This window comes from Coccinella septempunctata, chromosome 1 (assembly GCF_907165205.1).
Source record: "Coccinella septempunctata chromosome 1, icCocSept1.1, whole genome shotgun sequence".
Taxonomy (NCBI): domain Eukaryota; kingdom Metazoa; phylum Arthropoda; class Insecta; order Coleoptera; family Coccinellidae; genus Coccinella; species Coccinella septempunctata.
The window spans coordinates 41,818,423-42,106,780 of NC_058189.1; the positions used below are offsets into that span (position 1 = coordinate 41,818,423).

At 35.2% G+C, this 288,358-nt stretch overlaps 15 protein-coding genes across 17 annotated transcripts in view; 10 read left to right on the top strand and 5 right to left on the bottom strand.

Moving 5' to 3' along the window:
- Positions 1 to 26,863: 26,863 nt before the first annotated feature.
- Positions 26,864 to 33,199, top strand: LOC123316148 (DNA ligase 1). Of its 2 annotated transcripts, XM_044902149.1 has the most exons (15): positions 26,864 to 26,993; positions 27,047 to 27,082; positions 27,235 to 27,315; positions 27,367 to 27,401; positions 27,477 to 27,869; positions 27,923 to 27,986; positions 28,076 to 28,248; positions 29,843 to 30,066; positions 30,122 to 30,390; positions 31,327 to 31,528; positions 31,612 to 31,815; positions 31,876 to 32,092; positions 32,147 to 32,382; positions 32,690 to 32,887; positions 32,980 to 33,199. In XM_044902149.1, exons 1-15 carry the CDS (start codon positions 26,974 to 26,976, stop codon positions 33,151 to 33,153), a joined length of 2,526 nt encoding a protein of 841 aa, XP_044758084.1. In that variant the 5' UTR covers positions 26,864 to 26,973; the 3' UTR covers positions 33,154 to 33,199. The 2 variants fall into 2 exon arrangements, with proteins under 2 accessions (XP_044758084.1, XP_044758079.1); XM_044902144.1 differs by having other exon boundaries at positions 26,868 to 26,993; positions 27,047 to 27,315.
- Positions 33,200 to 46,769: 13,570 nt separating this feature from the next.
- Positions 46,770 to 113,149, top strand: LOC123316127 (dual oxidase). 2 transcript variants are annotated; one of them, XM_044902120.1, is made up of 21 exons: positions 46,770 to 47,139; positions 70,615 to 70,695; positions 73,041 to 73,390; positions 74,018 to 74,222; positions 76,416 to 76,582; positions 76,726 to 76,962; positions 78,294 to 78,739; positions 79,265 to 79,466; positions 80,031 to 80,510; positions 88,557 to 88,841; positions 88,913 to 89,116; positions 96,945 to 97,090; positions 97,145 to 97,308; positions 98,607 to 98,981; positions 99,068 to 99,285; positions 100,072 to 100,297; positions 103,941 to 104,173; positions 104,257 to 104,412; positions 104,480 to 104,608; positions 111,828 to 111,945; positions 112,941 to 113,149. In XM_044902120.1, the coding sequence occupies exons 1-21, from the start codon at positions 47,064 to 47,066 to the stop codon at positions 112,949 to 112,951; spliced, it is 4,509 nt and encodes a 1,502-aa protein (XP_044758055.1). In that variant the 5' UTR covers positions 46,770 to 47,063; the 3' UTR covers positions 112,952 to 113,149. The 2 variants fall into 2 exon arrangements, with proteins under 2 accessions (XP_044758055.1, XP_044758051.1); XM_044902116.1 differs by lacking the exon at positions 112,941 to 113,149 and having other exon boundaries at positions 46,771 to 47,139; positions 111,828 to 112,154.
- A 5,028-nt stretch (positions 113,150 to 118,177) lies between these two features.
- LOC123316258 lies at positions 118,178 to 128,743 on the top strand. The gene is made up of 3 exons (XM_044902233.1): positions 118,178 to 118,303; positions 120,200 to 120,229; positions 127,132 to 128,743. Exons 1-3 carry the CDS (start codon positions 118,249 to 118,251, stop codon positions 128,658 to 128,660), a joined length of 1,614 nt encoding a protein of 537 aa, XP_044758168.1. The 5' UTR covers positions 118,178 to 118,248; the 3' UTR covers positions 128,661 to 128,743.
- Positions 128,744 to 135,968: 7,225 nt separating this feature from the next.
- Positions 135,969 to 156,503, bottom strand: LOC123316139. The gene is made up of 9 exons (XM_044902132.1): positions 156,188 to 156,503; positions 155,854 to 156,129; positions 151,388 to 151,539; positions 148,443 to 148,746; positions 146,872 to 146,989; positions 142,513 to 143,133; positions 140,401 to 140,940; positions 139,891 to 140,339; positions 135,969 to 136,338 (listed from the first exon to the last, which is right to left on the bottom strand). Exons 1-9 carry the CDS (start codon positions 156,341 to 156,343, stop codon positions 136,168 to 136,170), a joined length of 2,787 nt encoding a protein of 928 aa, XP_044758067.1. The 5' UTR covers positions 156,344 to 156,503; the 3' UTR covers positions 135,969 to 136,167.
- A 934-nt stretch (positions 156,504 to 157,437) lies between these two features.
- LOC123316342 (cold shock domain-containing protein CG9705) lies at positions 157,438 to 158,113 on the top strand. Its single transcript, XM_044902374.1, has 3 exons — positions 157,438 to 157,593; positions 157,649 to 157,768; positions 157,861 to 158,113. The coding sequence occupies exons 1-3, from the start codon at positions 157,502 to 157,504 to the stop codon at positions 158,003 to 158,005; spliced, it is 357 nt and encodes a 118-aa protein (XP_044758309.1). The 5' UTR covers positions 157,438 to 157,501; the 3' UTR covers positions 158,006 to 158,113.
- A 109-nt stretch (positions 158,114 to 158,222) lies between these two features.
- On the bottom strand, positions 158,223 to 158,555 carry LOC123316345. Its single transcript, XM_044902389.1, has one exon. The coding sequence runs from the start codon at positions 158,553 to 158,555 to the stop codon at positions 158,385 to 158,387; it is 171 nt and encodes a 56-aa protein (XP_044758324.1). The 3' UTR covers positions 158,223 to 158,384.
- Positions 158,556 to 158,560: 5 nt separating this feature from the next.
- LOC123316333 lies at positions 158,561 to 159,050 on the bottom strand. The gene is made up of 2 exons (XM_044902365.1): positions 158,838 to 159,050; positions 158,561 to 158,733 (listed from the first exon to the last, which is right to left on the bottom strand). Exons 1-2 carry the CDS (start codon positions 159,028 to 159,030, stop codon positions 158,561 to 158,563), a joined length of 366 nt encoding a protein of 121 aa, XP_044758300.1. The 5' UTR covers positions 159,031 to 159,050.
- Positions 159,051 to 171,041: 11,991 nt separating this feature from the next.
- On the top strand, positions 171,042 to 189,886 carry LOC123316355. Its single transcript, XM_044902397.1, has 10 exons — positions 171,042 to 171,250; positions 176,510 to 176,709; positions 177,288 to 177,392; positions 178,142 to 178,312; positions 182,053 to 182,301; positions 182,369 to 182,511; positions 185,105 to 185,251; positions 186,210 to 186,445; positions 189,175 to 189,336; positions 189,714 to 189,886. The coding sequence occupies exons 1-10, from the start codon at positions 171,136 to 171,138 to the stop codon at positions 189,842 to 189,844; spliced, it is 1,659 nt and encodes a 552-aa protein (XP_044758332.1). The 5' UTR covers positions 171,042 to 171,135; the 3' UTR covers positions 189,845 to 189,886.
- Positions 189,887 to 200,624: 10,738 nt separating this feature from the next.
- LOC123316209 (guanine nucleotide-binding protein-like 1) lies at positions 200,625 to 203,440 on the top strand. Its single transcript, XM_044902164.1, has 8 exons — positions 200,625 to 200,837; positions 200,894 to 201,210; positions 201,389 to 201,529; positions 201,591 to 201,801; positions 201,890 to 202,141; positions 202,263 to 202,514; positions 202,595 to 202,819; positions 203,032 to 203,440. Exons 1-8 carry the CDS (start codon positions 200,759 to 200,761, stop codon positions 203,265 to 203,267), a joined length of 1,713 nt encoding a protein of 570 aa, XP_044758099.1. The 5' UTR covers positions 200,625 to 200,758; the 3' UTR covers positions 203,268 to 203,440.
- Positions 203,441 to 217,964: 14,524 nt separating this feature from the next.
- On the top strand, positions 217,965 to 221,700 carry LOC123316292 (peroxisomal biogenesis factor 3). Its single transcript, XM_044902296.1, has 4 exons — positions 217,965 to 218,365; positions 218,584 to 218,790; positions 221,076 to 221,261; positions 221,332 to 221,700. The coding sequence occupies exons 1-4, from the start codon at positions 218,033 to 218,035 to the stop codon at positions 221,629 to 221,631; spliced, it is 1,026 nt and encodes a 341-aa protein (XP_044758231.1). The 5' UTR covers positions 217,965 to 218,032; the 3' UTR covers positions 221,632 to 221,700.
- Positions 221,701 to 225,644: 3,944 nt separating this feature from the next.
- On the bottom strand, positions 225,645 to 234,835 carry LOC123316298 (eukaryotic translation initiation factor 2 subunit 2). Its single transcript, XM_044902309.1, has 4 exons — positions 234,669 to 234,835; positions 232,245 to 232,656; positions 226,315 to 226,654; positions 225,645 to 226,235 (listed from the first exon to the last, which is right to left on the bottom strand). The coding sequence occupies exons 1-4, from the start codon at positions 234,684 to 234,686 to the stop codon at positions 226,052 to 226,054; spliced, it is 954 nt and encodes a 317-aa protein (XP_044758244.1). The 5' UTR covers positions 234,687 to 234,835; the 3' UTR covers positions 225,645 to 226,051.
- Positions 234,836 to 234,986: 151 nt separating this feature from the next.
- Positions 234,987 to 237,045, top strand: LOC123316277 (m7GpppX diphosphatase). The gene is made up of 3 exons (XM_044902269.1): positions 234,987 to 235,452; positions 235,508 to 235,872; positions 236,720 to 237,045. The coding sequence occupies exons 1-3, from the start codon at positions 235,014 to 235,016 to the stop codon at positions 237,005 to 237,007; spliced, it is 1,092 nt and encodes a 363-aa protein (XP_044758204.1). The 5' UTR covers positions 234,987 to 235,013; the 3' UTR covers positions 237,008 to 237,045.
- LOC123316286 lies at positions 237,007 to 238,109 on the top strand. Its single transcript, XM_044902281.1, has one exon. The coding sequence runs from the start codon at positions 237,007 to 237,009 to the stop codon at positions 238,093 to 238,095; it is 1,089 nt and encodes a 362-aa protein (XP_044758216.1). The 3' UTR covers positions 238,096 to 238,109.
- A 4,540-nt stretch (positions 238,110 to 242,649) lies between these two features.
- LOC123316225 (uncharacterized aarF domain-containing protein kinase 5) lies at positions 242,650 to 249,460 on the bottom strand. Its single transcript, XM_044902168.1, has 8 exons — positions 249,142 to 249,460; positions 248,723 to 249,083; positions 248,120 to 248,410; positions 247,905 to 248,070; positions 244,466 to 244,633; positions 244,240 to 244,417; positions 244,018 to 244,179; positions 242,650 to 242,835 (listed from the first exon to the last, which is right to left on the bottom strand). The coding sequence occupies exons 1-8, from the start codon at positions 249,369 to 249,371 to the stop codon at positions 242,733 to 242,735; spliced, it is 1,659 nt and encodes a 552-aa protein (XP_044758103.1). The 5' UTR covers positions 249,372 to 249,460; the 3' UTR covers positions 242,650 to 242,732.
- Positions 249,461 to 256,859: 7,399 nt separating this feature from the next.
- Positions 256,860 to 288,358, top strand: part of LOC123316308 (tumor protein p53-inducible nuclear protein 1) — a 64,668-nt gene continuing 33,169 nt past the window's right edge. Inside the window, exons 1-2 of the mRNA XM_044902334.1 lie at positions 256,860 to 257,013; positions 273,103 to 273,168. The gene's annotated coding sequence lies outside the window, so the exon portion shown is untranslated. The remainder of the gene's footprint in view (positions 257,014 to 273,102; positions 273,169 to 288,358) is intronic.

Sequence of the window (288,358 nt, forward strand, 5' to 3'; positions counted from 1 at the left end):
TCCCCCGAAACCGATGCTTTTACTTCAAGAATAGAGATATCGGCATAGATGGAAAAACAAATTGTTCAGAAATAATGGGACTTGAAAATCTCCTTCAGTTTTTCTGAAGGATGTCATCGTATCCAGTCAATCTGTTCATAAAACCGATATCAGAACTTGATGAACATGAAAACACCTGTTGCCTGTTAAAAAATTATCGAAATTGGTCAAAAAACACTTCAAAGTTCTTCAAGATTGAATTCAGGCGATTTTTCTTTCCGTCCGCTCAATTTTGTGGTCCAGTATTTTCATTGTTATGGGTATTTCTTCCTACTAATTCTGATTGTATATTTCAAGTTCATCATTGTCTGATTTGAAAACATTTTTGTTGCTATACTTAGATCCTTTTTGAAAAAAATCAGAGTTCTCAACACGAAAGGTATGTATCTCAAGAATGAGGTGATAACAAAACTTATAACTCTGAGAACTGACTACACTACATCATAGCAGCCCACAGGTCGAATATTCAATGCGAAAGACCATAGGATAGAAAACAGCATGAAGGAGTTATGTGAATAAGGTTTTTGCATAATCACGTTCGGTTTCATAATTAATTTTGAAGTCCCTTTTGATTTACAGCCTCCTTTGATTCCACTAAAAATGAAACTAAAGGAAGCACTAAATAAAATAAGTAGTAGGTACCTACCGACTTATTCGATTATAAGACTGGCCTTTAGCGTTTATTAAGATTATATTCAATTGAATTTGATTGGTACACTAAATTAAATTTTCAGACGAAAAATTTTCAGAACAGAAGGAATTAGATAGATGAAATAAATTCTTCAATGAAAAAAATATCAAACTCACAATAAAGGTGAAAACAATTAAAGAACAAAAGGTCGGGGTGAAATATTTTCCGAACAAAATAGATAGATAGATTCCTTAACTTTCAAACACGGTATTTTAGATAGCATTTTTTAAGAGCGATACAGATTTCATATTGAAGAGGATAACATTTTTGATTTGAAACCAAAATTAGTATGAGAAACATCATAAATAATTCACCCATCAATCTTCAGAAATAAAAAAAAATCATTCAGAAGATAACCAGCTAATAATACGGGAAAACCACAGCAATAGATCTAAAAAACATTGAAATATGATACTATGTATAGCATTCCATCCTTCAAGGAATATAAAGTAGATAGAACAGTGGTAAGATTTCACAATACTTTCAAAAAATAACAGAATAATGTAAATTTCACATATCGATTGAAATTTATTCTGGGAGGATTCTGCATTTCTTAATAAACATTTTAGGGTTTTCACTCCCAATCTCTGTAACAAAATCAATTAAAAATGAAATAAACGTTTCTATGCTGTCTCTGTTTCTATGCATTGACAATTAATGTCAAACCAAAATACAATTCAGAAGATTTTCGAAAATTGATTTTTCATCTGATGAAGGAGTCTGATATACAGGGTCTTTCACGAGGAACCTCACCCATATTTATACGGGAAACTACTGAACGTATTTTATTTTTTAATGTAGATTCAATATCTGCCATAAAAAAATGGGGTTCTAATTTGAAAAAATTGATTTTTCACGATTTTGTCATCCCTAACTTTGAAAGCGATTTTTTCACCCCCTGTATCATGAATCGCGATTTCGATTTTTAAAGTGGATACATCAATCTTACATCTTGAAAAATCCCACAAATGAAAATTTTCCATCCAAAAACCTCGAAGTTATTCTTGTTTCAGCGGAGCTCTATTTTCGATTTTTTTTTTCGAATTTTTCCGCTCAGAGAGAATTTTCCAACCAAAACTGAAAAATGTTACATCAAAATAACTTGAAATTTTCTAAGGAATCTATTTCTGCAATAAAAAAATGGTGTTCTAATTTGAAAAACGGAAGTTGACGTCATTTCCGGAAAAACCCGAGGTGCTCATGCCTTGAAAATATTTTAGATTTCATCAGCATCGTGAAATACTCATAAGTGCTGAATTTCATGAAAATACGTTCAGTAGTTTTCCGTATAAATATGGGTGAGGTTCCTCGTGAAAGACCCTGTAGACTCCGGATCGTTACAACATAAAATTATAATTTCAATGTTCTTTATTTTCAGTTCATTGTCAGGCAACAATTTTTTCTAGTTGATTTGCTCCTGACAAATTAGTGCAAGAATTTACGCAGGAGCAAATCGTTTATTTCATTTTTAATTGATTTTGTTTCAGAGATTCGGAGTGAAAACCCTAAAAAGTTTATTAAGAAATTTCACATAATTCGAAAGGATTCCACAAGAAGTTTCGATAATGAAAAACAACAGCGTTAGAACAATCAGCATAATCACAGAAAGATAAATAATAGACCAACTTCAATGAACTCAAATGTGTCTCAATCATATTTCTTCTTGAAACTACACAAAATGAAACATCCAATTATTTCCATTATAGCAGTATTGACCGATAGACGAAAGCACTATTCAAACTTTCCAAGTTTCTCATGGATATCATTTAAAGTGCGCTTTTCGACATTTTTATTTGAACTTATAAATCAACAAAAATAAAACTATTCCATCCGAGTCAGAATGGATGTAATTCGACATAGTGAATTTTTTTCTGTGCATATGATTAATTCAAAAAAAGGTTAAATTTCATATCCTTTCCGAATTAGAATTATTGAAATGCAAAATGTTACGTTCCGAAGGTTAAATTGTACTAAATAGTGAATTGCATGATTTTCACTAACTTGTGTCATTTAACTACGACACGTATTTCTCTAGCACATTATCATCTTATAGAGGATGAAAGTATAGATTGGGCCCCATTTCAGCTTAAATGAAAAAAATTCTAGGATATTCGTTCACTTTTCCTTCTTAATTCTGGGTTTTTTTGAAAGCTATTTAAGTGAAAACTCTTATGCTCTAATCAATAAGAAAAATTTGGATAATCAATACTGAAATTCGTAATTTAAACAAAACAGAAATACATTTTTTGATTTACAGTCTTTAGAAGTAGATACCTACTCTCAATCATTCCCCATTAGTTGAAATATTTCCAATTTCCACTAGCTATCTGTTCAATTTTCAATGCTTTCTGATTTTCTGAAAAAACATACATATTTATAATGCATTGAACAAGGTAAATCTGAATGTAGGTGGCTAAAAATTGAGAGCGTATAAAGCTGAGATGAAAGAAAAACTCATCATTAATTTGATCATTCTCAGTGTGTCTGAAATATAAGTCCCAAATGACGACGAATTTTGATGAACGCTATTCATATTGTGATTCTGGTAAACAAGAAACTCGTATCAATCACAGATTGTCCTTGAAACACTATTTCGTCGGTCATGTAGTCATTGTCATTAACCAATATTGCATAAATCATAAGGAAACGTCCCATACGTTGGCGCTTTCATCGGTATGTACTCAATTCCCGAGTTTCTGACTTTCTCTCAGTATGAGACAGAAATTTCTATCTATTTTTTCGTTCTAGAAAATTGATCGATTCTCATGACAAAATGACATTGAAGTATGGTGCAATACTGCTCGATGCACTCTTTCTATTGTTCAGAAAAACATATTATAGTATTGTATGTTGTGAATTCTGAGATTCGTTTCTTGGAGCAACTATTCGAAGCGGATAAAATCCAAGGTTTTTAGCAGTATTGTTTTTATCATATCAAATAACAGTTGTTGACCTTCCGTGAAAAAATGAGAGTTTTGAGATGTTCACTCAACGCGAACTATCTGAATTTTTCAGACTATCGTATTATGCTTCAGTTTATTCAAATAGAAGAAGTACTGAAGTGAAGTCTGGAACGTTAGCGTAGTATTCAAATTCATCACCAGAGCCGTAACCTCTCCAGATACAGAACTCGCCCAACACTGCTTGGCTTACCCCAAAAACATGTATTTTCCTATAGTTATTTCCTAATGTTCAAAACTGGTAAATACTTGGCTCTTCATAACTTCGTGAAGGTCCTAAAATTTGAGCGTTAACTCATAGTTTCTAAGATAAAATTTTTTTCTTGAAAACTTCTTTTTAATTTTCCAACCAATACGAAACTTTGCATAATCTATAAGTTAATAATTTACAATCACTCTCTGAGATTCAATTCAACTGCATGGTAAATCCAGAATTATTGAAAATCATCTGATCTGCTAGCAGCTGGTATAACCATGAATGCTAAAGTATGAAATAACATAATTTTAATATCGCTTCGTCTTGGAATTGAAAGTTGCCACTCTCAATGCAAATTCAATAATAAACCATTATTATCAAGGAAATAAAAAATATTTAATGCATATAACTGGAGTGAAAGTTGTGCTTCATCGAACAATTTTGTTTGCCTTGGTAGCAACCGATAATGAAAAACCAACTGACTCACATATTCCCATACATCCTAATTAATTCTTATTTTAATAGCTACTAAATTGCTTCAAATATCTTTTATGTCTTTCGCCTCTTTTCGAATTATTTTAATTGATTTCAACATGAATTTACGCAAAAAATCGTTTGGTATTCTTGAAACTTACTTTGACTTCTTTATTGATGTTGTTAGTCAATGGACACGAAATTTACAATCAGCTATTTGCAGAATATTTAATATCTATTTATATTTCAACTCAGGGACCTGACAGAAGGGATTGCTGAGTAACACGTTCAGAAAATCCATAGCTCGCCAGTTGACGATTTTTTTGAAAGCACGTTATATTGACTGTCGAGATAAAATGACCAAAGAAAACCAAAATCTAATCTCTTCTCAATCTGAGAAATCAGGACAACAATACCTATGTCATATGCGATTGGTGTACTTATAAGACAGGGAATCACCGGAACTTTGTTTTTCGAATGATTGGTGTTATATTTTATTATAAAAATTGACTCTAGAAGAAAGAGCCAAGCAATTTTTTATTTTCAATACCGACTCATAAGTCAGGATCTCAAAATCCCGAGATATAAGTCGGGATTATAACGATTATAACCTATAACTTTCGAGATACAATAATATACCTAACTATTATAATGCAGACTTGAATATAAAGATAGGTACTTTTAAGAAATTGAAGTAGATATCTCATGAAATCTTATAATCGATCATGTAATTTCAATTACATTACAGTGCAAATGATTTAATTATTTTCTACGAAGGACTTAGTTTAAGTATGTACTGTTCTATTGTGAGAATCTAGATATACAGATACAGATAAATTGTATAATTTCATCAAAAAATTAGTGACTTTTTTGGAACTAAGCAGTATAGGCTTTTCCTCATTTAATCGACGTAAAACTATTGATGATGGTAAATTCATTATATGATATATTTGAATATTTGGCTATTTTCGTCAGTTTGCAACATACACTACAAAGTTTCGGCAAGCATTCGACAACCATATTCAGGAATTCTTCTGTTGTTTATTGAAAAATTATTCACTGAGTAATTATTCGAAAAAGTATTAATTTATTGTCCAAAGAAGTAGACGAACCATGTTTTTGATTCACTTTAGTCTATACTCTATAGTCAATTTTTGAGAACAAACAAGTGTGTCGACACGGTTGTAAATTTGTTGTAGATTTAAAATGTTGTATTTCGTAGAAAGAAAGGTGGAAATTATAAAATGATTTTCTAGAAATAACGACTTTGCGCGAACAACAGCGCCTTTATTTAACGAACGACATTCTGGAAAAAATATATCAGCTGCATACGTTGTGCAACTGGTTACTAAATTTGACGATACTGGTTCAGTCGAAAACAAAAATAGGGTGCATGAAAGAGACGAAGCGAAGGACGCGGCTGCCTTAGATCATGTAGCAATGGATTCGACCTTTAGTACCAGGAAATTGTCCGATGTTTATGGTGTTGCACGCACAACCATTTGATAATCCTTAAACAACACAAAATCCATCTTTACAAGTTTTATGATGCCTTGTTTATATATTCAGGTATGGAAACTCTCTTATTGAAACTGGTAATACATATATTTCAAAATGATTGAAAAATACAACATGAAATTATTAATTTACAACTGGTTTTCTTTATCACTGTCAATAGGTGACTCGGATTTTCACTCGTTCCCAACAACAAGATACGATTGGTTCAGGAACTGAATGAGGATGATCCCGACCCGATCGCTGACTCCAGTTCTGTGAAGTGCTCATTGAAATTATGAACGGTTATCAAAACCACATGTTTTTTATCTATTTTTCGGACGACTGTTCATTTTTTACCTTAATGGCATTGTAAACCCGCCCAACTATCTTGGTCAGATGAAAATCCAAGTTTATTTCGTGAGGTGCATACTCAGCTTCGCCAAAAATTAAATGTTTGGGTGGATATTTATGGCAATCACATAATCGGTCCTCTTTATACCCATTAATCTCACTGGCCAAATTCACTCAGATCTATTGGAGAAAACTATTTATCCAGCCCTCCTGCAAATATTGGAGAATGCAGAAGACCATCAAACGGTTCTCTTCCAACAAGATGGCGCACCGCCTCATTTCGTTTGAGCGATGCATCACTTCTTAGATAAAAATTTTCCTCACGCCTGAATTGGAAGGAGGGGATTTATGTAGTGTCCACCCAAATTACCTTATCTGGCTCCACTGGCCTTTTTTTATTGGATCACTTGAAATCCAAGATTTACACCACCCAGCCTAAGTCACTAGATGAATTGAGAACTGGGATCAGTGCCCATTTTCAGCATTAAATATACTAATCACAAAAGAAAGTACTCTTTCACTATTTTACCTGTCCTTTCGTTATCGATGGAAATTTGAGCATAAAATTTATATTGACTTGTTTTTTGTATTTTGTTACATTCTCTGAATAAATATTATTATTTATCAGATAGTACTCGATAAGATCTTCACCAATCGTATCGCAAAACCCATCATCCCTATTCGAAATCAAGGGGTGGTGCTCAACCTCTTTAAGGTGTTGCAACTACGGGGATGCAAAGAGCAGAAAATTTGGTTCCCTCGAATCAGAAATGGACGCTTCCAAGCGATTCTGCACATTTTCCTTTTAAAACCAGAAAATCGAGGTATTAAGTTTTTGTTGGAACACACTGTATGTATCTATTATACATTATAAAAAATAATCATAACAAAAAACTACAACAAATTACAACGGAAAACCTGATTAAAAGTCACAACAATAGAATGGAATCGCATCAAATATTATACTTTATATCCTATTCCAATCTTAGTACAAGCTTCTTCTTCTCCTCATAGACCATGGAACTTACTCAGGAAAAACCCAGTTTTATAACGCGTCTATTATACGATTTATAGGTTCGTCTACCCTGTCTACAGTATTGAATAGAGATTTTAAATTCACAAATTCATACTATTTGAATCTGTGAATCTAGCAGGCCATGACTGATGTCCATCGCCTCCGATCTATCCATTTGGAGACAAGATGGAAATATGGAATATATGGAAATATGATGGAAATAGGCTAATAAACCTAACAATTTTCTTTCCTAATATTCGAAAATAATATTTTACATTTGACTTGGTTTTACTGTAAACAGTTCTCAGCAAGATGTCCTTTATTGCAATCCTATCCATAGTTTTAGCCTACGAGCCTCTACAATCTACATACATGAATATGCTTTTCATAATTTTCGAAGACTGATTTTTCCTTCAAACTTAGATACCGATTATATGGCTCGACTCGGGGGCATTGAAAAAAAAAATTTCTTCTTCCTTCTTCCACAAACGTTAATTTGAAAAATCAGTTTCATGGAAAGAGAATCAAATTTCGTTTAATATGGAAAACAATGGAAACAAATCTATTCGGTCTATTTTGAATTTTAATCATTATGGATTTTTCAAAATGAAATTATTTCAAACATTATTAGCACAATTCACTTTTCATTATTTGTCAGAACGTTCATCAACAAAAAATTCCTGACTACTTTTGGCTCCATTTTCGATCGATATAATCGAAAATGATACATTGCCAACTTGTCGCGTGTTTTGTTGTGTTCATATAACCCCCTAAAAAATGATGCCTGATATGATTTGATATGATATGATATGATATTGATATGATATGTTTTGAGTTCGGAGTTGATAGCCAAAATCCCAACTTATAAGTATGCCGCGGGATCTCAAGATCCCGACTTATAACTCGCGGGATCTAGAAATCCCGACTTATAAGTCAGAATGGAAAATAAAATAATTCCTTGGCCCTTCTGCGCCTTTGTAGCTTTGCTTGAATGTAAAATTTTCTAATTTTCGCTGTTTTTCAACTTGGAATCAGAAAAACAAATCGTAAAATTGAGCTCTTCTGAAACATGGAAAACTTCAAGGTTTTCTAATGGAGAAGTGTTGTTTTTGTGCTTCCGCCAGAAATAAGAATAACCAAAATTGCAAACCATGATAAAAGAGGTCCAAAATCGTAATTGAAGCTGGCGGTATTGAGAAGGTGACACTCAATTTTTTTTATTGAACCGCCATTCTTTCATAGTCATAATGGAATCTACGTCGAAAAATGGCAAAATGGCGTAGGTGTGGAAATAGAACATATCATTGCCCTAAAATTCATAGTTTTTGAGATATTCAGAAGAAACCATTTTCACCATCACATTTCCAATTTCATCTCCTCATCAGAAATACATTTACTGACGGTGTACTGTAAATCAATTAAGTCAACTCATTATACATCCATAAATATCAACTGCGTTTAATCAATACTGATGTTCTGTGTCCGCCTGTTATTAATAGGTACCAATTTTTCGGAATTTTGTATACTTTTATTTGATTTTGAAGGGTTTACAAAAAACAATCAAATCGTTCACATATATTACGTTTCGGGCTGTGCCTATTTTCAAATTTATAAAATAACATGACAAAAACAAAAACAAATAATAGAGGATCAGTTTTCTCTTTCGTGTGAGTTCTCATTAGCCATTGTTTCAATCCTGGCGAATAATTTTCATCAATTGGATGTATATACCCTTTTTTGTTTACTTTGTATACTTTTATTTGATTTTGAAGGGTTTAGAAAAAACAATCAAATCGTTCACATATATTACGTTTCGGGCTGTGCCCTTTTTCAAATTTATAAAATTACATGACAAAAACAAAAACAAATAATAGAGGATCTGTTTTCTCTTTCGTGTGAGTTCTCATTAGCCATTGTTTCAATCCTGGCGAATAATTTTCATCAATTGGATGTATTTACCCTTTTTTGTTTACTTTTTGTACTTTTATTTGATTTTGAAGGGTTTACAAAAAACAATCAAAGCGTTCACATATATTACGTTTCGGGATGTGCTCTTTTTCAAATTTATAAAATTACATGACAAAAACAAAAACAAATAATAGAGGATCTGTTTTCTCTTTCGTGTGAGTTCTCATTAGCCATTGTTTCAATCCTGGCGAATAATTTTCATCAATTGGATGTATTTACCCTTTTTTGTTTACTTTGTATACTTTTATTTGATTTTGAAGGGTTTACAAAAAAAAATCAAATCGTTCACATATATTACGTTTCGGGCTGTGCCCTTTTTCAAATTTATAAAATTACATGACAAAAACAAAAACAAATAATAGAGGATCTGTTTTCTCTTTCGTGTGAGTTCTCATTAGCCATTGTTTCAATCCTGGCGAATAATTTCCATCAATTGGATGTATTTACCCTTTTTTGTTTACTTTGTATACTTTTATTTGATTTTGAAGGGTTTACAAAAAACAATCAAATCGTTCACATATATTACGTTTCGGGCTGTGCCCTTTTTCAAATTTATAAAATTACATGACAAAAACAAAAACAAATAATAGAGGATCTGTTTTCTCTTTCGTGTGAGTTCTCATTAGCCATTGTTTCAATCCTGGAGAATAATTTTCATCAATTGGATGTATTTACCCTTTTTTGTTTACTTTGTATACTTTTATTTGATTTTGACGGGTTTACAAAAAACAATAAAATCGTTCACATATATTACGTTTCGGGCAGGGCCCTTTTTCAAATTTATAAAATTACATGACAAAAACAGAAACAAATAATAGAGGATCTGTTTTCTCTTTCGTGTGAGTTCTCATTAGCCATTGTTTCAATCCTGGCGAATAATTTTCATCAATTGGATATATTTACCCTTTTTTGTTTACTTTGTATACTTTTATTTGATTTTGAAGGGTTTACAAAAAACAATCAAATCGTTCACATATATTACGTTTCGGGCTGTGCCCTTTTTCAAATTTATAAAATTACATGACAAAAACAAAAACAAATAATAGAGGATCTGTTTCCTCTTTCGTGTGAGTTCTCATTAGCCATTGTTTCAATCCTGGCGAATAATTTTCATCAATTGGATGTATTTACCCTTTTTTGTTTACTTTGTATACTTTTATTTGATTTTGAAGGGTTTACAAAAAACAATCAAATCGTTCACAAATATTACGTTTCGGGCTGTGCCCTTTTTCAAATTTATAAAATTACATGACAAAAACAAAAACAAATAATAGAGGATCTGTTTTCTCTTTCGTGTGAGTTCTCATTAGCCATTGTTTCAATCCTGGCGAATAATTTTCATCAATTGGATGTATTTACCCTTTTTTGTTTACTTTGTATACTTTTATTTGATTTTGAAGGGTTTACAAAAAACAATCAAATCGTTCACATATATTACGTTTCGGGCTGTGCCCTTTTTCAAATTTATAAAATTACATGACAAAAACAAAAACAAATAATAGAGGATCTGTTTTCTCTTTCGTGTGAGTTCTCATTAGCCATTGTTTCAATCCTGGCGAATAATTTTCATCAATTGGATGTATTTACCCTTTTTTGTTTACTTTGTATACTTTTATTTGATTTTGAAGGGTTTACAAAAAACAATCAAATCGTTCACATATATTACGTTTCGGGCTGTGCCCTTTTTCAAATTTATAAAATTACATGACAAAAACAAAAACAAATAATAGAGGATCTGTTTTCTCTTTCGTGTGAGTTCTCATTAGCCATTGTTTCAATCCTGGCGAATAATTTTCATCAATTGGATGTATTTACCCTTTTTTGTTTACTTTGTATACTTTTATTTGATTTTGAAGGGTTTACAAAAAACAATCAAATCGTTCACATATATTACGTTTCGGGCTGTGCCCTTTTTCAAATTTATAAAATTACATGACAAAAACAAAAACAAATAATAGAGGATCTGTTTCCTCTTTCGTGTGAGTTCTCATTAGCCATTGTTTCAATCCTGGCGAATAATTTTCATCAATTGGATGTATTTACCCTTTTTTGTTTACTTTGTATACTTTTATTTGATTTTGAAGGGTTTACAAAAAACAATCAAATCGTTCACATATATTACGTTTCGGGCTGTGCCCTCTTTCAAATTTATAAAATTACATGACAAAAACAAAAACAAATAATAGAGGATCTGTTTTCTCTTTCGTGTGAGTTCTCATTAGCCATTGTTTCAATCCTGGCGAATAATTTTCATCAATTGGATGTATTTACCCTTTTTTGTTTACTTTGTATACTTTTATTTGATTTTGAAGGGTTTACAAAAAACAATCAAATCGTTCACATATATTACGTTTCGGGCTGTGCCCTTTTTCAAATTTATAAAATTACATGACAAAAACAAAAACAAATAATAGAGGATCTGTTTTCTCTTTCGTGTGAGTTCTCATTAGCCATTGTTTCAATCCTGGCGAATAATTTTTTATCAATTGGATGTATTTACCCTTTTTTGTTTACTTTGTATACTTTTATTTGATTTTGAAGGGTTTACAAAAAACAATCAAATCGTTCACATATATTACGTTTCGGGCTGTGCCCTCTTTCAAATTTATAAAATTACATGACAAAAACAAAAACAAATAATAGAGGATCTGTTTTCTCTTTCGTGTGAGTTCTCATTAGCCATTGTTTCAATCCTGGCGAATAATTTTCATCAATTGGATGTATTTACCCTTTTTTGTTTACTTTGTATACTTTTATTTGATTTTGAAGGGTTTACAAAAAACAATCAAATCGTTCACATATATTACGTTTCGGGCTATGCCCTTTGTCAAATTTATAAAATTACATGACAAAAACAAAAACAAATAATAGAGGATCTGTTTTCTCTTTCGTGTGAGTTCTCATTAGCCATTGTTTCAATCCTGGCGAATAATTTTCATCAATTGGATGTATATACCCTTTTTTGTTTACTTTGTATACTTTTATTTGATTTTGAAGGGTTTACAAAAAACAATCAAATCGTTCACATATATTACGTTTCGGGCTGTGCCCTTTTTCAAATTTATAAAATTACATGACAAAAACAAAAACAAATAATAGAGGATCTGTTTCCTCTTTCGTGTGAGTTCTCATTAGCCATTGTTTCAATCCTGGCGAATAATTTTCATCAATTGGATGTATTTCCCCTTTTTTGTTTACTTTGTATACTTTTATTTGATTTTGAAGGGTTTACAAAAAACAATCAAATCGTGTATATAACATAGACAAGCGTGCACGTGTTTCATTCTGCGCTCTCGAGTTGTTGAATTATTTCGCTGTTTTTCGTTTGTTTCCTAGTTTTCGCTGGTTTTGGACACTGTTTCGGTGAATTGCGATAAGGGTGGTTTTCCATTGAGCCTAAAATACTTTATTTGTGGAGAGTTTGTGGAAAATTCGTAGAATCTTTCTGCGCCTGTACTTTATCATATCCATTCATTCGAATTAACAGCTGTCTATACATAGGCGTCGACGATATAATTTCTATAATGTCTTCACAGGAGACCGAAAAAGAGTGAGCATATTGTGAGAGAAGGGTAGTTAATCCCGTCAGCTGTGTTGAGTGTGGAGCTCAATTCCACCCCTCTTGTTCAAGTAGGGCTCGAGTGGTTGGACCGGACGGCATAATAACATGCTGCAAATCAGGTCACTCTTCTGGAGACACCGACCAATTGTTTAATCGGCTATCACTACTCCTACGGGAACAGTTCGAGGGCTTTAAGAAGGAAATGGAGAATAAATATTTGTCACAAATTGTTGAACTCAAAAGAGAGATGACTTGCATGTCCACCAAGCTAATATCACAGGAGGCTGAATTAAGTTCACTGAAGAGTGAACTATCTGCTCTCAAGTCTAATGGCCAATCCAGGCCGACTGACTTGAATTTCTCATCCGAGGAGTTCGTTTCTGAACTGGAAGACCGTAAGCTCCGATCTAGGAATCTCATGTTCTACAATGTTGCTGACAGTGGCACGCCACTTGACAGTAAAAAACCTATCCAAGATATGATCTCCAGCGTGTTTCCTGAAGTGAAGGTACTCGGTGCCATTCGTGTCGGAAAGAAGAGTACTGATGGACATGTACCTTTGAAGGTGATTTTTGACAGTGCTGAATCAGCGCTGAAGATCCTCAAAAATAGGAATAAATTTCTGCCACACTGAGAAAACAATTTATTAACTATAATGCATATTTATTAATACGTAATATGCCTTATTCGAATATGGCGTAATGAATCTTTATTTCTCAGAAATAAATGCTTTATTGTAGATCCTTGAATAAATATTTCTTAATAATTAATATATTGAAATATATTTATTAATAATGAATTGATTTTTTTTCATTTATATATAATAAGATTCGTTATTAGTAATAATGAACTTTCTTAATAGTTATTATCAGGTTTGTTGAGAGATGAACCTATTGAATTCAGTCCATCAATAAAAGGTTAATCAAAACTCTCCAATAAAAATACATTTATTTTTAATTTATTATTACAGATGATAAATTCGAAAGAAAAATAACAGAAAAATACAAAATAAGTCATAGACATATTATCAGCACCTTAAAAAATAACCAACCTTCTCCTGTGTCTGATTGAATCCTCAAAAAATCAACCTTTTTCGAATGGGGTAATCCTTCCTCCTCTAGAAGTTCTCCACATGATTCAAAACACTCACTGAACCCACTTCACTTCACTCCACTCACTCTTTTCAACACCATAGACAAGAAATTATTTCTAGAAACCGCTCTAAATAAGCTTGTTCAAACTCTCAAGCCACAAGAAAAAAAATCAGGAATCTATAAAATTCAGAATAATTGAAAATTGGAAATCTCCCTGTATTGCATCAAATTTCAATAGTAGACTGAATACTAGAACTGACGCTTTGCTTGACCAATAGGGACGCTTGCCATTTATTGGTCGACAAGATTCGACAAGTCGAGAATGACTTCATAGCTGGCAAATAATTTTTTTTTTGATGTTAACAAAAAGAAATTGATTATTTATAAACTATATATTTCTGGGAAATGAAGGTTTAGACTAAGATAAGAAAACGATATTCATTTCTATCAAATAAACAATATTTGGACCAAATAAATTAGGCTTTAATAAATTTCTCATTAACTATAAATTACTGAATTTTCTGAATTTCTTTGAGGGAAATCAGGTTTATTTATTATTGGCTTATTAAATTTATAGTAAATAAATTCGGATCAAATAAATATTTATTAAATGTAAACCGTATCATTTTTCTCAGTGCAGTTCGGGTGCAGTGTGATCTCACTCCAAGGCAGAGAGAATATTTATTGAAAATTCGGAAGGATCTGGCAAGCAGAAGATCTCAGGGAGAAGATAACTTAACTATCCGGTATGTCCGTGGTACACCTAGGATTGTTCAACTCTCGAGGAATAACCGTTCGGCCTCCGGAGGTGGTGGAAACCAACCAAATTTCTAAATGTGTACTACCAGAATGTGAGGGGCTTACGCACAAAGATTGTTGATTTTGTTCGGAATGTGACTATCTCAGACTACGATATTATTTTGCTCACCGAGACATGGTTGGACGACTCGATTGATGATGCTGAACTTCAACTGGTGGACTTTGAGCTTTTTAGGACAGATCGCACGTCTTCAACTAGTGAGAGAACCAGAGGTGGTGGGTGTATGATTGCTGTGAAAAGGTCTTTTTGTGTAAATAGAGTGCCACGTGTTCACGTTTCGGTTGAGGATCTGTTGGTTGTCGTGAGGGTTGGTCAGCTGAAGTATCTGTTTGTTACGGCCTATATACCGCCTCAAGCTGTCGTGAGCCTTTATGAGAGACACTGTGAGAATGTTGAACAAGCAGTTGAAAAATTTGAACCTGACGAGATATTCATTACCGGAGATTATAATCTTCCTCATGCCGTATGGACTAACGACCACTTGGGTGTTAGCGTTGATGTTATTCCATCTCAGCAGGTTCAAGTTTTGGTTGATTCTTTTTGTTTTTTGAATCTTTATCAAAATAACTTCATTCTCAATTCGAACAATAGAACATTAGATCTTGTTTTCTCCAGTTTTCAGTTCCTTCAGATAGGTTTAGCGAATGAGGTTCAGTCTAGGCTGGATGATCACCATCCAGCACTCACTTTTAGCGTGAAGTCTCATCAGTCATGTAGAAGTAGTCCAGAGATAATATCTCATAATTTTAAGTCAGCTAATTATGAAAACATAATTGATTATTTGTCATCCATAGACTGGGTTGAAAGGTTCGATGGTTGTAATGATGTTGACTCTCTAGTTGATGCATTTCATGGGGTGGTATATGGCGCTGTTGATAGATTTGTACCTAAGATTAAGATCAGAAACTCCACATTTCCAAGTTGGTTTTCGGCCGAACTGAAAAATTCAATATTTGAAAAAAAGTTGGCTCATAAAAAGTATAAATCTTCGAACTCTTGGGACGATTACCAGCTCTTCTGTAATCTAAGATCTCATTGTAAATCCCTGGCTGAAGAATGTTACAGTTCATATGTAGAGGATTGCGAAGAGTCTATGCTTGGAAATGTGAAGAAATTTTTCAACTTTATTAATTCCAAAAAATCGGATCAAAGCTTTCCCTCAGCGATGTATTTCAAAGATTCAGAGATCCAAACTGAAAAGGATATAGCTAATGCTTTCGCTGAGTTTTTCCTTTCTGTTTATAAAACTAACGTTAATATCTCCTGTAACGCCACTGAACCTTTATCTTGCTTAACCGATGATATGATAAATGTTCCGATGATTCATGTCCAACAGGTGTTGGACGGTATTGATTCCCTCGATGTAAATAAGGGACCTGGCCCAGACAATATTCCTGTTATCTTTCTTAAAAAGTGCAAAGACTTCATCGCATTACCACTAAAAATAATTTTCAACAAATCACTGAGCGATGGAGTGTTTCCTACTTCATGGAAGTCTGGTTTTGTAAAACCTATTCATAAATCTGGTCCCAGGGAAAATATTACTAATTATCGACCAATAACTATTTTGAGTGTCATCCCTAAATTGTTCGAATCTATTGTTTTTAGCCAGATTAAATCCCAAGTTTATGGTAGAATAATTCCACAACAACATGGTTTTTATGAGGGTAGAAGTGTTGACACAAATTTACTAAATTTTGTTCAATATGTTGTTGAGGCTTTGGATTGTCGTCAGCAGATAGAGGTTGTCTATACTGATTTTTCTAAGGCGTTCGACACTGTTTCCCATCCCATTCTGGCAAAGAAGCTCAGAAACTTTGGTTTTCACGGTCGGCTTCATCGGTGGTTGGTCTCCTATCTCACTAACAGGGTTCAGTTCGTGAAAATAAATGGAACACTCTCCTTTCCGGTAGTTGCCACATCAGGAGTGCCTCAGGGTAGTCATCTTGGACCGATGTTATTCCTTATATTTATTAATGATATTGGTTCTGTAATCCGATTCGTTAAATTTCTTTTATTCGCCGATGACCTGAAACTTTTCTTGTCGGTTAGGTCCATTTCAGACATTATTTGTTTGCAGTCCGATTTGGAGGCATTGCAAAGATGGTGTGCTGAGAACTGCTTGTCTTTGAATATAAGTAAGTGTAAGTCGATGTCAATCTCGAGAGTCCAGAGTCCATTGTTTTCAACTTTTTTTATTGAGGGTTGCCCCTTGGAGCGCATAGATGTTGTGAGGGATCTTGGCGTTTCCTATGATAGTGAATTATCGTTCAAGCCGCACTATCAGGCAATTTCTTCCAGAGCACTCAAAACTCTAGGTTTTATTATAAGAAACACGAGAGATTTTAGGAGCGTTGAGACCCTTCGTTACCTGTATATAACACTTGTGAGACCAACTCTTGAATTTTCTTCTATTGTATGGTCCCCATATACTTTGGCTGGTGGACTCTTCCTCGAGAGGGTCCAGAACAAATTCCTCAGGCATGTTTCGTTCAGGCTTGGCATTGCTTCTCGACTGTACTCGGCGAGTCATATGCGTGACCGGCTAGGGCTGCCTTCTTTAAGATCGAGAAGGTTCTCGGCTGACGTGCTTTTTGTGGCAAAGATCTATAGAGGACTTCTCTACTCTCCGGAGTTGCTGTCTCGGTTCAACCTCAATATTCCACCAAGGCCGATTAGGCGTGCTGATTTGTTTAGGCCTGGTTTATCGAGAACAAATTATAGTTTTCATTCTCCACTGCCGAGGATGATGAGGAACACTAATACAGTGAATGTCCTCGGGGTCGACATATTCAGTGGCGCGTTGTCAAGGTTGAGGAGGGATGTATCTGCTTTGATGAGTTTGTAGTCTATTTTTTGTCTCATTTTTATGGTGATTTGTAATTTGTGCTCCTTACAGTTATGATTATTGAATTTTTTTTTTTTTTTTGTATCTGTTTATATTTTTTTTTCTTTGTAAAATGGTAGTACCGTAAATAAATGAATAAATAAATATATTACGTTTCGGGAAGTGCCCTTTTTCAAATTTATAAAATTACATGACAAAAACAAAAACAAATAATAGAGGATCTGTTTTCTCTTTCGTATGAGTTCTCATTAGCCATTGTTTCAATCCTGGCGAATAATTTTCATCAATTGGATGTATTTACCCTTTTTTGTTTACTTTGTATACTTTTATTTGATTTTGAAGGTTTTACAAAAAACAATCAAATCGTTCACATATATTACGTTTCGGGCTGTGCCCTTTTTCAAATTTATAAAATTACATGACAAAAACAAAAACAAATAATAGAGGATCTGTTTTCTCTTTCGTGTGAGTTCTCATTAGCCATTGTTTCAATCCTGGCGAATAATTTTCATCAATTGGATGTATTTACCCTTTTTTGTTTACTTTGTATACTTTTATTTGATTTTGAAGGGTTTACAAAAAACAATCAAATCGTTCACATATATTACGTTTCGGGCTGTGCCCTTTTTCAAATTTATAAAATTACATGACAAAAACAAAAACAAATAATAGAGGATCTGTTTTCTCTTTCGTGTGAGTTCTCATTAGCCATTGTTTCAATCCTGGCGAATAATTTTCATCAATTGGATGTATTTACCCTTTTTTGTTTACTTTGTATACTTTTATTTGATTTTGAAGGGTTTACAAAAAACAATCAAATCGTTCACATATATTACGTTTCGGGATGTGCTCTTTTTCAAATTTATAAAATTACATGACAAAAACAAAAACAAATAATAGAGGATCTGTTTTCTCTTTCGTGTGAGTTCTCATTAGCCATTGTTTCAATCCTGGCGAATAATTTTCATCAATTGGATGTATATACCCTTTTTTGTTTACTTTGTATACTTTTATTTGATTTTGAAGGGTTTACAAAAAACAATCAAATCGTTCACATATATTACGTTTCGGACTGTGGCCTTTTTCAAATTTATAAAATTACATGACAAAAACAAAAACAAATAATAGAGGATATGTTTTCTCTTTCGTGTGAGTTCTCATTAGCCATTGTTTCAATCCTGGCGAATAATTTTCATCAATTGGATGTATTTACCCTTTTTTGTTTACTTTGTATACTTTTATTTGATTTTGAAGGGTTTACAAAAAACAATCAAATCGTTCACATATATTACGTTTCGGGCTGTGCCCTTTTTCAAATTTATAAAATTACATGACAAAAACAAAAACAAATAATAGAGGATCTGTTTCCTCTTTCGTGTGAGTTCTCATTAGCCATTGTTTCAATCCTGGCGAATAATTTTCATCAATTGGATGTATTTCCCCTTTTTTGTTTACTTTGTATACTTTTATTTGATTTTGAAGGGTTTACAGAAAACAATCAAATCGTTCACATATATTACTTTTCGGGCTGTGCCCTTTTTCAATTATTTGTTTTTGTTTTTGTCATGTAATTTTATAAATTTGAAAAAGGGCACTGCCCGAAACGTAATATATGTGAACGATTTTATTGTTTTTCGTAAACCCTTCAAAATCAAATAAAAGTATACAAAGTAAACAAAAAAGGGTAAATACATCCAATTGATGAAAATTATTCGCCAGGATTGAAACAATGGCTAATGAGAACTCACACGAAAGAGAAAACAGATCCTCTATTATTTGTTTTTGTTTTTGTCATGTAATTTTATAAATTTGAAAAAGGGCACAGCCCGAAACGTAATATATGTGAACGATTTGATTGTTTTTTGTAAACCCTTCAAAATCAAATAAAAGTATACAAAGTAAACAAAAAAGGGTAAATACATCCAATTGATGAAAATTTTTCGGAATGATATATTATCCAAATAATGTAACTGGCGATCTATCCAATTATCTATCGTTACTTGTGGTGAGATTTGAGAAGCGTAGACAAAACTCGAATTGCAATATTGCATTCATACAGTTACTTCACAATTAAGAGAAATTTCGATCAACATGGGAAAATAGTTAAGCCGTGCAGGAGAGACAAAAATCATTATTGGAAACAAAGAAAACCAAATAAAGTCTTGGGATATTCCGAAGCTTATCCGCGGTCAACGATCAGATCAGCTTCTTCTGATAAAAATAATGAGACTTATGGAAACACTTAACTTCCACTCTTCGCATTCGAAATATGATCAGTGAAATTGTTTCATCTGAATATCTCTACTCCGAAAATATGCCTTTTAGGGCAATGGTGTTATTCCCACACCCACATTCGTTTTCAACATAGATGCTTTCAAGCCTATACAAACGAGTTTTCAGATTTTCGAGAATGTCAACTTTGACCACGATTTTGTTGTTTCAACTTTTGCGACAAAACTATATTATTTCATTCCTCACGTGAGCCCAAAAGTGAAAATTCTTCAATAGAAAAACTTGAAGACATTCATGTTTCAGCAGAGTTCCACTATCATCAGATTTGTTTTCTTACCCGTTTGAAAAACGAAAGTTGGTATGTCACTTTCGTTAAAAAATTACAATTATATAGTCATCTCTCATCTAGACAAGGCTCAACTTCGAAATCGCAAACTTAAACTTCAAATATTCCTTTCCAAGAATATTTTAACGAACAGAATTCGTGTGACACCTTGCATGCCTACTTTTAGGAATAAGATATTTCTCCTTTCTTCATTACTACTGGTTAGTGGTTTAATGTTCTTTGAGAATATAAATCGACCTCCGAGTTGTCTCACAAAGTAAGTTTCATTAAAGGAGAACTTATCCCAAAGCAACACCTAATTTGCAAAATTAACAGATAAAAAAATACTTTTTCTACAAGCGTGCGCGTTCAACCTTTTTCCCGCACACATTCCAAGTTGCAAAGAGTCACTTTCCCAAAAGGTGCGGGAAAAACGCCTGCTATTTCTTTCCCGCACGCATTTGCGTGCGGGAATGGATTAGCAGGGGTTTTTCCCGCACGCAAATATTATAGAGTATATTAAATTCTATTATGTTTCTATGCACAGAACGTCAACGATGAGAAACCCAAGTAACGGCATTCAGAATTACGTCTGTCATTATATATGAATTAATCAAATGAGATATGATCTGTTTCGCCAAATGGATACATTTATATATTTCAAGCGCTTGTAGAAAAAATATTGTTCCTAACTCTTGCGGAAAGTGTCTTGCCCGCACTCAACTGCTTACCCGAACTCTGCTTCGCATCGTTCGGGCAACGGCAGTTTCGTGCGGGCAAGTATCACTTTCCGCACTTGGTAGGAAAATAACTATAATGAATTTCCCTCCATCAACTCCATTAGAAAATTCCTATTTTCCTACGTTGCGAATCCCGAGAGAATTTTCATAGATAATAATCAATTCGTCCTCAAGAATAAGGGAGGTCTGAAAATTACCTCATTGTACATGCCATAATTAGTAACAAACTAAATATAAACCGTTCTGAGCTCTTTAAAAATCAGTCAGACATCTCGAATATAATCTCTTTGATTCTGAACATTCTCAAATCAGCTGAAACGATCGAAACGAAACCTATTGTGTACAACGAAAACGATGAATTGAGCAATGCAAATCGTTTGTAGTTATCATCATAATAGGTTTAATTGCAGGAATACTGACTTGAAGCGAAGGTTCACAATTGACCATGAATGCGTGGGATTTGAATGACCATGATTGATTAGCTACTATTATAACCAAAGTTCCTACATATCTAATGGTTCAAACAAAATAAATCCTTTTCAAACACACACCGACATTACATTATATAAAACGCTTTACTTTGAATATTTCTTTTTATTTTTGATTATTCCCTTTCAAATAATCCTCAAAATTACTACACTCTATACTACATACATATACAACACGTTATATGATAGGAGCTCAAAATGAATTAATACATTAAACTATGTTATATATGTCATCTTATGCAGAAGATGTATGGTTTTAAGGACTAAATTAATTAATATTTTTTTATCGAAATTCTATAGTAGGTCCAGAGGAGATCAGTTCTTTTTTCCTTCAGTTGAGATACTGGTCTGAGATTTACGAGATGCTGCGGTCTGTATATCATTGTAAATGGGGAGAGTCTTCGACTCGTACAAATATTTTAACAGTAGATTCTGGAGGTCAAAGAAACACTATTTTACCTTCCCATTGTTTCCCAATCGGTTTAAGAGATACAGGCTGTGGAAAAACCACAAAAATTTTCATTTATCACAAACGGTTTTATCGAATGAAATGAATTTCGGAATATGCTTTTTCATTTATTTGATGAGTCTTTTTCCAACACAAGATATCACCCACGTCTTCCAGTTTTCTCATTAATTATGACCATCACGTACCATAAAACTACAAAAAATTAAAAAACACAACTCTTGAAACTATGTAAGTTGGACGCTTTCTGATGAATATTTGAACGTTTTGTAAAATAAGAGTATTCTTCATATTTTCTCGTATAATGCGCCGTTTTCGAGTAATTTGATGTTCAAAAATTAAAAAGTATCTGTGAAATTTGAAAAATTGGGTACTTTGGCTGAATATGATGACTCTGTTTGAAACACAGATGTGTAGTGTCACAGATTCAGCTAGTTATTCTGGGGGTAACATAACATAACAGCTCGTTATGAAAACTTAAAATGGCTATATCTTTTATCAGGACCGAATCGGTAGAATGGCGTAGGAAATAAGTGTTTCTTTTGAACTCAAGAATCTACTGATGAAATATTTGTACGAGTCAAAGACTCACTATGTATATTGCAATGAATTCTGAGGCAGGTTAGAATTATTTGATGTTTTCTTGTCAGGAAATCTTAGTTTTGGTGTTTTGGAACCTTAAGTTTTGAGCTTGATGTTACGTGAGTTGTTATGGACAATCTTAGTGTAGCACACACTAGCCTCCCTGGCTACCTTGTCTGCTCTTCCATTCTTCTATTGCCAATATGAGGTAATTCCGATATTCCAGAACAGTACTACCAGACGATGACTATTGACTCGGTCGTTCGAGTTCTATTGTTATTCGAAAACGGACAGTGGTTCGTCCCTGCTCATAAGAGCATAAGAAAAAAGAGTATAAACTATAAACTCTTTTATCTCTGAGCCTTATGAAGTCGACCGTCCGGCTGGCGTCAAAATATTAAAATAATAATATGTCTGCGGTTGAGTCCTCTAGTCCTCTAGTGCCGAAAGTGATATTTTCGAAACTTCCAACAAAACCACTCTCTCAAGCACAATGCCGCGTTGTTTTAAGAAAGTGGTTTTGTTTAAAACCCAGACCTTCTTCCTCTAAAAGAACCTTATACATCAATAAAAGGTCTCGAGCACACTGTCCAATTAAAAAAGCGATATTTTAGAAGAAATAATAAGTCCCCAACTTTTGCGTAAAAGCGCTCGACTGCTTGCCCCAAGGGCGCAGCCATGCATATGGGCAGCTGAAATAATTACTGAGTAAATTGAATGTAACTTCTGAATGAATAAATGTACTTAGCTTTCTTATGATTATTGTAATCACTTCGATATTATCATTTATTATTTTTATGCTTTATTATCCTGATCCACCACGCACTTGGGTGCTACCTCTCGGTAACACCCAACTTCTGATAAGAAGTTCTTGGGTAAGTAGTACCTACATACCAAAGATTATAGAGATATTAACTCTATAATCTTTGGTACATACGATTCGAGATCAAGACGATCGGCATTGGTTGCTTTACGGATGCTACCCCAAATACGGAAATGTGCCACTTGCCACATCTTTCAGAAATAGCCGAATTACGAACTGATGCAGTTGAAAAATAGGAATTACCACGCGAGAGGTAATATTAGGAATATTGAATTATTTTCAATTATTCCCTAATTTCAGCGTTATTACGGTATATATCACTTGGAGAATTTTTGCAATATATAAAGAATTGAATCGCCGATGTCGCCCCGCCGCTATTTTTATCGAAATATGTTGAAAAACCGTCGAATAATGATTGTGAAAACAAGTTTTTTAGACACTGAAGTTCAACTTTTTTTTCGTAAAAAACCAACTAAATTGGAAAGACGAGTCGGGGTGACATCAAGACGTCCTTTAACTTCAATTTAAAGGAAAAATCAAGGCTTTACGTACGAAATTGAAAGCTTAAATTAAGAAGTAATTGAATGCCGTTTTTGAATGGAGATTCTTGAGGTTTTACTTCCCCTTAACAATAACAAACCAGTTTGTGGCATTACGTCAACACTATGGACGGTAGGGCCTCAATAGTCAACACTTTAAACTACCACCAAGCTACGGAGCTAACATATATGTTATTGAGTACTTTCACAATATTTATTATGAATGAATGAATTTTTCTCTTTATAATATACAAATCATATACAGGGTGTTTTCAGAGGTGAGATTTTTTTTGACAGAAGGTAGAAGTCATCAAAATAAGTAGATACTTAATTTCTTTAAGAGTATATTCTTGCGGTCAAAAGAAACACTTTTTTCCGTTACTATTTTTCCCGAATCGGTTTGGTTTGAAAGATACAGGCTGTTAAAAAAATGCTATTTTTAGTTCTTAAAAGCGATTTTATCGAATGAAATTAATTTCGGGATATGGTTGTTCATTCATTTGATGAATCGTTTTCGAACACAAGAAATCACCCACGTCTTCCAGTTTTCTCATTATTACCATTACGTAGGTACCATGAAAATACCAAAAATTCAAACTGTCCAACTCTTGAAACTAAGTTGGACACTATTTAATGAATGGTCGCATTCAGCGGACGAAACAGTTGCGCAACTGTTACCAAACGCTAGCGTAAACGTTCGGTGACATATGCGCTACATTCTCAACACGTTCTGGAGCGGACGCCACTTTTGGGAGCGGATTTGATTTGTGCTAGGTAGCGGTAGCGGAAAGGAGCGAAAGTTGGACTTGAACTGAGTAGGTAGTTGTTATTTAGTGTGGAAGATGCACGAGCTTGAGTTTGTTGAGGAAAATGAAATGAAAATTGATGGAAGGTAATAAAGAAGGATGTTAAATAAGTTATAGGAAATATACTAGAGCAACAAAGTAATTCGTCAGAATTCTAGGTTATGTTTTTCACAAAAAAAAACTGACTTAACCAGTACAAGGTTAACGAAACTTAAAAAATCCGTTTGTTTACGTCTTTCCTACAGACTTTTCAACTAATCAGCTGATAGTGACAGCTCGTTGGACTGCCTTATCCTATCTCGGCTTGCCAGCGAACGTTCAACATGTTCCCGACCGCTACCGCTACCGATGGGTAGCAGAAGCGTTTTGCGCTCCGTCCGCTGAATGCGACCATTATTTGAACGTTCCGTAAAATAAAAGTATTCTTCATAATTATTATTATCTCGTATGATGTGGCGTTTCCGAGTAATTTGATGTTCAGACATAAAAAATATATCTGTGATATTCGGAAAATTGGGTACTGGCTGAATGCAACTTTGTTGAAGTGTCATAGATTTAGATAGTTCTTCTGGTAATTAAAGGTAATTTTATTTTTTCAAGGGTGGCACAGCTCATTATGAAAACTTAAAATGGATATAGCTTTTCATCAGGGCCGAATCGGGCATATTGGTACAGAAAAAAAATGTTTCATTTGACTTCAAGAATCTACACTGTTAAAATATTTGTGCTAGTCAAAGACTCGCCCTGCATAAAATTTTCAAGATGGGTGAGAAACATGAGGCATTAGAAGTTCGACAAAATTTTATTAAATTCCAAGTAAGGATTGGAAGTGTACTTAGAAAATTGGGACAGTTCATTGAAAAATGCTTATGTTGACAAAGTGATATTATTGTTATCCCTAATTCATTTTTTTTCTCACGACGATTGTTGGGGGGTTCGAACAAGAAGAAGATTGTGATAACCATGCTTGCACTGTGAAAAACTTTGCATGTGAATTTAGGCGAGAATTTTATAGTAATTAGATTTTGAATTAATATTCTATTTTTTTACACTTGGTTCTAAGTAGTTTTCTAAATAATGAGAAAAATTCCGCAAGCCTAAGTTCCATTCCTTCGTAAAAATCGAACGGGCCAATTCCTGAACGAAACCATATGGACCATATGGCTTGCGTTCACAAACTTACTCTGAGCAAGCTCTGAGTAAGCTCTGATTACTCGAAGCGTTGTGTCATAGTCACAGTGGCGTATATAGCTAATATTTTCTGGGGGGCCGAGACGCTTACCTCATCCAATGGTTAGGTTAGATAAAAATGTTTAATTGGTATTGAGATTCAAAGTACTTACCTATAATTTTTCGCCTAGTCTCCCTGTTAATGATATTCATTTCGGAGGGGTCCCGGGCGTCCTGGCCCCCCCAATATACGCCACTGGTCATCATTCGATCATCTCGAGATATAAGTGATGAGATCGTATTAGGATCTATCTTCCGCAATCATTTGTGAATTTTTCTTCAAACTATTTATTTTTTATTTTGAAAGTTTTGTATAGGTAATTTTCGATGAAACGCTTTATTCGACCAGTTTTACTATCTGTTAAAAGAAGGCCTCACCTTTCAAATACACCCTGTGTATAATGTTGTACATTTTGTGACTCCTGTTTACTTATAAACGCCCACCTCCCGTACCTCATCTGCCCAGAGACAACCCGTGTCTCTGCCTCTGCCAATTATTTGATATTTTCGTTAATTTCAATGAATTCAAATGTTTTATTGTTTTCATAAGAGCACTCCAGAGAAATAATAGCTAACCAATTTCAAAGGAAATAAATGATAACGCAATTTGATGATGACATTCTTTTTTCACTAGAAATCAGAGGAAAATAATTCATTCCCTGAGCTATAATCGATAATTTCAATGGTAAAATGAACTCACTACAATAATTACAAGATATCTAAACCCTCCATATAATCTGGTTTTATAAAAACGGAATTTTTTATTAAATAGCCAATTTCATGGGTAAAACTGATGCGCACCTCTAGAGCTCATTATTTGGAAGTTCATCAATAACTTGAAAAGAGGAAAACTTTATTGATTTATAAAAAATGGAATTCGTTTTAAAAATCTTTACCGAAGTCTTGTCGTGACTTTCCACTAAACGATTTTTCATAAAAATTTCATGCAACAAAAATCCGCGAGAAAATCTGAGATGGTCACTAAAATGATATTTTATCGATTTTGTTAACAATAATACAATAATTAAAAATAATCAAATTTAGCAAAAGGGATTGACGGCCCCCGAAATCTCGAGTCCGATACTGCTTTCGGTTTTTCGCGGGAATATATTTGACTTGTCACATTCGAACTTAAACTTAACCTAAGTTTTCTTCAACGTCAAACTGTATTTACAACTGTATTTTTGTATATTTTTGAAGTTAAATGGTTGCATTTTACCGTTTGAAATGAAACAAAGATCAATAACGTGAGTTGGGATATTATTAGATTGAAAATTGTAATAATAGAAAACATTTTCAGGTCATTTTTTTCTTCGTCTGGAAGAAAATCCGATGGGTATGTAATTCAACATTGGTTAAATATAGTTGTTAAGTTTGCTCATGCACAAGACGAATTATGTCTTTAATTTTTCGTTCCTTGAGAACTGTTACCTCATCGAATCGCAAAACACATATTAAAGTGTTGAATTGTTTTTTCTCTAAACTCAGAAGCAGTCCAATAGGGGGATCCTCGGAAAACGAGAACACAAGTAAAAGGTCAAGAGAATCTAATGAATCTACACCTACGAAGTAAGTAATATAATATATGTTGCTTTGTCAACTTATGAAATCTATTTTCAGATCTGCAGAAAAAGAAAATGGAAATAATCAGAATGGTAAGTTCATTAATCTGTAATATACTGAATGCTCAATTATGAGTCATAATTTATGATTTATTCATATATTTCCAGCTAAAAAGATTAAATTGGAAGCGTCTAAAATTAAGTCATTGCATGATGAACCTCAAAACAATAAAGTTCTGTCAGATGAAGATTCTCCAATAAAAAGGAATATAAAGAAAAAGAAAGCATTTGATAGTGATTCTGAGAATGAATCAACTACCGAGATAACCAAACCACTTGAACCAAATAGGACAAGTATAACTCCTGTGAAGGAAGAAAAACTTGGATCTATAAAGAATTCACCAGATTCTAAACTCAAGGATGAAGACTGTAAAGAAAAAGCTACAAAACCCAATTCACCAGACAATAAGAAGAAAAATGGAATTGAAAAATCTTCATCTCCAAAACCTAGTAGTTCGAAAAAAACTTCTGTTGAAAAAAACAATTCAAATCTTCCTGATAGTAAGTCTACATAGATCTATCAATGAATTTCTGAAGTGAATTTTTCTTTTCAGCATACAATCCTGCGAAAACCAAATATCATCCTATAAAAGACGCAATTTGGAAAAGAGAACAGAAGTATGTTTTTCAGATATCTTGGTCAAATAATTCTTATCCAAGCCTATGTGAGAACCTCAGAAAAACTAATTTATTGATTTCAATTTCAGAATTCCCTACCTTGCATTGGCAAAAACTTTAATGGAAATAGAAGAAATCTCTAGTAGATTGAAGATAATTGAAATTTTGAGTAACTACTTCCGGTCCTGTATGGTACTCACCCCAGAAGATCTTCTACCCTCTGTATATTTGTGCCTTAATAAATTGGGACCAGCCTATGAAGGTAATTAACTCTTCAAGGCCTTCTAGTTCCTAAAAGACTCACAAATAGTAGTAGGGAGATTTATGAAATTGCTGTATCTCAATTCTCACAAAGACAGTATGAGAAAGTTAGCTGGTTAATCTACCATGTAGCTAAATTTTGTCCTACACACTTCATCTGCAAGTGCAACTTGTCGAATTGGAGAATCTCATAGAATATCTCCCAGTTTCATCAAGTTTGATTGGGTAATCAACGCTTGATTGAATGTCAATTTATTTTCAATCGATAATTCAGTTGGGAGGATTCAGATTTCACAATATCATTCTCCTATCGAATTGTGATCTTTATACATTCATTCAGTGATTCTCAATTTCTACTTTTTCAATATATTCAGAAACGAAAAGGTTTCAGGGATTTTGTTTTGGAAATCATGGGACTGTCAAATCGTTGATCAGATGATCAAAGTTTTGTGAAACCCCCAATTAGAATGGCGGATTAAGGAAAGCCCTTTCAAATATGGCCGTAGAATCGTCTTAAGACCATGATTTACATGTAAAGTTTTGAAATCATAATCGGCTATCCTCAAATATTGCCCATTTTGTAGTATCTAGGAATAGCTCTAAGGAGAAAAAAAATTGTTTAAGTTAAGAGCATTTCACATCACCGGGCACAAGTATTGGTTGGATTGTGATTTCGAGACTGTTTTTATAGATCTTTGTTAATTTATCCTTCACTGGTGATATGAAAGCGCGATTTGATAGAGAACTGACTATTTTTGACCAATATTGACTGATACAATTCAAAGTATTGTGATCATAAATGTCATAGATGGTTTATTTGCCCCTGAAGTGACGTAGAATCTATATTCGTAACAGGCAATATTAGTGAGGTTAGAATTCCTCACTTGGCGGGAGATCCATATTTGAATATTTGTAAGTATGAGGACTCATATGGAAGTTCAACTTTGGGATGGAATATTGCTATCTAGAAGTGAATGTTAGTATAATAGAGACATGCAAAATTGGGAGCCTTCATCATTAAAACGTGTTTTCAAGCCCATTTTTCATCACAATATACTAAAATCAAAATTGATAAATTTCATTATGTCGTGAATCATTTCTGATATACGCTAATCATGAAGGAAAATGACAACCCCAAATCTCTTGATTTTGGGTTAATATTAGGTTTGTTCGTAGAGTGGTTCACAACGGTTGTGAACTGTACAGAGCAAGCGCAATTCGACTTTAGGGTAGCGAAAATCCATTTGCGCTTGCTCTGTACAGTTCACAACCGTTGTGAACCACTCTACGAACAAGCCTATAGTATGTCATACCTGGTTGTTAATCTTTCTAGATTTTGTTTTTTTTTTAAACCTATCTAATTTTGGTTCAATTCATGTTTCTACTGTCCTGCAAATAGTTTTTTGTTTTTCTATTTTTCCGTGGAATCATTTACAATTTTTGGTTCAGTGACTCATGCCAGGGGATCCATTATAGCAGCTAGCAGCACAATACCATGTCCTTCTGTTTCTATTTATCTTTTCAAACGATAAAAGGGCTATGGTGCAAAAATAATTTGCACTTGAAACCTATGAAGAATCGTTTTTTTTCATTAGGTTTAGAATTGGGCGTTGCTGAAACAAGTTTAATGAAAGCAATTGCTCAATCAACTGGACGCACTCTTAACCAGATTAAATCAGATGTGAAAGAAACTGGCGATTTAGGTACTGTAGCAGAACATTCAAGGACTAATCAAAAAACACTTTTCCAACCACCACCTCTTTCTGTTAGGGGCGTTTTCAAAAGTTTAAAACAAATTGCCAAAATGACAGGTCATGCAGTAAGTTAACAGGGAAAGAAAAAAAGACAGAATTAATTTCTGGGAATCATTTTAGTCACAGTCAACGAAAATTGAAGAAATCAAAAAGATGTTTGTGGCTTGCAAAGAAATGGAGGCAAGGTATCTGATCAGGTCACTTGCGGGAAAACTGAGAATAGGTTTGGCTGAGTTGTCAGTTCTGCAAGCTCTAGCTTTGGCATGCGCTACAACGCCACCTAACCAAGATTTTCCACCAAAACGACTTGATGTTTCGAAAGAAATGGGTGCCGATGATTTCAAAGCATTTTATGATAAGTTAGCGTTCACTTTGAGAAACACTTACTGGTAAGTAATATTTCTTCGCAATTTTTTGGTATCCAGTATTAAATATTAGCTCTTATTAAAAAACATTATATACAAGGTATTTTCGTAGGTGAGTCTTTCTTGGACTTCGGCGGTAAGGTTCATCACAAAGCAACGCGATTTTGTGAAATTTCAAGTACGGTTCTGATTACTAATGCGGTAAACGCCAGCTACACGAAAATAGACTATATTATATTTTCTAAAACTTTTTAGGATTTTCACTCCCAATCTCTGGAACTTTGAAATTATAATTATGTAACTTTTCGAAGTCTATATCAGACCTCTCATCAGACGAAGGTAAATTTCTGAAAATCTAGACAACTCAAAAGATTTTCAGAAATCGACCTGTCATATACGAAAATCTAAGGGTGTCAGAAGAATCTGGATCCTAGCGAAAATATGCTAGACCTCCATTCCTACAGGGAATTTTGTTGCCTCAGGAAGTATATGGTACGAAAGAGGCTTACCGTTGATAGATTTTCGTATGCTTGAAAATACTATAGATATTCATATTCATTTTAATATCAATTCATTCAAAGCCCTCTTCAAATGGAACATTATTTTGGATTGAATTAAAAACGTTTAAATTGGTTATAGTAGGTTATCCTCAAAAGTTAGACATATGCCGCCGCGGACTATTTCAAAGAAAGCAAAGATTTACTACAGTGCTAGAAGCTCATTTTTAAAATGTGCCTTTGCAAAGCGATCAACTGAGCTTGTTAAAAGGTCAACCGGGCTGAAGCCGCCCTAGAAAAACAAAGCCTAGTAAGCAGTTGTAGATGAATACTCGATCATTTCCCTCCATTTTTGTACATTTATATATACAATAATTCAAAGATTCACCTGTATATTGGTTACATTTATCGCTGTTCTACGGTGTCTGTTGAATAATTTTTTTGAATACGGAAAACTTTTTAGTGAATGTCCAAATTATGATCTTATGATACCCGTTCTACTTAAAGAGGGTATTGAAAAATTACCAGAACATTGCAAACTCACTCCAGGAATACCTCTAAAGCCTATGTTGGCACATCCCACTAAAGGTGTCCAGGAAGTGCTCAACAGATTTGAAGGCCTCAAATTCACTTGCGAATGGAAATATGACGGAGAAAGGGCTCAAGTATGTAACAAATCATTTTTATACTGCTGTTCGAATAATTGCTGGAAAAAACTGAGAACAAGCTCATTTTTGTTATATTTCAGATACACATGGATGGTAAAACGGTTCACATTTATAGTAGGAATCAAGAAAACAACACATCAAAATATCCTGATATTATTTCTCGCTTAGATTTATGTAAAAGTGAAAACGTCAAATCGTGTATTTTGGATTGCGAAGCTGTCGCTTGGGATTCTGAGAATAAAGCGATCTTGCCGTTCCAAGTTCTGAGCACTAGAAAAAAAAAGGTGAAGATGAAATATTTCCCATTGCCTGTGTATCAACCCTAAATGTAATTCAACTTTTAGGGTGTGAAAGAAGAAGAAATAAAAGTACAAGTTTGCGTATTTATGTTTGATCTCCTTTATTTCAACGGGGAATCGCTAATTAAAAAACCTTTCATAGAAAGAAGGACCATATTGAAAGAGAACTTCAAAGAATGCGAAGGACATTGGTATTTTGCTACATATTTAGATACAAGCAAAATGGAAGAGGTACAAGAATTCTTGGAAGAAAGTGTCAAAGGTATGTATTCTGTTCGTCAGTTCTTATACCAGTGTTTATTTCTCTGTATTATAGGTAACTGTGAGGGTCTTATGGTGAAGACCTTGGAGCAAGATGCAACATACGAAATTGCCAAGAGGTCACATAACTGGTTGAAATTGAAAAAGGATTACCTAGAAGGTGTTGGTGACACTCTTGATGTTGTTGTAATTGGTGGTTATTTAGGAAAAGGAAAAAGGACAGGGACATATGGGGGCTTCCTCTTGGCATGCTATGATCAGGACAATGAAGAATATCAGAGTATATGCAAGGTTGGTTCGCTTAAATAATTGAAATTTCGAAATGTTGGTTGAGTCATTCAAAGATCAACAGAAAAAACACGTTCATCGAAGGAGACAGGTGCCGTCGATGACTACCTTGGTTTCGGAATTTTTAAAGTTGCGGTATTCTCGGACAACATAAGTCATATCTATTATATGTCATTTATAAAAAATTCCCATATTCCATTAAAACTAAACCTGAAGATGCTATTGTGATAGTGAAACAAAAATTTTTTTCTATTGAAAATCATCTTATCTTAGTTTTCTACTAAAGAGTTTTGATTGACTTTTCTTTCAGATTGGAACAGGATTCACAGACGAGAATCTTCAAAAGCATACGGAATTCTTCAAGGATCATGTTGTACAGAATCCGAAACCATATTACCGTTTTGAAGAATCTCTAACGCCTGATCATTGGTTCGAGCCCGTCCAGGTGTGGGAGATAAAATGTGCTGATCTTTCACTTTCCCCTATCCATAGAGCTGGAATTGGAATAGTGAGTTTTTTTTTCGGATTGAACAAGCACCAGTTGATTTTTCTTACTTATTTACAGTCATAGTTAAGTGTTATTTATGCATTTTCTTTCAGGTGGATCCCCAGAAAGGAATCTCATTGAGATTTCCACGTTTTATTAGGATAAGAGATGATAAGACTGTTGAAGAAGCGACTTCCGCCCAGCAAGTAGCTGACATGTACTCCGGTCAAGATCAGATTAAAAATCAGCAATCTTCAGTGAAAGTGTCTGAAGAAGATTTCTATTGATTCTTCTCCATTTGTATAAATACACTACAATAAAGAATTTTTTCCACTCACTAATTTCATTTTCCTACAAGACAAGAATGACTACCTAATGCAATTTGAACTTCGAAGCGGAGAGACGCTGCGACCAGAGTTCACTGTAGTCGAACAAAAAATCTGCGCCACAGAAAACAGTCTTTATTTATTCACTTTATGATATGTGCGACCAATCGAATTGCCGAACGAACATCAACTTTCGTCTCCTACCACTCTCCAGAAAACGCTCAAGGTCATTGAAACGCAACTGACCAAAATGACAGGAGTGATTCTTCTTACGCCCGTTTGCACCAGTACATGACTGTGGCTTAACAGAATCTCAAGTAAGGGACGCTTAAGTTTGTCTATCTGGTGGATAATTCAGTTTTTTATTTCGGTGCAACTTCATCCTAGTCCAATAAAGTCATTTTATTGGCTAGCCGGTTGCCGATGATCGTTGTCATTCCAACAACTGAACTTTACTGTCCTGTCAGTCAGTTTGACGTACTTTCTTTGTAAGGTCTCATGTGAATTCGTTTTATTAATGTTGAAGAGGAACGTGAAGACAATGTCCTTTTTAGTACGAATACGGTGAATTATTGCCAAGAAGGTGGTGGTAATCTACAAAGGGCACCCAACTTTTCAACAGAAGGAAAAAGTTTGTTGCTAACTACCCAGCAAACACTGAAATCCAGTCACTGTACAAAAACTGTACTTCGTTGCTTCAATTGACTGCAGTGACGGTAATGCAATAACTGCACCAAAAAGGACCGTATATGTCCCGGTGGACTGTGCAGTTACTGTACAGTACAAACTGCATTCGACATACAGCCACAGCTGCACTTCAAAAACAGCGATGGTATTGCAATCACTGTACAGCAAGCTGCACTTCAAATGCAGCAGTGACGTGCTAAAACTGTACAGCAAGCTGTACTTCAAAAGCAGTATTCACTTTGCAAAAATTGCAGAGATAGCTCCACTTCAAATGCGGCAGTTACGTGCTAAAACTGTACAGCAAGTTGTACTTTAAATGCAGTAGTCACTACAGCAAGCTACACTTCAAATGCAGCAGTTAAGTGCAAAAACTGTACAGCTAGCTATTTATATGCAGGAATTCAATAACAAAGAAGACAGGACCACATCGACATCAGGGAGCCATGGGAGTGGAGGACCACTACTTTAAGCCCGAAAACTGTGAAAGGGCTCCAACAGAGCATTCCTTTTGATATCTGGTATAATTGAATGTCCCTATGGAGAGGAGTGTGGAAGTCATAATACAAGAGACAGTAAAAAGTTGCACAAAACATTTTCTGACGATGGTGCGTATAAAGCTTCATGTGTTCAATGTGGATTGTTCTTAGAGATCTGAGACCCAATAACGACAGTCATGTTTATTTATAGTTATATTCAGGCACAAAACACCTAGAAAAACACGTTCGCAGATTCTGTTTTTTCAAATTCAGCTGTAATTGTAGGTATCAACGGTATAAGCACGTTTTCACAATTTAAATCATAAAATCATTGAAGAGCGTAGCTGCCTCATTGGCGCACCCAGGGGGGAGCCACGGGGGCACGTGCCCCTCCCCTTCCAAGCATCGAGAAGCTAACTGATTTTACCATATAGTTAAACCTTAAAAAATGCTTCTGCAACTACTTTCATCAAGCATGCAGTTATGTGTGCCCCCCAGAACCTATGTGTGCCCCCCCATAATATCATTCTGGGTGCGGCAATGTGCTGCCTCCTTCTTAAGAGCTTTGCATTTTAGCACCATAAGCCAGAAGTATCAGAATTCTATCAACCTCACAACTTTTTTCTGCAGGTTGATTAATTATTTTACTCTCTAAACAGGCGGTGAAATAACTCATCAAAATAAATCATTTCACCAAAAAATCGTACACACCTATATATGAAACATGACAAGATGGCGGAGATATCACCCATTGAATTTGAAGGGAATTTCGAATACATGTATGAGATATCATCTGGACTCGTAAGAGGACCTATATCCTAAATAGGTAAGGATCTGTTCGAGTCTAAATCCAGCCCTGCCTTTATCCACCGTTGAAGTTTTTTCTATTCACAACAAAAAACCCTTGATATTAATTAATTAATTAATTGTCGTACTTACCATGTGCATGTGAAATAAAAGGAAATATGTAGAAGAAAGGACTTGAGGAACAATTAACCAATCTATAAAATTCACAACATTGTTAAAAAATACAATGAGGTAAACAGTAGGTTATATAATTATTTTTACAGGCTAATTCAACTTCCATTACATATAATATTGAGCAGTAAAATATATTGAAAAAAAAAATATACACACTGAAAACTTTTTTAATTGTTCATTCCATCAGTTGTACGACAATATAATTATTCATCTAACGAAGGTTCTCGAGTAATATCCGTACTCACTAAACTTCCTTGTCGTTTTGTTCAATCTTAACACCCGAGGTTAATTTTGCAAAATGCATGTCAAATAAATTTTTAATAATTTATTCATATATAGGGTGATTCACCGCGATGGTCTATTAGACGTTTATGGAAAATTATTCACAATTTTGTGCTGAAAATTTGTTCTTGACAATGAACTTTCCCCTTTAAATATTTTCAGACCTCTGCAATTTCCGGTATTGACAGGAAACAGTCTACCACTTTCTTATTTCGAATGACACACCCAGTATATCTTTGCACCTTTATATAACTGATTTGATTGCAATTTCAGCAATATACCACTCAATGTACATAATATAGTACATAAATAATCCTTATAATAATAATTTATTTCTAAGGTGGAAATCATGGGGATTCAAATCATACAATAAGTTAATGATTTTCAGACGCATAACACCCGCCTAACAATTGGAAGTAATGGTGATCCCGAATTTCAAGCTGGCTTCTAGTTTCTACAGGAACGAAAAAGAACATGGAGGTGCCGCGATATATGTGAGACGCGACATTCAATTCAACGTACTTCGTAGTGTGAACAATCTCTCAGTGAAGGGTGTTTTTGAATGTGCTGCAATAACTACTAAAATAGGGAACAAGAATTTCGTTGTCGTTTCGGTATACCGACCATCAGGTAAACCTCTAGATGTTTTCTTCGAGAGGCTAGAGAGAATGTGTGAGAACATTTTTGACTGTGAAAAAACAGTTTTCATTTCGGGTGATTTCAATGTTGACCTTAAGTTTAATGATAGTGTTGACTTGATTGTCCTTATGAATACCTATGGGCTCAAACAAACTATTTTTGAGTGTACACGCATGAAAAGTTGTATTGACAACATTTTTACGAACCATGAAATATTAAGTACAGAAGTGTTTGATGATCATATTTCCGATCATGCGGGACAAAAGGCAATTTTTGAGGTTGAGAGAATAGAATCACCCACCAGATACCAGCGTTTCTTCAAAAACGAGGACATTTTAAATTTTAAGTTCAATCTCCGACAGCAAGATTGGAAGAATATTCTCGACATATCGCTACCGGATGTGAATTCTCAGTGGGACAGCTTCATCGGTGATTTCCTTAGATTTTTCAATCAAAGTTTTCCTCTCAAAAGAGTTCATAAGAAACCGAGAAGAGCTGTTTCATGTTCTGATGAGACTTCGCGTCTGAAGCGGGAATTAGATGTGTTGCTACCTCTGTCACAGTCAAATGATTATTATAGATCACTGTATAAGCAAACCAAGTCGATCATTACTTTTAGATCGGAAAAGGTGCTCAGGCCCGGATCTACGATTTTTTCTGACCGGGGCAAAAATTCATGATGGCGCCCCGCCCCCCCCTTCTAAGGTTCGTAGGAAAAATCTAATTGCATATTCGTCATCACTTTCAACCCGAGTTATTTTTTTCACTAGTTAGTACTTTGGGGAAAAAATCACTCTTATTTTTTTCCCATTGTTCCATCAAAAGATATTTTTTCTCGTTATTCCTTTAAAAGTTATTCTTTTCCCAAAATACTCCCAAAAATTGCATATTCGTAATCTACGACCTCGAATTAGTAAAAAAAATTACTCGGGTTGCCATCGTTCGAAAAATAAAAAGTTTGTATTTACAAGAATGTCGTTTGCAACCCGCCCTCGTCTATCGTTTTTACCCGCGCTTCATGAACGAAATTATTCCGAACAAACATTCATTTTTTTAGCTACATATGTCGACCCGGATCATTTTACATATTAATTCAAGGTCGAAGATCACGAACATGCAATTAGATTTTTGGAGGATCAGTATTTTGAGAGATAAATCACTTTTAGTGCAAAATTTCGGAAATATTGGTCAACTTTGAGGAGCTGTAGCAGCTAGAAAAAAAGGCACTAGTTATATGCTGTTTTTTTGGTAATGAATTGGTTCTTTGCAAATATAAAAAACCACACTTCATTCATCTATCATGAACAGTTCAGATTTTATGAATTTTTCCGCGAAGGTCCAAAATTTCCGATTTTCCATCGACCAAAACTCGAAAAATGATTTTTTTTTAAATATCTGTTTGCATATTCGTGTTCTACGCCCTTGAATTAGTGTACAGAATGAATTCGGTTTTGATCGAAGACCAAAAATATTCTTCAAAAAATCGCCCACTCTGTATATATTTCATTTTGTGAAAACATTTTAAAACACTCAATTTCGTGAAACTTTTGTATAAGACATTTTTTTGTACCTCTCTTAGTAACAAAGTTAAAGGGGGGCTCATATTATGGTGAAAAACTCGGTATATCTATGGAAAATTTGAAAAAATTTCAATCTTACCGATTTCCACCAAAATTGGTGTTTTTACTAAGGCATAGATTACGAATATGCAAACAGAATTATGCTGAAAGGATTAGTTTTTAAGTTATGGTCTATAGAAAATCGGAAATTTTGGCCTTTAGTTCCAGATGAGAAGGTGATGAGTCGGCAGGCAAAGAAATTACTGCTTACGACGCAGTGTGAACATATCAGATCTTTCAACCTATTTCACCCAAGTGTGGCGGTCATTCGTAGATGACTGAATAATATGCAGTTAATTGATCCCTCATTGATTTTAAAGATTTTAGGCATAGTGATGGTTTATCATGTTTCCATTCTACACTTTCCATTTTAGAACTAGGAAATTAATTTTTTCCGAGAAAATCAAAAGTAAAAAAATTTTAACCTCTGGTTGATTTTGGCGCCCCCTTGAGCTGGCGCCCGGGGCAAGCGCCCCGCTTGCCCCCCCCTAGATCCGGGCCTGGGTGCTACGCCGAACGCATTGAAAAATCTGACAATAAGTCCAGGTGTTTGTGGTCCATTTGTAATGAGATATCTGGAAGAAAAAGACAGGGTGGTGATTGTCGAATCGAGGGCGTTGATTCTGAGATAGCCGACTCATATAACGATCATTTAGCATACACAATTCCTAAACTACTAGAAAAGCTTCCGCTTTCTCAGTTTCAATGCTCCCTTGATGAGAACAATCAGTCTATTCACTTTACACCACTTACATCTACTGAGCTCATAAATTACGGATCGAAACTTAAGAATAAAAAAACTAGTGGTCAAGACGGCATCCCCACATCGTTAATAAAAGCATGCTTGGAAGATATTCAGGATATCTTATGTTACATTATAAATAACTCATTAAAATACGGTGTTTTTCCCGAGCAGCTGAAATTGGCAAAGATTATACCCCTTTTCAAAAAAGGGGATCCTCATAAACTTGAAAATTATCTTCCTATTAGTTTATTACAGAGTTTTTCAAAATTATTCGAAATGATTGTCTTTTCTAAATTACTAGCGTTTTTTAATAGCTGCAACATCATAAATACGAATCAACATGGCTCAATAAAAAATAAATCTACAACCACAGCTATATTTGATTTCACTCAAAAAATTGTCGAGCAGCTCGAGAGGGGAAATCTGACTTTGGGGATGTTTTTGGACCTTTCCAAGGCATTTGATTGCATCAATATAGAAATACTTTTGAAGAAACTGTATGCTTATGGAGTGAGAGGTCCGGCATACTCTTGGTTGTCCACTTATTTAAATGGAAGGAAACAATATGTTTCAATAAACAGATCAGGCAGAAATTTCAGTTCTCGTGTTGTTGAATTGATGGTAGGCATTCCACAGGGCAGTATTCTGGGCCCCTTGCTCTTTTTGATCTACATAAACGATCTAAGCCTTGTTTTGTACCAGCTGTTGAAATATGTTGATGACACAGATATCCTAGTGTGGAGTGATAGTCTTAGCAATATTGAGGAAATAGCATCCCAACAACTAAATTCAGTGACAAAATGGTTTTCAAATAACCGATTGGTTCTAAACACTGATAAGACAACCTCTATTTTATTTCGGACAAAGAGGTCAAGGGTAGATTCACCTGAAAACCTGACTATAGATGGCATGTAAATCAAATTAGAAAAGAACCATAAATTTTTAGGTATCTACATAGATGAATTTCTTGATTGGGGAACTCATATTGACTATTTATGCCATAAACTGAGCACCACATCTTTCGCAATCAAAAATGTTTCAAAAGTTATAGACATCAAGCAATCTATTGTTCTCTACCATGCATGTTTGGAATCTGTTGTTAGATACGGCATTGTATTTTGGGGGACAAATGCAAAGGTTCAAAAAATTTTTATTATTCAAAAAAGAGTCTTACGCTATATAAATAAGATGAAGTTCAGAGATAGTTGTAGGGGAGTGTTCAGACAGAATAAAATATTTACCATCTATGCATTGTACATATATGAATGCCTCCTATTTCTATTCAAATACAATGAAACTTTTTCATCTCAGGCCAGTCACAATTATGCCACAAGAGGACTAAATATAAATTATCCTCCTCATTCATTGTCAATAACAGAAAGGAGTACGTATTACAGATGCATCAAATTTTATAACTGTCTTCCAAATCAAATAAAGTCATTACGATTTGATAGCGTTTTCAAGAAAAAAGTTAAGGAATATCTGATAAATTTGGAACCTTATTGTCTTAATGATTTCTTGGCTTCAAGGGGGGTACCCTAGGTTAAGAAAGTATTGTTTTCATGACGCCATTTCTTTATAATTTGTAAATTATTCTGGAATAAAGAGATTTATTTATTTATTTAAAAATCTGGAAATGATACGATCTGAATCCGACTAGCTATCCACCATTGCCGAGGGTGCCCTCATTAAAGAAGAGTAGAGGCTGACCATGGTTTCGATATTGTTTGATCTCATCAGAGCAACACAACTCCATCCCTGATGATAACAGTTACGGAATTTCCTGAGTATTATTATGTTGGCATGTTGAGTATCAACATACTCGAGCGCCATCCAACAGCGAACAAGCCTTGATTTTGGGGTAGTTCCGATATTCCCGAATAGTAGTACTGTCGTAATCCCAGAGACGATGCCTATTGGTCCAGACGTTCGAGTTCTATTATTATTCAATTGGGGCCATTAAAACCAGCAATATCGGAACTGACCCTTTGATGGAATTCCCCGCCTCCTCCCTACCCCTGAGCGAAGATTATGTTGATACTGAGTAGAACTTTCCAGCATAGTCACTATAGCAAAGAGTAACCAAACAAGAGGATGCACTCTGTCATTTTGGCCGGTTGGGTTTCAATGACCTTGAGGGAATACTCATAATTCGATATTCGAACTATTTTGAAAGAAGTCGCATTATTTTCATAAACGGAAATTGATTCGTTTCCGACAGGATACGAAAACGAAAGCCGATATCTGCCGATATTCGTTCGGTTCGCAACTCGCAATTTGATTGGACGCCCAGATTCTGATTTGACTGCGGATGATTCTGTTCGCAGTATTCTGGCGCGTATCGTGTCCCCACTCCAAGGTTAAAATTCCATGAGTCGGATTTCGCCTTGTAAATTGACAGAGTGAAACTCTGTGGTTACTCTTTGACTATAGTCAGGAAATTCCGTAGCTGTTCTCCTCAGGGAAAGAGTTGTGTTGCTCCGACGCGATCGAACAAGACCGAAACCATAGTCAGCATCTACTCTTCCCTGATTGGACGGTCTTTCTTTGGACACCCTCAGTAATGGTGGATAGCTAATCGTATTTATATATTTAGACTTTATCAGGGCAAGTTCACATAGTTGAACAAAAAAAAAAACAGAGACAACTCTAATTCATCAAATAGAGAACTAAAATTAAAATTCTTTCTCAGAGGATAACGTCATCAAAAATTCTCTGAGTTTCTATGAAAACGGTTTTCCTGGTCAAATACTCTAAACTCAACCATTTAAAAAAGTGCTCGGAGGATCAAAATAGGTACCTACATGGAGGCATTTTCTAACAATTTCGTAATTTTGTAATAAAATAGAACTGAGAAAAAATATTTCAATTAAAATCTGTTAGTTGGGGGCTGCGCATTGTGTCAATTAAAATGTTTTTCTGTTCGATTAAATGTTCCATTGAACCTACAATTTCGAATGGTTCGTTCAATACATAAATTTTTTTTCGATCAGTTAATTATTTCAATAAGCTTCATGCAATATTGCCAACTCATCTTTTTCTTTGTGGTGATGAGGAACTGAAAAATATACTTGGTATATTTCTTCTTTCCTCCAATACGTATTATTTTCCCAGTTATGAAACAAAGAGTTACAATAATCAAATAGAACATTTCTTCCAAATAATCGGTGTTATTACACCATCCCCCCCTGCTTGCAAACAACGAATTCAACGGTCCATTTTAGACAACCCTGCACCCTACGCCAAGAAGTAATCCAGACTCCTGCCAGATAAGTATATGCGACATGCGATACGCGGAAATATGTGAAAAACTAGTGACTAGTGGTACCTACTTACCTATAATGAGTGAAAAAGTCATAGACCTTTTAATTTCTTCTTCTCATTAAATGATTTGAAGGTGAGTTGACTACATCAATTTTAATAGGTGCATTGTTTTGGTTTTGGCAACAATATTTTCCGATGTTGCATCGAATATCACGAAAATAGGTATTTCATTATTGAGCTGATTTGTTTTTAGTTTTGTAGGTTTAAGATTCCTGATTTCTTTTGTTTATGTTTATATGGTTGGATTTTATTCTGAATATATACCTACCTATAGTTTTTATAACGGAAATCGAAGTGATTTTTTCTTAAAGATAAATGTATTCATGACACTGCTTTCGATTTACTGAATGAGCAGACTGAAGGAACTGATTGCAAATACGGGGATCTTCGATCAAAGTATGTGTAAGAAAAAATAATCAAGGAATGATTGAATGAAGATGCTTCGAGATCAGATGTTTTAATGGATTTGAGTATAATGATCTTCAGCATTCTGGAATATTTTCTTACTTCCTGAATATTTCTTTTTTATAGGCAATGATATATCTCAATTCTATCTTATTGTGCAATAGTTGCGTACAAATTATAATTGAAAGGTGAGAGTTATTAGTTGGATTTAATTTGATGAATTTGTAAATTCATTAGAAAAAGATGTTTCGTTTTACCTACTGATTTGAACGAAAACAGTATTATTGAAAACTTCATTTTTATTGACCAAACTGCAAAAGCCATATAAACGTTTCACATTTTGATTTATATATAAATATATATTTATATATACATAATTATATTGTTGGAAACAACCTCATTATCCTTATTATAGATTATTTTATGCATGAAAGTTTGAGTTTTGAACATTCCTTATGTACTTTATTTTCAAAAAATAAAATTTTCGATAAATCAATTTTTTTGTCTACCTCCCCTATCACAAACATAACAAATTGCATTGAAATAATACAGGGTTCTATTATGATATTGAATGCGTTCTTCGAAATATATAAGAGGTTTTGTTGTGATAGTCAAATGAATTATTTGATGAAAGAGGAAAGATGGTTTTAATAATCAAACTATTTTAATAAGGTAAAATGAACCGAATTAGTTGTAATAAAGTAATATATATATATATAATTTAATTGAATTGAATTGATACAACTAAAATTAATTATTATCTCAATAGTTTGGAAGCAATATGATTTAGTGGTTCTATTAACTTGGGTACTTCAGGCTATATTTATTAAATTTTTTAATTGCCACAATGCTTTTTTTCTCACAGTGAGGAGTGCCTATAGACTGCCTATATAGTGAAACAAATTGTCTTAGTTAGCATATCGGTTTTTATTTTTTTATCTTTATTATTCATGTAAAATTGAATCGAATAATACTTTTTCCACCGGTTATTCATTCCAATCCAATTATAAAATCCATTGAATATTTCTTGTTCATCTTCAGAATTCCTTCATATTCTACTTCCTGAGATACCCGATATATATAGTTTTTTTTCAACCAATGTAGATTAATCAATTTTTCCTTCGAATTATGGTAATATTTTGAAATTCTATCAAGGTGGACAAGGTCTTTTCTGAGTGTGGATCTTATAAGGAAGAAAATATTGCTGAAAAGAATAAATTGCACACTATATAATCATAACCAGTCTTGCCTTCATTCTAATTTGAGTATGTAATAACTAGTTCGATATATTCAATAAAAATGGCAAAATGCCGCGGGTGTATTTTTTCATAGGTTATATTTATAACCCATAGTAGCCCATTAAGTGACAATTTTGTTCATTTTTACATCATTTAGGTGCGGTCCTATCCCAATAACGGATATGAAAATGGACTCACATCCTTGTTTTTTGGGAAAAATAGGATAGGTAATACACGGTCTATACAGGGTGAATACAGGTGAATGCGACAAAAGAAAGCCATGAACTCAGGTCATCAAGGTGGAATCATATCATGAAGTTTTAGTTACCTCTTGGCCTTCGTTCAGGATATACAGGGTGATATCATTTTTTGACTAAAATTTCAAAGTTCAATAATAAATTCTTAAATTAAAATATACAGAATGATTAAAATTTTGCAGTGTCCCCTTTTCGACTGCCTTCGTTTAATATTTATCAATGATAAAAATCAAGACCGAAGTAGGAAAATTTTTTTACTTTTACTATAAACCTTAATAACAAGAGATCATCCTGTATATTGACACTAAGATTTTGTTGTTGTTGAGACCTTAGGAAAGTAACTCAACTATAAAATCCGAAAATTTTGATTGGCGCTATTATACAGGTTCCTTAGAATACTATATCCTTGATTTATTCAGCAAAAATTTTGTTGGAAAATAACTATTTTCATCAGGTGCAGATCAACTTGACGATGCTTTTGATATGGCGAAACTTCTGTGGTGGTTGAAATTTTCATGTTATTGAAAATAATTATGGATTTCCTTTAAGTATCAGCCACATCAATAAATGAATATTTGTGATTGAACCTTGAAAGTTTTATGGTATTCCAATGAAGATGAAAAACTAGGTATAAAAGAATCAAGTGTGTGAGTATTCAAACTATGTACCTAATTCAATAAAGGTTCACATAGATCGCTCGGTCTGAAACTTATACTTAGTAACCTTTAAAGCGATCACGCGTTTAAGTAAAGCTAATTATATTTTTTCTCACAGTCCACCAAATACTGGTATTCCACCCAGATTAGTAGATATTCACGATGTCAAATAGCACAGGAAGCCTATACCCTATTGCTCACATTTTGCCTTTCAGAAAACAAATATTTCTCTGAATGTCAACAATACATTTTTAGATATCATACATTTCATTGTATGGTCAGATGTCCCACTTTTGTTAACAAAGTTGGTGTTCATTTAGATTTTTCCAGTTGTAGCCTTTGCCACTTCAAGAGAAAAAAACAAGTGAACTTTTGAATTGACTTGTGTTCATACTCTTTGTTGTTTGCCATGTGCTGGGAATGTTGTAAATAAATGTTTTTTTAGTTTATTTCATTGTTACAGCTCGATTTTTGTATTTTTGCTATATTTGGTTGTTAAACTTTTTTCTTATTGCTTCCTTATAGGTATTTTCATTTGTATAAATGGGGATGATCCGTAAAAATGTTCTATTGCTTATGTAAAAGCAACTAAATAAATAAATAAAAGTGGCCAGGAACACAATCTCAGTAATAAATACCTATCTACCCTTTAAAGTAGTGATGTCAAATTTGTTTACATAATGGAATTTTAATACCGAAGGCCCCGAAGGGCATCATTTCCAATTACATACAATTCTTTTTTCTTTCTTATTCTCGACGTTATATATCTGAAACGAAAAAAGGATAAAACGAGATAGAATAAGTAAATAATACTGTAACGTTTTCGCGGTTAATTGAATCGTTTTTCGTTTTATTTCCTAGCGTATAATTCGTTTATACAACTAATTCACTAATTTATGTACAAGGAGTAAGTAAGTCCACTCTAATTTATTTTCACACTCAGTCCTAATACATTAATTTTCCCTCCTAGGGCCTATGTATATAAAGTCAATAGCAACCTATAATATAGGTAGGGGACGATGGGGTAATTGCGGACGAGGGGTAAAAGCGGTCACAGGGATATCTATTAGATCCTTCTCCATGCGCTCACTTATCATGACCAAGTTTTCTAGTTTCTATCATCTTAAGTGCGAAGAAAACAGTTACTACCGGTGATCGTTCTTAGCTTTAAAGATAAGTCATTTCGAAAAATTGTGTAACTTGTGATCTAATATTGAAGATTTTTTATTTTGTTCTGGTGTCGAATAGTAAATCATTTCTATCGATTGTTTTGTTTCTATAGAATTGATTTTCAGATAACATTCAACAAAATATTTTACCAGTCTTAAATTTTTGTTTTATTATTTTTGAAATGCCATTTGGGGTAATTGCGAACAAGGTAATCACCCCCAGATATGGTGAATAAAAAACAATAACAATTATTGATTGTTTACAGATGTTTCGAAAATATATATGAAAGGCGTACAAAAATAATTTTGCAACAGAAAAAATGTACTAATTCTGCCTTTTCTGCTAACTACTATGTCTTAGACTAAGAATCTTCGTAAAATGCGGTAATTGGGTAAATGAGTACTTTTCAGGTGGAACATCATCCGAAAAAGGTTTTATATATGTTTTCTGCAATTAATATTTACATCAATTGAGTAAATAAAAGAGTACCCGAGACTGTTTGCAACTAACCAAACACACGTCCGTTTTTACCCCAAATGATTCGGGGTGAATACGGACAGAAAGGGTTCTGTATTTCTTGAAAAAAACAATTTTGTTCATAAATCCCGTGAAATTATGAATGATAATTCTATAGTTGATTAACCAAAGATTAATAAATTAATAAAATCAGATTGTTAAGTCATTATCTACAAGTGTTATACTTCATTTTCCTTCAGCGTCCGCAATTACCCCATCGTCCCCTACCCTCGAATATATATTTTATATTGAAATCCTGTGAAGCAATGCCGCAATGGAAGTATTTCAAGTTGTGACGAATTGGTCATTATTACTTCCAAAGTTTCCCAAGCATCACTATGAAAAACTATATTAGGATGTTTTTATCTTTAATTGAAATGAAGAATGAATTGAGATGAAAAATAAACTTTTTTTTTTGTTAACATGTGAACTACTTAGCAGGACTCTTCCTCACACTTTGTTGTTATATGAAAATGATTCATCCAGATTCGTTCTATCGGTTGAATCATACATTGATAGCAACTGTGTTCTAGGTTGATAGGGCTTTCGAAAGAGTAACAACCAAATAATCTGCAAAACGTTTATACACGTTGAAATTTCAATACATATGTAGAGATAATTCGGTGGGGATTCCAATGCTGCTACTTTCTCTTCGGTGTCTACTAACAGCCACAAGAATAATCACTCAGTGTTGCTTGTGGAAGATGAAGTGATGTGATCGTTAATGAATTCCAATAAACGATTAAGCCATGCGTTGAACGAAAAAAAGGGGTCATAAAAGAATCCGGATACTCTGGAACATTTTCGTGTAGGCGGATTAATTTCGTTTGTATTACAATTTGATGAGTGAACAACCGATCGGGATTTACGTGCAACATGTCATCTCTTTCCAATTGTTGTTTCTTCTCTTTACTTTGGATATGTGTCATTGTTGCGAAAAGCGGACTCGCCGGTAAGTATCACAACTTTCCACTCTCGAAATGTCGGTTGTTGCATTGTTTCAGTTTGTTGATTGCACAAATAATGTAATTGTCCGTTTGTATCGGGTGAAGATTTACCTTTTTTTATTTTGGCGACCTTCACAACGTACGGAATTGAATTGTTGCCCTACATTCTTGAAGATCGTGGGATGCTACATGCTACAGCGGTGTGTGAGATCACACACACAGGTTAACATTCTCTTAACGCTCTCGCACGTCCATCAATGCTTATGAAATTTTGCAGGCCGACTCATTAATGTGGACTTCAATAATTCACGAGGCTTCAGAATGATTATTTGTATTCATTCAATCTTCACAATTGAGGGTATTATTAACATCATAAACTTCTTTGCAACACCATGAAGTGACTGAGTATTGTAATAATGAAAAGATATACAAACTGTTGATAATATACAGGGGAGTTTCGGAAAAAAAAAACAATCTTCCTTGGCGAAAATGGCTTACCGTTAAATTTCCCGAATATTCGATATGGTGCAGGTTTTTGGAGATACATTTTAATGCACATGTCAGAACAAATTTTTTCATCCATTTTCGAGAAGAAAAAATAAAAGTGGAGACAAATCATTACATATGTAGGTATAGATCAAAATTCATTTCAGCTGATAATTTTCGAAAAGTATATTAGACTGGTCAATTCCATACATTTTGTAAAATGTATGTATATAATTTCCCCTTAATAGGCCGTTCATGCAAGGGATGCTTTCTGCATAAAACAATTTACGTAGATTAACAGTCCCCAATTGACCTGCAGTAAAATGTTCACTGCACATGGTGTAGTCAGTAGTGTTTGCTGAAGTCATTGTCTTCACTCCCTGAGAATTTTATCCACTTCGGAGCACTGAAAATTAGAATCAATGAATGACAGATTCATATCTTACGAGTTTTAATACTTACACTACCATTTTCCATAGTTGAGTGAAAAACTCAATCTGGGAAAATACATTTGATTATTTGATCCACAGTTCTTCACCATTCAATAATTTTCGAACTATAGTTTGGTGTTTTCACCAAGAAATAAAACAAAAAAATTCAATAATCAGCAACTAGAACGAGCTAGATAAACAAAAAGCGGTATACAAGAATCAAAACATTCATTTGATCAAAATTCCGAATGATAGTTTTGGAAAATCAAATATGTATTTTGTTAGAAAACTTTATTCTATTAAAATCCACGATTGGTCTGAATTATTCGAAATTTGTGTCGGAAACTCTGAAATTCTTTCAAATCTAGTCAGAAGAGATATTTGTTTTTGGGAATATCTAGCGCCAACTTTTACATCAGAAAATTTTTCTTCTCTGGACTACTTGCTTCATGAATGTTAAAACTCAAAACAGATTCAGAGAGAATTTCTGGAATTTCATGACAAATGCCTCTAAGATATTCACAGTTTTTGAACGGAAATATGGAAATCAACATTAAGTGCACATTTTTACTTCAATAAATTCATTCGTTTTTATGGCTTTCTTTGTTTTGAATCGAATAAATTCTAGAAAAGCACTTTATTTTGGATTGATTCGGATTTATGGAGCATGTAGGGCAGAAACTTCTATTATGCCTCTCAAAATATGTCAATTAAGATTGATGTTGTTTTTTACATTCTAGACGATCTCACTTGCTGCTTTGTAATAAACAATTCACGGTTCATTTTTTCATATAATGTACCTACCTATCTATACCCATGAAACACGAAATCTGTGTTACCAACAATAGTGTAACATGAATCCATGAATGCTTTCATTTCATCGTAACTGGTAATTCATAGTTATAGTGATTCGAATTTAATTTCTTGTTATAACTTTTCAGTTCAGCAGTTTGCAATTATTGTGAGAGTCGAACTTTATTTGTCTGCTACCTTTCTTTAGATTTTCAAAGTAAAACAATTCACACAGAGGGTGTTTTCAAAGGTGAGGTTTTTTTTTACATAGGTAGAAGTCATAAAATTAAGTCATTTCACCAAAAATTGTCTATATGATATATTCAAGATGGCTGAGCTACAACCCCTAGAAGTTCGACAAAATTTCATCAAATTTCTAGTAGGGAGTGAGTAAGGTGACTCCGGCATCGTAAAAACGAAACAAAAGATAAACATATGGCTGGACAATGAATGATTCAGTACTTCCGGGTTTATCTTATTAGTTGCATCAGGTCACTTGAAGGAATTGTTGTACCGTGCAATTTGATGTGAAAAAAATAAAGAATATTGAGACAGTTTATTGAAAGTGCTTATGTTGCAAAGTGCTATTATTTTTTATCCCATTTTTATGACGATTGTTGGAGGGTTCGAACAAGAAGAAGATTGTGATGCCCATTGTGAAAAAATTGTGAATAATTCAGACGAATTTTATTGATAAGATTTTGAACTAATATTCTATTTTTTTACACTTGTGTCCTGAGTCTTTTTCTGTCAATTGGTACCGAAATGAGCCATTTCATAAAATCGTGTAAGCTAATGAATAATGTGAAAATTTCGGCAATCTATTTTCATTCCACGTAAAAATCGAATAGGTCAAAATCCGAAACGAAATAACAGTTGAGTCAGACATCACGCGATAAATTTTTTTTCAACATTGTCTTTTTGTATAGTTGCTTTTCAGTGAAACGCTTCATTTTGACCAGTTCCACCTTGTTGTGTTAAAAGAAGCATCACCTTTAAATACACCCTGTATATCATATATAGAGGGTGAGACTTTAACTCGTACACATAATTCAAAAGTAGATGCTTGACGACCAAAAAACACTTATTTACCATTTCTTCCGAATCAGATCGGTTTAAAAGATACAGGCTGTTGAAATGCCTAAATATATGTTTTATGAAATTTTAGTTCTATCTCACAAATTGTTTTATCGAATGAAATGAATTTTGGAATATAGTTTTTCATTTATTTGATGAATCTTTTTCGAACATAAGATACCACCCATATTTTCTAGTTTTTTCATTATGACCATTACGTACCATAAAATTCCAAACATTCGAAGAACCCAACTCTTGAAACTAAGTTGGACGATATTTAATGAATATTTGAACGTTTTGTAAAATAAAAGTATTCTTCATATTTCCTCGTTTAATGCGCTGTTTTCGAGTAATTTGCGATGTCCCAAAAATTAAAAAGTATTTGTGAAATTTGAAAAATTAGGTAGGTAGATTTGGCTGAATACAACTTTGTCTAAAAGATCCGAAGATGTGTGTTGACACAGATTTAGGATTCAGCTAGTAATTCTGAAGTAAATTTTGTTTCTCTAGGGGTGGCAGAGCCCATTATGAAAATTTATAATGGCTATATCTTTCTATAACTGCCGAATCGTAAGAAATAATATAGTAAAAAAGTGTTTCTTTTGACATCAAGAATCTACTGTTAAAATATTTGTACGAGTCAAAGACTCTCCCTTCATCATTGTATTTCTTTATTTTGCTCTTTCATTTTGCAATTTCTTGTTATGATTATATAGTGAAGGTAAAACCAATATGGTGATAAATTTTTCATGAGGGAAAATGTGGGATTGTTTGTTCATTCACTCAACCTTGTTAAAAAAAAATGCGTTCTCATTATGATATGATGTGATACACCATGAATTTACTCAACCCACATATTCTTGGATATAATTACAAACATATATTTTGGCATTGATACTGTAATTGAAATATTCTCATCCTGATTTTAGTGGAGTACCGTCAAACGGGGTGAAGTGGTTCAAAAATCGAGATTTATTAGGAATAAGATTCAAAGTATAAGGGCGAGCGGGCTGGCGTTTATAATATAGATTCCATGATCCTTTTGCTACCGATTGGCCTATTTACCAAAATTTTTGGCTGCACAGTTTTCGAAATTTTTTTGGTTGAAGTGCGATCCACTTCATCTCGTACTTTGGGGTGAAGTGGATCACATTTTAAAAATCAATGGATATTCACTTTAACTATATGAGGGTGGAATTGGATAAGATGAAATGAAACAAAAAATCTATTTTGAGTCCTAAGACCAACAGGTGCTGTGAAAAATCTGAACTAGAACCATTGAAAAAATAAAAAAATGTTTATTCTTTCTGTGTAAAACTAAACATGTTCTGTTTCAAAACAAAATACAGTAAATAACGAAAATAAATTTCTAACGAACATAAAAACAGTCTCTTGAATGAAGGCACTGGCGCAGCTAGGGAAGTGGGCAACTCCCCCACAAAGATACAAACAATTAAAATTGTTTCTAGTACAAACATTGAACGATCATTCGGGTAAAGCCCTCTCCCCCTAACAAAATCTTGGCTGTGCCACTGAATGAATGTACAATATGACTGTACTCTATACTCTAGTCAGTCTTCATATAGGTAGAGATTCAATTCTCTCTTCTTTGTCTTTCAGAGTATAGATGTGCCGACCACGTGTAACTTGCCTAAGGTGAATTTTACGAATTATTTAGTGCCTTTTCACAAGAGCTATATCCTCTGCATGCAGATATACTAAAAGGGTATTTTCTAGGACATGGGCCTTTACGCAACATGGTCAAACATGACTAAATCATTGGTGATCGACTTTACCCCTCACTTTTGAGTGATGTAACAAATATTTTTTTTCCTGAAGAACTGTGGTGCTACATTCGATTTCAAAATGGGGAATAACATTCCAATTAGTTTATACGTAACTTGTAAAAGTTTAGGTGAGAATTACTATCGTAGTTATTGCCAATTATAAAATTGAAGTTGAGCAATTGAAAAACTGTTTATTCGAAAGAGTACGAAACTTTTTTTTGTGAGAAAACTGATCATCCAGAATTGTATTCAACGCACGAGTTAGCAATCTTACGAGGTAACAGTAGACACAGATTTTTTTCGCGGCAATTTAGGGTCTTGTCTATGAGTTACACTATAAAATATGCGGGAAAACACGGTTGATCCACTTCACCCCGCTATATCCACTTCACCCCTTTTGACGGTACCTTTTGAAAAGAAAGGTGCAAATTTGGCTCCAATGCTGCTCTAATGCTTCTAATGCTGCTGAGACTTCTAATACACAAATAAATGAATAGTAAAGTAGCTCTTTCGAGGTACAGATTTCCGGGAAATGTTCAAATGATAAGTATATTCATTCTATTTTGATATACAGGGAGTAACTGTACATACTCTTCTCAGAGGTAGAGTAGGACGGATTGACTATAAAAAAATAATTTCTTGCTTTCACCAGAAGGTACAGTGTGATTTTCAAAATTCATGAAAAACTAGACCCTCATCAAAGCCAAACATTCGGAAGTGTTCAGGGTAAAAATATCACTTTATACAATTTAATTTGATTTTCAGCTTCTTTGATTGACAAAGGGTTGACTTTGGAACAAACATTCTCAATTCGTGGTTATAGATATTAGACGAAACGAGTTTTTTCAAAAGTAATTATGTTCTTGAATTTACAAAAAAATTCTTCACAAAATTCTCGATTACCAAGAATGAAATCAAACCCATAATGTTTTTTGGTTTTTTTCGTTTCCAGTAATGATTTTGTCTCCCCTATGCGGCTGAACTATTCTCCCATGTTCATCAAAATTTCTCTTTATTCTAAGGAATTTATCTGTCGTCGTCCTAGGTTACTCAGGAGATATAAATTTTATTTTCGGAGTGGAGTTTTAAAAGAATTATTTTTATTATTTTATCAAATTATTGTTTTAATATGTCATCTGATTATCTCGATTCCCTTACCTTCAAATACACATTGCGAAAACCAGAGAAAATTTCACTATCTATTATATCATTAAGATATGGATTATTTATTGCACAGTCGATTGGATATACATCCTAAATAGAATGTGTCCCTTCTTATAACCATTAGGACTTGTTCAATTCTTTCATGACCCATGATTTGTCGGTTGTTTCTGTAACAACAACAAACTCAAGACTTCAGTGCTATAGAAAAAAAAACAAAAAATACAAAAATATAATAAACTTGTTAAAGATTTTTACAATTACACCTTATAGATGCAATGAATTATAATGAACATCCCATAAAAATTAGTGGTTTCTGATGGAAGATATACCATTTCGCTTTTTGAACTGACCACTAAACGGTGTAGACACCAAACGGTATTGTAGAGCTCACACCTCCTAACATTACCTATATGATATCACAGCATACACATGACTATAGAAGGTACCCTCCATACACATGACGATATTGGCACCAGTTAGCTCAAGATAGAATAAATTCAAGGCAAGGCCTATGTCCACAGGTGGACGCCTTTAATTTTCCTTCTTCCTCACGGAAGCCACAAACGACGATTTTTGAATGGAAAACCTTCAAGTTCTTCATGTTTCGGATTTTCTTTCGTAATTTCACGCTGAAAGAAAATTTGACATTCAAGCAACGCAAAATTTTATGAGGAATCAATTTTTATGATAAAATTTAGAGCTAGAGCTACTTGAAAAACTATAGTTGGTGTCTGCCTTTGAACCCGGAAGTCACGAATCTCAAAAAATTTACATGTGTCATGTCTCTATAAACTCTACAGCCAAAGCATAACTTCGAATTTCGAAAAATTTTAAAAATATTTTAAAGAACGAATATCGTGTGACGCCCTGTATAATAGGACCTACCTCGTGAAGCGAACATCTGAAACATTTATTTCAATTGGCTAAGTTCGTCATACTAGAAAAAAACTTTAAATTCTTGCTGAGGCAATTTAATGCCATATGTAACCAATAAATGAAATAGTTACTCAATTCTGGTCAGATTAATTTATTCACAGTAATTGGAACTACTAATTGAATAATCATTTATGTAACTCATTTATATTTATATATGGGCACCTAATTGTTAATGATGTACCAAATGATGACTTTTAGTATGTTTTAAATTCACTCAATTCATCACAGTTTCATCATCTGTGATTTCAAAGAATTCTTTGTAGATTCATTCATGATATTAATATGTCATTACAGTATGTGTTCATTTTATGCTTCATCCTACTATGCCAAAACTGCCAAAGTTGAGTATTTCCGTTCATTTGGTGTTTGGTTTTCAATTGCTATATCTCCATGTGGAGATCGGGATGTTGATTTAAATTAGTTGAAGCTTGAGTGTTAGGAAAGAATAAGCAAAAAGGAATCTTTGTAAAAGAGACAAGATAAAATTTCAGAGTACATCTTTGAGAGAAAATTGGAAAAGAAAATTGTAGTAGTAGTTGATAGAAGGAATTTTTTTTGAAACAATGTTGCCTAACAAATTATATCGGAATGATTAAAGGTAGAAGGAAGAATTCGTTCGACTTTAAGACAGCTTATAGGATTTTCACAAAATCAGTTTTTAAACAACGACACATGTTTCGCTATTGGGAATTCCAAACAAGCGATACGCCCCTTCGTGTCAATTTTTGTAAATAAAAAAAAGTTAATGCACTTTTGTTTGTTTACATCGAGGAACGGAGAATATTTTGGTGTTTCAATAAATACATAAAATAGTTATTTATGTACCAAGGACGAAAAACTGTCTATTTCAGTCGAGCCTGCAAATTGATAACCGAGGCGCAGCCGAGGATAGCAGGCAGGCGAGACAATATAGACAGTTTTTCCCGAGGTCCATATTACATTTTTTCGTCGACCTCACATACCTTTATGAAAGTAATAAGTTACCCGTTTTATGGCCTCATCTAGATGTCCATAATTCAGACCACGTACCTAATTCACTGGTATAATCTAGCCGATTTCGTAGAGAATTAATTTGACAACATCAAATGACAGTTATTGTCACAGGCACTTTGTTTTCATCAAATTGTGTTTTCACAAAATTGATTCATTCGCCCCGGAAATGAGCATTACTAGCTCTAGTCCGATTTGTTCCTTCCCTAAAATTTGCAGTTCTGGAAACTTTTATTACTTCTGTAGATTCTTGGGAGTACCTAGTGTCAAATGCTTGCTTATATATTTCGTTTCGATACCAAATATTTCCGTTTACCTTCACCCACCGGAAGATATGCTATTATGATAGCGAAACACGTGTCGTGGTTTAAAAACTCATTTTGTGTTCAATTATGGGTTTTCACCAAGTATCGGCCAGTTTCAGAATTCGTTTGACGTTTCAAAGCCTTCATAAAATTCCTTCATCAAATATTTACTTGTAAATCTTCATTAAAAAAAAACTGCAATTGTCAGCCTTCCTATTCAAAAACTTTCTCATCATGCCGATGATGTTATCTGATATTGGCTCCAAAATATAACATTAGGGAAAGGTGAACGAGTTTGATCCCTTTGAGTAAGATGATCCCTTTCGATTACAGACTCATAAAAAATGCCATCTGGTTGAATTCTATGCCATTACGTAGCCTCTACCAGGCTTCTATCTCAGTCAATTTTTCAGTACATTGTCGATATTCATAGTGAAAAATATAAATTGTGACCGCTTAATCTAAAGATTAGGTTAACTTATGCTACTTTCGTTGTGAATGGTTGATAACAATGATTTTCATATTTGTTGCTTCCTTATACGCTTATTTTGGATTTTTCTTGACTTGTATTATAGATTATAATAGCTAATGCTGATTGAAAAAGTTGAACTCGGGGCAAGATGATCCCCCAACTTGCGTACAAGATTGATTCCTGGGGATCATCTTACACCTTAATATTTTTTACATACCGTTCTGGGGTCTTATACTCGTCAAAAGGGTATACCCATAAATTTTTACAGATTTTTCAGTTAGGAATTATGCCGTGTAAATATAAATATAAACAAAGAAAAACCATTCAAGGCGGATGGTCCAAAGAATCAATGGTTAGTGCTATTGATGCTATTAAAAATGGAATGGCAATTAAAAGAGCGAGTAGGGAGTTTTCAGAGTCGCTGTCATTGAAACGAAGGACTAAAGAAATTAAGAAAATAGCTCGTGGTGCAGTGAAATATCTGGGAGTGAGAAAAACTGTTTTCATTAATGAACAAGAAACCGAGGTCGTGCGCCAAATGAAGGACATGGAGCTTAGAATGTATGGATCAATAAGAAGAGAAATTTCGTACTTTATTCTGTTATTTCAGAAAATGTTGAATATTTTGATGAATCTCAAATAAGCTTTTTTGGGTGGTGCATTGAAACCACCACTTAGAATACATGTTCGTTTCAAATTTTTGTGATATTATACCTTATAAGTTGATTTTTAGTTGTTTATTCAGTTGATAATTTATAATGTTTTATGTCCAATAAAATTATTTTAAAATCCCACAGATATTTGTTTGACATACTTCATTCTTGAAAATTTGGGAGCTAATTGGTAAAACGGGGTCAAGATTATCCCTAGGACCATCTTAACCATACCACAGGGACAGGGATCATCTGAAACACTTTAAACAGCAGGGTCTATAAGAGTATAAGATGATCCTTTTGTAACGTTTTGGAAAATCGAAAATATTTCAAAAAACCTTTTGTGACCGACTATTTCGGGTAGGACAATAGAAAGATGGATGCTTCTAAGAGGAGTACACGTTTTCTTTTTTGTGCTACCCGAAGAAACTAAGGAATTACGTAAATTCTTGCTTAGGGGTATCGTCTTGGGCACCTTTCCCCCAATTTATTAATACTGTTTCGAGATTTAAAAAAATAATTGTGTATAACATTTTACGCAGTTTCTACAAACAGTTATATTTTATTTTCATTTTTGTGTTTCTGATTCTAACAAATCAAATTCCTAAAAGGTTCAAATAAAAATGTATACCTACTCCTCCCAAAATACCCTCCAATCAATACGGTTATCAAAACAATGTATTTTTAGGAAACGAAAATCCCCTGCACTGACACATACATTACCCAATAGTCAATACTTTTTTTCTAAAACCATTAAGAGGGAATTACACTACATTTAAATCTAAATGGCATTTTTCTCTCTCTACAGAACTACTATTGGTAGTTTTCAAGGATATTTCATGAAAAATGTAGTTAATTGGGCAAAGCCAACCATATTACATTTGGAAAGAAAAAAAAAATATTTTCCACAATTTTCCGGAAAAATAAATTAGGCTCTGCACCGATACTTCTTCCATTTCACGAATTTTACACTAAAAATAATCAACTAAAAATGAACAGTAAAACCAGCAGAACGAATCATCGAAATATAAATTCTCTGTTCACTTTTTGTTTTTTGTGTGCAGTAGGTACCTATACCATCTATTGATTTTTTCTTCAATCAGTGAAAATTTGCACCTTCTGGCAACATTTTTAGTTACATTATTTTCCGTCCCTGTACTGTTTGTAAAGGTGATCGGAAAAAGACATAAGTTACGTTCAATCGCATCTGAAAAGTCACGTGGTATAATTCCTTAATAAATGAATAAACGAAACGAAAACTTTTTCATATCTGATTCACATTGAGTAGCACAAATGAAAATAACATTTTTCATATATGTACCATAATCATTACCAACTTTTCATAAAATATCCAAAATATAAATGCGAAGTTTATTATTTTATAGATATTAATATTTTCATTCTTTTCTCATTAAAAAAATAAATAAATATCTTTATTGGTCCCTCCTGGCATTACAACAATGTATGAGACAAGTCAATAGTGTGATCACAAACAATAAAAAATTTAACGAAAATCACATTTTCAAATACACAAAGATATATCATGATTCAGGTACTGTTCAATACTATAATATGCCTTAGACAATAGACATGTGCTATTTTTTTTCTTGAATTTTTTGTCATTCATATCGACTTTGTAATCGGTCAGTAGATGATTGAATAATTTTAAACCCAAATACGTATCCCGGATGTTGCAAATTTACTTGTATGGACTTCTTTTCAATGAAATTAATATTTGCCATTACATATAACAACAATCTCATAATAAAGGTGAGAATACTATGTCTCCTGAATATACAGGTTTGAAGGTGTCCCTATGAGCCAATCCGAATAAAAGTCGTATTATTTCCTTTTGAGCAATGAAAATTCGGCGACTGTCAACCGCATTACTAAAAATTATAACATTGTATGATAGATGACAGTAAGCAAAACCATAATAAATAATTAAAAAAATATAGTAGGTATTCATGTAAATAATGCAAACATACTTTGGAGGACGCCGTAATAACTATAAGAAAATCTACTTCAATTTAAGTTCGAAAATCGTCGATTTCCTCATACTTCAAAAGTGTCCATAGACACTTGACTATAGTCAACTAATCTAAAATAATCTCAATGCTCTGTTTGCTGAACACATAAACTATTTGGCTATTAGCCTTAAACTCTGTTACTAATTATGCTGGCTACAAAGAATAAGAATGCAGCTTGTGTTGATGATGTTCAAATGAAGATATTATCGCTTTGTTCTCTTCTACGAGAATTAATGATTCCTTAATTTGAATTCACAATTTGTACAGACGAAGTAATAAAGTACTTAGAAGGCAACAGCAATAGCACCCATCAAATGTTGGCTATTCTTCAAAAGTGGTGACTGACCCTGAAAGTGTTAATTGTACACATTGTATACGGTAACAATTAACATACATTTTCCTTATAAATATATAAGACGTGTATAGAAAATATTTGTGAAAATACATTGACCCTCTGAAGATGATCGGACTAGAAAAATCGAATAAATTATGGAATATTCACTAAAGAGTAGATTCTGCACGTCCTTCTAGATAGGTACCACTCGATATACAGTTTGTCAATTTGAAAAGGAACCACCCTCAAAATATCGGCCCTCGTGCAAAATCAGAAAAAATGCAAAAAGAGGTAAACTTAAATTCGTAGGGGTAAGGCGGGTTGAGTGACATCTTATTTTAAAGGTAGGTAATTCGATTGCCTTTTCCAAAACGCCACTTGCAACTCTTGCTATCGTAACTATATTCTACTCTTTTTCTCTGATTTTGAAAAGGTCAAGTGTTTGGTATATCTGCGGAAAGGCAATCTAATTACCTTAAAAACAAGGTGTCACTCAATCCTTTCCTCATTTGAGTTGAGACTTTAGAGTTTAGAGGTTGCTCTCATCACGCTCACAGGTCATAGGGTTGATACAAATTTATTGGAAGCAACCATATAAAATGTCCCCCTATGAACCAAAGTTTACGTTTTTTTAATTTTTTCTGATTTTGCATGGTGCCGAGATATATAGGGTGGTACCTTTTCAAATTGACACACTCTGTATAGGAAATACAGCGTCTTTATAAATTATGGTAACATCTGAGTGGGCGCAGTGGCGGATCTACGATTTTCAGGGCCCTACGCTTGAAAACTTTCGGGGCCCCCTCTATATAGAGTAGTATCGGGTAATATGGCCTATGCGGCCAATATGGCCTGTACCGATTTTTCCAAAACTCAAAACTAATCAACTGTAGTGGGGTACGTAACCTCCATATCGTCTAGGCTCTTCATTTAAGACCATCTCAGTTATCCCTGTGTCGCACCGAGTGCGCATGTGTGAAGTCTGTGCGGAAATCGAAAATTATCGAAAGAGATCTTATTTTTTATTTTAGGTAGGTTCAACTTATTCTCTCTCGTTATGCATTTTTTTTTTAAATTTTGCGGTTGCATAGTAATATAGGTAATCTATAAGACTATATTGTAGTGGCATTTTCTGAAAGAATTGTCCTCAAATTCTTAGGTTATATTCTTTATGATTAGAAAAGAACCCTGCGAATATTATGGCCCACTATGTAGGTGGCTTATGTAGTTATCACGTTATCTCGTCTTTCTAAATGGTTATTTTTTTTCTCGCAAGACAAGGGCTCCAAGAAAACCCGTTGCATAAATGAAACTACAAACTTGGTGCAAGTAGTTCATGAAAAAGAGAAAAGAAGGAAATGGGTTAATAGAAAGGCTGAAAGCTACCAAACTCTACAATGTACCCCGAACAACTTTGAGACGTTTGGCATCTAAAGAAGATCTATCAGCCGAGAAAGCGACTTTTGTGAAATTGGGAAGAAAACCCACATTAAAATGGCCTGGACCCAAGCCTGGGCCATATTGACCTACCTTTTTTAAATTCTAACCAATATTTGATTTTGACAAGAAGAGTTGTTTGAGTTATATTTCGATGTTAATTAGCTTCAATTCATATTTTGGCAATGTATGCTTCCATAGTATGTTTCTGTATATTATTGGTGAATGTAAATTCACATTCACAATTTACATTCACCAACTTCAATTCATAATTGCTGTTTACTTTTAAGTTCAATGAAGAGATACATCGAATAAAGATTGTTCGATCTTATAAATTTCATATTTTATTTCCAAAAAGGCTTATGGTGTGCCAAATTATCCGAAATTACTCTACTTTTTCAATTTTTTTCAAATTTTTCAATGAGAATTCGATTTTTTCAAAACCAACATAAATTTTATTGATGAAACATAAAGTAAATCAATTGAAATATAACAAATGAATTAAAATTAACAAAAAAGGAAACGCAACTCAACAAGAGTTCTTTCTACAAGAGAAGAATTAACATGAAAATAGAACATTATCGAATGATAAGAATTAAATATAATATGAAATTCCGAAAAACTACTCAAGTAAACATTTTTTCTTTATTTTCATTTTTTTGATGAGTAAGGGATTGCTGGTTGAGGACAACTTCAGATTACTAATTTTCAGCCAATGTTTTTAATTTAATGCATAAACTTCATCAGGGCCTGGCAAAATGCAAATTCATCACACAGCTCAGAATGAGATCAAAAAAATTGTTTTTTAACGACCTCACTCTTAGCTGTGTGATTAATGTGATGGTTTTGTATAAACGAAACGTTGGCTAAAAATTAGTATTCTGATTTTTGAGTTGTCCTCAGCTGACAATTCCATCAATTTTTTATTTTCATGCCTGCAAATTCTTTTATTGCAACATCATAATCCGCACTATTCGTTAAATTACTTTCAAACGATACTATTCCTAAGAACTGCAGTTCTTATCGAAAAATGAAACGCTGAAAACACTTGGTTTCTACTTGTTCATTCAGAATGTTTTTGAAATGAATAGTAGAAAGCTTCTATGATTTTCCCCACTCAACATTTTTTTTTAGAAATACAGACATATCAGCCTGGAATTGAAACAATATGGAAGAATCGTAGTACAAAAATATGAAACTTAAACAATAAAGTTTACCTTTTGTAGTTCAGAAAGAATATGTTATCACTCAAACTAGAAGTCCAGAGATAAAAGGAAATCGTTTATTTACACCAACACTATAGTTTTCCATAATAATATCTAATATGAAATGTAGAGCGAAGGATAAATACTCGGTCATCACCATCAACAATATTCGAATCTTTCTTAGGTTCTCAGATTATTGAATGAATATGACCAACATTTAGAACTAAGAAATGCCAAATAATTATCTTGCACTTTGCACCTTCTCTCGACACATCGGCATCGAAGGGATGCCGATTCTAAAGAAATGTGCATACGATCGGGGGCCCCTGTAGACCTTGGGGCCCTACGCGTACCGCGGTAGATCCGCCATTGAGTGGGCGTCCGTTTTCTATAATATTAAATTCAAAACTCTTCATTAAGGTGCAGCGCAACATGATTCGAAGCCAGCTATGATGTTACAATCATTTCTTGAAACCATGTATCTAATACATTGATTCACTTCAATTCATAGCTGTTTCTTTTTGAAGGTACTGGGTATAGTCTGCAGTTAGATTTAATCGGACAAACAATAACCATACGTAATAAATGTCAGATAAACTCCTAATTAGTATAATTAAACACGTATGTTGGGTTCGAAGAACTTAAATTTATCTGCTTAGATATACAGTATACATCATAATTATCACGTCATTTTGACGGAGTATGCTGGTTGCATAATTCTTCTCAGAACTGATTATGGTGAAGCCAACACTCAAAACTTAAAAGTATTGTGTTTCCGCCATTCAGGATTCAATTTCCTACATAATTCATCCCTTACTAAGACACTAGCTTTGATCGGAAGGAAATCGTTATGGGATAACAATAATCAATTCCCTTATCTAATTTTCCTCATCCTTTCAAAGAAACTCTTCCTCAATTTGGCCCAAAAATTACCGGAGATATTTTTATATGTGGTTTCTAATGGAATACTTCAATGGAAACGTTTTATCATTTTGTGCATCGAAAATGAAGGTGTAATATACAAATTATTTTGTCATCCAAATACGAACCCTTTAAAATATATGTGATAGTTTGACAGTCATATTTTCCTTTGGAAGAATATGAGCTCGATCTCACATTGGAACAAAGTTACTTCAACTTGAACTGCTTATGTCCGAAAAAATTTATTTCAAGTTTTTCCTGAAATCTCCAAAATCATTATTCTTTTTCTTCTCTCTCCTTTATTATCTCTACGGCTGCTTGGGCCATTCAGACAAATTTTCAACTTGACCCACTAAGCCTGCTACTAAACATCTTGCTACTTCCTATACTCAATAGGATTATTTTATATACATATTTTTTTATATCTTCAAGAGACCTTTTTTATTGCCTGAATAATAATAAGTAGCACTTATAAGGGATGAAGAAGTGGAGCAAAATAGAATAGAATTATAAAAGGAAACAAGTTAACTTGTTCAAACAACATTAGGTTCATTATTAACACCGTTGTTGGTTACAATTAGGTACTACAAAAGATGATCTCACTGTTGAACTTTGGTTCTCCCTACAATATAAAAAGCAATGATCTAGTTCTCAAAACCAGATGCTGAATCTCAAGGAGCCAAGGCGTGAAAGGTCATTTCAAAAATTGATTTTATGTAATATTTATCATCTTTCGAACGAAGGTTAATTTAGTTGGCCACATTAAATAAGATTTGAACAGCGACATGTAGAAAATTTGCGAACCTCAATATTACTCATGACTGGTAACTAGTTTAAAATATACCAAGTGACCTAGATTCTCTTGAGAGAAGTTGGTTGAAATGATTAATTCTTCGTCGCTAGGATACTTCAGAGTCTAGAATCTAGATAACAACATATTGGTTGAAAATTAGCTGCGGATTATTAAGGTATACTATGAATGGAAATGGTATAAGGAGTTTCAAGAAATTCAAACGTTATATTTGATTCAAATCAACTGCGAGTGTTTTCATTTGGACAAAGAATAGGTGTTCGAAACAGGATATTTTTTCAACAGGAAGTAGAACTAAAGATAAAACTTTTATCTAAAAATCTTTAAATAACCTTCAAGATGGCGAAGATAAAATAATCGTTCAAGTAGTTTTTTGTCGTCGACCTACACTGAGAAAAATCTTGAGGTTACAATGTGAAATTACCCACATATTAGCTGGACAGGTTACAGTTACACGGTTGGATTATTTTTTTCACAACTAATATCTGGATGTTTCTACAAGGGTGTTGCGAAATTTCATGAAAAATGTAAAACTATCATGTATATTTACAGTGAATATGAAATTTACAGAAAATATGTGTTAATTCTCTGTGATATCACAAGGGTTGTAATATTCACCTGAAAAATTACAACTGCAATGCAATATTACAATAAATTTGCGAATTTCAACATGAAACGGTAATTTCACAACATTATTGTGATCAAAATTTTTTTTTAATCACAATAATTTTGTGAATTATCACATGAAAATGTGATTTCACAACGTTATTTCACAAAGTTATTGTGATTTGAGAATTTTTATTGTGAATTTGCGAAGAAAAAAATGCTGTGTTGTAGAATTACAATGCAGAACCCTTTTAATTTTAAAATTCCTTCACAAATGTGCTTATACAATGTGTTATTACGGCGGTTGTGAAATTACCACGAAAAAATATAATTGTACAACATGATATCGCGGCACAATTTCCTTCAAGGATAGAACACTTTTTATTTACATGTCTACAGCAAGAGAAAAATCTTACGCGAAATTGTTGAAATTTATTATGGTCAAAATATTTCTCTCGAATATGGAAACAGAATAAAAAAAAAAGATCAATCGGTTTCCATTAGAGCGTTCCAAAGATGCCGCTTGAAATTTAATAAACAACTGATGATCTTACGAAGGCCAAAATTGTGCTGTTCTTTTTCCAATCCACGAAGAGTCTCATCTGAAGCTGACTTTTCAGAAGCTCATCTAATGGCAGCTCCAGGAGCTTTCCGGTGTAGATCGGTAAAGGAAAGAATTTTTTTGTTGTTATAACTATTCTGTGCATGTCTAGGAGTGTGTGTACAGGATTTTTTTTTAATGCTTCCTCCCCTCCTCATTTTGGACTGCTGCCTTATATTGATCTGTGTCCACACACCCCAATGCCTGTACCTCTTTCTAATTTTGATCCATCAGTACAACATAGAGTCCATACAGATGACTTCTTGTCTAATTTATTCATCGTATTGAGACAGTCCACAATGACGTTTTTTGTAGAAATTTTTTTCTCGACTTGTTCTTTATATGAATACATTTCTGAAGATATAAATAAAATATATCTTATTCTATTCTTTGTATAATTCATATAGGAGAATATAGGTTAGGTTAGGTTAGGTTAGGTTCCTGCATTCCTCCTCAACCATAATCGAAAAACAAATTCTGTCACTTGGTCAGAAAATATTTTGAGTACTGCTGACAAAACTCGTAAGTCTGGGTATTCTTGTAAAATATCTATTTTAAAAATGTGTTAAACACATTCATAGCTTGAGCGTAATATTACAATATGATTGCAAATATCAAGTCATTTTCCACCTATGCGGTACGTGACGTCGCTCGGCTGGATCCGAATTCACAGCTTCAATGGAATTTCATAATGCAATTGTAAAATCACAACTTTTATCTGCTTCCAGATTCATTCTGTGGCCAATCAAAACCTTTCCTGCAACTGGCACCTGCTCGTTGCCCAATCCCATATCCTATCGTAGATACTCACTAACTTACCCCATAACCCAATTCATTCTGGAATGATCCACTGTGTCTTCAAGAACTCTGAAGTGCGAAGAGTTATACATGGTTCAGTTTTTTGTTTAATATGATTTAGTTCTTTCAAGTTCCAAGTATTTCTGCCTTCCAAGTTCCTTCAAGGTTTCAATAAGTGTGTGACAAAAGTAATACATACTGGAATACTGGTAAGTAGATAGTTATAATTTTTTGAAAGCGATGTTTATTTTTTCGATTTGTGGTTTTCCTTTGGCAGATACTAATGAAAAAAATTGAACACCGCATGCATACAACTTATTATTCATTTATTCTGTATCGAAATATTGCCTATTGGATTCCTACTTATTTAATTTTTTTTTTCAGGAATAAACCACCGATACGAATTCTTTATGGAAAAACGATATGTGTTTACAACCTATGTATTCAGGGAGGCCCTCAATTTAATCTATGGAGATGTTCCGAAGGATGCATTTCAACATTCATCCGGATTCTGGAAGTAAGTCAAGCACGACAAAAGCAAGTTTTATAGAAAACAAATTCATAAATTTATCTATTCCAGAAGATTGTGTCTTTTTTGTTGGAAAAAGACTAGGTATACTTTGTTTTTGAATTTTAAGTTTATACTCTTATGATATGAACCGCTAAATAAGCGCACACTCATATCAATATTTTCAGAGGCTGATATTTCACAGTTGAATGCTTCACAATTATGTTGATTTTTTTTTATATTTTGAAAAAAATGTTTAATCATATTGGATGATATTTGTGGTTGTTGTTTTTGTTTGATGTAATGTTTCATATTGCTTTTTATATTGAAGATTATATTAATTTCATGTTGTGGTTGTTTTTTAACTGATATAATGTTTCATATCTGTTGTTTTCCATATTGATGACTATATTTTATGGTGTAGTTGTTATTTTTAATTAATTGAATGTTTTTTTTCCATATTGATGTATATTTTAGGCAGTGATTGTGCCAAATTTAGTTCTGTACAACTACTTTGATGAATAACAAAATAAAGACAATTATCCAGTAATTTTCATGGTTATTTCACGAAGTAATTTTAAAAGGGTGTGGGGTATTTCTACAATGAAATCTGGAATTTTAACAAATACTTGAAATTTACAATTAAATTCTGTGAATCTGCTCTGTTTATTCACAACATTATAGTATTTTACGGTCTAATTGATGCTAAATTTCACGACGTATTTTCGCGAGAACAAGAGGTGATTCCACAATGAATCCTGTAATTGTCCAAAATTTTTTAATTTTACAATTTATTTCTGTAAAAATCCTTTGCGAATTCACAGAAAAAATGTAATTTTACAGTTGATACCATAAAATTCCATTGTGATTTCACAATGAGTATTCACAGGTTTAGTTTCTAGAAAAATCATTAGAAAAAATTTCATGTGAAATCACAACCAACTTGTGATTTATATTTTCTGTGATTTTACAAGGTTTTCGTTTCAAAATATTCCTTGTGAAATTCCAGTGATTATCGTTGGTCACAAATAACCCAAGATTTTCACTGTAATTTCACTATTTCGTTCTCTCAGTGTACACGTCATAGAACACTTTTCGTCTGCACTGTTTCTCGCTTAGTTAAAGATGAGAGGAGTGGCAATTTAATCAATTTCGAGAGCTAGGATTTGATGAAATGTGTGTCGAAGCAATCTTATAGGTTTTACTTCCAACTTTGGTTATAAAAAATTTCTGTGTGAAATGGAAATTGATACGTTCAATGGAAAATGTGAAAATGTCTTCATCCTGAGGAAAAAATTTCAGTAATTTGTAATGGGGAATTCTCCTCAATTTGGGTTATCACTGCATATGCAAGTTTAAACTGAATAATTATGAGTTTCATTCATGATTTTTTCAAATTCACCGCGGAAACTATTCAAAATCATCCTTCAAATATAGGGTTTTAAAATTTGAATCGCTTTGTGCGGGGTTTACGATTTGGCAAAGCGCATAGAAGACAATGAAAAGAACAATGTCCGATCAGCTTATTTATAAAATAACAGCTGTTGATCTACAGGCGCGTACTACTGGCGAGCTTCAACTGCAACCGGCCATAAAAATCCTATAAAATTTTACGACCTTCCTCGTTCGGCGCAGACCTCATAGACAGCCATCTTTGTCTATCTCATCAAGATAATGTATTTGTTGTCCTTTATTATCAAGGCATATTCCAGTCGATGTTGCCGAATTGTGCAATCCACATGAAACACTTTAAATCTTAAATACCCATTTTTATTTTTCATTTTTAAGTGCTTAAAATAATTTTTTTTGGGAAACGGTTGAAATGGTTATTTCAAAATGTAATGTTTCAAAGATATTTCATAAAAAATACATCATTTTCATCAGAAGGAGTATTCCCTATTCAGAGATTCTTTTTCAATTTTTGGCAGGGTTAAATTTTTTGGCTACGGTCAGTGCGCAGAGAGTCCCAAATTCGATGGTCAACGATTACTTTTCTAGAAATATAAGTGTTTAAGAAAATTTTTCAAAGACTCCTAAACTCTGTTTTTGGAATATTTAGATAGCAAAATGCAGAAATCATGGATATTTCAATTCCTTCAAATGTCAGAAGTTCTGAAGCTTTACTGCTTCGATTACCTATATTCGCTATATCTTGGTTTATGTTTGGAATACTTGAAAAAATGAAAATTTTTTTTTCAGTTCTATGACCCATATGTTATTTTTTTCAGCAGGATAGTCCGTTCTTCTAACGATTGTAAATTCTCTGGATTGAAGCCATTTCATTAAATATTCTGATCCACTTCAACGGTAGATCTATATACATTTATTACTTTTCATCTTATCACCACTAGGCGAATCCAGGTCTAAGTTGGATCTCCTACTCCTTGTTCAATGCCAACACACAAAAGAATTTCCCACATGAAGTACTTACACAATTGTGAGCAGTGTGAGCACAATCACTATAAACACTGTGTAGCGAATTTACAATACAGGATGAGTCTCGTAGAAATATTTTAACAGTAGATTCTAAAGATTAAAAAAACACTTTTTTCCTTTACCACCTTTTCCGAATCGGCTCGGTTTAAGAGATAGAGGCTATTGAAAACCATAAAAAAATGTTGTTTTTACTTCTATCTCACAAACGGTTTCATCGAATGAAATGAATTTCGGATTATAGTTTTTCATTCATTTGATTAATATTTTTCGAAAACAAGATTTAACGCACGTTTTCCAGTTGTCTCATGACCATTACGTACCATAAAAATACCAAAAATCCAAAGAACCCAATTATTGAAACTAAATTGGACGCTATCTAATGAATATTTGAACGTATCTGTATAATTTGAAAAATTGGGTTCGTTGGCTGAATACGACTCTGTTTGAAAGATCCACAGATGTGTAATGTCGAAGATTTAGCTAGCTATTCTGAAAGTTATTTTGTTCTTCCAGAGGTGGCACAGCTTATTGTGAAAACTTAAAATGTGTACCAAGTAAGTTCCAAAATGTGATTGGAAATAATGCTCATAATATTTTGTTATCTTCTTAGATTATTTGTGTGTCCAAATGAATCTCGCGGTCAAGGTAGAAAAAATGACTTTACATAAGTAGTATTGTGCTATCGTACAGGAAAAAACTAATTCTAAATCCGTACAACTTCCATGAAATAGCGTTTCGAAGACCGCAAGAACCAATCAAATCAAACCAGGATTAGTTGACGCGTTTAGGATGCGTTCGGGTAATCAATTAGAATGAATCCGCTCATCAAGAATATTGTACCATTCACTCCTGGAATTCTTGCTTAGCGTATTGGTCATCATAAATAAAGAACGAGTCAGATACGGATCGAATAATCCAACCTCTCATTATCTGTTTGAAATAATATATTTTCACGTGTAGAATCACCTGGAGTTGAATGAAATGCAACCGGAATCAGATGAAGGTCGGCCTACTTTTCAAATGTCTCCTCGTGCTCTTGAGTGAGATCAGGATGAAAAAGGTAGCTTATAATATCGCTACTTAACTTACGCTCATCGAGACAGGATCCTGGGAATTTTTGCATGTGGGTTGTTATAAGAATTGCCTAGCAAATGATAAACATATAATTTTGTCCTCGGAAACATTCCATTTTTTAAATAAACATCCAACCATTTGGAAAGTAAATGACTTCGGGTTAAATTTCCTCAATTTTTTATGTGTTGCACTTTTGACCTCACCATAAGTGTGCAGGGGTACACAAAAATCATACTTGACTAGTTTTCGAGAGATAAAATTAAGCTTTTGTGGTGATGCCCATGAGAGTCTCGTTCTCGAGAAGACGAGACGAGACGAGACCGCCTCGTCTCGTTTTCTACAGGAGACTCGATATCTCATCGACGAGACGAGACTTTTCTCGGTCTCGTATGAGAGTCTCGCAGTGGTTTCGTAGTCTCGTGAATATTTTGGACAATAAAGGAGTTTTGCTGCCGAATTTGAAAACTTTGGAATAATTTCTTCGTATTAATATCACTTTTTCCTATTTTTTTTCCATTGGTGTTCATGTAAAACACGAGGTGTTCTTTGATAAATTTCATAAATATTCCATTCATTTGTGCGTTCACTCTGAAAAATGAAATCGTGTAAGTTGAAGCAGCTGTGGCCTAAACAAATAATAATAATACGATTTAACAGTATTTTGCAGCCTTCAATTAATGGAATAATACAATTCTCTAGGTGTTGACGATTTCCTAGGGATCGTTATTCTCATTATTTATGAGGAAACATTGTTAGTAAGCATTCAATTATAATATACATGGTGATTCATAACTATTGAGACATACTCTAAGAATAGAAATATAGCGATAGGACCAAATATGCCTTGAAAAGCTTTTATTGCGGGGAAATCAAACAGTCAAACAGTGTGTTAAAGTTGAACGATAACAGATTATAATATTTCAGATTACTTTCCCAAAATTATACCTCTATGCCGATTTTGATGGCATATTCTGAAATTATTCGTGATATTATAACATTAACATAAGAATGAGTCGATTGAAACAGAAAATTTTAAAATCTTTGTGGGGAAGGACTCTATTCAATTAACAAATTTGAAAGAATTATCACTGTTATACTTCCAAAGGCAAATACTTATCGGTAGATTAATAACTAGATGTATGTAGAGTATGTGTCATAAATATTATATAATTAGATTTAAATATTCCGCTTTCACAAATCGTTATGAACCACAAGACTACGAGACTATCGCACGAAACTCGAGACGAGACTTCAGTAAAGTCTCGTCTCGTTGGTCTCGGGGGCATCACTAAGCTTTTGGTTGTAAAATATTATAAAAGAAATTAATTCAGATACATAACACATGATATTAAATCAACCACTATCACTCCAAAGTATTAACAGAAAATTTATTTCGTCGAGAAAGAGAAGATGCTGTCCATGGTTTCGGTCTCATTTGATCTCGTCAGAGCAACACAACTCGATCCTCGACGAAAACGGATTGAGTTGATGGCCACTTATTCGATGTCAGCAGCCGTTATGGTGCAGAAATACACCCTAGCGACATCTGACAGGATACGAGAGCCAGTTCAATTCTCAACTCTCAAAGCGATGATACGAATATCTAATCAATTTCAATTTTTGCAGAAAAACTATATGATAGAGCTGAAAAACAACGATACGATGGATGGTTCAACAATATCGCCCATCCAAATTGGGGAGCAAAAGGTGAGTGCCTATTCTGGTAAAAGAATTCAGCTCTATAAAACCTTCAACTGAATGATTTTGAAATGGTAGTAAATTTTTTTTCTAGGTAAAAATTTTTGTAGAAAATTTTCAGTGAACACAAACGGCTCTGATTGGGAAAGAAACCGCACTGTGATCAAATCAATAAAAGAATTATGATCAAATGAGCTCACTGGCTCGAGATGACGAGTTTTGAAACCTGGAAATGGTGACATAAAATAATGAAATCTGAACTCGTACATAATATTGCTGGAATTACAAGTTTAGCATCACGTTCTGAAATGAGTTACAATTTTTAATGGATAGTTAACTATTAATCTCAAACAGTAAACTCGCAAAAGGGTTTATTAGTCACACAGGGTCATAATAAATTATTGAAACATCACAGTGGGCGTCGAAATATTCGAATATAAGTTCGCAGATTTCAATATTTCTTATGTTTTTCGCCTCAAAAGCTTAACTCAATTGTAATCAAAATTGAGAATACAACAATTGGAATGACGGTCAATTTCGAAATTACGATCTTTGTTAGTATAAAGTGGCAAAGGGTAATTTAAAGCCAATTACGATGTTAAAATCACCTAATAAGATCCTGCATTAACTTTCTCATTGTAACGAATGAAATGATACTTTCTTCAACTGACGTAAAAATCAGTTATAAAACCGTAAAACTACTCGTTCCTTTTTTCGAAAGATCATTTTACATCGATTTAACAAGTAAATAATCCTCATGGAAAGGAGAGCCTACTATGATAAATGGGTATTTACTTGAATGTCGTCGTGAAGACTAACATAATGGATTGTGTGGAGAAAAAAAGGTTGTCTAGGGTGGGGTGGGACTCTACAAAAATATTTAAAAAAAACTGTTGCGTCGTTCGTCTTAATTTTCGCATGCAGAAAGAGGCACAGACATGTGAGGACAATAGCTATTTTGAATTTTGAGTTCACCTTCGCATCTCAGAATATATTTGAGTTTTTAAGCTTAAATTTCATTTGACAATACGTTCAAATTTCAATGTGGTTTATCCATATGAGGGTCCTTTCAATTTTGATGTTGCTTATTTTATATTTTCTTTGTTTTATAACATGTAAGGGGGAAAAATAAGCTGAACTGTTTTCATATAATGTGCAGGACAGAACGCAACAAACCCAAAACAAATTTGCAAAATAACGCCAAGCCAAGATTTCGGGAGCATTCAGCTCTACTCCAACTGCAGCCTTGTATATGCTATTAGACCTCCCTACCCTTCACTTTATTTGCGAGAAGGGTTAAAACTAGCATCAAAGATTATAGAGTAGAAAGATAGGAATCACCCTCATATCTTTACTACTGAAAACCGACTACATTTTGGTCAGTTAAAACACACTTGACAATGAGATTGCGATCAAAACGAACTTTCAATACAGAATAACTGTTTGATAACACTTTTCTGTCTTATAATCGAGGCGCACGAAATTGTATTTAATTTTGATATCGACTTATCGACCTTGTTTAGACCAAAAAACAAACATCCTGAGCGACAAAACCATTGTATGGTTTTGTTTTGTGATCAGGATGTTAGTTTTCATCTGAACATTGTTTGGAATTAATTATTATCAATTAAAATTAAAACGCTGTTGGATGTGCTAAATTTTTATTTGCAAGTTATAAAGAATTTTACAGAAATTGGACAACAAATGACTAATACACAAAAGTATATATAGAGATCTGCTAAATGTCGAAAGTGTTATTTCTGTGCAATAGGTTGTTTTGAATTCCATTTTCCTTAGTTGAGTAAAAAACTTAATTTCGAAAAAACCATTTTATTATTTTATCCTGATCCACAGTTCTTCACCATTCAATAATTTTCGAACGATATTTCGGGGTTTTTACCAAGAAATTAGACGATAAAATTTAATGAGCAGCAACTATAACTACATAGCTAGATAAACAAAAATCGCTACGAGAATCAAAACATTCAAATTTCTTTGATCAAAATGGCTTTCTGAAATCTTACAGAATTAATATTTTAACTAGTCCTGGCGTCTTAAAAACACACTTGAAACACAGATGACGTTCACATCGCTTTAGTCGCTTCGTTTCCCATCTTTTTATACTCTATAATCTTTGACTAGCATATCATAGGCGACACAGGCTATATTAGTATATCCTAACCCTGAACGATTCTGACAAAGTGGATGCTTATGAGGGATTTCTTTTCTCAAGAATTAGGAACCGGTCATTATCGAGATTTATCAGAGTAAACCTAGATCCTACATACCTATATATGTCTACACATAACAAAAATCTCAGGCAATTTCTGCTCATCTATCTCATTACATTGCAGATAGTCGTCTTATCAGAAGGGCCCCATCAGCATATTCTGACGGAGTATACATGCTGGCCGGTCAAAATAGACCAAGTGCAAGAAAGCTGAGCAGACTATTCATGAGAGGCTTAGATGGTTTGAGCTCAATGAGGAATCGAACCGCTCTACTGGCATATTTCGGCCAGTTGGTCACAAACGAAGTTGTAATGTCTAGTGAAAGTGGCTGCCCTATAGAGATGCATCATATCGAGATTGAAAAATGTGATGATGTGTACGACAAGGAGTGCAGAGGTGACAAATATATTCCATTTCATAGAGCCAGCTATGACAAGAAAACAGGACAGAGTCCGAATGCACCTAGAGAACAAGTGAGTTGAGAAGATTAAAGATCGCTATCATTAAGTCCTTCTTTCGAAGAAATCGAAATTAATGGACATACTTTAACTTTGAATTGTTTTGTAAGTACAACAGAAGTAATTTGTTGAAATTTCAAACTATAAGCAAACTACGAAATACCTGCGAACCATAAAATCCACTCGCTTAATCATAACTGAAAAGAAAGTTAAAAAAAATGTTTCATACAATATCCTATTCAGGAAATAAATGACATTAATTTCAAATAATTTTCTCAAAGAATGTGATCTGAGATTTTGTTGTAATTTTTTATGGATATGATTAAATTATTCTGTCATTCGAGGTCTCCAAGAAATTTGCTCAAAAGGAAAATAACAAGGAAATCTTGTAGCAATTTTGTGTGGAGAGAGACCTAGGAGAAAAAGGTTTCATTCCACTGCACACAAATATTAGAAGAAATCCAGCAATTTTGATTTTTTTTGTACATTTAGAGTTTCAATTTTAATTGCTTCTTATGTATATATAATATTCACTACTGAAATGTTATTAACACAGGCTGAAGAACTTCGGTCAATGGCCTTTTGGAGGAATAAAGTATAAGGTGTATTATTTTTATTTATTTTGTCATTATGCACTTCTAGTTGAACCGCGTCACTAGTTGGATAGATGGAAGTTTCGTTTACAGCACTAGTGAACCATGGGTGAACACAATGAGATCGTTCAAGAATGGTACTTTCAGAACCGACAAGAGTGGAACTATGCCTATGAGAAATTCAATGAGGGTTCCCTTGTTCAATAATCCTATGCCGCATATGATGAAAACCCAAAATATGGAAAGGTTATATTGTGAGTACTTAGAAATTCTACCAAAGTGAAAAGGAGCTCTTGACATGGGCGCCCGCAGAAATTTTTCTCAGGGGGGGCAAAATATCATCTACGATTAGTTTTACTGAAAAAAAAATTTCTCTAACGGTGTCTATCAGAACCTCAGGGGGGCCGTGGCCCCCCCCTGGCCCCCACCTGCGGGCGCCCATGGCTCTTGATATAAAAAAATATATTAATATTGACTCAGGTTTTTGAATCCTCGTTAAGAATCCATACAGGATATAAATGTATAGTTGCAAACAAATATACAAGGGGTGATTCCGTGTTAAAAACAGTGTGGGTCTTTCATACAGGGTTGATGGTCTGATGAAGATTCAGGCTGCTTTATTGATTTTCCTCATTTATTCAAAATCAAAACTTATGAACCGAACTACAGTTTTTTCATTCGCTTCTAATTATTTTTTCACTTAGAGTACCTGTAATAATTTAGTGGCGCATTTTTGCTGAAAATGAAAATAAAATAGAGCAGTCCGTACGTGTACGTATATTGATTATAATTTAGTGAATAATAAATACTCTTCAGGTTTATGATTACAACAATATGGGATATCAAACTTGAAGTGTATTATCTACTAAGGCCCGGTACTTTCACGTGCGAATAAATAAATTTATTCGCATTTATTAAGTCTTATTCGTAAGATTAGTAAAAATGCAGTCTTTTCACTTTCAGATAGTGTTATTCATCGAATAAATCTGTCATTGAAACTTAATTAGAAGAGTTTATTTGTCATAGATCGAATGTCGGTACGTCATTATTCGTTGAATAAAATTTATTCGAAGGTGAAAGTACCGGGCCTAAGTCAAACAATACGTATGCACTGCTTAATTTTATTTTTATATTAAAGAAAAGGTACATCAGAAGAGTTGAGTAATCATGCTCTTGTCCACCGCGTCGTTCGGTCAACTGCAGTCTCTTGCGGAAAAGTATCACATTCCACACTTGTTACGAAAATAACTTATACGCATATGTTCCTCAATAAGGTCCAGATTTTAGAAGAATAAAAAACAGTTCATCGTTCAAGCTATTCTTTAAAATTGTGTGCAACCAAATTTTCGAAACATCTAGATTCGACAAGCTTTTTCACTAAAGTGAAAAAGTTTTATTCAGAAACAACAAATATCAAGTCTCATGGACAAAGAACGTAGGAATCAAGTGTTACAAAAATGTGTATGGTGGTTCATAAATAAATGATTCGTGGACAAAATAAGTAGCATCAATAAATCACCCTGTACCTAATAAAGAATGATGGATCCATAAAATATGGGTTATTTAGAAGCACCTCGGTTTCCTCCACCTTCCCTTATTGTATGCGGATTTCCCAATTAATAACCCTGTATACATTTTTTTGAGCAGCACATACTTAAATACAGTCCCCTAAAGACAACACCTGTAATGCAATTTTCAATTTTTTTTAGGAATTAGAAAACTGACAGACTAGGTAAATTTAATGATGGGGAAAAATGATATAATATAATTTGTCCAGTCGATATTCACACATTATAGCTAAATTTAATTTCAAAATAATTCCACGTATATACGACCCACACTACGGATCGTGCATGATAAATAATTTTTTTTTAAAAAATAGTTACCTTCTTTCAACAAGAAATTACAGAAGAAGTTATGTGTTCAAATTGTATCAAACTATCAAAAATTTATAATATGAAAGAAAAAAGTTTCTTGTGAATAATTTTAGGGTTCCTAGGAGAACGCTTCCGTATAGAATTTCTGTTTAGTATATGGGCTCCATCTAAGAAAGGGCTTCTCAAAAAATTATATGAAAGACCCACACTATTTTGGATAGTCAAGCTCCCCTTGGATTATTTCGGAACTATTCGTTCATACTCTGTATATAAAAATATTTTTTATCCTCTATTTCTCACACACAGGCATGTCGTTTTTTTTTATAACCTACTAGTGTGTGGGTAAGTTTTTGAAATATTTTCTCCATTCATTAACATATTGTTACCTTTGGTTTTTCCTACATGCTAGGATTGATGCTTTTTTCACCTCTGTGTTTGCAGTTTTTTCCATCTCTTCTCCTTTTTCAAATCTTTCAAAATGTTGTCTCACTCTTAAATATCTTAAAGATAATTATGTTATTATAATATGTTTTCTCGTGTCTACATAATATGATTTTTTCATTCTTTCAGTATTGGGTGATCCTAGAACCAATCAAAATCCAGCTCTTTTAGCCCTAAGTATTTTGTTCTTCCGCTGGCATAATGTAGTGGCGGGTCGTATCCAAAAACGTCATCCCACTTGGACTGACGAAGAAATATTTCAAGAAACTCGTAGATATGTCATAGCTACCTTACAGGTGTGTTAATTTTATTGATTGTTTCATTTCGTTTTATCGTCATTCTAGTTCATCATATTTTTATTGCCTTCACTTCATGGTAAATCAAATTAACTTTCATTTTACTCGTGAAGGTTGAAGAAAATGTATATTTTTATTTATAGAACATTATAGTATATGAATACTTGCCAGCTTTTATTGGTGAAAAATTACCGGAATATGGAGGATACAAACAGGACATTCATCCAGGAATTGCACACGTCTTTCAAAGCGCCGCTTTTCGATTCGGACACTCCTTGATACCACCAGGGCTATACAGGAGAGATAGTGAATGCAACTATAGAAAAACGTCAATGGGTCACCTAGCACTCAGATTGTGTTCTACCTGGTGGGATTCGAATGTAAGCGAACTCTGCATATTATGTTATTTGTTCAATAACCCCATTATATTTATATCGAGTATCCTCTAGGGAACTCGGAACTCCATATTCTGTCACCAGAAAGAAATTTCGAACAGCGCCTGAAAATTTTACGGTTGAGGTTTAGAGAAGGTTGGAGCACTGCAAATTCAACATAAGTTTATTTTATTTGTTGAGTACCATTCGGAAAAAAAATCGAATAAAAGCTCGGAAGTATTTTATTGCTTGTTCAAATTCATAAACAGAGTGCATGGTCGTCCCAGTTCCTGAAATCCAGTTCCTGACTCAATTCATTTGCCAATATTTCGGGAAACACATACTGGGATCAAGTTGAAAACTAGCCCCGGGTTTCATAAAGCTTGATCGGGGAATCAACGCTTGATTGATGAGTAGATGTCAATTTGTTTTCAATCGATAATTCCGTCATGATATCATTCTCGCATTAAATTATGACCTTTATACATCCATTCAATGATTCTCAATTGCTACTTTTTCAATTTATTCAGAAATGACAAGTTTTCAGTGATTTCGTTTCAGAAATCGAGTGAGTGTCAAATCGTTGATCGGAAAATCAAAGTTTTGTGAAACCCGCTGTTGAGTAGTTAACCATAAAATAAAGTCAGAATGGTTTGTGCCAAATTTTATTATTTTCCGGGATGCTAATTTTTTGTACATATTATCCTACATTTTCTTTATCCATACCTACCAACTACTCATGGAATTTCGGTATTTTTTCGGAAATGGAGAAGAAAGTTTCAGATATATGTTCCTATAACTCCGTAAAATGAATCGAAGGTCTCCACTGATACTAATTGGGAGGAAAATAATGGGGTAATGATTATTTCGATACAAAAATTCACTATTTAGTTATCTCTAGTAGTTTACGAGAAAAATTATGAACCTTCAGACATATTGACTTTGAAAGTATCACTAAATTAAAGAGGGGATATATATGGATGATTCATCATTAACAGATAAACAGAAAGTCCTATTTTCTACAAACAATAAAAACACAAATATAATGAAAGTATCTTGTTTAGGATAAAGCACGAAGGGAATATCGAACTTTTTCTAATAAAAAGAATTAATTTAAATTTCAATACGAAAAATACTTTATAGGTAAATACGGCAAGAATAATAAAGATCAAACCAGTAAGTGTGAAACATCTTGAGGGTTGCTCCTAAACATATTTTACTTTTCTTGGATTTCATACTGCTCAAACACATTCCCATTTGTAGGTAGAAAACTAACAGAAAATATCAACGAAATTTTCGATCCATAGCAGATGAAAAATAATTTCTCCTCTTTCCAGGAGATCCTTTCAAACAATTCTTTCGATGAGCTGATAATGGGCATGTCCTCTCAATTGGCAGAAAAGGAAGATTCGCTTCTTTGTTCAGACGTTAGAGATAAGCTATTCGGCCCGATGGAGTTTTCCCGGAGAGATCTGGGGGCATTGAACATAATGCGTGGCAGAGACAACGGTTTGCCTGATTACAACACACTAAGGACGCATTATCGCTTGAAGAAAATTGAAAATTGGTCGGATATAAATCCGAAATTGTTCAAAGAAAAACCTGAAATACTTCAAACTTTAGTGTCCGTTTACAATAATAACATTGATAACGTAGATGTTTATGTTGGTGGGATGTTGGAAAGTATAGGTGGCCCTGGAGAGTTATTCAAGGAAGTGATAAAAGAACAATTCATAAGGCTCAGAGACTCTGATAGATTCTGGTTCGAGAATGAAGAAAATGGGTGAGTTAGGGAATATTTTTTTATAATAATGAAATTGTGGTTCTCCCTTGTAACTTTAACATAGCGATGAAATAAGTAACTACAAACTGTACAGAGTTCACTTGACAATACTCAGAATCTACTACTAGTATTTAATTAGAGTCCGCCAATTCCAAACGTTTTCCATCGAAGAAGGAGTTGTGGTGCTCTGGCGAGGTCAATAAGACCGAAACCATGGTCAGCATATACTCTTATTAGATGGAACTTTCTTCCTTTCGTTGTCCTGATGATGACAAATTGGCTAGTTTGATTCAGATCGTAACACTTATTCATGTTGTTGTGATATGCATCTAAATTAATTATTAGATGTTAGTTTAGTTATTCTTAGACAGTTTGAGTTTAGTTATTCTTAGATAGATTACTTACTTGGTCACCTGGTATTCATTCACTGTTCACATCTAACTGGTTCGCCATTCTTTTAGAAATGTTGGATATCCTTCTAGGTTATTTTCGTTGCAAGACTTATCATGATTCATATTCTTACAGTCTCTTTACGAAGGAAGAAATCGAAAGAATTCGACAGATAAAACTGTGGGATATCATTGTCAACGCAACAGACATCAGAGCGCATGACATTCAACAAGATGTTTTTTTCTGGAAAAATGGCGATCCTTGTCCTCAACCTATGCAACTAAATGCTTCTATGATGGAACCCTGTGTAATGCACCAAGGATATGATTATTTCGAGGTAATACATGATATTTTAGTGTCTCTTACGTTTTGAATAGATTAACGAATTCTAATCCAATATAATTGATATTTATAATTGAAATGGCAAAACCAAACTATGGGCAAAGAGAAAAATTATCCTTTGATTGTTCCCCAACTTTATCTTGCAAAATAAGGTGAAATCTGAATTAGAATATTCTTATTTTTTTGGTGATACAGTTTCGCATAATTTTGCATAAGTGCTTCACAATCACAATTACGTACTTACGCCAAAGAGGAACTCTTTGCTTACGCAGCTTTTTTTTTCAATGGTTCCTGCATTTTTCGAGATTTTGAGGAAACTTTCCAATTCCGAAACCTTCGGACGAATTTAGCTCATTAACGGAAGTTACATAATGTCCCTGACTATGAAAATAATTCAGAATAACAATACCGAAAAACAGCCAATAGCTGTTATATTTTATCAGGAAAAGTTATCTTTCAAACTGGATCCTTCAACATTCTTTCATGAAAAGATCAAATATCCAAATACATAAAAAAAATGCCGTAACTATCAAACCAAACTCTTGGTATTTTTTTGCAGAATAATGAAATAGCCTACATATATTCCTGCATCTTCCTTCTTTTCGTGCCAATATTCTGCGCTGGTGCCGGCTATGGTGTGGTAAAACTCCAAAATCGAAGAAGACGTCGTTTGAGGATGCAACAAGAGGAAGTTGTGATAAAAAGTGGTAAATTACCCCTAGATACTATGGTAGTCGAAGAGTGGCTACACGCAAATCACAAAAGACTTGTCAAAATCAGATTTGGACCAGATGTCGCAATCAATATCATAGGGAGAAAGGGAGAAAAACTGAGAACTGCTGATTTTAAATCCGTCGACTCCGTACACGTGGAAGAGTCTGCTGGGAGCTCCTCGAAGAGGAAACCTGTTATATTGATCAAAGTGCCGAGAGACCACGATATGGTTCTGGAACTGGATTCCATAGGTTCGAGAAAAAAGTTCATGAACAAACTGGAGATATTTTTATCGTCCAATAAGAAGAACCTCATTTGTTCCCAGGTTTGTAAACAATTGTGTTATACTCTTTTAGACGAGAACTTATAGATCTTTATCAACGAATATTGATGAGAGCGGTTTCCCTGTTCAAATAGGTACATACTTATCACTTGATTTGCGTAAAAAAATGTATAAAAAGTTGGTATATGTGGCTCATTCTGACACAGTCGTTGCTTTTGTTAAAAATAGAGCGATTTTTTTATCACACGAGTCACACGACCATAACAGTCTCTACTAAAAGAAATTTGGAGTAAGCATAGAGGGGTCGGTCGAAAATGGTGTAAATTGGGGGAAAAGTTTATTCAACAGAGATTCCGAATTAGACAATGACGAAAAAGGGTTCCGGAGTAATGTCAACTCCTATTAGGTAGCTCCGTTGGATTGATAGCAGTATAACTCTTCTACGAGAACGATGTAATCTCTTCAAACATATGTCTCTTCCTATTTCCGCCTATTTCCGCATGGCAATGTTCGAAAAAAGCGTAAGGAAATGTGTAATCATAACAACGTTATGAAAATCTTATACAGGCTATATTCTATTACGTCTTCGGTCATTTCTCTATATATACAGAATATTTTATAAAAACTAATCTTCCATATGTAGGAATATGCAGGATATAATGAAAATCGATGATAATTATAGGGTACACATGGTTCCTGGATGATCTTCTGTTTTTTCAATGAAGAGGTAATTACAGCTTTAGATGGTTCTCACTATTTGGGTTTGACTTCCTCATGCGAAAAACGTAGAAAATATATCCAATGACATCCTATATAGGCTGGTCCAGATCGTTACCAGTTTTTTTTTGGGGCGTCTGGTGTCTTCAAGGTTGTTTTATGGTTACTTGCTCGAAAATTTAGTCAAATGCAGTATCTGGAGAAAATGCATCTCGCACACTATTATCACTACGGAAAACAGAGTAAAGTCTGTTCAATATTTAACACAGTTTTATAGTTTTGCACACACAATTCACCTATACTCAACAAATCTTCACTCTTTATCCAAATCTAATCAAAAACAATATGGCCAACGCCCAACGACTAACATTAAACGTTCCAACAAAGAACAGATCTTTCGGGCATAATCGGCAATAACGTACTCTAGCGAACGTACCTACCTACACTTGACGCCGCATTTCAAAAACTGTGCAGTGACTGTATATCAAATACTGTGCAGTGACTGTATATCAAATATTGTACAGTAACTGTATATCAAAACTGCATTTTTGAAATAATAATTCTGCATTTAAAAATGCAGTATTAGATATACATGTACTGCACGGTTTCTGTACTCAGAATTCTTCATTTCAAAAATGCAGTTTTGATAAACAGCTTAGGTATTGCAATACAGAAGCTGTACCAAGGGCGGTCCCAGACTGATTTTCTGGGGGGGGGGTTAGTAAATGAAAGAACAATTGAAATTTCGAATTAAGACTTCAGATAACACCCTGTAGGTATCTCTAGGTAGCATTTGCAGCCCCATACTTTATTTTTTTTATTTAAATTGTACAAGGAATCTCTCCTTTTCATTTCATTCTAATATTGTTTTTTCTTAGTTTTTCCATATAAAAAATTTAAAAATCGAATTCGTTATGGGCTCTGGGGGGGGTAATTGCACCCTTTACCCCTCCCCCAGTAGGACCGCCCTTGAGCTGTACAGTAACTGTATATAGAAAACTGCGTTTTTAAAATGCAGAATTATCAATACAAAAACTGTACAGTAATTGTATATCAAAATCTGCATTTTTTAAATGCGGTATTATCAATAAAGAAAGTGTAAAGTATATCAAATACTGCATTTTCAAAATGCAGAATTATCAATATAGAAACTATGCAGTAAGTGTATATCAAAAACTGCATTTTTAAAATGCAGAAATATCAATAGGAGATACTATACAGTAACTGTATATATCAAGTACTGCATTTTTTAGTGCAGAATTAGTGCCGCCATCGGTGGATAAACAGGAAAATGGATTGGAATGGGAAGTCGTTTCCCGTAAGCGTTCATCTCAGCGACGTAATCGCCCATTGGTTGTTGGAAACTTTTCAGGGAGCTCATCCGTTGAGGGAGTTGAGAAATTTAAGGCATTCCATGTATCGAATCTGAAGCCTGAGACTACTGTGGAAGATTTACAAAATTTTCTAAATAAAAACTTCTCTATTGTGAAGTGTGAGAAACTCTCGTCAAGATATCCGGAAAGTTATTCGTCTTTCAAGGTACTTCTTCCTAATTCTGATTACGAAAGAGCCCTTGACGGTTCAAACTGGCCTAATAAGGCCAGTGTTCATCGTTTTTTTCGCCCGAGAGCGGTGAACAATCAAGCAACTTAAAAGTTGTGAAAGATGCTTCCATTAAAATTTTACAATTGAATGCTCAATGCATCAAAAATAAAATAGTGACCGTGGAATCAATCTTGGCAGAGCGTGATCCTGAGATTGTAAGCATTGTAGAGCACTGGTGTGAGCAGGAAAATGTGAAAACCATGAACATTCCTGGTTATATACAAGCTGCCTGTTATTGTCGCCCAAATAGAGAACATGGTGGATCAATAAAATCTACGTTAAGTCTGGGCTGCAAACGAAGAATTTGTGTGTATTCAGATTTTCGGAAGAAATGGGGTGCGAAATATGTGGAACAATAGTGACTGTTAATAACATGCGGATGGGTATTCTGAGCGTCTACCGACCATGTTCTGGTAATATTGAAATTTTTCTTGATAGACTATCACTTGCATTGAATCATTGTTGTGCTTCAACCGATAACATATTTGTGTGTGGTGATTTGAACATTGATTTTCTGAAGGACAAATGTATAAATTACAAATTACTTATTGATTTAATGGAATGTTATGATCTACACATCTCATCTAACATTCCTACAAGAGTATTTACTGATATAACGGGTCATACGTCTGTGTCTAAAGTCGATTATATTCTAAATAATGCAGATCCATCAATTTGTCATGCTGAGGTTTTTGAAGCGTTTCTGAGTGATCACCGAGCTATTTCGCTCGAACTGTCCATTGGCCCTGACTTGAGAAAAAACCTGTTACTAGGTTAGTGAGGAGTTTGAGTCAGAGGAACCTGTGCAAATTTGTTGATCAAATTCAAAATTGCAGTTTTGAAGATATTTACCTTCACTCTAATGTTGAGCAACTTTGAAGTATGTTGCCCGCTAATCAGATATACCGATCATGTTCAAAATGTTAAAAAATGGGTCACCCCTGAAATTACGCATGCTAAACAAGAACTGAAGAAGATTCACTGGTTATATACAAATGTCAAAAGCCCATCTACCCTTGATTTATACAAAAAAGCCAAAGCTTCTTATAATATCTTATTGAAAAGTGCCAAATATAACTTTCATAGTGCCCTTGTCGAAAGATCAGACAATAAAAATAAAACAGTGTGGACTTTGGTTAATGCTTTGACAGGCCGTAAGAGCGCGGAACAGAAGTCCATTTCATTGAAAATTGATGGTATTATGTATGAGGAGCCGAGAGTTTTAGCGGAAATATTCGCCAGCCATTTTACTTCTATTGCTGGAGACCACCCTCTACCAGTATTATAAGGGTTCATTATCCTCTTCATGTACTACTTCAGGTATTCAGGCTCAAACTTTTTTCTTTCATCCAGTTTCAGAGCTTGAAGTTCACGATGTCTTGAGATCCCTCAAAAATAAAAAGAGTTCAGGCGTTGATCTAATCTCTGCGCGGGTTCTGAAGGTGATAGGATCAGAGATAGAACAGCATTTCACTCATATTGTCAACTTATCAGTTGTTTCAGGTGCGTTTCCTCGGTTTATGAAAAAGGCAGTTGTTATTCCATTGCATAAAAAGAATAGTACTCATGATATTTTGAATTACCGTCCCATATCCATCTTGAGTATATTCTCTAAGGTAATTGAAAGAATAGTGTTCAATAGAATGATGAAATACCTGGATAGGTATGAGATACTTGATAGTGCTCAGCATGGCTTCAGGCCTGGCCTCTCAACTCAAACTGGGGCTTTGCATTTTAGTGGATTTCATCTATGAATGCCTTATTGATGTTGGCGATTGTGTCGCAGGAATATTTTTCGACCTATCCCAGTCGTTTGATAGTCTCTCCCATAAATTCATTTTGAACAAATGCTATGATTTTGGATTCAGGGGGGTGTTCCTAGACTGGATTCACAGTTATCTAACTGGTAGAACAGCTTCCGTGAGAGTTCAAGAAGTTGTATCCACTGAACATGATATAGCGTTGGGTGTACCACAGGGATCGGTCCTGGGACCACTCCTCTTTCTGTTATTTATCAATGACCTATCTAAGAAGGAAAATTTTAAGACATTCTCGTGGAAACCGGGCTTTGCTGAGGATGATAAGAATAATTTTATTCGCTGACGATGCATCTATAGCTGTTTCTGCGAACACATTGGAGGAGTTACAGCGTTTGTGTGAACTTCTGGTCCAGAGCTTTGTGGAATGGTGCCAATTGAATGCTATTATGCTGAATGTCAGCAAGACTGAATTGGTTCATTTCTCACTGACAAATGTTGGTGTTCTAAAAAATTTGTAATACGTGTTGTAGACACCAGTATTCCTTCGAACAATAGCATCAAGTTCCTCGGTGTTCATATTGATCAACATCTGAAATGGAACACACATGTTGATGCAGTGTGCAAAAAAATTAATAGCTCCTACTATGCAATAGCAAGAATTAAGGATACGCTTCCTGTGAGACACCTTATAAGTACCTATTATAGCTTGGTGTCATTTGTGCTATAATATAATGTTATGGGGAAATTCCTCGGAAGTTAACAGGGCCTTCATAATTCAGAAAAGAATACTACGAATGATGTTCGGTGCTGCTCCGCGGTCCTCTTGTAGACTTCTTTTTGTTGAGAAAGGTATCCTCACCTTGGCCTCCATTTTCATTTTGAAATGTCTCATATTCATAAAGGAGAATGAGAGTTGTATTAACAAACTTTCTAGTTTTCACTCTCATAACACTAGAAACAAGGAAATAATATCCTATCCGAAACACAAAACTTCTAAGTTTGAGACGTCCCCGATGTATCAAAGTATTAAGCTCTTCAATCATCTTCCACTTAGTGTACAAACCTTAACTCTTAGTAAATATAAGAAAGTTGTCAAGACATTGTTATTAAAAAAAGGGTATTACACGATAAATGAGTACATGTATAGTTTAGAAAATTCATTGTAAAATTGATTATTTCATCTATGACGTGTCCTATACATAAAATAGTTATGTCTGGAAGGATACTATCAATACAGAAACTGTGCAGTTTCAGTACAGCAATTTCTGTGTTGCATTCAGGTTGCACTTGTAATGCAGTATATGTACAGTTGCTTTGTAATGTGTTTGTTGGGAGTATACCTGGAAATAAACCAAGTCATTATAGAGCAGAATATATGAGGTTTTCTTACTGGTGTAATGGCATCTTGTACATTCATTCATTCATTCATTGCTGTATCCCGTTACCGGGAATAAATCTACAAAAAGAAGAAGAAAAAAAAAAAAATTCGAACAGACTTGTAACTTCTTAGTGCTAGTTGCGACTGTGTGCCCTCCTGTGACTAAAGAGACCCAACCGTGACCTGCAGATCCTTCCACACTCAGGGCATGGATAGTCTCCAACCAGATCTGGCCGCCGCTGTATCCTTCTCGATTCTCCACTATAACTGTGGACCAAAGACCTCCACTGTGACCTGTCTAACGCTAGTTGTTCCCAGTTATGATTAGCATTAACTGATTTTAGGGATTGATGTAGTGTATCCTTAAACCGCTTATACTGGCCTCCTGGTTTCCGGGCTCCCTCAGTGAGTTCGCCGTATAGAGCTATTTTGGGGAGTCTTGTGTCTTGCATCCTCAGAATGTGGCCGCTCCATCTGAGTCGGGCCCTCGTTACTTGAGTCTCAATTGTTGTACAACTCGCGCGCTGCAAGACTTCTGCATTCGAAACTTTGTGGAACCATCTGATGTGCATTATCTGTCTTAGATGACGTTGCTGCGTCTGTTCAAGCTGTTTAATATGTCGCCTGTAGGGAGTCCAGCTTTCGCTTCCGTTAAGAAGCGTTGGGAGGACCACTGCTCTGTAAACAGCTGTCTTGGTCTTCAGATTGAGGTCGTGATTTTGGAACACTCTGTCCTTCAGCTTCCAGAATGCCCGTGATGCCGAATTGATACGGTTGTGTATTTCCGTGTCAAGGTTAGCCCTAGTATTTATGAAGCTTCCCAAGTATTTGAACTGCTCAACCTGTTCTAGAGTTTCATTGTCCAGGCTGATATCTGTTTGAAGGCTTTCTGGCGGACTTACCAGGATTTTGGTCTTGTCAATATTGAGTCTAAGGCCTAAAGCTTCTTATATATGTTTATAGGTGTCCATCATTATCTGTAGATCCTCTGAGCTGCTAGCGATGAGTGAACAGTCGTCTGCATATTGAAGTTCCGTGATAAACTTGGTACGGGTTTTTGCTCTGAGGCGCTTCAGGTTAAACAGGCCTCCATCAAATCTGAATCTTATCCCAACACCTCTTACGGGCATGCTCATGTCAGCAATTATCGATACAGCTATGGCGAAAATATTGAACAGTAAAGGCGCTAATACGCAGCCTTGTTTTATTCCAGAGTTGGTTGAGAAATGGTCGGTTGTAGAGCCATTATGCTGTATTCTAGCGGTGTTGTTGGTATGAAGGCTTTTACACACTGCTAGGAATTTTTCGGGTACTCCTAGACGTGCCATGATTTTCCAGAGCGCTCTCCGATTCACCGAATCGAATGCCTTACTTAGATCGATGTAGGCTGTATAGATCCTTGATTGTTGTTCACGGGCCTTCTCTTGTAGCTGTCGAAGTGTAAAAATTAGGTCCACCGTACCTCGATTTGGTCGAAAGCCGCACTGGGATTCAGGTAAAAGCCTCTCTAAGAGTGGAACCAGACGATTAGCCATAATCTTCGAGAGAATTTTACCGGCCACATTAAGCAACGATATGCCCCTGTAATTGTTGCAATTCGACGTATCGCCTTTGTTCTTATAGAGGTTGATAACTAAAGCGTCTCTGAAGTCTTGTGGCACATCTCCCTGTTCCCAGATCTTGCGGAATAGTATTAGGAGACTATTGACAATGTCCTCATCCAAGGCTTTGAATATCTCCGCCGGAATGCCGTCTAGACCAGGGGACTTATCATTTTTCATATTTTTAATCGCGCTTATGATTTCCGACATTGAAATTTCGTCATCAAGCGATGTCATCGGACTATACGCGGGAAGCAGTTCTAAAATGGATAAATCCGAGTCGTTATTTTGATTCAAGACCTGTGAGTAATGCTCCTTCCATCTTTCTTGTACATACAAAAATAATGAAACATCCTGAATATACCTAACAAAAAGATCCATGTCGTTATGGAACACCCTGTAACATATTGTCATATCATTGTTATGACCTCTCATAAAAAACTCAAATAATATCAAAGAACACCCTGTGTACATAATCATAAATTCATCATATATGTGGGAACTTCTAGTATTATATAAATTATGAATATGAATGAAAGCAACCTGTATTTCGGAAACTGATCCACGTCGTCATAGAACACCTTGTAAAAGATCGGAACTAAATGAAATAGTTTGAAGTCGGAAGGTTAACTAAATTCCGACTTTGAAGTTGGAATTTTTTTGAATTCCGATTTTAATCCCGGAATTTTTTTAAATTCTGACTTTAATCTCGGAATTTGACCAGATTCCGAATCCATGCAATGTCGGACGAAACACGAAAAATATTTTTAAACTATTATGTGGCTTTTTCTACGTTTGAACTGAAAAATTTTCACATTAAAAAAAAATTACACTTTGAAAGTTGGTTATTCATGATAAAAATTGAACTGATAATTATTCTACATCAGTAAATACCTAAGATACGAATTTTGGGCGTTAGTTTTTACTTACTCTACATTCACAGCTTTATGACTAACGTAATTTTCTACGAAACACCTATTGTTTTGCCAATACTTCCTTTCTTGTCATGAAATATTGATCTTTTCAGGTGGCTAGAGAAATAATTCTGGCTAAGGCAGAAACACGGGAAAGAAGACAGAAAAAATTAGAACATTTCTTCAGAGAGGCCTATGCTCTTACATTCGGCCTCAGACCTGGTGAAAGGAGAAGAAGATCTACCACCAGTATCGACGGCGAAGTAGTAACAGTCATGCGAACATCTCTCACTAAATCTGAATTTGCCAACGCACTAGGGATGAAACCGGAGGCAGTTTTCGTGAAGAAAATGTTCAATATTGTAGATAAGGATGGAGATGGTCGAATATCTTTTCAGGTAAGAACAAATATGATGTCTGGTAGTTTTGGCCAAGATCGGTCAGATTCTGATAACGCCTCCATTTCTAGGAATTCTTAGATACAGTGGTTCTATTTTCTCGAGGAAAAACTGAGGACAAACTCCGTATTATTTTCGATATGTGTGATAACGATGGCAACGGTGTGATAGATAAAGGAGAACTATCCGAAATGTTGAGATCTCTGGTCGAGATAGCGCGTACTACTAGCTTATCAGACGATCATGTAACTGAACTTATAGATGGCATGTTTCAGGTAAGACTATTTTCGAATGACTTCAATACATTGTTTGAAAAGTAAAGAAAGGACCCCGCACACTTACTTAGGAAAAGCGGGTCCAGTGAATTTTCCCCATTTTTACATATTATATTTATATCAACCTTAAGAACAATATATCAGATTTTCACGAAGGTCTTACATCCGGTTTGTTCTATGGGGCGTTCCAAAATTGTAGCTACGGAAAAATGAATCTTTAAATTTTTATGATAATTCTTCTAATTTTCAGAATTTCATCATGATGCCTTGGGTTCTGAATAACAAGATATCACAGATATCCAAACACTGCCCACCACGTTAAGTTTCGTTATACAGGCTGTTCCATGAAGCTGTATAAGTAATTGAATATAACTTTGTTAGTGACTTTGGGACCACCCTGAGTTTTTCAAAATATGATACCATGATGTGTGTCCACCTCTGTAGGAAGTTTCATTAATGTACAAAGAACAGTTGGAAAATTATTCAGGTTTAAATTCGGATTTCATACAATTTTTCTTTAAAACTTATCTGTAGTTGAGATTACTGTCAATTATTTGATTTTTATGAATTCTGTAGGCTACTTAAACGGTTGGTTGCCTTTCCTTCTGTTAAGTAGTTTTCAGTTAGTTGTTTTTTTAATCGTTGCGACCATTATTGGTATAAAGTTATAGAAAGTTAATGTGAAAAGACAGCAACGAATGCGCGAAATAGATATGCATGCTTCCTATGTGATCATGAGTTTTCATTAAATAACCTCAGACGAATAGATAGAGAAGATGATGTCGATGAAAGAAATCTGGCTGTTTTGAAGCGTGAAGTATTAGAATTACCGGTAGTGGAAGTAACCCAGTTAACGAGATTGTGCATTAATTGCATTAATTGTTTGAAAGAGATAACTGAAGAAATCAACGACATAAATGATGATTCTGCAGTACCAGTTAACTTAAATACTTTGCGTCAAACTCCAAGTCATGCGTGCTTCATTTGCAATGAAGACGGTGGTGATCTCTGCAGGTTAACACTGAAGTGCAGAGTGAAAATTTTCATAGCACATGGCATATATTAGTGAGAATGCTAGAATTTGCAGACACCACATGAATGAGGATCTTTTTATACCTCGTCCTCTCCTTGTTGGTTTATACTATACCAAGAAAAACATTAGAATGAACGGAATTCAAATCTCTACATTTCTACAAAAAAATGCACGAATGCCATGGAGAAGCCCTTAAATGGAGGTATCATGACGAGAAGGATTTTCTTCTTCTTCGCGTACCATCTCCTAACGGAGGTTGGCTACCAACATAGCTATGCGCACTTTATTTGCAGCTGCACGGAACAGTTCGTTGGAAGTCATTGAAAACCATTCTCTGAGATTTCTCAACCATGATGTTCTTCTTCTACCCTGACAACGCCTTCCCTGAATTTTTCCTCCCATAATATTCTGCAGCAATTGATATTTGGGACCTCTTATTATGTGTGCAAAATATTCTAGTTTTCTTCTCTTTAGAGTTTTATAAATCTCCTCCTCCTTGTTCATACGACGCAGCACCTCGACATTTGTAACTCTGTCGACCCACGAAATCCGCAACATGCGACGATAGCACCATCTCTCAAAAGCTACCAGTTTGTTTATTTCAGCTGTTTTTAATGTCCATGCCTCGGCACCATACAACAGAGTTGAAAATACATAGCATCGAAGTATTCTCATCCTCAATTTTAAGTTAATGTCCTTGCTGCAAAGAAACTTCTTGAGTTTGATGAAAGATTTTCTGGCTATCTCAATTCTAGTTTTAATTTCTTGCAACTGTTCAGCATTCTCATTTATTATTGTACCTAAATATCTATAGTGTTGAACTCTTTCAATTGGAGTGTTATCAATTGTTAAGTTTACGTCTATATTTTGTTGTTTTGTGATAACCATATACTTCGTTTTCTTCAAATTCATGTTTAGTCCAAATTGTGTGCAAGAGTCATTTATTCTTTGTAGCAGATTTTGCAGATCTTCAATGCTGTCTGTTGTTATCACCGTATCGTCGGCATATCTAAGGTTGTTGAGTTGTTGACCGTTTATTTTTATTCCCTCATCTCCCTCTGCAAGAGCTTCCTCGAAGATTGCTTCACTGTAGATATTGAAAAGGAGAGGAGACAAAATGCACCCCTGCCGAACACCACGCTGTATCTCTACACTTTCAGATAAACTACAATCCACTCTTACACTAGCCGTTTGTCCCCAGTACAGGTTTGCTATCAGCCTTATGTCTCGAGCATCAATATTCTTTCTTTGTAATATCCCTATCAGTTTTTCATGTTGAACTCTATCAAATGCTTTTTCAAAGTCTATAAAACAAACATATATATCCTGATTTACGTCCAGACATCTCTGCATTAGAACATTCAATCCAAATAGTGCCTCCCTTGTACCCATTCCCTTCCTGAAACCTAGCTGGTTATCACTTATTTCCACATCTATTTTTGAATACATTCTATTGTGAACGATACGCAATAAAACTTTAAGTGTGTGGCTCATCAGTGAAATTGTTCGGTACTCCGAACAACATTTGGCATTTGGTTTTTTGGGCAGCGTTATAAATGTAGATTTGAGCCACTCTTTAGGAATTATGCCCGTCGCATATACAGCGTTAAAGAGATCAACCATGATGTCGATGGAGTCATTGTCAATTAACTTAAGGAATTCGATGGGAATTTCATCGGGACCACTTGCTTTTCCACTTTTGGTCTGTTGGATGGCATGAATCACTTCTTCTTTAAGAATTTCTGGTCCTGTGTTCTCGACAAAATCAAGAGTTAATTCCGGTCTATTGTCGTGAAAAATGGTTTTGATGTAATTGGTCCATTCTGCAAGTTGTTCGTTGATATCTGTTAAGAGCTTCCCTTCCTTATTTTTCAGTACGGTGGATACTTTATGCCTTTTCAGACCTGTCATTTCTTTGATTTTCCTATGCATGTTGAAACTATCATACTTCCTTTCATATTCCTCCACCTCCTCACAGCTTCTCTTCAACCACTCTTCTTTTGCATGTTTGATTTTAATTTTAATTTCCAAGTTTAGTCTAGCATATTCACTAATGTTATTCTTATTTTGTCTTCTCTCGTCCATAAGTTTTAAAATTTCTTCGTTCATCCACAATTGTTTTGCTTCGCGTTTTTTTGGTAGATTTAAACTTGCCTTTTCCATGGTATTCCGAATGCAGTTCCATTTAAGATTGACATCTGTGTGATTAAAACTGGTTTGTGTTAAGTTTTTCAAATTTTTGTTAATTTCTTCTTCTGCTTTTTGTTGTACTACTGGGTCTTTCAAAGAAGAGACATTAATGGATTTCTTTGTAGTTTTAGGTTTTATTTTCTTGAATTTTAGCTTAATTTTTGCTATTAGAGGATTATGATCAGAGTTGATATCTGCTCCCGGGTAAGTTTTTACTGATTTAACAGAGTTCTTATATCGTTCTTTTATCAGAATAAAATCGATCTGATTTCGTACTATACCTCTGATTCCATCTGCAGGGGACTTCCATGTGTAGAGTCTTCGATTGGGAAGTTTAAAAAACGTATTCGTAATTATCAAATTCTCGGTTTGACAGAATTCTACTAGCCGATCTCCCCGTTCATTACGCCGCCCAAGTCCAAACTTTCCTACGCAATTCTCAACTTCGCCCTGTCCCACTTTGGCATTGAAGTCACCTAGTATAATTGTGAGCTCATGGTTTTTTGTTGTTTGGAGTGCTTCTCTGAGTTCTTCATAAAACGTTTCAATTTCTTGATCACTCTTTTCTGCAGTAGGCGCATAGACTTGCAAAACATTAACTGGTGTTGGACTTGCTTGGAGCTTCAGCATCATAACTCTGTCAGAAAGAGGTGTGAAACCGATAACTGATTTATCTATCATTCTGTCAACAATTATTGCTACGCCATATCTATGATTTGGGTCATTATTCCCAGAGAAGTACATTGTGGAGGATTTTACTGATGAGGAATTCAAAGTCTGTTGTGCAATTACAAAAGACGAATTTCATGATTTGTTTAGGCAGTGTTTGCCAGTTCCCGAAGATGAAACTAAATCAAAGCACATTTCTAAGAAAGATCTTCTCACTTTTGTGTGCAAAATAAAACAAGGATTGTCAGATGATTTATATAAATTGACATTTCAAGTAATGAACTAAAACCGGAATGATTTGGCAACAATATTTTAATTATATATACACGAGTGAAATTTTTCACAAAGTTCGACATACTTTTATAGTGTAATATTTAAAAAAATATGCATCCTTAGAGTGCACAAAGATACAACAACCTGGAATGATAATACTGTTTTTTTCTATATAAACAGATTTTGAGATAGCGAAATGAGGAGACTAGTGACACCGAATTATTTCCATCCTGTACATTCCTGAATAGAAACACCTTTTGACCGACAATACCTATCAAAATAATTATAATGAATGAAAACCTATATTCCTTGACATCAATATCAACTACAGATAAGTTTTAAAGAAAAATTGTATGAAATCCGAATTTAAACCTGAATAATTTTGCAACTGTTCTTTGTACATTAATGAAACTTCCTACAGAGGTGGACATACATCATGGTATCATATTTTGAAAAACTCAGGGTGGTCCCAAAGTCACTAACAAAGTTACATTCAATTACTTATACAGCTTCATGGAACAGCCTGTATAACGAAACTTAACGTGGTGGGCAGTGTTTGGATATCTGTGATATCTTGTTATTCAGAACCCAAGGCATCATGATGAAATTCTGAAAATTAGAAGAATTATCATCAAAATTTAAAGAATAATTTTTCCGTAGCTGCAATTTTGGAACGCCCTATAGAACAAACCGGATGTAAGACCTTCGTGAAAATCTGATATATTGTTCTTGAGGTTGATATAAATAAAATATGTAAAAATGGGGAAAATTCACTGGACCCGCTTTTCCTAAGTAAGTGTGCGGGGTCCTTTGTAAGCGATATCCAATATACGGCTGTCTAAAATGTTTATTTTTTCTACAAGCGTGCGCGTTCAAATATTTTGCTACACACACTTCAAGTTATAAAGAGTCGCTTCCTTGCACTGAAATATTGAAGAGTAATTTATATTCTCTATGCATCGAACGCCAACGATGAGATGAATATGGAGACGACATGCTTAATTACGATTTTCATCAAAGATTGTAGAGGAGAAAGATAGGAAACGCCCTCATATCTCTGGTACTAAAGAACTAAAGACCGACTAAATTTTGGCCTGTGTTTGCTACATTTGTCAATGAGATGGCGCTGAAAACGTAATGTCAATACGTGACTCTAACGAGACAGTGGCGACAATTGTGGTCTCGTTTTTCATCGTTTTTGCGATAACAATTAATTCACCTGAGATATTATCATTGATAAGATTCCATGTGCCTGCGAGGAGAACTCGTTCTGCAATTATGTTCAATTTACCCTTGATTTCATGCACCACCAGATTCCCCCTTGCATGTATGCTTAGTTTGGCGAATGAAGTGAATATATTTCTGGATATTGACTGGAGTCAATCACAAAGTACATTTCGAAGATCACTGATAAATCATCTCATTGATTTTTCCTTATAACATGAGAGTTTTTTCTCTTTGATATTATTTCAATAGACAATGTGTTCAGTCCCCGGCAGCGGGTAATTATCTGTTTGTATTTGTTTGTTGCGGCGTTTCATTTGAACTATTTTTTCATGGGTTAGGTAGTGTTCTCTATTTTATATTATGAGAAGTATAAAAATGATGTTATCCATGTAATGAGATCTATATGGTCTGTTTGGGTAAAAATAAATAAATCAATAAATAAATAAATAAACATGACGGATTTGGTCACGTGACGTGATATGACATGACCCAATCCACATTACGAATTACAGATCATAGCATTGTCATATGTTATTCTGAGCCGCCATATTCTTGCAAAATTTCCAATTGTCGCCACTCTCTTGTAGGAGTCACTGTAACTGTCAATACAGAGAAACTGTTTGATAACACTTTCTATTCTATTCTTTGCATTGAATTTCAATATCGACTTTGTTGATATCAGAAATCAAACATCCTGAGCGACAAAATAAAAGTATAGTTTTGTATTGTAATAAGGATGTTAGTTTTCATCTGAACATTATTTGGAATCAATCGATATCAATGGAATACACTGTCGGGTGTGCTATATTTTCATTTGAAATTCATAAAAAATTTACAAAAATTTGAAAATAGAGCTTTGAATAGGACACAAAAGTATATGGCGATCTGTTATATGTCAAAGTTGTTATTTCTACGCAATATATTTTTTCGAATTGATAAACTTTGTACAATTTATATGAGAGATTAATATGAACCAATATACAATATACCAACATAGCACACACATTTCAGTTCTTTACATAGTATTCACAGAATTTTCAGAACTACAATTAAAAAAACCTTATAGAGGTATACAAGACAGGTCTTTTTTTATGATTCCTTTATGATATAGTCTCTTTATGACACAATATACAAATTGATTAATGAATGCCCTTCAAGCAAGGGATACTTCCTGCACACAATTTACGTGGATGAACAGGTCTCGATGAACATATACTAGTTTTAATACTATATTTTCCATTTCAAAGTAAAACATCTTATTTCGGAAAATTAGTTTTATTTGATCCACAGTGCATCATGATCCACAGTCCACCATGCAATAGTTTTTTAACGATATTTTGAGGTTGTTAACAAGAAATTATACAAAAAATGTAATAATCGGCAACTAAAAGGACTAGATAAACAAAAATCAGTACCACAACCAGAACCATTGAACTCAATAAATATAATTAAGTAGTTCAATGTGCAAAAAAACCTCTTTGATCAAAATGGCCATCTGAAATCTTACAAAATTTCATATTTTTCTGCAAATCGCCCTTCAATATTTTAGCAGTCTTAGAGTCTTAGTAACACATTCAAAACACAGATGGCGCTCACATCACTTTAATCGCTTCGTTTTCCATATGTTTACTCTATAATCTGTGGACTGTCATTATACATATATGAAATAATAAAATCACATTCGATATGTTTCGTATAATGGATATATTTATATATCTCAAGCGCTTGTAAAAAAATATTGTTCCTAACTATTGCGGAAAGTGTCTTACCTACGCTGCTTGACCTCGCGAAACTGCAGTTTTGTGCGGACAAGTACTACTTTCTGCACTTGTTAGAAAAATAACTAGGTATTTCCTTACAAATACGGAACGTGATATTTTTCGGTTCGCTGTGAATTAAGGAGGAAAATTACATACATTTCACGTATACATTGGAAACTTCATTTTTTGTACGAACTACCATACAGTTTGTTCAAGAGTATATTTCGACGATATGTTTCTGTCGAGGGCCATCTTCAGGTCAATGAAAAAGTAAATTTTTCAAATAAAGAACTTTTAATTACGTTTCAAGCTTTTCAAAGCTGGCTTAAGAATAAAACATAAATTGAACAAATGAAATTAATCTGAAAAATGTTAAGGAAACATTATGTACGAACTCATTGATGATTGATGATATATGAAAACTTTAATTGAAAGCTTGTCAATAAAATGTTGAACCCATTGAAAAACATAGAAATGAAAAAATCAACTAAAAAGATTAACATAATATGTATATTTCAATACAAGACATATATTAAGAATTCGAAGCCACATTCACTCGAACAACTTTCTATTGAATGGTAGTCGGCAATTATTTTTTTTTCCTTCCATAAACGATTATTTTTAATGACTGGCAATACTCTTAACTATCTAACAATAAAATTATCTACTGTTATAGGATGCCGGTTTGCAACACAAGAATTTTTTAACCTATTCAGATTTCAAAGAGATGATGAAGGAATACAAAGGCGATTTTGTTGCTATTGGTTTGGATTGTAAAGGTGCTAAACAGAATTTTTTGGATACTTCAACAAACGTAGCTAGGTATACTGTAGGGAAAGCCCTTTCTTCACAAGACTGATTTGAGTTTTTTGTTAGAATGACAAGTTTCCACATAGAGCCCTCAACAGAATCGGAAAGGGGTGCTCTAAGAGCTAAATGGGACGGATTGATCACTTTCTTGGAGGAAAACAGGCAAAATATTTTCTATTTATTCATTTTTTATGTGGTTACTATTGCCCTTTTCGTGGAGAGATTTATTCGTAAGTATTATATTATACCATACTGTATACAAGTTTTTCTTAGTTAGTGCTGTACACACCAGAGCCGAACATCTCAACTGGAGACCTTTAGGCTAGCCGCACATTGAACGCAGTGTAGCCTAGCACAGCATAGCGGAGTAACTACATAGGAAAACTATTCCTGTGCTCTGCCTGAATGATGGCAGCATATTGATAGTAGCTTAGCCTAGCAAAGCATAGGAGAAGTACCATGGAACTATAGAGGAATGCGCACATATTGCCTATAGATAGTTAGTTGTTTCTTTGTCCTTAGTTAGTTTCTTACAAAAATGTGGATCCAGCCGATACGCTGAACCTACTTTTGAATTCGAAACCAAATTCAGAAAATGGAAATATTTTGTTTTTATATAGTTTGTCCAAATTTTTGCTAATCTCCTCCCAGATTACATCTTTGTGCTTTGTACGCATGTAGTCGTTATTACTCGTATCGTAAATTCCATTTTCATAACATTTGACGGTTACATTTAAAAAAACGTGGTCACTCTGCAGAGGAAACTGTGCGAAGCCCACAACCGACGCAGGGTAGACAGAGTACTCTGTTATTATGTCGCGTAGGCCTCTGCTCTGCTACGTCCAATATGCGGTGTTCTATTTAATTGCATTTGTTACAAAATCCTCTACTAGGATAGGCTCTGCTGTACTGTGCTGAACTGCCCCCAATGTGCGGCTAGCCTTTATGTTAATTTTCAAAAATTTTTAGAAATTTTCTGCTCTTCAGATAAGAGAATTTTTTGAACGAATCCCATTTCTGGTTATGAAAAAAAAATCGGAAAATTCGTTGAGCACTTACATCCTGTATGAAACGGGTAATTTGGAAATTTATCCTAGGTACTGAAATATTTTTATTATTTGACTTGTGTCAATTTTTGTATGACTAGCATCGGTACTTGATGTTTGGTTCTCATCTATCAATAGTTCATCACAGTAGTAGGTTAAAGATACTGCGTGCATACAAAATAAGAAATCAAAGCTCGAGCAAGACCTTTTATTGAAATGTTTTCTCCAATAGTCTAATATTACCCCTTTAAAAGATAACGACGAATTAGGTACTTATCACATTTATAACATTTATTGTTTTCAAGATAGTGGTCGATGGTCGAAAATATACGAACAATTTCTCCCTTTGATGAAACGAGACAGATTCACTGTTTTTCTAAGATGTTGTCTGCTATTTGCCTTACTTCGTTTCCATCTATTTAGAATTTTCCGAACTTTCCACGATATATGTCCATAACATTTAATTCTCATTCTCATTTTAGATTATTCCTTCATGGCGGAGCACACTGATCTCCGTCATATAATGGGTGTAGGCATAGCAGTAACAAGAGGCTCGGCAGCATCACTGTCGTTTTGTTACAGTATTCTACTATTAACGATGTCAAGAAATCTCTTAACAAAACTCAAAGAATTCTCCCTACAACAATATATTCCATTGGATGCTCATATCCAGTTCCACAAGATCGCTGCTTGTACGGCATTATTTTTCTCTCTTCTACATACTGTAGGACACATAATAAATTTCTACCACATATCGACACAGCCTGTAGAAAATTTGAAATGTTTAACCAACGAAGTTCGGTTCGCATCTGATGTGAGACCTGGAATAACATTCTGGCTTTTCCAAACTATAACTGGTGAGTTCAATAGGTACCTACTTAATAAAATTTTTTATTTTTTTATTTTAATGTCCCCTCTTATACACGAGATATTTCTATTACAGGTGTCACTGGAATATTGCTTTATATCATTATGTGCATTATAGTAATCTTTGCACATCCAACTATAAGAAAGAAAGCTTATAACTACTTTTGGTCTACACACAGCCTGTATATAGGACTTTATTTACTGAGTCTTATTCATGGTCTAGCAAGGTTAACAGGCCCGCCGAGGTTTTGGATTTTTCTTCTAGTTCCGGGAATCATCTACATCCTTGATAAGGTGAATCGAAAGTTATTTATTGTATTTTGATATTGCTTTCCATGTATACGAGGTATTTTCAATGGGCTGTAGAAAAATTGACCAATTCACCAAAAATTCTCTAGGTACTTTATAAAACTTTCAAGATGACAAAGTTTAAAGAATGGAGTGGATCATCATTAGTCAGCACATCACATTAGTTGCTGCCAGTGTTTCGTAATGTCTGAAAATTCATTTAAAGATTTAGATACAGCTTAAATATCATATATTTTTTGGAATCAAAATAGTCAAGCCACAGATTAGTAGAACAAAGCGAGTCAGTGGTCGCTTCAAAGTATGGATACTGACCTTGCTAGTGGGTGCTTAGTCATGGACACCCTCGACACCATATCATGTTTAATTATGAGCCATTATAAAACTCCTGCCTTTTTTCGTTACCATTTTTTGTATTATAACGATTCATGTGTTTTCGGACGTCCAATGTTCAATAATCAGACACTAAATTGAAATTTTAGGGAATCGTGAAGGACTTCAGAAGCTGATAACTATCTGGAATATTTCATAGGGACGATTTTTGGTGAAATGGTTCATCTTAAAGAATTCTACCTTCAGTAAAGAAAAAACTTTTAAAACACCCTATATGACAGACAAAAAACTGAGTAATTATTTCACTCAGCCCAATATAAATGAACAACTGCATACTTCGTTTACATACAATTATCACAGAGTACATCCAATCTGTTTTGCTTTTAACGTGATTTCACATCAACATATTATATTGTTTCTATAATGTAATTTTTGTTGAAGGTTGTCAGTTTAAGAACGAGGTATATTCCATTAGACGTGATCGAGACTGAACTGCTACCTTCAGATGTAATAAAAATAATGTTTTATCGTCCACCGAATTTCAAATACTTGTCTGGTCAATGGGTGCGTTTGGCATGCAGTGCCTTCAAAAATAGAGAATATCATTCATTTACCCTAACTTCTGCACCGCATGAAAACTTCCTGTCATGCCACATCAAAGCCCAAGGTAAGACTTAGAATATTGGATAAAACATTATCTGCAACATGTAAGGCCAATCGATCAGAAAGTGCTCCTGTATCTATTTTGCGTAATTTTCATCACGCTTCGTAGATACCTATCTGATATTACGGTCATATATACAGGGTGTGGCGTAATGAATGTATAATATATGGTACTAACTGATTTTTGGATTGTATTCCTGGATAAATGAGCTATCGAGTATAAGTTATGATGTCTGAGGTGCATGCATAATTTTTTTTCAAACAAAGATCTAACTCAAATTTCCTGTTTTGCATATTTTTTTCCAAAGTTTAACCTGACCTGGTGTGAAAAAAAATATGGTCGCCTTAGTGCCCAATTATGAAAAAACATGCCTGTTTCATGGATATTCTGAAATGGTATAACTCACTTTATTTCCAACATTCATATATATATATATTTGGTTCATAGCCTCGACTTTCGACATTGGCCAACATTACAATGCTACATTTACTTATTATAACATTATACAAAAAATCATTTTATTTAGATATAATAATAAGATGGTGTCAATGAATTTGTATTCTTCTTTCTTCTATGGGGTTGATCCAGTAACAAGGAGACTTGAATTTATTAATTTATATCTTCAATCCCATCCCACATATATGCTCATATAATAGATTGTATACAAATTCGTCCTTCAATCCTAACAGAAAGCCAAGACTGTAAGGCTGCAGTTGAGATAGGTGACGGCTCAATTTTGACATTAGATTATCGTGATGATGTCTGTCGTTCTCACAATGAAGCACCATATGTTCCAAAGTTCCTTCGCTACCACAATCGCATAAGGAACTTTCTCGAGCACCGATCTTATGTAGATATTGAAAGCTGAGACCATGTCCACTCCTCAGACGACACATAACTCTTATGAACTTTCTTCCTCTTGTGCTATACTGAAACCATCTTTTATGGAGGGGAGTTGGTTCTATGTTTTTATAATATTTTCCCTTTTGTATATCTCTGAAAGTTTGAGACCATAAGCTTTCACAGGACCTCTTTATCACAGGGAACATATCAGTATGGGTTCCTTTATCATCATAAAGTGGTGGCAACAATGTCGCTTCTTTTGCCATCTTGTCAACCATCTCGTTGCCGAAAATACCGACATGAGCTTTGACCCAGACGAAATATATATTTTTATTAATTTGTCTCAATGAGAATAAGGTTTTAAGTATCTCTGCATGTATATGGCTAAAATTGGAGTCGAGCTTCATCTTTCTGAGTGAGTGGATAGCACTACGGCTATCAGATAGAATGGCAAAATTATTGGATGGTATACTGCTATTTTCAGATAAAATATACTTGAGTGCCATCTCTATTGCTATCATTTCAGCGGTGTATACTGAGAATGATCCGCACAATGATTTCTTCACTGAAGTTCCTGATGTCATATCATATATTGCACATCCCACTTTATTGTCCAGTTTAGAAGCATCAGTATAAATGTGATAAAAGCCCGCAAAATGGTTGTTCATAACCAATTTGAAATCCACTATTTCTGAACCAGGTTTATAGTTGGGTAAGCATGTATCAACTCTTTGCAATAGTACATCAAAGTCAGTTGAGTAAATTATCAATTTAGATGATTTGAAAGTATTGTCCTGCGTGTTAATGAGCTCTTCATAACATTTAATAAGGAAAGGATCTTTTTTTCTTTTCCAGTATCGATTAGTGAGTGTTAATACTAAATACTAAATACTAAATGAATTTCTATTACAATAGGTGAAGGCCTAGTTTTGTGAAAGAAAACGAGAGGAAATATCAATTTTGAAATATCCATTTATTACATTAACTTTCACAAAAAGTGACCACCTGAGCTCTAATACATATTGTTTTACACCTGTTTTTTTCATGTATCATACGAAGATATGTATGGTACCCCGTTGACATTTTTCCTCTGCTTACACTGAGATCTGGAACGTGGAACAGGTTTTTAGGATCTGTCTCTTGTTCCATTTCTTTACACCCGCTTCATTGTTATTTTCAGATTGTAAAAGTTTGTAACACTCTTTTTCAAAAGAATATATATATATACACCTTCAAATGAATAATCGCTTTATTCTGCTAGCATGTCTCATTCCATTAATTTGAAGTGCAGCCATTTTAACACGCTCCCTGAGCTGGTCCACTGAGGCAATAGGATATTTGTTGACCTTCTATTCGAGGCATCCCCAGTAAAAAAAAAGTCTAGTGGGTTAAGATCCGTTGATCGTGGGGGCCACGAAATTGTCCCTAATCGCCTGATGCATATTCTGGGATAAATTTCGTCGGGATAGTGTCGAACGCTACGAGCGTAATGGGCGGGGCAACCACATTCTTCTTCTCTCTTCCAACGAAACATTTTTCAATAAAGTCGGGAGATCGTGTCTTAAAAAATTCAAATAGCTCTCTGGTCAATGTTCCTGGTAATTCGAATGGACCAATGATATTGCCGTTTCGAATCCCAGTCCAAAGGTTTATTTTAAATTGATGCTGAGACCTGTCTTCTCTCACCAAAACAGGGTGGGTGAGCTGCCAACTGTGCAGATTATGCATATTAAAATATCCGTCTTTTTTGCACTCGTCGCTCCACAGAATATTATCGAAGAATTCGGGATCATTGTTTAGTTTTCTCAGCATGTTTTCGCAGAATTCAACTCTTGCAGCATAGTCTCTTGACATCAAACATTGAACGCGCTGAAAATAAAATGGCTGAAGCTTCTCTCATTTCAATATTCTGTGCACTGTTCTATGAAGGGCATTATGGCTAAAAATTTCAAAAATACGGTTTACAAAATAGGCCTTCATCCATTGTAATAGGAATTTAGTATTGAATGTTGAAAATACAGTGAGTTATACCATTTTGGAATCTCCATGAAACAGGCATGTTTTTTCTTAATTTGGCACTAAGGTGAACATATTTTTTTTCACACCAGGTCACGTTGAACTTTGTAAAAAAATAAGCAAAACAGGAAATTTGAGTTAGATCTTTATTTGAAAAAAACTATGCTTGCGCCTCAGAAATCATAACTTATATTCGATAGCTCATTTATCCAGGAATAAAATCCAAAAAACAGATAGAAAAGATTCCTTCATTTGGAGTCTTGCCACCAAAAAAAGTGCCACCCAAAAAGGTGATGGGTGAAATTTTTCCGAATTTTCGAAAATCTCGAATATCTCGAAAATCGAGTGACTTTACAAAAAATAAAACATGTTTTTCTGAACCGTCACAACGTTCTCTACCGGCAGGTACCATATTATCCATTCATTTTACCACACCCTGTATAACTACCTAATTTTATAAATATTTTAGAGTGTATATATCTAGTATACATTTAATTTTGAGAAGTCGTTTTTAAAAAAAACCGATCAACGATTTGACAGTAACTCGATTTCCAAATTGAAAGCAATGAATTTTTTTAAATCCCGAGTAATTTGAAAAAGAAGCAACTGATAATCATCGAATGGAGTATGAAGATCAAAATTTTCATATCATATTCTCAATACTCATGACTGAATTGTATATTCATGGAATAAGTAGCCAAGCCCATGTTCGCCACACACATCTTGAGATTTCTCATATGAAGACTGAATTTGATGTTTTTTCTCCTAAAAAATGAACATATTTAAGGTCCCTGGACTTGGAAACTAAGGAACTATTTCGATCCTGGAAATTTCAACCCAGATGATCATCCTAAGATACTTCTAGAAGGTCCTTTCGGAGGTGGAAATCAAGATTGGTATAAGTTCGAAGTTGCAGTCATGGTTGGGGGTGGTATTGGGGTGACTCCCTACGCATCCATCCTGAATGATTTGGTATTTGGTACATCCACTAACAGATACTCCGGAGTATCCTGTAAAAAAGTGAGTTAATTGGGAACCTTCATCCAAGCCAAATCCAGATATTCAAAAATTAGGTATTCTAATTCAATTCTTATTTTTGTCAGGTTTATTTCTTGTGGATTTGTCCTTCCCACAAACATTTCGAGTGGTTTATAGATGTATTGCGAGATGTTGAAAGGAAAGACGTCACGAACGTTTTGGAAATTCATATTTTCATTACTCAGTTTTTCCACAAATTCGATCTACGAACCACCATGTTGGTAGGTATAGAATATGTAATTATACTGGTATTATTTCATTATGTGTAAAATAATTTTTTATTTTCAGTATATATGTGAAAATCACTTTCAACGCCTCGCCAAGACTTCAATTTTCACTGGACTGAAGGCCGTTAATCATTTTGGAAGACCCGATATGACATCGTTCCTGAAGTTCGTCCAAAAACGTCATAGCTATGTAAGAAAATATTTTGAATAACAATGATGAAGAATTATCACGCCTAAACAGGGAGGCAATGAATAAAATAATGCGGATAAATTCAGATGCATACCACCCGACGATATGAATATCGACAAGTGTTACGATCTGAATTGAGCTAGCCAATTTGTCATCCTCAAGGCCCCCAAATGGAGTACGCTCCACCGAAGAAAAGCAGATGCTGACCATGGTTTCGGCCTCATTTGGCCTCATCAGAGCAACATAGCATTTTTCCACGGTGGAGAACTTTTGGAATTGATGGAACTTTATTCAATGTTGTCATGTTCTAGGGGGTATTATTTACCCACAGCGCCATCCAATATGAAACGGTATCCGATTCAATCCCCCCCAGATAGAAACCAAGACGAAGACAATAGCATATGTCCCATATTTTCCCTAGTTCAGTACGCCGATTCGCCTTTGCGAACGTCGGATTTCGCCTTTGCGGAAATCTGAGACGCGCTCGGTTCGCGGCAGAGTACGATGCCGGCGGTACAATAATGAAGAATTATCACGCCTAAAGCAGAGTGCTCACCGATTATTTCCATGAAAAATGGATTGGCAGAAGAGTGCCAATTGAATGGCTACCACACTTCCCCAGAGTTGACACCTCAGATTTTTAAGAGAATAGAGAAAGTCCATAGGTATCAGTATATGGGGAATTAGGTAGCTAGGGAACAGCTAGAAATGAAAAGTTATTCAAAATAATGCGGATAAATTCAGATGCATACCACCCGCCGATATGAATATCAACAAGTGTTGCGATCTGAATTGAACTGACGATTTGCCATCGTCAAGGCCCCAAATGGAGTACGCTCGATCGAAGAAAAGCAGATGCTGACCATGGTTTCGGTCTCATTTGACCTCATCAGAGCAACATAGCATTTTTCTCCGATGGAGAACGTTTGGAATTGATGGAACTTTATTCAATATTGGCACGTGCTACAGGGTACTATACATTTACCCAGAGCGCCACCCAATATGAAACGGTGTCCGATTCACTCCCCTCCAGATAGAAACCAAGACGAAGACAATAGCATATGTTCCATATTTTCTCTAATTCAATTTATCCTTAATATTGTATTCATTGCCTCCCTGTTTAGTAATAGTCAATATTAATGTAGCCAGAACAACAGAGTAGAGCGTCCTACAATAAGACTACCAGGATATTACAAGAATGTTTCAGAATTTATTTATTTATTTGATCAAACGGATATGCCATTTTACAAATTGAAAAATTACAATGTTACAATACAAAACAATACCTGAAATGAAAAATCTCAGGTACAATAAATCATCAGGGTAAAACAGATTTCCACTGAAAAAAAGTCGCGTACAGATGTATCGAGTTATATTTGATCATTTTCCATGTACGTCTTCATAGAGAATATTGTTGAAGAAAACAGATCAACACTTCTTGAATTAGCTTCTCTTAATGCTCTATTTAAAGGATTATTAAGTATAGTTGGTAGGACAGAATATAATCTTGAATAGCTCTCAACTTCTAAGGGTTACTGTACCACAATTCAACAATATATTCTCAAGGAGGTACTTACAATCTATGAAGTTATTCAAAATTTTGAAAATAAACATCAAATACAAATTTCTTCTACTAATATGCTCTAATTATTTTAATCCGAGACTCAGTTGCACACTTTCATAACTGAAGTCTGAGAGAAGTATGCTGCATTTAAAAGCTACCCAACGTAAAATTTTGTTTCGTACTCGCTCAACATAATGTACATATATGCACATGATAATGAGGTGACCACACTATACCGATGAATATTCTAATATGCTTCTTACGTTCGCCGTGTACAAACACATCGCCTGAGCATCATTGAAATCTTTCATATTTCTTTTTATGAATCCTAATGTTTTGAAAGCCCTATTGACTAAAAATTGAACATGAGCTGCGAAATCAAATTTCCTGTCGAAACCATAGACATATAGACATGGACTGTGCCTTCCCTTTATATCTATGCATGAAATACGGTCAAAAAAAGTGACAGAGAGAAACGCACGTCGGGCATGCAGTTGTCTTTTTCTAGAATTTTTATTGGTCCACACTCACCTCTATGTGAACAAAAAAAGAGACAGGTAAATGCCCGACGATCATTCCTCTCTTTCTTTAAAAAAGACATTTTCATGCTGACATTGCTCAGTCCATGTCTCTATGTCTATGGTCGAAACATATTTCCAAGAATCCCAAGTCTAGCGTAACTAAGGCATTGAACTCTAAAAGAACTGGAAGGGCCTCTAAGATACCGAAATACGACGAAAAGTGTGTCCAACTGAGACGGAAGATGTAGAGCAACCCATCTCTTTCTAATGGTTCGGCAACCAATCGAATAACCGCATCAGACGTCGGACGCAGCAGTCGTCTCACTTGAACGCCCCGGGTTGTTTTTGTGTTCATCGTAATCCAATTGACAGAGCGCAGAGAGAGATAGATTGCTCTACATCTTCCCTTTCAGTCTTCCTCAGTTTGCCTGCATCGTGATGCGATTCCAGTTCTTTTAGAGTTCAACGATATCGAGGTTATTTTTTTCTAATTTGTAGTTAAAAATTATTTTATATTCTGACCTAGTTTTATTGAGGAAGAGAAATGACCCCCCTTCGATCCATTTAATATATATATATATATATATATATATATATATATATATATATATATATATATATATATATATATATATATATATATATATATATGATTGCTTTTTTCGTTATAAAATTTCCACTATTAAAGTTTTGATTGGTTTTCTTTCATGTTCAAACATTGAATTATGAAAATGGAATAGCAAGTTAACTTATTTTCTTTCTTGAATTTTTTTTTCTTATGTTTCAGTTCTCCATTTCTTATTATCAATACCTCGATACCTCTATTATTATTCAGACCACAAAAAAATAGTTCTCTATAAAAATTTATCTATAAAATCCGATTGAGTATTGGAATTACCAAGATCTATCTGCTTAGCAGCAGGCTCATTCGGCTGATGTGATAATTTATCTGAATGGCCTAAGCAGCCGTGCTTAGGCAATTCCTCTATACTTCTATGAGACATCTCCCAATTAACTGATATATAAAGTGTTTTTTTTAACTTTTATGATTAATATTTCACAGTGGAATATTACTAATATTAGGTCTGCTAAACCCAATATTTCCAAAAATTATACTTAGAGATGGAGATTTTCATATTATTCTCCTTTCCGAGACATTCTTGAATAAATCTGAAAATTATTATTTTTCTGGTTATAATTTTCTTCGACAAGACCGTGATGGTATGGGAGGTGGTATTGCTATTCTGATTCGTAATAATATTATATTCAAGGAAATTTCTTTTCCCTCTTTACTTACTCCTGATAGAATTAAAATTCATGCTATAAAAGTTAATAACCTTTTGATCGTCAACTTTTACTGTCCTCCTGACATAAATCTTAATGGGAAATTCTTGGAAGATTTTGTATCCTATTTTTCTCTGCCTTTCATTATAGCGGGTGATTTTAATGCTCAGAATCCTTTTTGAGGTTCTGGTATTGCTAATCAAAATGGTTCCACAATAGAACAGTTTTTATTATCTAATGATATAGTTCTTCTCAATGATGGCTCCATAAATCGAATAACTAGACCAAATGTGAACAAAAGTGCCCCAGATCTTACTTCTCCTGCCAATATTTCCACATAAATTTAATCCTCTTATTCGTTTTAATACGGCAAAACCAGATTGGGGTAAATATTCGGAATTTACTTCGACTATGATATTCCAATATTCCTTTCTCCCTTTATATCTATCAATGAATTAAATCTTACTATCTCTTCTAAAACAGATACTTCTCCTGGCAAGGATGCAATAACGTGTATTCCATGTTGAATAATCTCTTCTTTAATGCAAAATGTAAATTATGTGAACTCATAAATAAATCCTTTTTTTCATTAGAACTTCCAAAATCGCTTAAAACTACAATAATAATCCCTATATGCAAGAAAGACAAATCTCCCGATGAAGCACATAGTTACCGTCCCATAGCTTCAACATCATGTCTTCTCAAAGTTATTGAATCTTTAAATACTACTCGGATAGAAAGATTTTATGAAAAATCCCTATCAAAATCAGAATTGCAAAAGGGTTGTAGGAAAGGTTTGTCTATCTATCACAGATGCATTAGTTTATCTTATTTCTTCCATTTATATTGCCTTTGCTAGGAGAGAATCTATTCTTGTTTTATTCCTCGATTTGAAAGCAGCATATGATACTGTGAATCATCAGATTTTATAAGAAGATTTGCGAAAAGAAGGTGTTCCTTTGAAAATAATCTAGATTTTAAAGTCTCTGCTCCTACATAGAAACATTTATTTATGTTGTTGACCCTTATGATAGTCATCTTGTTGGTCCTCGACAAACAGGTCAAGGTCTTGCTCAGGGTTCTCCTGTTAGTCCTTGTTTATTAAATTTTCATGTAAAAAATTTGACTCAAAACGACTTGAACGAGAAAATATCAAAGTTCTAAAATATGCTGATGATCTTACTGTTATTGTTACAGGTCCTAATTTTGAATCTGCTTATTCAGTTATGGAGCGGTCATTAGAGGAATAATCATCTTTATGGGCAGTGGAACGAAATTTCAGGATATCTCATGAAAAAACTCATGCATTGGTCAAAATTCTCGAAAAATCTCCCTTCTCTTCATATTTCAATATTTCAGGGCCCTGTAGTATTCCTTGGGTTGAAGCTACTAAATACCTTGGTGTGATTATCCACAAAAGACTTAATTGGAACTCCGAAGTTTTACATATGTGTCGCAAAGGTTCCTTTGGTATCAACATAATGAAGGTTCTCTGTAGAACATGGTGGGGTGCTCACCCTTTTACACTTCTCACATTTTATAAAACAGTAATATTATCTTGACTATGGTGGTCTTCTTATTGGGGGATGCCAATCTTCCACTTTTATCAAGTTGGACAGCTAGCCTCAGAACATCAGCAATATTCTCCTAGCAGAATGCAGTCAATTTTCACTTAAATATAGACGTCTTCGTCTTGTCTCAAAATATATCTGTAATCTTCACAAAATTCGAAATAATCCTATATTAGCTAAGTTAGAACAACTCAGAGGTCTTTACAATCATATTTTAGAAATAAAACACTTCCAGCCATGGCAATACTGTGATAATTTAAAAATTTTAGAGTCAGAAAATCTACTTCTTTGTTTAAGATTTCCTCTGGAAGCACATTTTGAACCTATCCAATTTGAATCTTTAAATGTTGACAAAAATTCTGTTCACAATTCCACTCTCTTCCTTCTTCGATTTCATGAAAGATATTCTGAATATATTATTATTTATACAGATGCATCTAAACAAGATCGATCAGTTAGAATAGGAATTTTTTCACCCGATTTAATTTCCTAATCATCTGTCCATCTGCTCTGCTGAACTTCTTGCAATTCAGAAAGCTTTGGAATTTATCTCGGAATTTATTATCCCTATACAAATTATCTAAATGCGCAATTGTTTCTCTCCCTAGAAAATACATAATTACAATATGTAGAATTCGTTCTAATCATTGTTGTAGCCCTTTTCACCCGAACAAAATAAAAGTTTTTAATTCAGCAAAGACAGCAAATTGTAGTTGTGGACAGTTAGGAGACCTTTTTATATATTTTCATCATGTGAAAATAATATGGATAATATTAAAAAAATATATTCTGATCTATTTTCATTGAGGAGGAGAAATGAACCCCTTCCAATTAATATACAGGGATAGAACTATTTAGAGGATGACTAGAGGAATATCGAAAACCGTTAAAAATAAAGGGTGGCTTAAATTACAAAAAAGTAGTACACACTGTAAACAGTTCCCAAATATCTCTGATGGTTCCTGAGGTATCTCGAAAAATCTGAAAATCAAGATTATCATTTTTTCTTCATAACTCATTTGTTTTTGGAGATAACTACACACCGAAATTCGTGTAGTTATCTCCAAAAACAAATGAGTTATGAAGAAAAAATGATAATCTTGATTTTCAGATTTTTAGAGATACCTCAGGAACCATCAGAGATATTTGGGAACTGTTTACACCCACCCACTCATCCTTGAATAACGCAACTTTTTCGTAATTTAAGCTACCCTGTATTTCTAACGGTTTTCGATATCCCTGTAGTCCCCCTCTAAATAGTTCGAACTATGATTGCTTTCTTCGTAATGAAATTTCCACTTATAAAGTTTTCATTGGTTTTCTTTCATGTTCAAACATTAAATTATGAAAATGGAAGAGCAAGTTAACTTATTTTCTTTCTCGAAATTTTTTTCTTCATGTTTTCATTTCTTACCATCGGCTACCTCTTTTAATATTCAGACCAAAAAAAAAAGTTCTCTATAAAAATTTATATATGAAATCCGATTGAGTATTGGAATTACCAAGATCTGCTTACCAGCAGGCTCATTCGGCTGATGTGGAAATTTGTCTGAATGGCCTAAGCAGCCGTGGACATAGTAAAAGGAAAAAGAAGAAGAAGATAGTACGTCAATTTTTGACTTTCAATTTTTCCCCTTGAATTCGATCTGCAATCCAATCTATTAGTGGAGAGTCTATACCTAATCTTTTTAATTTGATGATAAGCAACTAATGAGCAACTCTATCATAGGCTTTTGAAATGTTGGTATAAACGGCGTCTCTTTGAGCTTTGTTCCGCCGAAAATGCGTCACAATTTCCTTTTATTTCAGGTCGTTCTACTAGAGAAGGGTTGGGTTTAGAGCATAAAGCCCGTTTGCAACAGCCGAGAATTCTCTAGAAAATTTACTCGAGATTTCATGCGCCGTGAATTATGTACCGTTACATACGCACTTTCGGTAGAATTCTCTGTTCAGTTGCGTATAAAATAATCTCTGCCGTTTTCTTGCGAGAATTTTGTAGATAATTCTCCAGAGAATTCTCGGCTTTAGACCCATTCATAAAATGAGGTTTTTAGCTTATATATACATCTTGCTAGGAGTAGGAGCTGTTTCAACGTCATCACTAAAACAAACAGAAGTCGGATGACCTTTTTTTGTTTGGAATAATGAAAGGCTATTGACATAAAAAATTCAGACGAAATATTTCTTGCTCTTTTAATTTTATTTCGAAAACGGGAGAAATTTTGACATGTTTAATACAAGTTTTCATAAAAAAATATTATAATTTTTTTTTATTTCAGGTGAGCAAAATTGGGGTGTTCAGCTGTGGTCCTAGACCACTTACAAAAAGCGTCATGTCCTCCTGTGATGAAGTAAACAAGGGGAGGAGACTTCCATATTTCGTTCACCACTTCGAAAATTTCGGTTGAGTTCCATACTGAATATACTGATTAATTTATTTATTGATTTTAGCAATGTATATGTATGCTTCGCAATTCTTTGAAATTATCTTATAAGTATATTGTAAATATGTAAATACATTCCAATATTATGTTTTATAATGAATACGTTATATATGAACCCTGAATTGATGTGGAACAGAAATAAAAGTATTTATGAATTTGCATTTAAGAGTTGTCTACAAGTTATTTTTATATTATTCTTTCAGTCGATTGGAATATTATTCGTTCAGTCCATAGGAATCGTTCTGATCAATTTTTAAATAAATGAAGAGCTCATCGTACAGTATATGATCGAAAACGTGCAAAAAATATTTTGGGAATTTATTGGGTAATTCACTGTGAAGAGTAGTAAAATTCGAATTGTATTGAAATTAAAGCAGGTGTGTTACTAACCACTTGAATGACTTGTCCATTCCTCATTTTATACTCTACTTTCCCTGATCAGTCTTTTACAAAAAAAGTGAGTGAGAAGGAGACATGAAGAAACTTCTTTGAATAGTTTCATTCGAAGGTTTACAATGAAATTTGTGCAGAAACAGAATCTTTACACTCCGATTCTACAACACCCTCGGATTTCTTCCCAATATTCCGAAATACAATGTTTTCTTTATTTCATTACCTACGCTTTTTCTTATATTTACTCCTCTCGCAAAATCATATACAAAGTGTTTAATTTTGTTTTGCAATCTATTATTTTTCAATTCCAAAAATCAATGGTATTTCTAATAGTATGTTAATTTTCAAATTTTTATCAATGTAATCTTTCAAAAGACTGTCGTATAAAATGATCCCGATATAGAAATCAAACGTAAGTACAACGTTTTCGTTTGAACATTCCATCGTGAGCATTGCAACTGAGGCCGCTCGGCACATCCTCACAAAACATTTCCACCGACTTACTTTGATGTAGCCAATAAAAATAAAGTATATCACGAAAATATATCATCGAAAATTTCGGTTGAGTTCCATACTGAATATACTGATTAATTTATTTATTGATTTTAGCAATGTATATGTATGCTTCGCAATTCTTTGAAATTATCTTATAAGTATATTGTAAATATGTAAATACATTCCAATATTATGTTTTATAATGAATACGTTATATATGAACCCTGAATTGATGTGGAACAGAAATAAAAGTATTTATGAATTTGCATTTAAGAGTTGTCTACAAGTTATTTTTATATTATTCTTTCAGTCGATTGGAATATTATTCGTTCAGTCCATAGGAATCGTTCTGATCAATTTTTAAATAAATGAAGAGCTCATCGTACAGTATATGATCGAAAACGTGCAAAAAATATTTTGGGAATTTATTGGGTAATTCACTGTGAAGAGTAGTAAAATTCGAATTGTATTGAAATTAAAGCAGGTGTGTTACTAACCACTTGAATGACTTGTCCATTCCTCATTTTATACTCTACTTTCCCTGATCAGTCTTTTACAAAAAAAGTGAGTGAGAAGGAGACATGAAGAAACTTCTTTGAATAGTTTCATTCGAAGGTTTACAATGAAATTTGTGCAGAAACAGAATCTTTACACTCCGATTCTACAACACCCTCGGATTTCTTCCCAATATTCCGAAATACAATGTTTTCTTTATTTCATTACCTACGCTTTTTCTTATATTTACTCCTCTCGCAAAATCATATACAAAGTGTTTAATTTTGTTTTGCAATCTATTATTTTTCAATTCCAAAAATCAATGGTATTTCTAATAGTATGTTAATTTTCAAATTTTTATCAATGTAATCTTTCAAAAGACTGTCGTATAAAATGATCCCGATATAGAAATCAAACGTAAGTACAACGTTTTCGTTTGAACATTCCATCGTGAGCATTGCAACTGAGGCCGCTCGGCACATCCTCACAAAACATTTCCACCGACTTACTTTGATGTAGCCAATAAAAATAAAGTATATCACGAGTGTTTTCTGTGATGTAGATTTCAGGAGCATCGACAAACACATTGGCTGCGCTGAGCGGCATAATATGCACATGCTAGATCCAATTCATTTTAACACTCTACCTGGCTATACCTGGGATTGAAAGCTAGTTCGCAATATTGATTCAGAAATCATTAAAGATTATTATAAATGGTTAACACCTTATTCAAAAGTAAGGTGAACGAAATTCATTCAGATGCATAACACCTGCTTGTAATAAATCAACAAATTTCACGATCGAAATCGAAATCACAAACCACCATATTAACAGAAATACCATCTAGTCTAGAAGGAGTATATACCTACTGACCATGGTTTCGTTCCATTTTACCACGTCAGAGCATCACAACTCATACCTCGACGAAAATGGAATGATTTGATGACCCCCTTTATTCGATGTCAGTATCGAGTATGATGTTGAGTTGTTCCTTGTTTCCTTTCAGTTATCGTTAGGGTGTATTCTTATGCCATACTCGCTACTGACATCAAATAAAGGGGGCCATATTTCACTCCATTTTCGTCGAGTTATGAGTTGTGCAGATGAGACCGTCAGCATCTACTCTTTCTAGACAAACATACATACGAAATATGAATTTTAAGTACATTCCGACACTGCCATTGACAACAACAAGAATATATCTTCAGATGTGAGGGGACAATAATCCTATCCTCCAGTTTTTAGACAGAAAAATAATGGTTACGAACGTGAATCATTCAAATCGTCAACTGTTGAAACTTGAGGTTGAATCTAGAAGTGCTTTTCCCATCTCTACTAATAGTACGGGAGGTGGTGTCACTTTTTTATCAGTGATTTATCTCCAACTCAAATGTGATTAATTAGAGAGTTGCACTATTACTGCACTCGAAATCGAAAGTCAGTCAGCGCGACCGTGGTGGGCGTGGGCGTGGGAGGCGGTGAAACTCGCCGGAAAAATCTAAAAAAAAAGTGATTGATCTCCACGTGAAACTTCGTAATAATGTAAATTATTCATGATTATGAGTGAAAATGGGCGTCAGTCACTGTTGTTGAAGTGGTCGGAAAAATCTGAAAATTGACAAGTGACCGATCTTCACTTGAAATTTTGAAAAATTATTATTTTAATCAAATTGAACGTAAAAATGGACGTCAGTCACGTTTATAGTGGTGGATTCTGCGTCAGTCAGGCTTCCAAAGTCAAGGGCAGTGACCAGCTTCCTTTGGCGCGCTGCACCTTATGCAGTTCGACTGACGCATATTCCACGGGCATCGTGCTGGCTGACGATCATTCATCGAGTGTACATAAGAATTACTTGTTTATACAGGGTGTTTCATCATAAACTGAACAAACATATATAGTGGGTAAATGAAACCTGGATAATCACTTTTGCCTTATAACATATACCCCGTTTTCGACGCATAAGCGAGAAATAAGGTGTTCAACGTCGTATTTGAGCAATATTCTATTGAGTGTGCTCAGATACGTATAAACCTCAAAGTAACGGTTTCTGGTCACATCGGAGTATTTTTGAGTGCTCAATTCAGAAAAGATGAAGAACTCTGAAAAAAAATTTCAAAATGGCGGAAAACCTTCGATGTTCGTGATTTTTGTTTTGTTTCCAAATTGAATTTCATTTTCTGAATGAACACAATTTTCGAACAATTTCCTTGTAGTTTCCTACAATCAAGAAACATTTCAACAATTTCGAGTTTTCATTTCTCAGAAACGCGTCATATTTAGACTTCGGCCACGTGATTCATGTCGTCCGATTTTCAGTTAGTTTCGTATTCTTCCCTTCCCTTGTGAATTCATCCTTAATTGTCTTGTTCATATCCACCTGATCATCGGAAAATACAAGAAATGCTCTGATTTTCATGGGTATGAAACATGACACACTGATACCATAGCCTTCCCCATGCATCATATAGTTAAATATCCTCACCGAGTTATATAGGTATCAAATTATATAACCATTTGCCCAGTCGCTTGAAATCAATGAGTGGAAAATCTTTCAAGGGACAAGTTAAGTTCCTTTTAACTCACAGGTGTTACCATAGTGTGGAGGAGTTCCTTAAGGACTCCATTTGTTGAATTTGTTATTTTTTTCTCTTGTATTTGTTATAAAATATGACTTGTCCTATACATTACTTAAGTATCCAAAAGGATCAATAAAGGTTATTTATTTATTTATATGATGAAACACCCTGTATACACAAGTAATTTTTTATACAGTGTGTACAATTATGTACACTCGATAAATAATCGTCAGCCGCCACGATGCCGGTGGAATATGCGTCATTCGAACTGCATAAGGTGCAGCGCGCCAAAGGAAGCTGGTCACTGCCCTTGACTTTGGAAGCCTGACTGACGCAGAATCCACCACTATAAACTTGACTGACTTCCATTTTTACGTTCAATTTGATTGAGATAATAATTTTTCAAAATTTCAAGTGAAAATCGGTCACTTCAATTTTCAGATTTTTCCGACCACTTCAACCGCCTGACTGACGATGTTTTCACCATCGGGAAAGCGACTGACGCCCATTTTCACTCATAATCATGAATAATTTACAATAAATTGCAGATTGCAGATTGCAGTTATATAAGTATTGCTGAAATGTACCTGATTTATCACTATAATTTGACCCCCCTTTAAATTTGTTACTAAATAAGGTAAAACAAAATGTTTTTTACAAAAGCTTCACATATTGATGTTTTTTAAAATGATTTCACAAAATGAAATATATACAGAGTGGGCAAATGATCGTTTCATGGTCTTCTGCATTCTCCAATATTTGCACTAGGGCTGGATAAATACATAGCGTTCTCCAATACATCTAAATAAATTTGGCCTCTGAGATAACCGTGCCAAATATGTGATTTCCATAAATAGGTACCTGCATAAGAATCCAATTTTTGGGGAAACTCAGTGTGCACCTCACGAAATAACCTTGTATTTTCATATGACCAATACCTAGTTATGCCGGTTTACAATGCCGTTAAGGTAAAATTAACACTCGTCCGAAAAACAGATATCGAACATATAGTTTTGATTAACGTTAATCATTTTACTGACCACTTCAAAGAACTGGATCCGACGATCGGGATCATTCTCATTCAGTTCCCGAACCCATCGTATCTTATTAGGATGGAATTTATGTTGTTTAAGGATTCTCCTGATCGTTGTGCGTGAACCACCAGATACATCGGAAAATTTCCCAGTACGAAAGGTCGGATCCATTGCTACATGATCTAAGGCAACAATGTCCCTCGCTTCGTCTCTTTCATGTACCCTTTTTTTGTTTCCGACTGAACCAGTAGCGTAAAATTTGGCAACCAGTTGCACAACGTAAGCAGCGAATACATTTTTTCTAGGATATCATTCGTTATTTCTAAAGAATAATTTCATCATTTCCACCCTTTCTTCTACAGAACACACCATCTTAATTCTATTAAAAATTCACACTCGCTTTGAAACACTTTAAACGTTCTAAAAAATTCACGATAAGCTGAAGTAAATCAAAAACATGGTCTGCCTACTTTTTAGGACAAAAAAATTAAATACTTTCGAAACGTGTTGGATACGAATAATATTATCGAGATAAATTCCATATTGGCTCTTTCACTATTTTCATTATTTCATTATCGATGTATATTTTAAAGCGAAGTGTTGGGGTCAGATAGTACTCGATACGCTCTTCAAAATTAGTTATCGCAACAACCCCCATCCCTATTCATCAGAGGGTCGTGGTCCTCCCCCCGTGGGGGGATTGAAGTTGTTCCCCCTCGAATCAGAAATTGATTGGTTCAAGCGATTTACCACATTTTCATTTTGAAGTCGGAAAATCGAGGTGTTAAATTTTCGTTACACCACTCTAATATTTCATTTACTGAATATTCAGTCTTCACGTATATAAAAAGACCATTCTTCAACTTTTTAGGAATTTTATCATTCGAAACAACTTTTTTTCTTCTTCATCAACCCCTATACCGCCCATCCATACAAATCAATGTATTTAATATGTTAGATACGTTCGATACTGCGAATGCAACAACCGTTTCAATTAATCATTTCATAGAAGAATCCCAAGTTTCGAAATATCTCTATTTAAAGGTAATGATTCCTTTTGCAATTCCATAACAACCAATAGAAAATTCAATATTTTCGATGTACATAAAAAGCTGTACTTCATGCGTTTAATTCAACTAGAAATAAAAGTTTTATATCAATAAAATTAGACATCAATATTTTATGGTTCTTGATATTGATACCAAAGGAATAAATTGATACCGTTTTCCATTTCTCATCCCAGTGTGCGATCAGAAATAGGGATGTTCATTCCAATAGTATTTTTCTTATTTTTGTTGGGGTATGATTATGCTGAAGGTGAGAATAGTTGATTTAGATATTTAGGGATTCGGAATCAAAATCGACAATTGCGAAATGTCAATCATCTTTCCTGTGCGAAGAGATCTGGGAGAAATTTTCTGAAGGATGAGGTTTCAACCTTACTAAATTTTTCATTTAACAATATGAATAATAAAAAAACATATTGCTTGATTGTTTACTCATTTAGAAATGTGACGTACCGAACTATTCCAATTATACAAAGAACTAACTGCATCAAAATCTGTTTGGCATCTGCGTAAACTACAGCAAAATACTCGCTTCAATATATTTCTCTCAAAATAATCTATTTCAACAATTTTGAAATTTTTTCCTATTATGAAAATAAAACAAGCTTATAAATTCATTTCATTCAGTAGTCTTACTCTTCCAAAAATGGTTATACCAAGAAAGACTAAACGATTTTTATTTTTTCTGTTTATGCAAAAAAAAGAAGCTTATTTGTTTTATTCAGTAGTCCTTCATTATTCTCAGTTAATGCTGCAGTATGGCACTGCTTCAAGCCTTCATAGCTTTACCTACATAGCTAATACGCTAAGGTAATACGCTACCAAATCACTCCCAATCTCTGAAACAAAATCAATTAAAAATGAAATAAACGATTTTCTCCTGACAAATTAGTGGAAAAATTTACGCGGGAGCAAATCGTTTATTTCATTTTTAATTGATTTTGTTTCAGAGATTGGGAGTGAAAACCCTAAAAAGTTTATTAAGAAATGCAGAATCCTCCCAGAATAAATTTCAATCGATATCTGGTGATACCTGAACTACAACTTTTTAACCCGACGATATAGAGAAAAATGAATGTACCATTCATGTCGTCTTTCATCGAGAAAATAATAATGCAACTGCATTCCTTTATCTTCTTTTGTTTTTGAGTTATAGGCTAAAATTTAAATTTGGGCCATTTCAACTTTGGTCATTATCTCCATTCCTGTTTGTGCTAGGATGTTGAAATGAAGACATTATTCAGACACATTTTTGATTGAAATCAAATAGCGTACTATGATTTTTTCCTACAGGTTTATTTGCTGAGCTATAACATAAAGTTTTGTTTTTTCTTATGAAAACAGTAGTTTAAAATGACGCCATTTTTTTACGGTTTCAGAAATATATCATACATTGGCCCTCAGTCTTTCTAAGTCATTTTAAAATACTGTTTTCATAAGAAAAAATACATCTTTATATTATAGCTCAGGAAATATACCTGTTGGAAAAAAACATAGTACGCCACTGGATTGCTATCAAAAAAGTGTCTGTATAATGTCTCCATTTCAATATCCTAGCTGAAACAGAAACGGAGATAATGACCCAAGTTGAAATTTTAATTTTAACCTATAACTCGAAAACAAAAGAAGATAGAGTAATGTAGTTGATGGCATTATTAGTTTCTCGAAAAAAGACGACCGTAATGTGCCATGCATTTTCCTCTATCTCGTTGGGTTGAAAAAGTTGGAATTCAGGTATCACCAATTTTGCCCACCCTGTACAATATGTGTATGTGTACCCATCTATTTTTCATAAAGAAGCGTCACTAGCGTTTAACAATTCATTTTTAATATTGATTTCATAATTTCCATCGTCTTCTCCGCGGAACCACCATTTTAATTCAACGAAACATTAATAATCCATTTGGCATTGATCTTTGGAATAACGACGAAATTTGGTCCCCATTACAACAACGTCAACAACCGTTTCTTCCAGTGCGCAATGAAAAATTATTGAAAGTAAAAATCTTAGATGAGAGGGCCTGTATATAAGTATCCTCTTTCGATGAGTTCTTGTAGCAGTTGCTCTCAACCGATATCGCTCAAAATTTCCATAAAATGGCTCTGTCCTCAAAAGTCAATGAATTTGAAAATTCTTTTTTTTCAGGTTCGCAGTGTCCAGTACGGATGCGATGCGGTAAGTAGAAATGTATCAAACTCATATATTTCAATAAAAATACATTTATGTGTCAATTAAAATTTAGGTCGATACTTGATGAAAATCCATAATTGACTAAATAACAGATGATATAGTATGATCTTCACAAAATAGCAAAACACGTGTCGTCGTTCAAATACTCATTTTTGTGAAAATCATAATATAATCTGTTTTTACTTTGATAAAATTTTATTGGAATCATGTTGAATTGTTCAATAAGGGGAAATTTAGGACATAGATGTTCATCATCAACCCCTATAAACTTAAATGGAAGGGGGGTTGAGTTGAGTTTTGTAGGTAAACTGATTGCTTTTTCAAAAATGTCTTACAACTGTACAATTGAACTTTTTTGTAAGTGAATAAAAGGGGTAGAATAGTAGGTACGATAGTAAGAGTTGCAAGGAAACATGAGAAGAATGAAAAATTCTTTCCTGTAAGATTTTCATAATATTGTAAATATGTACCTTAATTAATTTAAAGACAAAAATATAACCAATTTTCAAATTCGGCCTTTACCTTTCGGGAAAATTCTACATGAATTTCTCGGCATGCTGCACGTATTCCCGTATGCTTACTATCAATTCTTCTACATCTCGGGGCTGTGTTTTATACACAACCATAGATATACTAACCTAACATGGATGAGCCCTCCCATATTCGAGCTATGGAAGAATGTATTGCCGAGAGAGATAGAGCTAGTAGTGGCAAAAACCCCGCAAATTCCATTTAAAAAGCATTGAATGAGTATGGAAATTCTGTTATTTGTGCGTTTTTCATGACAATTCTAGTAGCAAACATGAAAATATTGGGCGCATACATTGCCTGAATGAGTATTTGTTTTTATAGCCACAAAAATTCATGAATATGGAAAATCAAGGAAATTCGCGGGAAGAAAAATATGAATCCTATTGCGATCGCAGTAATGGTTTATTTAATAAATTTAAATGAATACAGAGTGTTTCAAAACTCAATACAATAAGTTTAGGCTAGGGGTTTATTCCCTTGGGAATTTTTAGGCGAAAAGTTCATGTAACCGTAGGACCACAAACGCGAGCTGTGCGGTTTTAAAAGTTTTCTTTTGGGTTTTACCAGAGAAGTTAAATACTGACGGCACTGATGCTACTTTTAAATTTTTATTGCCATCAACATAAAATAGTCCTCCTCAATGGGAATGAAATTTTTTCTTTATACCTCGAGTTTGTACACTTTATGGCTGCAAAAGATTTAACCATTATGTATTAGTGTTATTTAAACACTTTAATTTCAAAACACTCGGGAAAATCGCACAAAAAGCACAACAACAGTAAACTAAACACTCATAAACAACGCTTTTAGCGAGCTTTTTCCACTACTAGCTTTTTCTCTAGGCGTTTCTCTTTCCTTTACCGCTTCCATTGTAAGTTATAATTTCTATGTACACAACCGATTTTGAATGTCCCCAGCAGAGGAAAAATCCTAAATTTGTCAAGTCTCAGGAGCGTGGTGGCCATTGAATCGTCCCTTTTCTACCAAACCAATCAGTTTATTATCTGAGAGCAGTATGCTTATACAAGAAACCTCATTCACTTCCAACTATACCTTTTCAAGTTCAAATTGGCGCTAATTAGAATCAAAATGAAATTAGTCGAAATCAAATTGGCAATATCAATTTCAAACTGGCATTAATCTTCTTCTTCTTTATCTCCTCTTAAGACTTAGTCTTGTTTCTTCTACTATTCAACCCTGGAATTTATCAGAAGCAAATTTTCAATTATCAAGTGCAAACTGGCATTCGTCAATTTCAAATTGACAATGAACAAAATAAAATTGCACCTGTGAAATTCGAAGTTCGAATCAGTTGATCACAGATCAACGCACCTTTCCAGCTACTTTCTCTGTCTTTTTCCTGGAAAAGTTATGAGTTTTTCCAGTTGCAACCTTAGAACACTTCAAAACTATCACCAATGATGAGGGGTCTGAAATCGTCTCTTTTTATCTCTTTTCATAAGAAATCTTTAAAAAAAAGCTAAATTTTGGTTATGTTCCGTCTGTTTTGTTAATGAAACGACATGGAAGAATCCAGAATTTGCAGAGATTAGAGAATATCGTTTATATCAATATTGGCAAGGTAATGGTTGTTAACCGTTGCAAAATTCATCGCTCATATCCAAAGATTCATTCCTTCTGCATTCGATATGCAAGATATAATTTTTTGAGGAAATTCTTTGTTCTCGAATGGTTTTAATTAATTATTACGTTTTTTACTGGGTTTATCATTGAATAAAAATTGTTCATCAAACATTTTACTCCAATGGAAAATTCAAAATTGCTAATGTGATTTTGTTTATTGTCAATTTGTAATTTACTAATGCCAGATTGAAATTGATTGTTACCAATTTGTTACTGTTTAATGCCAGTTTGAAAATGATGTTGCCAATTTGATTTTGCCTAATCTCATTTTGATTCTGATTAGCGCCAAGTCGAACTTGAATAAGTATAGATGCAGCACCATCTCATTACTTTCAACCAATTGGGCAATGGTTCACTCATGATTACCTAGTTACCTATAAGGAAAAACTTGAAATAGGAGAAACAGCAATTTCGAACTGCTCGATCAGTCTGTGACTTCCAGAAACCACAGAAGGAAACTGAAATTCGATTATCCCATGAATAATTTTGAGATTTCATTATATTTTCATTATGGATTCTCAAAGATTCCAACAAACAATTTATAAGATACAAGTCGTGAAATATCAACATTACTTATCGACGGAACATGAAATTTTAGTTTCATTCTGTAATTCTGTGGTTTCCGGAAGTCACAGACTGTAATCAAGTAACGTGCTTTCAAGAAAAATTGATCGTCAAGTACGCTACAGAATTTTGAAGGTCGATATTCCAGGTGAACTATCAATTTAGCGTTTCGGATTGTTGTATTAAAATTATCAGCAAATTATAAAGATGGAAGTGAAAAACCATTTAGTATTGAACCTCTTCTTCAAAATTGCGGAAAAAATAAGTGGAAATTTTCTATTCTGCAACTGCAACGTTCCAACAACTTCAAATATCTAATTATTGCTGTACATTATTATGAATCTTTCCAAAGTACTGTTCGGCAATATGTTGACGTTTTTCGTAAAACAGATATGTTCAAACAAAAAAGAATGTGGTCGACCAAATAAAAGAACCACAAAGTTATTTAACAATCAAGCGGAGTTCCAGAATTACATCTCGGAGGAAAGAGAGCGAGCAGATTTTCAGGTTACTTTGCTCTAATTGGACCATGGAGGTAGGAACCTCCATGGATTGGACGGTATTGACGTAACAGATTGAAAAGATGCGATTCTGGAACGAGCCATATAACCCACTAATGTATCCTCAGATAAAATGAACAAAATCACAGAAATTATAAGTACATAGATCAATTCGATACAAGATTACGAACATAACTAATGATCATGAGTACAACTGACAAAAATCAACAAAAGAAAGAGAAAAAAAAGCAAGAAACTCAGAATGCCCCAAAAATAGCAATTACGTACAATTCTTTTTTAAAATTTTTCGGATCTGCTCAAGAGACATAAAAAAATAATCAACTTGACCACTAAACATGTTGCTGGTCCGAGATATCCGACATAGAGGCGAGTGCTGAACCGTGTATGTGTTCCTAAAGGGTGCCATAAAAAGCTCACAGGCTCTGAGAGACCTCTGGGGAACATTAAAGCACAAGCCACCAAGAATATATGGGCTCTGAAGTTTATTGTTCAAGATCTTAAATGCAAAGAGTACCTCGGAGACCATACGTATGCTCGACAATGATAGCATTCCGAAATGCTCGCGCGCCAAAACATAGTCTCCATCAGGTAAATTTCGTTTTGAAAGCAAGAAATCTTATGAACCTGTTTTGAATACTCTCAAGGCGATTAATGTTAATTTTTTGCCTAGGATTCCACACGACACTTGCAAAGCTTAGTCTGCTCAGCACAAATGCACTGAAAAGGACCTTAATAATTGTTGTGACAGTTACGAATGCACTACATTTCCTAGATATATACCCTAACATTCTGGAGGACAAATTAACAACAGATTCGACATGGAGATCAAAGATTAGTTTGGGATCGAAGATGACTCCCAAGTCTCGAACAGAACTTGAAGATTCAAGCGATTCTTCATGTATATAATATATGTTCGCATTATTGGATTGTGGCTTCTCGTGAACGTCATTGATCTACATTTGGAGATATTAAGGAATAATCCATTCTCATCACAGAAAGCAACAAGTCGGTTTAAGTCACCTTGCAAACGCTCACAATCCTGATCGTTGAACACAGAAATGAAGAACTTCAAATCATCCGTGAACATAAAAAATCTACAATAATGAAAGCAGGTCGCAATCTTATTTATGTAGATTAAAAAAAGTGAAGGTCCAAGATGCGATCCCTGGGGCACGCCTGAAGTGGTCATAAATAGTCCAGATACAAATCCCAGAACCGAAACGAATTGAGAACGGTTTCTAATATAGGACTCAAACCATCTGAGCAGATTACCTGCCACACCGACCTCAGCCAAACGACTCAATAGTATATTATTACTAATTTTGTCAAAGGCTTTACTGAAGTCGGTGTAAATAGTCTCAACTTGAATCCTCCCGTCCATACAACCATGCACATACTCGGTGAAAACGGTGAAAGAGAAATTGAAATTATCATGCCTTCTTATAGCTAAATTTTGGTGAATTGTCCAAAAGTTATTTTCAACAGTTGTAGAAATTTAAGGCTAAGTACACATGAGGACGTTAGACGCCGCGTTTGTAGTTTTCACTTCGACCGTCGCGTTTGCAGCGCGCTTCGAGTTACTAGACAGGGCATTGGAGCGTACACATGTACGCGCGCTCAACGCGGCGTCTAACTCTCTCATGTGTACAAAGCAAAGATTATAGATTATAGATATTATATAATTTTTGGTACAAAGCCTATGGTCCGTTTGCAACAGCCGAGAATTCTCTAGAAAATTACTCGAGATTTCATGCGCCGTGAATTCTTTACCGTTACATACGCACTTTCGGTAGAATTCTCTGTTCAGTTGCATACAAAATAATCTCTGCCGTTTTCTCACCAAAATTTGGTAGAGAATTCTCGGCTGTTACAAACGGGCTTTAGCTAGGTACTTTAAGGAATGTGCTCATTTTAATGCGCCATTTTAAGCATCCTATTTTTTGAATATCTAGACTAGAATCATCGATAAAAACTCATCCCAAAACGATTTTTGTTTAATTTTAAACCCTTATAAACATTTTTAATAAGTTCAATAGACATTCTAGAAGTATGCAAAGGATGAAAACTGGGAAAATGTATGCCTATGGGGTCAAACAAGATATTTTACCCTTTACCACAAGTATTTACACTCGTAAGTCCAATTTCTTTTCTCAGATCCCAAAAATATTTTATCCAAGTGCCTTGAGTGTTTATAGTACACGGTACGCAAAATTCGATGGGATTGAATGGCAGCGCTGTAACGTTAAAAATTAGGTAAAAAAAGGAAAAATGTATGGCACGTTTCTGACCTCGATTTTTGAATTATGAATAATGGCCACTACCGCATCCCTCTATCTCCTTTTGTTTTCAAGTTATGAGTGAAAACTCATTTTTCGGCTCTTGGAATTGGCCAACTTGACCTAACTACATTTGGGTTTTTCAGTGGAAGATTAGTAGAGGCACGACGAATGTTATATGTTGTAAATCAGAAAAAATCGGGTACTGGTATATGGAAAGAGGAAAGAAGCATATATTTTATATTTAATGAACTAACAGTTGCCTACTATTATATCAATGAAGAGGAATATATAAAAATAAGGAATAAATTACTACATTGTTGATTTGCTGGTTGCTCCAGTTACACCTCTTGTATCCATGCTACTACTACTCTTTATCCTTTAATACGTGCTCGAATATTGGAAAAGTTCACTACTGAAGATCTATGGAGAGCATGTCTGATGATCCTTGCATCTAAAACAGGATCCACTGAAAAGCCTTTTTGTGAATCCTGCACTGAGCAAATATGTTGACTTGCTGACCATATCTCAAACCAAAATTCAGCGGTTAACCAATATGCGAAAGAAAAATGACGTGGAGAAAATGTTTCTATGAAATCACAAATCATTACAGATAGTCCCTACATACAACATATGGAAGAAAAAAGAAGCTTAGAAGAGGAGAAGAAAGGTTCCATCAGCCTTGTTCCTAACTGGTTCTGCTAAAAAATAAGATACAATCTTTTATCGAGAAGAAAAAGAAAACATTCATAGAAGCAGACAGAAGCCTTCTATTTCAAAAACGAAAGAACCATATTATTATTCCGCTCTTCGTTAAAAAAAAAATGAAGAATTACCAGCAGAGGAATGGATCAAGTGTAGTGTTTACCTGGAATGGTGGCTTTTGTATTGACAATAAGCAGCATTTTCCTTATATTGTAACATTTCGATGACATTATGTTGTTATTTATTTTGTTTGTGTAGTTCACTGAGCAATGCGTTTACTTACCCGCACATGCAGTCACTTACTTCGTGAGGGTGCGCACGCCAACCGCAGTACGGAGCAGGTGAAAAATGTTTTTGGAGGAAAAAAACGTTTTTGTTTGTTTACTTTTTGATACTTTTCATTGATCGGAAACAGCTCTATGAATATGTTTTAATTTTCCTAGCTTCAATATTTGAAACAGAGTTTAAAAGGCAAAAGTGCGCGCAGTTGCTCCGAATGACTCCATAGGTGTCTCGATAACTTTGTTATCATTTTTCGGAGTGAAATTCCCCCAAAATTCAATGGCTCGTTTGAAATCTAATAAATCACCCCTTGAAAGGTTCAACAATCATTATCCATGATTTCAATTAATATTATTTGTTTCAGCGCTGCGTCTAACTTACGGAGGATCTGGTGGATCTTTACTGGCAGTCCACAGCACCGAATCAAAAATATCAGTAATTGTCGACTCCGAAAATGATATGTCACTCCTAACAGACGGCCATTCAGGCTTTCAATTTATTTACAAACATCGAGAAAACAAGGGGATACAGATCAAAATGCTCCCAGGGCACTCTTGGAGTGCCCAAAGTAACATGCTGCAGTATATTGAATCTCTAAGGAGCCTGACTCACATCAGAATAACGCAGCAGGTGAAAATTCAAGAATTTATCATCAACTCCCCGCCGGACAATATAATAGACGCCCATATCAATATTATCAAGATTTTGCAACCAGAAATGTTCGATTATGTTAAAATCAGAAAAATTGGAGGTTTCTCGATTCTGATCAATTTAATCAAAGAAATGAGCAAACTGAAGAGAGAAGTACTTCGCGAGATCATCGACTCAAAAATGAAAATGAAAACCTTCGTCATTGCTGGAGGGTTCATGAACGTTGTCTCTACATTCCGTGGTATAAGTGTTCTCATCAAGGAAACATCTGGACAGATGGGGAGGATTATCATAAGAAATCCTAATTTCGACCTGGGACCTCTATTCATATCTGATAGCGGAAGCGAATCTCTTGCCATCATTGTTGAACAAATCAATGAACCAAATTCGCCGGTTTTCCAAATCGTCAAGAATCCCCCTACGGTCTACAAAATTGTCAGAGAATTCGGCGGTGGTATATACAGTGGTACGAGAGGAATTGAGACACTTGTATATCATTTGATATTCTTCTTGAATAAACAGATTACGATGGAAGCCTTCATCGATGTGGTGATACAAGTAACTGCTTCGTTCAAACAAATAAATTACGAAACAATCATCCATAAGATTGATTACATAGAAAGGATTCTGAAGAAAAAAATGGCACCTGCGTTTTCATACGAAATATTGCATAAATTTGAAATATTCAAACAAAACAAACTAGTGATAGAGCAAGTCAATATTCCTTATATCGTAAAGCTATTCTTGAAGGGAGGAGAACCAAAGATCAAGTCCGCCATAAACTTGTTGTTTGCTTTGAGAACTGACTACTTGAACAGTTTAACAACACTTCTCCTCAGATTAACATTCTTCACCCTTACTGAACAGGGTGTATATTTCTCTGTTGGACTATTCCCGAAACTAAAAACATTGATTAATTTCAATTCCAAAGAAAGTATTATTGTACAAATAGTTCGTAATATAAACCCTGCTATTCTACAGGGCGGAATAGACTTGACTACAATTCGCAGAATTCCTATAATTGGACAAATATACACCGGAATCATAGGTAGTATGACAGTACATAAGGAACAAAGAGATGTATGGATGAAAATGTTGGTGAAACAGGAAGCTTTCACCCAAATATTCTCCTGGATTAAATTTGGTGCCGGAATTCAAGGAGGACAAGAACCACGAGGCTGCATCCACGATATGGGCCTCTGGGCTTTGGCTAGTACCAGTGGATGTGTATTTTATGATTAACTTTGACGTTATTGTCAGATTGTCGATTTAGAATTGATCACTGTTTTTATTTTTTGGAAAAATTAAATGTTTTCCTTGACTAATAGATGTTTTTTTCCTAATTCGTCAACACTTAAAACACTTTAACATCGAATGAATAATGAATCAATTGTACAGTAAGTTCTAGGTATGACATTTAGATATACGAAGGTTTTTTTGGGAAATACGAGTTTCGAAAATTTCCAAAAAGACGGGTATGTTAAAAATTCGTCCACACCGAATGGTTGAATGAAGGTCGATGAAATTTCGAGCTTTATCACTAAAGGTGCTGCTCCTGTAGAATATGTATCACACTTTCATATTTGCGACGTTCTCAAATTTTTCAGTAAGTTTGTATTGACTGTACTACTGATTCTATTCACTAACGCCATCTATTTAACAGTTTGGTCTGAGAGCAGCGGTTAAATCTTCCATGTTCTAGGTTCGTGAACCATATTTTGGCTACTGCGGTTGGGAACCACTGCTGTAGAGTGTTATTCTTTCGGTTTCTCTCCAGAAACTCTTTCCCATAGGTGCATTTTCCTATACCACAGAAAGGCTCTGGGCCAGTAAGTGCCGTTTGTGCTCCCCTTCTGGCGAGTGTGTTGGCTTTCTCGTTTCCTTTGATTCCAGAGTGACCTGGAACCCAGAATAAAGAGACCTTGTTGTTCTTATTGCCTATTTCAATGAGTTTCCTTCGGCACTCCCATGTCAGCTTTGGGTTGATGACATAGGGGTCAGTGCTTCGATAGAGGCTCGATAATCAGAATGGATCACTATGTCACATCCTTGATTATTTCATTTCAGGTTTATGTCCACGCATCTTTTGATTGCAAAAGAATTTGTGCATTTGGTGCTTGCCCCGTATATTCCAGCGCCAGCCCCGTATATTCCAGCGCCAGCCCCGTATATTCCAGCGCCAGCCCCGCATATTCCAGCGCCAGCCCCTGTCGTGGTTTTTGAACCATCAAATATAGTATTCAATAGTAGATATTCACTTTGAAATTCTGGGTAGAGTATTCCTTTTTCCATTCCTCCCTTCCACAAAGCATCGTGTTGAAGTTCTTCTCAATAATTAATTTTTTAATCATAACATCATTTATATGTAGGTTCGCTGATGAGATGTACTTGTTTAGAGAGGACCAGGCTCTCTGACTTTTAATTCTCCTATTACCTGTACCATCCCTAGATATTCTGAGAATGGCCTCATGAGCTACCCTATCCATCACTAGATGTAGAGGAGTGAGATCTGTCATGACCTAAAGTGCTCTACTTGGGCACGTTCTCTAGCTCCAATGATGCACGCACTGTCAAGCCTTTGTATCTTGTCGAGTATTTGCCTCGTGCTCGTCTGAAGAAATATTATTTCTAATATGCTAATATTCCACAAAAAGCTGTTGTCTAGGGTTATTCGCGAATATTTGACTTCCGTCTTCCATTCTACGATATCGCCAATAAACGAGATGGATTTCACAGCTGGAAGGTTTCTTTTCCAAGTAAAGGGAATTCATTCATTCATTCATTCATTCATTGCTGTATCCCGTTACGGAAATAAATCTACAAAAAGACGGTGCGAACAGACTTATAATTTCTTAGGGCTAATTGCTACTGTGTGCCCTCCTGTGACTGAAGAGACCCAACCGTGACCTACAGATCCTTCCAGACTCCAGGCATGGATAGTCACCAACCAGATCTGACCGCCGCTGTATCCTTCTCGAGTCTCCATTCTTACTGTGCACCAAAGACCTCCACTGTGACATGTCTAACGCTAGTTGTTCCCAGTTATGATTGGCATTACCTGATTTTAGGGATTGATGTAATATATCCTTAATCCGCATATACTGGCCTCCTGATTTCCGGGCTCCCTCTATGAATTCGCCATACCGAGCTATTATGGGGAGTCTTGTGTCTTGCATCCTCAGAATGTGGTCTCTCCATCTGAGTCGGGCCCTCGTTACTTGAGTCTCAATTGTTGTACAACTCGCGCGTTGCAAGACTTCTGCATTCGAAACTTTGTGGAACCATCTGATGTGCATTACGTTGTTGCGTTTGTTCAAGCTGTTTAATATGTCGCCTGCAGGTCGTCCAGTTTTCGCTTCCGTAAGGAAGCGTTGGTAGGACTGCTTTGTAAACAGCTGTCTTGGTCTTCAGACTGAGGTCGTGATTTTGAAACACTCAGTCCTTCAGCTTCCAGAATGCCCGTAAAGCTGAATTGATACGGTTGTGTATTTCCGTGTCTAGGTTAGCCCTAGTATTTATGAAGCTTTCCAAGTATTCTAACTACTCGACCTGTCCAACATTATCTGTAGATCCTCTGAGCTGCTAGCGATAAGTGCGCAGTCGTCTGCATATTCAAGTTCCGTGATAAACTTTGTACGGGATTTTGCTCTGAGGCGCTTCAGGTTAAATAGGCCTCCATCAAATCTTAATCTTATTCCAACACTTAACACTTCTTACAGGCATACTCATGTCAGCAATTATCGAGACAGCTATGGCGAAAATATCGAACAGTTTTATTCCAGAGTACCTCGATTTGGCCAAAAGCCCGAAAGCCGCACTGGGATTCAGGTAATAGCTTTTCTAAGAGTGGAATCAGACGATTAGCCATAATCTTAGAGAGAATTTTACCGGCCACCGGCCAGCATCGATATGCCGCTGTAATTTTTGCAATTTGACGTATCGCCTTTGTTCTTATAGAGGTTGATAACTAAAGCGTCTCTAAAGTCTTGTGGCACATCTTGATACCAGATCTTGCGGAATAGTGTTAGGAGGCTATTGACAATGTCGTCATCCAGGGCTTTGAATATCTCCGCTGGAACACCGTCTAGACCAGGTGACTTATCATATTTTTTATCGCACTTATGATTTCCGACATTGAGATTTCTTCATCAAGCGATGTCATCGGACTATACGCGGGAGCAGGTCTAAAATGAATAAATCCGATTCGTTATTTTGATTCAAGACCAGTGAGTAATGCTCCTTCCATCTTTCGAGAATTTTTCTATCATCAGTTAGGATAGCTCCATGAGCATGACCATAAAGTTTTAATAACTTCCAAAAAAACGCCTGTAGGCGTAAGGGAATTACTGTGGTCAAGGTTGGGTTAATGTTCAGCCCCACTGCTCAATAATTCTGATGCCCTTCTGTAGTAAGTCACAGAGGGTGTCTTCGAATTTACCTCTTTCTATCACACAATGTCATCGGCATAGCCTACACATTCGAAGCCAAGCTCCTATAGCTTGTACAGTGGCTCATCCACTACCAAGCTCCATAGGAGAGGAGATATTACACCTCCTTGTGGTGTTCCGCCAGCAGTGGATTTGACGGCTATGAACATTGCTTTGGTGAGCCCATCAAACCAATGTCTCAGCTGTCCTTGTATGTTGTGTTGTCGAAGGCCCTAGATATGTCTAGGAAGGAGCATATGGCGATTTCTTTGTTGTTCAGAATCTTCTGAATGACTTCGGTCAGCTGATACAGAGCAGTGTCTCTGTTGAGCGACCAGCCCTGTTTGCATGCTGACATTTATGAAGTAGTGCCTTCTCCAATTTCTCCGTTCTCACTTAGTTTTCTACTACTTTCTCCATCGTTTTAAGCAAAAAGGAGGTTGAGCGAATGGATCTAAGAGGTCAAGGATAAGTCCAGTCCTTTTTCCCTATTCTTGGAATGAAGGGTTCTTTACAGATTGCTGTGTGTTTGACGCATCAACCAAACCTGCCACCGCGACCAAAGCGGTCCTTAGTAACATAAAGACAAACTCAGAGAGCTAAACTTCTCTCTCTAGTTCCATCAAAAGGGAGATGATGTCAAAGGAGGAGTGATTCTTCTTCTAAATTCAGCTTTGGAGAGCCAAAGACTCCAAGTCTGACCCTGTCTGCCGCCGAACAGTCACAGGGTATCTGCTCAATCGTTTTCTTCCTCTAGACAGGTCCTGCTGATTGAATCATTGACGATGCTAATTTTGTGTAAGTGAGCTCCGAGCCTACAATGTTCTGTGAAGACCGCCATTATAGATCTCAGATTGGTTCTAGAAAATCCTAGTCATCGACTAGTGTATTAACTCGGAGGCCCTGTGTGAGTGACGCAGTGCAGGACTGCGTCAGTATTTCCTATGCCTTATTGTTCCGTTCCCTGATCAAGGATTTGGAAATTGCTACAGTGGATTCCGGACCAATAAGCGCTGAGGTTGCGTCTTCTGTAGCGAGAGCATCCGAAAATTCGTTGCCTCTGAAGTCTGAGCGTCCAGTGTCTGAACGAGTTGCAGTCTGTTGTGACTTCCCAATTCGGAGTGGTTAAATCTGCATTCGAGTACATGTGCTGAATTGCATTTGTCAGCTGCGAGAGATTTGGAAGGTTAATTTGCCCTTTTCCATTCATTATTTACTTGCCCCAATGCTTGTAATCCTCAGAAAATGGAGAGAATCTCTTCTGTTCCCTTCTGCAGTACAGGAAACGTCCCATCCAACCCTTGTGATTTCTACGGCTGAAAGGTGCTAATTGTCCATTCCAGTTGTTGCCTTGTATATACCCTCTTAGCAATATCCCAATCATCCTTACAGGATTTCATAGTGTTATTGCTAGTTCAGCACTACTTCATGCGCGCACTAACTGAAAAAAGTGTTTTGAGAAGAAGAATCGATCGTTCCTCATCTCCCTGAGTGTATGACACGTCAGTCTTCTTTAGCGACATATCGTGGGGTTAGTACCCCTTTTTGCCAAGACTTTCTGAAGTCTGGCTGCAGTAGGGGTGGAAGTGATGATTACACAAAAAGCTTGGAAAATAAGCCTTTTTTGGCTTCCTAATTTCTTTATTATCTTGAGTAATGAACGTGAACATCTTCAGCAGAACTACTTATATTACTACATGAAATGAATGGTGTCCATTTCCAGCATTTATCAAACTAATCACAAAAGTACTCTTCCACTATTTTACCTGTCATTTCGTTATCGATGGAAATTTTGAAGCGAAATTTCAGGATCAGATAGTATTTGTTAAGATCTTCAACGTGAGGTATCGAAACACCCCCCATCCCTATTCAAAATCAAGTGGTTGCAGTAAGATCCTGTAATGATCTCCAGTTTTCTGAGAAAAATTGGAGTTCATTTTAGTGCATTCCTCTCATTTCACATTACCGCCTTTGAAAATATTTAATTCTCAAATATTCAGTACATGCATTCCGATAGGCAGAGTAAATGTAAAAAAACCGTTTATCTGTGTTTAACATTGTTTTTCTTGCATGCCGTTGAAGATTTTGACGTTTTTCTGATGTTGATATGCGATAAACCGGAGCTGACGACGTTTTTCACTCTTGTCGCATTCTGGAATTTTCAGATTTTAACGTGTGGCGGGATTTGCCTATAAAAGCAGATTTTTCCCCGCGACGGCCACTTTTGCTCTTTTACTTTTAGTCTCTCTTTTGTGACATTTACATCTTAGTCTCTTTTGTCACTTTTACGCTCTGTTCTCTCTTTTCTCTGCAATTCGACTTTAATTGTGTGCACGACAAGCCGTTCAGCGAATTTAGAATAAATTTTGTATTACGAAGTTAGTGCTCTTAGGAATTAATTTTTAGTTTTCGTTTTTTTTTCCGCGAGTGCCTGAAATAAAGGAGGTAGGTCCCCGTCTTTACCGTTCAGTTCTTCATTAGACCTACACCGGTTACTACTTTGACACTGCTGTACTGTATCGCTTTCTGTTATCTTTTGCCGTACTTTACCCTGTTTCGCGAGTCTGACTTTTCCCTTCGCTATCAGTCATGGTGCGTAAGCCCTTGGTGTAGTGAAGAGAAAATCCCGTCAACACCTGTTCGCGTTCCGCGTCATAAGTGTTGAAATCGAAATCTCTCCTTTTCTATCAGTCATGGTGCGTAAGCCCTTGGGGTAGAGAATAAGAGACATCGCTCGTCGTCAGTGAAATCCCGTAGTTGCGCTAAAAATAGACCTTTTCTTCGCTATCTTCTGGAGAAATACAATGAATTACATCCCGATACCGTATAGCAAGTCATTTCACTTCACGAGGTTATCCTTAGTATCCATTTCGTCAGTTCTGGTTGGCGCATTTTATTGAACAACCTTTGATTTTCACTGTACCCGGTATAAACTTTATAAAGTGCTCGTGACCGGATAGAATTTCCAGAATGTATGTTTGCTGATGGATTCGCTCATATTTCATACCTTTCCGTTGTTTATATAATCAGTTTCCGAAGGTGTGAATAAACTGGTACATAATTTGATTTTGACTACTTCGTTATCGCTACCACACTAGATAACAGCGAACTCTGTCTCCGACTAGCAGCTACTCTGGTAGGTTTGCTATTCTTCCTAGTGAAAAGAATAGCTGGCGCTCGAGATAAATTTCTCCGAGGTAACCACGTTACAATCCAAAGAGCGGAAAAGTTATTTCCCCTCCAATCGGAAATTGACGTTTCAGAGCGATTTTCCACATTTTCATTTCGAAGTCGGAAAATAGAGGTGTTAAGTTTTCGTTGGACCACACTGATTATCTGTGATATTTTGCGAAAGTAATTACTGGTCGTGGTGATTCTAGAAAAGCACATTTTCACCTTGCACTGCAAGTCAAATTCGAGTTTTCCACGGATATTGTCTTTGACAAGTGTCATTCGTTCATTCAAAAAAGAACAAGTTGTACAGGATTCATACCTAACACTAGGCGGTCTGTTATAAAAATTCTAGTACGACGCGCTCCGTACCAGAGTTTACAGGTCGAACGCAGCTAAAGTGATTTAAGCGCCGATATTGCTACGATCACTTCTATGCGGCTACTGGATTCCAACAAAAACTACATTTTGTCACCATCGTTGGTTGAGTTACGCGATACTAATGAGCTCCAATAAGAGCGAAACCGGTCTATCGCCACTCTCCTTCGATGTTGGCACACTGTATATGGTGTATTCTGAGTGTAAATTTCTACCAGTCCGATTGTTCTCATTGTTATTTATACTCATCGCATGATTGTCCCACTCCCGCTAATCGCCACCTTATAAGCGCACCCAATTACCTTCTCGATGGCTCTCCTAAAACCTGCAACTTTCGAGAAGAAAACATGGGTTTAATAGGGTGCATTTAAAATATATCGAATAGACGGAAGCCTCTGAGAAATATTAACCGCAGACACATGTTTCGGGCTTTCGGCCCTCATCAGTACGGTGAAAAAGTGCAAAGATGAACAACACCTGGTGGAAAATCACATAAACTTCAACTCATTACCATCATTATCATTCGTTTTATGAAATTATATACAATTGGGAAAGGTGAAAAGAGTATGAAAGATTGGATTTTCAAAGTTTTATTCTCATTTACTGCGGGGTGTTTTACATCTACATCAAATATTACATCCTCTCTTAAAGAATAAGTAATCCTACTTAATATAAAAATGTGTTTCCTTAAAACCCTTTTTACTACGGAATCTCATAAACTAATTTATATTTTTTATTTCAAATCAAATTCCATCAGAATTACATACAGAGTATTACTGAACAAGTTCAGCTACAACACGTCGTATGTCATCATTATACCTTGCCAGAAGAGTAGCGTTAAGGTCCCTATTCTTGAATCCCATATCATCTAGTACCTTCAAATTCTTCTCCCTGATACTATTTTCCTTTAAGGGCACCCAGTGTCCATTCAACCAGATCCCAGGCTGAAAAATTCAAAAGCATCACGTCATGAAAGTCATAAAAGGGATTAAAGTAAGTGCATGTTGAACAAGTTCTCAAGTCGGCGTTAGGTCGTCCTGAACTGAAGATTCAGTATGTATATCAAATTATACAGGGTATCCCAAAACTAATGAATCAAACGTCACACCACGACAGAGTAGACCAAATATTATCGAATGACAGCAACATTAGTTCAACGAAAATATACCGTTTCCAAAATAATCAGAATTTTATTAAAATACCTAAAGTTGCCGATTTTCGAACTATTTTTCTTAATCACAGGTTCAGTTCGTGAAAAAGGATATCGATTTTAAATTATATTGAACTAACGGCCGGTTACATAATCAAACCTTAAGTCGCTTTAATTTTAAAGCTTCCTTTAACCGTACTAACGGCCGGTTTCATAATCAAACCTAAAGTCGCTTTAATTTTGAAGCTTCCTTTAACCCTACTAACAGTAAAGGAAGCTTTAAGCTTAAATTGACGTTTACTTCAATTATGAAACTGGACGTAAAAATGAAAGTAAAGGAAGCTTTAAGCGACTTTAAATTGGATTATGAAACTGGACGTAAGATTATTGTTTTATCTCCCCCAATTGAAATTATTTTGAGTAATTAATCGATAACATAAGTAAATGTAAATTAAAACAATTGTTTTTTCTACATGATTTTTATTACTCAGAATAAACCCCCTCTATAGGGGGTGATAATATGGGAGAAAAACGCTATCCTTAATCACAAATTGGCCTTGTGATTGAAAAAATAGTTCGAAAATCGGCAACTTTAGGTTAGGTTTTTTTCAGAAACGGTACATTTTCGCTCAACTAATGTTGGTGTCACTCGATAGTATTTGATCTACTCTATCGTGGTGTGACGTTTGATTCACTAGTTTTGGGACACCTGTATAATTACAATTTAACTGTGCTTTTATCAGTAAAAATTGTTTGAAAAAATATCCAACAATATTCTAACATCAAGAATTTGCGCACTGTTTCCTTGTGAAGGCTTATCCACAGTAAGTGGGTCCACTGATCCGTGTCATACGGCTCGGACAATTTCAAAAATTCAGATTTCTTTTCACCCCCATTACAAAGTATAACCTCGACTGCTTGAGATATTCCCTGGAATGATTTTCATCAAGTTATTGAGAAAATCCTGCTCAATTCGTTGCCAAAGTTGTAGAAAAAGATCTTTAAGCTCTTGAAGCCTTTTCGGCTATGGTAGGCATTGAAATGCACAAGCATGTTATATTTTTTATAAAAATATGAAGTTTGGTTAATCTGTTCTCCATAAATGCCAACATGCAAGCTATTTGTTGTTCTTCTTCTTCTACGTGCGGTGCCCCGCCGGACTGATCCGTGGTCTAGTGACCCATTGATCATTCGCTTGTAGTTGCAGAGACCCAAACCCCGAGACACACTGACAAAAATGCCACAAGTCGACAGAGAGGAGTCCCTCTCACCATAGGAATTGTGGGTGTTGTGTTTTCTAGGTGTTATCCTTAACTCTTCAGGGTTGCTGCAGATGAACGGATGTTGATCCGTTTCATCAGTGCTCCTACACCAGCGGCACAGGAAACAGCCTGTCAGTCCCATTCTATTTGAGTGTTTGTTAAACAGGTGGCCAGTTATTGCTCCAGTCACCAGACTTAGCTGTTTGCTCTCAAGAACCAGGAGTTTTTTACCTCAGGCATATAAGATGGTCTCTCAATGAGAAGCCTCGATTGCCCGAGACCACTTATCGTAACAAAAGCTAAGCGGGCTGCCCTGCATTCTTCTTCTAAGTGTGAATTAATCCTTTCCTGATAAAGGGTTTTCAGGGTTCCCTGACTGTCACAAAAAATATAGATGTGTTTACCGGAGTACCCTCCGCGGATATTCTCTAGTGTGCAGGTCAAAACACAAAACAGTTCAGCCAGCACTATGGAACAATCCTTCCCTAGGGGGATGGACAGATTGAAACGAGGTCCCACAATTCCCACTCCAGTCACTGAGGGCATCACAGAGCCATCGGTGAACCAAGTGGGAACTTCAGGCACAAGAAGCCTGTGAAGCCTTGATGTTGCGGGGCACCCTCTTTCTAGTAAAAATAACCATCTCCGTTTTACCAGGATTAACCAAGAGTTCGCTCTCTAAGCACCTTCGTCCAATCATACGTAGAGCATTCTGCATCAGATCGAAAATCACACTGATTACCTTACCTCTAATCAGTAGAAATCATAGGCCACAACAATAAACAATAATAAACAAACATAGGCCATTCGTTACTTGTTGATTGTAATGTGGTACTTGTTGAGTGATACGTGTTATGTGATGCTGCATAAATCGATTCTAATTTGAAAAGTGGAAGGCATCAAATAAATGAAAAACTATTATCCGAAAGTCATTGCATTCGATTAAACCGTCTGTGGGAACTAAAAATAACATTTTTTTTATGTTTTTTCAACAGCCTGTATCTTTTAAATCGAGCCAATTCGGGCAAATGGTAAAGAAAAAAAGTGTCTTTTGACCTCAAAAACCTACTGTTAAAATATTTGTACGAGTCAAAGACTCGCACTTGTAAAACGCGTGTTAAGCTTCATCGCCATATAATTCGTTGCAGTATCTTCAGTTTATGGATTTTATTCTAGTTCGGAACGGATGACAACATGGACATATTTTCCGAAGATTCTATTTCCTCAGAGTAATTTCGAATAAAAATTTATTGAAATGAATATAAAACTATCATTATGAATACATGCATACAGAGTGTAAATGAATGGTTGCGATTAATTTAAGGAGTGATTTCCTTCATATAAATTTTTTCGAGCAGTGTCTTCTTAGATGAAGCATTTGAAAAGCAATTTTTAATTTTTTTCATAGAAACCAGAAAACGGACAGAAAGGAAATTGTAGATCTTATATGGGTAGAAGAAGGCAATAAAAAAAAATTAGTTATATTTCTCTATATGTCAGCATGATCTCCGCCTACCACCTACGTGATAAATACCAGTTCGAAGATAATTCCAATAAGACCACGCAACTTATTTGATCGAAAATCACTTAATCACTTAAGGAACAAAGTTTCTCGCGAAACAAATTTCAGAGGTGGGTGTTTCAAACCATTGCAAATATGAGGGAATACCACCCAATTGTTTTTGATTGCCTTCTCGATCCCATAAAACGTCTGTTCATTTCTAATAACAGTTTTTTGAATTCTAAGAATAAATTAAAAAATTGCACTTCCGGAGCATTCTTTAGGAGCTGCTCGAAAAGAAAATTCATTTTTTTCATGCCTCATGCTACTAGGCCACTGATTTCCCCCATCCCCCAAAAACTATTTTTTCATCCCTGAAGTGGGCTAGTCCGAAAAAAAAATCTGGGCCGGTTCGGGGTAGCTCATCCGTCCCCGAGTCTTTGTCCGGTTGAACTCGACTTAAAACTGCGCGACTCCTCCGAGTCAACGTTACCAATGCATCGGTTCCCGTATGAAAAATGCGTGTCCCCAATAGTACGTCATTCCCGCCTAGCGCCTTAAAATATACGAGTGTCAAACTTACCTCGTCATTTTTGGAGGGAATGATCTTGTTAACCATATTTTTCAGAGCGGAAGATGCCATGTTCATCGCCCCAGATACAACCTCTGCCAAAGGATCAGGTGTAGCATTCACGATTTTTGCAGGCTCGAGAGGTCTCGACGCAGTATCAGGCGAAGGATTGTTTTCGGTCTGCCTTCTAGGACCGGTTGCATTTGTGGCGACTGCCTCGGCTTGTGACGATTGGGTAACCTCGCTTTGTGCCCTTAAAGGTTCCTGCGTATCGCCCTTAGACTTTGGCCTCAACTCAGGCGGTGTCTGCTGATAGTTGGGAATATGGGGAAGTGCATCATTAGGATCAATTCTTGGATACAAATTAGAACTTGATGCCTGATCTGGGGAAGTTTTCATCTGCTGACGACGGTACGGCCGAAACGACGTTCGGAGTTTGTCGTCGTTACAAACCTCAACATCTGGAACAAACGAGAAACAAATGAAATTTTCCAAATACTTATAAGAATTTAAAAGCTTTACCAGAATCGGAGGGAACGACGAAATTGAGTTCATCTATAACTTCATAGCCGGCGTGATGTCTTGGAGCGAAAAAGTGACGAGTAGACTTTACCTGCTCATTTTCAACATTTCCCTTTTTTTGCTCATCGTTAACTTCATAACCTGCACCGTGTTGGGGAAAAACGAAGCGACGAGAAGGTTCCTCCTTCTTATTTTGATCGGGATCGCTCTGTTTGGAACTTGCATCTGCTGCGACCTCATTTCTCTGGTTAGAATCTGTTTCTACTGCGATCTGATTATAATTGGATGGAAGTAAATCCGGTATATCATCGTAAACCTCGTCGCCTTCGTCATCGTCAGCTTCAATTTTTTTGACGATGCGAAAATCGTCACCAACGAATTCTATCCCGAAGAACTTTTCCAACTCTTTGATTTCGTCGCTCCTTGGGGGATTTTCTTTCTTCGGATCCGGTGCATCTTCTGCGGTTTCAAGGAAATCGGGTCTCAGAAATTTTTTCGGTACAGGCGTTTTGACCCCATCAATTACTACGAACGCATACCCTAAAATTTCATTTGTTGTCATTATCATTTGGTTGAATTGATTCTTACTGATGCGAATATTCAGAAAGAGCAAATATATTTTGTATTAACTATTTTTTAGAAAAGGGATGGAACACGTCAGATTTTATTTTCAATTATTTGGTGATTAATAACTATTAACGTGAATATAAATCAAAATTTGAAGTAGGTGAATAGAGAAGTAAAGACTTCAAATAATTAAATAACCAAAATTCTGAACTTTGACTTTTGAGAGCGTTAAATCAATATCTGGGCGTGTTGTTCATTCGTCAACTGTCAATAGCCGAACAGCCAGCAAGTGTAAATCATTTGTCCGTGCAGGGTAGACTAGCCAACATACACTTGCGCGCGAAATTTAAATTTCGTTTTGTTTTCTTGAATTTCTTGTATTTTAGGCAACTTTTCCGAATTTTTCTTCCGTAAGAACCTTCTACTAAGTATAGAGATGATTTCTAATAATTAATATAGAAAATAGATTGAGCCGTTTTTACGCGATGCGATGACGACGCAAAACAAGGCTCCTTCTTGATTTATAATAAAAAGGAGAAGACTAGTTGAGCCCGACCTCTTTTTAGGACGATTTTTTCTCGAGCGAATATATTCATGAACTAACAATCGCCTTCAAATGAGAAAACTAACGTTTTTACTCTCCGATATAAATTATGTGAGGACCAATCTCACGGCGGCCACATTTCGTTGCATGATATCATTGACCTCAAAATATATGAAAAAATTGAAAATTCAAATTCGATAAGTTTTAAATATTTCTTCTTTATAATGAAAAAAAAATTATAAACAGAACCCCATCACAGAACAAATCATCCTCACCAACAAACAGTACATCCATTTCTGGCACAAAGAGTTAGGGTAGCCATTTAAAAAACCCAACTCTACGAGAGTGAATAATACAAAAGAAGCTGCTTGATTTAAAATAGGTCAATTTCTCACAAAATATTAAATACCGAATATATGAAATTTGTGCATTATCTTTTACCCACTAACTTAAGCATTAAAATCATGTGTATGAAGTTGTCCCAGCACTCTCCGACCTTCGAAAAAAATTTGTGCTGAATTTGGTAAGTTTGTGCTGTTTTTTGGTCCATGCGGTTCCCACAATATTTCATGAAATATAAAAATGTCCTGGTACTTTTTAGAAAATTTGAGTTTTAACTTGTATCGAATTGTGCTTTAGGTCTGTCAAGTTGGACACTAGGCTAAGAAAATCTGACAAATAGATTATGATTAGAATGTTGTACCCATTTTGTGCCAATTTGTGTCGTAAAAAGAAAATTTTTATGCCGTGAGAAAAAAATTTTATGCCAGTTTATTGTTTGAGTTTTTTCCGATGTAATCTATCTATGTAAATTCGGCGCATGAAATAATGATAATTTTGTGCCCATTTTGGGCCAATTTGTGCCCAATGAAAAAGATTTCATGGCGGTAAATTTTCCGGAAAAAGAAAAAAATTTCAACCACATCAAACAGCACAATTCAAATAAAAACCCCTGGGACAACTTCACGCACGTCGTAACCAAGCAACTACGAATTGTGTACCTTCAGTCTTCTCTTCCTCTTCTTCGTCTGGAAAATTGACCATAACCATATCGTTCAGAGTGGAATTTGAGCTTGCATCCTCGTCTATTTTGCTGATTGATTCACTGTGAGAATCTCCACCAGCTTCCTCATCGATAATCAAATTTCCGCTTTCCTCATAATCGTTCATCTCAGTTGAATGGCTCATTTCGTGAACGTCCCACGCAGAGGTACCAACTTCGTTTATATAATTTTCGATTATTTGAATTTTAGAAGGACTCTTTCTTAACATTATCTCCTCGATTTCGGCTACGAATGAATTAGGTTTCCCCAAAGGTTCTAATGAGATCTGACTCAAGTCCTTCCAGATTTCGCTATGATGCTTCACCTTGCGTTCTTCCTCTTTTTCGGTCTTAACTGTATCCTTATCTGCCAAAGAGCCGTAAGGAGTTTCGAACTCGGACTCGACTTTAGGTGTAGAATCCGGTATGTCATAGCGTGCTGCGAGACTCCTCAGAAACGAAGTTGAAAATTGTTCGGAAGGATTTATTTTATCCACAATAATTTCACACCCCAGCCATTGTCCAAACTTGCGTCCCTTATGATAGAAATGCCAATACATCTGGTATTTGCCACAAATCTCTGTGATTGAAAAAAAAGTCCAAGTTAGAATTTGACATGGTCTTTTTCAATTACATAGAATGGTTTTTCAGTACTCGAATTTTCGAAGCAACTACTCCGGATTGCACCGTTACTAATTACACAACAGCGGAATGGTTTGAAGATTCGCATTTTTTTTGTGTTATTCATTATTAAATTTTAGCCTGAAGTAGAGAATAGAGGTCTTGATAAATCGCTGTGTGAATGAATTACTCAAACGATGTTTCTAGTGTGTAAAAGTATTCCTGCTGCGTAAAGAATATGTAGGTTTGTTGTACATATGCCCGGTGTAACAAAGCTTGATCAAGGTATCGAGTTTTTAATAAGATAGCTGGCTGCCAACATTCCTATATGATTTTTTCTTCGGTAGACAACATCAATATTGATTTTTGTAACCTCGGAACTATTAAGGGCCATGCCACCATGACAGGCCTGCATTAAGATGTCTAAAAGTATGGTGTAATCACTGATTCGATATTTTTCTACCTTTCCAGGGAATATGGTACCAGTTTCATTTTTCCACTGTAGGTATCGCTATTTAGAAACTGAGAGCTTCCTACGACTTATGAATGTGTTGTATTTATAAGCGTTTATTAACGTATTAGTTTCGAGGAATGATGTAGAATTTCTTCAACGACGTTCTGTTTTCTGTACAAGAACTACAGCTTTTGGAATTGTTGAATTATCACCCTTTGTTGTTGGCAATTTGGCGCGAATCCAAATAGATTAACAGTTAGGACGGATGCAGCTAACAGTTTGGCAACCTCAGCAATGTTCAATCTAAGGAACTGTATTGGAAAAACGTAATGTGAATTGTGAGCGTGTATTAAGAAACAGAAATACATTGCCCAGTCGTAAATATTAGGTTGCCTGACGCGGGTTTTTCAGGCGTTTTACCCCAGTTGCAAGCGACGCCTCGCGAGCAGGAGACAAAACTCTTCGTCTGTCAATATTCATACTAATTAATAATTTCATCGTCGGAAGCGCCGAAAGTTTTCTCTTAAAGAACAAAGTAATCCTCCGTAATGTCGCCGCTCAATATCCACAATAATAATCATCTGAAATTGGTCGCAAAACCTTTGCGAACTGAATAATATATTGAATACTGAATAATATATTGTATATTTCGCCAATCAACTATGTTTTGTTGAAGTCACATTGAATTCCCATCCTAGTGAGTACGAGGAAGAAGAATAATGCTTCTTCGACAGTATTGAGCTATCATCAGACGTGTTTTTACATCGAAAATGAAAATGTTATTCACAAATATTCATTGACAACTGAGAAAATGGTCTAGCTCATTTTTTGATCTTGTTGATCGATCGAGATTACAGATTACAGATTATTGTAATCTGTGATCATATCAACGCAGAACGAAATAAATCGTGCATAATGATTTAACACGTTGACTGTCCCCATTCTAATTTTTTTCTCACCCCCCAAGTCCAACACATTTATCTCAAGATAAGGGTTGCTTTTGAGTGATAAAATATATATTCTATGAAAAAATTAATTCTGCAGCCATTTAAGGATCTGTTCATGTTCAAAATTTTCAAGTCCAATGGAAGGCTTGATGCTGATGTTTCTTGAATCATGTATGATTAATTATGATTGAGGTTATCAATACATATTTCTACAAGACGTTCAGCCCATATGAACCGACCACACTGCAGCGTTCATGAAAAGTAACCATATTTATCTTGAACGTCAAATGAATCAATGAATCACATACGACTCATGGACGCCTGGCGAAAATCTTTATGAATCATATGTGATGCATGGGACAGTCAACGTGTTAAAAAAGTGCATATGACATGTACGTGTGGTAGACCTGAATTTTTCGATTTAAAACACTTTAAAAGATCACAGAAAATGGTCTACCACCATGTTAGCAACGAGTTCTCAATTAGCAGCGCTTCAAAATGTTAAAAGTGTGGTAACTTATTTGTCCATATCTGCAGTCACGACTGAATGTCAGATTCGCCCTCAGAATGATGAGAGCTGCAAACGGTAAAAAAGGTCCTCCATTATCACGTTCATCCTCAAAATAGTTCAATAACGAAAGTAACATATTGCGAGATTGAATTCACAATACTTCAGGCATGTTTTCTTCGGAATTTGACAATACAACAACTTGATAGTCCTGAAAAGAACTGATTGCGAAAACTAGAAGTATAAGAGATGATAATTAAATCGAAAACAACCGAAACTTATTATCATAAATGAAATGCATACGCACAAACGGAATAAGTAGGTACATCGGCAACGTGCACAGTGTTAAAAACACAAACTCTGAGAAAATGCCCACTTTTTTTGCGCATTCCAATTCATCCAATTCCATTCCATTTCATTCCTAAAATGAATGAAGTATTCCAACCTGAATTCCGCAACTTGAAATCTTACGTATTATCAACTCAAATTCGATTTTCCACAAACCCTCAAGATGTCAATAATTATTGAATGGAGTATAGAAATTACGTAAGGAGAATCTGTTACATACATAGATAGATACAGGTCAAGCTAATGTAATTGTGTTAAAAAGTATCCCAACCCATTTATGAAATCATTCATCTTCAGAAAACCATCAACGAAGAACAGTTTGTGATTAAGCGTACAATAATATTGTCCGCTTAGTGCAATGTAATAGTTATTAACAAGTTGACTGTTCCATGAATCACATATGATACATAAAGATTTTCGCCAGGAGTCCATGAGTCGTATGTGATTCATTTAACGTTCAAGATAAATATGGTTACTTTTCATGAACGCTGCAGTGCGGTCGGTTCATATGGGCTGAACGTCTTGTAGAAATATGTATTGATAACCTCAATCATAATTAATCATACGTGATTCAAGAAACGTCAGCATCAAGCCTTCCATTGGACTTGAAGATTTTGAACAAGAACCCTTCCTTAGATGGCTGCAGAATTAATTTTTTCATAGAATATATATTTTATCACACAAAAATAACCCTCCTCTTTGGATAAATGTGTTGGACGTGGTGGGTGAAGAAAAAATTAGAATGGGGACAGTCAACGTGTTAAATCAACTAGGTTATTAATGAAAGCGATTAATGATTGATCACTTCGCTCGCACGTTAATGTTCGAGATCATTAATCGCCCAATTAATAAACGAGTTGATTACAAGATTTTTCCGTCGACCACATTTTGAATTGAATGTGAATTCTTGATTGCGAAAATTTCCTATCGATATCTAGTCAAATTTGACACCTTATAAATTTCTATGATCATATCGGAATGCTGATATTTATGCGGCCGATCGAACAATTCGAGATGTCCATAGAAGGCATATTCGAGTTGTGACATTTTGAGTAAATCACATTGATATCGTTCCCTATAATATCTGTTAAAGAATATGTGGAGCTGGTGGAAGCTGGAGTTGTAGTACATTGATATATTGATTACTGTCTAACCATCACAATTTTTCTGCAACCTTCACAATTCATCTCTTCTCAATTCACCCGATAGGTACTAGGAAAATCAATGCGACATACAAATAAAATAATTATTTGGGAAGCTGCCGAATACTTCTATGTTCGATAACCCATGACAATAATGCATTAAAAGGAAATTAACCAATAAAAGGGTTCATTAACAGCTAATTTCGTGTACGTTAATAAACAGTGCTATTATTAAGAGCTCGGCGGAAAAAACTATTTATTGCATGAATTTGCTAGAGCATATAATTCTTCTACTTACTTGGTACATGTATCAATGCTTCAATCTCCCCAATTTCCATAGGATTGAGTCGAGGACAAGGAATAACTCTCTGAATAGGTTGTAACAAAGATGAACCCCAGGAGAAATGTAATTCAGTCTGTAAAATTCAATGAATCAACAATCATTCCTATCTTTCTCCACATTCCAACACAAATTTGATCGCCACATGCGATATTTCCCTTTGACAATGGCATTTGTGTGGTTCAGAAGTGTGAACTTGCACAGATCTGATAGCAAAATCATTATTCATTTTCCAACTGCCTTGTGGGAAAGTGATACTCAAGAAATTGAAATAAGTTGAGTAAAATGGAGAAAAAAGGTCGTAAAAAAATCATATTCCCAACTCATGATTGAACTGCATGATCATCATTCCCCGCATTACTGCGTCACATGTCATATATGACAAAGGCGATGCATAATTTTCAGATATCGCACATCTGAGTGAAGTTTCAGTTGCGATATCTGAAAATTATGCATCGCCTTTGTCATGTATGTGCCATGTCAATGTTACGCTACTTTGGCGCTCCCACAATGAATGAAATGTCGTTTATGGTTTAAACTCTCTAATAGGGTACTAACGGCTGCTGCCTGGCATTCTAGAGAGGATTCTCTTCAGGCTTCCTGATTCAAGGTTGAGATCCAGCACTATGTTTCATGCTGCTTTGAAAAAAAAGAACTACGCCGCTGATTGCCCACTGAATGGAAGGCTGAATACTTGCAATATGTTTTTTCCCAACGTTTTTTTTATTCGTTCTTGATCGCTCATAGAAAGCATTTGAAGCGTAGGTTTATGTTTGAACCTAAATAAATCTTATATCCCATTATTCAAGAAAATTTAAAAATTATATAAAATGTTCGACTTCCTGCTCTACCTGTTTTGCGTGTTTCTGTGTTGTTGACTGATTAGTGTTGTTTCACCTGTTTCGATGTTCCGGTTGTTTAATTTCATGATTTTGTAATGTTAGGTCCACATGAATTACGAATTATTGTGCTGATGGCAAAACCGAAAATGTTACCATCCTTAAAGTCAATTTGTGATGATTTAGATACTCTTTATTATTAGTTTGACATATAAGTTATAGACTGACCCAGACGTTCTTGGGACCTTTAATGTTTATGTGTTTCAGTGGTACTGAAGATGGTTACCCTATTGTAGCCGAAAACGTTCTACCAGAAAAATAAATATACTTGCTGAGATACAAACTCCTTGACTTCATCTTATGTTTTTAAGTTGTCTTCAGAATTGTATATTATGAAAACTTTTGCCCATCAATCATAACTATATATTTTTTATTTTTTGTCTTATTATGTTTTCGACATGACCATGATATTGATACGATTCATTCAGAACCAAATTTTTTAGGATTTTGTTCCGTATGTGCAGGTAACATCTGATCATAGAGCTGGATGATACGAATGTACGTTTGGCGTTCAAATTTTTATGGGTTCTTCACAATTTGATTTGGCAAATCTGACCGAAAGGATGAATCTTTCGCAGAGGGGTATCATCTGGCTACTAGTTTAGAAATAAATAAAAATAATTCACTCACATCTTCAGTCCACGGGACCAAACCATTATTGATTACTTTCCAACAATGACGATACACCTCTCCTCCCATAAAATGGGGTATGCTAGTTTCTTCACTGCGTACCGGAGCTGCATTCATAGTACTGATATCGACATTTGGAATTGCCTCAGAATTACTCTTGCTACTGCTATGACCAGCATCGCTATCGCTCGATTTTGTGATGAGTGACATCTTTTTTTCCTTCAGCTTTTTAGACTTGTTGACCAACTTTTCCATTTTCGACTCCAGTTTCTTTTCGAGCTTCATAGTTTTCAAAACCTCCTTTCTGGAAATTTTTGCCAATAAGTAAAACTCATGCGAGACAGACTCTTGGTAGAATTTTAATGTTAAGACGGCGCCACATACTTTCGAGTATTAGTCACAAATATCCAAAAGATCGACATATGGATGAATGTGTGAATGGAGTGTTTTAATAATGGCCAATGGCTCAATGTATTGATTTATTTTTTCTGAAACTTTCTAGGGTTTTCACTCTCAATCTCTGGAGAAAAATCAATTAAAAAATTTATATAGACACATAATAAGGATGAAGTATGGAACCAAGAGAATATCTTCAAGAAAAGGACGATATTTGAGAAACTTTGCAGGAATGAACAATTACAATTAGGCATAACGCATGATTCTTTATTTTTTATCACTTGTGTACTTCTGCTTTAGCTGGAAATATCGTCAATGTTTTCAATTCAAATGGGACAATGTATATTTTTGAATAGACCTAGTTATTTCGAATTTGAACATACTAAAATAAATAAGCTTAGTGGAAATTATTGTGAAAAATAAATCGCTTTACATATAATGAATAAGTGCTCGTTCACAATGAATATAAGCCGTAAACAGTGGCGCACCCAGAATGATTATTGGGGGGGGGGAGGGGCACACAAAGCTGAATTATGAGAGTAGTTCCGGAGGTGTTTTTAAACTTATAACTCACGTGTTGTATAAAAAATTTCAATCCATGTTGATTAGGATTCAAATGATAACACTTTCCAGAGAATTTCTGAAATGACATTAAAGGAATCGCTTCGATTGGTTGTTGCTAGGGCATTACTCATTCCACAGCAACAAGAGCAAGATGACGTTTATCCATTCATGCTCATGTTATTTTATTTTACTTGGAAAAAAAATTTATTTCACTTGCGAACAAAAAAACTTTTTCACTGTATATTACTTCAACTTCATATAACCCTGCTATAAGTTGAATAATGACGTGAAAATGGAATACGCAAGTGCTAACCGGGAAATACCAAACTGGAAACAACAATTCCGATGAGGTTTGGTTCAGTCATTGCGGGAAAGTTGGCACATCGTGATGAGAATTGAAATAATTTCTCATAACGTCGGCCCGATTTCGTTCAAGACCCCATCCTCCTTTTAGAATATTCAGCACTACACTGTACGGATGAGGGACAATGATCCCGATACTGATCTACAGTTGCGTTTAGATGTTTCTATTTCTCGGATCTACTACGCCCGTTCATGACTAGCTCGCATTATTGGAACGACAATTCTTAGTTGGTAAAATTCTGTACGTCCATTGAAACACATGCTTCCCCAAACAATAACTTGTCTGCATGCCGTCAAAACTTCCATTATATTTAATTTTCAGACACTAAAACCATCATCGTAATTTATAAGTCGACTTAATTTGTTCAATAATCGGAGGTTCGCATTCCATCCCTGCTGATATCGCTTATATGTCGAAGACTCTCCGGGAAATGGATATATTGAATCCCGAAGATCATTGATAACGAATGTTAAGCCCCTCCACCTCTGTAATATTTCCAATCGCTGTCGAAACCACAATTCGGAAGTGATAACACTAACATATGAATTCTGAAGAATGTGGTTTCCAGACATTGCAGATGGATCCTCACGTCTCCCTAGGTAGCTCAGTGGTAGAGCACCTGACCGGCAATCAGGTCTTAGGTTCGAGTCCTGCTCTGGAAGGTACTTTTCCATAATTCAATTATTGTCTGCATGCCGTCAAAACTTCTATTATAATAAAGCTAAATTCACAATCAATTCACGGGCCGAAGTGCACTTCGGCACGGAAGCTTAGCAGATGGCGTTCTCCGTTACCATTCACAATGAAATTCAAGACAAAATTTCTTGCAAGTTGCAAACTATCACTTCGGCAAGGAATTTCGTGCCGGCTATAGATGATGCTGATGCTTATGTTTTGATCAGTTACATTTTTGATTCATTTGAGTATTTGGTACCAAGATTATTGCGAATGGTAAATTTCGTGCCCAAGTGCACTTCGGCCCGCGAATTGATTGTGAATGCAGCTTAACTGTACCACCTCTAAACGGGAGAACTTCCCAAACCGATCTGCGATTTCTAGGCAACAGAGAATGGGTTCATACCCGAAAACGCCGACAATTCGAAAACAGTCGAAATCTCGACTCATCTGGGAACAATACAGACCTCCATTGGTCGTTCGAGTGCTCATTAGCCAATTCTAATCAAAGTAGCATATGATTTTGAGTTAGTGGAACCATTCTCAAAGGTTGTCAAGAATGTAGATTAACGTCTCGAAGTCTTGACGAACTGTTTCAATCGAAACCCAAAAACCAGAAACGTTCAAAAGCCCCTGTTACATGATTCTACAAGTAATCAAAGGCTCTCTTCAGGTAGACACAGTCAGAAACAGATCTTGGGCATCCACTTCTCGGTGATAGGGAAACACGTGTCGTAATTGAAAAACTCATGTTGGTCAAAAATTCAGTTTTTAGTTAACTCAGGAAATGTTTTGAAGATGAAAATTCAAAACCATTATTTGACATTTATAATTGAGAAGCTGAATCTTTATTGGAACGTACTTAAATTTCAATAAGTTCTTTTTTTAATTATTTTCTTTTTCTTTTCATTCTTTTTTCTTTTTTCGCTTTCTAAAGAGTACTCACTCATTTCCATCATGATGGTGATTTTTTCTGCATCTCTTTGCACAGTCAGTCTTAGATTTCCTTGGATAGTGGGAATGAGAAACACTTGATTTTATTGCTGCAGTATGTGTTGTGATTGCTGAGGATACCTCTTCAAGTATTTCTTTCTTGAACTGAAAAAAAGGATAAAACTGTGACTTTTTTTGTCATATTGTCGGTACCTACATAGTAATTTAGTAAGCACAGAGTAGAATAAGTAGGTAAGTGGAGGAAATCAGCTGATTAAGAGGGTTGGGAATTCGTTATCTGTGAGTGAACCGCTGCATATTGGAGCTGCGATAATACCGAACGAAAGATTCATTCAAATATTTGAGTTATTAGGATATTGCCTTCATTATAAATAAAAGTAGCATGCAAAGAACATTGTAAATAACATTATTAAACAAAAACGACAAGTATCAGAAAGTTTCATCTTTAAAATAGAATAAGGTTGGTGCTTTGTCTGGGCTCTCAACTCCTAAAAACATTGATTTCTATTTTTGTCCCCACAGTCTTGAAAAAGTAGAAATTGGTCTCCGAAACGTCGGCGAGTTTTGAAATGAAGATTTGGAAGGAAGATAATAGGGAATACTCCTTCTGACGAAAATGATGTATTTTTTATGAAATATCTTTGAAACGTACATTTTGAGACAACCATTTCAACCGTTTCCCAAAAAAAAATATTTCAAGTACTTGAAAATGAAAAATATAAATGGGTATTTAGAATTTAAAGCGTTTCATTTCAATTGCACAAGTTGGCAACATCGACTGAAATATGCGTTGATAATAACGGACAACAAATACACTATCTTGATGAGATAGACAAAGGTGGCTGTATATGAAGTCTGAGACGAACGAGGAAGGTCGTGCAATTTTATGGCATTTTACGGCAGGTTTCTGTTGAGGCTCGCCAGTGAGTACGCGCCTTATGATGGCTGTGAATCAACAGCTGTTATTTTATGAACAAGCCATTATTGTTTTCTTCTTCTAGTAGACACTGTTGCCAAATCGTAAACTAGAGACGAAGCGATTTAAATTTTGAAACCTCATATTTGAAGAATGATTTTGAATAGTTTCCGCGGTGCATTTGAAAAATTCATGAATGAAACTCATAATCATTCAGTTTAAACTTGCATATGCTGTGATAACCCAAATTGAGGAGAATTCCCGGTTGTCCAAATTCCCGCAATCACTGTTCTAATTAAAAACGACAAGGTTTTTTTTCAAATTGAGATATAAATATGTTATTTTGTGTATAAAATATAACTCAATTAAAATTGTTAAAGAACCATTTGATTTCGGAAGTTACGTTTGAGTTACGAATGAGTTACGTTATGCTACGCATGCTCATTTGTCAGTTTTTAACGTTAACGTTAGAGTCAGCTTTACGGCCTACGTAAACTAGCGTTCTCCGACGCATACCTTAAACATAGGCGTACGTTAACCGAACGTTTAAACTAGTAGCACCGAGGACTTGCGAATGGCCGAATTTTGACTGATGCAATTTTCGATAACCTCAAACGGTCATTGTTTTCATCCGTCCTGTGTATTTTCTCATAATGAATTGAAGTTATAGAAAATCAGCAGTGATTTTAGTGTAATCAAAAGGATTAAGTTATAAAACTTTGTTATCAGATTACATTCAGTAAGGAAATGGCTGTAACTCCACTGCGAATCTCATGTCTCTAACACTTGAACATTTCATTGATGATAAAATACTTCAAAAATGAAAATTTTCTCTATTATGCATATAGATCATTAAAATATCAATATTCCGAATATTATTCCAGCTGTCGAGGCTCAATATTAGATAAAAAGAGTTCAGGCAAGACAAAAGCAAAATCCAAATTGATAGGTTATTTTTAACGTCTGACGTTTCATTTGAATTTCATTACAACACGTAAACGTTATATTTGACGTTATTTCTCGCTAACATTCAGGCTAACGTACTGTGCGCACTTCAACTCTCTAATGCCCATTCACAATGAACGCAAGACGCAACATACGACATACTCAGCGGATCTGTTTACATTTGCTTTTAGTAAACGGCAAATAGCTCAATATTCTGAAGCTCTTAAAGGCTTGACGAGTTCGAAAACGTTTGCCACCCTTGTGAATATTAAACTAACGCACACAATTGAAACGCATTTTTTTAATTTGTGCTTTTCGTTTGCTTTCGACATTATTCAGGTGCTTTTCGTGTTTCATACATTATATTTTTTATGGTTTCGTAAGAGAACGCCTCATCAACTATGTGTTCTGTGATAGAATCAGAATTTTATATCAATCGCAATATTCAAAATATGTATACATTAGTAGTTGAGGAATTCTTCGACGAAACCATGAATTATATGATGCTCAAAACACGAAAAAACGTTTGAATAATGTCTAAGCTTACCTTAAAAATACCAAAATAAATTTAATTCCAAAACACTTGAATTTGGAAGCCGGCAACCTTCAAAGGATCTTGAAATGCTTAAAGCAACCGAAGACACAAGTATAAATAAAAAAAATACGTTTCCATTGCAAGCGTTAAGCCGAGAATTCTCTAGAGAATTTACTCGTGAATTCATGCTCCACGAATTCTCTGCAGTTACATACGCACTTTCGGTTAAATTCACTGTTAAGTTGCATACAAAATAATCTCTGGCGTTTTCTTGCCAAAACTTTGTGGAGAATTCTCCAGAGAATTCTCGGCTTGCAAATGTTGCAAACGGGCTTTAGATAAATATTTACAAGGGTGGCAAACATTTCCGAACTCGTCCATTTTTCAAAGATATCTAGGGCTGAGAACGGTCCAATTTTTCTACTTTCGTTGTGTTTCTTTCGCGGCCGGCAAGACAAATAAACCATTTCCCGAACACTCTAAATACGCTTATCTTCTCCCTATAACTCTCCAACGTGATGCTCACAAACTAAGGGCCCAAATCACCAATGATATAAACCTAGTTAGACTTAACTAGCGTAAAGGAAAGAAACTAGCTGATTTATGTAGATGGCGCATCTTAACCTCAATTAAAATAGAGTGGTGTCCTCTGGTTTCTTTACCCTCCTTACTTCACTTCATAGACAAAAAGAGATGTGAATGTTGGAAACAGTTCGTTTGAATATTAATCTGAGTTTAAGTTTAGCGGAGTTAATCACCGTTCGGTGAAATTGGCCATTAGGCGCCTTTCACACCACGGGTTTTTAGCGTCTAGTTTTCAACTGAAAACAACCGGATGAAAGATTATCTTTCGGGTTTTATCCGAACTCTCGAATCTCTTTTTCGGTGCTAACGTAAGCCGGAACACTTGCGAAGAATCCTATTATATCAATAACTCGGAACATCGTTTAAAAACCCAATGGTGTGAAAGGAGCCTTAGTATATACCGAATAAACGATTAATGGCCGTATGTACTGTTTCATTGAACGAAGATTATGCCCTTACACGACGTTCAAGCATAGAATCTCCAAAAAAAAAAAAATACGTTTTAGGGAATTAATATCGTTTAATGAAACGGTGCATACCGCCACAAGTTCAATTATTGAAGCTCCTAAACTGATACAAGTTAAGAAAAATGCTTACTAGAAGTATTTATGGCAGTACGCACAGTTTCATTATCAATTTCATTAAACGAGCTTAATCTTCTAGATCTGCTACATTAGAGACTCTCATGAGATCTTTTTTTGTAAGTTTATGGATCATAATAATTGGCCCAGGTCTATTTTACTTAAGTATTCATGACTCTGTTGTACACATTTTTATCTATTTCAACTGGGATATTAACCTATATTTCAATACATTTTTGGATTCCCCACAAAATTTTAACAATGATTAATTAAAATTTCGCCATGCAATAATCTCAAGGTTGAGATATTAATTAATTTGCCTCAAATTTTGTATATTTGTTATCTTCATTATACAATATGTTGGTATATTGGAGATTACCCGTCATTCCTACTCAATGAAGTGTTAAATGAATACATAAATAAATAAGACATAATGACAGTCTTGAACAAATTGTCATAAACCCAATCACAAAAAATCAGCAACAAAAAGTGGGCGCCAAAGAAAAAAAAATTTAAAACCTGAAAATTTAAGTCCAAATAGGAATCATGGAATTTTTGAAGTAAAATTTTGTTAAAGCTGTACTAGACACTCACAAACCTCATTCCAAAATTCCATTAATTATTTGAGGATTTTAGGCACAAAGTACAAGGCTAACAAATTATCAAGGATTATTAAGGTCACTTTCGATTAATGTGGGCTTCACTTCCAGAAATATTTGTAACTGGGTACTAAGTCATTATTTGAATAGCATCAGTTTAAAACTTAAACTGTCATGATTTCAAATCATTAACCGAAATCCTTAGCTTTATGTAACCGAGAGGTTTGTTATAAAGAACAATTCAAATTTGAGGAATGAATAATAATATATTCCAAAATTATTGAGTAACCAACAAACCTCCGCCATAAAGCTGGTAAACCATTCTGGAGCTTTGTCCACTTTGCAATCATAACTACATTCGGTCTGAGCATCACAAGTAGGTGAAAATCTACTTGATTTCTTTCCAGTAGATAGTCTCTCCAACCTAAGATTGATTATTTCACCATTCATCGCCTTCTTACGAAAATGATAAAGGGCTGTTTGAAAATCCAAAGTTGATTCAATTGGGAATTCTCTGCCATCTTCCAAGTAGGACACCTTGACGTCATCGCCGGGAGTACCAGAATTTTTCAACTAGAAATTCAAAGTTCGCATGGAATTACGTTCGAAGTAGCCCGATAATGAAACTTACAATATAAGATTTGAATGGCTCCCAGCTTAGGGTCGTGGAGGGTATGTCATATACCCCAACTATATTGGATCTCTCAGCAACTTTAGGTCCATATTTCCATTGTAAATTGAAAATTATCTCTAGATCTTTCTTTTTACAAGACATCTTAGTATTCATTGAACACTAGGAGGAATAGTACACTTTGTGTCAAAGTTAAATATCAGAATTTTCTATTAATTCAACCAAACTCTTATTATGACAAAGAAACTAGGCTTCCATGTTTACAAACTAGAAAGCACAACACGTCCGCCCCCACCTGGTACTCAGATCATGCGCAGAGTTCATCGACTCTACGACGCAGTTTTGTAGAAGCTTAAGCGATCTTCACCTGATTCTAAGCATTTTATTAGAAATATAAATATATGTATTGGAAATTTCTTGTTCCACATAAAATTAATTTTGACTTGAGTAAAACAGGGAAAATGTCAAAAATTGTCAAATTCCACGAAAGTAAAAAAACAAAAAGGACTAGTAAGATAGTTTTAGGCTTCTCTATTCGACACCATGAGAATAATGAGAAAGCTGGCAAAGCATAAACAGTCATAAGAGAAAAAGCAACAGAATTTTCGTGAGTATTTTATTCAAGATAACCACTACGACACACTGAAAATTCATCGTTTTTGTAGGCATCTGAAAAAGCATCTTTGTAAATGGTGTAGTAAATACATAGCGTTATCTTTTAGTTAATATCAAGTAAGCGGAAGTTTCAATTTTGACTTGGGAGCTACAAAGTTTATTTGTTTCCTCAGTTCGATATCTTTTCCTTTCGATATAAATAATTGTCATTATCATATTATTGATTATGCCGGTGCATTTCGTGTGAAATAGGCATAAGCCCTGAAATGCAGGAGGGCCGTCAGCTGGCAGGCTGACAGCTGACCAAGGTTCTTTGTGTACATACACAAATGACCTTGACTAATGACAATCCAAATTTCAGCAATGATACCACCTTCTGAGAATTGAAAGCACCAGTAAGTTCATACATTTTTCATTATTTTCTGAAATTAAATAATAAATCCTTATGATACATATATCCGAAGAAGTTTTGGTTATTGTCAGAAAAAGAGTTTAATGAATTTCAATTTATTGCAAAATTATAACCTGGGGGAAATTGAATTACATTGTTTGGCAACTTGTATGTTTGTTTAGTGAGGCTAGTTTGTAGTTTGCGGTTTTCTCACCTGTAGAATTAATATGCACTGTTTTTTCTGAAATTTTTATCGTACTCTTTCAATAACTTCAAAATTTTTGTATTGAAACTTATTGCCTCTTAATATGGCTAACCAACCTGGGGATTCAAACAAGGGAATTCCTCATTTGATGATTCCAAGTCCTTTAATAACTAAAAGGAACAGAACACCGTCAACGTAAGTTCCCGAAAGGCCTCAATATTTTAAAAGTCATGCGAATCTTTCCTTATAGGTGCGAAAGGATTGGATCGAAAAATTTTTATGGCACTATAAAAGTATTCTGCAGGGAAAAAGGTCATGGCTTCATCACTCCAGAAGATGGAACAGAAGATATTTTTGTTCATATTTCAGAGTAAGTATCAAAAAAAAAATCGCCTCAGAGACCTTCTGAGCCGTATGAGAAATTCATTGAAGTTTGAAACTCCTTTTATGTTTTACTTGCAGTATAGAAGATGAGTATGTTCCTTTACCTGGCGATAGAGTAAAATATCAGATGTGTCCATTACCACCAAGATTCGAAAAATATCAAGCTGTTCATGTGAAAATTGTTGTCTTGAATAAAGAAGTTCATAGAAGGTGGAACAGTTGAATACAATATTTTATCAGCACATGGTTTCTTACAGGGATGATAATATGCTTTGGGATAATGAATTGTTTAAGTTTATTATACATTGATTAAATATACAATATGCTTGAATCTAATTCTCTCCTTGACTTTCTAGGAGTCTACTTAAAGGTGAATATGATACTCAGGAATAAGGTTCACTAAGCTTGTTTATATACTTGGATATATATATAATGAAAAAATTTCAATATCAATTTATTTAATGAAAAATACAAAATGGACGGATTGTACTCTATATCATATGGACGGATAATTATTTAGATATAAACTAAATCAGTTACAAAATAAAATCAAAGTTATATGGCTACAAATTGATGAGTTAATATAATCTGAAACTTCCTAACTAAGAATATGAAATATTATGGTCATAGGACTTCCTACCCCAATCCCTTTCGTCAGGAATAGCTGTGTGACGAAGTTTGCAGAGTTGGGGACCCCACCTTAGCATTACTATGATGACCCCAACAATAAACATTGTTAGTAAGGCAGTAGCTGCCCAGTAAACGTGAAACATTTTTATTAGATGTCACTCTCCCGTTTTTGTAGTTCTGAATATTCTACTTTCTGAGACTGAGGAGATGGAGGAAGTTTTGAATTTTCTTTTGCCACTGATATAATTTTTAGCTCTGTGTAATCCAGGGGAGGTTGCTGATGAGGAGTTGCAGTCCACAACGATATTAACCAACGGTTGCCTAAAAGAAATTGCTTTAAAAACACAGATCAATGTACTATTCCTAAAGAAAGATTTTAAAATTTGTTTTTACGTTCATATTGAAACCCTGACGCTTCAACTTACCTGTATGTCTATCGTTCCAATAGTTTGAGTATTTGGAGCAGCATCCAAGAACAAAATTCAAGATGAATAACGATAATCCAAGGATAGCACAGATTGTTACTGTAATATAAAATGGACTATAGTCACTAAAAATATGTTTCTTAAAATAGGGGCTCTTCAAGTATTCTTCTCTTTCATCAAATACAGCCGACATTTTCAGATTATTAAAACCTGAAAGAATAAAGAAATAATTACCCGCAGTTGTATATACGGACAGAGACTGTCTCTGATACGGAGGACAATAATTACTAGGTGTGGTCTGAACTAACGCGCATTCAAATAAACAATTTCTTTTAATTAGAGCACTAATTGAAACATAGCTCAGTTGATGATTGTAGTATACGTAAGTGAAATCTAGAATTCTATGAAAATATGGTTTCGAACTTTCGAAGATTTCATTACTCGCAAATTAATTGTTAGTTAATTCATACCTGTTTTATTTGTTCATGAGAAAACCAAACAATACAAATCTGCTATATGATCATAGACAACTTGAACCACAGATTACAGAGTAGAATCTGAACCTGAATTTGTTTGTCAACTAGTGTCAACCAGAGATATATCTCTGGTGTCAACTGAACTACTGAACAGAAACAGAGGTAGTTGTCAAAGTCGTTTCCGGTAAAATTTTCGTACTAGGTCTCACTCTCACTTTCAACAATCAGTTTTCTGTTGTGTTATTTGAAAAAGCTCTCAAAAAATTTGGATGACCATTTTTACTTTTTAATGATCTGTATCAGAAAAACTTACTAGAACGGTTGATCACATCCGTCTATAGAGTCCTTTAGAAGGTTGTGGGTCGATTATTATTTCCTAATATACAGGGGATTCAGAAAAAATCTCCCATAATAGTTTTGAGGCTGTTAAAAATCTACTATATACTGTATATACCTATCTGTGATAAACTGAAATATACAAGTTACTTCATAAAGTTTTGTAGAAAATAATTATATTTTTCCAATGGAACACTGTAAATTATTACCTATTTTGATTGTCGACTCAATTCCAAACATTTTCTATTAAGCATATGTTAAATAGTTAAATCTTTTAGTCCTTTTACGTCCATTTTCATAATCAATTCATTTCAATTCAATTTTAAAGTTTCTTTTTTTAACCCTTAAACTGATGATACTAAACTAAAGGAAGTTTGCTAGATATCATGACATTTTGACCGGTTACTAATACAAAATGAATTCCAAAATACAATAATTTAATGAGTTGACTTATTTGAACAAAAAAAGTATAAGGAATACCTAATAGCAAACTGACTTTGTTTTATGTAGAATATGTAGATTCATAATATATATGTATAGTCAATAATGGAATAATATTGTTGGATATATGAATAGTTCCGAAAAATTCAGAAGGCGATTCCGTGTCAAAAAATGAGGATGGTTTCTCATATTAACTTTTTTGCGCACCCCCTGCTTAGTTACAGAGCCCCCCAAAATAGGCTCACGTAAAGCAGTTTTAAATATTTTCGTCAAAATTGAAAAACTTTTTTTCAAAAATAAAAAACTGACTGGGTGTCCCAAAACTAGTGAACCAAACGTCACAGCACGATAGAGTAGACCAAATATTATCGAATGACACCAACATTAGTTCAATGAAAATGTACCGTTTCCAAAATAATCAGAATTTAATTAAAATACCTAAAGTTGCCGATTTTCGAACTATTTTTCTTAATCACAGTGCCAGTTTGTGAAAAAAGATATCGATTTTAAATTATATATTGAACTTAGATTATTGTTTTATCTCCCCTAATTGAAATTATTATTTTAAGTAGTTAATCGATAACCTAAGTAAATGTAAATTGAAACAATTGTTTTTTCTACATGTTTTTTATTACTCAGAATAAACCCCCTCTATAGGGGTGATAATATGGGAGAAAAACGCTATACTTAATCACAAATTCGCCTTGTGCTTGAAAAAATATTTCGAAAATCGTCAAATTCAGGTTAGGTTTTTTCAGAAACGATACATTTTCGCTCAACGAATGTTGGTGTCATTCGATAGTATTTTGATCTACTCCTACTCTATCGTGGTGTGACGTTTGATTCACTAGTTTTAGGACACCCAGTATATTTTATGCGAGTGAGAAGGCAATCAGAATATTTTTTGGTGGTGCACCAGTTCTCAATAAAAATGTCAACTTGACATGGATAAATTCTATGTCCTCTACGACACAGGCATATTTTATCTATTGATGAAATTTTTTTTCTCAAAAACCATGAGCTTTAGCTCATTAGATTTAGTGTGAAAAACTCTTTCCTGGGGGGTTAATTACCCCCAGTACCCCCCCCCCCCCCCGTAAATGCTCCCCTGCGCTAAATATGCTAAGTCTTCTCTAGAAAGGGTTCCCCCATTATAGTGGGAAAAAAACCTATTGAATTATATATCATCGTCATCTTCCCTCACTGAGACAAAACAGATTATCTCTTGGCATGAAAGTGTCCGAGATGCTCTGTAGGATTTGCCACTTACGTGTGAAATTAAAAAAAAATATATATATATATTTTTTTTTTTTTTTTGTCAATCACCTTTCAGGGAATTACGAAATACCACCGGGCTCTGGGAGCCAAAGTGGAATCAAGAGCTATGAAGGAAGCGTCTTACGATACGTGTAGTGCCCAGTATGACTTCCTTCTGGGCACTCGAGACAACATAGCTGTCAAGATCCAACAGCTTTGTATTATCAACAAGATGTTCTTCTACGAGTCCGTTGACCGACATCACCAGTGGGATAATAGTTATTTTCTTGAGCTTATACATCTCCTTTAGTTCGAACGACAGATCGAAGTATTTTGTTAGTTTTTCAGTGTAGGCCCTTGAAATATTGTCGTCTGAAGGAACCGTTATATCGATGATCACACAGCTTTTTTCTCTTTTATTTAGTAAGACGATATCCGGTCGGTTATTTGCAACTGGTCTGTCTGTCACCATCGTGGTGTCCCAATACAGTTTAAATTCCTCGTTCTCGAGGACATTCTCAGGTAAGTAAAGATGATTTTTTCTCTTTGTTTTAATTAATTTTAATTTCAGTGCCATGGCCTGATGGTAAACTTTTGCCATTTGGTTGTGTCTATCCGTGTATTCTCTCGGTGCAAGGATTGAGCAACCAGACGTAACATGTTGGATGTGTTCACGCCCCTGCTTGCATTTTCTACATAGATCAGAGGTAAGTTGTTGTCCCGCTATGTTTTTGAGGTAAGACCTGGTAGGAACCACCTGATCCTGTATTGCAAGCAGCCGGCCTTCGGTTTCAGGAAACAGGTAGCCCGCCTTAAGGTAAGTTAAGGATTCTTTTTTATTCACATTGTTGTTTTCTAAATTATTAGGGTATCTACCATGCAATACCTTAGCTTTCCATTCCTCCTGCAGGTTTTGCTGAGTGCGAATCGCTTGTGTGAAGTCGGAATCCGATAGCCGCAATGGGGAGCATCCTACATCGACTGAACGAAGGGTCCTGACAAAAGGTGAGTTCTGCTTCATGAAGTATTACCTTAGTTTTAATACGGATTTGTCATGTGTTGTTTCTAGGTTAAGCATTCCTCTTCCCCCTAGATGTCTTTGGAGATAGAGTCTTGCCACGGATGAGTGAGGGTGATGTACTCCGTATTTCGTCAAAATGGTGCGGATCTTCGTGTCCAATGCCTGCAGTTCTGTAGCCGACCATGTAAGTATCCCGAAGGTGTACGTCATTATGGGCAATGCCCATGTGTTCAAGGCTAGAAACAAAGATTTTGAATTTAATTTGGACTTGAGCACTTGGTTCACCCGATAAGAAAGTTTCTTACTAAAGGCTTCCTTCATTTCAGCGTTTTTAATTTCTAGAGCTTGCTGTATACCTAGATACTTATAGGTTTCATCCCGGCCGAGGTTCTGAATGGCATTTGGATTCAAGATATTGGAATTATTCTCAATTATTTTTCCCCTTCTGACTGTTAGCCTTGCGCACTTGTCCAGCCCCATCTCCATTTTTATGGTCTCACTAAATGTTGCCACGATCTCTAACATTTTTTCAAGTTGTTCTTCATTGGACGCATATAACTTGAGATCATCAATAAATAGTTGATGGGTTATTTTGACCTTTCTGTTTTTGTCTAGGATGTATCCGTATTTCTGTTTATTGATGAGCATGCTGAGGGGATTCAGTGCCAGGCAAAACCATAAGGGGCTAAGTGTGTCCCCTTGAAATAGACCTCGTCTGATTGCGATGTCAGCAGTTTTAATTATAGTAGCTCCAGTTCTCAGAATCAGCGAGGTTCGCCATTCGCTCATTAGGTGTTTTAACAGATTTATTACTGAGCCACATACTCCGTACATACTTAGAACCTTGAGCAGCCAAGTGTGGGGTACCGAGTCAAACGCCTTTTTGTAGTCCACCCACGCTACCGAGATGTTACGTAGCTTTTTTCTTGCGTGTTTTGTGATGATAACATCTGTTATCAACAGTTCCTTGGCACCCATGGCTTTGGATTTGCATCCGTTTTGTTCAGTTGCCAAGATGTTGTGGCTTCTCACGTGGTTGTTGATGTGCCGGGTAAGTACTCCTGTGAGAAGTTTGTAAATGGTGGGCAAGCATGTAACCGGTCTGTAGTTTTTTGGATCTTCTGATTCGGCTCCTTTGGGCAACATATATGTCAGTCCAGCAGTCAAAAAGCTTGGGACCAGCTCAGGTTTCTCCAGAAATTTTTGGAACAGGCGAGCTAAGCTAGAGTGGACAGACCTGAAGTGTTTCCACCAGAAATTGTGGATGTTGTCAACTCCCGGTGCGGCCCAGTTGTTCGTGGACTTCAAAACCCATTCTATGTCTGCCACATCTATTTGAATTTCTCGCATCATTTCTCCCCTCGACTGATCCACAACCTCCTGCAGCCAGTCAGCATCCCCATCGTGACTGACCTCCTCGCTCCATATCCCTTTCCAGAAGCCCTCCACCGCCTCCGGTGTGGGTGGTGGGCCATCAGTGTTCATTTTACCCTCCAGCTTGCGAAAGAATTCCTTTTGGTTAGCGTAATACAGACGGTTGTTTTTGTACCTCTTAGTTCTTTCATTATAGCGCCTCAATCTTGATCCTAAAGCCTTTATTTTTTGTTTTAGGTTATCTGCAGTTACCTTGATCTTACTACGGAAGTCATCCGCCGTGAATCTGAGTTTATACTCTCTGGCTATCACCCTCATGGACCTCAAGACTTTTCTGGACGGCTGCTGCGTAGAAAGGTAAGTTTGTATGATACCCAGTTTACTCCTGTGTTGATTTATATTTCTTTCTAGGCGCTTCTTCCATGGTGGATCGCCACTGGGTCGTTCTGGGTTGTTAGATGTTGTTTTACCCTGAAGTTCAGCAACAGTAATAGCACCAGCATAGACCAAGTCCACCACCTGTATTAAAGTGTCGTCCCTCCTCAAAAGTTTAGACAAAATTTTATCTACTGCTCTTACGTCTTCCATGAGCTTTTTATTTTGTTTAAGTCGTGGTATTTTTTGTCTGCAAAATATAAAAGCGAGAAGAGTGAAATTTTTTTAGATAAATATTTGAATGTGTATGTATCTATATGATTTTTCAATTTTATTAATAGAAATAACAATAATATTATATATATATATATATATATATATATATATATATATATATATATATATATATATATAATATTATTGTTATTTTTATTAATAAAATTGAAAAATCATATATATATATATATAATATTATTGTTATTTCTATTAATAAAATTGAAAAATCATATAGATACATACACATTCAAATATTTATCTAAAAAAATTTCACTCTTCTCGCTTTTATATTTGCGAAATCTCCTATAATCTTAGTCATATCCAATCTATCCAAAATTTGGTGTTCAATTGAAATTATAGCTAAATTACTTAATCTGTGTTGGAGCATATAGTGGATCTTAAATAATTCTTGATAATTTTTAATTTTGAAAAAGATCTTTCTCCAGATGCAACTGAAACCGGCAAGGTTAGTATAGTCTATCCAAATCCGAGAGGCCAGCGTAAACAAACTGACTAACGCGTGATCTTATTTAAGGTACTCCTCTTATTGGTCAAAGCTTCAGGAACGCCATGTCTGCAGGTGGGAGTAATGCAGTACCGCATTACGTTTGATTCATTGATTGTATGCGAATTGTTGTGCAGAACTGCAGAGATCATTCATTGCTTTTTCTTTCGTAAATTGGTTTATAGTTGTAGCAAGTTATTCAAGTTACAAGCATTTAAGATAATGTCAAGTACTGATACTGCTGAGGAATCGCGTGTTGACTTAAGTCCTCCAAAAAAGAGACGTCTGAAACGACACTTCAGTGCCGAGATAAAAGATATGATTTTGAATACTTATAAAATTGAGATTATTCAAAATGCAGGAATGTGTTTAAAGGACGTAGAACTCCGAGTTGCTGAGAGACTTGGCATTGGAGCTCGAAGTGTTAGGAGAATTATTTCCGAATACATAAATTCCGGTGTTCTATCACAGCCGGCAACAAATCAAAATCGGACCACCAAATGGGAGTCCTTATCAGATTTCGATAAAAATGTAATACGGCGAAAAGTTCACGAGTTTTTCTTCAGAAATGAACACCCGACTATAGAGAAAGTATTAAAAATAGTTAATGAAGACTCGAACTTGCCAAATTTTAAGAAGAGTACCTTCTCTATAATATTGAAAAAACTTAATTTCAAATATGGACGTCGCCAACGCAACAGTTTTTTAATGAACCGTGACGACATTAAATGTTGGAGAAGAAACTATCTCACGAAAATTAGGACCTTCCGTGATGAAAACAGGAAGATTTACTGCTTGGATGAAACTTGGGTAAATACCGGTCATACTAAATCCAAAGTGTGGACCGATGAAACAGTTACATCTTCTCGGCAAGCGTTACTTGCTGGATTATCTACTGGATTAAAAATCCGTCTGGGAAGGTCTTGAATTTTGAGTTTAACCCTTTGGTTTCATAAAGCTTGATCAGAGAATCAACGATCGAGTGACGGATGAACGTCAATTAGTTTTCAGTCGATAAGTTGGTCATAAGCATTCTGAATATCATTCTTTCACCAAATAATTATCTATACACGCCCATTTGATGATTCTCAACTGCTACTCCTCCAATATATTCGGAAATATGAAAGTTTCAATGATTTCCTTCGGGAAATCGAATGCCAAATCGTTGATCGAGCAATCAAAGTTTTGTGAAACTTGATGTAAGTACCTTTTTGGTGGAAAACAATTTCAACATTCTTTTTCAAATGAAGTGAATATATTTTTTCAGGCAAAGGGCAAAGAATTATAGTGTGTCATATTGGCAGTGACACTGGTTTTTTAACTGGAGGACTCTGGACTTTCCAATCCAAAAAAACTGGTGACTACCATGAAGAAATGGATGGTCAGTCCTTCGAAAAGTGGTCGAGGGTATAGTTCCTAAATTGGAGGAAAATTCTATAGTAGTTTTAGATAATGCTCCTTACCATTCAAGGAAAATGGAAAAAATTCCTAATTCACAATTCAGAAAGAGTGATATCCAACAATGGTTGAGGGAGAAAAATATTGATTTCACCCCTGACCTCATAAAAGCGCAATAGTTGCAGATAGTCAGGCAGAACAAAGAAAACTTTGAAAAATACATTGTGGATGAAACCGCAAAGGCCCAAAATATTACTGTACTTAGATTACCGCCCTACCACTGAACCCTATTGAATTGATTTGGGCCGATGTCAAGAATTTTGTGGCAGATAAAAACACCACATTTAAAATGGCTGACGTCCAAAATCTTTTTCAAGAGGCTCTCTCACGGGTTACTTCCGAAAGATGGAGAAAGTGCGTGAAACATGTCAAACAAAAAGTTGAGGTAGACATGTGGAAATTGGATAATATTATGGATGATATAACACCAGTCATCGTCAACTTAGAGGAAAGTTCTGCATCTTCTGACGACACTACGGGGTAGTCACTTTTACAAAAAAAATATTGTTACACATTTATATACATAGTATTTATTAAAGTGGGAATTTTAGATTAATTGTTCATTACTCAGACTCGTAGATAAGCATACACATTTTTCACCGGAACTGGAACACTCAAAAAGTTTTGAAATATAACGCTCTCGGAATTCAATTTATTAGTACACCTCTGCGTTATAACGTTCTTGACGCGTGATCACTTCATGCTGCAATGTTTACCGCTGGCCTCTTGGATTTGGATATACTATAGTATTCTTAGTGCTATTGTTATATTCGGAAATGTAGAAATTAAGTCATTGCCAAAAATATATTGTAACAGTGATTGTGGATCCTTCGATTGGTGTTCTGCAAAATGCGATTTTAGTGCAATAATTTCATTAAACAAATCAATACCGTCAATGTCTGATTCATTAGTAGCATCATCTTTAAGCTTCAGATTCAAGTCTTGACAATACTTCAAATCAACATTGGAATCAGTGGCGGCTCGTGGTCATGAGAGCTGAGGAGGCTAATAGTTTTCGAGGAGTGTTGGAACAAACTCTTATCAGTCAATAAAGTATACTTCTTCAACATAATGAAAAGTTGTCAGTTCTAAGATTAATTTTGAATGCAAGAGGATGATATATGTTCCTTTTACTTGTTATGCCTTTCGATAGATCGCGGTAAATTTTTCAATTCTGAAAACCCCGTTTTGAACCATGAAGTATATTCTGTTTGATGAGAAAACAGTCAATATGGCCAGCAAAATAATTATTCCCGTTTGATCGATCCAGTTAACCAATCACATTTATCGTACCAAACAACACTGAAACTTCTATTCTGACGCTTTCGGTAGACTTTAGTGTAATTAAATTTGGTGGAGGTCTTGTAACGGTTTTAACAACGTGTACAGTTAATTCTCAATATTCAATTCCATTTTATTTTTTGATCCGTATCAGTACTCACCCCTAACGCCCTAACAAAACAACCTATCTTAACAAGAATATATCACAAATTTCCCGAAGTTCCAGTTCTCCACGAAGTCGTTACTTTCAAATTGAAAATTGAAATCATAACAACTACCGCCGGACAACGCCCCTACCGTCGGAGATCAAGCGAATATAGTCGAAGACGGCACGAAAGTATCGATGGAGAACAGGGGAGCTGAGCCAGTGAGCCTCCTCTGGTACATTTTACGGGCGAATATGGTACAGTAAGTCAGCTGAATTCTTGTTCGGTTAGTATGCGAGTCCAGAGAACGTATGCGTGAGTTACACTATCAACGGAGGCAGCAGGCCCAACAGCCTCCTTCCGAATAGGCAGTACTAGCAAAGAGTAACCAACTCTTGGTTACTCTTTGGTACTAGGAAATATTCACATTCGACGCGGCGGACGCGTACGCAGCCGGTGGATTGTATGATTCGTTATGCTGGATTTTTATGAGCGGAGGACCGAAAAATGAACTAATTTTTATCTGAATATCTAGTTCAGGTGTTCGGAAAATTTATATAGAAATTACTTTCTGAAAATGAGGACATGCCCGAAGTGAATGTATTTTAGCTCTAAGCTTTATGAGGAGGCTTAGCCTCCCTTGCCTCCTCTGACGAGCCGCCCTTGATTGGAATAGTCGAATAGGTTGTCGCTAAGAAACACAAACACGTCGCAAAATGTTGTCAACTCTTCGAATCTATTTTTCAAGGAATTGATTGTTTGATCTATCCTAAAATAAAACTCCACTCGGTATTTGGTTTTTGGGTCGGATAAAACTTCATCACTTTGTTCATACTGAAATTGTGTCGGTTTTCTTTTTGGTCTGATTTTATTGATTGGTGGAAAATCTGTTTCTACATTGATTTCGTGGGCCACTTTGGAAGATACTGCTAACACAATTTCAAAATGTTCAGCCGTACGATATTGTTTGAACTTATATCAACGTCTTCAACAAATTCATGCAAATTTGGGTATTCATGGTGGGGCTCTGCATCATTCTACTCAGGGCATTAATTTCATTTAGGATATCAAACCAAATTACTACCGAGCAAATAAATCTATAATTTTGTACGTTTAAGGCCAGAGAATGAGCTTTGTGGGAAGTAGTACAATCCCATTCTCAGGAATTATCAGATATTTCTAGCAAAGCATCAAAAATTTTTTCGAGGTGATAACGTAAGGGTTTAACTGCATCGATTCTGCTTGACCATCGCGTATTACTTAAAGCTTTTAATTTTAACTTTGGTAAATGTTTACAGATAACAGACCACCTTTTTGTAGATGACTGAAAGAAAACGTAAATTTCTTGAATTATATTGAAGAAATTCACAGTTTCGTGCGTAATACTTGCTGCATCATTCACTACCAAATTAAGACTATGAGCCGAACACGGTATGTAAAATGCACGGTTATTGATTTCCAAAATTTTTTTTTTTTTTTATCCACTGTGTTTTCCACGCATATTTGAACCGTTATCATAACTCTGGCCTCGTAAATTTTGAATGTTGAGATTCAATTGCGAAAATAAATCCGTAACAAAATTCAATAGACCTTCGCCTGTGGAGCTGTCGATAGGGCAGAAATCAAGGAAATTTTTTGTCTCATTATCTAAAAGAACATGCCTGAGTATAACTGTAATTTGTTCTGTACGACTAACATCTGGTGTGCAATCTAATATGATGGAGAAATATTTTGAACCTCTGACTTTGTTCAAAATATAATTTCTTATGGTTGTGGTTGTGTAAATCAATTATTTCATTCTGAATTTGATCTCCTAAATAGTGAGTCATACGACTTGAATCTGATTGCGAGGATTGAATTCTATGAATATGTTGCCGCATCACTGAATCAAAGGATGCTATCATTTCGATTGCTTTTAGAAAATTACCATTATCATGTTCATATAATGTTTTTGACGACCCCCGAAAAGCCAGACATTGACGGGATAAAAATTTTATAACGGCTATAATTCTTTCTATTTCTTTTCTATTTATACACACCATTGTTTTTTTTTTTCCGATTCTAATAGTCTCTGTTGCGTTTCTTTTACAGTAATTTTATTTATTAGCATAATATTCAATTGTACCCACGATTTCACATTTTCATTGTGGGGAACGCTTTTTTCATGTCTTTTCAATGTTATTGATAAATGCTGCCAATCAGAAAAACCGTTCAGAGCCGACAAATTACTAAGAGATTTGCCGAATATTTTACAACAAAAACAATACACTGAATCTTTTGAGATAGAGTAAACAAGCCATTCTCTGTTAATTTTTTCTCCATTGGGAAGTTTTCTATAATAATAACTGTCTGTGATTGTCCCCTCCAAAAAAATTTCAATTTCACTGGATTTGCCGCCCCCCTGGACATGCCGCCCTTGTGCCGGGCACGCCTGCTTACGGCGGGCCTGAGGGCCGAAGCTGTTCTTATACGATTCATCTTCCTGGATAGATCAAAACCAAGAACTCTATTCGAGGGATCACTATAACTAATTCTTGGTTGAAAATAGTGCACGTATCCCATTCAGACTGCTAAATGTCCTTGACCTTCACATTCTAATCAAGGAAAGAGTTGGCCATAAGGGATCACGCGACTTCAGTCTGGGAATCGTATTTTGTGGAATATAGGTCAGAATTGGAAATGAGTCGGGAAAGGATTGGAAGACTTTATAACTGCGCTCTGTCTACGGTTATATGGGGGGTACAATGTTTGAAAGAAGTGGTAACCATTGAATAGTTGAAGATCACCACTCACCAATAACAACAATCGTCGTAAAAATGGGATCAAATGGGGAAACATCATAGCAATTTTTCAATATAACTAACATAAGCACTTTCAAGAAACTGCCTCGATTTTCTACATTTTTTTTTCACCCTAAATTGCACGATAAAACCATTATGATTCTCTCAAAAGAGAACTGATGCATCTGATCCGATGAGTTTGGTACTGAACCATTAATTGTCCAGCCACATGTTTATGTTTTGTTTCGTTTTTCCAATGCCGGAGTCACCTTCCACAGTCCCGTACTTGAAATTCAATGAAATTTGTCGAATTTCTAGGGGTTGTATCTCAGCCATCTTGGATATTTTATGTTGAATTTTTTGGTTGTACGACTTATTTTGATGAGTTCTACCTTTTTTCCGAAAAAAGGCTCACTTTTGAAAAACCCTGTATATTATTTTTTTTTGTGGACCAACCAGAGTTGACAGAAGTGAAAAGATCCAGTCAGATATTCAAACAGAACTTCAAATTGTGTCATAGTGAGATAATTTTTTCGGAATCATCACTCAATAGCTTTAACAAATAAATAAAAATGAATAAGTTAAATATGCTCTCAGCTAGGAAGGTTAAACTTCATGGTATGACCTCCGCAAAATGGACAACAAAGGATAAAATAACGCAATACAAAGGACTTATAAATTTATATTGTAAGTGAAATATTTCATCTACATTTTTATTGATATTGATATTGCAAGGTTTTTGAACCGTCTAGGGTGGTTGAAGGTCCAATTATATAGGGAATACGGCAAGTTATCAAAAATGTATTTTGCAACAGTAGGCAGTATAGGTTCTTCTCCATCAACTCTATTATTTGGCCAAACTTAAATTCGTAGGAAAATTATAGGAAATGTTACTTTATTCCTTATTCTTATCACCGGAGAATGGGCTCTCTTTTACGAAAGTGTGGATCGGGTTCATCATAGCCCTTGACCTGATATCAGGTCAAGGGCTATGATGATGATGATATCATCATCATCATAATAAAGTGCAAATAAAGGAATGAGAAAAGCACTGACATGAAGTCAGGAATTCCAACGACCCTTCTCAAATTTAAAACCATAGCCCAGATCACTCTTTCTGAACCTCACTCAAAATTCAAAATAATGTAAAGAATTATTAAGAAGTATTTTCGTGAAATTTATTTTCGGTGTTATCTGGGATGAAGAAAAAATCTGAAATATTTTCGAATTTTTGTCACTACCGGTTAAACTGCAAATAGCCATCAATTTCGTTTTTTCAAATGGCATACCCAATAAATTGTCATAGTCTAAGATCCCACTGCAGAATTACTACGTTCATTACGTACAGAGACAAACACACATTTTCACATACGTTTATGGATAGGAGAATACACTGATAACATCGCAGCCTGTCAAAAATGGCCGCAAGTAATTTTAATTAAATTAATGTTAATCAATATTCCAAGAGAAATTTCGTTCACTCCGTTTTGAAATAAAATATCATCCACATCATAACAATGCATGTAAAGAATACTAAAATCCATAGCTGCGTTGCACACTCGGCCGCAACTACCTCGCAGCCAGGTGTAAGCAGGTAACATTTCGATGTATTTCCACGTTCATGACGTTCACGGATGTTTTTGATATCAAATTAAAGCTAATTTTTTTTCGAATAGGATGATGTATGGCTGCCTGTGAAAAAATAGCAGCAAGTTAGGTCTGCCATCTGTTGAAAGAGCGAGATATCCGAAATAAAATAAGAGAGAGTTAGACTCATTTCGCACCATCGGGCTCTTACCCGATGTTCCGAATTATATCTACTGATATTATGGGATCTTTCACACATGTTCCGGTTTAGTTTCGCACTGGAAAACAACCAGATTGCACTTTCGGCGGCGCTTATCGCCACGAGATTCGAGAGCTTGATGTGCCCACCGTACGGATAAAACCCGATGAATAATTTTTCATTCGGTTGTTTTCCGGTAAAAACCCGACGGCAAAAACCCGTGGTGTGAAAGGAATCTTAGGGTTCTCAACAGTGCGCTATACGAATATTGAAAGTTCGGGCGCAATGCATACAATAGATTCTAATAAGAATAAGGTCCAAATAAACTAATATCGAAACATAAGAAGAATTTTTTTAAAAGATGATAATTCTCACCAAAGTTCTTTCCAAAGACACTGGACGATTTTTCATGTTCAACATGATGTATGCGGCAAAAGAGAATGATGAAAAATTCATTAAAAAAATCAAAGGGTTTGTTTCAACCCACATTTTATAGTTTTGGAAGTCATTAAAACAAAAGGTGCTACGGACGATTTTCGTCAATTCGATATTGCTCAATGCTACTAAGTACCACTGTTTAAAGTTTAGTGCGGAGAATAAATGGTTGGCTTCTTCTGGATGGTGCCCTGAAACCAACATGATTTCTGGGAAGTTCAACTCCGATACAAGTAGAAAATGTATTATGTAATTGAGCTTACACATTTTCAGATGATGAAAAAAACTCTGTTTTTTTCATAATATTCATTACGTAATTATAATTTTGTAAATGTTAAGTCGGCTGGCATCCACCATCCTCATCTAACAAGTGGCGTTGCGCGCCATCTCTTTCACTTTATTTCAGATATCTCGCTATTTTAACAGATGGCAGACCTAACTTGCGGCCATTTTTTCACAGGCAGCCATACATCATCCTATTCGAAAAAAAATTAACTTTAATTTGATATCAAAAACATCCTTGTACGTCATGAACGTAGAAATACATCGAAATGTTACCTGCTTACACCTGGCTGCGAGGTAATTGCGGCCGAGTGTGCAACGGCAGCTATGGATTTTAGTATTCTTTACATGCATTGTTATGATGTGGATGATATTTTATTTCAAAACGGAGTGAACGAAATTTCTCTTGGAATATTGATTAACATTAATTTAATTAAAATTACTTGCGGCCACTTTTGACAGGCTGCCGTGTTATCAGTGTATTCTCCTATCCATAAACGTATGTGAAAATGTGTGTTTGTCTCTGTACGCAATGAACGTAGTAATTCTGCAGCGGGATCTCGTACTATCATATTTTTGAATTTCCCATTATGTAATTTCGATAATATCATCATCTCTGATGTTAAATTGGGATTTACTCGAGCGTCGTGGAGACCTAATGGATTTTGAAGATGGTAGAAAAAAAAAGGTTCTAATGATGTATGCACTATCGGTGGGGAAAGCGTTTGCAGGTTTTCAAAGATGTAGAAAAAAAATCGATAGTTCTACATACTCGAGCATGTCAGATTTAGGTACTATACATAGACTAATAATTCCTTTATTAGTCTATGGTACTGTATATGCCAGATACAACAGGTAATCTCTGATATATGACCTACGTATCTCTGATAATGAATTCATGTTAATCTGAGAGTTTGCTGAGTACTGGCTGTACGCAAGAGTTGAAAATGGTAAAAAAAAATTTACAACGTATCAGATTTTGGAAGGATATGTTAATTGGGCCCAAAGGAAGCTATTTTTCGAAAGACTGACAATTCGGACGTTACTCAAGGTCACAGTAGCGGTCCTTTGAAATGGGAAAAAAATCGTTACTTGTTCCTACTTACTCGAGCGTGTCAGATTTTCATACAGGTGGTTAATATCGGTGTTGCAGACATTTTGATCCATTATTCTGACACTGATCGAGGGGGTTTCTTAATCTGACAGTTTGAAGATGAAAACAAATAATTTTTTGAAAATATCTCCCTTCTTATTTCTCTAACAGTTTTTGTAATCATAATGAATGAGCTAGAGAATGTACACGTGACGTTTTTTTCCAATAAGTTTGTCGCCCTCCCACACATTTTCGTCACGCTTAAATTATCATTTAAGAGAAATACAGGGTGTTTCATTAGAAAATGAACACACGGTAACCTGAGCTAGAGCTACCGTAGGCGAGTCCAAAAAACCCATATTAGATAGGTCTAATCAATTCCATAACCGAGATACAGAGCTTCATGTATTCACCTAAAATTTCAATTTCTCATAACTTTTGAACCAACCAGTAGAGTCAGTTGATATTTGAAATATATGATTCACTTACACTAGTCGATACCTTCACATTTAAATTTTCAAAAAATTCCAGGTCCGTATTTGAAAAATATGGGACTTCTTCCAAACTGGGATTCAACACCCTGTATATCAAAATTTTTGGATTTGATTGAGATATTTGAAAAGAGCAGAAAATTTTCAATGAGATTCAGTAGACTTCATTGTCCCGTATATCATTTGGCTCAAAGGAAACTCCAGGGAAAGATCAAATTGAATATTGTAATTCCTCTGATCTTCAGAAAAATCGTAAATTGTGATCAAATTGGCTTTTTTGTCCCACTTATTGCACATTCGTATTTTATAATATTCTGAGGATCATTTCAAGTTATTACCGGAAAAACATGATTGATTAAGAAAAATTTATTCGAAGAAAACAACGATGAATAAATAAATAAAGAAACATAAAATTAAAAAAGGTGCTCGAAAGTACCACCGTTTTGCCCAATAGTCATTCTTGCTCTCTTCAAAATATGTCTGATACTTTTTTTTATCATGTCTGAGAAAGTTCTATGATATGGTTATCTTCTATTGGCGAATCTTGATTGATATTTCCGTACGGCCGCTCTACCATTACCGTCACAATAACCACACACAAACAAATTATCAGCATATTCTTGATTGGGATATTTGTAAGGCATTATGATGATTTTAATTTTATTGTGGAATACTAACTCGAAACAACCCTTGAGGGATACAATACAATTAATTGCGTGTTCCGATTTGAGATGAAAGTGCGAACTGAGTCTCTTGCTCATTTGAATCTTACTTCAAAAACAGAACTTAAAACGATTTGTAACCAAAATAAGCAAAGAAAATATTTCTCACTTCGCTTTCCCTGGAGTTTCCTTTGAGCAAAATGAAGTGCGGGAAAATGAAATCGACTGAATGTCATTGAAAATTTTCTGCTCTTTTCAAATATCTCCATCAAATCCAAAAATTTTGATATACAGGGTGTTGAATCCCAGCTTGGAAGATGTCCCATATTTTTCAATTACGGACCTGTAATTTCTTGGGAATAAATGTGAATCTATCGACTTGTGCAAGTGAATCATATATTCTAAATATCAACCGACTATACTGGTTGGTTGAAATTTTAGATGAATACATGAAGCGTCCTGTATCTCGGTTATGGAATTGATTAGACCTATCATATATGGGTTTTTGGACTCGCCTAAGTAGCTCTAGCCTAGGTTACTGTATGTTCATTCACCAATGAAACACCCTGTATACTATTTAACATGTAATTAACCACATTTTCTTAATCTGACACGCTTGAGTATGTACAATGATCTTTTTTTTCTATTCAGGCTGTCCTAGACAATTCCCCCTATATACAGGTGTAATTTTTGGTAGAAGTACTCTTCAGGGTCCAAGGTATCTCTCCCTATACTGATACACTCGAGTAAATCCCGAATTTCCCCCTTGGGCTCCCCAACAATGGGAATGATGAAATTTTCAGGAACTATTATTGAAGCCATGTCCTTCGTTCTTCATTGTAATCTTGGTGAAAGAAATTTGCAGGGTATTCAGACCAACATGCAAAATTTTCATTCGAGCTTTCATAAAGAACTTCCTTTTCAAACGGCAAGTTTTATTTTGAATTCGAATTATATGATTCGGCTATTGGCGGATATGAATTTTTTTCTACACTAGTGAGTTGATTTTAACCATAATCGAACAGTAGGTACCTTTTAACACATAACTTTTGAGTTGCACCCATATATTTTCATAATACCTACGATATCCAATGGATTTCCATTGGATGCACAAATACTGATGAATTTCCAACTATTCGAAAAAGCCATTTGAAGGTTTACGGAGCAACAAATCCTGACCTCTCCCGTATCTTTCAGTAAGGGATAGTGCCATTTTGAAGACAGACACCAATGTGACGAAAAGACGGCAAACGAAGGAATTGAAACAACTGCAAAAGCAAATAGAGACAAACAGAGGAGTGTTAGATAATGCTATTAGGGGAGACAAACAGCAACTCCGAAATACCTTAGCTGAGCATAGGGAAATGCAATTAGCATATCAGAATCACCAACCTAAGGTGAGTTCATGGAATGTCAAATTTTTTCAGTTTACAATTTATTACTACAGGTCCGAATTGCATTACACTTGCCATTTCCGACTTATGCCTGTTTGGTGTAGGTTCTATCTGAAGCTACACCACTCCTTGTAACTTTTGAACTAATTTGGATAACGAAATAGTACTCGAACTAGAAATGTAATTACAAATTTGTAACAATTGACTCATCAATACGAATTCTTATTTTGATCTTTCTAAAGAAGTCCCACCATCAATATCAAATGTTCCAGTCCACCTTCAGTCTCTTCTTCTTCTTGGTCTCGCTTTAGAGATTTGAACTGGCTGCAGCCAGTTTGTCAGTGCTTGCTGAAGAACATGGTCCCCTAGATAATGCATTAGCATTGCCATGTTTCTTTCCTGCAGTATGTTTGGATTTAGCTGGTCTTTTACAGTTGCGCTGATTAGGAGCAAATCGTTTATTTCCATTTTTTAAATTTATTTTATTCCACAGATTCGGAGTGAAGCCCCTTAAAAGTTTCAGGAAATGCAGAATCCTCCCAGATTGAATTTCAATCGGTACTTTCGTTTTTTTTTTTCAGAAAGTGATTGATGCCATCCATCAAATAAATTTCAATAAGAGGAAGGAACTCGACAAATTGGAGTTTCGAATGAAACAAAAATCAGATAAACTAATTGACCTCAAGGTAATGTATTATAGTGCTACGTTTTTCGTTGCTCAAATTGTCCGTTTCCCTACACACAAGTTTATTCAGCACATCCAGCAGTGCTTTCGTTCGGTATTCTGGAAAAAAATCTCAAGTATGGTCCGGATAACTCTCCAATCGAGCTGATCTATAGTACATTTAGTTAGGTACTTCTGATTTTTCGTCTTTTCATCCCCCCACCTAAACTCAACAAAGTAGTCCATTGATCTCGTTTTCTCAGGATAGTATATCTTGCTAAGTAGAAAATGTTCATGGGGGCCCATGATAATAAGTACGAATTTCGATTTTGATATTCTAAAATTTTCCATAACATCATAACATTAACTTCGGAATAATTCGATTATTATTATCGATCACTATTATAATTATACTTCCAAAGGAAAAAATTATACCTCCTTGGAAAAAATTACCGGGTACCAAAACGTTAGGAACCACGAGATTAAGAGACTTCAGTAAAGTCTCGTCTCGTTGGTCCCGTGGGCATCACTAGTTTCCCTGGTCATTTTTTCATCAGTGAGACATGGCGATCTCGGCATTATGGAGGCCGATATATTAATGGTGTTACCTTTTCAAACTGACACACTGTATGTATATAGTGTCTTTTCTGGCGGAATCCCTGTGCATTGTCTCTGAGTTTTCCGGAAAAGCTTCTTTCATTTGAAGTATGTCCACCCTGAGGGTAGTTTTGTACTGCGCAAATAACTATAATGTCACAATTTATTTTTCAGTTGGAATTGGCAGTGCTTGAGGATCGTATTAAATACGCAAATCCGAATGAATTCCCTGTAGAAAAACAATCTGCAATCGTTACAGGAAAAGTTCAAGACGCAATTTTGAAGAAAGAAGCTGCTCTTGCAATCAGACAAACTTTCATTCAGATTATCGATATCATGAAGAAAGTGAGTAGATGCTCATTTGAATGTATAGAATAACGTTTTTCGTTATTTCTAGCAGTCAATTAGTTGATTATATTTATTTTTCACACTATTTGCCAATATAATTATTTATCTGTACAGGAATTTATTTCCTTATTTTTCACACTTTAAACTTCACCTGACTTCTTACTCCAACCACTGATGGCAACTTCTCTCATGGTCAATACCAATATGTGGCAGAGCTGTGGTTTCAACGAGATGGTACAACATGCCACACAGTGCCATCACTTTTCGACGAGCGCATAATTTGGCGTAATGGACCTATGAGTTGGCCTCCAGGATCGGGTGATCTCACTCTTATGGATTACTGTCTTTGGGGATATGTGAAGTCACACGTCTACGCAGATAAACCACAGACGTTGAACCACTTGGAAGCCAACTTTTTGCCGATATACGACCCAGTAGGGTATCCTGGCGATATATTTCACGTAGTTCCTTGTTGGAATATCTGATCCTGGATGGCAAGGATGAAGCCCTCTTTCTCGGGAAACAACAGTGATGTACTGGATGGTTGCATGTGTCACACAGCCTTGCGGAAGTCAACCAGTAGTTCGACGCAGATATGTCGACGTAATCATGGTTAATCATTCTGGTGTCTCTCATTTAAAAGTTTGCCAATAGGTCCACTTGCGATGGGGCCATCTGCTGCTTTCATATGTAGACTGGTGCGCCAGGACGACATGGCGTTTTCCAGGAACTAAACAATATTGGGATTTACCTTGCAGATCTTGTTGTAAATCTTCAAGACCATCAAGAGTCCTTCGTAGGGTACGGAATCGAATGTTTTTTTGTAGTCTATGTAGATACGCAGCGTAAAGATTTCTTCGCTTAGAGAGCCCTTCATTACAAATAACTGAATCTATGACTTTAGCCTTGCGGCTTTCACACTCCTCTCCAGAGAAAAATTCACTTATCACAGATGTCTAAGATATTAAAAGAATTAAGCTCTGTTATTGGAGCCCTTTCCAGGTTTTCGGGCTCGTGGTGGTGGTCGGGTCCGGGTCGCTCCTCGGCTCCCTGCCGCCGGTTGGATTCCTGCTCCACCCGCACTTTCTGTCGGGGCAGACAGTGTTCCTCTGAATTTCCCATGTACTTGCGTACATTTCTCGCCGTTCCCAGCAGTACCGCCTTCTGCATGACTCTATTTTCGTCCAACTGAAGTTTCCTCAAGTTCTCTAGTAGTTTCTTCGGTATCAGGCCTGTAGATGTATGACAATAGGGATGGTCTTGATATCTTTCAGCTTCCACTGTCTCCTGGTTTGTTCCTCGAGATCTCTGTATTTTGAAGTTTTTTCAGTGTGCCTATCTAGAAGATTGTTATTATTTGGAATCGCCACATCGATGAATAGTGCTCTGTCCTCATCCTTATTGAGCAATATGAGGTCTGGTCAATTGTGGGTTATTTTCCGGTCTGTGAGAACCGTGCGATCCCAGTAGAGCTTGTGATGTTCATTTTCCAATACAGCCAGGGCCGCGCCGCCCTCAGGGGCAAGATGGGCAGGGCCCAGGGACGCCGAGTCTTTAGGGGCGCCATAGGCGATCCGGTGGCATTACATAAACGTGACTTTCATTAATCATATTCCAGAAATAAATTTCGCTCAATTCTAGTATCATCCGAAAATTACTTTCTGATAATTGATGCATAAAATAAATTTATGAGCCCCTCGTATATTTCTATAGAATGAGAATATGGAAACTTGGTTGTATCTCGCACTCCTTTCCGGAAACAATTATGTGATTGGATTGGAGAATTGAAAATATGAATCCTTTCTGAAATATCAAAGAAGCCCCCTCGAAACCAAAAAACGATTGGTAATGGGATAACACTCATGAAAGAGAATGCCGACAAACTTGATAAGTTATATCTAAAATAAGTTGTAAAAAAAGTGTCCACCAGCGTGAGGGGTCGACTGATATATTTACGATTTTGATAGGACGGCGGCGCCTTTGATGATTTCGGATATTAGAAAAATTTGTGCACTGGTTTTAGACTAGATATACATTTGATGCTAGGAATTTTTTACACGCGAATTTTTTTCGCCCAAGCTTAAAATGCCTCCCCTAATGCCTAAAAGACATGGGTTATTCACAAATAAAAGTGATTTTGCACTGCAAACCGTTGTATAGGTACACTGTGTTTTGAGACTGAATTAAATTAGTTCTAATATTCAATTAAGGTGAGTTATAGATTCATTATTCATTCTACTATCGTACTGCCGTAAATGATTCCACAAATAACAGGAAGATGATATATTCTTTTATTTTGAGTATTTATGGTGCAGTTCTGATTTATAATTTCTATATAGTGTCGCAGCCCAAATTCACATTATTGGTTTTTCACCACTGAATAAGAAAATTTCCTACTTGTTAGTAGTTGTTAGGTAAAAAGCCTTTTCGCTGCCAGAACTCATATGCTGATCATTTGAGGGAAGTAATTGTTCAGTCAAAATGAATGAGTATGAACTTAACACAGATTATATGATTTCCACAAATTGAGTTTCAAACCACGACACGTGTTTCGGTATCACCATAGCATCTTCAGGTGGGTGAATATTGTGATAGCGCAACACGTGGTTTGAAACTGAATTTGTGAAAATCATATAATCTGTGTTGAATTCAACTATGGAGTATGAGAATAATTATTCATTCATTTCGTTTTTTTTTCGACAAAAAAAAACATTTGACTACCTCGTTGGAAATAAAGAGGAATTCTTTTAAAATTCAAGTTTTCATCCGAAGAATACTTACAGATGTCAAAAGAGAAAAAAACATCCGGTTTCCAAAACTGAATAAAAAAATTTTCAATTAATGATTATTTACACTTTCACTCTAAGGAATAACAAAAAGGGGCGGATTTATATTATTAGCCCAGGGGCGCATCTTTGGCTAGGCGCGGCCCTGAATACAGCATCCGGATGGTAATTGTAATAAGAAACCTTTTTCGAACTTAGAAGTTGGTGTTTTAGTGCCAATTCTTGGTGAAGAATCTTGGCAACGGCATCGTGTCTATTTTTGTACTCCGTGCCCGCGAACTTCTGACATCCCCCGGTGATGTGCTGGATAGTTTCATGTGTCGCACAGCCATAACGACAGCTATCATCCGCCACTGAGGTATCCTTGGCGATATATTTCATGTAATATTATTAGTATTATTATCATTGTGTGAAACGTCTGTCAGATATCTGGTGGCTTCATTTCGAGGACGACCTACGGACTTACTAACAGGAGCCGGTTCTGACGAGTTCCTATTTACGTGGTAATTTTCGAGTTCATCGAAAGTCTATACAAAGAGGTCGGCTTCAAATTTAGATGTATTATTAGCAAACTCACCATCCTTCTTAACATAAGAAGAATGAGAAGATGGAACATAGAAATGACTGCTGACCCTCCTTTCCCTAGCCTAAAGGTAAGCGTTCACAGTTCCGCATCGTACGCAACGCACGGATCGCATTCAAATAATCAAGCGATGCATCCGGGCAGTACGATGCGTATCAGTGGACGCACTTATATGAGTTCCTCTACAAAGCATTTTAAAATACTTTCGATGCGATCCGTGCGTTGCATACGATGCGGAACTGTGGACGCTTACCCTTAACCGGCTAGTATTAATGCGGTAATGAGTTGGTTGGTAATCTTCGGATTGAATGCGTACTGAGCTGGATCATACAAATCATGTGAAATTACTGACATCTTTGTGTTTCCAGGATGCGCTCTATTTTGATGCCATTTTAGCCACAATGAAAGGAGACGCTGAAGCTCAAGGTGCATGCATGATCAATGCCACAAAGTTAGGACAGTTAGCCACCGAATACTTGGATGACAGAAGAAATGAATACAAAACATTAGAGAAGGCTGTCAAGAGAGATATGATGGCGCGAAAGCAAGACTTGACGATGATGCAGGATAAAATATCGAATTTTGCCACCAACATCAAACAATTGCTACGTAGAGATGTAAGTATGCCGTCAACTTCCGTTCTTTTAATAACATGAAGATAGTAAAAAATGAGATTTCTTTCAGAGTGATTTGAATTTAGGTGTAATCACGATCGAGAAAACGGAGAGCGAAATCGAACTGCGAGAAGATTTTGCCAAAATCGTCGAAACATTGAATTCATTGAAGAGCAGCACCCTGGTCTCTAACTTCGACATGATTTTTCCTTGGTAAAGTATTAATTTCAATACTACAATACTTGCCCATGGTAGTACTGTAAAGGCTGACGGTTTATAGAATAATATCTATTGAACAGGATGTTGAAATTAACGAAAAAAAAATAGATTATAATGTTTGTATGTTTGTCCATATGATGAAGCATAATCGCTACTAATCTACGAATGATTTTTATTTTCTATTATAAATAAATTCAAATACATAATATTCATTGATATAAAAATCAACACGTTACGATCTCAATCGAACTAGCCCATTACCATCACTCGGAGTTTCAACAGAAAGGCCATTTCATCGAGGAAGAGTTCGTCAGAGTAACACTAACTCCCATCATGGCCATTTTATTGGATGGCAGTAGTATAAGACGAAATAGTGTCTTTCTGTTGATACTCCGAGGGATGATGGTTGTCTGGTTCGATTTAGATCTTAACATTTGCTAGGCTACGCTATACTGAGACTGTATGTTGAATGCAGTTTGTACTGTACAGTTCAGTGGGACATATACGGTCCGTTTCTGCATATTACAGTCGCTGCATTCAAGTGCAGCAAACGCTGTACAGTTTTTGTACAGTGGCTGAATTTCAGTGTTTGCTCGGTAATGCGTTCCAACCTTGGAAAAGTCGGTTGGTGAAAAAATGCTGTCTAGGTGTTGTCTGGAAATTTTGCTTGCGGAGCTTCAAATTGAATTATGTCCTCTCAGGTTATTGTCATTGAGTGTACGAGGATATATTTGAAAATTCTTAGCCTATAGAACCAAACAAAATTTCAATGTCAAAATATTTTTTACTCAACATATTCTCCTCTTAATTGGATACATTTATTACAGCGAACCTGCAACGTCTCTAGACCTTTCAAAAAAATGTTTTTTCTTGCTCTGCGAACCAGACCTCCACAGCTTTTATTACCTTCTCGTTGGAAGAAAATTTACGACCTTTTAAACTTTTTTTCAGTTGAGGAAAGAGATGATAGTCGGAAGGAGCCAAATCTGGTGAACAAGGGGGGTTTTCTAGTAATTCAAACCCTAAATCACGAATTTTTTGCATGGCAACATGAGATTTCTGTGCAGGGGCCGTTGTCCTGCAAAAACAAATCACCTTTAGATAGCTTTCCGCGTCTTTTCTCTTAAATTTTTTCCCATAGAGTGGTCAGTAATGTCGAATAGCAATCTCCGGTTATTGTTCTACCCTTATCCGGAAAATCAATCATGATTACTCCATGGCGATCCCAAAAAACTGAAGCAAGAACTTTTCCAGCAAATTTTCGGACACGAAACTTCTTAGATATTGGAGAACCAGAGTGTCGCCATGCCATCGATTGTTGCTTTGTTTCTGGATCGTAGAAATGTACACAAGTCTCATCAACAGTAACTCAAAACGAATAAGTATATTCGTTTTGAGAAGTCTACATCGTTTTCAAATCGAGCACAGATCGAACGCAATGCTTCTACCTTTGCACGCTTTTGGTCAACGTTCAAACATTTGGGGATCCATTTTGCAACAATTTTCCTCATGTCATCATCTACAATGGAAAATTTACCTCTTTTGAAGCTTGCAGACCAATTTTTCACGGTCGCCATTCGTTTTTCGAATGTAAATGAAGGTGGAAAGTGAAAAATCTCTCTGTGTTTTTCACATCATCTTGTGATTTGTGACAGATTTAAGAAACCATCAGTATTTTAAAAAAATTCTAATATAAGTTCAAAAACTCCACCAATAAAATTTATCGAATTATTTTACCTATATAATAAAATTTCCGTTTCGTACCTAACTTTCGGTGTATACCTAGATTTATACAACAAAATACAAAACATAAATTAATATTTTCACTGGCACTTAATGAACTTCTTTTGTTCCACTCTATTTGGTGTAATAAAGTTTACCTTCTCTCAGGTTTTTTTCCTTTTCCTGATCTCGTTCTCGACCATGTCCTGCCAGGCTTGCTTTGCCCTTCCTCTTCTCGATTTTAGCTCCACTTATGACTCCCATATTTGTCTCACTGGCCTTTCCTCCTCCATACGATTCAAGAATTATACACGAACTTCATTTTTTTTTTTAATAAGTTCGATGTGAGCATAATCTCACCGTAAGGAAAGGGTGAAAATATGATATATTTAATTGAAGTTCTACATAGAACAACTATGCGAGCATTTCAAGTACTATCTCTTAATTTTCTTACACTTTTTTCGCCTAACCTCCCTTTTACGATACGTCATGTTTTTCAATGGACCTTGTGAACAATAACTGCGCAATCATCTATTTTCTGGCGGCCTATGTGTAGCCTCTCAGTTCTCAGTACGTCCCATATTCAAAATTTAATGAAATGTCATTGTACTTGAGGGGATGCTAACACCGCTAATTTGAATATTTCACATATGCGATTTTTGGTGAAATGATTGACTTTGATGGGTTTCACTTTCTGTTAAAAACAGACTTGTCTTTGAAATCACCCCTTGTATACCTGATTATGCGTCTTTCCATGTCTACTATCCTGTGTAAGTTGATAGAGACGCTTAAAATTAATTGAAAGAAAAATAATAATACGTAACGAAGAAAATTCACGCATTGTCGCAACTTTTCTAAATTACAGTTTTCAGACGCAACTTCAGCATTTCAACAGACTAACAGAGTTAGCTCAGAAATGTGAGGAAAATAGGGACATTTTGTTGAAGAAGGCTAATCATGCAGAAGTTATGAGAGATGTAATGCACAATAGTATGGTAGATACAACTTATCAGTAAGTATGCACATTGGTGGGTTTTGCCATACACCTAATTGTACAGAGATATGATTATTGAAGCCTACGATTCACAAAATTTTGATTGTCAATTCAACGATTCGGCACTTGTTCGGTTTCCAGAACCTGAAACTTTTCAACTCCTGGTAGTACAGTTATTGGATACCAAAAAAGGGGTAGCCTGAAAAGTTTTTTAGGAGTTTGAAAAATGTGTAATTTCATAGATTTCGATGTGCTCATGTGAATTTAAATTTGCCACTTTGCCGCTAGCGCCACCACACATCGTATTTGTAAAATTCCTCCTAAAAGTAGTTTTTTTCAACTCTTCCTTTCCCTCCAACTCATTTTACGATAAAAATATGAAATGAATGTTTTCTATTTTTCTTCTCCTTAAATGGAGATATTGTCGTAATAGTTATTTTCCTATCAAGTGCGGAAAGTGATACTTGCCCGCACGAAACTGCCGTTGCCCGAACGATGCGAAGCAGAGTTCGGGTAAGCAGTTGAGTGCGGGCAAGACACTTTACGCAAGAGTTAGGAACAATATTTTTTCTACAAGCGCTTGAAATATATAAATGTATCCATTTTACGAAACAGATCATATCTCATTTGATTAATTCATATATAATGACAGACGTTATTCTGCATGTCATTACTATGGGTTTCTCATCATTGACGTTCTATGCATAGAAACATGATAGAATTTAATTTACTCTATAATATTTGCGTGCGGGAAAAACCCCTGTTAATCCATTCCCGCACGCAAATGCGTGCGGGAAAGAAATAGCAGGCGTTTTTCCCGCACGTTTTGGGAAAGTGACTCTTTGCAACTCGCAATGCGTGCGGGAAAAAGGTTGAACGCGCACGCTTGTAGAAAAATTGTTTTTAGGCTCCATTTTCCGATTTTTACGATGATATTTCGAGTCACTACAACACCGTATTCGCTTATTTTTTCCAGATATAGGACTGAAAAGAAAGACCTACTGGCACAAATGGAATCACTCAAAGAAAGAAGAATCCACGCGCTCGAGGTATTAGAAAAGAAGAGTGAGTTATTGGCAGGCATTAGAATATCACTCAGGCAACTCCAACAAATGGTTAAAATTTTGAAGATAGAAGGAATGCCATTCGAGCGTAGTCCAGCACCAGGCGACGAGGACGTCATCATCAAACCCGAGGAGGATGAAATTGATGGTATGTCTTTTTTCTTTTCAACACACTTTCGAATGTCTGATACTTCCAGTGTATTTATGCACGGGCAGAGTGATTCAAAACGAAAGGGACTTCCAGAAACTTAATAATATGACGATTAAGCCAATTGTCGATCCTTATTCAAACCTAGTCGCTGTGGTTTTGGTGGTATCCGTACTGGTACTGACCAGTTTGTCTATGGTACTGACCTAGTTGGAACATTTTTAGCTGGTATTGGTATATCACATATATTCCTCTATCTTCTTTTGTTTTCGAGTTATAGGCCAAAATTGAAATTTCAACTTTGGTCATTCTCCGTTTCTGTTTGTGCTAGGATGTTGAAATGAAAACACTATACAGACACTTTTTTGATAGCAGTCGAATGGCGTACTATGATTTTTTCCAACAGGTATATTTGCTGAGCTATAACATAAAGATGTGTTTTTTTTATGAAAATAGATAGTTTAAAATGACTTATAAAGACTGAGGGCGACGTATGATATATTTCTGAAACGCTAAAAAAATGGCGATTCTTTCTAAGCCATTTTAAACTACTTTAAAACACAGCAAAAGCTCAGCAAATAAAACTGTAGGAAAAAATCACAGTACGCCACTGGATTGCTACCAAAAAAGGTGTCTGTATAATGTTTTCATTTCAACATCCTAGCACAAACAGAAACGGAGATAATAGCAAAAGCTGAAATCGCCCAAATTTCAATTTTGGCCTATAACTCAAAAACAAAATAAGATAGAAGTATGCCATTAGGAAAATTATAAACAATAAAATTCTATACAACTTTTATCTAAAACAATTTTACATACTTTTAATTGTTTTCGAGTTAGCGGGCGATAAGGGCGAGGATCTTAGCCGCACATGCAAAAGGTCGATGTGAAACCCAGTCTAATGCACATTCATCGCCATACATATCTCGAAAACGTTTGGACGTAGAAAAAATTGCTTCGGACGAAATTTGAGAAAATGTTAGGCTATAAAACTCTTATGATGAATGCGAAAACGATTTGAAGCCCAGCAGAGAGGACAATTGAAAAAATTATATTTTGTGACCTTTTACGGCCAATTTTTATTGTTTCGGCTTGCTAAAACTGTCAGATTTTATTTGTCCGTCGCTCTTGAATAATTAGCTTCAAAATGAGAAAAAAAGGCACTGTTCTTATGAACGTTTAAATTGTCAGATTAGAAAAATGTATCCTTTTCAATATGTAATTAACCACATATATTTATACTCCATATCGAAAATTTATGAGCCCCTTGTATATTTCTATAGAATAAGAATATGGAAACTTGATTGTATCTTGCACCCCTTTCGGAAAACAACCATGTGATTGGATTGGAGAATTAAAAATAAAAATCCTTTCTGAAATATCAAAGAAGCCGCCTCGAAACCAAAAAACGATCAGTAATGGGATAACGCTCATAAAAGAGAAAGCCGACAAACTTGATGAGTTATATTCTAAATAAGTCGTAATAAAAAAGTGTCCACTACCGTGAGGGGTCGACAGTTATATTTATGATTATGATAGGAAGGGGGCGCCTTTAATGATTTCGGATATTAGATAAATTTGTGCATTTGCTTCCGACTAGAGACTAGATATTCATTTGATGCTATGAACTTTTTTACACGAGCATTTTTTCGTCCAAACTTAAAATGCAGCTCCTAATGCAGAACAGACGTAGGTTATTTGCAAGGAAAAGTGCATCGTGAATCCTACTTAGATTTTGCACTGCAAATCGTGGTATACACTATGTTGTGAGACTCAATTGAGGTGAATCTGGTGAATTATAGATTCCTTATTCATTCTACTATCGTACTGCCTTAAATGATTCCACCAATAACAGGAAGATGATTTTTTTTTTTTCATATTACATATTTTTTTTTCACCACTGAATAAGAATATTTCCTCCTTGTTAGTAGTGGTGAAATAGTTATTCGTGCAACCAGTTGGGAAAAGAATTATTTTTCGTAATGAGCACAACAAAACGCGAAATACGAAAAATAGTGATTCCCAACGTGTTTCACACAATATTTGTTCTAATTTTGAATAGGATGTTGCTATGAATTCAAATTCAAAGTACCAAAAACGTCTTTAAAAGCTTCTTTCGGAGATTCCTTCAAAACTGTCTAGTGACGGATATTATTCAATTTTTCACTCCATTACTATGAAAGAAAGTATCGTTTCATGAAAAAACGCGTGAAACGCGGAAGCGTGTTGAAAAATTTCAATTTTTTTTAATTTATCGTTATTTACACTGTCAAGGGGCGAATTAACATTATTCGCCCAGGGGCGCATCTTTGGCTAGGCGCGACCCTGTCTGCAGTATAGAATGTAGAAGTTGGATTTCCTCAGAGTTCCTAACATTCTCGTGCTTGAGTATCTCCTTTATACGCACAATAATATTAAAACAAATGGGATACACATACTATGGTGATATGCACGCTGTTGTGTTAAGAAAAATAGCATAAAAATACTAAAAATACTAAAATACTACATCATTAAGGGGCCCGAACCGCCTAGCCCTTGAATTTTATAATAAGTTACCAACTGCTTGAAAATCAGTTCTTGAAGTTTACGCAAAACTAGCTTAATTGTTGATAAATGATAGAATTGCACGAAATATTATAAATTATGAATATCTACAATAAGGAAAATCAAAATTCATAAGTACCTATTGTAATGAAGTTCATTATCACGAAAATTTTTCAATTTTTCAGGCATCAAAATCATTCATGATCTAAAGAAATGCATAGCACGACTTATGACTCAAATGTCCCTCAGACAACCCATAGTCCACGAAGAAGCTCTAAAGAACTTTGAAACCATGATCATTGATAGAAGCAGAATCATACCATTGGATGTAAAAGTGAGCGACGAATGTGAGTATTCTTTGTTGATTTTGTATCAAAATTCAAAATACATACCATTATAAAATTCATAAAGAATTCAATGAAGCCAACTAATAAAATATATAGATTGTTCTGTTTTACAGAGTTATTCCTTTTTGATTATATACTATATAATCTGTAATATACTGTATATATAATCTGTTTTAAGTTCTAATATTTTTCATAATTCAAAATTCGAGGATCTAAAAAACCAAAACGGGTAGTCCAAAGTATATGGGACAAATCAACAGTTTTTTGAGCTCCCCGCCATTGAAAACGCCATATTCCTTCACGGAATAGTGAAAATCTAAAATTTCTCTTCAGCTGATCTCTTTGTTAAAAATATTTACTTTTTAATTTTTCCATAGCTCTTCTAGAGGGGATGGCCTTGGAAATTACGAATGTTCCCACCAGGGAAGAAATCAAGAGGATTAGTGATGAAATTGTTGACATAAATACGAAGACTGAGGAATATATGGCTAGTCATGGAAAACTTTGATATTCTGCTGGTTAAAATTAATAAATTCTATATACCAGGCAACAGAATCTATCTTCTGAATTTTCATGTTAACAATGGAATTCTACAATTATTATTTCAAAAAAAAAAAGAGAGATCCGGTCTCAAACGCGCCACTGGTGTGGACATAGACATACGGATTCGTTCACCAGCCAGAACCAAGACAAGAATAGAAGACTCTTCAAGCAATCACTCGGACTAAAAGCGAAAGGAAAAAATCGCAAACTACATACATATATCCTTTTTAAAAACCTAGACACTAAGTATACAGAATGCTGAACTAATTAAAATGAATATCAGAATTTGAATCACGCCAAATAAAAGATACAATGCGGCAACAAAATAGTCCTTTAAAGTTAGAGAGTTGGACTTATCTGAAAATGTTTCAGTCACAGTCGAATAGATAAAATAGATGAGTGTCACTTCACCTTGTATACTTCCACCCCAGTATACTTCCGCGCAAAACGCACATGCATTTATATAATTTATTACATGTATGTTGATCACTGTGTTGAACAGAAAATATACCTTTATATACTTATATTTTTCAGTCTAAAGATGCAGTGGTTGATATGTTTGTTATTTCAAACACTTAATAAGGTCCAAAGTCTAGACTAAGCAAAAGTCTAGACTGTCTACACTATGATTCAAGAAATGTAATACCTAATAGGGTCCAAGGACCAAGACTGAAATTTATAATTTTTTCCATTTATATCTAGAAAATAACCTACATACATTTCCTAAGACTTCATAAGGGTCACGATACTAATTTATATGAATTTCCGTTTCATTATTCGAAAGCCACCAACTCTATAGTAGTTTAAAGTCATTGCTTCCTAAGGATATGATTTTTCTGGTATGAAACGCCTTATGCCCGTTTTCACCAACGATCCCTAAATTTTAAGGAATACCTAAGCTCATTTAAGTGACTCTTAGCTTCAATTTCGTTTTCACCAACGTTTAGGGAACTCTTAAGTGCTAGACGACACCCTAAATTATAAATGCCCGAAAGTCGATCCCATATCGAATCCCTAATAAAGTGACAGCGGATTTTGACATGTCTACGATACGCAAAAAGAATTTTTTTTGAGAAAGGGATAAATGTTAGTCGTGAATTTGTGGAAATGATCGCTCTTTGAAATCCCAATCATCAAATTTTGAGGGTTTGGTTTGAGATTTGTGTATTTACTTGAAGACATGGGAAGTGATTGAACTAAAAACACCTTCACAGTGATAACTTCTAAACACCAATTTCTAGCAAATGAACAATAATATTTGAGAGCTTTCAAGAGTAGAAATCGCTCGAATACCAATAAAGCAGAGCTTGTTCTTAGGAATGAATAGAAGCAGTTGTGTTGAATTTGTGTGAAAAATTTTGAACATATACAATGGAAGTTTATGAGAAAATGCAGTCATGTTGGAATTTGGCGATTCTTTATATCTCGAGGAGGATGTTGACACCATATAGAATGATTTGTATGACTATCAACGCAAAGGGAATATTGGATTTATGTTTCTGTCTTTATGAGTGTTAATAAAAAAAAATTATTACGGAACTATTTTATTTTAGATGAATATTTCTTCCTATAAAAAGTAAGTTGAGTGAAGTATTATCAAAAGGAAATTGAATATTTGAGAAAAAATATTGAACAATATATAGAAATCAGAATTTTTTTATTGATATGCTTGAGGAGAGTACTGAAAGTTGGGTAATCGACATTAACACTTCACATAAAAACACTTCAAATGTTGTTGAAATATGATTCAAGGGTGTTTCTCAAGGAATAAGTTTGGAAAATTCCATCAAAATCTACAAAACCATCTGTAGACCAATTTTAGAATATGGACATCCATTATACAGGGTCTTTCACGAGGAACCTCACCCATATTTATACGGGAAACTACTAAACGTATTTTCATGAAATTCAGCACTTATAAGTATTTCACGATGCTGATGAAATCTAAAATATTTTCAAGGCATGAGCACCTCCGGTTTTTCCGGAAATGACGTCAGCTTCGTTTTTCAAATTAGAACACCATTTTTTTATTGCAGAAATAGATGCCTTAGAAAATTTCAAGTTATTTTGATGTACCATGTTTCAGTTTTAGTTGGAAAATTCTCTCTGAGCGGGAAAATTCGAAAAAAAATCGAAAATAGAGCTCCGCTGAAACAAGAATAACTTCGAGGTTTTTGGAAGGAAAATTTTCATTTTTGGGATTTTTCAAGATGTAAGATTGATGTATCCACTTTAAAAATCGAAATCGCGATTCATGATACAGGGGTTAAAAAATCGCTTTCAAAGTTAGTGATGACAAAATCGTGAAAAATCAATTTTTCAAGATGTATAGTATATAGTATATAGTGAGAAGGGGTTACAGTTCACTGCGACCTTAAGGTCTATTGTGCCCCCTAACAGAGCTGTTTTCATCGCGCCCTTTACAGCTCGCCTTCCAGATCCAGAGATCTGATGAAATCCAATATCTGGGACGGCTTCAACGAGGATAATTCCCCACTCCTACAAGTTTCTCGTCCAAAGCACTCTTTCCTTTGGCTTGCAATGGCAAAGCATTCCGTAACCAGGTGAATAGGAGTTTCCTCCTCCTCCCCACAGAATCTACACTCGTCAGTGTCCGACAAACCCATTCTCAACAGATGCTTCTTTAGGCGACAATGTCCTGTGAGAAAGCCAGTGAGTAGGTGTAGTTGGTTCTTACTGAGATCCAGATATTTTTTGGATCTAGCAGTTTCAAAGTTCCGAAGGAACTTTTTGGAGTGATCCATTCCTGGGAGATTCCGCCAGAGTTTTTCCCTTTCGGCTTTCTCCTTCTCCATAAACTCCTTCTTGTAGGTGCATTTTCCTATACCACAGAAGGGTTCTGGGCCAGTGAGTGGCGTTTGTGCGCTCTCCCTGGCAAGTTTATTGGCCTTCTCGTTTCCTACGATTCCCGAGTGACCGGGAACCCAGATTAAAGAGACCCTATTCTTCTTGCCTACATCATTGAGTTTCAAGATGTAAGATTGATGTATCCACTTTAAAAATCGAAATCGCGATTCATGATACAGGGGTTAAAAAATCGCTTTCAAAGTTAGTGATGACAAAATCGTGAAAAATCAATTTTTTCAAATTAGAACCCCATTTTTTTATGGCAGATATTGAATCTACGTTAAAAAATAATGTGAGTGTATGCATCACACTCTTGCCGTAAAATGGATATTTTCTGAGTTATTCACAAAAAACTGTTTTTCGTCTTGAATTTTCAGCTATTTCTTTTCCCTTCACTCCAAAAAGATGAAATTATTATTATTATTATTATTAGCATTCAATCCAAGAAAAAATAAACCGTTTTTTTCTATTCTCATCTTTCAATCCTCACATTATTTAAAACATGAGCACATTCTGGAATACATCTTTTCTTCTCATGAATCTTTCCATTTGGAATATTTCATATAGGTAACTCCTTTTTTGATCTTACTTCTTTGTCAAGATTCTGCCAAGAATTTGGTGTGTACTGAACTTTATCATGAAATGAATTTGAAACATTTTTCGAAGATATCCACTTCCACTTTCCGTTTTTAGATTGATCACATAATCCAGTGTTATGTGGGAGTGTATGTATAGAGCGGAGTACTATGTATTCTATAAAAGCTCACTTGTATTTTCTCTTTTCATGATTACTCGGATTTAAACGCCAGATACTTGCGTAATTTCTCTCAAAAAAATTAATATTTTTAACTTTTTGTCAAACTACAACGACAGGTCAATGTCACGAGCACAGATCCTTATGTTTTCGAAATACTGTTGAAATCTGAAACGAAATACATTTCTTTTTAATTTATTACAGGAAAACAATGAATATGAGGCACAGGACATTGGAATATTTCAGGAGGATATAAACGAAAATCTGTTTGCAAGACATAAAAAATCGTGCGATTCGGTGAACCATTACGTCTGTACCCTCGTAGCCAAATTTCGTAGCTACGATAAGTATTCCTTAACAAAGTGTACCTTTGTACGGTGAAAACGAATTTATATTAAGGGTAGAGTTTCCTAGTTGCACACACACCGATTTTGGACGGCCCGGAATAAAATCGGCCGATATTTTATCGGCAGCAGTTGCTAGCACACTAGCCGGATTTTTACCGTCCAAACGATCAGCCAACTAAAAACGACTGAAATGTTCGGTAAAAAATATTGAAGTCAAGAAAGAACTCCTTCTTGAGTTCAATGGTAAACAATCGGTGCTTGTACAAACGTGTACTTAGTCACGTACGCCACTACATCCCGATATTGCCGGTATTGGACGGTTTCTCAACGGCATTTTACCGTCACCGATCAGTGGTCGGCGTATGTGCAAGGTCCCGTTGCCACACGTGGTTCACTATTGGAATTTGGACGACCGATATAAAATCGGCCGTCCAAAATCGGTGTGTGTGCAACTATAGGCTTAGGTACTCCCTAAAGCTAAGGAATACTTAGATAGGGGCTTGTTTAGGGATCGTTGGTGAAAACGGGCATTAATCTTGCAGTTCAATTATGGACCTTATTCAAAACCCTAGTTCCCAAAAAAACCAACGACGAAATTCAAAAAAACTTTTTTTATAAATAACTGGCCATCGGTGCCTTGTTTTTTATTGTTTTTGATATCTAGAACTCTAGAAATAAAGAATCGCAATCATAAAAATAATTTTAAAAATAGAGGAATTAATAGATCGCAGATCATATTTGGTTTAATACAGGCTACCACATGATGGATTGGAATACACCAGTAATAACACTAAAATTTCAATGACAGAACCGGATCATTATAAACGAGAGATTGAAGAATCCACGTATATTCTTTTGGATCAAAATAATAATTTGTCTAATTGTTCAATAGTAAAAGATCATATTTAGATTAATTTACAAATAAAAGCTACAATTCAAAAGATTTTCGAAAAATGACCTTCCTCTGATGAAGGAGTCTGATATAGACTCCGAAACGTTACTGTATATAATTATATTTTCAAAGTTCCTTTTTTCAGTTCATTGTCAAGCAACAATGATGTATTACAAATTGACACTTGTCCCAAAATTGATTTATAAGGATTTCCAAAAACCCGGCCCTTTTTAGATGCAAATACCTATACATATTCTGAGAACTCAATGCTTATCAGCTTCTTGACTAAAAGGCCGACATTTGCAACGATTGTGTTTAATGTTTCTTTTTTCTTTCTTTGTGTACCTACAACTTTGATTTCCTTAACTGTTCTTGGAAAAGTGTATCTAGTTTCGGCACCCACGTACAATTAAAATTTCCACCTTCCTGAAACTTTATAAGCAACTAATTGACACCCTTGGCTGAGATAATTAATTCAGGTAGCAAAACATTCGAATATAATGGATAGGTATCATTTTCTTGAAAAATATATCGGCTTATGCTTCATTGATTCTGCAGAAAGGATCAAGTGAAATTTTTTTTTATGAATGGTGTAGATAAAAGCTTTATACTTAGGTATTCATGAAGGTAGGTACCTACTTTGGGATTGAAGTGTATATTTTTTTGGAATCTTGGAATCGATTGAGTGGATAACCAGAGACTTTCTCTATATGGATAACTATACAGGGTAAGTCTTCGACTCGTACAAATATTTCAACAGTAGGTTCTTGAGATCAAAAGAAACACTTTCTGACCATACCTCTTTTTCCGAATCGGCTCTGATAAAAAGATATAACCATTTATTTTAAGTCTTCATAATGAGCTGTGACATCCCTGGAGAAACGAAATTCCCTACATAATAGCTAAATATCTGAGGTTTACACACCTCTCTGTTCAAAAGATCCACATATGTGTAGTGTAAATACCTTTGAATATCAAATCACTCGAAAACGACGCATTATACGAAAAAATATGAAGAATACTTTTATTTTACAAAATGTTCAATTATTCATTAGATAGCATCGAACTTGGTTTCAAGAGTTGGTTTCTTTGAATTTTTGAAATTTTTATGGTAGGTACGTAATGGCCATAATGAGAAAGTTGGAAGACGTTCGTGTTGAATCACTCTGTAGGTGTATCATTTGGTGTTTGTTTCGTTTTTCCTCACATGCATGCACAAATAGGGATGCTTCTATATGTGCAACTCAAACAAACACATCCTATAGCTTAAGCTCGAAAATATGTACTTAGGTATGTTTCCATTTCTATCCAAGTTTTATTAAGAGTCGAACATCAACTAACAAAACACTAGCAAAACTATAGGCAATCGTCAGTATTAGAGAAAACTTCTTGGTAACCATTTTGTCCATTTCTAGCTTCTTCTAAACTCGATATTGAGGAAAGATATCATTATATCATACAGTGTTTCAACTTGGATTGAATGGAATCCTCGATCCAGCATTCTGACTGGCCTTTTCTAGATCTATACCTGTTTCGGAACTTCTATATAACCAAATCAGAAATCTGTGAAAAAGAACAGCAGAAAGGGACAATATCAGAATTATCAAAATAAGATATTCGTTGTCGTTCATCAATAATTTTTTTTATATGACAGTTGTTTGGACAGATGAAACAACTATCATCATGAGTTGTCTTTCCTCTGATAGTGATCTTTGGTGATCTTCCCTCCGTTTTCGTGTTTCGACTTGTATATGTGCTTTTTGCAGTGGAATAAACGTAGGGGAAGTACGTACAATATGACATAGTGTTTTGTTTTTTCATCATATTTATTTATTTAACGCAATTTTAATCAATCTCCTTGGTTTTTACCCATTTTAGGTTCATTGACTATCAGTAACAAAGTCTTTTGATTAAGTAGGAACTATAATAAAATATAGGTATATTGAAAAATTGCAACCGATCACAAAAACCATTTTGTCCATATAGTACGGACAAAATGACATACTAAAATATTAACAACACAATTCACAAGTATATCGTTTGCTAGACTTTTGGAGATCAGCGCATAATCATGAGCCCAAAAGCGAACAAATCCTACATGGTAACCAACCCTCACCGGGCTAAGAACGTGAAAAGAAATCTTCGCTTCTTGAGCTATCATCCATCTGAGCAGTTATACGGTGCCTCGACATCTCTTTTCTGATGATGGAATGTTGGTAGCAGGAATATTTCTTTCATCATCATCAGAAATTTTTTTTTAAGTTGTCTCTCTTTTCTGCCTGTGAATCCTTTGGTCCGTTTTTAGCAATAATTTCTTGCATGTTTGGAGCAGAAGTTCAGAAAAAAATCATATTTGTCTGGTTTAGATTCTTTCTCTTTTTCCTTGGCCTCGAATGAACTGGTTCTATGGTGCTGGCGGAATAGTAGCAACTGGATATGTCAGTGATTGGTACCAGGTCTTTTGTCTTTTGTGAGAAATTTACTTCACAAATGTGATTTCAGGTGATAATTACCCCCCCAGAGCCCATAACGAATTAGATTTTTTAAATTTTTCATTTGAAAACCTAAGAAAAAACCATATTATAATGAAATGAAAAGGAGAGATTCCTTGTACAGTGCATCCCATTTTGGGTAAGACAGCCAGGTTTCTCGCTTGTTATTTGAAATATATTGCAGTTTTCACGTTCCTGTCCTACTTTTTTGTGAAACTCAAGTTATCGTAATCAGATTTTTCATAATAGTTTCCGTTTATGAGATACAGGGCGATGTTGGAAATTGATACTTTTCGGATCCCTCCTTTTATCTCCGAAGTTATGAGAAATAATGCTGAGCTGAAAACTACGTCTAATACAAAATTTTGGATAGAATCCAGTGGCGTACTCATTTTTTTTCGGGATATGGTTTTGAAGAAACGACACAAACTTATATTTTTTTCAATGGGATACCCTGTACTTTATCACTTCGTTGAATTCGTCAATTTTTTTTTCCTTTAAAATGATTCATAATATCATAAGAGTAGGATGTTCAGAAATGCTAAAAAACACTAAAACATCACATAATGATGATTTTTGGTTAGTGGGCCATGGATCGCCCATATAAAAGAAGAATCAATTGGAGGGCAAACAAAGATTATACTCTCATCACTAAGACGAAAAACAAAACGTAGGTACCTACCTAATAGCAGCACTTAAATAATACAAAAATTCATAATACAAATTAGATACAGAAGAAATACTAATAAAATATTTATCATTGATACAAATTTTCAACATTGCATAATATTTTACTGATTAAACTATAAGTACAAATTGCTGTCCATTTTCCCTAATACATACCTAATTGACAAACCTTTTCAATACGCCTGAGTTTATTCAATATTATAAAAGGGCGGTTTTGTAATTTCTCTGTTGATGCACGAAGTTCTTCGGGATTGCTAGAACAGATTTGCTTTTTTCTCTCCTATGCCTACTTGATTGAACAAAGCTTCCAAACGCATAGTAGCAATAATCAATAATAACAACAAGGATCCATGAATTGCTACTTTTAATAATAATAGTAATAATCCTCTTATTGAAACTTGGAAAATTTAGGCACACTAACAAAAAATCATCATTATGTGATGTTTTAGTGTTTTTAGCATTTCTGAACATCCTACCTATATAATGTTATACATCTTTTCGAAGGGAAAAGAATAAGGAATTCAACGAAGTAATGAAATACAGAGTGTTCCATTGAAAAAAATATAGGTTTGTGTAGTATCTTCAAAACCATACCCCGAAAAAAAAAATCACTGGATTTCACGCAGAATTTTGTATCAGACGCAGTTTTTAGCTCAGCATTATTTTTCTAATAACTTCGGAGATGAAGGAGGGGTCCGAAAAGTGTCAATTTCCAAAATCGCCCTGTATCTCATAAACTGAAACAGTTATGCAAAATCTTATTAGAATAACTTGAGTTTCACAAAAAAGTAGGGCAGGAACGTGAAAACCGCAAGGCTCTATTTCAAATGACAAGCGATAAACCTGGCTGTCTCACCCAAAATGGGATGCACTGTACAATTTTAAGAAAAAAACATGGGACTGCAAATGCTAACTAGAACTAGAGACACCTACAGGGTTTTATTTGAAGTCTTAATTTGAAATTTCAATTGTTCTTTCAATTACTACCCCCCCAGAAAATCAGTCTAGGACCGCCCTTGCAACACACAATATTTACAATTCAATTAGTGAATTGCAATAAATTTTCAAGAATGATGGAAATAGGAAATAGCCCAGTAAATCCTACGATGTTAATTTATATTTTACTTCAAAATTAATTTGATAGACGTATCATTGCATTGAAGAATTCATTGGAAAACCTATAGGTATCCATCAAAACCAATAAATTAATATAACAGATGGTACTTTGATTCTTTGGCAACTGATAGAAGACTTTCGAAATTCACCTTTATTTTTGTATTAAAATTTATTGACAACCAAGCGGATTTTATTTTTAGATTTAGAAAACAATATACCAAGTGCCAATAGATATACAAAAACAAATGATTTTCTCTATACAGGGTGAGTCTTTGACTCGTACAAATATATTAAAAGTAGATTTTTGAGGTCAAAAGGAACACTTTTTTGCCATATCATTTTTTTTGATTCGTCCCTGTTAAAAAGATATAGCCATTTTAAGTTTTCAATATGAGCTGGAAAAACAAAATTAAAAATTACCTTCAGAATATCTATAGCTAAATCTGTGACACTTCACATTTCTGGATCTTTCAAACAGAGTTATTTTCCAGCCAAAGTACTTACCAAATTTTCCGAATATCACTGATATTTTTTTTATTTTTGAACAACAAATTACTCGAAAACGGCGCATTATACGAGAAAATATGAAGAATACTTTACTGTTATTTTACAAACAGATATTCATTAGATATAGCGTCCACCTTAGTTTCAAGAGTTGGGCTGTTGGGCTCTGAATATTGGGTATTTTTATGGTAGATCTGACGTAATGAGAAAACTGGAAGAAGTGGGTGAAATCTTCGAAAAAGATTCATAAAATAAATGAAAACCTGTATTCCGCAATTCATTTCATTCGATGAAACCGTTTGTGAGATTGAACGAAAAAAAATAACATTGTTTTATTTATCTTTCAAACCAAGCCGATTCAGAAAAAATGGTAGGGGAAAAAAGTACTTCTTTTCACCTCAAGATTCGACTGTTGAAATCAAAGATTATAGAGTTAACTCTATAATCTTTGGTTAAAATATTTGTAGGAGTCAAAGACTCGCCATGTGCCCGTGTATAGGGTCATAGGGTGGTGCATGGAAGACACAAAATTTCTCTCTCAAACTATTAGAAATTTCCAATGATAGAACTACTTAGTGCAGATTATGAAATCATTACTACAACATACAGTATCTATAATATAGACTCTATATCTATATGCAGTCCATAATTCCGAAAGATCCAAATAATTCTATTTCGCCAAAGGAATTCGTAATTCTAACTACAACGATAAATTTTCTCAGTCAAACTGGCACTTTCTGAGTGAATATTTTGAGTTCAGAAAAATAATTTCAAAAAAGGGAGGCATTTCCAGCAATTTTTGTGAAAAAATAAATAAAGTTAAAATATTACGAAAAACTAAAAACAAAATGAAGAACCGGAATCGAAAGCAGAATTTCAAGTATCGACTCTAACATCCCCACCATTATTTGTGTTCTGTGATCCCCACTAACTTGTTTAACCAATCAGACCAATGGAATTCGCTCTTCTAGGGGTGGGGACAAACTTATATGTTCTGGTGGGGGAGACAAAATGCTATAAATACACTATCTCTGTAATCTGTGCCTCTTCCCTCTTCACTTTTCAGTGATCGTTTATCAGTGGCCTTTCTGTGTGACAATTGTGACATTAGTGTTCTGCGCTGTGGATCTGGATAGTATTCCGTCTGTGATTATTATTCAAAACATTGGAGTGAATGAAAATCGCTAGTTGTTTTTAAATACAAATACAAGTATACAGGATGCCTCAAGGAAGAAAAAAGATGCCATTTAGTGGTAAAGCTAAGAAAGAACAACTGAAATCGAAGAAACAACGTAAAGGTATTTAATTTGATTTATAAATATTTGTTCCCATTCAATTTTTTTTTTTATTTCAGCTTCATCAACCCCTTTTATGCGTGGAAGGGAGAACAATGAATGTTTGGACAATACGAATAAAATTAATTTTCAATCGAAAAAGGATCCTGATTCAAAAACTAACAAATATGCGTTGATGTTTCGTAGAGAAACAGAAAATGAATTGAGACTACGTAAAGAAATAGCTCGGCAAAGTTTAGTTCCTGTAACTGAGAAAGAGTTGGAAATAGATGCACGAGATTATTTCCCAGAAGAATTTGATTTCCCCAAGAGGCCTGAATGGTCTTATGAATTAACAAAGGAGGAGTTAGAGTCTAATGAGAGGAAATATTTCAATGTGAGTGTATTTAATAAATATTCTTATTTCATTCACAATCTGTAAATTGTAGTGTTTGTTGTAATAAAAGCTAGTGGGATAGAGATTGGATTTGTTCTCCCTCCTATCTGAAGAGTTTTTTACAACTGGAGCATGGACTGCAATTGATGAATTATGTGTATTAATAATTTTCTTGCAGGAATACTTGGGAAAAATGGAAAAGAATTTTACATCATCAGAATTGGGATTCTTTGAATTGAATTTGGAAACCTGGAGACAGCTATGGAGAGTAATAGAAATGTCTGATATTATTTTGTACATCCTTGATATAAGATTTTCGGTAAGTTATTTAGCTACATATATGTATAAAAGTATTGTATTTAACCAAATTTTATTTTCAGAATTTGATGTTTCCACCCTCTCTTTATGAATATGTAACCAAGGAATTGAAGAAAGATTTCATACTAGTAATCAATAAAATTGATTTAGCACCTGCACCTCTGGTGGTAGCTTGGAAATCTTATTTTCAAGAAATGTACCCTGATATTCACATTGTGATGTTCACTTCTATGCCCTCCTACAATTTGTTTGGGAAACAGTCCAATAAGGGTGGTAAGTTATTCTTGAGTTTTTACTGATGAAAAATTTGCAAATTTTTCTCCATGACGATGGTGTTTTCTTCACGCTGAATTTCTTTCAGGTCTACAAGTACGAAGGAGAAGGGGCAGAATTCACATGGCAGCTGAAGGAGCGCAAACGTTATTGAACGTTTGTAAGTCTATTGTAGGTTCCGAAGTGGACCTCTCAAGTTGGGAACAAAAAATTCAGGAAGAAATGAATGCAGATTCCAAAGAAGCTGAACAAGTTGAAGTTGGCGAAGTGGTTGAACAGAAATCAGTGGATACCAGTTTCTATCAGCATGAAAGGTTCAACAATGGTATGCTTACCATAGGTAAGTTTCATTTTACTCTTCATAACACTTAGGGAGTTATCAAAACTATGACTTTTTTGTAGCGTAGTAATTGAAGAATTATCTAAAATAAACATTACAACTAATTGGTTATTATTTTCAGGATGTGTTGGGTATCCCAATGTTGGGAAATCCTCATTAATGAATGCCTTGAAGGGGAAAAAGATTGTGAGCGTCTCCCGAACTCCAGGCCATACCAAGTATTTCCAAACCATATTTTTAACCCCAAATGTCCGATTATGCGATTGTCCAGGCTTAGTTTTTCCTTCAAGAGTACCGAGAATGTTACAAGTGCTAATGGGTAGTTTTCCAATAGCACAGTTAAGGGAGCCTTATACCACTGTGAAGTTTTTGGGTAAGCATAAAGTCAATCGAATTTAATTATTAATTGGATATTGTCTGACACAATTGAATGACACTCGATGTTTATTTCAGCTGAACGATTGAATTTGCAGAAACTACTCAGGATAGAGCACCCGGAACAAGATGATACATGGTCAGCGATGGATATATGCGATGGATGGTCCAAGAAGAGAGGTTTCGTGACTGCTAAAGCAGCTCGATTAGATAGTTACAGAGGGGCCAACAGCTTGTTGAGGATGGCGCTTGATGGCAAGATCTGCCTGTGTTTCAGGCCACCCAAGTATCATTCCAGAACTGGTGAGTAGAGTTATGAATGTTTATGGGGAGGCTAGTATAAAACGGTCTATCTGAAAAAAACAATTGAAATATTTATAATTAGAGTTTTCAGGTTAGAATAATGAGGTTTCAAAGAAATGATGTATTCAATACGATGTTGTATGCAATATTGCTTTGAGATTTTGAATTCTTTTGAAAAAAAAATTTTTAATGTAAGTAACTTTTTTTTGCAGATTTTTGGTCCAATCACCCAGAAGTACAGAAAGTGCTGTGGATCCAAGCCAAATCTGATGAGGAAACTACACCAAGCTTTCTACACCATTTGGACTCTTCCGATGAAGCATCAGATACTGAGATTCATGCAGAAAATGGAATCATGTCTTCAGAAAACGAGGATGAAAGTTCGGATGATGAAAGTGACCTTGAAATCCAGACTATGACGAATAAATTTTCTTTATTGAGAGATTGAAGTGGAATATTTATGTTGATACAATTTTGATCTTTTATAAGTTATTGTTAGATATACAAAAGTTTTAAAAAAATGTTTTTAGTATGCTCATTCACTATACAAAATGTTAAGGAAATATATTCCAGTATGTTTAACCCATTGAACTATCGCTGAATAAACCTGTTATCATCTTACTATTCATTTTTTTTCTCCCTCCAATGAGCAAGTGAATTGAAAAACAATTAAATTTGAAAACTTTATTGCTTTTGACTCGAGTTTGAGTTTCAATAGTAAAAATTATAGTATCTCCGTGAAAAATAAAATAAGTCCTTAACTCTGTTTTCGAAAAAGATTGAAAAACCATTATAATCTTCTCTCTTTGCTTAGAATCAAAAACAGACCGAAGGATAATTTTTTTTAGGGGAACAGTTGGAAAAAGTTTCCAGAAAAAACCCTCATTTCGATTCTAATTTTTTATGAGCATGAATGAAAAGTTATAGTGGAAAATGAAAAAGGGTTGCCGATTTCACGCCTCTATAGCTATGAGGGATAATTTCCGAATTAATTCCCATTAACCGCCTGGGACACCCTGTGTAACGTATTGGTCATCCTATGGCGAATATGTAAAATAATCAAACAGATTATTTTCTCCTCGTGAAACTGTTAGATTTTGTTGAATTTTTGTATTTTGGAATTAAATCACTTTGTATCTTTTCCAAATATGTATATTCAAATCCGAAATTTCTACAAACCATCCTGAGAATCACAAATCGTAGATTCGCCATCACATAACGTATTGGTCATCCTATCGCGAACTGTACAATAAGTGGAATGTTAGTTTCGGTGAATTGTTTGCGGCTTTAATTTTCGTTCGTACACTTCGGTCGTGTTGAGTACACAATTATTTGATTTTTTTCGATCCTCGTGAAAGTGTAATATTTTGTTGAAATTTCGTAACAATAAATATAGTTATACCGTAGATAGAGGAAGGGGAAGATAACGTAAACAACAAGAAAAGTGTGTCCAACATCTCTATGTTTTTGTTGACATCTACTCCATGTTTGTTTACGTTTACCCCAATATTTGAATGTTTATTATCGTATTTGTGTTCGATGTAATAGTGTTTCGTGCGTTTTAAGACTTGAGTATCAAGAATTTCGTTGTCGGCATGCCAGGAAATTGAGTAATTTGTGGCAAATATGCCGAAAAAGATAAATTCGGATTGGGGTAAACGTACACAAAAACAAGTTGATGTTGGACACAGAGAGCTCTCCTTCGTAGCTGCGCAATGCGGTATCTTCTCTTTCCTCCATCTACGAGTTATACAGATCAATTTGAAAGTATTGTTCAAAACCAGAGACAAGAACCCTTTCTCTATGATTTGTACCATAGAGAAAGAGAAAGAGAAGAGAAGAGTAGTCAATTCTCTTGTCTCTGATTTGTACCAAATACTTCGTGGTGTGAGGTGTGACGTTTGATAGCAGAGACAAGCCCTTTCTCTATGTTTGATAGTATGGAGAGTAGAGAGAAGGAGAACGATCGACGTACTAAAAATGTGTCCCCGAAAACGGGAAACGTAGGAAAGGTGTCGCTGCGATTGCAGCGGGTATCGATAAGGGGTGGGGATTCAAGCGTCAATTTGAAATGAACAGCCTTCATTTTATTTTAGGTTATGTGTCATCGTGGTTTTTCCGATGATTTTTCAAATACCTTTCTTCAAATCTATATTAAATATGACTTCTCTGAATTATATGCAATAAAATGCAAGTCGAAATCAATGAAATTCAAAAGAAATCACTGATCAAAAAAATTGCACCTACTTTTGTTTATCATTGTTTATTGAAAGCAGCTATGTTAGTTGGTTTACCGTAATCTTCAAAATTATATAAATCCGTAGTGAGGAGTAGTACACATCAAGACAACAAAAGGTAGCAGTCTCAGATTTATCACTTAGGTATTAGAGTAGATTCTGTAGCCAATACTCAGCTGAGAATATAAACCATATATTATGTTATGCCAACAAAATTCTTCAAGAATATTTACTTCTGAACCATGTAGTTTTATTGGTTAGATATTCTTATTCAGAAGAGTCAACTTCTCACGACGGATGACAATTTCGATTTCGTTTATAATGAATCCATCATCTTTTTGATATCTTCATCGCAAAAGTGCTCTCGACACACAAATTGATTCGAAGTCGATTCTTGAGATAAGGTTTTTTCAAATTTTCTCTCAAAAAAGCTCTCGGAAATTTTATCTCTTCTCCTTTTCTTTCCGATGCCAAAACACTCTTATACTAGCGCACGCTTCAACATTTCACCATGGTCATATGTTGTTCTCTTATCAAAAATCGAAAATAATAATATTTCTATCATCTGTCACCAGGGAAACAGTTCACTCAGCCAACGAGCCAACTACAATTTGATTTGTGTAAATCAAAATTTCGCACTCTCGTGATGGCCAGCGCGCCTGTTGGCAAAAGCTTGAACTACCCTATTGGTACATATTTTAGGGGACAAAAAATCTGTGGTCTCAAAGCAGCGATCGTTCTCCTTCTCTCTACTCTCCATATTTGATAGGCACTCATCTGCTTCCCTTTGCCGCTGGTCATCTTATTATTGGACTCGATATATTACCGATTTTCGACTGCTCATCCCGGTCGGCGTTACATATGAGTTGCTTGGATAAATAATTAAAATGAATGACATATGGGAACAGTATCAATCACAAATGCGCCTCCCTTCAAAAGGGTGCCATTTGGAGGGTCATAGAAATACCAAACGAAAAGAAGTCCGACTCCCGTACTGACAATGTTTGTAATCTATGATTTCTAGGCACTACAACAGCGCTGCTCCAAAATCGCACCGACGGAAATCGGAACTACTGCTCTGCGGCATCGGTCGTAGGTAGCGGGCCAAAACCTATTCATTCGATTTGAAATTTTGAACCCCAGTAGACTTCGCGTCGTCTTACTTGTAATTCACAAATGAAACTATTTCATTCATTTGCAACAAAACTAAAGATACTACATTAGGTACAGATAAATCGATGACAAATTTGTTGATTGAAAAATGAATCGTGATTTTTTTTCAACTATTGAATTGTAGGTACAGAAATAATTAAAATTGAAGACTGAAATTACCCACCGTGGAACTAAAAAGGTATACCACCTAATAAAACGACTGCATTGCAGGGGGTGTTGTAAAAGTATTCAAGTACAAATTATTGGAAAATAAAATAAGAGTAGTTTAGGAAGAAGCGGAATTTTTATTAAACCTTAATCCATATATCTAAGGAGTTGTTCTGCAGAAAATGATATTGGTTAGGAATATAATGACATAACTATTATAGTCCGGGAGGTGGCGTCACTTTTGAACTAGTGATCGATCTTCACACGAATTTTTTAGGATGAGTAGTTCTTCACTTGTACATATGAGGTCCGCGCGTCAGTCAGTCCAATAGCGGTGGGCGTGGGCGTGGGAGGCGGTGAAACTCGCCGGAAAAATCTCAAAAAAAAGTGATTGATCTGCACGTGAAACTTTGTGATAAGGTAAATTATTCATGATTATGGGTGAAAATGGGCGTCAGTCACTTTCCCGATGGTGGAAACATCGTCAGTCCGGCGGTTGAAGATGGTCGGAGAAATCTGAAAATTGACAAGTGACCGATCCTCACTTGAAATATGATTATTTTAATCAAGTTGAACGTAAAAATGGACGTCAGTCACGTTTATAGTGGTGGATTCTGCGTCAGTCAGGCTCCCAAAGTCAAGGGCACTGACCAGCTTCCTTTGGCGCGCTGTACCTTATGCAGTTCGACTGACGCATATCCCACCGGCATCGTGCCGGCTGACGATTATTTATCGAGTGTACATAACAATTACTTGTTTATACAGGGTGTTTCATCATATAAATAAATAAATAAACTTTATTGATTCTTTTGGACACTTAAGAAATGTATAGGACAAGTTATATATTATAACAGATACAAGAGAAAAAAAAATAACAAATTCAACAAATGGAGTCCTTAACGAACTCCTCCATACTGTAGTTACACCTGTTAAAAGGAACTTAACTTCTCTCTTGAAAGATTTTCCACTCATTGATTACAGGCGACTGGGCAAATGGTTATATAATTTGATGCCTATATAACTCGGTGAGGACTCATATTTAACTGTATGATGCCTGGGGAAGGCTATGGAATCAGTGTGTCATGTTTCGTACCCATGAAAATTAGAGCATTTCCTGTATTTTCCGATGTTCAGGTGGATATAAACAAGACAATTAAGGATGAATTTACAAGGGAAGGGAAGAATACGAAACTAACTGAAAATCGGACGACATGAATCACGTTGCCGAAGTTTGAATATAAGCCTTATGACGCTTTTCTGAGAAATGAAAACTCGAAATTGTTGAAACGTTTCCTGATTGTAGGAAAGAAAGGAAAGTGTTCGAAAATTGTGTTCATTCAGAAAATGAAATTCAATTTGGAAACAAAAAAAATCACGGATATCGAAGGTTTTCCGCCATTTTGAAATTTTTTTTTCGGAGTTCTTCATCTTTAATGAATTGAGCACTCAAAAATACTCCGATATGACCAGAAACCGCTACTTTGAGGTTTATACATAACTGAGCCCACTCAATAGAATATTGCTCAAATACGACGTTGAACAACTTATTTCTCGCTTATGCGTCGAAAACGGGGTATATGTCATAAGGAAAAGTGATTCCCCCGGTGTCATTTACCCACTATATATGTTTGTCCAGTTTATGATGAAACACCCTGTATAAACAAGTAATTGTTATGTACACTCGTACAGCCAGCACGATGCCGGTGGAATATGCGTCAGTCGACTGCATAAGGTGCAGCGCGCCAAAGGAAGCTGGACACTGCCCTTGAATTTGGAAGCCTGACTGACGCAGAATCCACCACTATAAACGTACTGACGGCCATTTTTACGTTCAATTTGATTAAAATAATCATTTTTCAAAATTTCAAGTGAAGATCGGTCACTTGTCAATTTTTAGATTTTTCCGACCATCTTCAACCGCCTGACTGACGATGTTTCCACCATCGGGAAAGTGACTGACGCCCATTTTCACTCATAATTATGAATAATCTACCTTATTACAAAGTTTCACGTGCAGATCGATCACTTTTTTTTGAGATTTTTCCGGCGAGTTTCAACGCCTCCCACGCCCACGCCCACCACGGTCGCGCTGACTGACTTTCGATTTCGAGTACAGTAATAGTGCAACTCTCTAATTAATCACATTTGAGTTGCAGATAAATCACTAATAAAAAAGTGACACCACCTCCCGGACTATTACAGTAAACCAGAAATGAATTATAGGTATTCTTGTAATTGCTCCTGTTGACTGGATACTCGAAGTCTTCTCCTCGGTAAACTCTCTGTTTCTTCTGGTAAACCATTTTCGAGAAAAATTTGTTGAAGGAATGTTGAGTTTTCAAATACTGAAGAACTTATACTTTCTTCAGCCATCGGTGAGCAGACAAATTCCAAGCTTCATGATTACACAAATATAATTATCACAAAACCAATCACTTACCACTAAAGCAAGAAACGGAACTAGAAGAACGCATATGATTCCCACTAGTCAAACAAATTATTGAAAAAATGAGAACATTTCTTGGAAAAACTTCGCCAAAATAAATCTGTCATCAGAACAGTATTTCATAGATTGAAAATCTATGTAGAATTTCTATCAAAGATATTATTTTTGATTTCTATAGTAACACGACTCGACTCTAGCGCCCCAAAGTAATCGCACCGGCTGAAGGGCGAACTAAAGCGGTTGCATTTCTGCCTATATAAGTTGGAAGGGGTGAAAAATACCCTGATTTTTGAACAAGGCAAAAAGGTTGAATCGAATATGAATCATTCATGAACGCTCCAAAATTTGAACGAATGAATTTTGAACCATAGAAAAGCTTTTTTCAATAACGCTGACGCCTGAAAGGGTGTTGTATCATAGACTTAATAAAATATGGACGGGCCCTGAGAGAGAGAGGTCACGAGTAGTACGTTAGAAAGAGATGGACATATGGTAGAAAATGTCAAAATCATATGTTTATTGTTAACTGTTCAGCTACTGTGTTTTCAATCGATATTTCATTCTCCTCACAAACAATTTAGCAGAAAACTAGGTTTTTAGAATCGACTGCTACATGCCAATAAAGCGAAAGTGATTTATTTTTGGAAATAATCTACCAATAAAGGAGTTTTTTTGTTATTTCATGTATGTACATAGGACATGATTTACAAAGATTTACAAGGAATATACCTAGTCTACTTTCTATATTTCATAAGGCCACAGCAAGAATTTGTAGAGGTGACTTGAATTTCGAGATAGTGGATATATTTTTGAATATTATAAAGAATGTTGTTCTAAACGAAGTAGTTACATATGTACCATCACATTCTATTTCAATGCATGTCCGAAGAAAATACTTAACTCCAATCTGGATTCGATATTAGGAAGAGCAGAGATGTAAATCATGTTGATATTCAGTAAGCCCAGTGACATTGGCAGACTCAAAACTCAATATTTTCTGTTGATCAGTGCCACAGAAATCTAACACGAAAGCCACATAATAAAGAAACAGGAGCAGTAAAATATTACTGCCAGGAGTGCCAGAGAAGAGCAACTAAACCACCTGATGGAGAACCTATCAAAATAATTGTGAATGATTAATCATCATATAAATATTTCCCCAGCAGCAAATTTCATATTATTTGTGAAAGTATCAATAAACATACTTCAAATTATTGCCCTTTTCTCTATACTACACATGTTTTTGCTCAAGGAAGGTGAAATGTTTAAAAAAATTCACTTTAACGATTAATTTTTCTCTGTGCAGCCAGAACGCAAAGCAGGGGTCCTTTTATCTTCCCAAATCACGAGTAATTTCAGTGTATATAAAATCAGACCCCGGCGAATGAGATAATAATGCTGTTTTACACAACTCTCCAAGTTTTTTACATTAATAAAAATAAAAAAACAAATTTTCAGGTAGTATTTTTTTTATACGGAATATATTATTTTATCAGCACTTGAAAGTTTCAAGTACGAGAAAAATATATTTGATTTGATAACATTTTCGAAGTTGATTTCAGTCAGAGACAACCTCTGTTGTTGTCTCTGATTTCAGTACAAAAATTGCTTCAAATTAATAGAAAGTCTATAAATCTACCGACAACCATCCAAAAATGCAACATGGAGTATCAGCGGACTGGTAGAATTCCCGAGTTTACTCGATAACTTGGTTGAAGCGGCAACGTTGAATTATTCTCTACCAGCTACCAGCTTGACGTTTACTACCAGGGACTGCTGTTATCTCTCTTTTCTACCACCCCCCTCTCTCTCGTGGGTATTCCTCGATGCGGTGAACGGGAAAAGCACGTGAAGGCCTGTCCATGTATTATTAGGTCTATGTGTTGTATGCCCTACGAACCATGTAGGCTTCAAATAGCCATCCAAAAACTAACTGCATTCTTCCGCAAAATTTCTTGTTTGAGTGATATTCAGCATGGTGAGATTAAATTTGAGTCAATGCCTCAAAACTTTTTCATAAGTTTATTTTTTTTACTTTATTTCATATTCTTTTTGGAACAGCATTCCAAATTTCTCTCCGACGGAAAGATCTGCAGGGTCTGTCAATGATGCGAATATTTCCTGGATATAAAATATTTGAAAAGGCTTGGCTTTCCCTTTGTTGTAAAACGCAGAAGTGTAATCACAGTCCGTAAAGGCGTGCAAAGACAACGGAATAAGGAGGGATCCAACTTCATCACCAGCTCAGTACAATTCATGCAATCAAAAATCTTTTTGAGATGCACAATGTGTCTTCATGCCACAGATAAGTGTTGAGTCAAACTCAATCCGGAAGAATGCGGTTTGTTTGGATGGCTATTTAAAGCCAACATGGTTCGTATAGGAGAAGCAACAACTATGCAAGTCGAGGATATACTCGACACATTGAAAACTAATGAAAACGAAGAAGAGATTAATTTTGAGGAGGATGTAATATACTTCTAATGAACGTAAAACAGATTATGTATACGATTTTCACAAAATGAGTTTTCAAACCACGACAAAGGTTTCGCTATCACAATATACAGAGACAAGAGAAACTCTTTCCCTTTCCCCTTATATTTGTGTTCTGTGCCTTTCCCTATGACAATATAGCATCTTCAGGTGGGTGAAGTTAAACTGAAATATTTGGTATCGAAACAAAAATATATAAACAAGCATTTGACTCTACTCCTAAGAATCTGGAGGGGGTAATGATTGTTTCCGGCAAAGATTATAGAGATACTCTATAATCTTTGGTTTCCGGAACATTAGGAGCAATTTGGGGTAGGAACAAATCAGACTAGAGCTAATAATGGTAATTTCCGGAAACGTTAGAGCAAATACAAGGTGAGTAGCAATCGGAGGATCGAGGATCGGTCATAAAGTAATATAGAAAATGAAACTTTTTATTAACAGTCTTAACTTTCAATAATTTTTCTCAATTTGGGTTATCAGTGCATATGCAAGTTTAAACTGAATAATTATGAGTTTCATTCATGATTTTCTTCAAATTCACCGCAGAAACTATTCAAAATCATCCTCCAAATATTGGGTTTTAAAATTTAAATCGCTTTGTGCGGAGTTACGATTTGGCAACAGCGCATACAAGACAATGAAAAGAACAATGTCCGATCAGCTTGTTTATAAAATAACAGCTGTTGATCTACAGGCGCGTACTACTGGCGAGCTTCAACTGCAACCGGCCATAAAAATCCCATAAAATTTTACGACCTTCCTCGTTCGTCGCAGACTTCATAGACAGCCATCTTTGTCTATCTCATCAAGATAATGCATTTGTTGTCCTTTATTATCAAGGCATAGGGTAACGGCACCGATTGTGGCCATGGTACTAGTTGTGGCCACTCGAAATAATTTTCTGCACTGAAACGTATTCTATTTGATCTAGCCAATAAAATTTGCCTTCTATTCCCTTCTTGATTATTACTTGACCAATTGGCGAGCTCGTTTTTCAAAAGAGATGGCGAAATTCGTTGCTTCCTCTGTTTAGTTTAGGGATGGGCAAACGTGAAAAAAATATCGATATATATTGTATCGATATTTCTCGACAGTATCGATATATATCGTGAAAAAATATCGATATTTCGATATATCGATATATTGGAATATTCGGGATGAAACACAGATTTAGAAGTGTTATCAATATTTTTATTATTTGAATATATCGGTTTAACGATATATACAAAATTTGTGGTTACCCATGAGCTTTATTAAAATATTCGGAATGAAGCACAGATTTGGAAGTGTTATCAATATTTTTATTATTTAAAATACAAAACTGATATCAATTACTATTTTAAGTGCAAATTGCACGTGCACTCCTTTTCTTTTCGTTTAGAACTCCTGTCACAAAGCGTAACAATGATCTACCCGTACCGTAGATATATTGAACTCTATGGGAACCAATAGAGTTCAATGCGTAGATACGAAGGATTGAACTTAAGTTAACCCAATACACCACTCATTGTCGTGGTCGTTATACTACACACTAAACATATCAGATCAACGATGTGCGACACATGGAAAAATATCGAAATTTGATACTTCGAAATAAATATCGATAGTCGATAGTATCGGAATTCGAAATATCGACGATATTTATCGATTATTTTTTTAAAAAATATCGATATTTCGATATATCGATATTTTTCGCCCATCCCTAGTTTAGTTCTTGAAAAGACGCTGTACCAGGTGGACGCTTATAAGTGCGATTAAGAAACACATGGTAAGTCTCCACTGATTTTTTTCAGTTATACTTTTGCTTTACTTGTAGAAAATATTTTATGTTACTGAATGCATTATATTCTTCCCTATTTCAAATAAAAAATTGAAAATTTTCCATTCTAATTATATGATATTGTGCTGGCCACAACTGGGTCACGAAAAAGTCCGATTCGCGACTTGTAGCCACTTGGTGGCCAGAAGTGGAGCGTGAAAACCCAGTTGTGGCGTTGTGGCCACCAGTTAATAAAGGATAGATTATACTTTTATCTTATTGAACAGATAAAGATGCAACACTCAATTTAATTTTCCATTTTTCAGGAACAATGTCATCCAAAAAGTTATTTCAGTACTACAGAGCAGGGGTTGGGCAAGTGTGCTGACATTTTTTCAATAGGAATATTCGTAATTGTTCGTTATGACAACATTTTGTATCATGCAAAAATATTTACGTCCAGTTTCATAATCAAATTTAAAGACACTTTAAGCTTAAAGCTTCCTTTACGTCCAGTTTCATAATCGAATTTAAACGTCAATTTAAGCTTAAAGCTTCCTTTACTGTCATTTTTAGTAGGGTTAAAGGAAGCTTCAAAATTAAAGCGACTTTAGGTTTGATTATGAAACCGGCCGTTAGTGTAATTTTTGGTAGAGTTAAAGAAAGCTTTAAAATTAAAGTGACTTTAAGTTTGATTATAAAACAATAAAACCGGCCTTAAATATCAGTGATCACCAATACTATTGCTGTGCAATGTCTAGAAGTAGAAAAAACTGGAAAAGGTCCGAACCTCCAGACCTTCTGTGGTATGAGAAAGAAGACTTATTCTCGAAAATTAAAGAACCAAAGGCTGCTAACACTCGCGGAGCATGTTTTGTTCAAGAAACGAAACTTTTCGAGAAACATTAATATTTTTGCCTTTATTCGATGACTTTTTCATTTTTGTATAAGGGGAATCATTATTTTATAGTATTTATATCTATATTTCCATGAATTTCGAATATATTTTTTGTTATTTATGTGAATGTTTGTTCAATTTCGTGTGAGTGAGTATTCAAAGTGTGCCAGTTTAACCACACCTGTGACTGGCCACAACTGAAACAATGTGTGGCCACAACTGGTGGAAAACGTGGCCACAACTGGATAAATTGCACTCGCTCTCCTTTTCATTTTTTAATTATTTAATTCGCCGCCAAAATATATTTTGCTTGGCAACTCTCTAAGCACAATATTCATGAGGAGTGTTTTCAAATTTTTAATTGTAAAGCGATGCTTATATAAGGGTACGATCATGATTTGAAGTTGGAAAATGTCTTAAAGTGGCCACAACCGGTGCTGTTACCCTATTTCAGTCGATGTTGCCAACTTGTGCAATCGAGATGAAACGCTTTAAAATTTAAATACCCATTTTTATTTTTCATTTTCAAGTACTTAAAATAATTTTTTTGGGAAACGGTTGAAATGGTTATTTCAAAATGTGACGTTTCGAAGATATTTCATAAAAAATACATCATTTTCGTCAGAAGGAGTATTCCCTATTATGTAGTTCATAATAAAATCCCAAATTGCTCCTAATGTTCCTGAAAAAATCATTAATCCCTCCAGATTCTTATAGGAGTAGAGTCAAACGCTTGTTTTGCTTGTTTATATATTTTTGTTTGGGTAACAAATATTTCAGTTTACCTTCGCCCACCTGAAGATGCTATTGTAATAGCGAAACACGTATCGTGGTTTGAAAACTCAATTTATTAAAATCGTATATAATATATTTTTTAAGTTCAATTATGGATTTTCATCAAGTATCTGCCACATCAATTCATTACTTCTGATGAGTCAGAATCAGAATAAAATTACGAATTTTCGATTCCATGATCATATAAATTTTGATTCTCAGCTGTATGAGGAGGCTATGGAGAGTACCCTCCATAGCCAGGAGGCTTAACCAAAGAGGTTCCTCTTTGGCTTAACCTTAGCATTTCTTGCCTCCTTTGACGAACCGCCCTTGAACTAGAAGTTTTTGGCGCGTGCGTCCAATCAACGAAGTTCATTCGGAGGTCGTAAAAACCGCAATCATGCAGTCTGAAGTCTGACTAAAAATGTTGAACAGTTGAAAATTTCAACCAAGTGGTAAACTTCCTCGTTCTCTACAAAGCTTATAATATAATATAACCTTTTGTTCTCTAGTCGAGTTGTTGAAGAGTTAAAATATAGATTATATTGAACATATAATGGCAGAAAAGCAGTCAGATATATTTATCGAAGACGGCTTATTTGCTGTGGATGATATGGAAAATATGCGGCTACATGGAAATTACCATATTGAGAATATAAGAAATAAAGCTGATCTACCAGAAGATTTTCACGAAATAGAAAATATTAGGAATCAATCAGTGTTTCTCGTTGGCAACGTCTTGATCAAAACATCCACAGAAAATATACACGATTTAATTGATGTTTTCATAAGATACACTCACGATCCATGCAAAGATTTGAAATTGGACATGATTAACGAGGTGAAACAAATGATAGGTGGTACAATATGTCCTACAAAAAAAACCTTGTTTACTTACCAATCAAAAGTGTTTGTTGCTTACGGCCGTTATATTTTTGGTTATGATAAAATGTTTGTTGATTTCAAAAGGCTAAATATTGCAAAGAGCGATCCACATTGTGATAAGAACGTTGATAAAACCACGGGAGATTCTTCTGATGATGATATCGATGATGCTCATGACGAGGACGAAGATGAAGAACAATGTGAGATATCCGATCATGATATAACAGCTAATCGTATTCTTTTGAAAAATCCCGATTATGAAGAAGGAGCTGATGATTACGTATACTCATTTTGCATTTTTGATAAAGAAACTAGCGTACTCGACGCATTTGGGTTGTATAGATGAAATATTATAATTTGTTAAAATGAATAATATGAATCATTAATAAATTGGTTAAGGATTTAATATTGTTCTATTATAAATATGGATCTTAAACCGGTTTAGATAGTCTTAAATATCTCATTATTAGAAATATTGGTGACAGCTTGTAAATAGGGAAGCATCTTTTTATCCAAAGGTTGAAGATCTTTGCTTCTCACCCATATGAATCATAAATCATATGTGTATATTTTAATAAATATAAACAGACAAAAACGATAAACTTGATGCACACATAAAGTAATGACAGTTAATCTATGGTTTATATTATTTTTAACCATATAGACATAGAGTTCCTATGTCTATGATTTTAACGTAAAAATAAATTTTGGTGATGAGTATGAGGAGCATACAATATAAAATATTCTCAAAGATGAGGAGATTAACTATAGAAGAGTTTGACGCGTGCGCGAAGTTCATTCCGGGATCGTGAAGGGAAGTGGAAATTGCAAACAGTTGAAAATTTCAACCCGTTCCATGGACAAACTAATCAGTTGGTCAACTTCCCTCGTTCTCTAGTCAATAAGTGTTGTTATAAAGTTCAAATAGATCTCTTATTCTTATCATAATGCATATGCAGCACTCAGATGTATTTATCGAAGACGGCTTATTTTCACTGGATGCGATGGAAGAATTTCGGCTACATGGAAATTACCTTATTGGGAATATAAGAAATAAAGCTGATCTACCAGATGTTCGTGATTTACGAAATATTAGGAATCAATCAGTGTTTCTCTTTGGCAACGTCCTGATCAGAACATCCACAGATAATATACACGATTTAATTGATGTTTTCATAAGATACACTCACGATCCATGCAAAGATTTGAAATTGGACATGATTAACGTGGAGAAACAAATGAGATTTGGTACAATATGTCCTACAAAAAAAACTTTGTTTACATACAAATCGAAAGTGTTTGTTGCTTACGGCCGTTACATTTTTGGTTATGATAAAACGTTTGCTGATTTCAAAAGGCTATATGATGCAGAAAGCGATCCACATTGTAATAAGAACGGCGATAAAGCCACAGCGGATTCTTTCGATGATGATGACGATAACGAAGATGAAGACCGTTGTGAGATATCCAATCACGATATTACATCTAATCGTATACTCTTGAAAAATCCCGATTATGAAAAACGTGGTGGTGATCACGTATACTCATTTTGCATTTTTGATAAAGAAACTGGCGTTCTAGACGCATTTGGGTTGTATAGATAAAATTTTATAACTTGTTAAAATGAATAATTAAAAAATTGGCTGAGGACTAAATTTTTTTCTTTGATAAATGTGTATCTTCTAATCGAGTCTAGATGCTAGATGGTTTGAATATATCGTATATTCTTATTAGTAGAAATATAAGTGACAACTTGTACTTGTAAGGATCTTTTTGTCCATATGAATAAGGGCAAAAACAATCACCCTAAGGCTACCTCAAGTTGAAGAAGGCGTGTAGGAACAATAGAAAATAAAAAGGATTCAAAACAAAAAAAGAAGAAATTAAGCTATTTCAATAATAGCGCTTATGAGTTGTAGTTCTTCGGAATGACACGACAATGTTTTTGGACCATAGACTTAGAGTCAACCATAGACATAGAGACATGTCTCTATGTCTATGGAGTCAACAGTATACTCCATTCACAATTATTTTAGCAGTCGGTTGGCCATGAAATAATTTTCTCAAGTTTTTGTAACTACAACGGAGAAAGGTTGGCACTCATGAAATGTCGTTAATGTCCATTGAACTCTATAGAGTTCATATGTTAATGTCATAACGCCGTTGCCACAACTAATATCAATGTTTATTATGAAAATGCCTCTGCGCAGTTTTAGAACCATTCTCGGACTGCCCGAAAGCCGAACCCGAATACAGCCATAGAGTCTCTATGTCTATGTCAAAGATTATAGAGTTACTCTTTAATCTTTGGTCTATGTTTTGGACTGAAACACAAAAATGAGGAAATTGAGGACTTTGAGGTTAAAAATGGTGTGAATCAAAACAACTAGTAACGTTAATGATGTCTGTATTTTCCAAAGTACGAAACTTTGTCTCGAGGCATCGCGGCAAATTCATTGTTAGCAGTATTTTAATTACAAGTTCCATCATTCTCACAAGATATGCACAACAAAAACTTAAGGACTGGCAAGAGAAAGAGATGCTTGAATTTTTGGAAAGGACCAGGAAACAACAACACTTTGAAAATATTGGTAGAACATGTAATCAAACGACTATGAATCTTGCTAGTTCTTTAGTAGAGGCATTATCCCATGTTACTGACACAGATAAAACAATAGCGGAATTACAAGCAAACACTGGTAATAAGGTGATAGTTTGGGAGACTTTGAAGGTAAAATGCTTCAAATTTATGTATGTAGTATTAATTTTCACTATTGACATAATATTAAAACGAAATGCAATTGCTTTTTTATTGAAATTAATAATTATAATAATAACTGTTCTTTAATAATGGCCATTGACCAAAGTCCTTCATTATTATTATGTTTAAAGTTATCAATTTATGAATGTTTTCAAGTTTTTCTATTAGTCTTTATTTGGTTTTTACAGATTCAACTATTCACAAAGTTATGTTGTTTAATATATGCAATGTCAATGCTTGTGATTATCCTTAGAATACAACTCAGTATCATTGGTGGTTACCTTTATAAAGATCCAAGCTCGATTCCAACAGAAATTCAAGAAAAATTTTTAACATTGACACAAAATTTGATGAATGATGGACTGAATAAGATATCATCTAAAGTAACAGTAGTAGTAAGTATGATTATTTATTCTTATGCAGGATTCTAAGAAGACTTTGTTAGTTGTGGGTTGCTGTGAATTTGTTCTATTGTAACCCAGTGGGGGTTTCTTAAAGAATGCACACATATGCGTGCACCCCAAAATTCAATATTAACATATTATTTATTTATTTATTTATTCATTATGCTTCTCATAATTTATGAACGGTACAACCCATTTGATACATAATATGAAGAAAAATAAAACAAACTGCATACAATAAGATTTAAACTCTACAACAAACTCAAAACTAACACTTTAAACAACGATAATGATAAACCAAAAAACTGAAGAGTAGGTGACATACTGTTACAGCGTGTTAAACATCTATTAATATAAAAATGCTTGCGGTAGTTGGTACGGACAGGATCAGGATAAAAATACAAGACTACACAAGACGTCCTCGAAGGTGCATTGAAACTGATCAGGCTCAGCAGTTCAGGGCAATTTATATAGCCATTCAAGAGCCTGTAAAGGAACACAAGATCGAGAAGTGTCCTTCTGTCGCTGAGAGATCGCAGACTTAAACTAGTTCTGACAAACTCATAGTTAATGGAGACGCTTGGAATTCTCAACCTATAAGCCACCAGACGGAGAAATCTATTTTGAACACCTTCGACCATTCGGATGGTCCTAACGAGAGAGCAATAAAGATATCTGAATATCTCAATGGAGAACTCCCTACTATTCCTCTGAACAAACCCTACCCAACTTCAACGCTCTTTTCTTGGCATAGGTAACATGTTCATCGAAGCACCACACCCAGATCGACCACGTGAACCCTTTGGAGGGTGACACCACAAAGAGAATAGCTGAAAGAAGGCTCGCTCCCTCGAGAAAAAGTGATCACATTACATTTTGACAAGTTCAGTTCCAGTCTATTGAGCTCGCACCAATCAGAAAATCTAAGCAAATCTGCTCGCAAACGCAAAACATCTTCGAAACAAGAAATAGATTTGAATATCTTCAGGTCATCGGCAAACAAGACAAAAAAACTATAAAGAAAAACAGAGGATACGTCGTTAATGAACAAAATAAAAAAAAATGGACCCAAGTGGGAGCCTTGAGGAACACCCGAGGGGACGCCACTTGATTCTAAATAGCAACCACGGTAACGCACAGAGAAGGAGCGTCCTCGCAAAAAACTCTCTAGCCAATTCAACAGGGTCCATCGAATCCCATCTTACGTAACTTCATCAGCAGAATGCTATGATTGACCCTGTCGAAGGCTTTGCAAAAATCGGTGTAAACTGCATCTACACGACACAGATTTTCCATTGATGAACTCACTTTATCAAGAAACACTAACAGATTGGTCGAAGTCTACTTTTCTCTGCAAAAGCCATGTTGTTCCCCGATGATTGAATTATTACAGTGCCAGGTCAAACAAGAGCAGACGAGTTTGTCAAAAACTTTTGGAATAGCAGATGGAAAGCATATTCCCCTGTAATTAGACACATCGTGCTTGTTGCCAGATTTAAAAATAGGGACAATGAAAGTTTTCTTCCATAAATGCGGAAATACGCCAAGCCTAAGGGAAGCATTGAACAAAGAGGTCAGTGGACCAGCTAGAGAAAAAACACAGTTAGTTAGCAAATAGAAAGGCACACCATCAGGACCACAAGAATAGCTAGGCTTGAGACTGCCAAGAGAATCGAACACCTCAGATGAAGTAAGCTTCAAGAAGTTGAGGTCCAGGACCTCGGGGATATCAAAATCAGGTGGAACAATGAGATCGTCGTTTTGGCTTTTTACATGAAATAAACGACATCAGAGTGGGATTCATACATATCTCTTAGGGGATCTAGGAGGAATGTAACAGGCACCTATAACAACTTTGCTGACGGCACCATTCACAGTACATTGTTCGCTGCAACATCGACAGCAGTCGGATTCAGGGAAGACCTCACCAACATCAATTCCTACTAATTGTGCAAGTTATTATTAGTGCCTCAAGCATGTGAACATCAGAAATATCACAATATCTAAGCAAATGTTCATCATTTTGAGCTGGCTTTCATGGATCGATATTCAGTAATATACCTTGTTAACAAGATTGAAAGTAGATCAGAAAATGGATGTATTTAATGCACTGGCTTTGACCCAGAGTATTCACAAGCCCCAGAAGTTCATTAAAACTCTTATTAAAACACTAAAATCTTCTCTATTTCTTGATGTAAACAGTCAACTAAGTTAACAAGAACTGCATCGTAACTGGGGCATCTTCAGAGTTTATTCAATTTATATATTTTTTCCAGTGTAAAAATATATTAGGCCAAATTGATCTGAAGAAACCAATGCGTTTAAGCGATATTGACGCATTATTTTGGTCACTTCAAGCAGCAATAGGAGATGGTGAAGACAACCCAATTGATAATTTAAAAACCTATATTAATCTGAATTTTGAAGAAGATAAAAGTTCAAGAAATATTTATACATTACTGGTGAGTATTGTACAACTTCAATTACCTGAATAATTCAAATTATTAATGTTCATTTCAAATTATATTTCAGCTTAGGGATACTTTAGACTTGATTGAAAGCGATGAAGTGAAATCTCTGACCACACAATGTATAAATAGAGGCTTTACACAGTTAGCCGATCAACTTTCTGAGTTTTTCATAAATAATGGTCCATCTAGTTCCAAGCAGAATCCTGAGGAAGTTAATTTAAAAAAACCATTAGCTAAGCTTTTGCCGATCATTAATGGTATATTATCCAAAAATTCATTCCCAGACAAATTTGTTCAGCAGTTAGTCTCAAATGAGAGATTACATATATTTGGAGCCAATATTTATGAAAGTTTATTATGATTTATGTATTGAATTAAAATAATTTGTTTAGTTGGTTTTGATGTCGGTTAATAAATTATTCTGTTAGAATGTGTGTTTTGCAGAAATGCATGGGTCACTTTGGTAATTAAACATGTTTTTATAGCTTCATTCTGAAAGGATCATAATTTCCAGTAGAATAGTTTTGAAATCAAGCACAAAAAATAGTATAACCATTTCATGAAGATCCCTGTTGATATGATATACAGGTGTATATCAGTATATATTGAATGTCAATATTTATGGGGGTGATTTTTGGGCCCATTTTAAGAAAAAAAACTTTGTATGAACATATGTTCTAATTTTCCTAATTTATCTTTTGATATATGGGTGGATGAATGATAATTTTTTCAAATTTGTTTAGTATAATGTGTGAAGCTGGCCCAGTACTTTTTAATACATTTCTTTGTGTTTGCGCTGTTTCGTGGTGTTGAAATTTTTGCCATACGGTTTTCCAGATATTTCATAAAATGTGAAAATTTGGGTTTTGACTGCTGAAATAGATACATGTGCTGTGTTGTGCCGAACGAGGTCAATCAAAATTACGTCGAACTACTTTGGTTGACTTCCAGAAAGTTATTTCCCCAGACAGAAGGCTTCATCCTCACCATCCAGGATCAAGTGATTCCAACAAGGAATTCTATGAAATATATCGCCCAGAATGCCTGAGTGGCGAACGACAGCTGTTAGGGTTATCCAGGACATCGCCAGGGGATGTCAAAAATTCGTGGACACGGAGTACGAGAATAGACACGATGCTGTTTTACATCATTAATTGGCAATAAAATACCAATTTCTACGAAGAAACTTTCAGAAATTTTGATGAAACTTCAATTGGAAGAAAATATTTATAGTCATAAAGAAAGCAATACTGCTAGGGGAGGGACGGCGAAAACGGTATGGAAGCACATCGGAAATGCATGAGAACATGAAAAAGAACCCCATCCACTTCGACAAGAAGTGCGGGGAGATCAGGAACTCAACCGGCACTAGCCGAGGGAGGAGATTTCAGGTCACTGGACTATATTCACGTTTTTCTCTTAATCCAAAAAAAAATTGGAACTTTCTACCTTTTTCTGCAATCGTCGCTCGAGCCTTCTGATGACGCACAAAATCGGCGGATTCTTTCATTCACTACACTGCTCAACCGAATTTCCCGCACTTGCCCGTCGCTTAATCCTCAAATCAACCCAAAATCAAAAACACTTCTTGAATACTGTATCAATAATTCCTTGATTAACTCCCCTTATCTTTAATGTATCCCGTTTTCCTAGCAACCTGTTTTCAGTTATACCGTTTATACTCTAAAAGGACTGGACTCTCTTTATTCGCAACTTCAATTTACCAACTCTAAAAGCTACTTTACATTCTCGATGACTATTCCGTACCGACTCGAAAGGATATTCACCTTTTCTCAACCGACTCGAAGGTGTATTATTTCAAATCATTTTCTTCGGACCGACTGACTGGCTTTCCCGAGGTACTTTTTCTCCCCTATCCTACTTCCCCACGCTAGTGTGATGCCAAGACGCTTCAAGACAAAAATAATTGGAGGATAATTTTTGCTTCGTCAAAAAAATCAACTTTCTCAAGCGCAGCTTGAATTCTGAAAACCAATTTCATCTCAGGGTCGCCATACTAATATATCCTTCCTAATTTACATGTTTGACCAATTTCGCCCATCATGAAGTCCCTATCACCGGATATTGGAATCAATTCCATAGGCCGGCGATGACCGTTTTTTGCTTGTAACTTTATCTCCAGACTTCATGACACTTTCAACTCTTAAGCCCGTTTGCAACAGCCGAGAATTCTCTAGAAAATTTACTCGAGATTTCATGCGCCGTGAATTATGTTCCCTTACATTCGCACTTTCGGTAGAATTCTCTGTTGAGTTGCGTACTAAATAATCTCTGCCGTTTTCTTGCGAGAATTTTGTAGAGAATTCTCGGCTGTTGCAAACGGGCATTATCGGTCAAGTTGTTACTCAATTCTCGCGACTCAATACCGTCCTGTCTTAAATGCCATAAAGTAAGTCAATCGGTGTGTTCTGTGTTAAATGCCTCAAAGTAAATAAACACCTCTGCAGTGTCTACTGCAACAGTGTAAAGTCTACGCGATAAAACGTTGATGTTATCAACTTCTCTGGGATTTTCCTGCACTCGTTCACGATTTTCTCGCATTATTGGAGCGAAAATTCTACGTAATTGTGGTTCTCCAATTTGTTTTTTCATTTTAATCGACGATAATGCCCGTACTCACTGTAGTCGCCTTGTTAATGAAGCGCTCATGCTAATGAAAGGATGCAATGGCCAGCTGGCCCTCCAGACATAAATTGCATCAATCATGTCTAGACGGAAAAGTCTCCCTTGAACAACAGATTAACAATCTGGAGTAACTTTTTAACGCTTTGCTGGATATTGGGACCAATTTTTCAAAGAGTAGAATGCTTCAGACAGACGAGCTTGTGGGGACTAACCACGTACTAGCTTAACATTCAAATCTACAATTTCTGATATTTTCAAATTTTTTCTACAAGCGTGCGCATTCAACTTTTTTCCGCACGCATCTCAAGTCGCAAAGAATCACTTTCCCAAAAGATACGGGAAAAACGCCTGCTATTCCTTTCCCGCACGCAAATGCGTGATTAGCAGGGGTTTTTCCCGCACGCTAATATAGAGTAATAGTTATTTTCCTATCAAGTGCGGAAAGTGATACTTGCCCGCACGAAACTGCCGTTGCCCGAACGATGCGAAGCAGAGTTCGGGTAAGCAGTTGAGTGCGGGCAAGACACTTTACGCAAGAGTTAGGAACAATATTTTTTCAACAAGCGCTTGAAATATATAAATATATCCATTTCACGAAACAGATCATAATATTTGATTAATTCATATATAATGACAGACGTAATTCTGCATGTCATTACTATGGGTTTCTCATCGTTGACGTTCTATGCATAGAAACATGATAGAATTTGATTTACTCTATAATATTTGCGTGCGGGAAAAACGCCTGCTAATCCATTCCCGCACGCAAATGCGTGCGGGAAAGAAATAGCAGGCGTTTTTCCCGCACGTTTTGGGAAAGTGACTCTTTGCAACTTGGAATGCGTGCGGGAAAAAGGTTGAACGCGCACGCTTGTAGAAAAATTAAATTATGTCATGTCTCTATGCACCGAAAGCCGAAGATGACATATCCATGGTAACGACATGCAGAATTACGTCAGTCATTATATATGAAATAATCAAATCAATTTTTATTTGTTTCGTAAAACGGAAATATTCATATATTTCAAGCGCTCGTAGAAAAAATATTGTTCCTATCTCTTGCGGTGTCTTGCCCGCACTCAACTGCTCACCCGAACTCTGCTTCGCATCGTTCGGCAACAGCAGTTTCGTGCGGGCAAGTATCACTTTCCGCAATAGATATGAAAATAACTATTCTATGTAACTCTTCATTCAATTCTGAAAAAAAAAAATATCATCTACTCTGGTAACTCAAAAAAAATCTTAATCTTTAATCAATAAATTGATGGTCAACCAGTAATCCTTATCAATTGTTGAGCAGTGTATATTGAGAACCCTATGGAATAAAGAAAAACTTCCAATGGTACGAAGCAACACAATTTTTTTTTTCGAAAAGCGCCGAGTCAACTTCATACATTCTTCTGTGGCCGATCTTTCTCTGTTCTATAGATACTTCCATGGCCAAGGTTTTTTGGAGCCGTTTTCTATTATGCCTCGGCTTGAAAAGCTTCTCAGCACACCTCGCCGAACAGCTAAATTCGGTCGACCTTCAGACATCTACTACGGCTCGATGCGATCGCACTTTTATACCTAGAGCATCTATACTATACTATCTGTCACTTTTATCTTCAAGCGCCGTATTCTACACTCCATTGATCCTCGGTAGTCCCAGTATTGAGATCTAACCTGCGTGTGCAGTTTTAGTGAAATCAGCGCAAATTTTGATTCCAGAAATATTCAAAGACTAAATAGGCCTAAAATGTTTATTTTCACATTCCAATGAAACACTTGATTGTATGTTAAGATGTGCAAAGTATTGTCTCATCTTCGAAATCATTTAAATTTCAATATTGTTTTTGAATACATAACAATCACACTAATTAGTACTTCGATTAAAAATCAATTCAAGCAGGACCACTTTGTTGTGAACAAAAAACAAATTTAAAAAAATCCCAAGCCTGAAAGAATTATTTAAAATATTTGTATGGAGTAAAAAAATTTCATTGAATCAAACACAGCTGGTGGTTGTTTTATGTATTCAACAATTCACTAATATATGGTACAAATATCAACATACCCACACTCATATGTTACATAAAAATCAGTGATCATTTTATCTGTGTATAAATAAATTGCATATTGCGATGAAAAAAGACCTAGGCGGTCTTTGCACGGATTGCGGCACGTTTTGCTGTAACAGCCTGGAAACCCGATTTGATACTAGCTACCGAGCACCTTGACCCACAGGTTTCACATTGGAGGAAGAATAACCTAGTATCTTTCTGAAGAATTGTATCTGGAGACCTACACGTGTGGCATGTGACATATTCTTTGATATACCTAAAAATAAAATTTCAAATTAAACTTTGTAAAACTTCATAGTATAACGACTAAAAGCAAAAATTTCCCCAACAATTACCTTCTAAGAACATTTTCTATTTGCTTCTGTTGGAACCTTCCCTTGATAATCAACTGGCTATTTCCATCCACAGACCCGCTGGTACCTAACTCAGCTAATAAAAAGTCCAACAAATGTTTGGGTTGACGATGGAGCATCTTGCATATTTCTGTAAAATTGGCAAAGGAAGTTTTCTTGGTACCTATACGCACTACCTGAGGCGGCCTCATGACAAATTTCTGTTTTTTTCCAGCAGCCATGTCGGGATTTTTGTCACGCATTATTTCGAAGGCACGGTTTAGTAGTTCATCATAAGTATAGTCTCGATCTGAACCGCTCCACTGATTCAAATTGTCTTCCACTTGAAAGAAAAAAAGACCTAACTTAATAATAATTCGTACTTGGACACAATGGGTAATTCTCCTTCAGACGAAAATGAAATATCTATTATGAAATGTCTCAAAACTTCGCACAAATATATCATTTCAACCTTTTTCCTGAAGAACTTATTTCCAAAAGTGAAGTAAATATAAAGATTTCAAATTTGAGGACTTCGTTTCTTTATCACCATTGGGCAACATCGACTACAGATTAGATATACATATAGGGTGAGTGTTTGACTAGTGCAAATATTTTAACGGTAGATTCTCGATTTCAAAAGAAACACTTTTTTCCTATACCCTTTTTTCGGATTCGGCCCTGATAAAAAGATATAACCATTTTAAGTTTGCATAATGGGCTATGCTACCCCTGGAGAAACAAAATTCCCTTCAGAATAACAAGCTAAATCTATAACACTACACATCTGTGGATCTTTTAAACAGAGTTGCATTCAGCTAAAGTACCTAATTTTCCAAATATCACAAATATTTATTACTAGCTGACCCGGCAAACCTAGTTTTGCCATTTAAATTATTTCTAGGGTAGATAATAATAACTAACTCATCGTGATTGCTCGATTGGTCGTAAGAAAAAGGAATGCCTTTTTTTCTGTTCTGTACAATTTTTTTTGGGAATATTTTGTTATATAAACCTTGCCCTTACAATAATAAACACAACAAAAAAAGAATTGTCCAATTTGGTGCGATCGTTTGTCTGTTGTGTCTGTTGTACGTGAGAGCTAATTTGTCCAAATTGGAGAAATGTTCAGACTTTCATGATTATAGAACAAGGCATGGCAATTTATTGAGTATACCAATGCACACAACTTCCAAATTCAGGGCATCACCTAAATTTGCCGGAATTTCTCTCTATAATCATCTACCAAGCAGGTTTAAAAAGTTGAATGATAGACAGTTCAAGAAAGAAATCAAGGTGCTATTATGTTCTAAGGGTTACTATGAGCCAAGAGAATTTTTTTCAGATCAATTAAGTTGATAGTTGTATTAATATTTGTGTATTTTCTTTTTTTTTTCTTTGACCTGTCCTATATATCGCTATGGTATCTGAAAGGATTAATAAATTATTATTATTATTATTATTATTATTATAATGAAGCATTTTGAAGTAAACCATAGATCCTCTTTTATTAATATAGATTTTTGAACATCAAATTAATACATTACACATACACATTATACGAGAAAATATGAAGAATATGTACTTTTATTTTACAAAAAGTTCAAATCTCGGTTTTAAATATTCATCAGATAGCGTCCAAGTTAGTTTGAAGAGTTGGGTTCTTTGAATTTTTTGTATTTTTATGGTACGTAATGGTCATAATGAGAAAACTAGAAGACGTGGGTGATATCTTGTGTTCGAAAAAAATTCATCAAATAAATGAAAAACTATATTCCGAAATTCCTTTCATTCAATAAAACCGTTTGTGAGATTGAAGTGGTTTTTCAACAGCCTGTATCTTTTAACCTCATCAATCTACTGTTTTTCGTATCATTCAGTAGTCAATCGTCTCTGTCTAAGGGCCAGTTTATATATATAGAGAACTTAAGGGTTTAGGGACGCTGTTGCCACTTTGTGCACGAGAAACGAAGCTACCCAATTTTCGAAATATGAATTTGGGCAGTTTCCACGGCGAATTTCAAGAATTCATGAACGAAGTTAACAATTATCAAGTTTAAAATTGCACTTGGTGTAATAACCAAATTGAGGAGAATTCTCCATTGTAAATGAAATAAATGTGGGATAAGTGCAGAGAAAAAAAGTGTTATTTCATATTTCTCTCTTGAAACTCCCACAAAAGATATTCTTTCAAATAAAGAAAAGTAATACAGTTTCGTTTTCGGTATCAAGATACGCTTTACCTTTTCACCATGCCACATAATAAAAATTGATGAATATCATCCATTTTACTAGTGAAAAATCAAAACACGAATGTTATGAGGAACGAATCTTCATTTTGTCCAAATAGTAAAAAGTAATTTGACTAAAGAACGTGCTGTCATCAAATGAGTAGCGTTAGACCAGATTCGCTGTTATTTGAGATTTTCAGTGTCACATAAGTCAACCAACGATGACGAGGAAATGAAGCATAGAATACTACTTTTATTTTAGCACTCGGTTATCATCGTAGAATAAGTTCCGGAAAATTAATTCTTTTATATTTCATTTGACTTGTCCTATACATTGTAAATGTCCTAAGGGACCAATAAATATATAATTATTATTATAATATCAAAGTATTGAAAATTAACAGCCATAAATACGAGCCAGTTGTCCTGTTAATCGTTAACTCATGTGAAATTTTTGTTTGAAGGTGAAGTTCCTCTTGCCTTGAAACTCTCTTTAATTCTTTGACTTCTTTTGTTAAAGAATTTAACATTCCTGTAATTATCCTTTAATTCCTTCCAGAGATACCCATTCCCAACCAATGCAGCATATGCATTTTATCTTCGGGTTAATTTTTTTTAATTTATAACTGATCTAACGTATTCAACCTTTAGCGATAGAAGATAACCAACATTAACTCTCCACAAGGTACTGCATATTATGTGTCAATAATTCAAGTTTCTTTCATAGCTATAATAAATCAGTGGCGGCTGGTCTGTGAGGGCTATAGGGCTACAGCCCCCCATACAAGAAATCACAAGAAATCAATCCTTTTATGCTATTTATCTTCCCATACGATTTTCAATGAAAATATTACTTTCCACGATTATTTATATAATTTATTAATGTAAAACTTTCATGCGACTCCTGCAGTTTTGTTTATTTCAATCATAATCTAGCAGTTCGTCCCTGCATGGGCGATGAATCGTGTAGCCCCGAATTCTTGCATTCGGACAGTCATTCGGCTCCAGCCGCAACTCTTCGTGTCGGTCGTTTTAAGGAGTAAAAGGGCTACGATAAAAGTCGCCCCTATCCGCTTCATTCTAGCCGCTGCCGGCTAGCGTATAGACATCTTAGCGTGCGTTCGTATTTGTTTACGTTTTCAAATCACGGCGGACAATAGTGTTCAAATTATTTTAAAAACTGATTTCGCGAGGCTTTCGCTGGCGGAAAAAAGCCGTATTCAACTGCTGGGTAGACCGACCCCCGATTTGAATTTAACCCAGGCAGATAAAACTCCAAAAACTTCTCAAGACAAGTGTATAACAATTGATAACGTATGGGCAAGGGCAGGATTTAGAGATTTGAAGCACCTCAATGAAAAAATTAAGAAGCATGAGCTATCTGTAAATTGTTCGACAGAATTAGCTTTTCTGGTTACGACTTATATCGCTGCTCAATTAGAATACCGGAATAATATTATTAAGCACAACGAGCAAGTAGATAAGAACAGGTATGTTTCAAAAAGAATTATAAATTGCATAAAATTTTGCGGAAAACTGGTTTTAAAATTTCATATTTTTATTATTATTCTAAAAGTAGCCCCCTAGTCAACTAGATCACGAGCCGCCACTGTAATAAATATATTTAAAAATGGATCTCTTTTATTTTCCATGCAAATAACTAGATTTGGTATGTCTTCAATCAATTTGTATAAACGTCAATAATGTTCGTCACATATTTTCCGAAGTGATTTGACATTTAGATAAAATACGTAATTATTGAGATTTTTAAGTAGAACGGACAACATAGCGTTGATTTGAAACCAAAAAATGTTTTGACAAGCGTCTTAACCTCACATTTTCGTTCTATACAGAGTGAAATGTGTCAAATTTCCATGGCCAACCGACTGCTAAAATAAAAGCGAATGGAGTATACATATTGAAAGCCAGTACCCGCATCGAAGTACTAAGCGGATTAATGGTCGCATTCAGCGGACGAAACAGTTGCGCAACTGTTACCAAATGCTAGCGTAAACGTTCGGTGACATATGCGCTACATTCTCAACACGTTCTGGAGCGGACGCCACTTTTGGGAGCGGATTTGATTTGTGCTAGGTAGCGGTAGCGGAAAGGAGCGAAAGTTGGACTTGAACTGAGTAGGTAGTTGTTATTTAGTGTGGAAGATGCACGAGCTTGAGTTTGGAAAATGAAAATGAAATGAAAATTGATGGAAGGTAATAAAGAAGGATGTTAAATAAGTTATAGGAAATATACTAGAGCAACAAAGTAATTCGTCAGAATTCCAGGTTATGTTTTTCACAAAAAAAAACTGACTTAACCAGCACAAGGTTAACGAAACTTAAAAAATCCCGTTTGTTTACGTCTTTCCTACAGACTTCTCAACTAATCAGCTGATAGTGACAGCTCGTTGGACTGCCTTATCCTATCTCGGCTTGCCAGCGAACGTTCAACATGTTCCCGACCGCTACCGCTACCGATGGGTAGCAGAAGCGTTTTGCGCTCCGTCCGCTGAATGCGACCAATGCTACACCTGCGCTCTATTTTCGCGATTAAGACAAGTGAAGCATCTTTAAGCGGTGCTATTCTAGTGAGTATGTCATGACGTCAGTCTTTAAGACGTTTTAAGCGGAACCTGGCTATCTCTGGAGAACGCCTGTGTCGTCTTAAGCGGAAAGAAGTTAAGGAGAAGGGAGAATATATTGTTTATATTGATTGAATTTCATTCGAATTTCTACTAGGGAAGAGTACTTTCAAGGATATTTATCAATGTGTGGAAAAGTAATAAACATTGAATCATTATGTTGCACATTAAGCATTATTTTCTTCATTATTATGTCTCAAATGGAAATTTCAAGTGAGAAACTCATTATACTAAGCGGTCTAGAAATCACTACAGAGGATATTATCAACACATTTCAATTGACTTAAAAAATTTATCATTTCTATTAAACCTTTACCTTTTTCCGGAATTTCCCTCACATCATTGCAGCATGTAGGAGGCAACTTAATTTAGATTAAATTGCATTTATCTAACTCTTAACAACAGTAACTAAATAAAACTGCATATGAATGGTCGAGTAAGTTAATAAAGAATTTGTGCAATGAAATTTTCAGGGAAGAAGATTTTTTTTACTCTATTTGAAAGCTTAATTATTGGTAAGAATACATCAAAATCAATTGAAATTGATGTTGTGGAAAAAAAATTATAATACTCCCTAATCATTCATGAATTACCTATCCGAACTTGTTAGGAAAATGGCTATTTTCTAGTCCCGTGCGTTTCAACCTACTTTCAGTTAGTGTAGGAAAGTGGATTTCCTATCTATTGTCAGAAAGAGATTTTTCCCACACAAGTGAGAAAGTGAAAGGAGATAAGAAAAAAAGGTCGTAGAGGAAATAATGTCGCCAACTTATGCGTAAAGTGTCTTTCACGCATTTGTTGGGAAAGTTAACTATTTTCTTTTCTCCAACTACAGCATTATTCACAGCACAAAAACATTATGTCTGAATCACTGGAAGATTTTATACATTCAACCTCTCAATGAAGATTCCCCTAGATTATTTGAATTAATAAATAGGGACGTCTCCGATGAATTGATTTGTGATAAAATTTTATTTAAAAACAAAAATGGAGTTGATCAATTGGGTGTATGACACCTTAATTACAATGAAACATTTAATAGAGGAGCAGCAACTACTTACTATTTTCTTTATCATCCCTTTCTTCAGTCTCGGCCATTATATCATCTAAATCTTTCTTTTTCTTCTTCTTTTTCATTTTACTGAAATCTATCATATCCATGTCAAAATTGTCATCAACACCCTCTTCATTGTTTGCAGTCTCATTGGTGGTTTCAATGTTTATATCATTGAGTGCAGCATCTAGTTCTTCAGTACTAAAAGGTTTCTTCTTCTTTTTCTTCTTTTTTGTGAAGTCTAGATCCAAATCCACGTCCTCTGCATCTTCGTCTTTCTGTAGCTTGGGTTCCTCTTCTTTAGTTTCCACGTCTCCATTTCCATTCTCCTGTGTGTCGTTTCCATCTGCCAAAGCCGCTTCAATATCAAAGGTGGTCTTCTTCTTTTTCTTTTTTTTCTTCAATGTAGGATCAAATATCTGAAAAGAACCATTTTGATCATACAGAACAATGTTTTTCCATGTGTACAGGGTGTTTTCCAAATTGACAGGTTTTTTTTACAGATGACGGAGCCCACGAAAATAAATCATTTTACCAAAACCTGCTCTCCATTTTTATGTGATTTAAGGCTGTGTGGACAACTTGAATAAGAAGAAAACCGCTGTGACAACTAAGTAAATAATTTAAACGAATTTTATCGATTAGTTTTGAACTTCTTTTAAAATTTTTTTACACTGGTGTCTTTGTACTCTTCTTCTGTCAGTTGGTAGAGCGTGTCCACAATAGATTAAACACACACAGAATGAATGGTGTATTAATTCATAGGATATTACCCTTCATCGGAAGACTGCATTCTCAAAAATATCAGAATCTAACTACACAAACAAAAGTGCACTAAACCTATTAAACTACTTAACAAATAGGACCCAAATAGCACCGAAGTAAATGCAGAGAAAAGTTTGTGTATTCTCTGCTAACTTTAATATTTATAAAGATGAAGACAGAAACTATAATGACATTGAATTTGATATAATGAGAAGAAAGTCATTATGATAAGGAAAGAGTTTTCATAAGACTTCCCGTCTTTCAGTACGGGAAAAAAACGATTAACCAGGGCGAGGAAATTATTTACTCACAATACCCCATGGAACATGGGTGCTCCTTTAACAAGACTTTTAATGATCTCATCAATTCAATAAGAAGAGGTTCTAGGGTAATAATAATTATTATAAGTAAGTATATCAGAAATGAGAAAAATATATGTAATTTTCTAATGGAAAATAGAGTTAGAAAAATACAAAACATAATTCCTATATCATAAAAAAACTAAAATTTGATCCACACATTTTTGCAGTCAATCTTACTTTTGATATTGGTTAAAATAATGAGCAGTGGAAAATAAATTCAACATTTGTCTTGACAAGGAGAAACCAAAGTGATTATTGAAATTTCTTCAAGTAGACATATGTACTTGCCATAAAAATTTATTTCACTACAGAGTGCAGATATCATATACATAGTGTATAAGTATTGAGTACATATGAGAGGATCCGACTAAAACAAGTAGCTCTAAAATTTTTGTTTTTTGAGAGGGTAATGCGGATTACATTCTTCCAACCACCTGGCATCAATGGGGCTGTGCGTTTTAACACACAAGTGTGCCAAGTGATACATTGTTTTGTCTTTGCAAGTGTTTGAACATTTTTATTGGCAACAATGAAATGATTTGAAATTATTGACTTGTACCTTATTTCAACATCATCAATTCAATGATCTCAAATAACTAAATCGGATAAGAAGTCAACAAGTTAGTTGTTTGATATCTATATCCATACAAGTCAATACTAGCACCCACTATATTTTGATGATTTTTGAAAACATTGGGGTGTAACTAGATCAATAACAAAAATTTGAGTTGATAAGATATTTCTTTTTGGAAACTTTAAGAATGGTAACAGTTAATTGTTGAAAAGTCAAATTTAAATTTGATTGCATTTTAGAAATGCACTGTTGCAAGGTGGAGAAAGGAGGTCAAGTAAAGCATACGTTTTTATTTTCAGGAATTACTGGAACGAAATATTGTGAATTATTCAGATTATTTTGTTGTTTACGACCAAACTGTGACATCACATGCATGACCATACCAACACTGAAAGGATTTCCAAAATGATGTACCACTAATCCCATATTACAAAAAAGAAGAGGATGCATTTTCTTAATGCTTTGAGGGTACTGAGTAGTGTAAGGTATGATCTCAACCAAGCGTGTGGCACGTAGTTTGAGTTCTTCATAATATACATATACATAAAATTTATATTTTTGTATATAACACTTTTAATATAATTCTTCTAATCTTATACTATTAAGGAGCGAATCATCTCCTTTGTGTCCCATACTGGAATTCTCAGAGAAAGCAAAATACTTAATGAATGAGTTTGAAGACCACGGCCCCCACATGTTCGCTTTTGGTAATAAATTATAGAAAACTCACCGCTTCATCTTCAGCCATATTGACTTGATTTCAACAATAGCAATTCCAAATTATTAAAAAAATTCACTTTTTAATAAGTTCCTTACAAAATTTATGAAAAGAACAATTTTCTTTTATTGCATCAGCCAAAATCTGGATACATTGACGTATGACGTTTCTTAAAAGAAGCAAATGACATTTCACTTTTGATCACTGAATGTTCTTTTTCTGGTTCTTTGAACTGAAGAAAACATCAGAGAAGCACAAGAAGATACAAGGAAAACATACAGTTTGTTCTGTGTTCGCGATTTTTTATGGTGACCATAGAATGTAATAGATAGATTATACGTCTGTGATCATTTTGCAATGGCTTCTCCTCCTTCGAAAATTTTAAAACTAGATGATGAACTCAAGGTATCCAAAAATTCCTCCATTTCCACCATAATCGACGAGAATAATATTGCTGAATTAAAAAATACTAATATTTCCGAAGTAGAGCAGTCAAGTTTTGCTGAGAATAATGTCGCAGCTAAAAACTCAACCATAAGTGGAGAACAGCATTCCAAAAATTTAGCTACATTCAAATTTGAAAAAGTGTTGAGTAACAATACACTTCGTAAATCAATATGTTTGAAAGGAAACTTTGCAGATGTTGAAGGTGATGCTATTGTAATACTATCACAGGCAACCTTTGGTGAAAAACTTTTTAAAGAAACATCCTACTTTAGTGAAGGAAATACAAAAATTACATTTGAAAATGATAGTTATGGAAACTTCACGTTTTTTCCTAAACCAGAATTCAATGGTATGTTAATAATAAGGTGGAAAGTTGATTTGGTAGATCATAAATTTTTTTTTAGGAATTGATGTAACTATAATTCATCCAGCTACTGAGAAACATATTAAGAAATATTCCTCACATAATTTATACATGTTGAATGAAACTCCAGAAGTTTATAATGAAATAGTTCTACCTTTACTGAAAGATCAATTCAGTCTGCAGTGGATTCAGAACATATTAGATCATAAGGCGGAAACAGAAAGAATTGTATTTGAAGATCCTGATCCAGAGATAGGATTTGTATTGTTACCAGATTTAAAGTGGGGCGGTCAAGTGAATTCTTTATATTTATTGGCTATATGCCGTAAATCATCTATCAAATCTTTAAGGGATTTAAAGTCCGAGCATTTACCTCTTCTGAAAAATATATACAATAAAGGAATTGTGAGTGAAAATGCCTCCAGTGCAATTTATGCTTCATCACAGATTTTGTCGATTATTTTTTATGATCAGAACTCTTCATCGGGAATAAGAATGGTATTAGTTTGAAATTGCAGATAATCATCATTTGGCAGCTGTATTTTTTTGAATGCATTAAGATATTTAAATTTTTGTTCATTGTAATTTCCAATGAAATATTGGAGATTTTGGATGAAAGTAGAATTCAATAATTTTAAGGTTAGGATCATGGTCTTACAGCGGGTTTCATTAAACTCTGACTGTCCAATCAACGATTTGTCACTCACTCGATTTTTGAAACGAATTCTCTGAAACCTTTTTGTTTCTGAATATATTGAAGAAGTAGTAATTGAGAATAATTAAACGGACGTACGAACATCATAATTTGATGCGAGAATTATATTCTGAATGATCATGACTGAATTATTGATTGAAAACAAATTAACATTTATTCGTCAATCAAGCGTTGATTCCCTGATCAAGAAGAAATTTATTACATGAAAATTTCATTTGTAGACAATAATGAAACGAACAAGCTTAGGGTATTTAAGCATGGAACAGTAAAAATTTAACATTTTATGGGATTATTAAGTATCATGTATTTTGATTAAATTTGCAGAAATTATAACTTTGGTTTGATTGGCACTTGTACCAATGGATTTTATGTCCCCTACTGCTCCCAAGAAAAAATTGGCAAAAAATTCTGAGTTGGGCACAACATTGAATTTCATATAACACATTCTATGAAAATTTTATCAAAATCTGTGAGGGGGCATGAATCACACTTTAACCATAACGATTATTGTAATTTGAATTGGTGTTTTATTTTCAGGAAGCTATATTTAACAAATATGGTCTGAACCGGAGCCAACTAAGGATTTATCTCCATTATCAACCTTCATTCTATCATTTACATGTTCATTTCACTTATTTGAGACATGAAGCACCTGGTATATTAGTCGAAAGAGCTCATTTGTTATCAAGTGTCATTGATAATATAGAACTGATGCCCGAGTATTACCAAAAGGCAACTATTTCCTATATTGTGAAGGAAAATGATTTATTGTTTGAAAAATTAGAAGAAAAAAAAATACTAGAAAAGATTCCATTGATAGAATAATGGATTCTCCTATGGATAATATAATAATTGAGCTCAGACCTCGACTGTCTTCCGTTAATTTCTTCATAAATTTGAGGAAAGGAACGGATCCCCAATCTTATAAAATTAACTTATTCTCAAGGAAATTCGATTTTGTGAGCGAGTCACAGGTTTTTTCCGTCAAGTGCCCAAGTGACTATTTATTTCTGGAGAATTCCTTATCCTGTCTCACTTACGGCAGCAACTATATTTATTTCCGCTGCAATTTAGATACTATCGATAAGAAATTAGGAAGTTGTAATGGTGAGTTTTTGAAGTCTCTTTCCTCTTCAGTATCCAAGAAATCTGTAATTAAATTGTTGCCTGAATCTCAATATAAAATACAGTGTGTGAACTGCCAACAAAATTTCAATGATTGTATAAAATTTGAAAGAATATTACCCTTGCCAAGCAATCATATTGATCCTAGTGAATGGTTCTGCCATAAACATGAAAACGAAAACAAAACTTTGACCTGTTTGAATCCAAAATTGGGTGATTTATTCTATTCTTCTTGTTATTTTCACATTCATCAAGATAACTTGAAAAATGTTGTTGTTAAATCGAAAAATATTGTTTGCAAAAGATGTTTACTATGGCTAGGTCTAAATACTGAAAATTATGTTAAGTCTTGGTTTCACAATATCCAGTTTGTATCCGGAAATAAAGCGGAATATTCAACGCCAACCAAGGATGTATTTCTCACGATATCTGACATTGTGGAACAAAATTTTTTGGGATGTGCAAAAATTTTGTTTGAGCAATGTTCCCCAAAGGGCAACGACTATTTGTTTGTGTGGATATTAGAGAAGAATTTGAAAATCTTCTTTGGAAACGCATTGACCGATTTGGAGGAGCATAGCGTTTACAAAGTATTGTATCAGTTTGAAAATGACGCCGAAACTGTAAATCGTTGGATGAACGATAACGGCGTATTTTGTGTGACAGTTTCGAAACAAATGATGGTTGATGCTTTGAAAAATCTAAATAAGTACCATAAATTACTTCCTGAAAGTTTCAGTAAATCCAATGGATTGTATATTTCCTACTTGCTAATACCAGACGATTAAAATTTTTCTTTAAATTGATGATTTTTTGTTCATTTCCTATGTAAAGTTGACACTGTTGATATTGACAGCTTGAAGAAACATGCCTTCAAAAAAATGGGCAAACTTTGTTATTTTAAATGGGACACATTCTATTACATTTTTGGATTTTCCGCAAAATTTCAACTACGGTTGATTTGAACTCCCTTGCACCCAATTTTTCAAATATTGATTTACTTACCTCAAACTCGACATGAAAATTTACTGATTGCTGGGTGCCTTGGTCGGACCAACCAAACCTGCCACCGCGACCAAAGCGGTCTATTGTAGCACCCAAGCAATCTTATAGAGCTAGACCTCTCCTCTAGTCCCATCATACTCAAAAAGGAGATGATGTCCGAAAGGAAGTAATTCATGAGTGCCTCTAGGTTCAGGAGAACCAAAGACTTAAGTCTGACCCTGTCTGCCGCCGGGCAGTCACAGAGGATGTGCTCAATCGTTTTGTCCTTTTCTAGGCAGAGTCTGCAGTGAGGGTCATTGACGATGCATGTTGAGTTTGTTTAGGTGGGCTCTGAGTCTATAATGTCCCGTAAAGACCGCCATTATAGATTTCAGATTAGTTCTAGAAAATCCTAGCCAACGACTGGTGTATGGACTGGGAGGTACTGAAATGGCCCTGTGCGAGTGACGCAATCCAGAACGGTTGCGCCAGTATTCCAGGACCTTCTGCCTTATTCTCCTACTGTTCCGTTCCCTGATTAAGAAATTGGAAATTCCTATAGTTGGTTCCGGACCAATAAGCGCTGATGTTGCGCAGTGGCGGCTCGTGGGCCTAAGAGGCAGGGGTTCACAAAATTAAAAAATCCAATGATTTTATTGAATGAGAAAGGTTCACGAATTTACATAATTGTTCACCATTCTGTACAGTGTTTGAAAATGAAATCCATTCTTCTTTCCTTCTTTGCAGCGAACTTATCTATAACCACATCGTTAAAATTTTCAATAAATTTTTTTTCTATAGATAGCATCGCTAGTGCCGTAAGTCTTTCTTCATTCATCGAACTTCTTGAAAAGGTCTTAATTCTCTTCAATGTTGAAAAACTTCTTTCTACTTCAGCTGTCGTCATCGGAATTGCCACAAGTATTTGGAGAAGGGAAAAAGTGGCAGAATATATCAGTTATAGGTTATTTTTAATGATAAGTTTCAACAAATTGAGAGCACCGCTAAGATTCCTGAAATCAGGTCTTCTGTAAATAATCTCTAATTCGGTTTTCAACCTAATTTTATCAAAAAATGGATATGCGCCACTGTTGTATCTAAATGCTGCATTGGAAAACGGTTTTCATACTGTTCAAATTTGTCTGCGCAAAAAAGTAATGCCGTTCAGATTTTCGTCTACCATTTTTTTTAATGTGGAGTTTTTCTTCATAACTCAATGAATTAAAATTTTGTTTTAAAAATTCCACAGCAAATTTTGTTGCATTCATAATGCAAACAATGAACGTATAATTTCTACTTCACCTAATGAATTACGTCGCGTGTCGAGGGATAAATAGTCCGAACGTGATCTCCATAGATTTCACCGTTTGTGCACAGCGAAGTTGTGCTCCTGCTTCAGTTAAAACGGCGTACATCCCCCTCCGCCCGCTCATAAAAATTGTCTAGCAATTCGTCGTAAACCCCTCCTACTCGTTCGCACGTGCGACCGACGTATGTGGACGGCAAGAGTAGAGAAAAGCACTGCTAAGTATTCGTCGATGGGTCATGTTCGTATTATTCATAAATAGATACTATAAGTACGAAATAATATTGTAACTTGAGAACGGTAATTTATTGATTAGTTAAGAGAGGAAATTTGATTTTACGTTACTTTGTTTGGGGGTTCACGTGCTCATGTGCTCTCATGGCAGAGCCGCCATTGATGTTGCGCCTTCTCTGGCTAGAGTATCCGATAATTCGTTGCCTCTAAAGCCTGAGTGTCCAGGTACCCAAATCAGTTGCAGTCTGTTGAGACTTCCCAATTTGGAGAGTTTAGATTTGCATTCGAATACCTATGCCGAATTGCATTTGTCAGCTGCAAGAGATTTAATGGTGGCTTGGCTATCCGTTAGGATTTTTATTGAGCTACCCGTCTAACTCATGTCAAGCATAAATCAATGGCCAAGATTTCCGCCTGAAATGCTCTCGCCGACTTGCCCAGACTGGCACAGAGCTGACTGGCCGGTCAGCGGTCTACGACTGTAGACTCCTGCTCCAGACTCCAGAGCCCTGTTTGGTTCTGGAGCCATCAATAAACCAACAAGATCCTTGTAAATAGAATTTCTTGTGACAGAGCCATTCGTCCCTGCTTGGAATAAAAGAACTAAAGGTTCGGTCCGTGCTGGTTCAAGGGATTATCTGAACAGTTTTCATGCCCTTCACCTCGTCCGCCTTCAATTGGGATACGAGCTGATTGGGCACGAAAATCAGTTTGTCAGGCTCATTTACGATAAGGTGGTGGAGGTAGAGCCTGTGAGTTGCTAGTTTTGCCTCTCCCTGGACAAGAATATGAAGGGGAGGGAGGTCTAGTAGCATCTCCCTGGACACGGTTGGAGTAGAGCAGAATGTCTTCGAATTCAGAACGCATGCCGTTCTATGGAGTTTCGAAAGACGTGAAAATAGACGATAGTTTTGAATTAATTCCTATGTAGCCATTTTAAGTTTTCATAATGAGCTATACCACCCTTGGAGAAACAAAATTCCCTTCAGAATAACAAGCTAAATCTATGACACTACACATCTGTAGATCTTTTAAATATGCATTCAGTCTAACTAAGTACTCAATTTTCCGAATATTTGGTATTTTAGAACATCAAATAACTAGAAAACGGCGAGAAAATATGAAGAATACATGTTACAAAACGTTCAAATACTTATTAGATAGCTCCAACTTATTAGATACTCTCCAACTTAGTTTCAAGAATTGGGTAAATCTATGATACTACTACAGATTACTCTCTGTAATCTGTGGACACTACACATTTGTGGATCTTTTAAACAGGGTTGCATTGAGCCAAAGTACCCAATTTTCCAAATATCACAGATATTTTGATTTTTGAATATCAAATTACTCAAAAACGGTGCATTATTTGAGAAAAATATGAAGAATAATTTTATTTTACAAAACGTTCAAAGGTTCAAATATTCATTAGATGGCGTCCGGCTTAGTTTCAAGAGTTGGGTTCTTTGGATTTTTGGTATTTTCATGGTACGTAATAATGGTCATAAGGAGAAAACTGGAAGACTTGAGTGATATCTTGTGATCGAAAAAGATTCATCAAATAAATGAAAAACTATATTCCGAAATTAATTTCATTCGATAAAACCGTGAGATAGAACTAAAAGTAACATTTTATATGGTTTTTTTAACTGCCTGTATCTTTTAACCCGAGTCGATTCGGAAAAAATAGTCTAGGAAGAAGTGTTTCTTTTGACCTCAAGAATCTACTGTTGAAATATTTGTACGAGTCACAGACTCACCCTGTATAAGAGGACTGCTAAACACAGAAAGTTTATTTTTTCCATTCAGCACCCTGTATTTTAATAGGTCATTAAATGGGACGCAAAAATCTCTGATCTAAAGGCAGAAGTTTATGATTTTCACTTACATGAGTTGTTAAGCCACGTCACCTGTTTTGCTACCACAAATAGCATCGTCAGGTACGTGATTGTTGTAAACATATCGTGGTTGAACTACCCATATTAGTAAAAATTCCGTTTTTTGTTCAATTATGGATTTTTATTAAGTACCGTCCAAATCAATTCAATATGAAAAAACTCTTAACAACGCTTTACACCCTTTTACCTAAAACTGAAGATTTTCTAGAAGTTTTAACTCAAAACTATCTTCACGTCAAATTTAAGGCAAATGAATTCGTCAGAACTTTGAGATTTGTCCAAACAGAAAGGTTGTTACTTGCAGAAATTGAGCCTTTTACGGTTATATCAAAGAGTATCAACAAGAGGATTCACTCTATTCATTTTGGCTAGTTGCGCTAAAATGCCCTTGAATATTTCGTGGTTTACTGGCATAAAGTAAATCAAGGGTGTTTTCTGTGTTTGCTGGCAGGGACGAAAACGAAAACAAATGTTCGTTCTGTTCGCAAGTCCCAATTTGATATTGGTCGCCCAGATTCTCGTTTGACTGCAGTGAATCTGAGCGCCAGAGAACACACCCGTATTTAATTTATGCTGAGCGATTTACTTTATGCGGAGCGCAATTTATTGTATTGTACTGATGGCACAGATTACAGAGTAGACTGATGACGCGTAGTGTCTCCCCACTTCAAGGTTAAAATTCCATGCATTCGATCTTCCCTTGTAAATCGGCAAAGTGAAACACCTCTTGTCGATACTCAATATCCGCCATCGTCTATTTCCGCTGAATGTAGGGGAAAGATCATCTGTTTGAAAGGTTTCTTTAATTCCTTCCCCTTGAAATGTCTGGAGGGCTTATGTTCTTCATTCCATTAAAACGGTTTCAAAGTCCAAGACAAGTATTTTCTGGTACTCTTATTTATTTCAGATGAAAATTCACATAAATAGAATAATATATTACCTATTATCATAAATTTTGAACATTTAGCATAAATGTCAAACATTTTTAAAATAATATCCATTTTTACATGACATCCTTCATGAGTTTGTGTATATCAGGTACTAATCCCATATTTACTAAAATTTTAGTAATCACTTGTTTCAACCACGTAGTGAACCTATTGGTCCTGAAATTGATAATATTCTCATTTTTTATTATTTATGTAAAGGATTATTTTCAGCAAAATATCACTAAGAATAATTACAATCATCCTGGAATATGTACAGGTTATATAATATTCTGAGGAAATTATATTCATAACATACATTGATGAAATACGGTAACAGAATCAAGTTGCATTCACAAGAGTTCTTGCCTTTGGCTTCTATCGACCCGTTTTGAGAACGGTAAATCGAATGAATTAAATCATATTTCCACTAATGCTGGACATATAAAACTGGAAATTCGCAAAGCCACAATAATAAACTGCTCGTCAAAATTTAAGGATACTGAATTAATTAAGTACATATATTTCGAGAAAATGACTTTTCCTCGTAGTTCCTTTATAGGGTAAATAGCAAACCTATCCTGGTGGCTTCTAGTCGAAGATATTATCTAATCCCTACATAGTGTGTTAGCGATAACTATTGAAGGTCAACATCCGAGTTCACAAATTTAATCAATATCTCGACACAAGGAACATAATAGTCACACTAACGCACAATCATAAAATACACCAATTGAAAGGAATATAAACTGGCATCAATCAAATAAAAGTTCAGTTCAATAGATGGAAATAGCAAACAGTCTCCTACACGCATTTACGAGTGGTTAAAAAAATGGGATCTGATCTCGAACGCGCCCCGGATGTTCCAGACTCTTTCGCCAGTCAGAACCAAGAATATCAGTTATTGGAAAATGGGGACGGAATTCTGTGGAAGAAGGCACAACCCTAGGATTCTCCACTCTGTTTATGTCTTCCCAGGGGCTTCCGCTCCGCCAGTCGAATTACTTCCAGTAGGCAATAAGGCCCAGTTGTACAGTTCAGGATTAAACCGAAATTTAAGTTGATCCTAGATTGACGTGACGGAATTGAACATAAATCAAAATTCATTACAGTATCTTCGGAAAACATCAGTCTCCTCCAACTTTTGACGAGCAGTCCTCTCAATACTCAATACCTTGAGCTCAGCTCAAGTAGTCGTTGTTCAATGATAATTCAAATTTTGAATTGATTTTTCAATTATTATATCATTCAAGATTTGAATTTTATTAATGAATACATATATAATAATTATATGACCAGCATTATTTTCTACTTCTTGATGTTTAAGCCTTTTTTATAATATATAGCAATAATGATACTCACATTAATTTAAATTCATAATATGTCCAATGAGGAACCAAGGCAACTTTCTTCAATATATTGTGAGATTCATGTGTTGATTTAATGGCCGCTCTTGCGAGGACAGAGTATCTGTCTATCGGATTACCGTGGTCATGACAAATAGCTCTTATGGTATTCAAATTCCTGCAACAATATTAGTTAGCAAAGCTCACGATTAAATATCTTGTATATGTGTGGCATCACCTTAAGACAAGAAGAAGAGTTGAGGGCATTTTTTTCAAACAACTCATTATAGAGTCAAACCTTTTTCTAGCGAAATCTGTTATAACTCTCATATCATCCTCTGTTAATTTTGGCTTCAAGCGGAAGTTATTGGTCTTCAGGGGTGCTTGGGCCAAAATTTCAGCAAATACTTGGTAATCTAGAAGAAGTTGAAAGTAGCCAAATAAAAAATGATCACTTAACTAACCTTCAACTCCCAACATTTCAGAATATTTCTTCATATCAGAATGATTGTTCAAAACCATTGCCTTCCACATATGGCTTAGAGCTCTTCTCTCCTTATCAGATATCTGCTGGTACAGACCATGGTCCAAAAGTACTAATTCCGCGGTATTTTTCTTTTTTCGCACTAAAACTGAAACAGGAATAAACGAACTTAATTCCGACACATGACACCCTTTGATATGAATATCAGCAAGTGTTACGGTCTGAATCGAACTAGAGAACCGCTATCACTCAAAGTATTAACAGAAATATAATTTCGTACAAAAAGAGTAGACGCTGACTTTGGTTTCCGTCTTATTTGACCTCGTCACAGCAACACAACTCACCTTCAACTCCGACGAATGATTATGAACAAATCTTGCAAATTATATTAAATGTAGCTATATTATACAAGGTTTATTTAAAGGTCAGGCTTTTTTTCAACAGAAGGTAGAACAGGTCAAAATAAAGCGTTTCACCAAAAAACACCAATACAAAACTTTCAAAATGACAAGTTGAGAGTTGAAAAAATTGAAAATGATTACTGAAATAGATCCTAATAAAAACTTGAATGGTATTCTTTAATGTATATATTTCTTCCCGAAAAAGAAAACTAAGAAAGTTACATAAATTTCATAGAAATGACATGAAATATATATCATAGGTATAATTGCTTGAAAATCAGAATGTAGGTATGATTGATGTCTTCATGTGTAGGCATGAATATTGTGTACTTTCTTCGAAATTAACACTTCATTCAAAATTCTAGTTGGGATGTCCAATTTGAAGGATCCAGCTTGGTGGAAAATTCTTTCAGAATAACGTTGTTTGCTTCATATTTTTGAATAAGCTTCTCAATATGGCATGGGAAACAGAAAGAAAATGTATAAATCACTTGATTTTATCAAGTTCACCGTCATCGTTCAATTTTGTCAGTCTTGGGAAGATGATGACGATCTGTCATATTGATATATTGGTTTTTTGGAATAACTTATACTTATAAACAATCTGGACTCAAATTATTTTTCAGTTCAACAGGGTTTCCTGAGGACCTGAGGGTTTCCCTGAACTTCTGACATACAATAAATTGAGGTGATATTCATATTATAGCTTTGACGATAGTTATTGCAGTTTTCACTTGGTATTTCTTAAAATCTGAATACATTGAAGATATCCACTTAAACGTTCTGCTCTGATTACTAGTGGTGAGGGGGGCGTCTACACTAAACGCAATTATTTCGCGAGGAAAATTTCGCTAATATAAATGCAGCAGTGAGCAGACAATGTTCAACAGTGTCATCAGTGCTCACCCATCAGTAGGACCCATTTCGTTCAAATGTTTATTGAACGAGTAGCCAGTAACTCCTACAGTTACCGACGACTCAGCTGTTTCCTCTCAAGTGCCAGGATTGTTTTAATGTCATGTTCAGAGGGGAGGACCGTCTATCAATAAGAAGCTTCGAGTGCCTGAGATCACTTCGGTAGATCACCATGTTAAGTTCCTTATTTGAGTGAATGCATGTTTCAACAAATTAATAAAAGTAAAAAAATACATTACAATTTACTGCTTTCTGTTCGAATAGTTCAAATAGTGTGGTGTGCTAATCTGATTTATCAGATCTTATTGTTCAGAACCGCAGATATTGTTGGCTGGAGTAGTCGGAGTTCAGCCCTGTTCTCGAAATTGTACGGAATCGCAATAGTAATAATAATAATAATAATATGCCACGACATCTTGGGGGTAGAGGAATTGTTGATTTGTCCAACCGTATCACCCAGGAAATTGAAGGACTTCGAAAATATTTTCTGAGCAAGGCTACTTCATCAGAACTCCATCAAGTAGTTTGTGTTGCTGATACTTCTGTACCGTTAAAGCTACAGCGGGACCACTTGGAAACCATCGAACACTCTGCAGAAAGTAAAATGCGGAAACTGATTGGCAAACCTTTGCATGGGAGGTACCAGAACGAGGTCAACCATGATTACGTCGACATATCTGCGTCGAACTACTGGTTGACTTCCGGAAGGTTGTTTCCTGAGACAGAGGGCTTCATGCTCGCCATCCAGGATCAGGTGATTCCAACAAGGAACTACATGAAATATATCGCCAAGGATGCCTCAGTGGCTGATGATAGCTGTCGTTATGGCTGTGCGACACATGAAACTATCCAGCACATCACCGGGGGATGTCAGAAGTTCGCGGGCACGGAGTACAAAAATAAACATGATGCCGTTGCCAAGATTCTTCACCAAGAATTGGCACTAAAACACCAACTTCTAAGTTCGAAAAAGGTTCCTTATTACAATTACCATCCGGATGCTGTATTGGAGAATGAACATCACAAGCTATACTGGGATCGCACGGTTCTCACAGGTCGGAAAATAACCCACAATAGACCAGAACTCATATTGCTCAATAAGGATGAGGACAGAGCACTATTCATCGATGTGGCGATTCCAAATAATAACAATCTTGTAGATAGGCACACTGAAAAAATTTCAAAGTACAGAGATCTCGAGGAGCAAACCAGGAGACAGTGGAAACTGAAAGATGTCAAGACCATCCCTATTGTCATATCATCTACAGGCCTGATACCGAAGAAACTGCTAGAGAACCTGAGGAAACTTCAGCTGGACGAAAATATCTATAGACTCATGCAGAAGGCGGTACTGCTGGGAACTGCGAGAACTGTACGCAAGTACATGGGAAATTCAGAGGAACACCGTCTGCTCCGACAGGAAGTGCGGGTGGAGCAGGAATCCAACCTACAGCAGGGAGCCGAGGAGCGACCCGAACCCGACCACCACCACGAGCCCGAAAACCTGGAAAGGGCTCCAACAGAGCTTAATCCTTTTGATATCTGAGATATCTGGGATAAGTGGATTTGCCTCTGGAGAGGAGTGTGAAAGCCGCAAGGCTTAAGTCATAATAATTTATTGATCCTGTTAGACATCAAACAATGTATAGGACAAGTCACAAATCAGATCATTACAATTGATCACATAAATCTACTTCGTGGATGATAGCTCCGCCATCTTGAATATTTTAAGTAGGCAATTGTTAGAGAAATTATTTGTGTGTGAAAAAATTCACTTTTGGAAACAACTTGTATGACCTATGATAGAAGCATTGATGGTCAATGTAGACACGATTCTAAGATGAGCTGTAGATCATCCAACCCATATTTTCTTGGACAATACTTTAGTTGCAATCGCAAACACATATTAAACGTGACCTCACAAACACAAATTACCTCGACGTCGTGGGTCCAAATTGAAATGTGATATTCAATGCAGCCACATCACTATAAGAGTAAAATTCCGTTACTATATCACTGTCCTCTGGTATCCCAGCACCAATACAGTAAAGCCATTCAACTTCGTTAATTGGCAGGATGCTGTATGTATTCATTTATACTCACTGTTTCCGGAATGTGGATCAGCATGAACAAACCCAGTTTGAAAAATTTGATGCCCAAATGCCTCAAATAACTTATTATCAATATCAGCCAATGATAAATTTTCTTTTTCTAATTTATCAATTTCGCTTATTTTGATACCTTCGATGAATTCTGTGACCAAGACTCTCTGAAAGAATTGAATTCAGTGGAAGAACAGAAATTGTCTAAAAAATCACCTTGCTTGAATAATCCCAAAAAACCTTGGGTACATGGATATAGGTCAAATGCGATAAATCATTGGCACATTTTTCAGAATTAACACCTTCATTAATGAAATCCAATTCCTGTTCGAGAGTATCTTTCAAATCATCTAGAATCCAACTGAAATTGAAATCAGGATGCATCCAGCCTGCTATATTCAGAAGAAACTTCACTGTGGATACGTCTGTGAGAAACCTTTTCCTTAAGTCTATATACTGAACTTTCACAGCAACTGATTCATTGTTGTGTGTTTCTGCTTTATACACCTGCAAGTATACAATCTCAACTTAACTGGCACGCTTTTGACCTCTATTCTGATTACCAATACATTTTCTGATTTTCTGTTTTTAGTTATACGTGCTCAATGAATTAAAAGATTTATCTCTAGGTTTCTACAAATAATTTCAATGCGAAATATTCTAAGAATTGCAGAAACTTACATGTAATTCAATAAATTTCTCTCTGAGTACTGCCCTTTTCCAAATTTATTTTTCATCATACCATTTTAATTACAGCATTTTCTGATGAAATTCCATAAAAAATGAGCATTCATATTTCAGATTGTAAAATGAACTAACCTGAGCTAAACTAGCAGCAGCAATAGGTATCGGGTCAAATTTCTTAAATAAATCACAGGTGCTTTTGTCAAAATCTTCTTGGAAAATTTTTTCTATTTCGTCACTGCCTCTTACCAGACATTTATCTTGTAAAACTTTGAGCGTAGATATATATTCTTTTGGTAAAATATGGCTCATAGCAACTAAACCTTGTCCTAATTTTATATAAGATCCACCATTCTGTAAACAACCATCAAGAATGGAATTTGCTGCTCTTAAATGAATCCTGCTCATCATGATGTGGTAATTTGGCTCGTTCTCACTCAAACCCAACATTGAGAAATAATAATCAATGGATATCCGCAGGCCAATAGATAACGATCTGTGCAATAAAAGTAATATTAATAGAAGTCCATCTAAATTATGGTGAATGTACTTACCTGAAGAAGCGAAGTATCCCATAAACACTCGCTACTGCATCACAATCTTTACTCAAATTTGTTGGTACAAAACTCATCAAAGTAGCACCTGATGCTACACAAATTGCACCTTTGAACACATGGGGCTTGAACATTTTCCTTTTGAATGTTTCATTATACAGTTTTGCAGCGAAAAAACGTTTTCGAATAATATTAACAAATGTGCTATGGACTCTACGCATTGTCATCATATAAAAATATTTTCAAACTCTATTTTGTCATAAATACAAATAAAATGATTATAATATAATACCAGTGAAACCGCAATGCTATGCTAGTGGATAGTTGGATAGTCACTTTGCTCTTTCCACCTTTATCCAAAAATCAAAATCAGCTGTTTACTCTTATGTCATAAACAGCTGATTTCATTCAAAATCAGATGTTCACATTTATGTCAAAAACAGCTGATTGCTGATTTAGGTAAAATCAAAGATTTATATAGTTATATTTTTTGGTAAAACATCGTTATCATTGTTATAAAAGATATAGGATATAGGTAATCTGTATAATCTTTGATCGAAATAATCCGAACTGGATTTGCTTTTCAATCTTTTTCAAGTATCAACAACAAAAGTATCTTCTAAGCAAAAAAAAAATAATTGTTAATATTTCAGGGAAGAATGCAAAATAAACAAAATTTCGAAAATATAATCCAAAATCCCTTCTTCTTTATTCGACGAATCATAATCTAAGAATGGACTATGGAACTAATTCCGAGTCTTCTAATATGGTTCCCTATTTGTCGTACACGATTTTTTTAATTCGTCAACACAACAGTACTTGACAAGTACTGTCCGTTGATCGGACCTTGATTAGTTTAGTAGTTTTCCGCCTTTGCCTTTACACTAATGAGAGTGATGAGTGATGGTTTGAAAACCGAGGATGGAGTAGTTGGGGTTGGGAATAGGTTACGCCTGCTCAAAATCCACCTAGCCATATCAATAATGGGCTTCTAGTTTCTATTAGTCAGACTAGTCAAAGTTCCAGGCGGCAACCAAAAACATAAAGGGAATGTATATTTGATATTTAGAATTTTGCGAAACGCAACTAACGGAGTATAGAGGGATATAATTATATGCATAGTATCTGACAGCAGAACAGTCCTACCAAAAAGGGACTCTTTGGTCCTTTTTGGTCCTACTCTCTTGACTCCCCAGTCAAAGTTAGCCTAGGAGTGCAAGATGTCTCTCAAAACACTCGGAGTAATAAATAATCAGGTCAACCTTCTGCATGGTTTTGAAATGCTAGATTAGCTGGCAAGAGAAGAGGGGACAACTCTCTTCAATAGCCATTTTGCTATTTCCCAGCCAGCCATCCAGCGAACAGTTTAGAAATGGAAACAAAAGAGGAAGCTTGTTTTCTATCGGAAAGAGTTTGAAATAAATCGGAATACGAGATTCCGAATTAATTTGAGATAATTTTAACGGTGTATAGCTAGAACCTTCATACATTGTTGCAGCAGAGCTGCAAAGGCGTTTATTATCCGGAAATATAATACATTGAGGTGCTTGAGATCAGACAGTATTAAATCGCGGGAATTTAAATAATAACCTGACCGATAAGAGTTGAAAATGTTTTTCATGACACTCAGTAAGGAGATCTGTAATTGATTTCAATATCCGGTGATAGGGACTTCGGAACAAGCGAAAATGGTCAGCAATGTTGATTAAGGAGATTTATTAGTGTGGAGACCCTGAGAGGAAATCAGTTCGCAGAATTCGAAGTAGCCGAAATTTTCTTGTAACCGCCAAGCTTGGGAACGCTGATTTTTCAACTCAGCAAAAATGATCGTCCAATGATTTCGATTTTGGGTCGTTTTGGTAACACCCATAGCGAGGGAGAGAAAGACCGGGGGCAAAAGTACCTCGGAAAAGTTAGTCAGTCCGTCCGAGGAAAGTGATCAAAAAAGAATACACCTTTAAGTCGGTCCGGGGACGTGATCTGTAAAATATCGAAAAAATATACCCCTTCGAGTCGGTACGGAATAGTAGAGAAATTATAAGTCTTTTGTAGAGTCAGTCATTAAAGAAAGAGAAAAAGGATTTAGAATAAATAGGTTTGCACGAAGTAAGAGAAAAGTATAGGTAGATCACGGAGTATAGAATCGGAGACTCGGTCGGCTCATAAATTTGGAAAAGTTGCGTATAAAGAAATGTCCAGTCCTTTGTTTTTGTTGGTTTTGTTCAAGTAGAAACAGAATATCGGGAAATAGGTAGAGAACGGAAATAATTTGGAGCTAATGTCAGTTTTATCGGGAATCAGTAAAGTAGTATTCGAGGAGTGATCGTTTATTTTTGATTTGTAGTAAGACCATATATAGAATTGTGTTGGAATTTTGGATAGGGAAACTTAAAGCGTTAAACGTTTGCGACGGAAAAGTGCGGGAAGTTCGGTTGAGTGTAAAGAATTCACCGATTTGTGCGGGTAAAGTCTGGTGTCGAAAAGTTCTTCATCAGTCGCAGAAAAAGGTAGAAAGTTCCAATTTTTGTTTGTCCAGAGTCCTGAAAGCTCCTCTATAATTCATTGATTAAGTATTGATTTATTATTGCGCGATAAGTTGCGACGTTGAATTTTAACCCAAGATTTTTGTTACGAAAAATATGGTTTATTGTTTTGTGCTCATTTGTATAGTTAAAGTTTAAGAAATTGAAGATTTTTGTTGGTCGTCTTCGACCGAGTACGTATTTGTAGAGAAGTTCTAATTTTATTTTGCCAATAGATTTATTTGTTAAATTTTTTCATGAGTTTCATTTAAACTTTCTTCCCAGAAATAATATCAACTTCAAGACCTGTCCTTCGTGCGACGGGCCGAATCCACATTTTTCCTCTTTCGAGGGCATTCAATTTGTGTGTTTAACATCTTAAAAATAATCACCCCATGACCAGTGGAAAGCCGCTCTTCTATTGATCAAGATACGTAGTGCATTATTACAAGTTGCAACAAAGGAAGGTTATGCTTTAACTATTTGATAGGAAGCGACAGTCTCATAAATCGGGGAGCTTCCTGAATCCGGGTGAAATGATAACTGCAGAGAACTGATGAGCGTATGTTCCTGCTATTGGTCAAAAGAAAAATATCAATTCTTTCCCAAGATAAGGCTCGTCCGCCTGCCATTGAATCGACAAGATTATACCAAAAACGCTTTCATCGCCTCCAGAAGTCAAGCAATCTATGCTACCTGCGTGAATAGAATAAAATTGTTGCTCGTTGGCAAATATGATTATTATGATTTATATTTTGGTTGATAAAGTTGCGTTAACATAAAGTTAAGGTAATAAGGATAAATTCAGATGCATACCACCCGACGATATGAATATCGACAAGTGTTACGATCTGAATTGAGCTAGCCAATTTGCCATCGTCAAGGCCCCAAATGGAGTACGTCCCACCGAAGAAAAGCAGATGCTGACCATGGTTTCGGCCTCATTTGGCCTCATCAGAGCAACATAGCATTTTTCCACGGTGGAGAACGTTTGGAATTGATTCTTTTTTGAAAAATGCTATGTTGCTCTGATGAGGCCAAATGAGGCCGAAACCATGGTCAGCATCTGCTTTTCTTCGGTGGGACGTACTCCATTTGGGGCCTTGACGATGGCAAATTGGCTAGCTCAATTCAGATCGTAACACTTGTCGATATTCATATCGTCGGGTGGTATGCATCTGAATTTATCCTTATTATTTTATTCATTGCCTCCCCGTTTAGGCGTGATCATTCTTCAATAAAGTTAAGGTTTTGAGAGCACTTCTTTTGCAAAAACCTAATTAGCACTGGAGGCGCTGGACAAACCCCAATAATCAACAGTAATCCAAAACAGGTCGCTTTGGAGAGGATGCATCAGATTATTACGCACTGTCATTGTAACTATGTAACTAAATATCACCTATCTTGTAATTCATTGATGTGTGAGCCGGAAGCCGGAAGTATAGTCAAAGGGCACCGAAAGCTGATTGTGTAGCGGTAGGCTAGCAACCTCTTTGGTGGTAGTGTGTAGCAACTAGCAAGGAGAATAAGGAGATATATCTCCTTGGTGACTAGTATTAGTGTTCTGTGGTGTATACTCAACGAGGGAGGAACAGAGTAATCTGTGGACTTGGGGATACAAGCTTGAAGTTTAGGCCAATGTCGCTTAGACTCTGTGACCGGAGTGAAGAAGGTTTTCACACAATTTGCAAGGGATTTTGCTCTTCTTCCAGGGGCGCGGTGATGTTAGAAAAAATAAGTGCATAATACTTAATTACTGATTCAATCCCGAACAAACCCTTCAACTAAATGCTAAGGAAATCGGTATTTTTTTATTGAATATCCTAAGCATAACTCCGACCCTTAAAACACCTCTTTTGCTTATTGGATTCGTGACCGGGCTGGCGGAACGATTAATCTTTTTACTGAGCTTAAATGCCGCAAAATTCTTTGATATATCCACATCCTCGCATTTTTTAGCCATATGTGAATAGGTGATACCTCATTGAAAATTCAACTTTGGTTATAATCTCCGTTTTTGTTTGTGTGTTGAAATGGAAACATTATACAGACTTTTTTTTATAGCAATCCAGTGGCGTACTATGACTATGATTTTTTCCAACAGGTATATTTGCAGAGCTATAAAACATAAAGATGTGTTTTTTCGTATGAAAATAGTAGTTTAAAATGCCTTAGAAAGACTGAGGGCGATGCATGATATATTTTTGAAAGGAAAAAAAATGGAGATTCTTCCTTTTCATTTTAAACCACTGTTTTCATAAGAGAAAGCTATGTTATAGCTCAGCAAATAAAACTGTTGGAAAAAAATCATAGTACGCCACTGGATTGCTGTCACAAATAGAAACGCAGATAATGACTGAAGTTGAAATCGCCCAAATTTCAATTTTGGCCTATAACTCGAAAAAAAGAAGATAGAAAAATGCAGTTGATGGCATTATTAGTTTCTCGAAGGGCCTGTTCCGATATTGCTGGTTTTACTGGCCCGCAATGGGCGCAATCGAATAACAATAGAACTCGAACGACTGGGCCAATAGGCATCGTCTCTGAAATACTGACAGTACTGTTGAGGAATATCGGAACAGACGGTATGAAAGACGAACGTAATGAGCCGTTCATTTTCCTCCATGTCGTGTTACACACGACGTATATGGTTAAAAAGTTGTAGTTCATGTATCACCAAATTTTGCCCACCCCCAAGGGGTCGCACTCAGAAAAATAATCTTGTAATAATTACAAAAATAGGGTAAAGAGAACAGGAAATTCTAATATAAATAGGCACAGCAGTAATTTCCTGTTATGTTCATTAAACGGTTACAGTACCTACCTCAATTCCTGTAGGATGAACAATTCCTGTTACAATGTAAATCAATTTTTGCATATTCAGGAATTCATTCTTCTACAAAGTACAGGAATTAATTCTTGTACCTACTGAACTGAATGCACAGTATTATTTGTTTTATACAACAAAATATTCCAGTTATGTATAATATAGCAATGAAAGCTCAGATTACACTAGAATATGTAGTTATGCTTGACTTTTATGACTTCTTTGTTTGTTCTTTTGAATTTTAAAGGAAATAATTGTTATATGAACCAGGACTTTCCTCTTCAATTTAACCTACTTTTTGTTTAATTCCCTGGAATTTGTTGTTATTTTATAAAACACATAATATTGAATTTAGCATATTTTTCATGGGCAATAAAAACACTCAATCGGGCAAAAATAAAAATAAGCCATTTTTCATAAAATATTTATTATTATTATTACTATAAGTAAATGTAAATCTATACATATCACGTTGTCTGGGGGTGTGAAGTGGTGCAGGGTGGAGTTGAAAGAAATATCGGTGCTTTCAAAATGAATAAAAAAGGAACGTTTGTAGAAAAATTGATCGACAGTTACATAATTGGTAATTTTTTTGTGCTCATTTCCCGTGATTATTATAAATGGCTGATGAATGTAAATGGTTTTTCCAATCTGTCATTTTTTCTCGACGTTCTTCAATTACGGTAGTGGACTTGAAGTGAGTTATGAAGCTCTCAGCTGCCTGTATCCTAGATGGCCTCTATGACTAACCTTTCTTCCCCTTCTGCTTGTGGCTCAAATTCAGCAATAATGTAATTTCCATAAAGAGGGCTATGCTCATTTGCTCTTTGCTAGCTAGAAAAAAGAATGAAATATGGTGATCATCTAAAGCCATTCAAGACTATAAATGATCAAAAAAAAAAAATGAATAAGTCTATTATTGTATACTCACATTCTGTCATACAGTTAATGTCAACAACTGTTGCAGTGAAAGTTTCAAAGTGCATACACTAGTAGTAGGTATTGGCTTCGTTCTTCATTACTTTTAACGACTTATTAACACATACAAGGATTTTTATTCGAATAATCGATTTTTGAAATGCTCGCTCTCCGAGTATCCGAGTTTTGAAATCATCCTAGAAAACCCAGCACTAAAATTAATTCACAGGCGAAACGATATCAAGTAACCAGGGTCCCAAACACGTTCCTAACGCAAAAACAGAAAGTTTCATTATTCCTTCTATAAACTCAACAGTTTCTGTAATCATCACATTTCAGTCTAGCTGCATCAAAAAAAGATTATTTCCCTATAACAGGAATCCATTATAGAGAACACCAAAGTTTTGGTTTCTGCAAACCCTACATTTCTTCCTGTTCACACGACATACTCTATCCAGTTTAACAGAAATCGAAATGATAGGTCGACAGTATGTTTCCAGTTTCTCTAACAAAAGTGTAGCGCAAAAGCAGAACGCTTTGTTATTACTTCTATGAATGATGTAATGATGACATTTAAGTCTAGCTGCCTCAACAAAATATTGTTACCCTATAACAGGAATCCATTGTGGAGAATACCAAAGTTTTGGTTCCTGCAAACCCTTAATTTCTTCCAGTTCACATAACATACACCAGTTTAACAGAAATTGAAATGTTAGGTTGACAGTATGTTTCCAGTTTCTGTTACAAAAGTGGTTTTTATGTAACATAACAGGATTTCAATTTACAGGCAATTCCAGTTAACAATTTTTTTCAATGCGTAAACGTTAAGGACGTCAACGGCTCAGTGGAGATAGAGGACCTCCAACTGAATGCGGAATTAGAGTCATTAGGGAATTAAATGTACGATTAGGATATTGGTTCCAGAGAAACAGGGTGATTTATGGAAAAATGCTAAAAATTTGAACTCTCATCTTCGATAAATATGTATAACAATTTTTTCTCTGATATTTCACAGGATTGTGACTATTCGCATTTTCCAGTTGCTCACAAAAATTTAACAAATTGCAGGCCCGTATTTAAAAATTTCAATTCACGTGTCAGATGAAAAATATCACTTGGTATATGAGATAAAAAATATCAAATGAAAAAGAGCCAGAAGAATTGAGTGAAGATCAAATTTTGTATGGTTTTGATGATATGTCATTAAAGGAGGAATATTAAAACATGTGTTCATATCCACTTGATGAAATAATATTCTTAACAGAACAATAACATTGAACTCGAGCTACTGAAGAGTGATGATATCTCTGACTTATCGATAACTCCTAGGACTTCCTGATGGACATCAACATTCACCGTTTGGGATTTGCGGGTAGGTATATGTGAAAAATCAATATGGCAACGTTGTAGTGCAGTTCACCTTACCTTACCTTCTGTTCAGTGCGCTTGACACAGTTTTTCTTCTCTCTCATTCGTAACAAACATAACATAAATGTAAACATCAACAATCAGTTCCTGCGCTGGACTGAATGTGTTTGTTTAACAACAAATCTAGTGCTTCTTGACCCCTACAGCTTTGTTCTGCATCATAGTTTTTGATTGCAGGTAAATTGAATCTCTCTCTTTTTCAATGAAACCGTTCAATTCTTTCGTTGTAATAACTTTAAATCTTATCGATCAGCTGACAACTTGAGTTGAATGTGTTATAAAAATATATTTTCCTAAAATGTAGGAAATATTTATTGATTTTATGATAGGAATTCCCTATGTGACTCAGGCTTATTTTTTTAATGATTTTAGTAATCTATCATAACACTGAGCACTTTTACTGGATCGATTTGCCCGGGCTTCTTTGTTTGTGTCGCATCGCATCGCATCATACTAATCCGGTGTTGCCACGTTTAACAGCTAACAACTAAAGCTACATTCACAATCAATTCACGGGCCGAAGTGCACTTCGGCACGGAAGCTTAGCAGATGGCGTTCTCCGTTACCATTCACAATGAAATTCAAGACAAAATTTCTTGCAAGTTGCAAACTATCACTTCGGCAAGGAATTTCGTGCCGGCTATAGATGATGCTGATGCTTATGTTTTGATCAGTTACATTTTTGATTCATTTGAGTATTTGGTACCAAGATTATTGCGAATGGTAAATTTCGTGCCGAAGTGCACTTCGGCCCGCGAATTGATTGTGAATGCAGCTTAACAACATAACCAATTTCATTGCTCAAAAGTAAATTTTCCCCTTTGAAAATATGTTTTGTTACGTCTATGATTCTATTCGACCAAAATTTTCATTCTGTTGAAAAATATATTATTGTTCCTATAGTGGAAAATTAAAATTTTCCAGAGCCTGATATATAAAGACTCAGAAAATCGTATTGATTCAATTCCACATTTTAGTATAATGAGATTGGATATAATATATATTAGTGGAAAAATAGTGCTGCTTTGCTGTGAAAACAAAGGTAAATATTAAGGGAGTACGGGTAATAATAAAAAGTTTTTTGCCTCTCCTGTCAAATCAGCTAAAATGGAGTTACACATTTTTCGGGTTTTAACGACGATATGCGCATCTTAATCAGTTTCAATCGGGTGTTATTCATAGACATATTAACGGCCTTAACGGGGTAATAAGTCTATGGTGTTATTACACTAGGCATACATAATACAGGTCACCTTGTATATTCCCAAAAGGAGTTCTTTTCATTTTCTTTTTATTTTGAGGGGAACATTTTCGTATCATGAATTCATTCAGGTTGGCAACCTTTTTTGGGGGGGGCAATTCAACATTTCTTTTTATATCATTGCTTTTGTATACAGGGTTAGAACTATTTAGAGGGGGACTACAGAGGGATATCGAAAACCGTTAGAAATACAGGGTAGCTTAAATTACGAAAAAGTTGCGTTATTCAAGGATGAGTGGGTGGGTGTAAACAGTTCCCAAATATCTCTGATGGTTCCTGAGATATCTCGAAAAAACTGAAAATCAAGATTATCATTTTTTCTTCATAACTCATTTGTTTTTGGAGATAACTACACGAAATTCGGTGTGTAGTCATAATCCTATATAGCGATTATACTGGTGTACCTACTACTTTTTTGTAATTTAAGCCACCCTTTATTTTTAACGGTTTTCGATATTCCTATAGTCAGCATCTAACATAGTTCTAACTATGGTAACATTGGTAACTAACGAAGAGCAAAAATGTTTGTTCACCATAAACCTTACAAATTTCCATCTGAAATATACAGGATGTTTCCAAATTGATGCAAAAAAGCGGTAGCGGATATGATGTATAAATACACCGTAGCGACATCTGACAGAGAAACGGGAACCAACTCAATTCAATTTCCTAACTCTCAGAGTTATCTTTTTAGAGAAAAGAACGTGCTGAGAAATTCCCTCTATTGATCTTCATCTGGAGGAAAATTTCAGTAGGCTCCAGTGAAATGTAGTCATTTTATTTTTGGAGAACTATTTGTCTCAGAGAACTTAGTTCCAACCCGTAAAGATTCTGATTATATATTATCTATTGAAATACCATAATTTTCTTGAAAAAAACAAGTGAAATACTTTAGAATTCAAAAGTAAAAAATTATTCGAAAACATCGTCTACAACCATAAAAAAATTGTTATGCAAACTCGGAGAATAGTCGTAACAAAAAGATTTCAATTACAACGCAAAACCAATTTTAACAATCACAACAGAACTGGGTCTGATCAAATGTTATAATTGTCCTCTTCCAAGCTTCTGATCTTTTCCTGATAGGTTTTAATAGGTTTGTTCGTAGAGTGGTTCACAACGGTTTTGAACTGTACAGAGCAAGCGCAATTCCATTTTAGGGGGACGAAAATCCATTTGCGCTTGCTCTGTACAGTTCACAACCGTTTTGAACCACTCTACGAACAAGCCTTATATGAACGACTTGGTTCTATTATAAACAGATTTCAATCAAATGCTTTTATTGCAATTCCATAATTTCATATGAAAGAGTTTATACTCTCTCGAAAAATTATAAATAGCAACAAGGCTATAGCCATTGTATGATATTTATTTTTTATTTATAGTTTCCTACTCATAATTAGAGTATATTCATTTTACTCCCAATTTGGATCAAGTAGGAACAGTTTTTGACAACATATTCTGAATGATGATTACATATCATTATTTTGAAAAAGTGGTAGATGTGGGATTGTGGAGAATTTCCTACCTGCACTGAAAATTTCCTAGCTTTGTGACATAGAAAACAGAACAATCAGTAGGAAGGTACTAATCATAGACTAATAATAATAATAATAATTATTAGTCTATGATACTAATGAATTCTCTAGAATATATTTGTTTGAGTCAGAATGAGAAACGATCAGTTTTTCAACCATATCTACAGAGTGGTTTTTGGGTTATCATAATCTGCTCTCACTGATATTCATGGTGCATCTTAATGGGGTAAAAATGAACTTTATATCTATCTCCAAAACTCGTGAAGGTCGGTCAGTGCAAAGTACGTAACGGGTGCCACAGTTTGCCAAATATTTCCAAACGTAATCGTTCTAAAAATAGCTGGGATAATTTAAAACTCTGCATTCATAAGCTGAGCTCGAAAAAATGAAAATCTGGAGCCCATGCGAAAATCATTACCAGCGAAACTTGTCCGCTGTATCGAAAATAGATCGGTAGGATCTGAAAAAAAATTACTGCCAAATTCCTGTCTCCAATGCAGAAAAAAATAAACAAGCGAGTATGGAAAAATTGGTTCACTTTGAAATGTTAAAGATGTTGATCGTTTTGGTGGGTTTATGTATCAGGCTTCCTAAGAACTAAGGGTGGGTTCATACATACTGCGTTAATAAGAATATGAACTAAGATCAATCTCTGTTAATACCAGAGACAACTCTTGTTGTCTCTGCTTATACCCAGGAAAAGGACTGATCTAATGGGTAGACGACAAACACGTGAACGCCATATGCTATTTAGGTTGATCCCTTTCTTAGGTTTTAGTTCTTCGTGGCATAAACCCACCATAAGACTTGCGGTAGCAACCAATCTATTTAGATTGGCTGCATAAGCGCACCATTAGTTGTGACTTATGTATTTTGAGAAGCATTTCTGAGAAGCATGGACAAATGTCTTTAGTTGAATTCCCCTAGTTATTCCTCTAATTTGAATCAACATCATTGTAATAATTTTCCTGTTTTACACTAAGAAATGCAACAACTGTGATTTTCTATGAACCTACCCTAAAAACGTTTACTGGTGTAATATTTTGAAACTATCGGAAATAGTCAATTTTACTCCAATAGGACTTTATTGATTTATTCTTGAAATAGAAACATAATTCGATAAAAAATATGGATTCTCCTTCTGAAAACCTTTTGATGAAATCCGATGTATTTTTGTGAATACCCTGTGAATTTTTTCATCAAAATCATAGTGAAAAGCGTACAAAATGTTTTCTATTGGGGTATGTGAATTTTATCCTTCTAATGCTTAAGGGCAATTAGCTACATTAACATTACCATCTCTTGGATCAACCTGAATGGAGAATGGAATGAGCTCGAATATCTCCTCAAAGCTTCGGACTATCAATCAGTGAAGTGATATTGGATTCTTGTTTTGAGAAAACGAAGTTGATATCTTTTTCTGGTATAACCGGAAGTGACGAAAACTTGAAAATATTTTATATTTTCTCGTCATCCAGGCGAAAATATCTTGAGTTGTTCTCCGTATAATTGGGAAAGAATGAACCTGTAAGTTACGTACTACGTTTTCGTATTCAATCATTTATGTATTCAATACGCAATTTATTTAACGCCATCCATTATTATACTCCTCCAAGCAATCCTAGAGTTTATTGAACTCGCAGTTCATCATTTTTATTATCAAGTTACCCGTGGATTTCTGTTTACGAAAACCTGTTGTTTTTTATTACCACAGCGATGTGGAGTCATTCGAAATTCACGTGAAAGCCTTACTCAAACTTGACAAATATATTTTCCAGGCTGTTTACATCTGTTGAATTCTGTATAGAATAAAATGAAAATAGAATCACATTTATTTTTGTGCGAGATATTTACAATTCAGGAGTTTTGGAAAGTTACGTCACGTGAAAATTTTATGGAAAATCAACAAATTGATGAAGATAAGCCTTAAGGTCGATTCATATTATACGTTCCGCTCAGTTCAGGCCGGCGGAAGGATCATAAGCCGTTGACGGAAGTTGCGTTCATATTATCAGTCACGATCGTCTCAGTCACCTTCCGCTTCGTGTGTCGTGAATCTTCGGTTGCATTCGAATCGACTAGCACTTGACACATGAAGCCTTTCATTTTGATCAAAACAGTACAAGGACACTAAAAAATTTTGTTAAATTATCATTATTATTATTTTCGTTGTTTCTCTTACGTGCCCTATCATAGGCTAAGGGCAGATTGTTTGGACCAAAATATGGCGATAGGACCAATTATACCTCAATAAAATATTGCTGTGCAAAAAAAATAGAGGGCGTTAAAGTTGATTTTTTTTTCGTTTTTTGCTAATAATTTCACTGTATATTTTTTCATCCGTTTTTGAGGAAAACACAATTGAACAGTTCAGAGCATCGGAAGGGGATTTGAAGTAACGACTTATTTATTTTATTTATTTATTTCTACGATAAAGCATAATTAAAAACAATGTAACATAAAAAGAATAAACTTAAATTAAATGTTCTACGTGTCCTCCCCCTACTTCAATGCCTTTTCTAATTCTTTCAATAAAGGACTTTCGAAATTTGAAGAAAATATTATTCTCTCCCCTTAGCCCTTAGCCTATGTCCCAATAGTTATGATTCATCCTGTATACTGTGAAAAATGTCGCAATTTATACAAAAGAAAAGTTCAAAGAAGCTTTCACGACAAAGGAAAACGCTCGATTGACTGAGCTGAACTGAGCGGTTGCTTATTCATATTATACGTTCAGTCTCGTTCAGTCCAACCACGCCCTTCAGCCCATCCGCAAAATATTCTCTGGAAGAATACCGTCTGACGGTCGTAAGCGTGCCGATAGGTGCTGAAGGGTCGGAGACGGATAGTATGAATTAGTCCATATAAAACACATTGAAAGATATTTTGGCTGAGCTGAACTGAACCGAGACGGACGGATAATATGAACTGACCTTTATAGGTATGCATATTTCTACCTCCGCCGGAAGGATTTAAATCGTCATCGACCTACGTCAAATGAAAGTTTCCACGAAGAATATTGTTGAAGGAATATGCGTTTCCTTGTCAGGCCCGGATCTACGATTTTTTCTGACCGGGGCAAATATTCATGATGGCGCCCCCCCTCTTCTAAGGTTCGTAGGAAAAAAAATCTAATTGCATATTCGTCATTACTTTCAACCCGAGTTATTTTTTTCACTAGTTCGAGGTCGTATAGATTACGAATATGCAATTAGATTTTTCCTAAGATGAGTACTTTGGGAAAAAATCACTCATATTTTTTTTTCCCATTGTTCCATCAAAAGATATTTTTTCTCATTGTTCCATTAAAAGTTATTCTTTTCCCAAAATACTCCCAAAAATTGCATAAATAGAAAAAAATTAAAAAGTTTGTATTTACAAGAATGTCGTTTGCAACCCGCCATCGTCTATCGTTTTTACCCGCGCTTCATGAACGAAATTATTCCGAACAAAAATTTATTTTTGTAACTACATATATCGACCCGGATCATTTTACATATTAATTCAAGGTAGATCACGAATATGCAATTAGATTTTTGGAGGATCAGTATTTTGAGGAATAAATCACTTTTAGTGCAAAATTTCGGAAATATTGGTCAACTTTGAGGAGCTGTAGCAGCTAGAAAAAAGGCACTAGTCATATGCTGCTTTTTTGGTGATGAATTGGTTCTTTGCAAATATAAAAATCCACACTTCATTCATCTATCTCGAACGGTTCAGATTTTATGAATTTTTCCGCGAAGGTCCAAAATTTCCGATTTTCCATCGACCATAACTTGAAAAGTAATTTTTTTTTAAATATCTGTTTGCATATTCGTGTTCTACGCCCTCGAATTAGTGTACAGATTGAATTCGGTTTTGATCGGAGACCAAAAATATTCTTCAGAAAACCGCCCACTTTGTATATATTTCATTTTGTGAAAACATTTGAAAAAAACTCAATTTCGTGAAACTTTTGTAAAAAACATTTTTTTGTACCTCTCTTAGTAACAAAGTTAAAGGGGGGCTCAAATTATGGTGAAAAACTCGGTACATCTATGGAAAATTTGAAAAAATTTCGATCTTACCGATTTCCACCAAAATTGGTGTTTTTACTAAGGCATAGATTACGAATATGCAAACAGAATTATGCTGAAAGGATTAGTTTTTATGTTATGGTCTATAGAAAATTGGGCCTTAGTTCCAGATGAGAAGGCGATGAGTCGGCAATTCCCCAGGCAAAAAAATTACTGCTTGCGACGCAGTGTAAACATATCAGATCTTTCAACCTATTTCACCCAAGTGTGGCGGTCATTCGTAGATTACTGAATAATATGCAGTTAATTGATCCCTCATTGATTTTAAATATTTTAGGCATAGTGATGGTTTATCATGTTTCCATTCTACAGTTTCCATTTTAGCACTAGGAAATTAATTTTTTCCGAGAAAATCAAAAGTAAAAAAATTTCAACCTCTGGTTGATTTTGGCGCCCCCTTAGGCTGGCGCCCGGGGCAAGCGCCCCGCTTGCCCCCCCCTAGATCCGGGCCTGTTCCTTGTACGCTTTTTAGCGTACTGTTGCCTGCATGTACCTATACATATTACTAACTAGCTGAACCAGAAGACGTCCTGCCGTAGCCCATAATGAGGTAATATTCAGTAATTGGGAGTAAAATTAAAATGAATAATAAAACAAATCAAGTCACGATAGTATGAAAAATGGAACTAGAGGTAGTTTTTATTTTGAACTTTTTATTGAAAAAATTTATTGACATACATACATACATATGTACATATTTGCGAATACAGATTACGAAGAAAATTTAATGCCGAACGTGGGGAATGCCATGAGAAAGAAGAGGAATGTAAAAATGCAATCTTCCAGTGCGAGAATAATTTTATTACAGGTGATGAATTATTTAATATTCAACTGGACCGCTCCATATTTGATTTGCCATTCTTATTTTTAAGTGAGCTGCGTCTATCTCATCGTCTACGAGTTACTAGTTTTTCCGTCGTGAACGTCACCGGCCACGAATTTGCAGCCCCCACTCTACAGAAAAAGGGTAGTGTGAATTGATTTAGAGAGCAGTCCATATATTATGTATATTTTTTATTTACTTTTCATTGCGATGCCTCTTTGCAAACAAATTTTTTTGTTTTGACTGTTGCAGAAACAAATATGAGGGTTTATCAACACTGGAATAGGCTGCAAACCGCTTGAAAAGCATTGATTTTCCAGATTAATGCTGCAAACAATCAAGGATGATTCATTTATTGTCATTGCCAATGTAATAAGTCGAAAATTGCAGAAGACTATCTTTCGTAAATGTAACTAGTGATGCCCTCGAGAGTCTCGTTTTCGAGAGTCTGTAGATTTGTTTTCGAGACGAGAATTGATATATGTATTTCATCGACGAGACGAGACGAGACTTCTCCCGGTATCGTCTCGAGTCTCATACACATTTTTTGAACCTGAAGCTGGATTTTATTTGTTATTGTGTTTCATTTGAACTTTGTATAAGAAACACGTGTGCCTAATATAAAGAAAATATCGTCGGTTTACTGCCAAAACAAGATAAGTACATTTTTTACCATTTTTGTGTTGAGTGCATTTTCGTAACCAAAATCGGTATTTATAATAACTGTACTGCATAATTAGTAATGTTCATAGGACTACAAACTATGTTATTTTTTCACTTATTAAAGGTTTCCTTTTATGTAGTTGTTTTATTGTACGGAGAAACTTTCAATACACAAAACTAATAAAATGTTACTTATCTGGTTTTGGCAGAATATACAATGTGGTTCGCTTGTTATGATCCAAGGAATAAATGAACAAAATTCATGAAACACCAATAAATGTGATACATCTAGAACCACCTCGGTACCCTCTATTCCCCTCTTGAGTATTTACGTTTTTCAATGAAACCCTATACAGGGCGAGTCTTTCACTAGTACAAATATTTTAACAGTAGATTCTTGAGGTCAAAAGCCACTCAACACTTTTTTCCTTACCATTTTTTCCGAATCGGCTCGATTTGAATGATACAGGCTGTTGAAAAAGCGGTTTTATCGAATGAAATGAATTTCGGAGTACAGTGCTTCATTTATTTGATGAATCTTTTTCGTACACAAGATATCCAGTTTTCTCATAACGTACAACATACCTTAAAAATACTAAAAATTCAAAGAACTTAACTCTTGAACCTCTTGAAAAAGTATACGCTATCTAATGAATTTTAGAACGTTTTGTAAAATAAAATTATTCTTCATATTTTCATATTTGTCTTTAAATTTTTTTCAAATTAACAGTGGCTCACTAAAAAAAATGGTGTTCCAGAAAAAATATCATCACACTAATTGCTAGCGCAATTGTCATGTCACAAGGTGACTGTCAATTGACTATCAATTATAATATTTATGCCAAAATTCCGTTGAATATCTTGTGAAGTGTAGATACGATAAGAGAAAAAACTTGCAAAAATTCTAACTTTATAATGTGTATCTCGAAAAGGAATTGTTTGCGATCCCAATGTTTATGATAATTTTTTTTCTTAAAATTACTCAAGGAATCTCGTCTTCTCGTTTGTACCTTCAATTTAGAAACACTCTTATATACCTACTATCCACCTTAATAGTGGAAAAGTATTTACTTTATTTTTCCTAGACTTTTACATTTATTTATTAATCTTCATTCAACTCTAAAGTAACCATTCGCATTCAGTTTCTTGAAATGGTTAAATTGCAGACATTACCATATTTCTTTTTCATTTGAAGTTATATTTTGTAACTTCATTGTTTCATTTTATTCAAGAATGATAAAACTTCTCATCTCTATTGGTTGAAGAAGATACATTAAATATTCCAACAACTTCGTTTCGAAAAAATCAGTGACTCTCGGCGTTAAAATAAATAGTATGACGTGGAGATTAATGCATCTCATGGGAACGCATATCCCTCAATCTTAAACAATGATGTCTTCAGAACTCATTTATTGCTCTCGCCAAGGACAAACTTCATAGCAGTAGTTTTGGGTTGAAGTCGTTCTTTCTACATTTTAATGGAATTTTAATGATACCGGGTTATTTCAGATGGAAAATGTCAGGAATCATTTAACTGTGTGATTACGGGTGACTTTCATAGTGTTAGATCATGAAAAAATTCAAACTCCCCTGAAATACACCTGTGTATTTTAAAGACTTTCGTGAAGTATTATTTATGGAAAAACTTTCAATTATACAAAGTGTGAGTAGAAAGTAACGCACAAAATTCATTTATTCGTTATTTACTTTGAATATTATTACTCAATGGTATTTCCTAATTGGTAGAGAAATGCTCGAACAAGTCAATTTTTATTTCAAATAACGCAACCTTTCATCTATAATTTAGGGGCTTGTCATCCAACGATATACGTAGTATGTATGTAAATCGAATCTTTGGCTACTCACTCAGTAACATATTCCGAGTCAATCGCTTGACAGGAGAAGACGTGCTACAGTGCTCCTAGTGCTATAAAAGAGAAAGCGGACGAGAAAGTCACAGTGCCGTAAAAGTGAAAGCGGAGGTGAAAGTGCCCACTAACAAAGCTACGGAATATTTGATTCCGTCTGTGGAGTTTTTGTAGGTTCTATATTTGTTATCGGAATTTTAATTCGTTAAAATTTTCAAAGCTGGTGTTCATCCTAAGTGTCCAGGGATTTTTTTCTCGTTGGTACTGCAGAAAACATCAGGTGAGCTTATTTTTCGTATCTTTCTTTCTGATTTTTCCCATAGCGTAGAGAATTTTTGATGAGCCGTTTTGTTTTTATGCATGAGATACATTTTTCTTTTGTCTTGAAAAATTTTATTTCCAATTTCTTTGAGTAGCAAAGTAATTATTAATTAGATTCTAAAATGTCTGACCATTCGGACTGCGATTCCGTAATGGAAGAAGACGCGCCAGAAATCGCTAATGTCGTGTCCGAACACGATATTTTGAGAGAGGAGAACGCAAGTTTGAAAGCGAGGGTGAATGAGTTAGATAGATGCGTATCTAGCTTAGTTGCTGAGATTAAAAATCTCAGGGAGAGGCTCGAGTTGCAGGAGGGAAATAAGGAAAGTACTTACTCCAAAGCACTCAAGAAGAACATTATTTTGAAAAATGTCCAAGAAGTGAACTTACCGGTTCAAAAACAGAAGATGGAGGTGGTCAAAACCCCTCAAACCAAAATTTCCCCACCCGCCAAAAGAGTGAGAAAGGATAGCTCCTCGTCCAATGAAGATACAAACAAGAAAAGAGTCTTGGAAACCCCAGCCCAAGAGAAAACCACTCCAGTGGAGAGAAAAGAAAAAATCCCCCCAGTTACCCTGAGAGGTACGTCCGAATGGACGTCAATTTCCAACGCGTTAATGCGAAACGGAATAAATTACAGCAGAGCGACTACTGTGAAGGACGGAATTAGGGTCGTCCCACAAACCCCACAAGATCATCGAAGGATGACTGAATTCCTCCACAAAATCAACAGAGAGTTTTACACTCTCCAACGAGAAGAGGAGAAGAAAATTTACGCGGTAGTGAGATACCTACCGCTGGATGCAGATATCCCGACGATACTTGACGACCTCAAGGATCAAGGGATCGTCGATGCTGAGGTCATAAGGATGACCTCAAATAAAACAAAAAATCCGATGCCCTTATTGCTGGTTAAAACCCAGAATAAGGGTATCTTCGAGGTGAGAAGGCTCTACAACATGAACTGTGTTGTTGAACCTAAGAGAAGGACGACCGGGCCTGGACAATGTTACCGCTGTCAGCGATATGGACATGCCCAAAGTAAGTGCACTTTTCCATGGAGGTGCGTGAAATGCTCCGGTAATCACAGCTCCAAGGAGTGTACGCTTACCAGGGAGAACGAGGAGCGAAATGCCTCTTGTGTTCTCTGTGGAGAGCAAGGACATCCAGCCAGCTACAAGGGATGTAGCGAATGGAAATTGGTCACTAAAAAGACCAAGAGATCGCCAAGATCGAACCAGACCAGCTCGAGGCCAACAGAAAATACACCGAGGCCATCCCCAAACTCTTCGGAAGTGAAGAAACCCCAGGAAACTGCAACCAAAGCAGTCAAAGAGACGAAGAAACCAGAGAAAAAGACGGAAAAGGCAAAAACCGTCAAAAAAGCCGAAACCAGAAAAGGAATTTCTGGAATCACTGAGGAACTGGATAAGTTCACGAAAAACCTCCTCAGCACGATGATTCAGAATCTGGAGAAAGAGATTGAGAAGAAGATGCAGCAAATTATTAAGAATATTTAATGGCTGACACGACGATAAAGAACAATCTCATAATCGTCTCTTGGAACGTCGAAGGATTGAGAGCCCGCAGATCAGAATTCGAAGAACTGATTGAAGAGAAGAGACCGGATGTCATAGCTCTCCAAGAAACGAGACTTAACCCCAACGTTCGGATAGCATTTCCCAATTACGATATTTACAGAAATGATAGACCTAACAGCACAGGTGGCGTTGCTATACTGGCTAGAAGGAATATGGATCACCATTTCGACCAAATATTCAATGGACAAGAAGTAGAAGCAATATCGATTATTGTGAATACTAATCGAGGGCAAGTGAAGATTATTTCAACTTATAAATCACCGGATAAGGACATGCTGGAAGAGGATCTAAAAATGCTACTAGAAGGAAGACACCCGAAAATCATAATTGGTGATCTTAACTGCAAATCGCAGGAATGGAACAGTAGGGTGGAAAATACAAACGGGAGAAGACTGAAGATTTATGCTGAAAAACTTAATGCAGTTGTGATAGGACCTGATATACCGACCTACATACCAAGAGTAAATGGACTACCCGATGTACTGGACATTGTCGTAATGAAAGACATCACTGAAGAAATCAACATTGATACAATAGAAGACGGAACTTCAGACCACAATCCCATAGAATTCATAGTGGGACATGGCCCAAGGAACGAAGAAGAGACACAAACCAAGGATCGCACAGACTGGGAGAAATATAAGAATTTACTTCAGGAGAAAATCAGGGAAATTCCCCAAATAAACACCCAGGATGAATTAGATGAAGCAGTTGAAAAATTGGAAAATCATATAAAAGAAGCCTATGAAGAAAGCACCAAGAGAATAAGGAAACCAATTCCGAAACATTCACATGGAGATACGCCAAGGGATATAAAGGAACTTATAAAAAAGAACAGAAGACTCAGGAAAATCTACAGAACAACAAAAAGAGAAGAAGACAAGAAGAAACTGAATAAGCATAGTCAGATATTGAAAAATGCTTTAACAGAACTGCGTAATAACAGATGGCACCAGAGATTAAGGGAACTGAATACAATAGATCACTCGGCTTGGAAAATGCAAAAACGCTTACGACGAGAACAGACAGTTATACCTCCACTGCATGGAGCAAACGGAATGGTATATACGAGACTTGAAAAAGCCGAAGCACTTGCCGACACAATTGAGAGAGAAGCCAGAATAAATTACAGAAATGATGATGACAATGAAGATCTAGAAGAAGAAGTGGAGGCAAACGAAGAACTGATGATGGAACCACCGGAAACCGAAATCATTCCAAAACCGGCTTCACCAACAGAAATCAAAGAGATCATAATGAAACTGAAAAACCGGAAAGCACCGGGAGAAGATAGGATAACGAATTATATGTTGAAGAAATTGCCTAGAAAAGGAATAGCAGCCTTGACGAATATAACAAACGGAGTGATGAGGACCGAATACTACCCAAAGAGATGGAAAACTGCAGAAATGATAGTTTTCAACAAGCCTGGAAAGGAACGGAAATTTCCTCAAAATTATAGACCAATCAGCCTACTATCAGCACTAGGAAAAGTCGTCGAGAGGGTTATCGCCAAAAGGCTGAATGAGGAAACAGAAATGTTGAAGATAATCCCACCCGAACAATTTGGATTTCGACGAGAACACTCGACTGAACTCCAATTACTACGTCTCATAGAATACGTCACCGAAGGAATGCAGACAAAACAGGCCACAGGATTAGTTCTGATGGATATCGAGAGAGCTTTTGATAGAGTATGGCACGAAGGCCTAATCTACAAGATGAAAAAAGCAGGATATTCGACCAAGCTATGCAAGATTATAAGGAACTATCTGAGGAATAGAAACTTTTATGTGAAGATAGATGGAGCAACCTCTCAAACCAGACAATTGGAAGCGGGAGTGCCACAAGGATCGGTACTTGGACCTCTGCTTTACGTAATATACGTTTATGATATCCCGAAGAATGCTAGGAATATGCTCACCTTGTACGCAGATGACACAGGAATAGCGTTCAGACATCGACGCCCAGAGATCATACACCGGAGACTGCAGGAAGCCATAGATGAATTACTCAAATGGTGCATCAAATGGAAAATCCAAATCAATGGAAGAAAGACTCAAGCAATATTACTGCAAAAGAGAAGATTGAGGATGGAAGAAAACCTTGAAGTTGATGGACAAGAGGTTGAATGGAAAAATGAAGCAACATACCTAGGAGTGACGCTTGACAGAGGACTTACATGGAAAAACCACATCAAATGTGCTGTTGATAAAACAAAAGCCGCAATGAGTAAACTTTATCCACTCATAGGCAGAAGAAGTCATATGAATAAGAACATCAAGTTGACGATGATTAAAACTATTGCGCGACCACAACTCACATATGGATCGGCGGCATGGGGCTTCGCAGCCAAGACCCACATCAAGAGAATACAGGCCACTGAGAATAAACTCCTTAGAATGGCGATGGACGTACCCTGGTTTGTTAGGAACAAACAAATCTACAAGGACTTGGAATGGGAACCAGTTACAGAATTTATGAAGAGAAAGGCGGAAAGGATATTCGACAAAGCCAAACAACATCCAAATGAGGAACTACGAAGATTAGTCGACTACGATCCAACAGAAGAAGCTAGAAGGTCAAGAACCTACCACCGAAGACCGAGAGATCAGTTAAGGATTTAAATGTAACCAAAGAAGAGCTTAACCTATAAAAGCTATAGGCAGCATACAACTATCAACACGACTATGATCGTGTGAGAGTCCAGAAACCATAAGAGTCAACTGGTTAATAGGCAAAATGCCTGGAACCTATGAAGAAGCAGTTAAGGGTTTTTAGTGGGTCTCGAGCTCAGAGAGTGAGAATCCCCACACTGTTCCCCCTAAGCAGAGGGTGTGTTCGTCTGTTTGCAGATTTTCCCCCTGCTACACCAAAAAAAAAAAAAAAAATCACTCAGTATGCATAGTTGTATGCGTATTCCGAGTTCTACATTTCCAGCTCAAATAGTTTCGAAGCATTGTTTTTGTTTATTTTTAATTTTCTTAGCCTTCAATAACGATCCATTTAGATAGATTCATTTCAGTACAGTTTTCCAAGAAAGATTTAGTCAAAATTTCTTGTGATTTTGAAAAACTCCAACTCTGTACCGAATAATGAACAAAGATTGGCAAACATATTTTTTTGTTGTATAAATTTCACGAAAGAAAAGCCTCCTGAAAATCGATCAAAAATATAAAAATTAACATTGCTTTCAACAATAAGCATGTAGATTTATTGAAAGGAAATAAAATGTCGATTAGTTTAATCATTATGTATGTTCATGTTCATATTATTATGATAACGGAATAAAGTACGTGAAATTATCAGTATTGATATACCAGTAAATGCAGTGTCGTTCAACCGTCTGAAATTTTAATCTCTATTCAGTGAGTAAATAAAAATATTTGGAAAAGCATTATAAGTTATGAGGTACATGAACGTGATTCGTCATGTTTTTTATGGTCTGATTGTCTACCGAACGAGGAAGCTTGTTTATTAGTATTAGTTGATAGTTATACTGTAATATACCATAAGGGAGTTGTGTCCAAGCCATGTTTTACAATATTGGATTGATGTGGCCGATACTGAATGAAAATTCATCTTTGAACAAAAATATATTAGGTATATGATTTTCACTTACATGTTAAACCACGACACGTGTTTCGCTATCATCAAAGCATCTTCAGGTGTGTGCAGTATAATAACTCATGTTAGTGAAAATCATATTATTCTGTTTTCAATTCCTTTATAATGTAATTATAAAATTATAAATATACAAAAACATGCATCTACTCACGCGCGGTATTTATACGCGATACGCGTCTCAATTTGTGTTTAGGTTTGGAATGCACAGTTGAGTTCATTATTGAGCAAAATCTGACCAATGGTCGCGGAGCTAATTTCTTTCTCAATATTCGAAAGAATACCGATACAACTGAATCGAAATTCAGTAGAATTTGTAATACACTGAATGGAAGGCAAAAAAATAAAATAAGTTATGTATTGTTCATTTCATTAGAACACAATCCCCAAGAGATCATAAATCATTTCGAATTCCAATATAAGTTTAAGATTAGGTTTTATGTGCTCGAATACGATATATTTTTAACGCTAATTCCTCATTTCTTTTACAGTACCCTCTTCAGAAAGACAAAAGTAACTCCACAACCTCCAGCAACACAATATAATTCCCCATCAAGGTAACCGAATTTTATAGATATCCAATTGCATGAAAAACAATCATTCAATGATTAAACCATATAATTTTTCTCATGTTTCATACAGGGTTAGGAAAAATTACCAGATAGGTCGGTTATTTCAAAATATATAGGGGGTATAAAATGTCTTCAATGAAAGATTTCGGACCTTGAAAATCTACATATCTGTTATAAATTGAAACATACTGGGTCGCCCACAACGTTGAAGAAAGTGAAATGAAACACCATATATATGTATCATTAGTTACTAGTTATTTAGGAAAGTATAAAATTTAACGGAAAACCTATATTCTGTCATAGTTCCTTAGTTATATTAACTCTGAAAACAAAATATGTCCTCCACGTGCATCAATTACTGCTTGGCATATTCTCTGCATTTTTTCTACAAATAAGTTAGTGAGGAAATCTTCCCCAACCTGCTGCCAAAGTTCTGGCAAAACATTTCAGAGCTGTTGAAGCATTTCCGGCTACGGTCTCTGAGGACATCAACACCTCTTAATAATTGGTTCCAAACGTGCTCGATTGCATTTAGGTCCGAGGATCTTAGAGTTAGAGGTATTGTTACATGTGGAATTCCCCGGTTTTCTGTATCTATGTGGCTGTGCATCATCATTCTGAAAAACGAAATTTTCGCTAATAGCTGCGTGAGATGTGTGGATCTTATCCGATGATCTGGCTGATCAAGACATGCCTACGAGTTTATACTAAAAAATCAGTTCTTCCATCAAAACAAACTCCGATCCAAACCATAATTGTGCCTCCTCGAATAGTCTTCTGGAATAGAGCAGTGGTTTTTTCGTACTCGTCTATTATCAGAAAAACGGCCATATATGGACTCGTCAGTAAAGATTTCATCTCGCCACTGCCAGTCATTGAACTCTAAAAGAAAAGTTCTTTTAAAGTTCAATGCTGCCAATGTACCTCTCTCAAAGACCACTCTTATTTTTGCCCTTTTGTTCGCGAATGAATGAATTTTTTCTCAACAAGCGTTTCGATATTAGATTGGCGGTGAGTTTATGCGGAGTTACTAAGAAGCGACCGATCTAATTGGCAGATATTGGGAGCACGTGTCTACCTATGGAATTGGTCCCTTTCTTAAGTATTACTTCTTAGAATCTCTGCATAAACTCAGGATGACTTCATGGGGACGCACACTGCTTAGGGAAAGTAGGTACTGAGGGCATCTGGAAAAAAAGATGGGCTAAGTCACACCTTATTTGAAAGGCCTTTCTTTTCTGAGTTCATAATATTTAATTTTTTTTCTTTCAATTTTTTCGTTTTTGAGATATTCATTTTTTTTTTGGCCGACATTTGGCAATGCGGCTATATTACATACAAATATTATCCGAAACAAGTTGTTTTAACCGTGTAACTGAGTACGCGCGAAAAAAACCCTCTCTGACATAAAATCTCCTTTCTGAGTATGATGGGACTAGAGGGAGGGTTTAGCTCTCTGAGCTTGTCTATGTGCTACAATAGACCGCCTTGGGTAGCGGTGGGAGATTTGGTTGGTCCGACCAACACACCCAACAATCTGTTAAACCTGTTAATCTGTTGTCCTAAGTATAATCCTATTCAAACTCAAAGTATACGTTCTCCCGAATGAAGAGTTTATTATACAGGTTTTTTTAAACTGATGGTCGATGACAAGGTTCTTTCACCTGTGTTACACACCAGAAGGTACATTTTCTGGGATTATATTCCATAATTATTTCAAATTTGATCTAATAATAGTGTCTCGTGATTGATTCGTGTACTATGACCTTGGATATGGAAGATAGAGAAAATTTGTTGCCGACGCAACAGAAGAAAATTAATAATGACATCGTTCAGTGAACAAACTGCCCAATACTGCGTAATTTATTGCTATAAAATCCAGTAGGTGGGCTGAATTCGCTATTATGGTAGTATGAATACGTATAGGTTGTTATTTGAATCTTTAATGAACTGAAATATATTCAATGCAAATTTATAGAAATGTATGTCTATAATAAACTCGTTTGCGCGTATTCTGAAAGTCTTATCATAGGTTAGGGATAAAAATTCTTTTCACTCAGATTTCGAAAGATTATGAGCATCTTTACGAACTCATACAGATCGAAGATGAAGTAGTACACAAAATTAAATTTTTCAGTATTGGACAGTATTTTACTCTAAACAGGGCGGAGGGTACCTAGTTCAGTTTTTGTTATGGAAACCCTAACTTTTTTTGACAAAAATGGATAGACCTTTTGTCGTTATAAGCCGTTTTGGTCATTGATAGATTTTTATCAACCCCTTTTAGATGACAGGGATGAAAGGCTTAGACTGATATTGGATTAGAATCTCGATTAGAATTTTAATTTTACGAGTACCTAAGTATTTTTCTGTTACACTCATTAGTCATTTTAGGAGTTATGGATGTTTTATTAGTACTATAAAAACCTGCCTTTTTCGTAATAACCTATCATATTTCTGTAATTATAATTTTTATTTAAGAGATTCCGTCCATTGCAATGCTACGAAGGCATGGTTTCGATCACACTTCAAAAATACTATTAGAATTAAGTGAATTTAACCGTTTATTCCCTAAAATAAAAAAGGTTGTTAAAGAACGCCATCAATGACTGGATTTTTCTCAGCAACAAAAAGTGTATCCATTTCTGGCAAAGATATGGTTGCCATTTAAAAAAACTTATCAATTTTCAGCCTTATTCTCACACTGTATTTCATAATATACATGTAGTAGAATAATAGACATTTCATGATAATACTCATTCGACAAAATTATTCAAAATCAATTCAAATGATACGATATAAATCGAACTAGCCAACCACAATCACCACCTATGAACAGAATGCCAAACAGTCAAGAAACATCTACTAGTATTCGTTCTCCTTTATATTATGCTATTATCCCTCTTTTGGAAACGAAAAATCATTCAGTGTACTGCGTCATCAAGAAGTGCTTCCCTTTTCTATAGACTAATGGGGAACATAAAAGAATCCAAATAGAATAATACTCATGAAAGTTCTGTTCAAAATCAATATCGTGAAAAACTTTTCATAAGGGATGAATGTGTAATTCTCTCTCTTGGAAATTGATTTACTTTCTGGTTGTTTTATATATCAATAATAATAATTATTGATTTAAATTAAGGGTGTTTCGACTATTATTCAGGGCAAAATTCCAATGAGAGTCAAATTGTATTAAAGCTCTATATATTTCGTCAACTATCGAAGCTTTAAACGAAGTGAATAATGAAGAAAACCCAGTCTGTTTTGCAAAACTGCCCTACATTAAAGAAGTCACATTCGAATTAACGAAGCTTTTCAAGAAATTTATCAACATTAAAATCAGTAGATATAACATGGTTGTTGCTAGGTCCCTTTATAAAAGCACAAAGGATAAATTGAATATTTCAAAAATAAAAAATGTTATTTATAAGATAAATTGCAAACACTGCCCTCTATTTTATATAGGACAAACATCACAAGGTCTTGATAGGAGAATGGCGTTACACAAAAGTGATTCTGTTATGAGACCTGAAAGATGTGCTTTAGCTACACATATTAATAACACAGGACATGCTGTAGATTACGATAATATACAAGTCTTAGATCACGAACAAGAATACCAAAAAAGAACTTTTCTAGAAATGTGCTATATAAATGAAAATAAAAATTCAACGATGAATAAGAAAACGGATACGAATAATCTTAGCAACATTTATAGTTTCTTACTGACCTGTGATAAAAATAGGTATTCTCCTAATTTCTCCTAATTTGTAACCTTACTTGCAGGTACTTATAAATAAGAGACATTTCTAATCCAAATTGTATAAAATAAGAAAAGATTTTCTCATTTTTTTTTGCCTTTCTGTGAACATCATGACACATTTGCTTGTCCATGCCAATTTATAGAATTTTTCTGAAATCTGTCATTTGTAAAACCATTTTTTTTCCTGAATAATTCAACTGAAATTGACGTACTTTTTTGATTACCCTCTACATGGTCTTGTTTTTTCTGAAGCTACCATATTTATTGTCATGGTATTGTAAGTTTTAGCCTAAGAGAATTTGAACTTTTGTTATGAGATCTTTGTATTTTCCAGTTGCTCCTGAAGAAGTCAACGATAGTTGACGAAATATATAGAGCTTTAATACAATTTGACTCTCATTGGAATTTTGCCCTGAATAATAGTCGAAACACCCTTAATTTAAATCAATAATTTTCCAAACGACTAGTATCCTATAACTTCAATAATAATATATTATTTGATTTCTTTTCAATATGTTATTGTATTCTGCCCAAGATCATGCGAGCCTCTAATATGTAAGAAAAACAGATATCGAACATGTAGTTTTGATTACCGTTAATGGCGTTAATCATTTCACTTACCACTTCACAGAACTGGAGTCGGCGATCGGGATCATCCTCATTCAGTTTTCAGTTCCTGAAGCAATCGTATCTTATTATTAGTTCCATTAAGAAAATAATCGGGATTCTGTTTGATGCTCCGTTGTCAACTTTAAAAACTGTACTCTGTGATTCTAACCAAAATAATATAGTAAAAAAAAGTATAAAAGTAAGGAAATAAAAACTATATGTATGATCATTTTAAAAGAAGCATACGATGGAACAGATTGATGTATTTTATTGTGATGACTCGATTCCTGTGAAATCATTAATGTGTGAGAATGTAAAATTTGCCATGTTCAATATTTTTCATGTGTTCAATTTTTAGCCTTTTTAAAGGTCCGATTTGAGATCGAAACGTCGGTGTTTTTGATGCGAAAAGGAGTATCGATTAATATACAAACTATCCAAATACCTGAGAAAGTTTTTCATTAGTGGAATTTATGTTGTTCAAGGATTTTCATGATTGTTGTTCATGAAACACCAGATACATCGAACAATTTCCTAGTACTGAAGGTCGGATTCATTGCTACATGACCTAAGACACCCACGTCCCCCGCTTCGTCTCTATCATGTTTTTGTTTCCGACCGAAACAGTAGCGTCAAATTTGGCAATCTTTTGCACAAGCCACTGTTGTTCGCGGACTCTTATTTTCAAAAAAAAAAATTTATCATTTCCACCCTTTTTTCTATGGAATACATCATTTTAATTCTAAATATCTTTGGATCAAAAATGACGGATCAGGAGACTCTCCTTTTTTAGAGTCGTATTTATTTATCAAACCGAAAAAAAAACCAGACAAAATAAAGTAGTCTTATATATAAGCTCATATATCTTTGATGTCTCTGGATCAATTCTTATAGAATTATTTAAACAGAGAGTATTCGATAAGATTGTTTTGTTTACATATTATTAATTTATCATTGTGCTCTGTCTCAATTCTTCTGCCCTCATTCTCCATTGTTTTAGGATATTTGAATAACTTTCAAGAGGGTATCTGCCACTTTTCCGTACAGTATTGCTATAGAATTCATCTGCGATATTCCCTATTTTTAATGAGATAATAATATATGTTTTTTTGGGCTCTATAGAAATAGGAACGAATAGCCAATGAAAGAAAATAAAGAAAGAGAAAGAAAATAAAGAAAGAATAGCCTTTAATATTTTATTCCGATTTCTGTTATGGTAATGAATGAAATTTTTTTGTTTAATTTTTCTCTAACGTTTCGGCAGAAATTGGGACTGAAATCAATCAAAAACACATAACACGTGGCAAAGTTTCAACTTCAATCGAAAATCGAAATTCTATTGTGGGTTCTCTGTAAAAAATGTTCATCAAGATTACAATGAAAAACGTAAAACTTGGATTCAATTATAGTTCCTGCAAATTTCATACTTCTACTAAGGGAATTTCATCATCATCTTTGTGATAGAAATTCGATGGGCAATCAAAAAATGAGATCCCAACAGACATAATACCTATACAGCAAACTGTACAGATACTGCATTACAAGTGCCGCTGGTTTCTGTATTGACAATTCTGCATTAAAATGTAATACTTGATATACAGTTACTACACAGTTTCTGTATTGATAAAATTCTTCTTTTTGAAACTGCAGTTTTTGATATACAGTTACTGTACATTTTCTGTATTGATAAAACTGCTTTTTAAAAATGCAGTATTTGATATACAGTTACTGCAGAGTTTCTGTATTGATAATTCTGTATTTTAAAAATTCAGTGTTTTACATACAGTTTTATGTACAGTTTCTGTATCGGTAATTCTTCTTTTTAAAAATGCCGTTTTTGATATACAGTTTCTGTATTGATAAAACTGCATTTTAAAATGCAGAATGGTGTACGACTAGGAGCAATTTCTATATACATACAACATTTTTTTTAACTTATTCCTCGTGTTTCAAATCTTGGGTGAGAAAACCCATACAGTTTTTCAAGCAAAATGTAAACATATCGCAAAATATCCTTCAATATTTAAAAATATTTCAGATTGGAAGTAGAGTGCTAGAGTACATGAAAATTGAATTGTTTTAATTTTCGATATGTCATTGTTTGCCTCGAAATCTTGAAGAATTTCCATTAATATTGATACGAACACCGAACGGAGATAGGTATTTTATTCTATTGGGACAATCTAGACACCCAGGCAACAATTCAGACGCTGTTATGTCTGAAATCAAGGCGAAGGTTACTGCAAGGATCATATTTATTTTTGTTTATCGTTAACTTGACGACGAACGTTCAGGTTCAAGGTTTTATCTATAACAAAATAGAAAATAAATCACTACACCTTGTGCAATCCCCAAAAATTCTGGACACGTGTTAGTTTCCGAGAAATAGGAACGCGACAATAAATTTCGATTTCACTAGATGGGGAATTACTGATATTGACGAAAACATCGAGGCCTTCACTTTGTTTACGTTTGTCGAAAAAAATTGCGATTGAATAGGTCGTGTTCCACTTCCCAACAACAATTCAGACGATATAAGTGAACTTATGAATGTTGATAATAAAACGAATGACACATAAAGTGGTAATTCAATATAACTCGTACTTATTTTACATTGAAACGGAAACATAAGCATTTTGGTGTGAAAAAAATATTTTGAAATATCGCACGTGCAAGTATTTTTCAAGAAATTGATCACGGACTGCTCGAGTCGTTTTCTGAACAAAACGGAATACGGATAATTGGAAAAAGTAATATTTTTTTCTCTTTATTCAACTTTAATTTATTGTCTTGCAGTCTGTAAGATTTTCACATTTTTTTTAAATATCAATGATTATTCATAAAATTGAATTCGCTTGAAATGTTCGATTCACGAGAAGCATAATATATGAAGAGGTGGAATTTCTTGTATTTTTGTAGAGCTCAAAAATTAACGTCTAATTTTCGAGGGTCCCCCATTTTATTAACATTTTTTAATCAATTGAAAATAATGTTCCATTTGAAGAGGGGTTTTTGACTGACATGAAATGAAGTAACATAAAAATGAATGTGACTCTTATCTGCGGCATTTATTCCTGATGATATGTGCTCCTTACACCATAGTTATCTAATGGATTTTTCGCGAGATATGACAGGTTAACTGGGTGGTTCAACGAAAACTTAACACCTCGATTTTCGGACATTAAAATGAAAATGCTGAAAATCCCTCAGATCCGTCAATTTCTGATTCGAGGGGAAACAACTTTTCCACCTTTTTCATCCCCATAGCTTCAAGCTCCTAACGGGGGTGAGCACAACCCTTTGATTTTGAATGGGGATGAGGGGTGTTGCGATAACTGATTTTGAAGATCCTATCGAGTACTATCTGACCCTAAAACTTCGCTTCAAAATATCAATCGATAATGAAATAACAGCGAATTGCATTCTTATAAGATACTATTGGTTCAGGTATTGAATGAGGATGATCCCTATCACCGGCTACAGCTACAGTTCTTCGAAGTGGTCATTGGAATGATTAACGGTTATCAAAACTAGATGTTCGATATCTGTTTTTCGGAGTGTTCATTTTCACTTCAACGGCATTGTAAACCGGCATAACAGTCAGTATTGGACAGATGATAATCGAAGATTATTTCGTGATGTGCAAACTTAGCTTCCCCAAAAATTGAATGTTTAGGCGGGTACCTATTTATGGATATCACAAAATCGCCCCTTTTTTATACCCGGTAGTGTCACTTGCTTAAATTCATTTAGATCTATTGGAGAATGCTATTCATTCAGCCCTCGTGCAAATATTGAAGAATGTAGAAGACCATCAAACGATCATTTTCCAACAAGATGGCACAACACCTCTTTTCGTTCATCCGGTCGCGTCTGATGAAAAGAACCTATTGAGTGGCTCAGATCAACTGATCTGGCTCCATTTCTTTTTTCTAAGGGGTCACATGAAATCCTAGATTTACGCTATGCAGCCTGAGTCACTGGATGATTTGCGATTATTGATGGATGCCATTAAATTACTCCAGAAATCTTGAGTAATGTACGTACTCAGCAAAACTTTTATTAGTGCATGGAAGTGAATGGTGCCCATTTCCAGCATTTAATAAACTGATCACAAAACTGAGTCGAGTACCTACTCTTCCACTATCTTAGTTATTTGGTTATTGATGAACATTTTGAAGCGAAATTCCAGGGTCAGATAGTACTCGATAAGATTTTCAACATGAGGTATCGCAACACCCCTAATCCCTATTCTAAATCAAGGGGTTGTGCTCACCTCCGTTAGAAGGTTGAAGTTACGGGGATGAAAAAAGTGGAAAAGTTGGTCCCCATCGAATCAGAAACTGACAGGTTTGAGCGATTTTCCACAATTTCATTTTAAAGCCGAAAAATCGAGGTGTTAAGTTTTCGTTGGACCACACTATATAGAAATACGAATTTAGGCACGAACGTTACTGCTATTTCGGGGAGAGGTTATAGAAAGCGCACTATTATTTCGATTCGTAGTTGGGGAGCCCAAGAGGGAAATTCGGGATTTACTAGAGTGTGTCAGATTAATATGAATTGAGATACCTTGGACCCTGTAGAGTACCTACCTCTATAAGACAAGTGATAATGTCGTAAGCTGTAGGGAATTGTAGAGTTTTTTTTCAGTAAGGTTGCGCAAATCTTTCGCTTTTTGGAGTTTGTTTTTAGTGTTCTCCATCGTGAGGATCTTCGTTACATGCTCATTAATTTTTTTAAATTGGTTATTAATAATTATTTCTTTTCGATTTCATTTCTCATAGTGAGGATTGTTAATTTTTTGCTCATGTTCTTTCTTGAGTTATTCTAATTATATCTTAAGTAGCGTTTTATTATGAAATATTGCGCCAGCGAAGCCGCGAGTGCAAGCTAGTAATTTTTATAGGTCTCTCAAAATTCTTGGCCGATAAGGGATAAAAAGGGCTTTGTATATCTGGTAGCGTAAACCAATAACAGGAAATGTGAAGATACATATGTTTTTGACAATCCTTTTCACAAGGTTGATTAGAGGTTGCTCCACTGCTTGTTGTTGTTTTTTTTTGGGTTCAGACTTCAGTTAGTTTTGTCGTAAGCTAGCTTTTTTGTTGGACTACCTTCTCTATATACTGCGCTCAGACAGAATTTAAGGTCATTCAGTATCCATGCGGGAATTGTGAATTTTTGGTCGGAAACGAGTATGCCAGATTGTGATTGGCAAATTTGCCTATTCGTGTTTTGCACGTGCAAATACACGCTCGTATTTATAACGATTCCTGCCTAGCATTACCAGTGCTCCGTAATTAATTTTAGAGCTGAAGATTACTGTTTTCCATCTGACAATAGGAGTAATTTTCTATTAGTCCTATAATGGGACATAATTGCAAATGGCAATGTGACAAACTCTGTTGAATCCAATTGAGCATAATGGTAGTTGTAGATTGTAGACCGGAATGGTAAGATTATACACCTAAAAACGGCTACGTATATTTTTCGTTGGGCTCGGAATCGTATTCGAAATTATTCGAATATTCTTAAATTGTAATAATTCTAATATTCGATGCATTTGAATGATTGGAATGATATGAATATTCGAATTATTTCACTTTGACAATGTTCGATTAATCAATTATCTATAGAAATTCACTTGGGGTGAAATATTTGAATGACATACCTATGAGTTTTTAAAATACGAAATATCTATTTCGATTCTTAATGAAATTTTTTTTTTCGAAATGTATGTTTTTATGAGTATTTTGTGTTGCAAAATTTACATTATTATTCATTTTATGTATTAAGTATGTATTATTACCCTGATTCTCCTAGGTACCAATGTGGTACCTTTCAGAAGCTCTCCAAGAGATTGCACGAGTATGGATATCCAGCTTATTATGATATTACTGATGTCTTTTTACAAAGATCTATCACCATCACCTATCACTTTCGCTATCACTCACCTGTCATCATCTTCTAGTTCTGCAAGTTTTCAAGGGGGGAGTTACGCTTTTTTACAACTATTTTCTTTAATCTGGCTTACTTAGAATTTTGGATGATATGCATGGAAGAAGTGTTCTTTGCAGCTCCTTCTTGAACAAATGTTCGCTTGGTATATATAATTCAAAATTTAACCGTTTACAAAATTACTTACTGAGAGAGAAACAATCCTCTGTAAGGTTTTTTTGAATATCGAATTGCCCCTAACTCCGGAATGATTGATTGATGGATGATACATCAAAAATATAAAAAAAGATTTATAAGAAAATTATAACGATTTTTTTTTCACAAAAGATAACCTTTGAAAGACAGTCTTAGTGAATCGAATGAATCGATGTAGTATGTATAAGCAGAAAACTTTTGTCCTCGTACCTTCCTTCAAATCTTGCTGAAGCTACACTCTCGAAAACGTTTCCGAATATTACCTACAGACTGTAATGCTGGAACATACTTTTTCTGGAAAAAGAAAAGCTGAAATATCATCATTTATCATAATCTACACTTCGCTGTTTAATTATCAGTTGCAGCTCATTTCTATCTTCTCTAATTGCGTAGTGGGCAAATTAGTGAGTAAAATAATGACATTCGCGGATCCTGTGTGCTCTATTGAGAATCATTGGGTCTGTGTTGATTATGGATATTGGAGTTCAACCTACATACGTTTGCGAGTGTGGAGAAATTATCTATTTGCTCCGAATAGACCTCATTAGTCATTATACATAATATACATTTATTCAGCTGGGAACTGCTTTTGTTTAAACCTTTTAGATAATAGGGTAAGGGACTCCAGATAGACAACCGCAAAGAGACCGATGATAACTGTTCTTCCATTCGTTTTTACAAGAAAGTTGAGTGAATATCACGAATCTATTCAGCTTGATTGAATAATGCAGTATCGTGTTATTTTTGTTGTGGTTCTACTCGAATAACGGTCGAAGTGATTCGATCCATGTGCGATTGGGAATTTAATATGTTTCATCAGTAGAGAAGATCTGAATGCTTCTTTATGGAGTAATACGTCCATTATAGCTACTTGAGATTCATGCATCTAAACAATCCCTCATCTAAAGTATTCCTCAGCGTAAGGTATCACCTAACTCTATCCTTAAATTCAATTCATTTTCACTTCAAAGTTACACAGTACAAAATGGTACCCTAGAGAGGAGTTCATAGCTTACAGAATTAGTCTAAGAGAGGTCACCAATCAGAGTAATTGATCAGTTGAGCACTCGGCTAAGCATGAACGCTGTAGACAGTGGTTTCATTTCAATTATACAAAGTGACAGAAAACGATACACCCAGTATTAAAGAATTAGTAGGAATATATTTGTTCAAATCAGGATAAGAAACGACAGTTTTTCAACCACATTTTCGTGTATCGTCTGTTCTCATAAAAACGTAATTGTGTTTTTAGCTTCAATTCACATTGACCGTCTTAGAATACTTCTTTAATTTTTTTTTCTCTTGCTAATCCAGTCATGTTGAATGAAATACATATGTGTCAACTTCGGAATGACAAATAATAATCTGAAAACTCGTATACAACTTCATTTTGGCGTTCTAAAAGTTGTCTCAAAAGTCTTATAAAATCTCGTGTATGCCTGGCAAGTTATTCAAGGTCAACAAGCAAAAAATTGAGTTTTTGCGATTATCTCGGTTTATATGCCTTCAACGATATTAATATCAGTCATCAAAATTGTAGAGCATGTAATTTCCTACCAATTTTGTTTGGGCCATCTTTTCATGCGGTCAAACGTTTTTGAGATGAGGGCGGAGAGCAATTTCTGATTCGAGGAGGAACAACTTTTTCGCTCTTTGCATCCCCGTAACTGCAACGCTCTAACGAGGGTGAACATAATTTAGTCGACCCAAATCACAAGAACTCAAAAGGGAAAACGTTAGGGAATCTTATTATTGTAGTTCGAAGAGGTGTATTGGAAAAATCATTTGAGTTTTCTCATGGAGGAATTTCAGTTGAGTCGTAAGATAAGAACGATGCTGTAAAAGGTATCAGAAAATCGAGCTCGTTAAAATAGTTCTACATGGTTCGGAAATATATAAGTCAAGTTCTTTGTCAGGTATCCAGTCCGATGTACATTTTTGTTTGAACGACCTTTGATCATGCGATTCTCGGAATTTTTATAGGAAGCTATCTCACCAAGCGATGAAAATTGCACAAGATTTCGCAATGCAGCCAAGGCTAACTGGAGCTAATGTAATTTCGGAATGAGTAATCATGCATCGGTCACACGTGCAGCGATGTTTTTTTTCTGATAAGAAAATAAATAGGAAATATGATTTCCTGAAATAATTTATTTTTTCTGTTTTATATGTTCAAAATTATACTCTCTTTTAACGGCGTTTCATTGAGGATTGATGATCAGGGAAACCTTGAACCTTAAACGGGTGCATGAGTTCACATATAATAAAGAAGGGCTTAAAAAAATGGGGATCTCACTGACGTGAGTTGGCAGCTCGGATCCATGCATCTCTGCTCAACTATTTCTCCAATATTTTCTTGAATATTAGAAAAAAAAAATTCAAATACTTATAGCTCTTTAGCTCTGCATCCATAGATAAAAGCCAATCGTTTGAGACCATTTTCGGCTCAAAATTCTAAAATGACAGGTGTTTGGTTACAAAACTGCTGAAGTTCTCAGGAACAAGCTCGAAGAGAAACTATTTTCGGTGGGTTCCCAGTTTAATCAACAGATTTATCGGCAACACAAAAGTTCTTCATGTCGGCTCCTCTATTTCACAATGGATGTGTTGGGCAAGGAATGTAGCACCCTCCTTCGATGAAATAGCTTACACCCCTAGACAAAATAGTATGATTCATATCCAGAATAATCAATAATGGACCGAAGTTTCATAGAGATGGTTTTGTTGTCTATTTCCTTCCTTGCATGTGGTGAAATGTTCGGATATTCGACCGAAACTCCAAATGGGAAACTGGCTGTGGAATTACTTTTATTGAAACTTTATCCATTACGTAAAATTACGTAAAATCGTAATCAAGATTCAGGAATACAGAACAATAACATTTTTCATGTCTCTTTCCTGAATTTTTCTCCTTCAAAATCTTTTTTATAAGGTGAGGTTCAGATCTGGTTTATCCTTTCCAACCTTTGAAATTCTTTTGAGTAGTTATAGTTATAGTGTTATAGTTATAGTGAGAAGGGGTTACAGTTCACTGCGACCTTAAGGTCTATTGTGCCCCCTTACAGAGCTGTTTTCATCGTGCCCTTTACAGCTCGCCTTCCAGATCCAGAGATCTTTTTTTTTGAGTAGTTACTAATTTCCTGTCGCTATTTTGGCAATGTATGCTTCCATAGTATGTTTCTGTATATTATTGGTGAATGTAAATAAAAACACACTGTAATTATTTTATAATTCTTTGGCGATCGATTTCGGCAGCTGGCCTGATGATGGCTTAATCATAGCCGAAATCGATCGCCAAAGAATTATAAAATAATTACAGTGTATTTTTATTTACATTCACCAATAATTCCTGTCGCTAATCTACTCATTTATTGTTGAGTTGTGTATTGAGAAAATATTATGCAATAAAAATATTAAAACATAATAATCATCATCTTAATTCACTTAAAATCGACATAGCAGTATAATTGCTCTGATTGCTCAAATGAAATTGGCAAAATTATGTGAAGAAGAACCAGTGTGCCGTTCCTTTCGCCAATGACGTTGGGTGAAATATATTTGATCGCAACTTTTCACTGGAACATACAGGGTATTTCTAAATGGGAGGTACAAACGAAAAGAGGAGATTCCTTGAGTAATTTCAAGTGAAAAAGTCTCATAAACATGGGACCGCAAATGATTCGTTTTCGAGATACAGGGTGTTGAAGTTAGAATTTGTTTCAAGTTTTTCTCTTATAGTATCTACACTTCACAAGATATTCAACTGAAATTTGGCATAAATATTATAATTGATAGTTCCCACCATGTGACATGCCAAGAACTTTTTTTTTTGATGAGCACTGTTAATTAGAAGATATGTAAAAAGAAGGTTTGTTGTTATACTAAACTTTATAGTCGCCTGTATAGTTTTGTCGTGTCTGCAACCGATTTCGAAGAAAAATTTCCTTGAAATCGTCAAAAAATCCAATTGTCATTAAAATTCAGTTAGTAAGCTGTAATGAATAAATTCATTGTTAGCTTTCACACATCAAATTAAACTCGGTCCTATTTCTAATAATGAATGTGTTTTCACAATTTGTTTTGATAGATACCAATCCAATATATCAAAGTTTAACATCCTGTATTTCGAAAACGAAATGTTTGCGATCTGAATTGAAGGGTACAGGGAAAAAACCTTCGATGTCAATTTTTGTCCGGAAATGAGTTGGACACACAATTCAATTCAGAATGAAAAGTAGTAGGTATTATGGTATATTGAAACGGGCATGAAACTAGCTCAGTCATACGTTAAATCGCTTCCGAAGATTTACCGCGCAGAGAAAGAACTAACGATGTTTATGTATAATAATATCAATAATAAATAAAAAGAAATATCGGGAATGTGGACCTTTATTTCTGCCAAAGCTACAAAATAGTTGCCGACGTTTCGAGGACGTGTATATCCTCTTTTTCAAGGCTGTAAAATTAATTGAGTTTCAGGTACATAATCGTCAAGGAAATAATGTAGGCATTACCAATATTCTGCTATGTTAAATGCAGTCAAAGAATACTACACAAAGGAACATCTAGCCAAATTAAAGCAATATAATATCAAAAATCGCACGTGCACATCAACGCTGTTAAATTATAAAACCATAACCTCACAAA

What these genes read in the sequence shown, in the direction of transcription:
- LOC123316355 (XM_044902397.1), top strand. Translation starts at nt 171,136, where the DNA reads ATGAATAAGTTAAATATGCTCTCAGCTAGGAAGGTTAAACTTCATGGT. An exon ending in AACAATTGCTACGTAGAGAT is followed by an intron (nt 182,302 to 182,368) that starts GTAAGTATGCCG and finishes GATTTCTTTCAG; the next exon opens with AGTGATTTGAATTTAGGTGT. An exon ending in CGAGGAGGATGAAATTGATG is followed by an intron (nt 186,446 to 189,174) that starts GTATGTCTTTTT and finishes TCAATTTTTCAG; the next exon opens with GCATCAAAATCATTCATGAT.
- LOC123316342 (XM_044902374.1), top strand. Translation starts at nt 157,502, where the DNA reads ATGGCTAACCAACCTGGGGATTCAAACAAGGGAATTCCTCATTTGATG. An exon ending in AGGAACAGAACACCGTCAAC is followed by an intron (nt 157,594 to 157,648) that starts GTAAGTTCCCGA and finishes CTTTCCTTATAG; the next exon opens with GTGCGAAAGGATTGGATCGA. An exon ending in ATTTTTGTTCATATTTCAGA is followed by an intron (nt 157,769 to 157,860) that starts GTAAGTATCAAA and finishes TTTTACTTGCAG; the next exon opens with TATAGAAGATGAGTATGTTC.
- LOC123316225 (XM_044902168.1), bottom strand. Translation starts at nt 249,371, where the DNA reads ATGATGACAATGCGTAGAGTCCATAGCACATTTGTTAATATTATTCGA. An exon ending in CTGCTGCTAGTTTAGCTCAG is followed by an intron (nt 248,411 to 248,722) that starts GTTAGTTCATTT and finishes GTATACTTGCAG; the next exon opens with GTGTATAAAGCAGAAACACA. An exon ending in TGATCCACATTCCGGAAACA is followed by an intron (nt 244,634 to 247,904) that starts GTGAGTATAAAT and finishes TTCCTGTTTCAG; the next exon opens with TTTTAGTGCGAAAAAAGAAA.
- LOC123316345 (XM_044902389.1), bottom strand. Translation starts at nt 158,555, where the DNA reads ATGTTTCACGTTTACTGGGCAGCTACTGCCTTACTAACAATGTTTATT.
- LOC123316127 (XM_044902120.1), top strand. Translation starts at nt 47,064, where the DNA reads ATGTCATCTCTTTCCAATTGTTGTTTCTTCTCTTTACTTTGGATATGT. An exon ending in CGAATGCACCTAGAGAACAA is followed by an intron (nt 73,391 to 74,017) that starts GTGAGTTGAGAA and finishes ATGCACTTCTAG; the next exon opens with TTGAACCGCGTCACTAGTTG. An exon ending in CCGGAGTATCCTGTAAAAAA is followed by an intron (nt 104,174 to 104,256) that starts GTGAGTTAATTG and finishes TATTTTTGTCAG; the next exon opens with GTTTATTTCTTGTGGATTTG.
- LOC123316209 (XM_044902164.1), top strand. Translation starts at nt 200,759, where the DNA reads ATGCCTCAAGGAAGAAAAAAGATGCCATTTAGTGGTAAAGCTAAGAAA. An exon ending in TCCTTGATATAAGATTTTCG is followed by an intron (nt 201,530 to 201,590) that starts GTAAGTTATTTA and finishes TTTTATTTTCAG; the next exon opens with AATTTGATGTTTCCACCCTC. An exon ending in CAAGTATCATTCCAGAACTG is followed by an intron (nt 202,820 to 203,031) that starts GTGAGTAGAGTT and finishes TTTTTTTTGCAG; the next exon opens with ATTTTTGGTCCAATCACCCA.
- LOC123316292 (XM_044902296.1), top strand. Translation starts at nt 218,033, where the DNA reads ATGATGTCTGTATTTTCCAAAGTACGAAACTTTGTCTCGAGGCATCGC. An exon ending in TAGTTTGGGAGACTTTGAAG is followed by an intron (nt 218,366 to 218,583) that starts GTAAAATGCTTC and finishes TGGTTTTTACAG; the next exon opens with ATTCAACTATTCACAAAGTT. An exon ending in CATCTAAAGTAACAGTAGTA is followed by an intron (nt 218,791 to 221,075) that starts GTAAGTATGATT and finishes TATTTTTTCCAG; the next exon opens with TGTAAAAATATATTAGGCCA.
- LOC123316298 (XM_044902309.1), bottom strand. An exon ending in AAGGGATGATAAAGAAAATA is followed by an intron (nt 226,655 to 232,244) that starts GTAAGTAGTTGC and finishes TTTTCTTTCAAG; the next exon opens with TGGAAGACAATTTGAATCAG. An exon ending in ATAGAAAATGTTCTTAGAAG is followed by an intron (nt 226,236 to 226,314) that starts GTAATTGTTGGG and finishes TTTTATTTTTAG; the next exon opens with GTATATCAAAGAATATGTCA.
- LOC123316258 (XM_044902233.1), top strand. Translation starts at nt 118,249, where the DNA reads ATGTTCATTCCAATAGTATTTTTCTTATTTTTGTTGGGGTATGATTAT. An exon ending in GGGGTATGATTATGCTGAAG is followed by an intron (nt 118,304 to 120,199) that starts GTGAGAATAGTT and finishes CTTTTTTTTCAG; the next exon opens with GTTCGCAGTGTCCAGTACGG. An exon ending in TCCAGTACGGATGCGATGCG is followed by an intron (nt 120,230 to 127,131) that starts GTAAGTAGAAAT and finishes TATTTGTTTCAG; the next exon opens with CGCTGCGTCTAACTTACGGA.
- LOC123316139 (XM_044902132.1), bottom strand. Translation starts at nt 156,343, where the DNA reads ATGAATACTAAGATGTCTTGTAAAAAGAAAGATCTAGAGATAATTTTC. An exon ending in AGCCATTCAAATCTTATATT is followed by an intron (nt 156,130 to 156,187) that starts GTAAGTTTCATT and finishes TTGAATTTCTAG; the next exon opens with TTGAAAAATTCTGGTACTCC. An exon ending in TTCCCTCCAAAAATGACGAG is followed by an intron (nt 136,339 to 139,890) that starts GTAAGTTTGACA and finishes TGAATTTTTCAG; the next exon opens with CCTGGGATCTGGTTGAATGG.
- LOC123316148 (XM_044902144.1), top strand. Translation starts at nt 27,143, where the DNA reads ATGTCTTTAATTTTTCGTTCCTTGAGAACTGTTACCTCATCGAATCGC. An exon ending in ATGACGGAGAAAGGGCTCAA is followed by an intron (nt 31,529 to 31,611) that starts GTATGTAACAAA and finishes GTTATATTTCAG; the next exon opens with ATACACATGGATGGTAAAAC. An exon ending in AATATCAGAGTATATGCAAG is followed by an intron (nt 32,383 to 32,689) that starts GTTGGTTCGCTT and finishes CTTTTCTTTCAG; the next exon opens with ATTGGAACAGGATTCACAGA.
- LOC123316333 (XM_044902365.1), bottom strand. Translation starts at nt 159,030, where the DNA reads ATGTCGGCTGTATTTGATGAAAGAGAAGAATACTTGAAGAGCCCCTAT. An exon ending in TTGGAACGATAGACATACAG is followed by an intron (nt 158,734 to 158,837) that starts GTAAGTTGAAGC and finishes AATTTCTTTTAG; the next exon opens with GCAACCGTTGGTTAATATCG.
- LOC123316277 (XM_044902269.1), top strand. Translation starts at nt 235,014, where the DNA reads ATGGCTTCTCCTCCTTCGAAAATTTTAAAACTAGATGATGAACTCAAG. An exon ending in TCCTAAACCAGAATTCAATG is followed by an intron (nt 235,453 to 235,507) that starts GTATGTTAATAA and finishes ATTTTTTTTTAG; the next exon opens with GAATTGATGTAACTATAATT. An exon ending in ATATATACAATAAAGGAATT is followed by an intron (nt 235,873 to 236,719) that starts GTGAGTGAAAAT and finishes TTTTATTTTCAG; the next exon opens with GAAGCTATATTTAACAAATA.
- LOC123316286 (XM_044902281.1), top strand. Translation starts at nt 237,007, where the DNA reads ATGGATTCTCCTATGGATAATATAATAATTGAGCTCAGACCTCGACTG.